At 40.5% G+C, this 287,279-nt stretch overlaps 8 protein-coding genes, 1 long non-coding RNA gene, 4 pseudogenes and 33 gene segments (V, D, J or C); 20 read left to right on the top strand and 26 right to left on the bottom strand.

Moving 5' to 3' along the window:
- Nucleotides 1–12,081: 12,081 nt before the first annotated feature.
- trmt61a (tRNA methyltransferase 61A) lies at nt 12,082–33,616 on the bottom strand. The gene is made up of 5 exons (XM_033988483.2): nt 33,439–33,616; nt 31,696–31,880; nt 30,944–31,100; nt 18,819–19,085; nt 12,082–12,930 (listed from the first exon to the last, which is right to left on the bottom strand). The coding sequence occupies exons 2-5, from the start codon at nt 31,864–31,866 to the stop codon at nt 12,614–12,616; spliced, it is 912 nt and encodes a 303-aa protein (XP_033844374.1). The 5' UTR covers nt 31,867–31,880; nt 33,439–33,616; the 3' UTR covers nt 12,082–12,613.
- Nucleotides 33,617–34,506: 890 nt separating this feature from the next.
- On the top strand, nt 34,507–38,975 carry ckba (creatine kinase, brain a). 3 transcript variants are annotated; one of them, XM_033988480.2, is made up of 8 exons: nt 34,507–34,703; nt 34,994–35,195; nt 36,531–36,685; nt 37,102–37,234; nt 37,503–37,674; nt 37,755–37,878; nt 37,971–38,160; nt 38,647–38,975. In XM_033988480.2, exons 2-8 carry the CDS (start codon nt 35,003–35,005, stop codon nt 38,823–38,825), a joined length of 1,146 nt encoding a protein of 381 aa, XP_033844371.1. In that variant the 5' UTR covers nt 34,507–34,703; nt 34,994–35,002; the 3' UTR covers nt 38,826–38,975. The 3 variants fall into 3 exon arrangements, with proteins under 3 accessions (XP_033844371.1, XP_055086984.1, XP_033844372.1); XM_055231009.1 differs by lacking the exon at nt 34,994–35,195 and having other exon boundaries at nt 34,575–34,703; XM_033988481.1 differs by lacking the exons at nt 34,507–34,703; nt 34,994–35,195 and adding an exon at nt 36,028–36,226.
- A 757-nt stretch (nt 38,976–39,732) lies between these two features.
- mark3a (MAP/microtubule affinity-regulating kinase 3a) lies at nt 39,733–88,639 on the bottom strand. 18 transcript variants are annotated; one of them, XM_033988477.2, is made up of 20 exons: nt 88,325–88,607; nt 87,614–87,880; nt 77,321–77,506; nt 76,112–76,165; nt 65,774–65,822; nt 64,825–64,890; nt 62,292–62,362; nt 59,615–59,671; nt 58,669–58,905; nt 57,849–57,989; nt 56,444–56,543; nt 53,974–54,086; nt 53,752–53,896; nt 52,164–52,372; nt 51,894–51,997; nt 50,510–50,782; nt 47,304–47,330; nt 44,808–44,872; nt 43,253–43,297; nt 39,733–41,465 (listed from the first exon to the last, which is right to left on the bottom strand). In XM_033988477.2, the coding sequence occupies exons 2-20, from the start codon at nt 87,662–87,664 to the stop codon at nt 41,386–41,388; spliced, it is 2,073 nt and encodes a 690-aa protein (XP_033844368.1). In that variant the 5' UTR covers nt 87,665–87,880; nt 88,325–88,607; the 3' UTR covers nt 39,733–41,385. The 18 variants fall into 18 exon arrangements, with proteins under 18 accessions (XP_033844368.1, XP_033844359.1, XP_033844358.1 ...); XM_033988468.2 differs by lacking the exon at nt 44,808–44,872 and having other exon boundaries at nt 50,510–50,779; nt 57,870–57,989; XM_033988467.2 differs by lacking the exon at nt 44,808–44,872 and having other exon boundaries at nt 57,870–57,989.
- Nucleotides 88,640–90,995: 2,356 nt separating this feature from the next.
- Nucleotides 90,996–103,927, bottom strand: eif5 (eukaryotic translation initiation factor 5). The gene is made up of 12 exons (XM_033988014.1): nt 103,800–103,927; nt 103,032–103,266; nt 99,167–99,446; nt 98,372–98,453; nt 97,601–97,773; nt 96,882–96,993; nt 95,716–95,846; nt 94,991–95,152; nt 93,748–93,909; nt 93,004–93,168; nt 92,077–92,217; nt 90,996–91,453 (listed from the first exon to the last, which is right to left on the bottom strand). Exons 3-12 carry the CDS (start codon nt 99,236–99,238, stop codon nt 91,355–91,357), a joined length of 1,299 nt encoding a protein of 432 aa, XP_033843905.1. The 5' UTR covers nt 99,239–99,446; nt 103,032–103,266; nt 103,800–103,927; the 3' UTR covers nt 90,996–91,354.
- Nucleotides 103,928–104,313: 386 nt separating this feature from the next.
- On the top strand, nt 104,314–111,487 carry vps29 (VPS29 retromer complex component). 2 transcript variants are annotated; one of them, XM_033988792.2, is made up of 5 exons: nt 104,314–104,375; nt 107,449–107,640; nt 108,447–108,518; nt 108,717–108,880; nt 110,248–111,487. In XM_033988792.2, the coding sequence occupies exons 1-5, from the start codon at nt 104,373–104,375 to the stop codon at nt 110,363–110,365; spliced, it is 549 nt and encodes a 182-aa protein (XP_033844683.1). In that variant the 5' UTR covers nt 104,314–104,372; the 3' UTR covers nt 110,366–111,487. The 2 variants fall into 2 exon arrangements, with proteins under 2 accessions (XP_033844683.1, XP_055086985.1); XM_055231010.1 differs by lacking the exon at nt 104,314–104,375 and adding an exon at nt 105,496–105,657.
- A 2,796-nt stretch (nt 111,488–114,283) lies between these two features.
- On the bottom strand, nt 114,284–116,902 carry LOC129457332 (uncharacterized). The gene is made up of 4 exons (XR_008649198.1): nt 116,837–116,902; nt 116,062–116,090; nt 114,401–114,504; nt 114,284–114,303 (listed from the first exon to the last, which is right to left on the bottom strand). It is a non-coding gene; the product is annotated as an uncharacterized LOC129457332 (long non-coding RNA).
- LOC117390152 (uncharacterized) lies at nt 116,722–126,981 on the top strand. Its single transcript, XM_055231008.1, has 12 exons — nt 116,722–116,919; nt 118,600–118,812; nt 120,781–121,258; nt 121,702–121,816; nt 121,900–121,998; nt 122,177–122,277; nt 123,240–123,338; nt 123,417–123,537; nt 123,738–123,845; nt 124,748–124,903; nt 125,311–125,432; nt 125,522–126,981. Exons 1-12 carry the CDS (start codon nt 116,823–116,825, stop codon nt 125,664–125,666), a joined length of 1,854 nt encoding a protein of 617 aa, XP_055086983.1. The 5' UTR covers nt 116,722–116,822; the 3' UTR covers nt 125,667–126,981.
- A 187-nt stretch (nt 126,982–127,168) lies between these two features.
- On the top strand, nt 127,169–127,511 carry LOC117390647 (NADH dehydrogenase [ubiquinone] 1 beta subcomplex subunit 1-like). Its single transcript, XM_033988423.2, has one exon. It carries the CDS (start codon nt 127,236–127,238, stop codon nt 127,410–127,412), a length of 177 nt encoding a protein of 58 aa, XP_033844314.1. The 5' UTR covers nt 127,169–127,235; the 3' UTR covers nt 127,413–127,511.
- Nucleotides 127,512–134,713: 7,202 nt separating this feature from the next.
- Nucleotides 134,714–135,177, bottom strand: LOC117390299 (Ig kappa chain V-VI region NQ2-48.2.2-like). The segment is given in 2 exon segments: nt 134,714–135,039; nt 135,123–135,177. Coding segments are annotated over 2 exon segments (381 nt in total).
- Nucleotides 135,178–135,375: 198 nt separating this feature from the next.
- LOC117390153 (Ig lambda-2 chain C region-like) lies at nt 135,376–136,970 on the top strand. The segment is given in 3 exon segments: nt 135,376–135,418; nt 135,702–135,806; nt 136,513–136,970. Coding segments are annotated over 3 exon segments (462 nt in total).
- A 1,594-nt stretch (nt 136,971–138,564) lies between these two features.
- Nucleotides 138,565–140,361, bottom strand: LOC117390298 (general transcription factor II-I repeat domain-containing protein 2-like; annotated as a pseudogene).
- A 3,929-nt stretch (nt 140,362–144,290) lies between these two features.
- On the bottom strand, nt 144,291–144,751 carry LOC117390301 (probable non-functional immunoglobulin kappa variable 6D-41). The segment is given in 2 exon segments: nt 144,291–144,613; nt 144,697–144,751. Coding segments are annotated over 2 exon segments (378 nt in total).
- LOC117390302 (Ig lambda-2 chain C region-like) lies at nt 144,750–146,432 on the top strand. The segment is given in 3 exon segments: nt 144,750–144,770; nt 145,286–145,385; nt 146,105–146,432. Coding segments are annotated over 3 exon segments (435 nt in total).
- Nucleotides 146,433–150,912: 4,480 nt separating this feature from the next.
- Nucleotides 150,913–151,483, bottom strand: LOC117390300 (immunoglobulin kappa variable 6D-21-like). The segment is given in 3 exon segments: nt 150,913–151,025; nt 151,070–151,345; nt 151,429–151,483. Coding segments are annotated over 3 exon segments (444 nt in total).
- Nucleotides 151,482–153,301, top strand: LOC117390303 (Ig lambda-2 chain C region-like). The segment is given in 3 exon segments: nt 151,482–151,502; nt 152,013–152,112; nt 152,841–153,301. Coding segments are annotated over 3 exon segments (435 nt in total).
- Nucleotides 153,302–157,078: 3,777 nt separating this feature from the next.
- Nucleotides 157,079–163,480, bottom strand: LOC117390053 (probable non-functional immunoglobulin kappa variable 6D-41). The segment is given in 2 exon segments: nt 157,079–157,401; nt 163,402–163,480. Coding segments are annotated over 2 exon segments (378 nt in total).
- A 5,462-nt stretch (nt 163,481–168,942) lies between these two features.
- Nucleotides 168,943–169,412, bottom strand: LOC117390055 (immunoglobulin kappa variable 4-1-like). The segment is given in 2 exon segments: nt 168,943–169,274; nt 169,358–169,412. Coding segments are annotated over 2 exon segments (387 nt in total).
- Nucleotides 169,411–171,225, top strand: LOC117390059 (Ig lambda-2 chain C region-like). The segment is given in 3 exon segments: nt 169,411–169,431; nt 169,947–170,046; nt 170,765–171,225. Coding segments are annotated over 3 exon segments (435 nt in total).
- A 5,876-nt stretch (nt 171,226–177,101) lies between these two features.
- On the bottom strand, nt 177,102–177,614 carry LOC117390056 (immunoglobulin kappa variable 6D-21-like). The segment is given in 2 exon segments: nt 177,102–177,424; nt 177,508–177,614. Coding segments are annotated over 2 exon segments (378 nt in total).
- A 146-nt stretch (nt 177,615–177,760) lies between these two features.
- On the top strand, nt 177,761–179,371 carry LOC117390058 (Ig lambda-2 chain C region-like). The segment is given in 3 exon segments: nt 177,761–177,793; nt 178,097–178,196; nt 178,911–179,371. Coding segments are annotated over 3 exon segments (447 nt in total).
- A 10,619-nt stretch (nt 179,372–189,990) lies between these two features.
- On the bottom strand, nt 189,991–190,454 carry LOC117390154 (immunoglobulin kappa variable 6D-21-like). The segment is given in 2 exon segments: nt 189,991–190,316; nt 190,400–190,454. Coding segments are annotated over 2 exon segments (381 nt in total).
- On the top strand, nt 190,453–192,265 carry LOC117390060 (Ig lambda-2 chain C region-like). The segment is given in 3 exon segments: nt 190,453–190,473; nt 190,989–191,088; nt 191,805–192,265. Coding segments are annotated over 3 exon segments (435 nt in total).
- Nucleotides 192,266–201,926: 9,661 nt separating this feature from the next.
- LOC117391024 (immunoglobulin kappa variable 6D-21-like) lies at nt 201,927–202,390 on the bottom strand. The segment is given in 2 exon segments: nt 201,927–202,252; nt 202,336–202,390. Coding segments are annotated over 2 exon segments (381 nt in total).
- LOC117391025 (Ig lambda-2 chain C region-like) lies at nt 202,389–204,189 on the top strand. The segment is given in 3 exon segments: nt 202,389–202,409; nt 202,920–203,019; nt 203,729–204,189. Coding segments are annotated over 3 exon segments (435 nt in total).
- Nucleotides 204,190–207,647: 3,458 nt separating this feature from the next.
- LOC117391050 (immunoglobulin kappa variable 6D-21-like) lies at nt 207,648–208,156 on the bottom strand. The segment is given in 2 exon segments: nt 207,648–207,982; nt 208,066–208,156. Coding segments are annotated over 2 exon segments (390 nt in total).
- Nucleotides 208,157–208,318: 162 nt separating this feature from the next.
- On the top strand, nt 208,319–209,924 carry LOC117391051 (Ig lambda-2 chain C region-like). The segment is given in 3 exon segments: nt 208,319–208,351; nt 208,655–208,754; nt 209,464–209,924. Coding segments are annotated over 3 exon segments (447 nt in total).
- Nucleotides 209,925–214,143: 4,219 nt separating this feature from the next.
- Nucleotides 214,144–214,598, bottom strand: LOC117390563 (probable non-functional immunoglobulin kappa variable 6D-41). The segment is given in 2 exon segments: nt 214,144–214,460; nt 214,544–214,598. Coding segments are annotated over 2 exon segments (372 nt in total).
- Nucleotides 214,597–217,266, top strand: LOC117390155 (Ig lambda chain C region-like). The segment is given in 4 exon segments: nt 214,597–214,617; nt 215,128–215,227; nt 216,608–216,763; nt 216,986–217,266. Coding segments are annotated over 4 exon segments (459 nt in total).
- Nucleotides 217,267–218,042: 776 nt separating this feature from the next.
- On the bottom strand, nt 218,043–218,503 carry LOC117390583 (probable non-functional immunoglobulin kappa variable 6D-41). The segment is given in 2 exon segments: nt 218,043–218,365; nt 218,449–218,503. Coding segments are annotated over 2 exon segments (378 nt in total).
- Nucleotides 218,504–222,101: 3,598 nt separating this feature from the next.
- Nucleotides 222,102–222,829, bottom strand: LOC129457331 (uncharacterized; annotated as a pseudogene).
- An 8,583-nt stretch (nt 222,830–231,412) lies between these two features.
- On the top strand, nt 231,413–233,299 carry LOC117390774 (Ig lambda-2 chain C region-like). The segment is given in 3 exon segments: nt 231,413–231,505; nt 232,016–232,115; nt 232,839–233,299. Coding segments are annotated over 3 exon segments (507 nt in total).
- A 4,128-nt stretch (nt 233,300–237,427) lies between these two features.
- On the bottom strand, nt 237,428–237,891 carry LOC117390765 (Ig kappa chain V-VI region NQ2-48.2.2-like). The segment is given in 2 exon segments: nt 237,428–237,753; nt 237,837–237,891. Coding segments are annotated over 2 exon segments (381 nt in total).
- Nucleotides 237,892–238,089: 198 nt separating this feature from the next.
- On the top strand, nt 238,090–239,687 carry LOC117390156 (Ig lambda-2 chain C region-like). The segment is given in 3 exon segments: nt 238,090–238,132; nt 238,416–238,520; nt 239,227–239,687. Coding segments are annotated over 3 exon segments (462 nt in total).
- Nucleotides 239,688–243,444: 3,757 nt separating this feature from the next.
- On the bottom strand, nt 243,445–243,911 carry LOC117390763 (Ig kappa chain V-VI region NQ2-48.2.2-like). The segment is given in 2 exon segments: nt 243,445–243,773; nt 243,857–243,911. Coding segments are annotated over 2 exon segments (384 nt in total).
- Nucleotides 243,912–247,286: 3,375 nt separating this feature from the next.
- On the bottom strand, nt 247,287–247,749 carry LOC117390762 (immunoglobulin kappa variable 6D-21-like). The segment is given in 2 exon segments: nt 247,287–247,606; nt 247,690–247,749. Coding segments are annotated over 2 exon segments (375 nt in total).
- A 3,969-nt stretch (nt 247,750–251,718) lies between these two features.
- Nucleotides 251,719–252,182, bottom strand: LOC117390767 (immunoglobulin kappa variable 6D-21-like). The segment is given in 2 exon segments: nt 251,719–252,044; nt 252,128–252,182. Coding segments are annotated over 2 exon segments (381 nt in total).
- Nucleotides 252,183–252,449: 267 nt separating this feature from the next.
- LOC129457330 (uncharacterized) lies at nt 252,450–253,322 on the top strand (the record flags this gene model as incomplete). The annotated part of the gene is made up of 1 exon (XM_055230997.1): nt 252,450–253,322. A coding segment is annotated over one exon (873 nt), but the record flags the coding sequence as incomplete, so codon positions are not given.
- Nucleotides 253,323–259,312: 5,990 nt separating this feature from the next.
- Nucleotides 259,313–259,776, bottom strand: LOC117390766 (probable non-functional immunoglobulin kappa variable 6D-41). The segment is given in 2 exon segments: nt 259,313–259,638; nt 259,722–259,776. Coding segments are annotated over 2 exon segments (381 nt in total).
- On the top strand, nt 259,775–261,584 carry LOC117390775 (Ig lambda-2 chain C region-like). The segment is given in 3 exon segments: nt 259,775–259,795; nt 260,311–260,410; nt 261,124–261,584. Coding segments are annotated over 3 exon segments (435 nt in total).
- A 4,281-nt stretch (nt 261,585–265,865) lies between these two features.
- Nucleotides 265,866–266,737, top strand: LOC129457339 (uncharacterized; annotated as a pseudogene).
- Nucleotides 266,738–267,603: 866 nt separating this feature from the next.
- On the bottom strand, nt 267,604–268,067 carry LOC117390764 (immunoglobulin kappa variable 6D-21-like). The segment is given in 2 exon segments: nt 267,604–267,929; nt 268,013–268,067. Coding segments are annotated over 2 exon segments (381 nt in total).
- A 4,294-nt stretch (nt 268,068–272,361) lies between these two features.
- LOC117390769 (immunoglobulin kappa variable 6D-21-like) lies at nt 272,362–272,822 on the bottom strand. The segment is given in 2 exon segments: nt 272,362–272,684; nt 272,768–272,822. Coding segments are annotated over 2 exon segments (378 nt in total).
- Nucleotides 272,823–273,020: 198 nt separating this feature from the next.
- On the top strand, nt 273,021–274,633 carry LOC117390157 (Ig lambda-2 chain C region-like). The segment is given in 3 exon segments: nt 273,021–273,063; nt 273,352–273,456; nt 274,173–274,633. Coding segments are annotated over 3 exon segments (462 nt in total).
- Nucleotides 274,634–276,223: 1,590 nt separating this feature from the next.
- Nucleotides 276,224–278,020, bottom strand: LOC117390761 (general transcription factor II-I repeat domain-containing protein 2-like; annotated as a pseudogene).
- A 4,120-nt stretch (nt 278,021–282,140) lies between these two features.
- LOC117390768 (immunoglobulin kappa variable 6D-21-like) lies at nt 282,141–282,601 on the bottom strand. The segment is given in 2 exon segments: nt 282,141–282,463; nt 282,547–282,601. Coding segments are annotated over 2 exon segments (378 nt in total).
- LOC117390776 (Ig lambda-2 chain C region-like) lies at nt 282,600–284,398 on the top strand. The segment is given in 3 exon segments: nt 282,600–282,620; nt 283,136–283,235; nt 283,938–284,398. Coding segments are annotated over 3 exon segments (435 nt in total).
- Nucleotides 284,399–287,279: the final 2,881 nt, after the last annotated feature.

Raw genomic sequence — 287,279 nt, forward strand, 5'->3', positions numbered from 1 at the left:
CAGGAGTCACAGCTGGACCGGGTGCAGTCTGTGCAGGGCATAGACCACAAAGTCTGATAATTAACATACTTTGCACCGTAAAGTTTAAAATGGAAAGAATCCTCCTAAAACTCCAGATATTTTCCCTTCACTGTTGGTCTGTGAATCATGAGTCAGAGTCACAGGGCGATCATGCAGAGGTGACTGCACAACAACAACAACGAACATAAGCACTGCAAAAAATAACATCTACAGGAGGTAAAATGAATAGGATGTTAGAAATTCGATATATGTGCGGGCAAATCTCCAATCTGACTTCTATCAGTCTGTCCCAGGGCAGCTGTGACAATAGTAGTTTGCCACTGCCGCGTGTAGAGTGAATAAAGCACAAATGTGTAAAATTACTTGGAAAACCATTACACTATGACTACACTGACAGGCTCCAGCACTAAGACACACTGTTCAGTTGTACCTCCACATCACCTGGGCCTCAGACACAGGAAATTAAACCAGCTCAGATATGAAAGGTTATGTTTATGTCCCTGTGTCTGGGTTTCCTCAGGCCTTCAAACTGCATCACTGTTAAATACAAATCAACAAGGTGTACATGTTTACATAACAAATAATCTGTATTTGGTTTTGACAAATAGTTAGAGGCATTTTTTACTAGATTCACAAAATATTGACGTGGCAGTTTATGTTTCGGTCATGATTTTTCCCAAATGGATTTTCCCAAATATCAGCGCCTCCGAGCCACTACAAGATGGACTTAAAGGCTTGCCCGGGATCCAGAATACACACTTATCTCTTTGAGTTCAAATGGGTGTGATTGACAGGTGCATTAGCCAATCAGTGACACGCATGGACCGTCAATATCGAAACAAACATGACTGCTTACGAAGAAAAAAGAAAGTAAAAAAATATCACAGGGACAGGGGCAGCGCCAAGGGGGAAGGGGGGCTTGAGGGGTCACTAGCCTCCTCTAGAAGGGCCAGTGCTCCCCCATAGCTCTCCCAAAGATTTTTGCCCCATTTTATAGCACATCAAATCTTGACGAAAAACGTTCAAATGGCGATCGCAGAATGTTCAAAATGAGACTAAAATGAAAAATGATTCCAGGTTAGGTTTTATAAATCACTACAGGGGCTAACTACATTTAAACTGGTTTAAAACAGCGACTCAAACATGGCAGAGGGTGAGGGGTGTATAAAAGGCTCTAAATGGACATGTTTAGTGTGTACTCCCATAGCTCCTCTAACCAAATATATCTGGTGTATCTGGTGAACACTGTAGATTTTCACAGAATCAATCAGTGAAACACTAAACACTTTTAATTTAAGATGAGAGAATAATGTTGGGAAATGATAGGTGACCAATGAGCTCAACATGTGTCACTGGAAAAAGTAAATCGGACTGGACGTTCATGTATAAAAATTACAGAAAGATCAATCTGGATAAATATCATATACAATAATACACTGTCTGGCCAAAAAAAAAGTCGCCACCTGGATTTAATTAAGCAAATATGTTGTGGTTGCTGCAGTTGGTCAGGTCTAGGTTCAGCAACAGTCTGTGCTCCAAGAATGAGGTCAGCTGACACCTGAATATACTGAATGACCAGGTTATTCCATCAATAGATTGTTTCTTCCCTGATGACAATGCCAGGATTCATGGGGCTCAAATTGTGAAACAGTGGTTCAGGGAGCTCTTTAAGTTTTATTAGTCCTCATTAAAGAGCAAAAGTTTAAATAAATAAATAAATTGGTAAAAACTTAAAAATGTATAAAAGACACAGAGGACCACACACACTCTACACCACGTGTGTCAAACTCAAGGCCCGGGGGCGAAATGTGGCCCGCCGTGTCATTTTATGTGGCCGCGACAAGGTAAATTAAAATGTTTGACTGTCTTAAAATGTCAGTTTATCAAGAGATAGGCAGTTAAACAGTCAGGTTTTGTTTTTTTTTTCATTTATTTAAATTTGAGGACAACCATTTTGCTGATGTGGCCCTCGGTGAAATTGAGTTTGACACCACTGCTCTACACCGACTCAGTATTTGCCTCAGTCATGTGCAGAATAAAAGTAGGATTTTCTTACGCCAAAGTCCACAAAGAGCGGTTGTAAATTACATCAGCTGAACGCGTTGCCCTTCAAGGTCATATCTGCTCGATATCTCAGCTTTAGGACTTCCTCAATAACACGCGCAAAGTCATGTGACCTCACCGAGAGCCGTCACACGCTGCAATACTGGCACGTATCCGCACTGATAAAACTGGAATGTATGATGTGTGATGATTTATTTTGAATGCACTTTGGTTTTCATCGCTAGAAATAGAATAATATGTAAGAGGTGTACGTGCGGACAAGAGCGGGCAAGATATTAAATTGGCTTTTTTCCATGTAAAGTAAAATGACAAAGTACAGATATGTTGTAAAAGCAAGTCTTAGGCTCAAAATGAGGCCTCTTTGTACTGTTTGCATCTAATTACAAAAGCATTTTTATTGCCCACATACCAGGAAGTAAGGCTGATGCGCTGTTAGCATTCTAGTTGTTATTAGCTTGCTAGTTGCTGTCAATTGCAACTTGGTTTTAATGCTCTTCAGAAATACTTTTATCACTTAAAACTTGCTTTAAATGCAAAGAAGACAAAATGGATGTTATTCTCTAATAGCAAAAACCTTGGGAATTTACCTGATATCACTACTTTACAAGGTTTCATGATTGAGCGGTTTACAAACTACACATTTTTTTTAACAGATGATGGTGGAAAAAATGCAAATTAAATCAGGTTTTTATTTTAGGATCAAAACTTTCTTTCGAGGCCAGCGGGAAGCTTGTGTCTGCTGCCTTTATGCTGATATTAGACTGTGGAGATGTTTTATATGTGTCTTCTTCAGTCTTCTCAGGCCTTTTGTGGGGCACAGAATATAAAAACAGTTTTCCCTTGGTCAAATGTGCGGTAATGACCTCTTTGTGTGGGCTTAGAGTCAGAGCGGAGTTGGGTTAAAAAATGCTTTCATGGAATGGACTTCAACCTGAAATTAGACTTAATGATCTGGTCTGGCTAAAGAGATTGTGAATGTTATAGTTAACCTGGTCATTCAGTATATTCAAGTGTCAGCTGACCTCATTCTTTGAGCACAGAGTGTTGCTGAACCTAGACCTGACCAACTGCAGCAACACCAACATATTTGCTTTGTTAAATCCAGGTGGCGACTTTTTTTTTTGGCCTGGCAGTGTATGAGGCATCTACTTTTACAGTGTTTTAATGGTTTTATTGAATGTAATCATGCACATCTAAGGTTGATAATCGTGAATTGCGCTGCTTCTTGGCCAGGACACTCTCAATGAGGTTCTCTTGGTTAAATAAATAAACAATACATAAAAGCACTTATAAACTCATTGCGGTTTAAAAACTAGGACGCCATTGTGCTTGGATAGTTAGAAATAACTTTGGACCACTGCCAAGGGTTGTTGTGTCCTTGTGTCCATACTCCCCCCAGGTGGTGAGGTGGTTGAAGTCGCCAACATTTCTAACAAAACGTCATTGTGGTTTGCTCTCCAGCCTCACAGCAAGAAAGTCCCCGGTTTGAATTCTGGAGCAGATGGAGCTTTTCTGTGTGGAGTTTTCATGTTCTGCCTGTGTCTGGGTGGGTTTCCTCTGAGTTCTCTGGTTTCTACATCAACCCAAACGTGCACAATAGGTCAAATCCTCCAGCTGAGGTAGTCCTGACCAAGAATAGCTCAAAATCTGGAGATGGGTCCCTTGGTGCTGCTTCAGTCTAATTGAAGAACAGGTCAAACGCAGCAGACATATTTCCCACAATAAAGTTTACACTAAAGGCACACTACATATTTAATAAGAATAAATCATATATATCATGCTGTCAGGGCAAAGCAATAAAATCTCCATGGATACAAGCAGGTGTAAAATCTCACCAGAAAAGTTACACTTCTATGGGGAATTAAAAACGATTTAGACAAATGTGCAAAGTTCATATTTGCTGTTCTTGTTTGAACTAGCAAAGTGAGCTATATCTAATCTGAATGTGAATGTGACTCAGGACATGTACTGCACTTTTATCAGTATTAGCCTGTTAGCATCAGCGCTGGTACTGCAGAGGGCGAGCTGTGCTAGCGTTGGCTCTGTGTACCAAGGCAAAACAAACATGTAGCCAACCAAAAGCATTTAGTCTCAACAGGAAGTCAAAAGTGCAGATAGAGCGAATATTTCAGCAGGGTAGCTGTGTTTGAGTGCACTCTGTGAGATAAAACGTCTTAAATTCCAAATATTTACTGAGATGCCGGGATAACACAGGGGGAACATGCACACTCCACTCAGAGAGACCAGGAGTCGAACCCACAACCTTCTGGTCAGAGGGAGGAGGGAGGATAACCACTCTGCCCCAGTAACACAGAAAGATCAGGAGTTGAACCCACAACCTCTTGGTGAGAGGGATGAGACAGGATAACCACTCTGCCATAGTAACGCAGGGGGGAAATGCACACTACACTCAGAGATGAGGACTCGAACCCACAACCTCCTGGTGAGATGGAGGTTTGACAGGATAACCACTCTGCAACAATAACACAGAGAGATGAGGACTCGAACCTACAACCTCCTGGTGAGAGGGAGGTTTGACAGGATAACCACTCTGCAACAATAACACAGAGAGACGAGGACTCGAACCCACAACCTCCTGGTGAGAGGGAGGTTTGACAGGATAACCACTCTGCAACAATAACACAAGAGAGACGAGGACTCGAACCCACAACCTCCTGGTGAGAGGGAGAAGACAGGATAACCACTTTGCCACAGTAACACAGAGAGATGAGGACTCGAACCCACAACCTCCTGGTGAGAGGGAGGTTTGACAGGATAACCACTTTGCCGCAGTAACACAAGAGAGATGAGGACTCGAACCCACAACCTCCTGGTGAGAGGGAGGTTTGACAGGATAACCACTCTGCAACAATAACACAGAGACGAGGACTCGAACCCACAACCTCCTGGTGAGATGGAGGTTTGACAGGATAACCACTCTGCAACAATAACACAGAGAGACGAGGACTCGAACCCACAACCTCCTGGTGAGAGGGAGAAGACAGGATGACCACTCTGCAACAATAACACAGAGAGACGAGGACTCGAACCCACAACCTCCTGGTGAGAGGGAGGTTTGATAGGATAACCACTCTGCAACAATAACACAGAGAGACGAGGACTCGAACCCACAACCTCCTCACCGACACCGTTCGCTAACAAACTCGCCCTCTCCTCTCCTGCCCCTTGTCGTGCGGTTCAGCCTCATTAAAAATGGAGTGACCCACTTTCGCTTTGCTCAGAAGCACAAAGGCTCTTTCTGTTCCCGGGTCCAGTTTCACATCAAATATTCAACACTTCTCATCGAGACACGATCCGATCCTTTTAATAAGCTCCTCTTTAAAACACCGTCTGGGAAGTAAAGCATTTTGTGATCTATAATTCATACAGATTGATGATTTAATTTATCGGCTGCAGGATTAAAACTCCAAACATTGTATTTGTCGGTTCTTAATCTGGTCTAGAGGATTATGGAGGTTGCGGGTTAGATTCCTGGTCTCCTGAGTGGAGTGCGTGAGCGCGTGTCCTCTCTGTGTCGCTGCGGCAGAGTGGTTAGCGAGGGGGGTTATGGGCCATAGGAACTCAAAATGGCTCCTTAAATAAACGCTAAACGTACGAGATGAACGGCGCATTTGCATATAAAAGGACGAGTGAACGATTTGAATACTCGGTGCGCGTATTACCCTTGTGCTCTCGGCCTGAACACTGCTCTTTTGTTTGTGTGGGAACTTGCTTCATTAAAAATCCACACGACGCTCCGCTTTTGGCCCGGGTCCAAAATGCGTCTCAAACCCGGGGGGGGGGGGGTCGCGGACGCCACGACGGGCAGAGACGAACGAGCTGAAAAGAAGGGATAAGTTAAAAGAATTGCTACGTAGCTTTACTCGTTGAGGGTTGGTCTCCGTAGAGATATTATTTCTTCAATCTGGAACGTTCCATCTTGTATTTACTCACTGGTTGGCTAAAAAAAAAAAATACTTAAAAAAACCAAACATGTATTGTTATTATGAGCAGGTGTTGCCTCTCCACAGACCTGATATGACTTAGCGTGGTTGTGTTCAATGCCATACTGTGGAACATTTCGGTCAAAGCGATAACGTCTCAACACGCCAGAAAAATGACACGGTACAAATCTGAAATCGGATATTATCATCAGGAGGTGATCCAGAAAAGTTCCTCAGTGTTTTTAAAGTCTGTTGTCATGGCGATTTCTGTTTGTTAACGTCCGATCTCGTCTGATCCGCCCACATTTGCCTCGCATTGTGGTGTGAGTGTCGGCGGCGGTCGCGGTTGGAGGAGGGGCCCTGGCGGCGCAGATGGCGGCCTCGCTTCAGTCAGTCTGTCCCGGGGCAGCTGTGGCTATTGTCTTAACTCGCCAACGCCAACTGTGGAGTGAACGAATTGCAAAACGACTCCGAGAAACTGGAAAAGTGTTATATCCTCCTGGCGTCCTCATCTGTGGACAACACATTTTGGATTGTTTAGGCCACAGAGCAAATTTTTAGAAGAACAGCAACAAGAACATGTTCAATTTGGAATATTTTTAAGAGTTTAGAATATTTATTTTTTCGTTTATTTATATTTTATTTTTTTTATTTAATTATTTTATTTTTATTTGTTTTTATTATTATTTTTTTATTGTATTTTTATTGTATTTTTATTTTTTTATTACTTTTTAAAAAAATTATTTTATTTGATTAAAGCTCGGGTCTCAGGAGGATATATAAGAGTGACGCGTTATTTATTATTACCGTATTATCCACCCAGGGCCCGGGTCACGTGGGCAGCCATCTCTAAGCAGGGGACTCCCGGACTTCCCTCACCCCAGACATGTCCTTCAACTCCTCCGGTGGGACCCCCAAGGTGTTCCCAGACCGGTGTGTCCTGGGTCTTCCCCGGGGGCCTCCTCCCTGGCGAGTGGTCCTGGAGGAACCCTGAACAGATGCCACCACGCCGTATTATTATTATTAAATCAAAAGCGTAGTATCGTATTGTTGTCGTGTTGTTTACTTTTTCATCGCCTCATAGAACGTTGAAGGTGATATTTTGAAATCCGCGAGAACCAAACCGTCTTCCAGTATTCAGAAAGCCTAGTAAATAAATAAAATATAAATCACGGTAAGTTCTGAAGTCACTTTGCCTCCGATTTAGATCATGGATGGTCATTTTTGTGATACGTGAACGGGCGCCATGGAAACGGGAAGCAGCCGCACTGGAGTTTTATACAGACTGAAGGAAGCCTGGACCAAATGGGACCAAACAGGAAGTGCGCCAAAGAAAAGACACAACTAAAGGACATAATTAAACAGGAGTGAGATCTGCATTCGCCAAAGAGAGAGGGAGAGGGGCGGCCTTTTGTGAACGGGCCTGCGGAGGAGGCGGCCATTGATAAAACGCTCACACCAGCCTGAATCAACCGGGCGCGTTACGCAAGACGAGCAAAAAAAAGTCTATTTGAGAGTTTGAAATACGAGTTTTAAATCAAGTACCATTCAGTTATTTGTTATAGTTTAAAGCAACGCTGTGTAACTTTGCCTGGAATGCCTCACAGTTTGGCGTCTACGTTGTTTACGTCCATAGAGAAAATCAGGCGAAGCCGCAATGTCACGTTACAGGTCGGATCTGCGTAGAGGCGGGTCCGCTGACACCAAGAATACATGTTTTTTTTTGTTTTTTTTAAGTTATGCCCATGCTTGAATAAACACGAGACAGATATGTTCCAGGCAAAGCAATAACATCTCCATGGAGACAAGCAGGTGGGGTACGCTCCAGCAGAAATGTTACACAGTGCAGCTTTAATAGTGATTCCGATTTAATGCTTTTGAAAGTGTAATTTTCTCATTCTATTGCCATGTTTGTTTTATTTTGAATATTATTATTATTTCCAGAAGAACTTTAATGCTCATTTGGTATTGTCTGAAATGAAAAAGTACTAGTACGTAACAAGTAAGTACGTACACGACACAATAAATGGAAAAGCAAAAACCTAACGACCGCGGGCCATTCTTTACTCTGAACAAGGCGAAAAAAATGAACTCTGTGAATGGGTTTTGAGGAGGAGGACATTGATAAAACAGTCACGCTACGTCTGCATTTGAATTCAGGACTAGTGCAGGTTACATAACACAGTATTTCTTGTAATTGAGAACTTTTACTTCGAAAAGCTCAAACAAATAAATAAAAATAAATATATAAAATAGACAAAATAAATAAATAAATATAAAAAATAAAAAATACAGATAAAAAATAAAAATAAATACAGATAAAAAATAAAAATAAATACAGATAAAAAATAAAAATAAATACAGATAAAAAATAAAAATAAATACATATAAAAATAAAAATAAATACAGATAAAAATAAAAATAAATACAGATAAAAAATAAAAATAAATACAGATAAAAATAAAAATAAATACATATAAAAAATAAAAATAAATACAGATAAAAAAATAAATACAAATAAATCCTACATATATGACTTGACCAGTTTTAAGTACCCTGCAGAAAGCACTATCCAGGACCACTAAAATGATCACAGTTATTGTTTTCCGATTTATTTTTAGTTCTTTTTCCTGTAACTATTGCCTGGGATCCAGAATACACACTTCTTCAATGCTTAAAGATGTTAGTCAGTGAATCAGATGGCCATGATTGACAGGTGGATAAGCCAATCAGAGACGTGCATGGCCCGCCCGTATCAAAATAAATATGGCTGCTTAAGAAGAAAAAAAAGAAAGGAAAAAAAATATCACAAGGGACTGAAAACATGGTGGATTTCTGCAGAATCAATGAGCGAAATAACTGAAAAAAAACCAAATCTGATTGGACTATCACGTTTGGTCAGACTTGAGACGTGATGGAGGGAGTGCTGACCAGACTGATAGCCATCTGTATAAAGAATACACAGAGACATGGGTCTAGATTTGCCACGCAACGCCATTTATAAACAACATTTTTACGTAATAGTTGTGTTAACATAGCAAAAATCAGAATAAAATGATATATGGCAGATTGAAGTACATACAAGATAAGATTTTGCCATTAAGCCATTTTGCATTTGAATTCACGAGACTAAAATTAAATGAAATGAAGAAAAAGCTAATGCTATAGATAAATCCAGCCTTATTACAATTCAGTGAAGGTTTTGATTTGACAGGTTTATTGTGTGTGTTTATTGCCTACTCCGGCCTACAAGGGGCATTAATCGTGGCAAAATGTTGTAACTGCTCTTGGCAACATTGGCCATTATGGGTCTCTGGTTGGTTCTTAATCCTCTCACCTGCTCCGCTACTGTTTTTAGTTCAGGGATTAAAAGTTTAAACTCACACCAATGCTTCCTCTAGGGTCACTGCTGTATCCCACAACCAAGGTTAAGACGTGTTGTATAAATATTACGATTTGAAAATGTCTGACATCCTTTAGTATTGTCTTGGTTTGGTTGTGTTCTAGTCCTGGATAAACTACAGGTTTGATCCGGGAACATCTACAGATTCATGGGTTTCAGCTTCCCGTTTATCCTCCTGAGACCAGGTGTCCTCATCTGTGGACAACACATTTTGGGTTTTTTTTAGGCCACAGTGCAAATTTTTAGAAGAACAGCAACAAGAACATGTTCAATTTTGAATATTTCTAAGAAAATATTTATTTTTTATTTTTATTTATTTGTATTTTATTTTTTTATTTTATTTTTTATTTATTTATTTTTATTCCATCCATCCATCCATGTTCTTCCGCTTATCCGGGGCCGGTTTATTTTTATTATTTTTTATTTAATTTTTTATTGTATTTTAATGTATTTTTTATTTAATTTTTAATGTATTTTAATGTATTTTTTTAATTTTTTATTTATTTGTATTTTATTTTTTAATTTTATTTATTTTTTTAATTTTTTATTTTATTTAATCTTTTATTGTATTTTAATGTTTTTTTTGTTTTTTGTTTTTTTAATTTGTATTTTTATTTAAAGGCACATGTCTTCCTGCACCTGTCAGCAGCACAAATGAGACACATTGTTCCTAGAGGCACAATTGTTTCTCATTTAGTTTTTTTACACAAAATGTATGTGTTCAAGCACTTAATAGTTTTTGCAAATAAAGTCCTGCGAGAGCTCGGATCTCACGAGGTTATAGGTGCCATTTTGAGGACTTTTCCCCATTCAAAACACAGAATATTTTGTTTTGGAAGTTGCAAAATGTGCTAATCTTACATCACATTTGGCTTTCAACCTACTACCAGCTGAGGTATGGGAAAATGGGGATCTGACACACAGGATTATAAAAAAAAATACAAAAAATTGAAGGACATGCGATTCCCCGGACAACTAGATGACTACGAGCATTTGAGATATCAGTCCAGCGTTTGGTCCAGTCTGGTCCGAGTACAGCCTGAGTCAGATTAGGATTGGGAGGCTCAGAGTTGCTATTCCAGGTCTCTCAGATTAAACCTCTCACTGCAGAGCGTCCTTAAACCGTTCTCTTCAACCACTGCACCTTTATATGTGCAGGAGTCCGGTAACGACACGACAACCTGGATGACAACTATTTCTGAAAATCTGAAATGCTTTTTTTGTTGTCTCCATGCAGATGTTATTGCTTTGCCCTAAAATATCGCATGGGATTATTATATTAAACGTATCTATCTCAATGTAAATAAGCAAAATGAAGCAACCGTGCAAAGTTACAAATCAGATCTGCAGTGATTTTTCCTATAAAAAAACAACATGTTACTGAATAAACGCAAGATAGAAGAGTTTAATCCCATAGTGTGGAACATTCCAAGCTAAGCACTAATGTCTCCGTGTGTGCGAGCAAACGGCAGAACCTCTATCAGAAAAGTTAAATAGTGAACTGTACTGCGAACATCTGTAAACGTTTAAAGGGCTCATCTTACACTATGTTTGGCTCTATTTTAGTGTTTCCTCATCACAAACAAACCTGAAGTTGGGTTTTGTTTCATTCACACTCATTTAACGCACCAATCCTGCATATTTTAATCCTACCAACTGCCCGCCTCCTTAACAAACAGTACACTTTTACGAATGGTCCGTCACTGGATGAGGTCTACAACTTCACCGCGATTACGCTCTGCCCCTTGTCTAACCCGAGTTACTACAGGTTCTAGTTTTACTTTGGTCTTCACACCATCACTTTCCTCGAACACAGAAGATATTTATATTCCCGGCCCACGGTAAGAACGGGATTAGAACGTAAAAGTACGCTAAAGAGATTAAACTGTGCTAAACTGGAAATGAGCAGCTAAATACTGCAGGCTTTACAACCAGGAAAACACCACTGCTCCAAGAGATCTGACCCTCTCCTCTTCATCCTCTGCTCCATCTGACACTCTCCTCTTCATCCTCTGCTCCATCTGACACTCTCCTCTTCATCCTCTGCTCCATCTGACACTCTCCTCTTCATCCTCTGCTCCGTCTGACCCTCTCCTCTTCATCCTCTGCTCCATCTGACCATCTCCTCTTTATCCTCTGCTCCATCTGACCCTCTCCTCTTCATCTTCTGCTCCATCTGACCCTCTCCTCTACATCCTCTGCTTCGTTTGACCCTCTCCTCTTCATCCTCTGCTCCATCTGACCCTCTCCTCTTCATCCTCTGCTCCATCTGACCCTCTCCTCTTTATCCTCTGCTCCATCTGACCCTCTCCTCTTCATCCTCTGCTCCTCTCACCCTCTCCTCTACATCCTCTGCTCCGTCTGACCCTCTCCTCTTCATCCTCTGCTCCGTCTGACCCTCTCCTCTTCATCCTCTGCTCCGTCTGACCCTCTCCTCTTCATCCTCTGCTCCATCTGACCCTCTCCTCTTCATCCTCTGCTCCATCTGACCCTCTCCTTCGCTTCATCTGACCTCTCTTCTGTATCTTCTGCTCTCACATCAACTAACTTCACGTCGACTTGTTTCACATCATTGTAAGACGTAGGTTTTGGGTTCTAAAGAATAAGAATAACTTCAAAATCATTTGCGCAAATCCAAACACAAAATGTGCAGTTTAGAAAATAAAAAGCACTTGCATATCTTTAATATTCCAAATATCACAAAAACATATGTGTCCATGTACAAATGATGATCAAAAGGTCTTAAAAAACATAAAAAAAGAATTACCGGTACTTTATTTTTAATGGTTTACATAAGTACAAACTTATTCCAACTCATTAAGAGCATCATTATTGAACGCAATGAATGTAGAAGCCCCATAGCGAAGTCATGTCCAGTCACGCCACTGCTAACACCACCTAGCATGCTAAGAGCGCACTGGATAATTATAACGCTATAATAGTAAATGCTGACAGTACACAGCAGTCTCATTTTGACCCCAAGAGCTGCTTTTACTATATAAATGAACTGGGGCAAAACTATTTTTACTTGTAACATGAAAGAAATCAGGTATACCCACTTTTTACGAGATTTAAACTTTGAAAATCCTAACACACACAATTCAGTATTTGCCTCGCCTTCCCATTTATTCAAGTGCAACACAAAATGTTTAAACTAAAAAAATACTAAAATTATTTCCTCTCAAGTCCTTGGTTTAGTGGCAAATGTGAGAAACCCAGTGTGTCCCGGTATCTCTCTGGGCACTGTGGTGGTTTTGATTGTCACTGCACCTGGACTAGACTGGTTCTGATTCTGGGTTTGATTCTGGTCTCGGTTCTGATCCCGGTTTAGATCCGAGTTGGGTCCAAAGTCCGGGACGGGTAGAGAGACGGTGCGGACATCGTGGACTTGAAGGAGGATCTCTATGGTGCAGAGCTCTGAAAACCCATGGTCTGTGAAGGCAGCGCACGTCCTCTGCACCTGCTCGATACAAGGAGAGAAGGAGCAGACCCGCCCACCTGGAGAGAGGGAGGGGGGGAGGAGGGAGAGAGTGAATTAGGAAGAGGAGGGAGGGAGAGGAAGAGGGGGTTGAAAAGAGGCGGAGAAAGGGGATAGAGGGGGACAGGGAGGAGACAAAGGGGGGAGAAGGGAGAGAGGGAGACAGCCAATTGGGAAGGAGAGGAGGGAGAAAGACAGGAGAGAGGGTTAGGCAAAATCTGGGCTGTTTTGTAACAAGCGCAAACACAAATTAAAGTCTCAGAACTTGTATTACGATTTCAGTAGTAAACATACAATAATGAATAGGTTCAGTTCATGGAGAGAAAGGGCCTATGTGATTCTATGGGAGAGTCTACGTGTTTTTGAAAGAAATCTCCAAATTTATAATCCACAAATGTTGAACCTTCTCGTGATTTGTTTGGGGATCGGCTCCACGAACTTGTCACGGATTCTGACAACAATCCCGTCTTTGCGATTGAATAACGGCACCACTTTCACTTTTGTTTAGTTGCACCGACGGAGACGACGGTGAACTCTGCGCCAGGTTTTTGTTTCATGTAAATAAGCCCGATAATTACAGAAATATTCACCATAAACCCGGTCAACACATCTGCAGTCTGATAGTTAAACAGCAAAGTCCACCATAGAGTTCTCCAACGCAGTTTAAACTACAGGGAGTTTAGAATATCGAGACGCCTGTTGGCTCATTGGTTGATTTTTTTGAGCAATTCAGTTTCTTTTTGTAATCTGAAACACATTTTTTTGACAGTTTTCACACCCCGCTGCAGCTGAAAGGTGCATTTATGTCAGCAACACCATCCCACCCCGTCCACTGCATAGTCCAGAGTCATTCGCTCCTTTAGTCAACAACACTCGAGTCATAAACACTACTCTGTCTCTTAGGAACCCACACGAGCCAATGGGGTGTGTCCGAATACTTAAACACGTTACAGAGTTCAGTTGGGTTCTCCCGCTGACTAATGACTGCACTTCCTGTTAGCATGAAGATGTCGCCAACAGAGGCCATGAGGCAGATTAGCGTCGGACTCGGGCCAAAATACTACACGATTTACAACGTTACAACATGGAGGGAGTGAATACTGCAGAGGGAGAGGGACAGGGGGAGGGTGGGATTTGGAGAGGAATTGGAAAATGTGAGATTTAAAAAAAGGACCTATTTTGAAGTTTTAAGGCTGCACGATTAATCGGTGTTGCAATTAGAACGGACACAATTAGCAAATCAGAAAGGCTGCAGCTACTGAAGTGCCTCAAACAACTAAATATCCGTCTTATTGTAGTTTACGAAGGACACGTTTAAAATCTGAACTTGGAACCACTTTCTTTAGCTAAAAAACGCGTTGTAAATCTAATCAAAATTGAAAACTTGCCAGAAAAATCACATATTAATTAATTAACGAGGGCACATGGTTAAGACTAAGGCTGCAGGATCTGGGGGGATATATCAGTTTACTCACGCATGTTTGAGTAATTCTGTATTGTCATTTGAGGCTTGCGTGCCCGGAAAATTTCAGTTTTCACCTACCCCACATCTCCGCCCAGTGATCTGTACTTTCTTCCAATTATATGCGTATCTGTTTTTACATTTTTCAACAAGTTAACGAACCGATTTCTGATAATATCCTCCTGAGATCCGAGCTTTAATCAAATAAAATAATAAAAAAAAGTAATAAAAAAAATAAATAAATACAATAAAAAATAATAATAAAAACAAATAAAAATAAAATAATTAAATAAAAAAATAAAATATAAATAAACAAAAAAAATTAATATTCTAAACTCTTAAAAATATTCCAAATTGAACATGTTGTTGTTGCTGTTCTTCTAAAAATTTGCACTGTGGCCTAAACAATCCAAAATGTGTTGTCCACAGATGAGGACGCCAGGTCTCAGGAGGTTAAGCCATTTTAGATAATGAACAAAATATGAAATAATTACATAATAATCTACATATGTTATAGTAAAACACCCATATATTTAAGTCATACGCCATTTATAAAAAAACGATATATCATGCATTTAATTCTGTGTTAAAACGGCACTGATTCGTACATTAGACTATACTGACAAATCCAAAAGTTGTGCTCTACATTTGATCATTTGGATAAGAGTCTGGCCCATAGAAACGCAAACTCGCATCTGATAAACAGTGAAGCAGCGAGTGGAGTTTGCCCATATGAGGTCAAACACAGAGCTGCTCCGCTCCTCTGGGAACGCAACGGCTGGGAAATACTGCCTACTACTAGTACTGCTACTACAACTGCTATCACTACCAATACTGCTGAAATTACTCCAACAACTGCGGATACAAATCATAATACTATTACAGCTACAACTACCACTACTACTTCTAATAAAACGACTACAACTACCACGACGACTACCACAACTACAAATACTATTAATAGTTCTGTTGCAACTGTCACTGCAGTCACCTCTACGAGTGCTACAACTGGAAGTACTACTGCGATTAGCCTGTACCGGGAACTCAAGCTCCCGGAGGTTGGGTTATGGCAGTGATGGAGGAGGTGGAGTTCATTTATCAGAGTGGGGTTTTTCACATAAGCAGCTTTTACACTGATTTCATGAATTTAAAGGGCCAGGCTCCACAACATGGATCTGAAAATGTGAGGGACACGAGGGGCCAGTCCCAGGTTGGATGTTTTTAGTCGAATTTAGTTAAATACACTATATCCTTTTATAGTTTCTCCTGAAGTCATGCTTTTTGAATATATTGTATGTCAAGCAAAACATTGTGACATGTTCTGGTTTTGCATGTTCTGCCTGTGAAGGTTTTCAAAAATCCTGCTCACGATCAGGTTTACCCAAGTTTACTTAAACCAAATTACTTTTTTTTTGTTTTTTTTGTTATTTGGCCCAAAACATATTTTTTTTTACTTAGATGATTAAATTATACTTTTAAAAACACAAATTGATCAAAAATGTGATTAAATCCTTGATACATTTTGCATATTTAAGCAGAGATTTTGATATTATCTTGTAAAACATTTTTGAGTTGGTACTTAAAAGTATAATATGTGACATTCTCCATGGAGACAGACACGTGTTATGTCGTATTGTGGAATATTATAGTCAAAAGGAGGAACAAGAGGCCAAGTAAGACTCAGGTTTGGAGAGATGCAAGTCCATTCAGAACAAAGACATGTGTTTTTCTACGTTTTTCAGTGAAATAAACAACTAAAGTGGAACAACGTGCTTTTAGTTTAGTATATTTTTGGCTTAGAAAGTTACATACTGGGGATTTAGATGTTTAAGTTTTCAAATACATAATTACCCCATAAGTAAATTATAATGCAGCTGTAATGGACTTTACAATGTGCTCTAAAACTCATCACTTCTCAGACTGGCAGCTGTTTGTGAGTGAAATGTGAAATGTGAAAGCTCGTAGAGAGTGGAGCAGAGTACAGTGCACCATAAAAGGACTGAGTCTCTTTCATATGAGCCTTTAGAACTGAGTAAAAGAAGCCTGTGTTTGTGAAGCAGCCGATTCATACAGAGCACAGCCACTAAAGCAGGATTTATAATAGTACTGTGGAGATGAGGGAGGGAGGAAAATGTAACTAATGTAAACTATATCACAAGAAATGTTTGGTTATTTAAAGCACGGTACCAGATTATTCTGCACACCCTAATTATTCACAGCTATTTGTTTTTTAAAGGCTTTTTGTACATCTTTCACCGGCCAGAGCGGAGTTCAGCTGTCACGGTAAATTTAACAAAAACAACTAGCATGCTAACAGGGCACCGGTCTTACTTTGTGGATTGTGGATGATAAATGCTTTATAATCAGCTGGGTCCACACCTTTAATGAGACTTAAACGTTCATATAAAAAGCAAACAATTAGGCTACATTTTTTTAAACAAAATGAATTTAGAAGACTTAATTTTGCGTTAAAAAACTGGCATTTTTTAAGCTCTTAAAATCGATAATTGTGATTATTCAGGTCACAATATAATCTTAACGGAAGTATCTTGACAATTGCACTTCCTGTTCACTTCCTGCTCGCTCCAGGATACAGACTGACACAGACACACTACAACAGGTTAAACAGGAGGTGCTCTAATGTTTAAAGTCTGATCTGGGGCCTGTTGAAACTTGTGGTTGTTTGGGGAAACCAGAGAGATGCTTTCTGCTCTCATGACCTCAGACTGACCCTGAACAAAGGAGGAAGTTAATCAGTGTTAGAGTAATTCATGGGTTTCAGTAGGCCTGGCAAGATCACATATTCTGAAGTATGTTTTATATATATATATATATATATATATATATATATATATATATATATATATATATATATATATATATATATATATATATATATATATATATATATATATATATATATATTCCCAAAAAATCTATTTAAATGTATGGTTAAAACAATGATCAATACTGCAATAAATAAATTGCAGAAGGAAACACTTTATAATGAGTCATAAAAGTTATTTATACAGCTCAAATCTAGATATAAACTAACTACAAATTGTAGTATGGAAAAATAAGAAAATGTTCCCTACTATTACAAAGAAACAATACCCACAATAAATATCGGCCCCCAAAAATTATTGTTCCCTCTAACATATATAGAACGATATAGTAATTATCATGACAGGCCTAGGTTTCAGAAAAACTGTTCCTTCCTGATTTGAAGGACTTAGTTCAAATCAAAATAATATAATTTTTGACAGCTCATTAACTGTTATGACCACAGAGGAGAGCTGCCACAGCTTGAGATCCATGAACAGAGAGAAGTCATGTGATCAAATGTAAAAGCTGTAAACGCAGCGCCGCGGGTGAATACTCGTGATGCTTTTTGCACTTGTGGTGAGTACAGACGGGTCTCTGCTATAACTGACTTTCGTTTCTCTCTCTCCTCTCACTCCCTCGCCCCATGTCTGTCATTTTGTCAGTGATCTGCAGAGAAAACTTATATTTAAAGTGCAGCAAGAGTTGAGCATGTATGCAGTGAACCCCCAGCGTGATGTCACTGCAAAGTGTCAATATAACCCTTAAGTGATGATGTCACTTCCGGGTCCAACCAGAAACTTCAGAGCTGATCTCTAGTTTTGTTTTGGTTCCTTATTCAAAAACAGTTACATTTCAAAAGTGTCTGTTTAACCACAGACTGTATCAAATAACTGTGTAAATGATGTAGTAATAATCTATCATAATATAGGATTATCAGTGTGTCTCACCAACTGGCTATCAACGCTAATGCTAGTTTAGCCTAGCCTAGCGAGCTTATCTCACCCTCTCTCGTACACTTTCTGTCACAGTTGTAACCGCAGACCCAGACCTACAACATTTTATTTTTAAATAACTACTGTCCATTTTTAACATGAGATGTGTTCATTGTTTTCAATCAGCTGATAGACCCGGAAGTGACATCACACATAGCATCTCTATTCATACTTTGCAGCTGATGTCATCAACATTCACTGGGAGTGTGAAGCTAACTGGAGGCACTGCTCTGTCTGAGGCTTTGTTAGATTTTAATTTCAGCTTTATTTTAACACAGTCTGACCATAAATGACTGACTTAGAACTACAACATGTGAGCTGATTTGTGCTCTCGCTCACGTAACATTACACTCACAAGCTAGCTAGCATTAGCAAACAGTTTTTCAGTTAGTGACTGTCACCTTTATGTTGAAAATCAAACTCCTAAACAAGACCATGAACGCTCAGATTTATCACAGGCTCTTGAACATGTGTTGTATAAATCCATTTTGTATTTTTTCTTGCGTTTTCAGACAGACTTGAGTTTTGTCAGTGTTGGTAACTGATGAACATTCCACCATATACATACATGAAGAACACCCCCAGCGTGATGTCACTGCAGAGTATCAACAGATCCATGGTCTCGTACCTTGTTTCTTGAGGGCGCTCTTGGCGTGTCCCACTGCGTCCCACGGCGAAGGTATGTCCAGAAACGCCGCATCTGCGACTCCGCTCACCCCAAACCCGTCTTTGCACACGTCCTGGTTCCTCACGGTGACCATGTTACCCACGCGGTGCTCCATGAACTCCTCCTGCACCTTCAGAGCTCTCTGCTGGTGGAACTCGACAGTGTGGAGGTGACCTGTTGGAGCGATGGAGCGGATGATGGCGTGAGACAGAGAGCCGCTGCCTGTACCTGGAGAGAGAAGCACAAAATGTATGACCAGCCATGCATATTATTCTTTCTACATCCAACTTCTTTGCAAACTAAAACACCATAGTTACACAACATAGGGTGCAAAGGCATTTTAACTAAAGGCAGAAAATATAAGATGTTAGTTTATTGCAAATTCTGCTTTGGCTGCAAGATTAATCGCAATCAAATGGAAAGATGAATGGACATAGTTATTCACAAATGTCAAAGGCTGCAGTTTTTGAAGTCCCACAACTTCCTCCACAAAACAACAAAATATCCCGTCTTATTGTGTATAAAAACTAAATAAAAACTAATACTGTAATTTAGGTAAAACATGTTCCGAAATGTGATTAGTTTGTCAGCTTGTCTTTCTGTCAGTTCTTGAGAATCCTATTATTAAAACAAAATCGCAAATCTAACCATCACCATCACAATGCTCATCAGGAAAATCATAATTCATCATTTTACCAAATCGTTCAGCCCTATAATAATGATAATAATAAATATAATAATAGACTTCAAATACATGAATGCACACTTCCTTAAAGAGAAGACCACCACCTGATGACATCAACAGGTGGGAGTGGGTTTAGAGACGTCAAGAATATGATATGAATGTGTTATGGATTACTTAACACGCTGGAATACGGGATGTAAAGGCTGAAAAGTGAAATATTTTTCTTTCATTCGGTTAGTTTAACAGATCAGCATTCGTCTACTATGTGACCAGCTTTATCAAACTTTATGAATGAGAAAGTACGGTTTTGGAGTATAAATCGAATTGAGGTGGCTAGTCTACGTGGTATTATACTTGACACAGCCAAAGATCAGTCTAAAGACATTCACGAAAGGTCCATTTACGTCATGGGAATGTGACTTTTAGTATTGATACTTGTTCAAATGAGTATCTAGTTTAAATACGAGTTTTAATATCTGCTTTTCAACACTTTTGACAACCCTAGAGGTGACTTAATTTTGCTTTTAATGATATAATATTGCTTCTTACGATCATTTTCACTTGCTTGATCACAATTATCAACTAACGGAAAACAGGAAATTTAAGACAGGAATTAAACTCAGTCTTTTTTACGAAGAAACAAACACATTATAAAACTCAAAAAAGGTGAAGTAACATGGCTTGAATTGTGAGACTGAGTTGTGCCTAAGACAAAGAGCACACATCCGGTATCTAAACAAAGCTCTGTGCTGTTCCTCTTTCACTGTGAGTGTCTCTACAGTTTAGAGTGTTTCCTGAACAATGATTCTTGCTGTACATATTAAAACACACTGTGAGGAGCACCCTGGGGTATTTAAAGGGCCTAGATTACACAACCGTCAGATCCATGATGTTCTAATGTTGTTTCTTCATCACAAAACAGACCTGGAGTTGTGTTTTGTTTCATTCACTCGTGCTTAACACACACATCCTGCATATTTAAGCTGAGTTCTTCTGTCAAACTGAAAACACTCCGTTCTACCTTGTGATGTCATACTGGGAGAGCTCTAATCGTCGTTTGGATGATTTCAGTCCTGGAATTGGCGATCTCTACTGAACTAAAGGTAAAAGGAGCTGTTAACTTGAAATCTGCCACTACATGACATCAAGAATCCATTTTGTGTGATATAGGGCCTTTAAATTTTGGCATCAAGTCAAATATAGTACTATCAAAACCTAAAATGTTTGCAGTTTGCGCAGACTAAAATCTGTCAGATGTTGTAGATTTGCAGATAGTAAATCGCCTCCTCTGCTCGTCTGTATGGCAGAGTTTACGTCATTGCTCCTTTGTTTGAACAATCACAAAGAACCCAATGTTTAGAACCATTTAGCCCGCAGAGGGAGTGAGGAAACTACAGTGAATTCTACAAAGTATTGGGAGGGAAATGGTCCTTCAGTCCTGGCTCGGTTCTGGCTCGGTTCTGGCTCGGTCCTGGCTCGGTCCTGGCTCGGTCCTGGCTCGGTCCTGATTTCATCCTGATTTCATCCTGATTTCATCCCGATTTCATCCCGATTTCATCCTGATTTGAGCTGATGTAGAGAGATCTAAATGAATCAGCTGAGAGGAGTGGACAATTTTAAAAGTAAAAACCATCCAAACTAAAAGTAAAAGTTTCTGTGTCTCGTGTGTGTGTGTGGAGTCAAACTGTGGGACAGTCTGGAGCAGCAGCACGAGCAACACGCACGTATTCACAAATTTAAGAAAACGCGCAAAAAACCTCATATTTTCACAGCATAGAAGCGAGCCGCTGTAAGACACTTTATACTGTTTTTATTTCATTACTGTTATGAACCAGCACTATAACCGCTTTGTTTGGGATATGAACATCTGCATTTTTGTGAATATTAATATGAGATCTGTGTGACTTTATAAAACGTGCACAGAGAGCACACTAGAAATGTGTTTTACATGCGTAACACGGGGGATTAAATAAGTATTACGTCACCCCACTCCCTTTTGAGCAATGAGACTTTAGTCAGACAGTTATATGTGATACAGTCAAAGTGTATTCATGCATTAATATTGTTTTTTCCCCTCTCTTGAACAAGTATGAAAAACTATCCTAAACCAATGCTCAGAATAAACCAAATCATCATCATCATCATCATCAATCATCAGTTTAGTGCCGGATCAGAGCTAATTTACTTGTCGAGTCCCGCCTGGAGCCTCGAAGACTAGGACAGATGATCAATGAATTTGAAAGAATCGATTTCAGACCTCAAGACATAAAGCGAGCGTCACTGAAACTAAACATCCAATTAACAAATCAATTTAAATCAACACAATTTAACAAAAGAGTGACGAAGGACATTGACAAAAGAGCTGAAACTCCAACCCACAACCTCTTTGCTGCGAGGAGACGGGATAACCACCACGAAGATACTTTTATTACATTTGTATATTACCATTTCAGTTGCTCTTTGTTATTATAATGTAATTTGTGAGCTGCTGCGTCGAAGCAATTTCCCTTGTGGATCAACAAAGTTTGCCTGGAACGTTACACAGTGTGACGTTAAACCGATTCAGACAAAGTGATCACATCTCCACGGGGACGAGAAGGTGACGGACCCTGCGCAAGAAAAGTTAGGCCTCATAAAATAAAGGAAAATAAAATTAAATGTTTTGATTCATGCGTAGTTCCAACACTAATAGAATCTAAAGGTTTACTCCCACTTGAATTGCTATTTGTGCCGTGATAGTGAAGTTAGCTCCAGATTAGCCTTGTTTCTGTTGTGGGCTTGTCACGGAGGGTCACCTTGGGCAAAATCTTTTTTCTGTCTCTCCTTTCCCGCTTTCCTCTCCTTGCTCCTTTTCTCCCCTCTCTTTTCCCCCTCTGTTCTCCCCCCTGTATCCCCCTCTCCTCTCCTCCTCTCCTCTTACGTACAGAACAGCTTTTTATTCCCCTGTATCAAAGTCCAAGTGTTTACTCTGCAAATGTTTAACTCAAGGGCAACGGGAGCTTATGGTCAATACAATCTGCTGCTTATGTTATTAAAATATCCCGTTGAGGTTTGGTTCTGTCAAATATAATACAACATCCTTACAAAAATACATAGTTTTCCCACATTTTTTGCGTAACACTATAAAAATTCAAGGGGTCGTTTACTAGAAAGAGTTGGTAGTTTGACTCAACTACTGATTATGTGTTTATGAGCAAGATACTTCTCCCATCAGGCATTCCTCTCACAACATAGATCAAGCTTGAAGGTAAAAAACTAAAAAAAAGATCATGTCGATGAGAGGTTCGAGTCCCTGAGCGAGATTTAACTCTGTATATTTCTTTCAAACACAGTCAAACGGACAAATTTATGATCCACAAACGCTGAACCTCATCATTTCTCCGCAAACTTGTCATATGAATCTTACGGTTTTAAGTCCTTTTAACTGACAACAATCACGTCTTTCAAATGATTCTATAAAGTGGTGTCAATATTCAACCCCGCTGTTGTATATTTATACTTTACGCCATCGTTTCATGCGGACAGGCCCAGTAATTACACACATACTGACTATAAACGTACACGCAGTCTGACAATTAAACAGCAAAATTCCACCTGAGCGTTTTGTCCTGTCCTCCAGCTCAATTTAAACTACAGCGACTCTACAATATTGTGATATCATGTCATTTATTTATACTATAATCTTTGTAAAGCAGTATAAAACATAAAAAACATCCACACTGCTGCTTCAAACTCTGCCTCCAGTCGTTCATATCTACTGTTTAATGTTTAACCTAATCTCCCACAGTCTGCACACGTCGCTCTGCTCTGGATCTGACTCAGGTCTGGGTGACTTCTGCATCGCTCTAAAGCAGACGTGTTATTTAAAAAAAGAGGAAGAGCGACCGAATGGAGGTGACCTTAGCGCGTCCCCCTCCCCCACAGCTTCATCCTCTTAGAGCCACAACACTGAACTGTGCAGGGGAGACTAATGCTAAAGCTACATCACTGAACGACGCTAATACGGAGTTCTTCTCTCGAACAGAAAACGCTCTGTTCCACCTCGTGATGTCATCATGTGGTAATACGGGAAGTGCTCCGCTGTGTTTTTAAACTCCATATAGCTGAACTACAAACATTTGGATAATTTCACCCCCGGAATTGACAATCTCTACTGAACAAAAGGTAAAAGGAGCTGTTAATTTGAAAACGACCACTTCATGACATCACAAGGTGGAACAGAGCGTTTTGAGCTTCGGAGCAGACTAATAACTAAGGATTACTCGAACATGTGAAACAAAATTTAGAATAATATAGGTCCTTTAATCAGTGTAACTCTCTGAAAGTCATTTAGTTCAACTCCGAATGATACAGACGAAAGACACCAAGCTAATTTACAGCAATTATCCCTCAGGTTCAGGATTCTGTTCATTTTTCATATGTATTTGTACATTTATTTTAACCCATTTTATATTTTAAAAGCTTCTTACGGAATCAGACTCTTCTTAAACATCACTACGCACTGTGTCCATCTCATTGCCCACAGCATCATGGCTCTCGCGCATAACAATCCATTTGACATAAACGTGCAGACTTTCTTAGAGCAGTGTCATTATTGCACCTCGCAGCAAACAGGAACAGATGAACAGGTCGACACCTCGCCTGCCGACAGCTGGATTTCTTTATCAAGCCTCGTCCTGCCACTTTGTTACTTTGAGAATGAGGCTGCGCTCTGATAAAACTACAGAGGAGACGGAGGAGTCAAACGCACATGATACAGCCTGGTTCAGCTCTGACTCAACGCTTTCCCATTTCCCTCAAGTCAGGAAAAAAAAGCACAGCTCGCAAACTACAGACTTAAAGCTGGGCAAGATTGAGGGGAAAAAAAAAAAATAGTATTCACAACATCTGTGTAATCCCCTCAGTCGTCCAGGTCTGATCCATAACAAAAGACGACATTTAAATCCGTCACACCTACAGTTGACAGATTTAAATTTCACCTTTTGCCAAGTATTCGCAACCCATTTTTTTCCTAATAAAAAGCCAAACCACTTTGTTTTGTTTGTTTGACAGTTGCAGCATAAAACGTGGGAGAGAGGTGCCAACCGAGTGTGGTTATTGTGCAGATGACGGGGGAGAAATAGTCCATCTCGCATTCACGCTGCACTTGTCAAATGTTAAACGGAGACCAGCTTATTACTGCAGCTGCTTCTCTTTACGAGGGAACGGGGAGGGCCCAGAATGTCTCCTCTTCTTTGAATTTTGATTTATACAATGTAGTTCTGTAGTTATAACAGCTTTAACACATTTGAATGAGTTTTTGTGGTGATATGGGGGAAAAAATAATCACGTTTTCCCGTCTCATATCGATCGATCTTGATTATTTTAGATTTTTTTCTTACTCCGTGCTTGCAAAAACAAAATTAAAATGGCTCTTACTGATGAAAATAAACAAAACACTTTTAATCTGTGCTATAAACTAAACTATTTCTTCCTCCGTCAGTCTCGAGTCGGCTTCAAACCTCACGCTTTTACTCACATCGGATCGGTCTCTCCATTTAAAAACCCCCAAACGTGTCACTGACGATTAGACACGACTGACTCACAATCTCTCCATCTTTCGATTAACTGCCCTGCTCTCATATTCAGTCTCTGCTCTAGTATCGGTTGATATCGGGGATCGGCAGATACTTAAAAGCTGTAGTATTGAAACCGGCATCAGAACTGAAAAAGCTGGATTTTGGTCTTTGTCGATTTTTAGCCGCTTTATTTACAATGAGCGCGTTATTCGAGTGTTTCTTCACAGCTCAACGAGTCTTCGGACCGGATGAACCAGGACCGGGAGGTGTTCTAGATCGTTTACCGTCATCTCAAGGTCTGCGCAGAGCCGACATCTCAGCGGATTTTTAAATGAAGTCTCCAGTTCAATGAGAAATCTAATAATGTCTGTTTAGAGCGGTTAAACTGTCAGAGATCAGAAGTGACAACCTCCAAACACTTCATCCTACTCAGCGGCTGCTAATGTGATACCATCGTGGATATCTGATCTGGGATGGAGGGATGGAGAGAGGGTGAAAGAGGGGGGAGGACAAAAGAGCGAGAGGGGGAGGGTGGGAGTGAGAGAGAACAGACGGAACAGCAAAAAGATGACGAGAAAGACAAAGGATTTATGCACCAAAAAATAAGAGAGAAGATGCAAAGAGATAGAGGGAGACAGGGAAAAAAGAAGACGGGAGTGAGAGAAAGAGTTGGAGAGGGAGCGCCAGAGAGAGAGAGAGGGTGTGACGGAGAGAGAACGCAAAGGAGAGAAGAGAAGAGAGGGGTTAAGAGACACATAAACAGAGGAGGAGAGAGAGAGAGGAGCTGACCGGGCGCATTTCCATCCCTCTCTTATCCCTCCTTCTTTCGCAGTGGGACATTCAGAATCGGAGGATGGATGGTGACGTGCGCAGAGCCAGAGCAAAACATGATGTAGCGCTGCACCACCGGCTCCCCTCCCCCATCCCCCATCCCCCCCCAAAAACGGAAAACACGGCTACGCGAGACGGGCCAGTCCGATACAGGCCCATACGATTCAATACGGGTCAATAACAGCGTTGAACTAGACTTGACTGGAGGGAGTTCGATCGACGAGGAGAGAGGAAATACCTTTACGTCAAAATATAAACTAGGGATCAACAATATGAGAAACATGTCTAATCATTTTTCCGATAAGCATTGCGATAGATTTGCGATTTCTGTTTCAATAATAGGATTGTGTTCAAAGTTCACATTGTTAAAAACGCAAAGAACGGACAAATATGAACTGACAAAACTAATCAGAGCATGTTTGTACGGATCTAAACTGCGGGGTTGGCAGTTTTTATCCACAATAAGACAGGAGATATTGTTGTTTGTGAAGGAAATGACGGCACTTCAAAATCTGCAGTGAGCAATTTGGCCAATTATGTCCGTTCAAACTGCAATTTTGATTTGATTGCGATTAAGCGTGCGGACTTAATGTGACCTCGCTAAACAAGGCTGCTACAGAAAATAATCAGGAAAAACTAAACCCAAACAGAATTATGCATTAGAAATCAAATTATAAGATTCAATACGCCAAGATGAAGAGGATCTTGCACAGTAATTAAAATATTGACTTAGTTTTAAAAATAAGAGAAGAACAACAACAGCAACAGGAGGAGGGGTGTGCGAAAATATTGAAAAATCTATATATTGTATTGTTTCATTTAATGATACTGTATTGAGGATATGTAAGAGTATTTTTTGTGTGTATTTTTCCAAATTATTCTGTCACAGAGCTACATTTGTGTGGTTTGTTTAGAGGAAAGAAACAGGTTTGTGCAGAACATTTGACATTTGATTCACTGTTTTAATGATTAAAATAGGTTTATTTCATATTAACTTTGGTTTAAACATAGACTTTTAGTGTCACAGTTGTTTTAGTAGATCTGTTGTGATCGTTCAGAGCTGTTAAACTGCACATGTCCCTGTGACATGTAAATGTGGAGCTCATATAAGCTCTGGATGAGTAACACTGGACAATGGAACAGTCTGAGGTGTTTTTCTAGTTGGTAAAATGCACATTCAACCTCAATAAATGGAAGCTAAATAAAAAAAATTAATTAAATTTATATGTATTTTCTCTGGAAATGGGGTTGATCATTAAATGTCCCGAAAACCTTTATTTTTCACTGAATCATATCGAATTAATTTGAAATATATTGTATTGTACTGAACGGACAGTGCACTGTATTGAGACACATATCGAATCGTGGGTTACATATCAAGGTATGTATCGTATCGGCAACTTCAACTTAATGATAGCCAACCCTACACAAGAGCATGCTAAATTTTGTTTTTTTTTTACACACACACACCCACACACACCCACTGAAGGCATCACAAACTTAGATTTAGGCGTTGTTGATCAGAAAGCTGCAAATTTACCTGATTGGCATTAAAGTTGACAAAAATGTACTTGGAACTGTAGATAATGCTTTTGCAACACCTTACACACAGTTTAGTAGTGAAAAAAGTGAGCCATCAGCAGTATATGTGGGCTCTGGAAGAATATTTAGTCTGTTAAACACGTACACGGGGGAAGTGGTTTGTGCGTCTGTGGAGGGAAAGATGTCTGCTTTTCTCTTAGCTGGATTGAACTACATTTCTTGGCCTGTTTTGCAGCTTCAAATATTTGTCTGGAAGATTCACGATCAGAAAATAGCGTGACATAGGCCCTTTAACCATAAACCAGGTCAACAAATCTACAATCTGACAGTTAAACAGCAAATTCCACTATAGAATTCTGACCTGTATCTAGCTCAGTGTTAAAAAAAATGGGTCGTATACAATTTTGTCACTATTTGTATGTTTTTTTTCACATATTTGTTTATCCTCTATGTGTGTATTATGTCACAATCCACAGAACAATGGCTCTGAATATTAGCAGCTGGTGTGGTGTAAACAGCATCTGGCTCCCACTCAACAATCTGCAAATCCTGAAGCTGAAAACCTGATCGTTAATATGAAAGTGGCTCTGCAGAGAATGACCCTCCCCCTCCGCTCGCTGTGGTAGAGCTGCAGGGGGACTAAACTAGAACTAAAGCAGGGCAAAAGCAGGACAAAAGCAGGGCTAAAGCAGGGCTAAAGCAGGACCAAACTAGAACTAAAGCAGGGCAAAAGCAGGGCTAAAGCAGGACCAAAGCAGGACCAAAGCAGGACCAAAGCAGGACCAAAGCAGGACTAAACTAGAACTAAAGCAGGGCAAAAGCAGGACAAAAGCAGGGCTAAACTAGAACTAAAGCAGGGCAAAAGCAGGGCTAAAGCAGGACTAACACAGGACCAAAGCAGGACTAACACAGGACCAAAGCAGGGCTAACACAGGACCAAAGCAGGACTAACACAGGACCAAAGCAGGACTAAAGCAGGACTAACACAGGACCAAAGCAGGGCTAACACAGGACCAAAGCAGGGCTAACACAGGACCAAAGCTGGACCAAAGCTGGACCAAAGCTGGACTAAAGCTGGACTAAAGCTGGACTAAAGCTGGACTAAAGCAGGACTAACATAGGACCAAAGCAGGGCTAACACAGGACCAAAGCTGGACCAAAGCTGGACCAAAGCAGGACTAACACAGGACCAAAGCAGGGCTAACACAGGACCAAAGCTGGACCAAAGCTGGACCAAAGCAGGACTAACACAGGACCAAAGCAGGGCTAACACAGGACCAAAGCTGGACCAAAGCTGGACCAAAGCTGGACTAAAGCTGGACTAAAGCTGGACTAAAGCAGGACTAACATAGGACCAAAGCAGGACTAAAGCAGGACTAACACAGGACCAAAGCAGGACTAAAGCAGGACTAACACAGGACCAAAGCAGGACCAAAGCAGGGCTAACACAGGACCAAAGCTGGACTAAAGCTGGACTAAAGCAGGACTAACATAGGACCAAAGCAGGACTAAAGCAAGACAGAAAGAGGACTAAAGCACGGCTAAACAGACAAACAGAACAAGAGTAAAGCAGAACTAAACCAGGACTGAACTGACACGTAACCAGACCTACAGCAGGACTAAAGCAGGACTACAGCAGGACTGAGCTAGAACTAAAAAACAAATTATAACAATACAAGGAATAAACCAGGACTAAACAAAGACTAAAGGACTAAGCCAGCAAAAAACAGGACTATAACAACACTGGACCAGTACTAAACCAGAACAAAAAATCTGCTCAAAACCACCACAAAACAAGGATGAAATCAGAACTAAACCATGATTATAGCAGGACTGAGCTACACTTAAAGACTGGATTATAACAGTACAAGGATTAAACCATGACTAAACAGCAAGATGAAAGGACTAAATGCAGACTAAACTATACTATGACTAAACCAGGACTACACCAGGACTAAAGACAAGCATAAACCCTGAACTAAACCTAAACCAGGACTACAATAGGGCTACAGAAGAAATAAGAAAAGAAGATAGACCAAGGACTATGCCTGGACTAAAATAAAGCTAAACTATGGACTAAAGCAGGACTAAACCGGGACTGCACCAGGACCAAACCGGGACTAAACCAGAACCACTGCAGAATCTAAATCGATGGCCTTTGTTTAGCTCAGGTCTGAACACAGATGCCTGGACAAGGACACAGGTCTCCCCGGGGGACGCAGGCAGAGACGCATGGGACTCTGCTAAAAGCTTTGTTGTTTTAGAGGAAATGTTTGACCTCTTTAGCTACTGAAGGAAAGACTGGATAGATCTATTTGGGAAAAACAAAAGACTTAATTATGCAATATTCAAGAACAAGACGAATTTGGGATACTGGGAAATATTTAAGCACAATTTTAGATAAGCATTGTGATATATGAATATGAGCTGACAAACTAAAACGATAATCATACTGCGATTGCGACCTGACAATTGCATTAATCTTTTACATTTTCTTGTCATGTAATGAAGTAAAATTGGTTTGTCCAAGTATATATTGTGGTGTTTAATCATCTGCAAACCAGGAAGTAAGGCTGGTGCATTGTTAGCATGCTAGTTGTTGTCACTACCATTACTTATGAAAACATGATGATTAAAAAAAAGAAGAAAAAAAACCTTTCCTGTGGCGAGTAGTAATAAGTTTGGACCGGTGCAAAATGTTTAAAACGATCCAGTTCTGCTTTTCATGTTTTTAAAGGCACAACTCCAAGTAAGATAAGCTTTGATGAGAACAAAAAAACTAAAATGTTAAAAAGAATATTATTCAAGAATAGATAATACCATAATTTAGCAATAAATATCATAATTTAGGACCACAGAATTTGAAGAAATCACAAGAAAATACAAACATTGCTAAATAAAACAAAGCAAAGCTGCACATTTGACACATTGCCAGAGTAAATAATATGAACACAATATGAATAGTGTTACCTTATAAAGACTGACCGCTATAAGCATCTGAAATATCACACTGGAATCTTGTCTGGAGTTTCCTAGTGATTCACGGAGGCTGCCGGAGAATGTAATTTAATTTTGTTGAGTGGTTTAGGAATGCTGCCATGGAATGCAGGGACATCTTTCCCCATAAAAATAGTCCCACACTAAAGGACAAATATTTATCTTTATTTACTTTGTTTATTTAAGTTACATCAGAAAAAATGGGGGTTTGTGGCCCAAAAGACAAAAAACATGCACTTGTCACAGTTGGGATCTTCTTTGAAATACTTTTTAACAGTTAATTTGTGGTTAAATCAGTTTTTGGTACCTTAATGTTTCTAGTACCACCACTTTTTTCTATACCATACTGGTACTTTTTAACTGTACCCAGCACTAGCTCTATGTAACCTGTATGTCAATGTAATAATACGACTTTGCATGTAATTTAGCCCACAGAGACTAGCGCCCGTACACATGTTTGATGACTTCCTCACCTGACTCGCACACGATGGAGCCGGGCTTGAGCTCGAGCATCATTGTGATCATGGAGATGTCTGTGGTGTAGAGGATCTGAGTGCGATGAGGTAGAGACACAGTCCACAGCTCTGGGGTCGGGTGGAGCACGTGCACCCAGCCTTTACTGCAGCTCACCTGAAAACAGTTTGATGAGGTTTAGCACAGTTTAAAGAAGACCTACTGAGCTTGTGTCTGCAATATTGTTATAATCAATGAAACCCATGGATCGTTTTATCATTTGGACATTTTAAATCGCAATATTCATCTAAAACAACTTAATAAAAGAAATAAATCTGCTGAGTTATGCGTTAGGAAACTGTGCTGTTGAGCAGATATCCTGGATAGTTGCTCCAGAAAGTCTAACAATGTGTGTAATTTTATTTATACAAAGCTGTTCTGTAGCTGTACTGGAGGGAAAATAATAGCTACATAACACAAGAGGAGCAGTTTTGTCTTGTATTATTTTAGTTTAAAGGATAGAAATACTGTTATCAGCTGGAGTTGGCTAAAATAATACTATATTTCTCAAAACTGCACTCGATCATGATCCTCTGATTTAGAGCTGATCCAAAGTATTGCACAGTACTGCAAATCCTGAGGTTAATAAAATATTTGAATATTATCACATCTCTTTTTATCAAACTTGAAACACCAAAATTAACACTGTTTTACATTTTCACTCAACTGCACTGCTTTTATTGCATTAAACACAATGTTGACTGACTCTTACCTTGGATCCGTATTTGTGCCCGATGAGGTCCTGAGAATGCCGGATCACCCCGTACCTGGTCTGCGTCTGGGCTCCTCTCTGGACCTTCACTGGCATCATGGAGTCATGGCTCAGGTAAATGATGGCCACATCTCCCTCAGCAATGCTCTCGGAGTACTCCGCAAAACTCATGCTCCAACTGCAACCTGAAGGAATAAGGAAATACAGAGGTCATACTAGTTTTCTTGGATATTTGTGCAGTTTATTCTAATATCTACAAGGATTATAGAGCTGTAACCAATATTAATTATCTTGAGGAATTGTTGGCACTTCTTATTTATGTTGGTGGTCTCATTATACCATATATCTTAATTTAAAAAAAAAAAAACTCAAAAAGAATGGCCCATAATCAAAAGTATAATAATTAGGGGTAGGACAAGATAATTTCCACAAAACGAAATGAGACACAAGAATGAGCTTTTGACATAATTTATAACAAAATATATTCATTTACCGTATGTGTGCACAATCTTGTTTCAATTTTATCACGCAAGATCTTTTGGGATGACATATTGTCCCAGCCCTAGTAGTAATAATAACAACATTTAGTTCATGTTTATATAGGTTTACAGTATCAAACTGCCTTTCATTGCCGTCACTGTAAAAGTAGAGGTTTTGGATGAGCTTTTAAATAAAGATATCCATTGCAGTGTAAAACATTAGTAGTTTCAAGCATCAGTTGTTCCATTGGAGCAGGTTAAAGTCGCCTGATGTTCCAGTCTCTGCACATTCTTAGTGATTAGTTACATGTTTAATTTCCTAATTTTCAAAACAACCTTAAAAGTCTCCCAATTAACAATAATAAATCTGTTTTTAATTTAATGAACAAGTTTTATAATAAAGAGGTTTTAATCAGTTTAACAGTTGGAAATTTTGCAGGAAAATTCTAGTTACCATAGCGATAAGGACATTTAAGTTTAACCATCTTTGAATTTTTTTCCACTGGAGTTTGGATCATTTGACAGCACAAGACTTTTGACTTTCTGGCGAGTTTATTTGCTATTTTCCTGATTTTTTTCACGCAGAAAACATGAGTGACGAGGTGGACAACGTGTGAGTAGAAAAATCTGAATGACTTTAACTGTTTTTTGTCAGTTTTTTTCAGTTTATGTGATGTCAAAATCTTCTTTTCACTTGTGATGGAGTAGTCACACGTTGTATTGTATTTGTATTTTACACTATTTTACATTTTTTAAGATATTATAACAAATAAAAGTGTGGAAAGGTGAGAAAATAGCACTAACGTTTGTATTATGAAGTATTTTGGAGAGCTGTCCACATGTAACGCCACTTTGAACCTGCACGTTATAATTTTAATCTTATGTATCCAGTATAAATTGACAGAACAGTAAATATTACTTCACTGTAAAAGCATTTGATAACTTTTGCCATGACAAAACGTAATTTCTGCCGTTATGAGCTGCTTGGTTTTACAGTTTGCCAATTTAAATGCTACTTCGATCAACGGTTAAAACAGTTAAACGGTTTTTTATTAGGTTTAACAACAAGAATCGCGAACAATTCATGCTTTAACGTGCTTACCAGTGTCCAAACTAGTTATATTTGATATTTTGCGGCGGTTAAATATTAAAATACGTGTATAGAGTCGAGCTAAAACTGAAAGCTACCCGATGCTAACCGCGCTTCTGTGCGTAATGAGTGCGTAATGCGTGCGTAAAGTTGCTTTTCGTTGGCTCTGCTCACCTTTCGCCAACACACCGCACCAGAAAAGGCCGATAAAAGGTAAGATTTCGATTTAATCCTTGTGTAAAATGACGAAAGAAGAAAATAATCAGACGTCCACGCGCTTTCTGTCCGCACACGTGGTTTTGTTTTGACAGGAAACGCGTCTTCTTCTTGGAGATCGGTGCCATTGGCGCGCGTTACTGCCATCTACAGGTCCTAGATACGTTCTTTTATCGTGCAAAAAACACACCAAAACACACTAAAACACTACTGTATGTTCTACTGTGGACATATTCTACATATTTGAATAATGTAGGTTTTGTCAACACACGCACTGGGGGATGCATGGACTGATTGTAACATCAGGGGCCCGGATACTCCAGAGCCGCCGCCCCGAGCATCGCACCTCCTCCGCGGCGTGAATGCGAGCCTGGCGGCGGTGTGACGGTGGTGTTGAGGATGTGAGGATGTAAAGGCGAGATGACAGCGGACACTGAAGGCACGCAAAGCTGGGACCACTCACTGTCAAAGCATCCTCCTGCCATATAAAACATAACAGGAACAAATAGACGCTGCTGTTTCTGTTGCACCATCGGCAGCGCGCGGTTCTGGCATTTGGATGTTTTATTATTCATAGGCAATGCGTCACACAGCAAAACAGAGGAAGAAATGTGAAGGTACAAGATGAGGTGACGGAATGATGCAAGGAATGATGAGCATGCAAGAATGAACACATGCAAAAGAGACAAGACTCCTAGACCCTATCCATCACATTTATGTAAACAGAAGGAAAGTATAGCGGTTGTTAACAGAAAATGACAATGAAGTCTGGCCTCGGGGTGTTAACAGGGAGGAAAATAATGGAGGAGCCCTGGACCTTTCCATGTGTCATTAAACAGTGGGACGCATCTTTACGCACTGCAGCTCAGCGCCTATGACACAGGACTGCTGCTAAAAACAGTGAGCCGAGCGAGTCTGACACCGGACAGAGGAGCAGGGCACCTCCTGGTCCTCCTTAGACGTCCTCTCTGTGTTTTTGTGATACATGTTTTTATCTGGAGTCGTTATGGCGGCAGACGCGGGCCACGCACTGAATGAACGGCAGTGGGCCGCGGCCGAGGGGCGGAGACACGCGGCTATAAAAGGCGCGCTCTGTCTCAGACTGACACCGCAGAGCCGCCGCTGAGAGGAGCAAACGGCCCACAGCTCCCACACCGGACAAAATAGGGATCTTTGTCTCCACTCCTGCCAGCACCAGTCACCTTCAGACCCGCAGACAACAGGTACGGCGTCCCGGGGCTTCTGTGCCCGGGTCTGCATGCTTTTATTCGGGGAAGCAGCAGCGTTAGCGGGACTCAGACAGGCGTCTCGGCCCATTGTTATCCGCCTGTCATTGTTAGACTGGGGGGACAGTTGTGCTAAAGGGGGGATGCACAGCATCTTGTTTCTTTGGGCCAGTGATAATGTGAGTGAAAGGGGCTGTGCGCGCTGCGGGGCGGGATGTAGCGGCTCTATTCGGGCTGTGTTCACACTCTGACCGTTTCTCCTCCGTCTCTCCTCCGCCCTCACTCAGGGAGCAGCCATGCCTTTCGGGAACACGCACAACGAGTGGAAGCTGAAGTACTCTGCAGATGATGAGTACCCCGACCTGTCCAAACACAACAACCACATGGCCAAGGTGCTCACCAAGGACATGTACGCGCGCCTGCGGGACAAGCAGACCCCCAGCGGCTTCACCCTGGATGACGTCATCCAGACCGGCGTAGACAATCCAGGTATGGACCCACCCAGACCCAGACCCGGCCATCTGCCCCTCATCCCCCCATCCACAGCGCAGGCTCGCTAATGGCGCAGCAGGAGCGGCTCTGGGTGACCTTGTGAGGGATAAGCGCCTCCGCGGCAGAGCACAATATGGAGCAGAAGCACTTAAGAGTCTAAAAGAGGCGCCATTATCAGCGCGTGTCAGCGGCCAACGGCAAAGATTACCGTTACATAACTCTAATCCCGAGCGGCTCCCACTTTTCTACTGTACGCTCAGGGGAACTGCGGTCTGTCCTGTGACTCTGCGCCTCTCTGCCGCAATCTGCCGCACTGATCTTCATAGAATGTCCGCACTGACGCGCACAGGCTGTTCATCAGGTCTCGTTAGAGGGCAGCTCTGATTCCTCCACTCAAATGACATCAGTGATCCAGCTCCTCACAGGCACGTGCAGGGATTAGACCTACAGTAACACAGGACAAAACAGACGCACTGCGCCCATCACTCATCCACAATGAGGCATTTACGTGTTTAGAATAAGACTTCCTCAGCACCTTTCCCTCAGCGCAGCAGTCTGCAGTGAACGGGCTTTGCTTTTAATCCGGATCCACTGTGTCTTAAACAGGTCTCTGTACTGTTCAGATTGAAATGCTCCTAACGCGTTATATTAAAGAGTGAGGTAGAACCACGCAGCTCATGTGCGCGATGTCCCGGGCCCGTTAATCCCATGGAGGCACAGATTGGCCTCTTTATGGTCCGTAACATGATGTACCTTTAGGAGCGTGCAGGTGGCGCCCTCTGGTGGTGAGGCTCGGGCAGTGTTGAGTTGTGGTAGTGATGTGTGTTTGTGCAGCGCGGACCTCATGTCCACCCTGACGCTGACTCTGAAGCGGCGTTCAGTGGATGAGGAGTTCCCTGATCTGACCAATCACAACAACCACATGGCCAAGGTGCTCACCAAGGACATGTACGCGCGCCTGCGGGAGCGCGCGACCCCCAGCGGCTTCATCCTGGATGAAGTGATTCAGACCGGGGTGGACAATCCCGGTACAGTGCAGGCACAGCAGGACACAGCAGGGAGGGACAGACCTGTTACAGGGGATGACATAACTTATTACATTAATTACATTAATTAAAACTGCACCCAGGGTTTTACTAATGCAAGTGAACATACTCATGTCTGCCAAATATCATTTCTAGTAGTATTTTCATACCATGGACCTTTAGAAGTTTACAACCAGTGAAAATGTATTGATACAGTTTATTGTCTTACTCTAGTCCCAAACCCTAAATTTAAACTGACACAAAATATTCACTGTCTGTGTAATGTCCCACACCCTGTGCTGGGCAGGTCACCCCTTCATCATGACTGTGGGCTGTGTGGCTGGAGACGAAGAGACCTACGAGGTGTTTAAAGAGCTGCTGGACCCAGTGATTGAGGACCGTCACGGAGGATACAAGCCCTCAGACAAGCACAAGACTGACCTCAACGCAGACAACCTACAGGTACGACTAAAACAACCATCCCTACCCCCAGTGCAGACGGGTATGGCTACTGCAAATGCTAAACCTGCTACTGTCAGTATTGAAACACTCGTATCCCAAAACTACAGGGTTAAAATGATTACTATGCACTAATTATAGTGATTTCTATCCCTGCCTTTAAAATGAATCTGCACACAACAGTGACACTGCAGTGATGTGCTACAGGTCACTGTCTGAACTCTGCAGAGTATTGACCAGATGAAACTGCCACGTTTCACTGGTGAAAGCCGATAGTTCTGCAGGGTGGACACTCCACCAATGGCTCATCAAAGGATCCACATACTTTTGTACTGGTGCAGTACTAAAGTATCTTTGGGATTAAACTGAAGGAAGACTGTCCAGGAAAGTCACAACTTGTGTGTCCCCCTCTGTCACAGGGCGGAGACGACCTGGACTCGGCCTACGTCCTGAGCTCCAGAGTGAGGACAGGGCGCAGTGTCCGTGGGTTTGCCCTGCCACCACACTGCAGCCGCGGGGAGAGGCGCGCCATCGAGGGGCTCTCCATCGAAGGTCTGTTGGATTACTGATAATGTTTAGAAAACATCTGGTTATAAAGACAACATGAAATGTACTGCATTTGATTGAAGTGCACACATTCTGAGAGAATGTAACATTATTTTGACTCTGTATAAACCTTGAAACAAAAACATCAGCACTTTTAAGTCAAAGTTCATTTCTTTTAGCCAGCTTTAGTTTTAAAGTGTTAAAATCTCTCACACGGTCTTGGTTATTTACTCAAAGTGCATGTTTTGTTATAATTTTTGTTTCTGGCCCACAGCCCTGGACTCCCTGAGTGGAGACCTGAAGGGGAAATATTACGCTCTGAAGAACATGACTGAGGAAGAGCAACAGCAACTCATTGATGACCACTTCCTGTTTGACAAACCCGTGTCTCCTCTGCTCCTGGCCTCTGGCATGGCCCGTGACTGGCCCGATGCCCGCGGCATCTGGTGAGGAGTCTGACCCAACTATTTAATGTTGTTTACTGCGTTAGTAAAAATATAATTTTTACTAATGTGTTTGCTCAAAGGCACAATGACAACAAGACATTCCTGGTGTGGGTGAATGAGGAGGACCATCTGAGAGTGATCTCAATGCAGAAAGGAGGAAACATGAGGGAGGTGTTCAACCGCTTCTGCACAGGACTCACCAAGGTCAGGGGAAGAATACAACCACTTTGTACTTTAGTGTACTCTCCAGGGGCCGTGCTCTTGTGCATCTCTGATGTCCCGGTTTTGTCTCGTAGATCGAGAACCTATTTAAGCAGCGCGGACACGACTTCATGTGGAACGAGCACCTGGGCTACGTCCTGACCTGCCCCTCTAACCTGGGCACCGGGCTCAGAGCCGGAGTGCACGTGAAGCTGCCCAACATGAGCAAGCACCCGCAGTTTGAGGAGGTGCTCAAGAGGCTGCGGCTGCAGAAGAGAGGCACCGGTGAGACACTGAACACACAACAGCACGAGGAGGGACAGTCTTTCTAACCTGACTCCAACTATGGCCTTTTTGAGTTTGTAAAGTCTTTTTAAATGCCTCACTACATCAAAGTGGCATCAGCTCCAGTCCATGTAAAGTTTTAAATTCACTGGACACAAATTAAATGGACTTTCCCAGTCAGAAATGTGAGTACTGCCTTCAGAAGTTCTGAAGTCAGGTGTTTGATGAGAGTAAAAAATGATAGCAATCCTTGTGTAGAACAAAATTTCTGAAAGTTTCTATTCAAAATAGTGAGTCACAGTAGCTGAACAAAAGCATCTGAACAGTCTGATGTGCCGTGATTCAGGGTTCACACTGTAATCAGCATTCAATTTTCAGAATAGTCTTATAGAAATGGTTGCATTGCTTCACATACCAAATGGGACATCAGCACAGATCTTTGTCCATTTGTACCAGTCTAACCCTTCCACCCCCTCCCTCCCTCAGGTGGAGTGGACACCGCGGCTGTGGGCGGAGTCTTTGACATCTCTAATGCCGATCGTCTGGGCTTCTCGGAGGTGGAGCTGGTGCAGATGGTGGTGGACGGAATCAAGCTGCTCATCGAGATGGAGAAACGTCTGGAGAAGGGTCAGTCCATTGACGACCTGATGCCCTCCCAGAAGTAACTCCCCTCTCCCCCCTTCCCCCTCCTCACCCCATACACTCCCGACTGACTGTCCTGAATGCACTGTACCACGTTTGGTTTGCTCTATTTAAGAAACGGTTACTGTAACGGACGGAGGATCTGCAGTTAATAAAAATGTTCAACAGTCAAACCTGAGTCTGTGTAAGCCTGGAGTTTAAAGTGATGTCTGTGAAACTAAAATCAAAATGGCCCCCAGTCCCTTTTTAAACGAGTTGAAGTATAAACCTGAATCACATTTTAAACGGAGGGTCTGATCAGGAGTTAATGCTGAGAATAACTTTGTTTCCTGTCGGTCGATTCAAGGCTGTACTCCCTCACACTAAACACTGGGTTGACTTAACCGTTCAGGGCTTTAATTTAAAAATCATTATACAGAAGTGTAATAGTCTGTCTGTGCTGATGCAAGAAAAGACGTTGGTTTTGCACAATAACTTTGACATTCCGTTAGGACAGAACAGCAGCCGTCACATTAAACACGGTGTTATGGGCACATGGGAAAACATAACGTAACAGTTTGCTCTTAGTTTCAAAGTTCAGATTTGAGATTTAAGACTGAGGGTAAAATTACAACCGTGACTTTAGCAATTTAACTCAGAATTTCAGCAGACCAATGTTGCCATCACAAATACAATTCAACATGGAACATTCTGTGAGTTTCATCTGTCATATTGAATGTAAATGGTGCGTTCTAACGACCAAATCTGAAAATTCTGAATGGTTGACTCTTTAAATCTGAAGCAAAATCTGAATAAAAAGGTTGTCAATCCTTGTAATTGGAGTCAAAATCCAAACACAATAGGTTAACAAATTTGCCAAAGCTAGAATTTGTATTAAAGTTTAAAATTCGATCTTGTTGCATTTACAATCGAACAAATACTAGGAACCAGTTTTGACAGACACTTTTTAATGTAGACATGTGTGGCCATTTACACAACTCCATCTACCTCGTCAACAAAATACAAAAAGAAAAATAACAGTTTGCGGTGAAGCGGATTTTGAAATTAAGATTACATTATTTACAGTGAAAACAAAAAGCTGTCATTTTTAAACTTAGAGGGGAAAAAAAAAACGGGTGAAATAATAAATAAGACTACAAATGCTCTTGTCCATTCACAGCATGACAAATCATATTCAAAAACGTGGCGTCGAGGGAATTTTAAACTAGAAATGTGTGCAGAATTGTACGTGTTTCAAAGTATATTTCTGTAATGAAAAGTGGAAAAAATTTCAATCAAAATGAAAATATTTCCTCAAATTAATTTAGAAGCTGCAACGTGAAGGCAATGACGTACTAGCTTGAGGAGAGACTCGTTCTGAAATTAAATGGAACAAAAATAAACCAATTACACTTCATAGTACAGGCATTAAAATGAAAATATAAGGCAGTCGTATACGGTATGCATAATCTGAGTCAATTTGATTATAACTGACTACTATTTCCATGGCAGTATTCTTCCACTCAAAAAACTAGTCCCAACCATATAAAGGTTAAATTATGGTAAATTCACTGTGAATTAAAGACACTTAAATATATTAACCTTCAGATTTTTACAATGTGCCTCCAGGTTTTAATTTTGCAAACTTAACCATAAATTTAATGAGGAAAAAAAAATTTGTTTTGCCCAAAATTTCAACTGTCAATCACTACTTAACGGTGCAATGTGCAATGTTATAGTATTGCTTAAAATGCTCCACAGTATAACATTAAACTCCACAGAGACACGAGAAGGAAGCACCACCAGTTGAAGTTACGGGTCAGATCTGTGCAAAGGACATCCCACTCACGTTTAGCTTTTCGAGGTATTTTTTTAAGCTAGAAAACATGTAATTCTATTTTTAAAATGCAAAAATAGATGCGTTTAATGTCATACTGTGGGACATTCCAGGCAAAGCAGCAACATAACATCTCCACGGAGACAAACGGGCGAGTGAAAAACCTCCATTGCTTTGTTAACTTTTAAATCCTCAATAGCAAATCTGCTCAAGTTTGGCACTAACTGTATTCAAATTCTACATGTAATCCTGCCCAAAACTCCCTTGACGCCACTTTAAATGTCGACCATTAAACTTCCTGAAAGATATTAGTATTTGTGATTATTGCCAAAAAGCTTTTTAGTTTCTCTATACATTATAATATTCCATACATACTCTTGTTTAAAAAAAAAAAAAAAAAAAGAAATTCAGATTTGGAAAAACTGCTACTTGGGTGATTGCAATGTACAGTTTAAATACTAGTTCTTATATTTATACTTTGCGGTAATTGTTTTTTACTCATAGTTTTAACTCGTTGGCAACTTTTGACGCTATGTTTTTGAACGCGATCGAAGAACCGGATATTCTCTTGAATCGCACTCCGTTTAGGGAGAGGCGGGGCAACTTGCAAACCTCCATCTCCCATTGGACGAGGTTTTCGGCTCTCGCGTCGCCGTGGACGCAGAGGAGGAGGAAGCTTTCTTGCTGTTCGTAGTCGCAGTTGTTGGCGTCGAGAACTTTCCGGATCTCGCGGAGGATCTCGTTGGGTTCCATGGAGCTGGTGGTCCTCATACTCCATGTGAAGCGCAAAGATCGAGGTTTGGAGTCGGCTTTGGGTCCGGTCTGGTCTGAAGATGGGACATGGCGGCTGGAGGGGAGAGAGACGAGGGCGGTTAACGGGGAGGTTAAAATGACAAAGGGATGATTGATGAAAGAGACAGACGAGAGAAGAAAGAGAGAAAGAGGGAGAGAAGTGTCTGGTGGAAACGTAAAGATTTGGGAATTTAGAATGCGGACCATAAACCCACTGAATTAAAACTGCAATACGTAACTTTTCTGGTGGAAGTCACGAGGTTCGTTCTGTTGTCAGTAGCTATCTCTACGTCAAGTTCTAGATCAGATCTGTGGAGAGGCGTGCCCGCTAACTGTAGGAATATATATATTTTCCAGGTATTTTAAAACATGTGTAATTAAACAAACGCAAGATAAATTTAATGTTATACTCTGGAACATTCTAGGCAAAGCAAAATCATCTCTAGAAAAAAAAAAAAAACACCTTTAATGATTGAGACCTGATTAGCCCAGGTCTACACATGATTTTGACTTTAGCCAGTGAATAAGTTTAGTTTCTAGTTAGGCTCTCAACTTTAGTCCTGGTTTAGATCTGCATTAGTCCAGGAATTGATAAGTGTTAGTTTTGGTTTCTTGCTTTTACTTTAGTCCTGGTTTAGCCCCACGTTTAGCTCAAAGTACGTATTTCCTGATAAAAACGTAAACTGAACGTATAACTAAATGTAACTATTCCATTAACATCTGAAAAGGTCTTATTAAGGTTTTTCTTGGGTCCAAAATCCAATCTTTACCCCGATTCATATCCACCAGACAGACACATTCAATAAAAACATGCTTCGTTAAAATGGCAAAGTTTAGCGGTTTAAAACAAGGCCAGCGGTTTTTCAAGTCAGAGATAAAAACTAAAAAATATGCAATACGAAAATTAAGATGTAAAAATTTCAGTCCAAAAATCATGCAGCACAGACGGAGCAGAGCCATGCACCAAACTTCAGCCAAAAAACAAGCAACTTTTCAGTCATGATCGCAGACACGGGTAGAGACGGGACCAGGCGGTTTACCGGAATCTAAAAGGGACCAATCAGAACTGTGGGATTTTGTATTAGGACAGCTATGGGTAGTTTTAGTCCTCGTTTAGTTCTCGCTTCCTTCTCATGTTTGATCCTCGTTTAGTCCTTGTTTCACATGTTCTGGAGTAAACCTACATTATTTGAATATTCCATTGTCAAATTCTGGTTTAGTTCTCAGTTTAGACCCGAGTTTAACCAAGTTTAGCCAATATCGATTTGTTTTAGTCCCGCTTGAACCTAGTTTGGTCAAGGTTAACTAATGGTTGAATCCTGGATCATCCTGGTCTAGTTATAAATTAATCCTGGTTTTGTTGTAAATACATCTTAACTAGGAAGGACTTGAGCAAAACCACCAGTCCCAATTTAAGTTGTGGTTTAGTCCTGATTCAGTCCATACTTACAGCTAAATTGGACCTGGTTTGCTCCTGTCAAGTTCTAGTTTAGTTCAGGTTTAAAACTCTTTTGGACCTAGTGTAGTCCTGGTCAAGTACTAGTTTCATTTTTGTCCTGATTCAGTTCTGATTTAGACCTTGTTTAGTTTAGTCCTAGTTTAGACCTTGTTATGTCCTGGTTTAGTCTTGGTCTAGCCACAGTTTCATTTTGAACAAGTTTACTCCTGGTTCCATTCTAGTTTAGTTCTGTTTTAGACCTACTTAAGTCCTGATTTAGCCCTAGTCTAGTGAGTCCTAATCCTAGTCCAGCCCTAGTTCCATTTAGACCGGTTTAGTCCTGGTTCCTAAGTACAATTACTCTGCTACAGTTCTTGGCCCCACAGTTCTTGTCCAAATCTCACCTTGAACCTTCGAGTCTCCCGTTTCTCTCAAACTCAGTGGAGACTCTGGAATCGAACCATCAACCACACGACCAAAACGACCAAACCGACCAAACCAGCCGGAGCAGAGACACAGGGCAGTGCACAAATCAGAGTTTATTCAACAAAAACAAAACAGAACTGGTCAAAAGTTTAACCAGGTGCTGCAGTTGAAACAGTTTTTATTACAGTAGTTTTAACCATGTTAGATGTATTCACTTATGAACCTTAGATTTGGATTTGCTCAATTTTGAGAATATACTAGCCACATCTTTGCCTTTCTAAATTCTAATTTCTTAAAACTACTGTGGCAATTGTGTGTAGTCCTATTCATGACCTGCTTTAGTCCCATTTTAGACCTCACTGAGTCCTGGTTAAGTCCCAGTTTTGACCCGGTTCGGTCCCGGTTTAGACCAGGTCTAGACAGGATTAAGCCCCGGTCCAGCCCCGGTCCAGCCCCGGTCCAGCCCCGGTCCAGCCCCGGTCCAGCCCAAGTGGTCCTCAAAGCCGGATCTTTTTTATGGTGTTACTTAGTGTAAAAAGTTTGAGGGCCACTGGTCTAGATTATTTGATTAAATATAATTCTTATTTCAAGCAAAAACAGATTCACAATTGGAATAAGAAATTGCATTTGAAATATGACAATGAATGATATTTTCTGAAAAATATTGTAGAAACTTGTATGAGCAAATATAAGTAAATATTTGAAACAAGTTAAAACTACTCCAGTTAAGATTAATATTGTGATTTCAACACATTTTATCCTCCTTTTATACTTTTATCCATCCTCTGCAGCTTTATATACAAGAATTGTGTATGTCCAAACTTTTGACCAGTGCAAAGTGAGTAAAAAAACAAAAATATTTCACAAAAAACATTACCAAAGTGTTATAAGAAATTAAAAACATTGCTTGTAAAATAGTGATCAGACCAGACAGTGAAAATGAGACAGAGCTGCAGAGTCACACCAGAGGCTGAATGAGAAGCACGAAGATTCAAAACTGTTTAAACTAGAAAACTGGAATCTAAAGGCACATTTTATCATCAAAAAGGAAACAAAAAAAATTAATAAAAAATAAAGGTTGCCATTAGCTAAAAAATATTGAATTTATAAGAAAAAAAAATCTCACTTATGTCACTACAGGCAATAATTTAACAAAAAAAGGAAAAATACATGAAACTAAAAATTCTCTCTGAATTCTTAACTATACTATAACTATTTTTTTTGCCGATTTCATTTTGTATAATTAGTGTAATAAGTATTAAGAAGCTGTAAAGCCACAAACAGAAAGTAACGTGATGTATGTAATATTGTGCTTTAATTTTCTAAAATAAATTATAGCCGACAATTTTAATTTTAGAAGTGAAGTAACAGAAAAAAAAATCTTTGTAGTTTATGAAAATTTGATGAGAAAAAAAAAAAAAAGAAGAAGTTTGACATAAATAAAACAAAACCAAAAAAAGGGAGAATGTGATTGGTGGCTGGATGAGGAGGTGAGCCCTGATTGGCTGAGGTGGAGGAAGTGGAGGGACTTACTAAGGCTCTTTGGTCCCTGTGCGGCGGATTTGGACGTTTGCCGTTTGTTGGGGTCAAGAGTGACCCTAAACAGAGGGGTCAAAGAGAGGTCGAAGGTCACAGGTCAAAATAAGGTTAGAGTGATGAGGAAGGAGGAAAAGAGATGAGGGAAACAGGAACAAAACAGGTATAAAATATAAAAAAGTGACGATGAGAGATGGAAAGGACAGATCCCCAGACGGTGCTCGGACTAAAAATCTAATATATATGAAAGTAACAGCTAAATCTCACTGCTGTACGTACATGTGCAGATTAAATGTAAAAGTATTTGCCAAAGCTTGTGCAAACTACCAACTTAAATTGTAGAAGGTAGAAAATACTGTCCTCTTTGAGAATTACATGTCCCTGTTACATTGCCTTATTTAAATATTAGTTTGTAAGAGGTGTCTGATAAACGCATATAGACATTTTTTAATTAATGAATTTGTCTTATTGTAAAAAAAAAACAAACAAAACAAAAACAAAAACTAGATCTAAATGTCCCGGTGTCTCCATGGGGTCATGATCCGTGTAAAAGCCGCTAATCTGCTGTTTACGTCCATGTTCTGTGTGGGATTCTTGGATTAGCAATTCAGATTTCAAATGTTAATGATTCTGGGTGGGTTTTAATAAGAAGAAATATATTTAAATTTCAATATATATTTGATGGAATAATTCTGGGTTTCAGTAAAAACAGAGATAAACAGAAAAAACGATGAAATGGAGATGAACAGAAGAATGTAGTCCTGCAAATATCCACCAGAGGGCGCGCCTGTCCTCAATATACATGATAACTGCTGCTGTTTGTGTCTGAAAATTAAATAAACTACCTCCCTAAAAAGTTATATTCTTAACTTAGAGGTCCCAATTTATCTGTATCAACTACAACAAAAAAACTTTAACATCTGATCAGTATTCAGAAAAAAAAAAAAAAAAAAATTAAAATGATATATATATGCAAATTAACTTTTTAAAATATCTGAAAAATTATTGCAGCTACCTGAAAGAATAAACAAAAATATATTTCTCTCATTGGCTCAGATGTGCAGTTTTTTGTTTACTTTATTTTAATTTTTTTTTTGCACAAATTGAACCATAAAAAGTATTAAAAACAGTTTAATAAAAGTGTGTTTTCAGAGAGTTTTGCAGAGTAGAAGCTGGACAGAGTGTGCGGAGCATGCTTTGTTTGAGCCAAAGCCGCGGTCGATGTTTGGGTTAAAATGACACAGCACCACAGCACGCGCTACATTTACAAACACAGAGACGTCGGGTCAGAGCAAAACACTGGGATTAAAAATGGTCATTTCTGATTTTGTGGCACAGGAAATCCTTACTTGAAAAAATGGGTTTATTGAATACTATTTTCGGAGTAAATATGTCACTTATAGGCTTTACTAATCAAAAAGGGACAGATTAAAGATTAAATAATAAAGAATTCTACGCATTTCTCATATAAACCTGTGCACTGCAGAAACTGAACAGCAACTGTTTTTAAACTTCAATTTATGTATTAGATTAGTATTAGACATGTCACGATAAAAGTAAAGCATTGAAGTAAATATAGATGATTAATAATATTGAAACCAAACCATAAAGCAGAATTATGCTCCAAAAGATATTCTAAATGTACAAAACTTTAAAAAAATATGAGCTCCTATAAATAAATAAATAAATAAATAATAAATAAATGTCATAGAAGTTCGTAATTCAGTCTTCTACAGCTCAAATCTCATCAGAAAATTTACAGAAAATTATTTTAAAAATTCACATTAATAATAATAATTTTTTTTAAAGTAGCCACGATAAAAACAGAAAATTATTGTTCCATTTGTTCATGTATTGAACATTAAGTCAATATAGTATTTATCGTGACAGGTCTATGTACTGTTCAGCTGTTTAGAAATTGCCTCGGTTGTATTGCTTCAAAGTCAATCACACGTCACTATATTTGGACTAATTTCAAACTGTAAAAGACTAAATTTATTTTGGGTAATATGTCCATCTCCTTCAAACGTCTGCATTTGGTCTTATTTTGTGTAAAAGCTGCCAACCCTGCAGTTTATAGTTTATACCTTTTCAAACCTGTTCTGAAATGCACGGGTTTCTTGTAGCTGTCCTGAGGCGGATTAACAAAACCACGTCTGCCGTCCTGTGCCAATGGTCCCATCTACCTACATCAATGACATTTTGACATGTTTTTTTTGGTAAAACGCAGATCTTATTGTTCGTATAAAATGTAAAGTCTCTTGTGTTTGTAAATGTAGATTCAAGTGTTTTGTGTAGAAGCGTTGAAGAGTTAGTTCGGTGCCAACAGCCCTCAAAAAAATCATGTCTCTGTGAATCACTCCAGACTGAAGATATTTAAATTAAATCATTACAAAGAAAAAGAGACAGAGCAGAGAAAGAGAGAGAAAGAGAGACAGAGAGAGGCAAAAAGAGAGAAAGAGACAGAGAGACACAGGGCGACCAGGGTCCTACCTTTTGGAAAATCTGAATGACATGTTTCTACAACAAAACCAGACAGAGAGACAGTGAGACAGTGAAGGACGAGAGGGGGATAGAGAGAGGAGAGAGAGGAGGAGGGATAAGAGAGACAGCTGAGGAGAGAAAGGCAGGGACAGAGAAAGGGAAAAGGAGGGAGGACAGAGAGAATGGAAGAGGGAGAGGACGCAGTGAGACAGTGAAGGAGGAGAGGGAGAGAGAAGGGAGGAGATAGAGAGTGGATGAGAAGAACGTAAGAGAGAAAAAGGAGGGAGGCAGAGAGACATGGCTAGGAAGGAGGGGAGGAGAAAGGAGAGGAAAGGTAGAATAGAGACCTAGCGAGAAACGGGCAGTGATAAAGGAGAAGAGGAGGAGAGGGGGAGGAGAGAGAGGAGAGAAAAAGAGGGTGCAAGGAGAAAGAGGAAAGAGAGCGAGACAGACAGAGACAGACAGAGAGAGATGCAGACAGATAGATACACAGATAGATATAGAGGAGCAGAAAGAGGAGAAAGAAAGGCAGTGAGTAACACTGAAGAAAGGACAAAGAGAAAAGGAAGTAGATATAGGAAGGGAGGAGAGGAAAAGAGACAAAATAGAGAAAATAGTACAAAAAAGAAGAGGGGGACAAAGGGAAGATTGAATAGACAAAAGAGGGAGGAAGAGGTAAAAGGAGATAAAGAAAGGAGGAAGAGACAAGGGTTAAGAGTGACGAAGATGAAAAGGACCGAATGAGAGACTCTGACACAAAACCGAGGACAGGGATGAGCGAGACAGAGGAAGGAAGGAAGGAAGGAGGAGAGACTATAGGACGGGAGAGAAGCTCAGAGCGAGAAGAGGAGGAACTGGACTGAAAGAGAGAAAAAGGAGCAAAGGGAGAGCAAAGGGAACAGTCCAAACAGTGATTCTGTTTTGGACAAATGTCACTGCTGCTGCTGAAGGTTCAGGGTTTTCAGGCAGTAAAAAACTCAAGATTTATGAATAAAAAAATACATTTGAATTGTTTTTTTTATTTTTTTGGTCTGTATTTAAATGATAAAAATGAGGTTTCATGTGTAAGATTTTAATATTTCCAGATCAGTGGTGGAACGTGATCAAGAAAAAGTAGTAAAGTACTGTCCTTAAGTAAAAAAATGGTATAAGTACTAAATTTTAAAGTGGATTCTTTTTACTTGATTACATTGGTATCTGTACTTTCTAATCTACTACATTTTAGAACATAAGTTTAACAGTATTTATTATTGTCTTCTTTATCAAAATCATTACATTTGAAGTTTCATTAAAACTCAAAATCTGCACAAAACACTTTTACTTTTTACTCTTTACGTACAATTTTAAACGGGTATAATTTTACTTAAGCAGTTTTTTTCATGTGATACTTTTACATGAGTATTTTTTTTGCTGCGGTATTTGCACTTTTACTTAAACAAAACTGGGTGCTTCTTTCTCCACTGTTCCAGATCAATATTTTGGGGAGATGAATTTGTTCTTCACTACTTGACCAAACAAAACCTACTGTATAAAACTGCAAGCAATGTTTTTGAAGTACCCAGAATGCATCAGGATACCACAAATCCATAGTTTGTAACCTTGAAAAGCACGACGGTACACAACCCCAACTGGTAAGGCTGTGCAATCAGTAAAATTTAATCAAGTTTCAGTCATATCTAATAGTCACTGATCAGCGTGGGTGTTTTTAATGGAAAGTCAATACTAAATGTATATTATGTATCTTGGGATTTTTATTTTTTTTAAACCTTATTTTGATTTATTTATTGAGGACAGATAAATGTTTATGAACATTTTGATTACTGCGTGAAAACCCAGAGCCTAAAAGCACAAACAAAAAAGCACTTTGACCCAAAGATTCTACCGATTTCACCAAAGCAGCGACAGAGTCATTTAAAACCACATTGAGGTGAACAAAGGTAAAGACTAAACTAACTAACTAACTAACTAACTAACTAACTGAGATCTGAATGTGATTTCATACATAAAACTTGATATAAACTTTTACTAATGAGACAGACTAACAGCGGCCAAAACACTAAAACATCTTTACTTAGCTTTTGTGTGTTAACTTACCAATCATTATCTAGGAAATTAATCCCAGGTAATGATTTGATGTAACTTTGCTTTAAATCAATTCTAGTCAAAAGCGATTTATGTGGTTAAAGCTAAATTTATAAACATGTATTTAAAAGTTGCCCCTGTTATGTTGAACCTGGTCTAATCCTGGTTTCGGCCCTGGTTTCGGCCCTGGTTTCGGCCCTGGTTTCAGCCCTGGTTTCAGCCCTGGTTTCAGCCCTGGTTTCAGCCCTGGTTTCAGCCCTGGTTTCAGCCCTGGTTTCAGCCCTGGTTTCAGCCCTGGTTTCAGCCCTGGTTTCAGCCCTGGTTTCGGCCCTGGTTTCGGCCCTGGGTTAGTTCTTAGAAAGCTATTTCCATCTTGACCTTTTTCTAAAATAATGTATTCTTTTTGTGAGTTCATCTTCAGGTTGCATGTCTTGCTGCCCCTGGTTATGCCCTTGATAGTTCTGGTTTAGTTCTGGCTTAGCCCTGGGTTAGACCTGGTTAAAGACCTAGACCTGTTTTCTTTGACCAAACTGACTATTTTTGGCCTTTCACTCTCATTCCTTTAGCCCTAATTGAGACCTGGCATACGTTTAGCCTCAATAAAGTCCTGGTTTAGCTCGTGTCTTTTAACTGAGCAGAAAGTGACACTCTTGGCCTTTTTAGACTCCTTTATTCTTTACATTCAGGTTGGTATCGAGGTCCTGGTTTAGCCCTGGTTTTAGCCCTGGTTTTGACTTGTTTAGCCCTGGGTTTGACTTGTTTAGCCCTGGTTTTAGCCCTGGTTCCAGCCCTGGTTTTAGCCCTGGGTTTGACTTGTTTAGCCCTGGGTTTGACTTGTTTTAGCCCTGGTTTTAGCCCTGGTTTTAGCCCTGGTTTTAGCCCTGGTTTTAGCCCTGGTTTTAGCCCTGGTTTTAGCCCTGGTTTTAGCCCTGGTTTTAGCCCTGGTTTTAGCCCTGGTTTTAGCCCTGGTTTTAGCCCTGGTTTTAGCCCTGGTTTTAGCCCTGGTTTCACACCTGGTTTTAGCCCTGGTTTCACACCTGGTTTTTACATCAGGTTTTACACTTTTTTTTACACCTGGTTTTCTTGAACTAACTGAGCAGAAACATCTTGGTCACACTCCTTTATTGTTTTACCTTCGGGTGAGTTTGGAGGTAAGTTTGGAGAACAAGTTGCTGGTGCCTCTGCTGCGGGTTTGAGAGAGGGGCGACGCATCGTGGGAGAGGGTGGGCGACGCGGGCGGGCCGTTGTAGGTGGCCGTGCGTCGGTCTCGGAGCTGTCCCCCGTGGAAGGTGCTCCGGCTGGCCGTGCCCCTAGGGAATCTCAGCCTGTCCGGGGTTGTGGAGGAGCTGATGGAGTGGGTGGAAGCAACCGGGTTCCTCTGTCCACCGGGAGAGACGGCAATACTGCTGGAGAAAGAGGGCGGGGAGAAGGAAGATGAAAGAAGAAGAGAAGGGGGCAGGGAGAGAGGAAGAGGGGTGAGGAAAAAGTAAGTGAGAAGAGGGAGAGGATAGATAGAGGGAGGGAAAGAGGGGAGTGAAATAGGGGGAGGAGGGACATATTGGATTAAATTAGTGGTATAAAACAACATGAAAACTTGAACACAGTTTTGGGGCAGAAGTCTTGGAGTGGCAGATTGCACAACTTTCACAAATTCACGCAGGGGAGACCATGGTCCAGATGGGGATCTTCACGGTGGTCTTTAGGTCCCGGTTTAGTCCCCGGTCTACCCCCCGTCTGGTCCCGGTCTAGTCCTGGTCTTACTTTGGGGTGCAGTAGTCCAGGCCGTAGTAGGAGTGAGGGAGAGCAGAGTTCCTGTATTTCAGACGAACAGAACCAGAGCCCAGAGCTGTGGAAAAGGATGGACTACAGGCCACCTCATACATGCTGCCCATAAGAGGAGGGTAAATACATAAAAACAACGGGGAGGAAAATAGAGAGGGAGAGAGAGAAGAGCAAGAAAAAGGGAGTGAAGGAGGAAGGAGATAAACAAAAATCTGAGTGAAATAAGTTTGAAATTAAGAATAGGGAAAAGGATGTTTAAGTGAAGCAAAATCAGAAAATAAAACTGGAGAAATTTAGATATGGAAGTGGAGATCATAGTTTTGTAAAAGCATGCAGACTTTCCGAAAATGAAAAAGCCCCGAAATTAGTTATATGCTCCATTTTAAGACTATAATATTGTTATGGCAACAATTATCAACTATCAACTACTTTTCAAACTTCAAATAGTACAGCGTTATGTAATTTTGAAACATTTTTAGCAATGTCCTTATGCTCTTTTTTGAAAGAGTAGAAAAACTAAAGAGAGTGTATTTCCATGTACTGCCCACAGCCATTAAAAATCATAGAAAAATTGTATTGACAGCAGTCTCAGCAAGTTTATAATGGAATCATGACCCGTTACACCTGGTCCCTGGTCAATCTAGTTTGTACGATTTATGGGTTATTTTACGTGTTCAGTGCTGCGGTGCATTTCAGACTCCAGCCTCTGTAGCGTCTTGTTTGGTAAAGTCTCACCTGTTCTCTTTCCCATTCGGAATCACCGAGAGTCGATCCGTGTTGTTCCGATCGCTGCAAACATACGTGTTCCTCCTGGTCATCCCCGCAGATGCAGAATTATTCTAATGAGAGAGAAAAAGAGATTAAATAACCACTCTGCCACAGTAACGCAGGGAGAACATGCACACTCCACTCAGACGGATCAGGAGTTTAACTGACAACCTCCTGGTGAGAGGGAGGAGGCAGGTTAACCACTCTCCCACAGTAAGGACAGGGTATAGTACTCACAGTGGTCCCGGTGGTAGCTCCTTTCCTCCGGTCTGGGATGTCGGCCTTGTTGGGGTTGTTGGCGTTCCCGAGGATGGGGCTGGTGGGCTGGGCTCGGGGTGTGCTTGGTTTGCGCAGCTGGACACTCCCCTCGTCTTTGGAGCTGTTCTCTGCGGTGGTTGTTTGGGAGCGCTTGGGCTGGGTCATCCCCGGAGGTACGTTCTGACCGACTGAGAGAGAAGCAAGAATCATGCCAGTTAGTACACCTGTCTGAAGAACTCTGCTGTCACTATTTTAACTTTAATCCAGGGAAGACTTTGTACCAACTGCTGCAAGGGCTTCAACTTCCCAAACAAAAGACAACTCTAATAGCTATTTGAGTTCAATGGCCTTCAATTAAGATTTAAATATGCACTATGTAACATTTCACCTGCTTGTCTCATTGAGGTGCTGCAGCTTTGCTTGAAATGTTCCACAGTATCTACCTTACCTAACTAGTATTTATTCAATTACAGGATTTTTTATTGCCTACAAATACGTTGGAAAACATGCTTTGTTACTGAGTGGGCTTGCCTCTCCACAGATCTGACCTTTAACTTTTTCACCTGCCTGTCTCTGGTATTCATGGGTTTCAAGATTCCAGTTTATAAGAGATATTTACCCTTTTGTCCATTAAAAAATATAACATTTTGTTTTTAATCATCAGTTGCGATGGAAATGGTGTTGATTTTCATCACTCTAAAATTAACAGACAAGTTAAACATCCTACTGTGGAGCATTACAGGCAAGCGAGTGGCGGTTCTTACACTGGAAAAGTTACAGAGTGCATCTTTAAGCACTGGTTCACTGGTTGTAACTTGTAGAAATGTTAGTCAGAATCCTGATTGGAGTGTCCTGTGTCCTCTGTGCGTCAGAGACTTAAACCTCAGTGCAGAGTCAGAGGAGCAGGTATTGACTCAGTGTTACATCACAGAGGACAGGTCTGAGCTCAGTAAATAAACCCTGATGTGACGCTGCACCTGAGTAACCTTTAATCAATGTCAAACTTAAACACACAGAACAGAGACACGGACGGTCTGATTGAATGGGTTCAGGTGGTTATCGGAAAGTAATCCTGCAAAGATTGATTGTAAAAGCTAATATTATGAAAGCAGAATAATGTAACTTGGCCACCAAAATGAAGATTGGGTCTCAGCCACCAGTGGTTCAGACCAATCACAGAGCAGCATTATGGTTTGGGCAGAGCCAAAGGTGAAGTGCTCAATCAAACTACAAAAAACGGATGGACATACTTCAGCCTGTTTTAGCAAAAATACTGTCTATTACAAAAAAAAAAAAAACATGCAGACGGAAAGTGATTTGTGCTTTTCTCTCAACTGGAAGAGAGACAATCAAATTCAAATATTAGCCATTTCCCAATCGTTTTCACAGATTGATAATGTGTCCAACTCGATTCAGAGTGCTACATTTGAGAGTGCGACACTGACGTGAGCCAGGTTACTTAAAATGCACCTTGCCCCTTAAATCCAAGTCTAGTTTTAGAGAAGCTCTCCACAGAGACGAATAAACTGAGTCAATCTGACGGTTTCACTTCCATAATATCCAGTACCTTGTTCGCTGTATCTCCTCTGCTTGTGGTTGGACGAGGCGCTCCTCTGGACTTTGAGGTGAGATGGAGACTGTCCGTTCAGTTCACTGTTCGGTCGCGGTTTGGCCAGATTCAGATTACTGCTGGAGGCCGACTCTGACTCCATCTACAGGAATACACCACCGATACACAAAATCAGAAACAATGGGTATGGACACTGGTTAAGAGGAAGAGTGATCCCACCTCCGAGGCCTTCCTCCCCAGCAGCAGGTACGTGGCAGTGATCTCGTCATACTTCATTTTGGCCAAAGACTCCTGGATCTTGTCTAGGTTGTAGCCCATCCCGACCATCACATCTGCAACACAAACAAGGCCAATTATTAAGTGTCATTTTTTACTAAGCAAAATCTAAATCTTTGCAATGAATGTGTAATCTTTTTAAAATGATTATATACATACATGTATTTTTTTAATATACATGCATGTATATTTTTTTTAAAATATACCGGTATATATATATTTTTATTTATGTATATTTGTATGTTTTCATTTTACTAATATTTTTATTGGGTTAGTCTTTTTTTTGTTCAAATTGGTTAAGTAAACAAAAGGAAAATTGTACTAGTATTTTTTATTTATTTATTTTTTTTTTAAATATGGTTCTGTTTATCGGTTTAATTTTCACTTTGCTTATGTCTCAATTTATCTTCCATTTTTCATGCTCTGATTTCACCTCCATCAGCACATTTCTCTGCTTCATTGGGAAACCCTGCCTGAATACAATGATGCAGCATGCCCATAAATCCCCAGGTAACCCCCTCAGTGCCACTGATTACCCGAGGACATGTCTGATTGGCCGAGAGGCGAGTGGACGTCCAGGATACTGTTGTCTGATTGGTCGATGGTGGTTGCTTGTCGCCGGGTAAAGTGTCTGGAGAAGCCCTGGTTTCCCTCCATCATAAATCTACCTCTGTTTCTCTGTCTCTGTGTTAAAGTGCATTAAAGAGACAGCCCCTCCCCTCCACGGCAACCTCACGACTCAAACCTTCATGAGACACTTCCCGAAATCATCAATATTTTACACTTACAGGCTAAAACGCGTGAGCAGAGTTGGAGGACTACATCGACCAGTGGTGGTTGCATTGTGTCATTTTTCCCAGTAATGCATTTTATTGACTGGGCTTGTCTAATAAGTATATTAAAGGCACGGTGCCCAACTTTTACACTCTTAAAACATGAAAAACAGAACTAGTTCCTTTTAAATGGTTTGCAGTGATCCAAAGTTATTCCTTGCTTACCTGACGTATTTCAAACATTCTAATTAATTATTCAGTAAAATGAGTTTATAAGCCCTTCTCACGGACAAGATAAAGCTAACAACAACTAGGATGGTAAACGCACACTTCCTGATTACCTGATAATAAAATTCAAATGGGTCAACAATCATCAGTCTGATTTTCTACGCATTTTTGAGATTTTATCCTACAATTATAATTACAATCTTATGCTAAACTAAAGTATTACACAGCAAATCATAGAAAAATGTCATGTAGGTGAACACTGAAAGCTAAACCAAACCAAATGAGACCCCCTTTTACTCTGGTCGCATGCACATTTCTTCAGTTGTGTTTTGCGTAATCTTTCCTACATTATTTATTTGGGAGGATTCCTCTCAGATAAAAGTTCATACTGTTACGTAACGCCTCGTGCCTCCTCTGGTTTCTGCCTCTGCGTTGGTCTCATCATTAATTCAATATGACTTTTCATCTTTTCTGGACCAGAGCGAGATAATTAGCAGCAGAGGACTATCCCTGATACTGAGAAAAGGAGGTTCATACAAGGGATACACAGATACACAATATTCAATCGGACAATACAAGCTCAAACTGCATCTCATACACTTAATTACAGGGGAAACAATTACTTTGATTCTGATTTAAAAAAACAAAAAAACTATTGTATTTTATCTACAAGTTTCAGAGAGAAGATAAATTTGAGCAGTAACTCTGGTAATTAATACTTCGTAACACAGTATTTCATCTTTTTAACGGTCAAAAGTTCTCAAAATGGCGTCCATAACCATAACAGGAAAAAAGTCAACTCACTAAATCCCATGAAACAATTTCTAAACACAATTTGCATTGACCATTGCACTCAAAAGTTTCCTTCTATTCCGCCTATTTTAAAATCATCTGGTTATATAATTTTTAATTTTATACTGTTCTAGCTAAGGACTTTAACAAATAGGGTTTTAGGTCTGGGAGTACGACAACTGTGTAGAACACATGTGTCAAACTCAAGGCCCGCGGGCCAAATGTGGCCCTCCACATCATTTTATGTGGCCCTTGACAGGGTAAATTAAAGGTATGATGGTCTTAAAATGTCATTTTATCAGGAGATACAGTTACAGAGCTATATTTTTACATCTAGGCAAATGTATATGCAATATTTGTAACTTGAATAAGTTATAAATACAGAAATGATATATTAACAAGTAGTTATTTTACATCTGGCCCTTTGAGGGCAGCCATTTTGCAGATGTGGCCCTCAGTGAAAATGTGTTTGACACCTCTGGTGTAAAAACAAACATAAATTATTGATTTGTTCAAATAATTAACATGGGGACATATTGTTGAGTCCCTAAGCTAATATATCGTTTTTAAAATGTAACTATGGCTGAAATAAAGGTCTGTGCTGTGCAGTGCGTAGTTACCTATCCTCTTCTGATCTGTGATGTCAAGCTCTGGCTCAGTGTAAGGCTTCAGCTCGTCATCCTCAAACCCAGAGTTTATCCACCGGTCCTTCATGATTTGCTGCAAAAACAACAAGCACATTAGAACCATACAAATACTGTTAAAACGATATAATTCTGACATAATTGAACTTTCACAGACAAGGATGCATGCAGAACATTAACAGTAGGGATGTGACAATAGCCAAATCTCATGGTACATATTAATGTGTGTGCATTTGTCTGTGTAGAGGCAAACAGTGCTGTAGAAACCCTGAGCTTTTAGTGTTTTCATTAAAGAAGCACTATGTAACTTTTCAGATTGAGGAAAATGCTATTGCTTTGCCTGGAATGTTTGACACTATGGCATCAAATGTATCTACCGCTGTGGAGACAAGCAGGTGGCACTGTAAGAATGCAAGTTTATCAAGGTACTTTAGGCAATAAACACACTTGTAATTTAATAAAAGTACAATAGATTAATTTATTGTCATACTAATAACAGAAAAGTTACATAGTGCGACTTTAAGAGACCCAGGCTGAGTTAAATAATCGCCAAATTCTTATACGAGCCTGAATTTAAGCTCGTGTTCCACTGATCCATTCTTTTGATGCCTCTATCCTCCCCCTCTGCAGTCTGTTTGCACCATTTGGATTTCAAGAGCGATTTCATTGATGGTTTTTGATGAACCTGAGCCAAATTAATTATCAGTGTGACCTCTGATGTAACGTTTTCACAGAGAGTTCGACCCAAAGCACAGGTCCAAACATGTGACTGAGCAAGGGCAGTTTGATCCAGTAAAGACCAACTCTGTTAAAGCAGAGGGGGGGGGGGTTTCCTGTGGGTCTGTGAGGCTATACTGTCGTTACTATGGATATAAGTTAATTGGAGATAAAAAATAAGGAGATAGTCTATATAGTAGCTATAGTTTTGAAATATCTAAAAGTAAAACTGTCCATACTGATACAAAAATATAGTATACATGAGTAAATTATTAAATACATTTTTAAAAGTTTTTTTCATTTGTTCTAATCATACTGGCAAAGACAAAAATGAAAGAAAATGTTACAGATTGAAAGCGTTATTTTAAAATTCATTGTCTTGTCTTTGTCAAATACAACATTGCCACCAGAATCCAAAATCAGATCCAATCATTGGGTTATCGGATTACTCTAGTTACCTGATTTAAACTGGTCATGTATATGTACCCACTGTCACAATTAAAATAATATACATTTAAACAAAAGACAAATAATTTAAATCATACAACCAAAGAGTGGACTTAAAGAGACAGTGAGAGGACAAGTGGAGTGAGGACAGACAGCATCCTCCGGTGGACGCGTCATGCTGGTATGGTGGGGCTTAAATGTAGAAAAGTATATTTACATTTTGGGCGTCCTCCCTCACCTCGAGAGTGCCCCGTTTACCCGGGTTCAGCACTAGGAAGCGCTTGAGGAGGTTTTCGCAGTCTGTGGACATGTAGAAGGGAATCCTGTATTTGCCTCTCAGTACACGCTCACGAAGCTCCTAAAGAAACAACACAGATGTGAGAGAGTTAACCTTGGATGCAGAGATACACAAGATAAAAAAAACACAAGATCAAGAGAAAAGGGGTCATTTAGGTCAAAAACAGGACAGACATTTCCACATGAGTGGTCACAATCAGAGATGGAAGACATATTGAAAAAGGGATAATAATACACAATAACTGTTGTGATACGACAAATTAGAATATTAGGTATTTTGGCTATATCCACTAATGATAAGAATGGAGTGATGTCACCTGGAATATAACAATAAAACCTACTAACCCATTAGTTTAGACATCTACAAACATGTTTTGAAAGTTCATATTTCCTCTCTGAAATGTTACCAAATGTTTGGGGCGACAGCTGCTCAGTGGTAAGAGCAGACGTTCCCCCAAACCAAAGGTTGGAAAATCGATTCCTGCTCTGTTGCTGTGTGCTTAGGCAAGGTGTCCACATTGCCTAGTATGAATGTGGTGTGTGAGCGATTGGTGAGGGTCAGGGGGCAGAGGGGCCGATGGTGTAGATTGGCAGTCCCACTTCTGCCAGTCTGCCCCAGGGCAGCTGTGGCTACAACCTTAACTTATTAACACCCAGTGTGGAGTGAATGAATAATCACTAGAGTAGTGCTTTGTTATGCTTTGACGTCACAATACTTTATCCCCCTCTCTCTGTTGTACCTTGAGGTTCTGTCCATCGAAGGGCAGAGACCCGCTGACCAGAGTGTAGAGGATGACCCCCAGACTCCACACGTCAACCTCGGGACCATCGTACTTCTTTCCTTGGAACAGCTCCGGAGCCGCATACGGAGGAGAGCCGCAGAACGTGTCCAGTTTGTTTCCCATCGTGAACTCGTTACTGAAGCCAAAGTCTGCGATCTTTATGTTCATGTCCGCGTCCAAGAGCAGGTTCTCCGCCTGTAGGTGGGGAGGAGAACAGTCAGGCATAGATCTGCTATAATTATACTACAACACCCCTAATCTAAACCCTGATATCAAATTTTAGTGTTATAATTACTGTGTGAAGAAGCATCACAATACAATGATTATTCACAATTACTGACATTACGAACATGACATCACAACATTGTAGAATAAAATACCTACAGTTTGATCTGAGTCAGGTCAGAATTCTATGGTGGAATTTGCTGCAGATTTGTTGACCTGGTTTATGGTTAATATCTCTAATTACTAGGCCTATCCACAAGAAACAAAAACTGGTACAAAGTTCAACATCTTCTGTGTCAGTATAAACCAATCAAAGTCAGATTGTTTGCTCAAAACAGTTTCAGAAAATGAAACCATTAATTCTGAAACCTTTTATTCTAATACATTACCACTCCTATAGTATATGGCCAGCTCTATGAAACTGAACTTTCTGAATGCAAAAGTAGTTATTGCCATAGGAACAGCCACATACAAAAGCACTATGTATTTTTGTATACTTTTTAGGAGAAGAGAATGACTTGAAACTTATTTTTGCTTCTTCAAGGGTCACAGTTTTTATACTTTAGTTCGTTTTGTGGAGCTAAAACATTGACATAATAAGATGGCATTTAAAAACTATCTGTATCTGTACGCATGCACCGCTTTATGCTTTCCAAGTATTGTGTTACATGTGTCTCACCTTGAGGTCTCTGTGAACAATGTGCTTCTGGTGGCAGTACTGCACCGCTGATACAATCTATAAAAGAGAGAGTGGGAAGGAGGGGGGAGGAGGAGGAGAGGAAAGGAAAGAGAGAGAGAGAGAAATATCAGATATGAGACAGGGGGAGGCAGACAGAGAAAGGGAAAAGAGATGGAGGGAGGAGAAGGAGAGATATAAGCAACAGAGCGAGAAAGGGAAAGAGAGAGGGGAGTAGAAAGAGTGAGAGAGAGCAAGACGGAGGGAGGGGTGAGTAGAGTAAAGAGCGAGGGTAGAGAGAGAGAGAGAGGTTGTATAGGAGGAGGAGTGTAGAGAGACACGGAGGGAGGGGGAGAGAGTGGTTATATTATTTTCTTGAGTTCACAGATGGAGGAGGAGGATGTGGTGAAAAAAGAGGGCGAGTTGTGGTTAACTCTGAAGTTTGTTAAAGGCACAAATGAAACAACAGAAACTAAACTCCCATAGAATTCACACAGACACAGTTGCGATCGAAAGCTGCTCGAGAGACTGAAGCGAGTAAAACAGAATCTGAGCTGTGCTGTTCAATCACTGATACTCAAAACTATTGATACTTTGCAGTGACGTGAAGGGGGTGTTCTACATGTACCTCTGTGGTGGATTGTTCAGGACGTACCGTGGCGACACAATGCACACATGAGCAAACTCAAGAAAATGTCTGATTTTACACAAAAAGGTGGGAGTGACTAACGCTCATGCTAGTAGCTTGTGACTAACGTTATTTGAGAGTGAGAACAAAGCAGCTCTCCTGTTGTAGTTCCAGCTAAGTCAGTTTGTTAATCTGACCTTTGTTTTAACGCAGATTTTCAGACAGAGCAGTGTCTACAGTTAGCATTACACCCCCCAGGGAATGTTGGCGACATCAGCTGCGACGAATCAATTTGATCATTATGTTTTAAACAGAATAACCACATTTTACAACTAAACCAGAACTTCATTTTTTTTATTGTTAAGCAGGGTGTGAATCTTCATGCCTAACCATAAACCTTCCACTTTTGGGACTGATTAAATTATAAACCGATGATATTATTGCTGAGAATGTTCGACAATAAGGCATTAAACTTATTTAGGTGCCACCAGGTCAGGTCTGCGGAAAGGCGACGTCGCTCACAGGTTTATTTTACCAACATAAACAAATGCAACTGAATAAAATCAAAATACATAACTCTGCCATACTGTTTTCCAGCACTGCCAACACTTTACATTGCGTTTTAACAACTGATCCACTTTTGAAACACTATTTAAACATCCGTCTCCATTGGTGACATGAAAAAACTCTTCTTGCTGCTTCAAATGTTTAAATGAGGTCTTGTTTTTCCAGTTTGTGAAGCTCATGTGACGTGTTTCAGTGTTTAGAACAGTAAGTAAAGCAACCCTGAAGCTGCAGAGGCGCTGGTCAAACACATACAATTTTGTTCACATGACCTCACAACGTTTTGGAGTCTCCGTAGTTTAAACTGAGCTGGAGACGGGTCAGAATTCTGTGGTGGCATTTGCCGTTTAACTGTCAGATGCAGATGTGTTGACCTGGTTTATGGTTAATATCTCCGTAATTACCGAGCCTATCCACATGAAACAAAAAGTGGTACAAAGTCACAGTTTTGTCTGTCAGCATAAATAAACAAAATTGAAATCATTTTTTTCACAATAGCTTCAGAAAGTGGTATTGTGATTGTTGTCAGCTGGAAAGACTTTAAACCATAAGATTAATGTGACATGTTTGTCGAGCCATTACCAAACAAATAATGAGAAGGTTCAACATTTGTGGATCATAAGTTTGAATATTTCTTTCAAAAACATTAGATTGATCAAATTTCTTTAAGCAAAATAAGAAATGAGGTTACAAAAGAGTATTAAACCCACCCAGAAAAAAAAAAAAAGCAAGACCTGATAAATACATCTATAACACAACTTCTAAAATCAAGATTAATGTAATACCTCCAAGCCGTAATTACTCTGTTGTTACTGTTTTTGCAGCGTAGATGGTAAAAGTATAAGAGGAGAATCGAGAAGTGAAAAGAGGAAGGAGAGCGTGAAGGGTTAATGTTTCACGATGTTTAAGAATCTTAAGTCAATATTTACTTGTGTGACTTCTGTTCTTCAGCTGAAATAAAGAGGAACTACCGGCTACGACTGTTCAATACTACGACAACACCATTTAAATAACTGTAATAACTGACAGTATTAATTGTATCGACTAAAATAGTTTTGTCAGTTTTAGACACGGTTGTCCCCCAGAGTCAAATTTTTGCCCCCATAGTCTAAAAAGTATCAGAACAAATGGTGATACAAATACCGGTAATACTTTATACTTGTGGCATTGTCAGATATACAGATATATTATTAAAGCAACTCTTAAGGTCAAAATGAGACTGCTCTGTGTGGTCTGCATCTAATTGCAAAGTGTTTTTTATCTTCCTCAAACCAGGAAGTAAGGCTGGTGCACTGTTAGCATGCTAGTTGCTATAAGCTGTGGCGTGATGACTCCGCTCTGGGCTCTAAAAGTTGAGAAAAGCGCTTATAAACTCATTGCTGTGGATAATTAGGACGCTCAGAATGCGTTAGGTAAGTGAGAAATACCTTCGGCCCACTGCAAACTGTTTTAAAAGCACAGTGAATATCCGTAGCGTAGCAGCAATACCTGTCTAAATTTGGCCCGCGCCTCCTTCTCCTTCATTCTGCCGTGAGCCACCAGGTAGTCAAACACCTCTCCTAAAAAAGACAGAGAGGGAAGCCAAGTTAGACACATTATTATCAGAACACATAATAAACTTTCAACTTATTTTCTACAATAACAGGATAATAACAGGATAAAAAGCAAAGTATATGTAGCGTTTAATCTCCAAAAATGTCTTAAAAGTTTACCTTAGGCCTTAATGCACCACTGAGCACATAGTCAAGTATAAAACTCTGCATTTAAGTACATTAATGACATGATTTAAAAGTATTATGATACACACTCCTGTATCGATACTGCCAAGAAGTTTGTCATGATATTTACATACATGTTTCCTCTGGCATTGTTATAATACTACAACAAAATATATAGCCTGTCTGTGTATAGAGTCTGGATTCAAAATATAAATCTAAATCACTGTTTTGTTGAATAGTTGGTTTATTGTGTTGTTTTATTTATTGATACTTTGCTGCTGATGTCATTAACATTCCCTGGGGATGTGACACTAACTATAAGCACTGTTCTAGCCGAGGCTTGTTAGACGTTAATCTGAGCTTTGTTTTAACACAGTCTGAGCATAAAGGAGCTGACGTAGCTACCTAGCCTTAGCCAACAGTTTTTCAGTTAGTCACTCTCACCTTTTAGTTGCAAATCAAACATCTAAAGCATCCATAGTCCCGATCGTATTGATCACAGGCTCCTGAAAATGTGTTGTTTAAATCCATTTTTTTGTTTTTGGTAGTGTTTGCTAATACGTGCACTGTCACCATGGTAACTGCTGAACATTCTACCACAGAGCTACATGTAGAATGGGATGTCACGACAAAGTATTAATGGTTGCAAATTAAAAGTGATGCTATGCCTAGAGGTAAATAGGTTGTAAAAAATATGCTAGCGTTTATTATGAAATAGGATTGCAACTTGGCCTATCAAATATAAACTCCAACAATGCAATAATAAAAAACAAGCTATTCATATCATCCTCTTCCTATCGTCCAAACACCCCCGTCTAAAACGTGACAGCACTAGCTCATGTGCTAACGCTAACATCCACGCACAGCCAAGATTAAAAGAAGACTCCACACAGCGATGACCTGAAGGGGCGTTGGAGTGCTTTTTACAACACCGGAAAAAGAAGCGTTCAATCGATATCCTCTGAGTCAGATTTCAAAAATAGAATGGACAAAAGCTGGATGTTATGATGGGAAAAACAAGAGATTACTCTTGTTTGGTTAAAGGGCCTATATTACGCTATTTTCTGATCCATGTTATAGTATTATTTGCTCATCAAAAACATACCTGGGCTTTTGTTTAATTCACACATGTTTAACACACAAACTCTGCATATTTAGGATGAGCTCTTCTCTCAGACAGAAAACACTCTGTTCCACTTTGTGATGTCATCTTCACCTGAATTGTTTGCTACTGAACTAAATGTAAAAGGAGCTGTTAACAAGAAAACTACTACCATGACATCACAAGTAGGAACTGAGCATTTTGAGGTTTGGAGACGTAAACAGACCAACAATCCACGATTACACAAACACGTGTGAATGAAACAAACCACAACTCCAGGTATGTTTTTGATGAGGTAGCAATTATAATATGGCTTAAAGCTCACAATAACTCATTTGCTGTAATATAGGAGGACTTTTAAAAGTAGAAAAAACAAGTTGAAGTTCATACAATTTGGATGTTTGTAACGCAGAGGGGAGATGAAGAGGAGTCATTTAAAAATCATTGGGAGCAGATTGAAAATGTTTAGCTTCAGGGTGTAAATCTATTCAGCTCCAATTGGGTCAGAAGTGGCAGTGGGTAAATGAAACGCAACGAACTGAAGATTGAATAATTTTGTGAATCATGTAAAACTTGATATAAAATCTACAGCTATGGAATTAATCAAATGTTAATAGAGATTCAGTCATTTCTAATGGTCAATGATCAGCTTGGATCTTTTTAATGGAAGAAGTCTACAGTCAATCCTGTGTCAGTAAAAGCATGTGGTGTGGAGCAGATGGAGTTTGGAGGAAGAAATTTGATTGTTGATTATTCACGTTAAACAGCTAAAAAGTCTACAGTTTATGTTCAGGAAATTAATCCTGCAATGTATTAATATTTGCTTTCAATAAGAAAAAAAACAAAGCAAAAAATGTGCTTGCATCTCTACAAACCTGACCTTATTTGGCTTGGAGGAAATGTTATTCCTTTGGCAGTAATCACCCACAGTATGGCCATGGAAAAGTATTCATTTTCTATTTCCATGGAATCATGTCATTATATAACGTACCTTTAAACTTATCTTACAAGTGCAAGAAAAATTTCATAGTGCAGCTTTAATGTGACAAAATGGCATGGAAAAGCAAACACCCATATTGTTCAGAATTTCAGAATAAAACTGCCTTTGACATCACAGCCTTAAAGTTTGAATTTACCTTTTCAACCTTTAAAATGCAAAAAATATCCTACTGTTTTTTAGAATTCAATTTTATTTTCTCACCTCCGCTGGCGTACTCCATGACCAGGTAAAGCGTCCTCTCTGTCTCGATCACTTCAAAGAGTTTCACTGGAAAAAGAACAAAGAGACGAAGAAACCAATTATGATTCAATTAAAACTTCAAACAGTTCAAAGAGAGGAGCGGTGTCGCTGTCATGAATCCATCTGCAGCCAGACTGAACGGGCATTCAGGTGTTATGAAAAATACATGACCCGAGACTGAACTGTCTGATTGGTGTCTGCTAATACAAATATGCCTTATTTACGTTATACAGTTTGTCCAATAGTTTGAGCGCTTTGCTGTAAAATGAAGATCAGCGACAAGTGAAAGAAAGTTTAAGTGTATATGTAATGTATTTGAGCAAAATGTGTCTTGCTCCAGTACAAATATACTGTATACGCAGCTCTTGAGAACTAAAAAAGTCCATTGTGTACTGTCTGCATCTAATTAGAAAGTGTTTTATTTTTCGAGAATCACGAAAGTGTGTTGTAAGCATGCTAGTTGTTAAAATTACCGTGACGACCTCTGAAAGTTGAGAAAAGCGCTTATAAACTCATGCATTCTGAGCATCCAAATTATTCACTGTGATAAGGAAAGTGAGGAATAACTTTGGACCACTGCAACATGAAATTGTTCAGTTTTTTACATTTTTAAGACTGTACAAATCAGATACATTTAGTTGATGAGATAGCAGGAAAAAAATGGGTAAAGATTTCAGAGATTGAAATTTTAAGTCATATATTTGAATTAGGGGTGGACAATGTTGACACAACTGAGTAGTTCAAGATTTTTTTTTTATACTAATAATATGCAGACTTGTCCATAATGTACTATAGTAGCATCCCAAAAACATGGACATTTTGTCAAACTAACAGTATTATTTAGTATTATTATAATTGAGAATTCTAGTTTTGTGTAGTGGGTTTAAGTTGAGTTCAAACCAGTGCTTACCGATATTGGGATGATTTAAGATCTTCATTATTCTAACTTCTCTGAAGAGCTGAAAGAAACAAAAGTATCATGTTATGATGTAGTTTTTATGATAACATGAAGGAAAAATCCAAATAAATGAATAGTCAAAAGAACAAAACAAATCTTCCCAATAATAATGCCAACTCAAAAATAAGCCCCAACCTGATGTGAAAACCATGAAAATAAGACTTCCACGCACACTTGCTGAAATTATGCAGTTAGAATTGACAGTTTTTGATACTTTGAATCGTTATGTAACAGAGAGGCCTGACAAATGCACCCGTTAAAGCACGAGCAGACACAGACTCATTTGATTTGAAAAGATTTCAAAACTGTGCAGTCTTGTTCACCACTCTAATGACCACAGACATTAGGGAAAACAAGACAAGTGAGGACAAGAAATGGAGGGAGGGAGGATACAGAGTGGGGGGATCCCAAATAATAATTATAACAAATAATTATTTCACTCCATACACTGATAAATTGACTCAACCCGGGACTAGACCGGGACTAGGACCTTACATTTAAAAAAATGTACCTCAGTTTGTTGTAATTTGACCTGATTATGTATTTCTTGTCCTCTCTGCCCTCTCACTTGATAAACTTCAGTATAATCTCTCAGTCTCTTCCTGTTTTAAACTCCTGGGTCTCCAGTTCTTTCCTCACACCACATTGGAGTTCCGCTCATGTTTTATTGATCGAACGCCGTGAACTACACATTTGTTTCTTCCGCTCCAGAAAAATATGAAACGCATCAATCTTTCATGAAAGCGGAGCTACAGGAAGTGGTTAGGGACAAAAACAGACGGTCAAGGCTCTTTCTAGTAACTGTACACAACAAATCTACAACTGAAAGTAATATGGTTTAGGGTTTAGTATCGAAAATCTGATACTAATCAATATTAAAACTTGAAACTAGATACTCATTTGAGTAAGTATCAATACTAAAAGTTACACAGGACAGAAATGATCCTTTCCTGCATAGCCACATGGGAATAGACAAGAAAGTCCTATAATGTAATGTTGAAAAGACATTCTATGGTCTAAAGCAATGGTCCCCAACCACCAGGCCAGGGACCGGTACCAGCCCATTGTGCATTTGCTACCAGGCCGCACAAAAACAGTACATTTTATCAGCGACGGCATCTTTTCCGACGCAACTTTCGCCTGTCCAAGACACGCTAATAAGCTCGTCCGTAGATATATAATGAAAATCCTGATAGGAAATCACCACAGAAATCCATTGAATATAATGGCAAGTTTATTACATCTGTGCTAGATCTGCTCTACTACTTCCCAACCACAAAAGACCCATGAACTGCGCATGAATGGATCTGTGAATCGAGCATGTCTGTGCAACAAGAGGATCAGCTGTTGGAGATTGCAAATGATGTTGGTCTTAAATGTATATTTGAGACGACATCTCTGCTGACATTCTGGATGAAAATCAAGTCAGATTATCCCGACATCGCCAAAAGAGCACTGAAAATCTTACTGCCATTTCCAACATCTGTGTGCAGTGACAACCAAGACAAAATCACGGAGCAGACTGGACATGAAAAACACACTGTGGATGTCACTGTCTCTCATCACTCCTAGACGGGACCACCTCATTGCAAAGAAACAAACGCAGGGCTACCACTGATTCAGAGGTATGGTGAGTTGTATTTTTATCCACTTAACTTATTTTTGCCACATTTATCTGCCACTGTAAAAATAAAACCTACAATATTCCAGTCTAAAGAAAGTATGAGTGTTTTTTAATTATCATTGGGAGTATCAGAGTCGAGAATCAAGTCTAGTTTCAAATTTTTTATATCGTGACAACACAAATACTGTTTAACACTGTTGTCCATACTTTAAACTGAGCTGGAGACGGGTCAGAATTCTATGGTGGAATTTTCTGTTTAACTGTCAGATGGCAGATTTGTTGACCTGGTTAATGTCCTCTCTGCCAGTTTAAATAAACAGAAGTGAAATTAAGCTTCAGAAAGTGGTGCCATTATTTAACCCAACAGATGTGATTGTTCTCAGTTGAAAGGACTTTAAGCCTTGAGATTAATACAACAGGTTTGTGGAGCCAATCCCAAAGAAATGATGAGGTTCAACATTTGTGGATCAAAAGTTTGTGTATTTCTTTCAAAAGCAGCGACTATAAATATAATGTAGTAGTACATTTTTTGTGTAACCTTTTCACCTTTTCACTTTCACTTTTGACTGACCACTGAAACCACACAAACACTTTCATAGCTTTAGTATCTGAGCTGCCGAGCCTTATATAGCTGAGGCATGTGGTATCAGCGAAACATTAAAATTCAAGTTGTGCTAAATTATAAATGTCTCATGTCTCATTCTTTAAGTGGCGACACTGACGGTCAACCCAAGATGGTGGATAAAAGCTCTGCAAAGATAGAAGATACCAATTTTGACTGACTGAAGACGAGTTTAAGATGTTTTTAAAAGGCAGACAATGTAATAAATAGGACTGCACCTTATATTGCAACCAAAGCCTGCAGTTATTTAGGTAATAAAATGTCCTCCGTAAAAAACAATATCAAAAGTTATCAGTTCATATTTAGGTCTTCTCTCAAATGTCATTACTTCTGGAGTTGTTTACAATGTCTGATCATAACCACAATACTTCCCAAAATTGCAATTACATTTTTTCCCCAAAATTGTGCAGTCCTAGTATAGTAAACCGTTCAAAATACTACATCTGTCCCTCAGACTTGGCCTCGTGTGCCTTAAAAGGAACTGGAGGTCAGAGCCACTAAAACATGAATATTTAAAAACACTTTCCTTGAACGCTCCGCTTCAGCACTGCACTGTTTAAGGCGATGTATGGTTTTAACATGGGGAACTACTACAGATTGATAGTAAATAAGTGATACAATTTTCTAGTAAAATCCAACAGAAAATGATAAAATATGGCTTAGTCAACTCATTACCACAATATTGACATAATGTCTAGTCTAGTCTGTACCCGATTTTAGTCATGTTTTTCCTGCTTTTTTGCAAAAATCATATACAGTGCCTCTATTACATTAGAGTGTTTGGGCCGATATGAATCCAACAATTGCATTCTGGACCGCAGTAAACGGACGGTCTGAGAGCGTTTGAAACGGGAGGTTTCAGAGGTTCTCCACTGGCATTCTGGAGTGGGGTGAAAAGACCACCACGTGAAGGACAAGTGAGTGCATGTGCACCTATTCACGGGGTTCTGTCCACTTGAAGGGTGTTCTCATAAAAATAAGTTCAGCAATCAGCTGATGGCCTCTGACGTGATTCAAGGTGTTTTCTGTGAATGATGCGGTGTGAACAAGGCCGACCCAAAAGTAAACAGACCTAAATCTAGTGTGCACTGGGGTCCCTGTTTATTCTAGTCTAAAACTCGTTAAATGCTGGTTTGCATATTTGGTGCCTTATGTAGTTTTTGACAACACTGTTTAGAGCGTAAACATTATCTGAAGAGCAACCAAGCACCAAATTCATTATTACCAATAACCTGACAAGTACAATAATAAAGGTAAAAAAACAACATATGAGATCACAGCTGTTATGGAAACTTGCCAGGGGACTTCTGCCTTGCACCTGTCTGATCAGGGAGACGTTTTTGAGACATTCAGGGCCATAAACAAAAAAAACAAGACTTAAAACGCAGTATTAAAGTGTTAAAACAACAGTGTAAACAGGGTCAATGAGAGCAGAGGCTTTGGAAAGGCTGATCCGTCATACACAATGAGCCACAGCTGTCCGCGTTATGCAACAGTCTCATGACACAGGCCCAGGACACACGACACCTCCCCATGTAAAACTCTCCATATAAACCAACGGAACATTACAGAGGTGAAGGAGCAGTTCAACAAGAAAGGAAGATGTAATGATCCGTTTATCAGTAATAAAGTAATCAGTTGGGGGAGGGCTGAATGGTTTTGTAAAAATATCAGATTTTTGGCAAGAATTCCATTTTAAACTCCCCCCACAACTGCATTTCAAATACAGCCGCTGTGCCTCCGGGCTGTAATCGGGGCAGTCATGTGTGATGTCATGTAGTACTTGAAACTGCAGGAGACACTGGAGGTAGCACACACTGTTTTTGAACAGAAAGCTGCACATTCACGTAATTTGATCTAAAATTCCCAAAAAAGGACTGGGAACAGTAGACAACGCTATTCAAGCAACAGCAGCACAAAAAGTTGATTTAGTTTTTAGTTCCACTTCACTTTCCCTCCATGATCATAAATATGAAATGTTAAACTAAAACAAAACTTGTACATTCAGTTGTTTCCAAAGGAGATTATATTACTTAAATAGTAGTATTGTCTTTGATTGCGAATAAGTCCCTGGTTCGGACCTTGGTTCAGTCGGTGGTTCCGATGCTGGTTCGGACACTGGTTTAGTCCTTGGTCCAGACCCTGTTTCAGTCACCGGTTCAGGTCCCCGGTTGAGTCCACGGTTGAGTCCACGGTTGAGTCCACGGTTGAGTCCACGGTTGAGTCCACGGTTGAGTCCACGGTTGAGTCCACGGTTGAGTCCCCGGTTGAGTCCAGTATTTAACACAAGTGAGAAAAAGCTGGGAGTGTTAAATTTAGTAGAGTGTAGACACATGGAGAGGTTTACAGGCGACCTTTGACCCCTGTGGTGTTTGTATACATGCTCCAGGCCCCACGCTGAGGCCAATATGCTATAAGCGCTGCACAACGCAAAACAGAGACTTAGCATTAGACACTCAATACAAAGCAGAGTCTGGGACACTATGTCATATAAAACATCATGACCATGTTTGTAATACTATTCAGTATAATAATTAGAATGTCCATGGGTTTCAGAATAATGGAAAATTAGGACGGTTGCCATAGACTGGGGCTGCAAGATTAATAGCAAATTGAAATCACAATTTGAATGGCCACAATTAGCAAATCAAAGGCTGTGGAGGAAATGATGGTACTCCCAAAATTGCAAACAACAAAATCTCCTGCCCTATTCAAACTGCTAACTCTGTAGTTTAGATCTGTACAAACATGTTCTGAAATGTGATTCTTGTATTAAATTGTCAGGTCACATTTCAGTCTTTTTTGTCAACTCTTCTCAATGTGTGTAAAATGTGAGCTTTAAACTAAAACACAAAGAGCAAATATAATTGCAATCACCATGTTGAGAGAACAATCACAATGATATATTTTTCTCAAATCGTTCAGCTCTACCATTAACAATTACAAAACAATGTATTATATCTTTTGAGTGGGAAAAAGTCCACAAACATTGCATGAAACCCATGGATAGATCATAGATGTGTTTGGCACAAAGCAGAAAGCCTCAGTATTGAAAGCTAAACAGAGCAAAATGCCATGTTTGCTCAAGGATTAACTCCACAAATTCAAATTTACTTTAGTAAATAAAACTGTCTGTGTCAAGCAAATTTCTACAACAGGCAGGGTATTATGGAAAAAAAAAAAATAAAGACAATTGTAATATAACAATTGTATATATTTTTGACTAAAAGGTGTGGATGTCTCCATGGCCTTGAATGTTACAGAGCAGTGTAACACAACTTGATGCTCTACAGTTTTAAATCAGGCTCCAAAGGTTTGAATTGAGAAAGTACACATTTGTAGTTATATAAACCTAGCCCAGTGTTTGCTAATCATGGTGCTTCCCGTGTGCCTGAATAAAAACTAATGCATCAGCTTGTGTCTGTTTACATTTAATCAAACTCCTCCCTCCTCCTCCTCCTCCTCCATGTGACCTCTGACCCCTGCAGACACTGATCTCTGACCCTGCAGACAGGCCAAGCGGGCTGACTCGGGACAGAGGCTGGGGGCAGAAGAGAGGCTTAAACTTTAGGAACCAGACCCCAAAATAAAGAGTTCCTGTCAGTTATGTAAGAGACAGACTGGAGTTACACAGAAGAGGAACAGGGCTCAAGCTCCTTTTAAGAGAGAGCATCTTATATGGGGTCTGTCTGATATGCAATCATGTGACTATTCAGAGAAATGTTAAAACGTGAATTACCAGTCAAAAGTTCAGACACACCTTCTCATTGAGTGTTTTTTCTTTATGTGTACTACTTTCTACATTTTAAAAAAATATGGAAGATATCCATTATGAGCTACAAGATGTATGAAATTATGTAGCAAAGATAAAAGTTAAATAACTCAACTAAATATTTTTTATATTTTATTTTCAAATTCTCAAAGTATCCACCCTTTGCTTTGTCGACAGTGCTGCAAACCCTCAGCCTTCTCTCAATAAGCTTCATGATGAAGTCTCCTGAAATGGTTTCCACTTCACAGCTGTGCCGTGATAGGGTAAAAAAAAAATGACCCATGTCAGGGTCAATTCTCAAAAGCAGTGACAAAAGCAAAGAGTGGCCATTTTGAGTTTATTTTTTGGTTAGTACATTTCATGTGTCATTCATAGTTTAAATGAAAAAGTGTGTCCAAACTTTGACTGTAGTGTATTTCCGATGATTGTAAAGATGGCGTAACACTGCATGTTTGTACTTTGTGCACTGTTTTTCATATATCCTTTTATTAGGGCCAATGTCCAGGTAACACTGCTGTAAATATCTATCAGCTTTCAGTTTCTCATGACTTTCTGTAGCAGTACATCGCCACGTTGTGCATATTAGTATTTCAAATTCATAACCAAATTGCCTGATGATATTGAGCCTAGATTTTTACTACAATTTTATAACAATTCATGTACACATAATGCTTTTCAATGTAAAGTAAATCCTTTTATTTCCTCATGAGCATTCCACTTCACTGATGGGTCAAATCCACCTGTCACTCACTTACAAATTTTAAAATTACTAACTGTCACAGGAATCTGATCATGATTTGATTTTTATCACCATACTGCTGGGCCCTAGATTCATCACAACCAAATTAAAGTCACAATTTGCCAACTGCAAACTGTGCGATTAATAGTCATATAGTGCCTTCTTCAAATAACAATTTCTTGCCTCACAAATTCTCCCAAATTATCCAAGACTCAAATGGGATTACACAGTTTGATAACGTGGTTCACTCTCTTACTGAGAGAACTATTAAGTCCCAGTCTAAGAATAATTCCCAATAACTTGGTGCCATAAAACGAGTTGCATACTTGTGTGTTATTGTCCAAATCTAAGTGTGATCACAGCTTCACACATTTGTGAACAAACTGTATGTGTCGAGTTTCATAATTACAGGAAGTGGTCCAGGATAAATATGTGTAAATGTGTGATAGTCACAGGAGACTGAGGATGGGGTTAAAGGAGACAGATGAGTGATTGTGTGCATGTGTGAATGATTTGGTATGGATGTGTATGTGTGTGTGAACTGAATGTTTTTAGAAATGGCATATTTGAGGGGTGAGATGTGTTGTGTTCGATGTATGTGCCATATGTTTACAGGTCTTTCATTCACCTACACCAAACTGTTACTCTGACTTAACATCAGCCTGTCCAGGGACTACACATGGAAATTACTATTTATTCTATAACCTGGAACCATACATCTTTCCTGTTTTTTTAAGGTCAATGTAATGTCGTGCACTGTCCCTGTCTAAATAAAAGCATACCATACAATACCATGTGTCATTTTCAGGTAGCAGCTGTATTCAACACTAACTGATAAAAAGAGAAGATGCAAACTTATAAGGCCCAAGAACTACTCAATGAACTATAATCTTTTTTTTAATATAAAGTATAAACTATATTAGTCAAAGCCAGCCTCATTAGAAAATATGCAAATATCGGCCTAGCAGAATAAGCCAATATTCAATTTGGGATGAAAAACCAGACCAACAGACTGGAGATACATGGTGTTTTTTTATCATTTTATTATGTGGAGCAATGCCCTGATGTAATTTGGGCTTATCAACACCTCTGCCAACGACTCCCCAAGATTCAAAAACATCAGGATGGGCCATGAAAACTGTCTTGCCCTCCATATCGGCCAGAGCTGGGATAAAACAACCTCCAGCCAGTTATAGGACAACCTCTTCACCACCTAAGCCACTGTCATCCCTTAATATTTTTATTTCCACATTTATTTGTAGATGTTTCTAGAAATCCAGCCACTTTATGCAAGGAACAAAAATATGACTGTCTGGTCCAATTAGAGACACTACACAGAAGTTTCTACTTTTTCCAAAACAGTGAAAGCTCTAAAATTAGACTTTGTGACCGAAGTAGGCACCTTTAATCTGTCAATCAAACTATTTATGCAAATGAGGCTCTATGACAAGTGTACTGGGGTTTCCTAAAATAAACCTGTGTGTCTCTAAGGGAGAAATGACTGCTATTGCTGTTTATTGTCACTATTTTTCCACTAAACCTTTTTAACTAAAGCCTTCCTCAGTGGCTCTGCATGCACTGGCGTGATTTGGGGTTTTTGGTCAGTGCCAGAGAAGCTTGGAGGGACAAAAGATCAATAGTTGTGGTGGAAAATCTGATTTGGAGCAGAGGCCAGAGCTGCTAAAATCCTGTCAATATCTAAAAAACAGTGCAGAGAGAGAAGGAGGGAGCGAAAAGAGGGAGAGAGAAGAGGGCAATATGACCTTAGAGACTAGAGCCTTTAAAAACATGCATGTCCAGACAGACTTCAACCTGTGCAGATGCAGAGGTAGACAGTTTGTACACAGTGTCTGATCAGATGATTTACATTGATTTTGTGTAAATCAACTGACCGGTCACAGCAACATCAACTCGACATTTCGGAAGAAGGAGCAAAGTGCCGTCGAAACATGTCAGGTATGACACAAAAATACAGGTGACTAGTAATAATTTTACAAAAAGACAGGTTCTTTATAAATGATATAAATTAAACGCTGCACTACGCAACCTTTATGGTGGCATTCCTGTCTCATTGGAGAAGTTAATGCTTTGCCTGGAATGTTCTACAGAATGGCATGAAAGTATTCAGTTGTTTCATTATGTGTTTTACATTCGTGAGCCTTTCCACAGAGCTGACCTGGAGTTTGGCCTGGTGTCTCCATCTGCTTGTTCCTATGGAGATAATGTCATACTGTGGCACACTCTAGACACAACATTAACATCTTCATGGAGACAAGCAGACAGCAGTCCTTTTACCAGAAACGTTACCTAGAGTGCACCTAAAAAATTGTTTTATTTTATTTTATGTTTTTTGTCAATTTTACTTTCAACTAGAAGCGAGAGTCCAGTGTTGAGCCCCTTTTATTTAAACTGAGCCTAAACTGAAACTTGACCAGATCAAAACCAGCCTCATATATTTAATGATCCAGACTGAACAAAAGCAAGAACTTCAAACTGTGGTGAAACTAGCACTACATTCATTCTCTATGGGACATTAGCATCTTAAAGGAGTTAAGGCTTTGGAGGATTTCATAAGAGCACAGTGCTGTCAGATCAGCTCCCATTCAGAACAATACAGGAGACATAACTCCTATCTTTACGCAGGACTACATCAGGGCTATACCGGGACAGAAACAAGAAGACAAACATGACTGTACCAGGGCCAGGGGAGCCCTGGTGTAGTCCATGAATGAGCAATCAGAATAATCATGACAAATCAAATACTGAAATGATAATGCATTAGTCTTATATAAACCCTTCCAGTGTAAACAGAATTCCAGGCTTGATTCCAGAGCCAATGCATTTCCAATGGAAGAGTTAGCGTTAACCATTAATCATCACACTATAAAAAACCTGGACTGTTTTGATAAATGACAACCACTTGACCAACAAGCAACACCAGAGCCTCGGTGGAAAGCATTACCACGTGTAGCCCTGCTTTAAGTACACTTTTAATCTTAGTGGTCCATACTTAACATACATGCTAACGATCACAATAAACATTTCTTAAATCTAATGTTATGCTGCACAATAATGCACAACAGTTTCTGACATTGTGGCACCTGGTATTCCCAGCGGTCTCTCATCAAAGTACTAACCAGGCTCACCCCTGCTTAGCTTCAGAGATCTGACAAGATCAGGTTTTGACATCACTAATCATTTTGATGATTGTTATCTGGGGTATACTGGACTGAAACACATGCCATTTATTACAAAAACATTTTTAACCACAAATCGCGTATTTTCAGATGAAAATGGTAAATAAAGCTATGTATAATATAAATAATCATCTGACGAGTCAACTAAAATAATTGCTATACTCCTATCTGTTCTTTATAATACTCAGCAGGATTTACATTTAAACAAGCTCTGAGTCGAGTGGATATGTGGACAATTAAAGCACTCCTGACAAATGAAGCCCCTTGGAATATTGACAGAAGTAGTAGCAGTTAAAGTAGTATTAGTATTAGTAGTCATAGTATTATTCACAGTACCTTCTGAAGACTGTTGGGGTTGAGCTGGGTCTTGTCTATGATCTTAATGGCCACCTGTGAACAGAAGTGCTACAGTCAGAACATGGACAGAGAGGTGAACGTGGACAGAGACGTGGACAGAGACGTGGACAGAGACGTGGACAGAGACGTGGACAGAGACGTGGACAGAGGCTGAGTGACTGTAAAGGGAAAATTACATCAGGTCTGGGCTCTGCAGCTGGAAGTTATTGTCAAAGCTAAAATTCAATGTGAGGGGTGTCCAAAATATCAATACCCGATATAGTAAATAGAGCAAACTTGTATCAGAAAACTGAATAGGACAAAATTTTACCTTTTCCAAACAGTTTACAAATGGTCTTTATCAGGACGAGCATAAGATCACATGGTAATATTAAATAAATGTCTCTTATTAAGTCTTGAAAATGACATTGTCTAGAAATTAGTATATTAATCAAAGTAACACTGGGTCATATATAAATGTGGTACTATCACATATCACTACACTTACTGCATAATGAACAAATACTTTATTATGAATGATTCAGGCTTAGTAAGCACTTAACTAAGGGGTTAAGAGTTTGGGAGTTTAATTATGCAGTTACTAAGCCTATGTGTTCATTATGAATAAAGTCTTTGTTCATGCTTTATTAAGGCTAATTGTGTAGCTATTACAAACTGTTACCTTCAATACCTTGTATTGTAAATAAATATGCCAGGTAGTTTGTATTACGAGGGGATTTCAGTCCATAGCAATCCACCTAGCCTCATCTATAATTCAACAAATAGCAGAGCACCTATTGATACTCTGCAGCTGATGTTATCAACATTCCCCAGATGTATGATGTTAACTGTAGGCACTGCTCTGTCTAAGGCTTTGTTAGATTTTAATCTGAGCTTTATTTTAACACAGTCTGGCTAGAAAGAACTAATTTATGATGTTAAACAAGTCCCTCTCAAATAGTATTACAGTGACAAGCTAGCTAGCATTAGCCAACATGTTTAAATCCATTTTTTATTTTTATCTTTTTTATACTTTTTAGAAACTTTTCTGACCGTTTGCTAATGTGTGCATTGTGTCACTATGGTAAGTGCTGAACATTCCTACATAGACATACATGAAGCATTCCCAGAGATGTCAGTCAAATCAGCCTCTAAACATGAGCGCATTTTGGGACTTGAACCGTGTGCCTTGTGATTAGTGGCGCTCACCTCTCTGCCTGTGAGTATGTGTCGAGCCAGTTTGACTTTGGCGAAGTTTCCTTTGCCGATGGTCTTGAGGAGTCTGTAGTTTCCCACATGAGGAGGTTGAGGATCATCTGAGCTGCGAGTGCGGACCCCTGTCCTGGAGGAGCGTGAGCCCCCCTCAGTGCGACCATTACTGTGAGAGGACGAGTGCTGTGGACAGAGCGAGAGAAAAATGTATGTTAGTTTGTACATTTTAACATAAATTAACTTAGAATAAAATGAGCTTAGAATAAAAAACAATGAGAAAACTTCATTGGTTGGCGATATTGGAATATTTCCCCAAATTTCAGTATCAGTCGATCGATATTTGCCAACCTGTATCAGCACTCTCTCTGTGCGCCCCCTTGTTCTTTTGAAAATATGAATTGATATCCCAGCTAAATTCATTTTGGTTTTATTTTTACAAAAGGAAAAAGTTCATTTATGCTAAAATTTACAAATTAACATAGACTGTATTGTGTATGTCAAAATTAATATTACCTTAGATATTAAAAAATAAAAAAGAATTGAAAATAATTAATACAACCAAAAGAATAAACTGTCATCACCCAACCCAACTTGAACCTCTTGTCAAGACATTTGCACAGTTTAGCATATTCCTGATGGACTGCAAATATATGATCACGTTTCTTCTAGATAATTTCAAGAATGTAGAGATATTTCTTTGAGTCGATATGGCCCTCCCCCTCCTTGTACCTGCTCCGAGCGGTGAGTCAGGAGAGCTGTGTACGAACAACAGGGATATTTATAGACTGGTCCATTCACAGAGGAGTGGATACAGGTCTGAAGCAGTTACAGAGCTACAATGGTGATTTTCAGATAAAGATTTTGATAAGGCTTACAATGAAATGTGGACTGCTGAACTAATACAAGAATCCCATGCATTTCAGAACATGGTTGCAGAGGTCGAAACTACAGGGTTAGCAGGTTGTTTTACCATCTTTCCACATTTCCAAATAAAAAATTAAGTTTACTTTGAACATTTGTCTATTAATCATTTGGTCTCAATGTAGTTACTCTGCCACGTAATAATCGTAGAGAATCATACACTAGTTAACATTTAACAATTATCAAAACGATTTCAAGAGTCATCTGGAAAATATAGTGAACACCTATCAAGACCAAATGTCCAAAAAAGTTGTACACACACAATTTATTTATTTATTTTTTATATATAAATATATAAAAATTTTAAGTTTTAATATGATTCTGTTAAAAGTTCACAATTTAAAACATGTCCAGAAGAACTGACAATAAGACTGAAATATGAACTGACAAACTAATAGAAGAATCACATTTCAGAACATGTTTGTACAGATCTAAACTACAGGGTTAACAGTCTGTCCAGGTATGATCCACAGTAAAAGAAAAATATTATTCAACTGGACAAAAAAGTTTTTGAGTGAAGACGTTTTGTTGGTCATTCAAGCTGCTTCTTCAGATGTGGACACTGCCTTATATCTGAAGGGAGGAGCTAACTGCACTGAAACTAACACACCTATCATTTACAGTTTCTGTGCGTTGGTTAGGTCTACTGAAGTTTAAACTGTGCCCGAGTCATATTTTGCTTAATCATTAGGCCCTTAATGGGTACTCTCTAAGCATTGGCCGCCCATTGAAGTCAATGGGTTGTACTCAATGGCACATGTTGTGAGTTTAGCCTTTAGCAGCTAGGTACATTCGGTCCTGCCCATTGACCAGGCACAGTTGAGCCTCCTCCCATGAGACTTTGCACGAGTGAGCGGAGGCAAAGGAGGCAAGGAAATAATATATAAATGATAAATTATAATGTTTATGCTTCCATGCATTTCAGAACCATGTTCTAGATCTGCAGCTCAGCCATGACAGGTCGGCTCATTCTCATCGCTCACATGCTCGTTCACGTCATACCACGTGACCACTCTAAGCAATCAGTGCATGAGATTGACCAGAGCGGGCACAGAGCATAGCCAAAGCTAACAATTAAAAAGCTGTATTAAGATAACAGACAGATTTTGAGCTGCAAAAAAGTTTATGATCTGTAAAAAGGTAAAAATCACCACAAAATTCGACCTTTGTGAAAGCTGTAGGTGCTCTGTCAGCCGAATACATGCTGTTTGGGACTACATTGTGCTCTATGAGAAAAATTCTGTCTGGGCAGGAGGGATTTTTTAGTTGTAGTACAAATGAATGGCCACTAATCAAACTTGAGACAGCTCTAAAAGATAGCAATACCATATCCAGTTATTTTAATAGATCCATGGTGCTCTCACAACAATTAGCATACTAGCTAGCACTACTGTTTTGAGGATGGAGTTATAAACAGGAGATAAATGATGTCTAAGCTCCCCTGTTCAAAGATGGATTGTCAAAGGAGTGGTTAGTGGCTTTGAGCTGGAGATGTACAGCAGACTGACAGACCTGAGCTGCTCTCGCTAAGGTGTTCTCTTGTGGCCGTTTAGTTTCACTGCACTCTTCACTACACTGAATGGAGTAGACTACATTACTTTGTGTCTTGGGTTTTATCCTTTGGGTGAACCAGTTTCTGTCTTAAAGTGTTTGTAGGTTTGAAATACACTGGGATTTCATGCTGTCTGAAAATCCTCTGAATCTTTTCAGGTACACCAGCTGTGTAAGGAGCAGTTACACCTTTTTCTCCTGGATTCGGATTCTCTGTCGTCCTGTTTTTTGGACTTTGTAATTCTGTCAACTGGACAAAAAAGTCGTTTTTCTTTTACGATATAAGGTTAGCAGATTTATGCAGAATAAGATAAGAGATTTTGTCATTTGTTTCAATTTGATTGTATTTGTAACAAGGGCTGCAAGGTTAATTGCATTTTTAAAATATCAGTGGACTATAGAAGTATTCATTTCACTAGTCGACTGCTAGAATAATTCTTGCTGCAGTCCCAGTTACCATCTGCAGTGTTAAGAGCAGCTCAACTAGTTCTTCGTAATAAACACATGGCTTATTTGCATAAAAGTCACATCTTAACTGTCACTCACATATGACACAGGATCAGGTATGTGCAGGACAGTTTTGCCTTTAATCATTCAAGTGATGTAAACAGTAGTCGGTTGAAGTTTTAAAACAAGTCAGAGCAAGTACTGATCTTACAACACAATATCTGGGTCACTTGGTTTTGTCACGACAGATTTTGCTGAGTGTAACTGAGATGTTAAATATTTTTAGTTAAAGATGCACTGTGTAACTTTGCCCCCTGCTTGGCTCTATGGAGATTAGGGTTGTCAAAAGTAAAATCAGACACTAATTGATACTAAAACTAGTATCAATACTAAAAAGAGTCCCATTCACAGGACAGAAAATTAGCCTTTAATGAATATCTTTAGAATGATCTTGAGCTGTACCAGAATAAACTGAGACACATAGACTAGTACACACCCATGGACCACTATGAACCGACTTGGATGACATAAGTTACACGGATATAAGGCCGTATGGTAATTTAAAACAAACCACTACTATTTACTGCTGAAAATGACATTATATTGTCTAATGACGCTTATTGTCATCATCACTGGAGTCAATATTGAGTATCGAGTCTATTCCTTAATATCACAATCAAGTTTGAAATGTTTGTACTGCAACAACCATAAAGTAGACGTTATTGCTTTGCCTGGAATGTTCCACAGTACGGCATCAAACACCTCTATCTCCATGGAGGCAGGCAGGTGGGGCACTACCAGGCCAAGTTACAGGTCAGATCTGTGGAGAGCTAACCCTGCTCAAAGTAACAGGCCGATTCCATGTCATCCAGCTCCATTGTCTCCAACTGAGGATACAGACCATCGCTCACTGGATGCGTTCGGCAGCACTAAAAAGAGCAGGCGTAGAGATCCTGAGTTTGTAAAATAAAAGTGCTTATTAATGACCAAAATAACTATTTATTCTAAAGCAGGAATGCCGATAACTACTGTATTAAACAAGATCGCTCTTTAGCTCATATCACATCAGTTTACACAAGTTTTTCTTCTCCCCAAGGGCTAATTAGGCATTAAACTGTTGCACGAGTCCAATAAAAGTTTTCACATGGTGGTGGTTCAGTGACATAAAATGAACAGCCTCCTGAACCAAACTGTCAAAGTAACAACTTACACAACGATCCGTTAGAAATAATCTGATGAAATAACGTTCATGCTAAATTGTATTTACTATTTAAATCCGGATGCAGTTCATCTTCTCTTTCCTGTTTGGTGTGTTCTGACCTGTGGAGACCGATCTGGCCGACACCGGGGGAGAAGAGGAAAAGTTGGTCCGTAAGTCCTGTGCAGTGGAGATGCGGGATTGGGACGGCTCTGATTCAAAAACAATAGCTGCACAATTACTAAAGAGCGGGTAGCGCAGCATAGTGGAGATGTATGATATGGAATCAGCCTGCAGAATGTATTTTTAATAACTACAAGACAAATTTAGATGAATGCCATATTGTGGAACATTCCAGGAAAAGCAATAATATCTGTACGTAAATGACATAGTCCTTTATAGGGTTGTCAAAAGTGTCAAAAACGTGATACTAATCAATACTAAAACTGGTATTGATGCTAGATACTCATTGGAGCCGCTTTTGTACAGCTGTGAAAACAAATTTCCCTGTTGGGACAATAAAGTAACTATTGTTTAATTAAATATTGTTTTTTATTATCATCATGGTATCGGAATCTGTATTTCGTATAGAGTCTATTTCTTAGTATCGAAGTTTGAAATTTTTGTTCCTGGATAACAGACCTTGTCACCAAGTTAGACGTGAGCCAAAAAACAATATAATAATTATATAATAATTGCTATGAAGGTAAACACAATTTAAATTTCAGGTTCACACATTAACTAAACTGTCAAAATCTAAATAAGGCATGATCACAAATTAAAAACAAGAACAGAAAGTTGCAGAACAGGAGTCTAAACAACGATACAATGTGATACTTCTGCACTTTTGTGGTAAATTTTACAGTGCATTTTTAATCAGGCAATAAATCTGACATCTGGTGGGTTTTTTTTCCAACAACTCCAGATTTTTTTTTTTATATTTCAGTATTTTTCAGTCTGCTCAGAACTGGTTAGTATTTGCATTAAATATTAATTTGAGTAATAAGTCACACTCATTCAGCTCCAGGACTCACCTGAGGCTTAAATTCAACCTTTTTTTTTTTCAGCTTTAAAACAAACATGCACAGTCGCAGAGGACGGAGGCAGGGCCTGTAGGTTCAGTGATAAAAGTGAAGCTAAGGAGCTAAGTGTGTTAGCATGAGGCAGTGACTCAATATATATAGTCAAAGGTTGACAGCTGTACTGCTGTTCATTATAATCTGCAACCCATGTACTTTAAAATGATTCTCAAATGAAAGAAGAGCAGAGAATACACTATTACACAGGCTATATGTGAAACTACATACAAATAGTAAGAGGGGACATTGAGAGAAATCTAGACAATTCTTATCCAAGTCTATAGTGCACTTACATTTGTACACTTTTACAGAGAGGTACAGGTAGCACCTTTAAGTGAAAAGGCAGATTAAACTGTCCCATCACTTCCAAAAATCTAGATAACTCCCCATATATTCTTCCTTCTGCTGTTGTGTATAAATCCTTATAATCTTAAAAAATGCTGTACCTGATTTTTACTGTCTTAAAAACATGAAAAACAAAACTAGTGGATTTTGATTGTAATTATTCACAGTGATGAGTTTGTAAGTGCTTTTCACGACTTTCAGAGAACAGAGCACAGTTTGGCCATCACAGGAACGCTAACAACAACTAACATGCTAACCATACCCTTCCTGATTCGATTCTAGGACAATACAATGTTTAATATTTAGATGCAGACAGCACACAGAGGGCTTATTTTGACCTCGAGGGCTGCCTTTAATAAAAAAAACCTTGTCAGTTAATTAAAAAATTGGATAACTAAGACAGCATCGGACTAAACACCTAAATCAGTTTTTTTTTGTATATTTCTTATAATTTTAGAGAATTCTGGCTCCTGTTCCATCTCCACTCTGTTCTACAACCCAATAACAGCCCATTGAGAAAAACTGTCACCTTCAGTCACGTTTAAACACGAATGTGTTGATTTTTAAATGGCACTTTGGCAGCAGCAGGCAGACCATTGATTTGATTTTTGGAAGACAGCCTCGACCTCCACTCGCTCCCTCTCTCCCTCCCTCCCTCATTCTCTCTCCCCCTCCTTCCCAAAAGAAATGGCATGTTGTAGGTTAGATTCTAGGGCTGTTTTGGTGTTGACATGTTAACCCTCATATCTTTAATCTTACATTTTAGAAATGAACAAGTCTAAACTCTCTCAGCGGCATTAGGGGATTGGACCAGGGACTATCCCTTGTTGTCCTCCAGCTGTAGAGTGTGTGTTCTGACCTTATCCCAGTTTTTGTTGTGATATTTTTATCCTGGATCAGACTGGAATGGCCTCTTTCAGGTTTCTAAAAATACCTCACAAACATTTCAATGAAAATAGTTAGTTTCACTAAAGCTCCATTTGACCTTGTTTTTAAAGTGAATATTGTGTAAAAGTAACTGAAGTCTCTAAAATGTGAACGAGCCAGGGAACGAGCCAGAACCGAGCCGGGGACCATTGATTTTTGTAAATAATTATTAGATGCTCTTAATATTGGAGGGTTTCACTTCATTCCTCTTGGTTAAGTTCTTGTTTAGACCAAGTTAGAAATGGTTTAGATACATTGTTGGTCCATTCTTTTTAGTGTAACTTAACTTTAGTTTGAAATTTTATGAACTAAATATTAACTTTTAGGTCTCTGTTAAAAATTTCTAAAGAGTTTTTACTCAGGTTTAGTTCTACACTGGTCCTTCTTTAGCCATTCTTTGTCTAACCAGTTTTAATGACTAGCCCTATTGTTAGTCTTGCTGGTACTCCAGCCTGGTTTCATTCCTGGTTTAGTCTTCAAGCTTTAACTTTTATGAAAATTCTGATACTCTTTTTACACCTAAATTTGTATTATTTGAATTTAAAACTCCCTAAATGTCTTCAAAACGTATGAATTATAACTAAAACTTCATCTCAGACAGTTAGTAAAAGTTTTAAGTTGTTCTTTTACTCACAAAACTGCGATATCTGCGGTTGGATTGTGCCCCCGTCATGTTTAAAATCAAATGATCCAGTTGGTTAAATCCAGTTTTGAGAATATTCCCACATATGAAAGCTGTAGGTGTTTATTGTGTTTAGTTTGTCCTGAGTTTGAGCCGAGAGGAAACTGCTCTGTGTCTGTGTCAGCGCTACCACGATGACACGCCCACAGGAAGGTTTAGCTTTTCAAAATAGGAGCACATTTCCACTCTGGCTAATGGGAAAATGTTGCAAACCTAAATATTTTTACTCAAGATCATGATGAATTTGTTTGTCATATCACCCAGCCCTACCACCAATAAGATGGAGGACCGTGGGATAGAGTATGGTTTAGTCCCCGCTTTTTAGCCCTGGTTCTCCTCCAATACCTCACCTGATTTGTCCTGCAGTACGACCCAATTTAGTCCTATATACACAAATTGTATATTGAGCACTTCCTATTAGTGTTGTTACGATACTAAAATTTCAAACATCATTTAGATACTAGTAGGAAGTAGACACAATACTGATTCTGAAACCGTGATGATGATTTAAAAAAAACAAACCAACAAAACACAACAGAATGATTTTCAACATTAAATCGTAGTACTTTCTTATACTAGTCTATGTGTCTTATACTTGCTCTGATACAGCTCAAGATCATTCTAAAGATATTCAGGAAAGGTTTATGTCCTTTGAGTGATGCCTTGTTTAGTATCAATACTTGTTCAGATAAAAATATATAGTTTCGATACTAGTTATAGTATGATATGATTTTTCATACTTTTGACAAAAGTACTTTTTTATTAGTGCTTCCTAGGCCTCCCTAGTGCTTCCTGGTCTTGATGATAAGTTGTGCTGATGTAAACACTTTTTTAAACTTTTCTACTTGGTCATTTTTTAGCCCAGAGCGTGGATAAAAACAGCAGTAATGCCTCAGAGCACATGGCTAACGCCGTTGTCAGGCTGCACTCTTCCCAGTTATTTTACCAAGTTCAGTGTCCACTCCAAAGGCGAAATGAAGGCATCAAACACAACAAACAGCACAAATGTCTTTTTTGTCATTAGTAGCATGTTTTATGTGTCTGCAGAGCCTTCACTGTCCACATTTAACCTGCTCTGGACGTTAGCGGTAGCATTAGCCACAGACGTCAACAGCGGCAGTGCTTGCATCTACTGGCCCTCATTCTAAAAATACAAAATGGTATTTGATCTGTGATTTGGTTTGAATACTCGTAAATACTGATACCTGAAAAATGTACGGTATCGGAGACTTTGCCAATGAATACAAAACAAATGAGTAATTATGGATATTTGCGGAATTATGGAGGATTGGCTGTTGACCTCTTCTAAATAAAAACATTGGATTGTCAAAAAAGAAAGAAAATGAATTGGTAATCCAGTATGTCCATAATAATTTGTGCAGGTATCAGACATGTCAGCTAAAGCAGTGGGGCCTGTCTAGTGTTTGTGGGTCAGCTGTGTTCAGTCACATTTAGGTCACAGGCTGCAGAGACAGAGCTGCTCATTTGAGTCATGAGATTCAACACAGACAAAAACAACTACAGAAATGTGAGGCTAAAACAAACACAATTCAACCAATACAACCAATGCATGGCTTTCATAGTGATCAAAAACAGACTGTTGCCATAGCAATTAAGGACTGAAATAAAAAAAAAATCTTTTCATTACTCAACCGTCCTCAAAATGGCATAACAGGAATCTAAAGAAAAATTAAAGCAAAATCAATTAAAGCAACATTGGGGGCGGGGGGGGGGACATGTAAATGTCTTGGTTGAAGGTTCAAGTATCACACAAAACGTGACTGGACTGAAAAATGTACCACGAGTGTGCAGTGCAGACTGCACTGGAAATTTCTGTTCAATTTTAGACCTTTTGCAGTTTAAAATTATTATTTTTTTTATTAAAACAAATACTCAATATCCAAACTTTGCCTCACTACTTTTTTCCACGTCTACTGTCTACAAAATTTAAGTTACAGTATGTAAGGAGGTGGCATGTCACCTGCATGATTCCATGGAAATGGAAGGTTAAAACTATTCTGAACATTCTCTGTGGGGATAAATTTGTTTTATGCCATACTATGGAATATTACAGTCAAATGAACAACTTCATTTCCATAGAAACAAGCAGGAGAAGATACTTCTCTAGGTGAAATAAGAGTCAGGTCTGTGGCAATGCAAGCCCACTCACAGTAAGGATGCATGTTTTTCAGTGTAATAGAAATTTTTAGAGGGGTAAAAAAGATGCATACAGTGGCTATAGTTGGAATAATAACAGCTGTAATAGCACAACATAAACAGGTCTCAATATAAAAAAACTACCTTCGCCTAAATGCACTATTTTGTTGCAACAGCACTTTTAAATAGCATAGGAAACTACATTGACTATAAACTTTTGTTCAATTTCACAGCATCAAGCATGTCGAAAATAAAATGTACTGTATCTTCTATTGTTTTCCTAACTGACAAGCCTTTATGGTAATACAATAAATTACTACAATAGAGTTCATTTATAAGCTTTTTAGCTGGACAAGCACATTAAAGTTGCTGTGTTTGGGCGTTTCAGCTGTTATATAAGTCTTAAATTGCAAATACATGGGATTAGTAACAGAATTGCGACACAAAAACAGGGGATTTATGTTGAAAACCTCAGACCGGAAACTCCATTTGTTTGACCGTCTATGCTTTAACCTGGAGTCACGCGGGGGCGGGACGAGCATGCCCATATTTGGACACTGAACGGCTGAAGGTGATGATTGACAGGTAGAAGCAGCCAATGGGAGGACGGGACATAAAACACTGTTGCCTGCCAGAAAGAACAGGCAGAGCGACAGTTTTGTTCCATTTTGTGCCTAAATAAAAGTTCGATTTTTCAAACAACGAATAAGTTAAGCGTCTGTGACAAAGTATATTGTCTTAATTCAAATGAGACGTTATAAATGTGAGGGGAAACTTCAGTTAGGGCGTGTTTAGCCAGGAGGATATGCTTGTTTACGGTTTACAGACACAAAAGTACAAAATCAATCAAGGAAGACAGAGAAATCATTGACAAAAACACCTCAAATGTTGCTTAAAACTTGATACTAGGCTTTGATAGAGTTAAAGAGCAAGTTATAAAGTTATAAAGATGGATTAAAGAAATAAAAACGAGTTGTACTTACACTTTCCGTCGATTTTTCGTTCACAGTTGGCAAAGGGGTTTTGGTTGACATCCTGTCCCCGGTTATTTTTACTGCTTTAGATCCCCCAAACCTGACAAAAACTGCACCGAGTCTTTGTTAAGTCCGACAGCCGAAAAATGAAAGGTTTGTCCGGGTAAACTGTCTCGGCATGGACCGTGTCAATCTCCAAAGCAGTGGACCCGGTGTTAGAACAAAAAGTGCTCCCCAGTAGAAAATAACATCCCTTTTACTCCAAACAGTAAAAACCTGGGGAAATTCAGGACATATTAGTGACACAAGCTAAAAAAAAAAAAACTCCATTAATTAAAACAAAACATGTAACTTGTTTTGAATATTTTGAAACACTTAAAATAAGCGTAACCAAAATCCAAGTGCCAACATATGCCTCCTTTCTGGAAATTACAGCCATCTTAGACAAGTGATATCCTGACACAACATGAGATTAATATAAAACATAAGTAAATTAGATGCAAACAAAGATATCTGATTGTTAAAAAAGACCGCAAAACAAGTAAAAACTGGCTGAACGTGGAGTGAAATACATCTGGCAAGGGGTCCAAAATTCGGCGTAACACCGGACGTGTTTTAGCCGAATTTACCAACTATTAGCGTCCCAAATTGTATAGATTTAAAATATAAGGCAATATAAAGTGGTAAAAATGACTAGAAGGTGAAAAGACGTTTTATTACCTTATTTAGGAGTAGTAAAAATCACTGTCCGTCTCTCTATCCGGGCTTGAGAACTACGGTAAAGGCGGACTAGTTAATGTCTCTCGGTGGCCACTTCCCAACGAAATTCGCTCCAAAGTGGGTCCAAAAACATATCCAGACGCGCAGGATGAGGTACCGGAGCTGGCTAAGGGGGTTCAGAGGAGGACAGATGCCGAATCGGAGGTCCAGAGCTCGGTTTGGTCCATCTCTGGGGGGCCGAAGAGGGGCTGCTGTGTCGGGGCTAGGTGGGACCAAAATGGCCGCTCAGCGTTGGGGCTGGATTAGGTCGTGTTCAGGGACTCACAGCAGCGTACGACAAAATAGTATCACAACAACAAACTAGGAAAAAATACAATATTAAAACTATATAAAATTAAACAAATATGATTATATGAAAGACTGCAACCTAAAGAGCAATATTTATTTGTTTTGAGCCGAATTATAGTTAATACTTAATGCAAATAATCTTCTAATAGCAAACACAACCTCTCAAAGTTATGAAAAAGAAACTCATACATAGAAATATGAATTACAAATATAATAACAATTGTGGAATAAAGTAAAATGTAGAACTAAACTAATATGTATAATTATTTGTATATGCAAAAGTTATTGACTGGTAAAAATGTGATTTTCTTGTCTGATAGAAAATTAAATAATACAACACAAATTAGTTTTCAATATAGTATGGTAGTTAATAAGTGAATAAGTTATGAAGCCTATGAATTATTTAGAGAGTTAATATGTTGATGATTATGGTATAAGTCTGCCAAAGTGCAATGTTTTAAGTGGCATATCACTATTTTTTTTAAACATCATTACAAATGTGTTGATTTCTAAATTATTGTGTAGTTTTGGTTAGACGTTTTGAATTGTCAATCCACAATGTAAAGTCTGCAGTGACCAAATAAAGAAAGAAAGAAACCGTACACGTGATCAAATAATTTGCAGTGAATTATTAAATCAGTAAAATAAATAAACAAATAGAACTTCCGTAGACAAGACGGACGGAGTGGTGTTGTTTCCGATTGTCCCTGAAGTGACGCCAGCTGAGCTCTGTGTCCTGTCTGAGAGAGAGAGAGAGAGAGAGAGAGAGAGAGAGAGAAGGGGAGGAGGAAGAGAGGGGTGAGGGATGAAGAGAGAAGGAGAGAAAAAGCAACGGGAGAGGAGAATGAGAGAGAGACAGAGTGGAGGGAGGGCAAGACCAAAAGAGACGGAGGGGCAGAACAGAGGAGAGGGAGGAGGAGAGACAGAAGAGAAGTAGAAAGAGAGAGACAACAGAAGGCAAAAGAACAGAGAGAGAAGAGAGAAAAATCAGATCAACATCAGATAGATAGATGGATAGATGTAGAAAGTGGGAGAGTAGAGATGGAGAAGTAAGGAGAGAGGGAGAGCAGAGGGGAGACAGAGGATAGAGAGACCAGAAAAACAAACTCACAGATGTTGGATTTGGAGTTTTAAACCTCATTGAAGTGCAGATTCAAAAAGGTTTAATCCTCTTTTGTCTGTCTGTTGTACCTTTTAAAATGAGAATAGTAGATAACACTAGGTCTGTGTTTTTTATTCAGATGTAGTATTTGTTGTGACCTTTACTGGAACTTGCCAAAATATCCATTGTGGTGCAAATGTACTTGAATACAGTACAGTACTTGAATTTATAAAGTGAATAAAAGTAAATGTGCAATAACTTTACTGAGGATGTAATCTCAGCATATTTCAAATTAATTACTTGTCCTAATAAAAATAAATAGCTTGTGTTGCTATTTATAAAAATGTGAAATTCAGAGCTGTGGCCGACTTCCGCTGCTTGCAGATAGATGGCGCTAGAGACTCAAATATCCTAGTAGAGTTTTGGAGTTAAATAAGAATTCATGTAAGATTTTCCATTTAATTGTCACTTTGCAAAACGGCAGTCTATGATGTGTTTAACTTTTATTTAATTTTCATTGGATCAATTGTATTCATTATATAATAAAAAAAAAACCATTTGAAATAGTTCTCAAGCTTTTCAAGGAGATTTTATTGCGGTAGGGATGCACCAATTCAGCTCTTTCAGTTCAGATACTCCCTTCAACACTAACTAGAGCTTTAGACACCAGATACCAGATCCAGATGTAGCTGTTATTTATCCTTTTAACTACAGAACAACTTGATATAAATGTTATAAGATTGGCTGGACCATCTACAACCAATTATCTTATTACATCAATTTATATGCCCAATCAGGATCAGCTGAACCGATATTTAGATGCCAATATCCAACTCAGCAAATTTCAAGATTGGCATCGATATCAGTTACCAGTATCGGATCGTTGCATCCCTGAGGGCCTGCACTCTCCTCGCTTCAAGCCATGTCTGAAGGAGCGGGGCACAAAACAAATGCTCATATCATTTCATATTTTCAATAAAGCCTTTTAGACTTACTCGCAGTAAGATTAACTACAATTTTTACTGAAGTATGAGTACTGTTACACTGTCACAAATATTTCTCCAAAATAAACATAAAAGTGTGGAGTCTGTGCAGTATAAAAACTACTGTGCAGTACAATTTCAGGAAAAACTGATTCAAGTAAATAAGTAGAGAAGGGGGAGTACTCCATTACTACTAGTCTTTGACACTAGATTCAAATAAGTTGACAGAGAAATGTCATGGATAGCAAAACATTCATCTTTTATTGTACTGGAAAAATATAGGGACAAAAAAAGCAAAAAGAAAACAAAAAAACAATGTGCATTTTCAAATTATCTCCCAAAAACACGCCCACGATTAAAACCCCAATACGTCAATTTATCAAACTCATTTTCATCAATAAATCTGAACACAGCATCAGTGAGCAGCAGGTAAAGCACTAACGTTAGGTCATGCCACGAGCGGAGAGGAGGATTCTGGAGAAAGGAGAGGAAGAGAGAGGGGGGTTATGGGTAAATGGGCGAGTTAAAGGAAGAGGAGAGAGGGAAGTCATTTAATATAAGGTTTCATTTACAGAGCGGTTTAAACAGAAGCGACGTTTAAATGGCGTCGATGTCAATATCGTCCTCTTCTTTCTCTGGAGTTACAGTTTTCACAGTCTCCACTTTGAGCTCACGGGCTGAGGACGAGTACACCACCTGCAGGAAGGGGTAGGAATTACAGGTTAGAAAGTATCACATGATGATATAATGGCTAAATCTAAAGCAGGGCGCACAGTTCAGACTATGGTTGTTGACTCAATATCTACTAGAGTTGTCAAAAGTATTAAAAAACGAATTGATACTGTAACTAGTATTGACTCTAGATACTCATTTGAGCAGGTATGAACACTAAAAGTCAGATTCACATGACAGAAATGAACCTTTCCTGAATGTTTAGAATGATCTTGAGCTGTATCAGAACAAGTATAAAACACACAGACTAATACAAACCCATGGGCCAGTATGATCCAACTGGACAACAACAGATCATATGATGAAAATGTCATACTATTATCTACATAGAGTTGTTTTTTATTATCATTGTGGTAACAGAATTGAGTATGAAGTCTATTCCATCGTATCATAATAGATTTTTAGTACCGTGACAACAGTATTAACATGTAGCCAGTTATCATGTGTTGAATATAATGCAAGATGTAACATTTGGAATAACGCTATTGACTATGATATATAGAGATATTTTATATATAATCTATATCTCTCAATCTCTCGAAATAAAAATATAAAATCTACATATAAACCTCTTATATTGCTTTTACCTCTACGTTCTCGTCGTCCTCCTCTTCTTCCTCCTCACTGCCTTCACTCTCCTCCTCTGCCTCCTTCAGCCACTTCACAAACGGAGCCGCTTTAGCGTGGATCTCTTTGGCTAGTTCCTTAGAGACATACTTCTTGGAGACCTGCAAGAAATTTGCATTACAACAATGGTCACACATCTATGGAATATTGGTTGCTGACACATAACATTTAGATCACCATGTTAAGTTTTATAGTTTTGAAATTGCAATAATCACCAAAATCATTAACATGTTAAGTTTCAGTTTGTTTTTGACTCTGAGTCTCCCCTCCCTTTGCTTTCTGCACCACGTCATGTTGCTGTTAAAAATGTCTGTACTGACATGAGACTGTAATCACTGTTACATATATAGTCTGTAAACAGTATGTTTAACCTAAAGCTATAATCTGGCATATTTACAGCGTTCATTCATATGTACTGTTGCCCCTTTTCTTAAATAAATAAAAAAAACAATCCCTTCCCCTTCAGAGTGCCAACATATTCAGCATACATCCCACTAATGAAACTACTGCACATCGCATCAGGTTTGTAAAGCTGTAGTGTAGTTTTGCTCTATGCTTTTGTGTAATTATGGAGAAGTGTCTTGTGGGAGCACAGATATAGGCTTCTGGGCCGGGTCTTGGACAGAATCGCACCGCTGACTGTTACGAGGGCCCCGGAGAGATTGCCAAATTACTCAAACAGACACAGATGACATAAAACCTCAGACATGGTCAAAACCTCCAAAAAGTTTTTTTGAATAATAGCCCTTCTAATACCCCTTCTTTTAAAGCTACCATCCGTTTATTTGATTTTGTTTTACAAGTAGATGGCAGATGTATATTCTGTCTATTCAAGGTGGGGCCACAAGATTAATCGTTGTACAAAAATACACAAAGTTCAGTGTCACCTTCTCAGCCCAGGCAAAGATGACATCCTCCTCCAGCAGGTCGGCGTCGTACAGGTCTTTGAGGATGATCGGGACTCGGGACAGAAGCTGAACTTGGTGCAGCTTCACCACACACTCGAAACCTCCTAACAGGTACTTCTGGGCTTTCTTATTATCATGGCAGAACTAAAACACAACAGAACAACAATATTTTTTTTTAACAAATAAGACTTAGAATCGGTATTAGGTATCAAAATCGAGTACAATATCACAAAGATAATTAAAAAAAAAAACACTTTTAGACAATAGAGTGTGATTTTCAACATTAAATCTAAGTATTTTCTTTTACATTACCATGTGACCTCATAGCTGTAATCTCTCAGTGGTCCATGGGCGTATTAGTCTATGTGTCTCGGCCTAATACAGCACAAGATCATTCTAAAGATATTCAGGAAAGGTTCATTTCTGTCCTGTGATTGTGGTTTTATTAGTATAGATACTAAAATTAGTATCAAAGCTAGATTCTCATTTGAGCATTGCTTAGTATCTGATTTAATACTTGAGAATCCTAACGTACATAAATAAGTATTTCTGAGCTTTCTGAGGCTAGGGCTGACTTTACCGGGGACTTAAAACCCAGAGCAAGTGTTAACCCAGTCTACCATTAACTTGTTACACCCACACAGCCTCAGCACTCTGCAAATAATCACAAGACCCACATGATGTCATAGGGGTCAGGGTCACAGTTAAAAGGTCAGGACTCACCCGGAGGAAGTGGCGTTTGTACTTCTTGATCTGCTCTCTGATGTTTTCGTCGAACAGGAGCTCGCTGAGAATCAGGGGTCCCATGGCCTTCACGTCCAAACGCTCCGCTTCAGCCAGAATCTCCTTATCCGCCGCGTCGATCGTACCGGTCTCCTTCTTATGCTACAAAATATACACACAACATGTGAAAAAACAGAACTAGTTCATTTTAAAGAGTTTGCAGCAGACCAAAGTTGTTTCCCACTTTCAGAACTCATTCTTTGCATCCTAATTATTCGTTGTGAGAAGTTTATAAGCACTTTTCCCAACTTTCAGAGACAAGCGCGTAATGTTAAGCAGCATGCGGACGTGCAAACATTCCTTCCAGGGTTGCAACTGATAAAAATGGATTATAAATTAGATGCAGACAGTATATTATAACAAGAACTGCTTTTACAATTTATCTGCTAGGGCAAGAGACATTTTACTTTATTCCATGAAAATAAATTACAGCAAGGCACCTCACACATAACTATGTCACACGTAACTATGGTGATGACTGGTAGCATCAAGACAGTCTGTCCTAGGGCAGCTGTGGCTATAGAGTAGTGTTACTATTCCCTAGTACTGAAATCAAGTTTGACATGTTAGTATAGACTCGATACGATACAGATTCAGATCACCATGATGATTAAAAAAACGCTCTCCTCTTCAGACAATAGTACGATGATTTAATGTTGAAAATCACATTCTTTTATATTACCATGAGGTCTTATATTTGTATAATCCCTCAGTCGTCCAGGTTTATGTGCTCTTATACTAGTTCAAAAGATTCTAAAGCCATTCAGAAAAGGTCCATTTCTGTCCTGCTGATGTGACTTCAAGTTGATAGTCTCGATAATAGATTTATTATCATTTGCATCTTACTTTTGACAACCCTACTATGGAATATTTTACCACCACTAATGAATTCTTACCTGAACTGCACCTAATTTTTATTCATGTAATAAAAGTTAAACTTGTTTTGCCAATACAGTACAGATATTTTGTAAAAGAAGCTTGTATCCTGTCTGCATCCAATTGTAAAGAGTGTCCATGAACCAGAAAATAATGCTTTTGCGCAGTCTGCATGCTCATTTCAGGATGAACGTTGGACCAAGTGGAGTTTGCCACCTGAAATGTCCACATCCATTTGAATACAAGCCCTTGTTATTGCATTGAGGGAGTTGTAGAGTTTTCACAGCACACTTCCAACATGTCTGACCTTGACAAAGTTATAGAACAAGTTGACCCTCTCCTCCAGAGGTTTCTCCAGGTCGTCGCTGAGGGTCAGGACTTTGGCGTGGTCACTGATCTCCTCCATCCTGCGTCTCTGTGCCTCCTCTGTAGTCTCCTCCGCCCAGTCCTCATCATCATCGTCTCCATCCTGAAAACACAACACAAAACATCCATTAGACCTGCTTATCTCCATGAGGATGTTGTCACGTTGTAGGACTGCGACTAATGTTTATTTTAGTAGTCTATTAGTATTTCTATTATACAATAAAATTCTAACCAATTAAATGTTGAAAGGGGGTGATTGAAGATCAACCATAGGAAAGATTTATGAAGAAAAAAAACTTTTCTTCATTTAATATAATTTTATTTAATTCGCAGTATTAAAAAAAAGTCTTTTGGTATGTGTTTTAGAGTTTGTATAGTCCAGATAATGATCAAAATACAAAATAGTTATCCATCTTGTAGCCATTCGTTAAAGCTGAATTACTCAACTTTTCTATCCTAAAATTTGTGACAAAAATCTGACCATTACACGCCGTCTGAATCAAAGTATAAGACATTATATAGACCAACTTGTAAGAGACCTGTGTGAGCCACTGAGACATTGAAAAACATACATCCAGGTGGCAAACCCTCCACCAATAAAGTTACATGGTGCTTCTTTACTTTAGTAGACAATGAACCTAAAATGACGCCTTGTCTCAAACCCACCACTGCGTCCGGAGCGTCGATGTGCTCGTTGTTCCCGGCCTCTCCGCTTCCAGAGCCGTTTTCTTTGTCCTTCTTCCGGTTCTTCTTCTCCTTTTCTTTCTTGACTGAAGCTGACCCACTCTCTGTTGCCTCTGAAATCGCAACCACAGTACAACAGGTTACACTACTGCAATACTTTTTAGTGTCTGTAACCAATACTGGCAACTATCATTAGACCTCAAGAATCACCTTTTAAAATCATTGTTATGGTCCTTGGTAAATGTTCATAATGGATATGAATATGGAGAGCCGTGTTCATTTGAGCAAGTACAATAAAAATAAATACTGATGTCATTTTAAGTCCATAATGATGATTGATGACTAAAACTAAAAAGTTCATCAAATAATATAACTAAATAGTAGATATTTTTGGCTAAAAAGGAGTGATATTTTCATTGAATAAAAAAAGTGAATTATATTGGAGAATTTGTACAAAAGGTAACACCACTAAAACCTTTAAAAAGTGGTACAAGTTACAGTTCTCATGAGATTGGTGTTGGTCTAATTGATATTTTGCTAATTTGATATTTTTTACTCCTCAGGAAATATTGATGCCAGCTGGAGGCACTCCTTTGTCTGATAGACTTTAATCTGAACATTGTTTTAACACAATAAGACCATAGAGAACTGAACTACAACAAGTGACCTGATTTGTGCTGTTAAACAAGTCTCTCACATAAATTACAGTCACACAAGCTAGCTAGCATTAGCCAACAGTTTTTCAGTTAGTCCCTCTCACCTTTATTGCTGGAAATCATAGATCTAAACTTAATGCTCATATCAATCATAGGCTCCTCATAATGTGCCATTTAATTATATATTACATATTTTATGCTTGATTAGAGACAATCCCAAAACATTCTGGCAGTTCAGCAGTTACCATGGTGACACGATGCACACATTAGTATTCCACCATAAACATACACCTCTAGTGTGACGTCACTGCAAAGTATGAAATGTATTTTTTGTTTTTCTATATTCTTTTCATTTTGTCTAAAATGTACTCACTTAAATGCAAGTGTGTCGAGTTATGAGTCATGTTTTATAGTGCCTTTAAAAATGTGTACAATTTAATTTAAAAAGTAATAAAAGTCATTTAACATTAATATGACCAGGTGCATCCGTACCTGGTGGGTTTTTGAGGATGAAAGTGCAGAGTTTGTGTCTGGTGTCGAGCATGCCGCGGTACCCACAGGCCTTACACGAAGAGCCGATGGTTTGTTTCTTGGGGTTGACATGCTGCAAAAATAAAGACAATAAATGAATGAGGATCACTCTCCATCTGACCCTCTCCTCTACACCCTCTGCTCCATCTGACCCTCTCCTCTACACCCTCTGCTCCATCTGACCCTCTCCTCTACACCCTCTGCTCCATCTGACCCTCTCCTCTACACCCTCTGCTCCATCTGACCCTCTCCTCTACACCCTCTGCTCCATCTGACCCTCTCCTCTACACCCTCTGCTCCATCTGACCCTCTCCTCTGCTCTCAAATAGATATGTTATTTTGCTCTGTGCTCCACAGGTACATTACTTGGGAAAATTAAAACAGACTGGTGAGATTAAAAATATTGTTGATAAATATCAGAATTATTACATTTTGGGCCAATACAAGTTTATGAAGGAAAAAAAAATACACAATTCGGGACTGTCCAAATATCAGTGCTAATACTGGGCAAATGCCAGGTCTAAACTGCAGTATGAAGCATAATGGGGAAAACAAACCTGAAGATGTTTAGAATTATGAACGAAATTTGAAAAGTAAATTTCACCAAACCTATAAATGTGTTTTACTTCTGTTTTCTTTCCGTTTAATATTTTAGTTTATAAGATCATATAGTTCTGTACCAGATCAGTTTCGGGGTTGTCGCACTCGGAGCACAGCACAAATTTCCGTATGAACCCGTCGAGCATGTCCTGCAGCTTATTGGCCTCGTGGGAGCCGTTGACGATGTAGCGGTCGTTTTTGGAATCGAACTGGGTCTGAGCGCCCAGTTCACAACCAAAAAACTTGGTTGGGTCTGAAAACAGAGAGAGAGAGAGAACTGTAATACTGAAATAGTTGGGTTGAATACAAATGAGAATTCGCTTCAAAATAACATGATCTTTGTGTGATTATAAACAAGTGGCAAATAAACAGTGAGTTTGTGTGTAAGAGCACAGAGGACCATGATCTTAAAAAATAAGTTAAATAAAAAAAATGTGACGAGGCAAAGACATGGAGAGAATCTAAAAACAGACCTAGAGCCTACACATGTTAACTCTTATCTGAAGTGGTGTGGTATAAAATAAATTCATAGCTACTGTAACTGTATCCCTTTATCTGGCTCATTACTTGACAGAGTTTACTGTAATTTATAAATATTCTAAGGAAACTGGACTGGTGGGAGTCTAATAGTAGTTACATACTGATGTCTAATAAACTGTTTTCTGATCCTGGTTTGTTTTAGCTGTGAACCAAACATTCATTTCACTAAAACATCCTTAAAACCATATTAAATGAAAGCTTAACGTTAAGAGCTTCCTCGATTAATCTAAATCAGCCAAAACCACTATATCACTGTCACATAATGTGGTATGAAACTGACGTTATGGCCCTGATGGTGTCGCATGACTCACATGTCGGAGGCCTGTTCAGAGCCTTGGCAACATCCACCATGTTGACAATGACCGTCTTGATTCCATTCCCTTTGCCTTCCACCTGAAACACAAAACACTCCTACAATTTATGATCTGAAAAAAAACTTTTCTATTTATTGATTGCAAAGAAAAGAAACACTCACAGGAATGAATATGAATACACATTTCAATATAAGGCTTTACGATTTTAAGTACCATAATTTTCTCCACAAACTAAATATTCTATGTTATTCTGCATAAAAACTGCTAACCCTGTAGTTTAGACCCGTACATTTGTGATTCTTATATTAGTTTGCCAGTTCATATTTCAATTATTTTGAACATGTTTAAAATGTGAACTTGTGAAAGAATCCTATTGCAATTGAGAAAAAATCTTCAATAAACCGAATCCTCAAATATTAGTTGCCAACAGAATCTGATTTAGAATATCTGGTAAGAACTAAAGGGTTTGCGGGTTTTATTGCTACAACACCCACTGGAGATCAGGTAACAACTTTAAAAGGTGCACTGTGCAACTTTTCTGGTGGAGGACCATTGCTTATTTGAAAATAGGACTGTTGCCATAGGAATTAACAAAATATTATTCATATCTTTTGAATGAAAAAAAGCTCCTCAAAATGTCACCTATAAGAGGAAGCTGCTCACGAATAATTCTGTAATCCTGATTTATGCAGCTCAATACTTGGCTTGACTGATATTGGGCTCAGTTTAAGCTTGTAGGACAATTTTCTTATCTCAAACCTTCAGTATTTCCTTAGCAGTGACTTTGCGTACCTTAGCGATCAGACGGGGCATTTTGTAGCGATAGAACTGGTCTGACACGCTGCGGTTGACGTTGACAGCCATGTTGGATGGATGCTGTGAGCACTATCAGTGAGATAAGAGGATCTTTGGGGACTTTTCGGGATCTTCTGTCTGGAAAAGAGGGGATGACATAAACGAGTACAAGCGAGCTCGGTCTCTGACATGAAAAACGCTGTGCCGCTGTGGCCGAGAGCTGAGGGCTTCAAGGCAACGGTTCCACCACACAGGATCCAACGGCTGCGCAACAGCTCTGCAGAGACAAGGGGAGAGAAAAAGCGGGTTACTGATGATAAAAGTTACAATGTGGACTTGTTTTTAGAAAAAGGTCTATAAAAATGCCTATATAATGCATTATTTGTTGAAATTTAAAAAAAAAAAAAAAAAAGATGACCCAACTTGAAAAGCCAACACCCAGTATTTTTTCCCACATATCTGAGCAAAATTTGTACATGTACTGTCTGAATCAGGAAGTTCACCGTTTGCATGCCAAATGTTGCCAACACTGTACTATTTGGGAGTTGTGAAAAACGATTATAAACTCATCATAGGGCATAATTAGGATGCTCAGAATGCGAAGAATAACTTTGGACCACTGGAAACCATTTTAACAGACCATAAAAGCAGGTACAGTGCCCTTTAAGTCCAGTTGAAATAATTATGTATCACAATTATTTGACTTATGGTTGGGTGATATGACACAATATTTATAAATGTTTTTCTTCTCAAATTCGGGAGATCTTGATTTTTTTAATAGATAATTTTTTGTCTTATTAAAAAAGGCCTTTTCCCTGTTAAACAATAGAGACTATTAATCATTGTCTGGTCAGATTTCTTCCAGTTAAGTCTGAACTCTGCCCCCTACTGCATGTTTTTAAGCAGATCATTGACCATTAGAAATTACTCAAATTTGATTCATTGCACTGTCCGAATTTTGTTAGTTTGTACGCATCACTGACCAATCACAGCTGCCTATCTGGCATTAACCCTTAAATTGCTGGGTTTCAGATAACACAACATTCTATAGGCCAATATTTAATACAGGTGTGGCAGTTAAAATGAATATTGCTAAAATGTAGGTTTTTGGTTCAATACAGTCAATTCTTGGGTCTAGTCAGTAATAGAAATGATCAGCTTTAACATTTGTGAATTTACCTTTTTGGATATTTCACAGGAAAGAACAGTGTAATTAAAAATACACCAATAGCTGTCAATGTTTCATCAATCATCATCTATCCTTATTTATTGCCACTTGTCCCTGTTCCAGTTGCTCCTCTCTTAGCTGGTAGAATCCTGCTGACAGCCTCATATCCAGTGAATGAGATATCCACCATCGTCAGCACTGAAGGCCTGTTTTCACTGCCCAGAGTCTAACCCACTGAACGCACTGCAGACACTGAAAAACAGCTTTGTTTTAGGGGCTTTAGCAGCATAAGGACTTCTCTTGTTCTAGGCTCAAATACAGGAGGCCTACAGCTGCCAACTATTCACATAAAGGTTTTAAATAACTGTTAGAGGAGCAACGAATCTTATGTTTGAGTAATCTCACATCTCGATTAAAAAGGCGAGTTATGTAGCTTTTCTAGTTGTGGGTCCACCACCTGTCTCCATGGAGATGTCATTGATTTGGAGATGTTATTGATTTGCCTAGAATGCTCCAATGTATGGCATTAAATGTATTCATGTTAAATTTTGTCGATTACCAGGTGTTTAATTGCCCAAGAAATATCTTTAGAGATAATAGATTAAGAGCTAATAGATTAATCAGTGAGTTGTTTCGATAATGAAAACCCCACGAGAGATTTGGATATTTCATGGCAAAATACAGCGTACAACAGGAAAAACGTTCCTCCATCTGGTAGTATGACATCACATACTAGAATCTGAAAACCACCAACACAGCACTCGAAAGGAGTAAGCAGAAGTAAAAGTACTTATGAGAGCTCACCGCTATTTCCACATTTGTTTTATACTTTATACATTCATACCCAAACAAAGCTAAAGTTTGATCAAAACCACTAAAAGTATACATTTCTTGTGCCTGCCATTTTTATGTAATTCTTGCTATGACTGACAAAACCTTTGTCCTCTTGAAATGTCAACACTCTTGTGTGAGTCTGTCTTTAGTCTGCATAACCATTATGTGATTATTGAGATAATTCATTTAGTAATCAGTTCATTTCATTACATGAATGTTTCAGTCATTATGCTAGGTTAGTGTTGACTTTGTGGAATTGACGTTTCCAGTGCGTCATTCTGCGTCTGAAGGACGAGAAATAAACCCTGGCTGTATTTGCATGAACTCTGTCTTTTACCAATATTTATTTAGACCCAGGCACACGGTTTACTTCTGCCTATTTTAACGTATTTAAATGAGTTTAGTCCAGCATATGTAAAAGCCAGTATCGTTTGACAGTACAGTTTCTGTGTTCTTTTCCCTTGTTGTACTCATACTAGGGTTGTCAAATGTACTGAAAATCAGATACTAATCGATACCAAATCTAGTATCAACACTAGATATTCATATGACCAGGAATCAATACTAAAAAGTATCACATTCGCAGGACAGAAATAAACCTTTCCTTATAGATTTAGATGCATCTTGAGCTGTGTCAGAGCATAAGACACAGACTAGTATACACCCATGGACCACTATGGAACCTACTGGACCACAGAGGGATTACACAAATATAAGGCCACATGGCAATATAAAAGAAAGTACTACTGTTTAATGTTGGTAATTACATTCTATTGTCTGAAGAAAGTGTTTTCATTATCGTCGTGGTATCAGAATCAGTAACAAGTCTAGTGCTTAGTATCAAAAATGAGGTTACTGACCCCATTACCAAAAACAGAGGAATTGTTCATTTTGTTTCATTCAGATTGTTTTATAGATCAGCATTTAATCTGTGGCCAAGTCAAACTTTATGAATGAAACAGTACAGTTAATGTGACATAGACAAAAGCACTAAAGATTCACTTGATCAATGTAAACAGAAAAAGAATTGTTTTTGCTTCTCAAACTAGATTTTTTTTTTTGTTTGTTATTATTGACTGCTTATTGACATCCCTAAGTACAAATATTGGTACAGAACTAGTATTGATTTTAATTTAACCAGGCAGAACTCATTTAATACACAATGATGAGCCAAACAATAATAATAATGCAGAAATGTCATAATCACTACTAGTTTTATTGTACAGACCATACAATATGTCCAATGATTCCTTTGAGATCTGACAATTAACTAGTTGACCATGTTATCTGTGTCGTAAAGTAATTTCCATTCATTTCAATGGAGGGACAAGCGGATCCAGGCACCGCTTATACACGTCTTGCATCTTATACGTCTCCTAGTCTAACTGACATGTCGTGTTATTTAATACTTGGCTATAATCCTCTTGGCAGGCTTGTTTTTATCCATTAGCATTTTAATATCCTGCGTACAGTGCTGCATATGCAATTCAGGGCCAGACCTATCACGCGCATAAAAACCTGTAATTTAACTGGATTTTACAAACAAAACATGGTTCTCTTGACCTGAAATGACTCAAAAATAAGCGGTGGTCTCAAATCTGTAGGCTGCATGAGGCTAAAGGTTGCTACTATTTCAGGAATACGTTAACTAGCTCGGCTTTAGCTCGTCTTGGTGCAGAGTGCGTCATAGCGCACGAGTAAGTGACTGGACGACGCCATTTTGATATCGTGGATGAGAAAACTGGATGTATTGCACAATCCTTTGGTACTGCTGCTGTGTAAAAACATTTACAAGGCGTATAAACTGGACATTAGTGACTAAAATGTGCGTAAAAGTGAATGGGTATGTTTGGTACTCACCGTTTTCGCACAACAAAGACATAAACCCAACACTAGTCGTCCAAGAACCGCAGTGAACGATGTCGCTGGCTGGATGCTGGCCTCGTATCGATTACAGCAAAGAGTCTTGTTAAAGAAGAGTATTGTCGCGATGTAAAGATGCACAGTTCAACACCCTCAGCGTCAAAACGGTGCCAAAGTGGTGCAAACGGTGCCGAAGTGGACACAGAGGAGCCGAGTCCCAAGAGCCAGAGACCTGTGAAAACCAAGATAAACAAATGTGTAATCGATCTGGGATTGCGACGAGACAAGACAACGTGGCGATGTGGTGTTAGGTCAAAAAGTTAAGATTTAAACAAGAGAAATGCTACCAAAACTTAATTATCTACAGCGATGCGCGATTGACATCTGGGTCAGGTTTCAAGAAGCGTGCCTGCCAAACACGTTACATCAGAAATTACGGCGCATATGTGTAAAATAAGGCAAATCAAGACCGAGAATCATCTGTACCTTTAGCTATATACATAAATAGAAATACAGATTACATTTTAGCTGTAATTCGGTAGATTAAATTGGATGTTAGGGCAAATGACGACGCTAAATCCAGTTTCGTAGTTGCCAAGTGTAACGTTAGGCCAGAAGCTAGTTCGAGCCAGCTGTGACGATAGATTAAATACTCGGCTAAAAACGAGAATTTAGCTTGATTTAAGGGGTAAAATTAACTTCTTAAACATTTAAACTGTTGTAAAACTGTGTAAAACATGTCGGTTGAGTAATTTGGGGCCTTACCTCTCGAATGTTCTGCGAAAAGCGGAGAAGCACAAGTCGTTTTGGCAAAGAGCGTCAAGCGACTGTCCGCGCGCCCCGTCTCCACATCCGGTGGAAACGAGACGGAAAGGCAGAATAAAACGCACTAAAATCAACTGATTCAATGCACTTTTATCATTTTTACCTCTTTGAAAAATTCGAATCTACTTTACAGTTAAAATATTGCCCCAGTGTAGGTAAAGAACAGTATAAAGTGAACATTTGTGCAACTAAATAAAAAGTTAAAACTCGTTACTTCTTATCTCGACTCGACCTTATCAAGATTATGCTATTTGAGCTTATTTAACTCAATTGCAAATGCATTTAAACGTAGTATTCAAGTGCTTGATATTTATATTCCGTGTAATTCATTCACAGTTTTACTTTTTTTGTGTTTTATTTATGATTTTGTGCCTTTATCGAACGTTGCGTTCAATGTTGTACCTTTATTCTGAAAGGTCGCCAGCAGCAGCATTTCCGGCATCGTTCTCATTTCTGATTGGCTGACTCGATTCCTCTACTTCCTCCTTTGCAGCTCTAGCAAAATATTGAAAAATGGTGAGTATAAAATTACGTAAAATGCAATAATTAAACATTTTTAGGAAACGAGGAGGAAGTAAAAAATCAAAGAATGCATTTTGGACATTTCTTGTAACTCTATCCGTGTTTTTAATGTGAATTTGTGACGTATTTTTGAGCGAATCTACTCCGGGGTGCAGAAGTGATCACATGACAGCTGAACGATTTACCCTAAATTATATTATAAAACAACCTCATCAAGTCGATCAAACCTATCTTTTTACTCAACACATTTACTGTTATCCTTTTCATTTTGTGAAGTACATATTTATACCCGTAGTTTAATAGACAAAGCTGTACTCTGACTTATGACCACCACCTTAGCTAGACGTGCTAACTAGCTAAGAGCAACTTCTCCTCAAGACAGTTATTTTTGTATAAACAATTCATTTTACTGTTATTGCATGTTAGTCAACCAATGAGCGTGCTTCTTATGGCTACACATTAAAATATGGGCTTTATGCTATAAAAGCATTTATAACTGCATTTCATTCATTCTATGTGCTATTGGTGCAGTCCAAGGGTTAGGCTTTAGTCTTGACATTTAGTAACTATGGATTTAACAAGGGGTTGAAGATTTTGTTTGTGAATATTCACGAGATTTTACACAAAATGTTACTACAGTGTCCACTGTAAATAACCATTGATAAATAATTATGTCACATGTTAAAAATACTTATTTTTTTACATTCAAGAAAACAAACATATTTTGTCTGTTATGCTGCCCATAGTTCTGCCACTCAGTGCAGTGTTGAGGAGCATTTTTCAAATAGGATGGTTGCATAATCTCTATAAATTAAAAGTTATATAATGTTCAGTTGTAATATAATCTAAATATATTTTTTAAAATGTACTATAGCTACAAGTCTAGAATTGGGTGGGTCAGATTTGAAGCTTTATCATATTTTCTGTTTTTACATTTCAGTTATTTTTGCATTGTTGTGTTTGTGTTTTATTTTAAGAAGTTATTTTTCATTTAAGATATGAAGATATGATTTTAATTCTGGGTTTGTCATGAGTGTTCACTTTAAGTTTTCTTTCTCATTCAATCATGTTTTTATGTATGCTTTTGCAATCACTAACCACCCACATTAACGTTTGATTCAGCCGCACCATGTTCTTGATTTGTTTTAAATTATTTTCATTAACCCATGCACTTTTTAATTTCAGTTTCTCTTCTTTATCACTGTTTTTATTTTGCTCATGTCACGTTCTTCTCCCTGTCTCACTCCTCTCCGCGCTGGTCCAGGCAGGGCACAGGGTAAGTCACTTCACTCAGGGGATCTGTGTGCTGCTCTTAAACACTAAAGAAATACTCACAATTATCTCTTTATAATATTAATGCTTTGAATATTCACAACTTTTGATCTAAATCTAATTTTACTAACTCAACTATGCTACAAATATTAACTCTAGCCTGTTTACGGTTTGCAGTGGTTTTCGGATTTTTCTAAATGTTCTTATCCATGGGTTTCAGAATGATGGAAAAACTAGGATCTTTGCCATAGTAATAAAACATTTAAAACACAATATTCTAGCTTTTGTATGATCAAAATGTTGATTATAAACAGCACGCTGAAACCCATGAACAGGTGGGTAATACAGTACAAGTATAATGTTCATAAAAATAAAACTACAAATATATTTGATAAAAGCTAAATATTTAGCATTGTAGTTCTATATTAAACTAAATAAATTATAAAAAATTGTGTATTTTTGTGCGATACTTCTACCACAACATTTACAGGTTTGAGTGTTTGATTTTTGATGGAAGGACAAAATCAAATTTCTTATCTGCCTCTAAACTCCAAAAAATAAATGTACCTTCCCCCCACTTTCAAAGAATTTACATTTTTTTTAAATCTTGCCTTCATGTAGGTACTGATTGTTCAGAATCCAGAGGAACCGATGGTGGATAATCTCTGCCGATATTTTTGGGCTGATATGTTGGGGCAATTTTGATTATTTTCCCCTAATTCTGTCATTTAAATGACAAACTCTGCCAAGCTCATTTTTTACCACAAACCTTTAAGAACACAGTGTAGTCATGTTTTGTGCAGTTATCTCTTTGTATTAAAATGTTAATATAACACTTTGCTTTGTGTGTATTTTAGGCAGCAGATCAGCCAAAACAATTATCGACCTGTGCTGGAGATTTAAAGACGATAGCCAATATGCTAAAAAGTCCAAATATCTGCCCAATATATCGGCCAACCGATATTTCAGTCTATCTCTAATATAGATGTTTATTGTCTAAATAAATCTCATAATTAAAAAAAAAATCTAATTGGATGGCTGTTGAATTTAGATACTTACTTGAGCCAGCCTTATTGAAAGTTATGACACTGTTACAAGGAGTGTGTGTAATTGAGATTCATAGAATTGAAATTTAAAAAGGAGAATAGTTAATCATGGATTTCAACTACCATATGTCAGTCTCATAACTCCGTGTAATCTACTTTGTTTTAAACTTTTCTCACTGGTTTGAAACTTGAAAATGTCTTTTTTTTTATACTTGATGTGTGTGTGGTGATGTAACTCAAAATGTACATTGCAAAGTATAAGTACAGCTACATTACAATCATTTAAATCAGGGGTTCTCATTGTTGGGGTGGGAAAACAGCATTTAGCTATATAAAGGTACACTATGTTACTTTAGGAGGGTCTGTCACCTGCTTGTTTCCATGGAGATGATGTTGATTTGCTTAGGACGATCCATAGTGTGGCATTGAACTTATCGGTCTTGCATTTGTTCAATTCCAGGTTACACAAAAATAAAAGATGCTTACTTACTGTGAACTGGGTTGCCTCCCCACAGATCTATAATAATAATGACCACCAGCTTGTCTCCATGGAGATAGATAACTTTGATGCCAAACTATGAATAATTCCAGTTAGAATAATAACACACAAGTACTCTAGGGTACTCTTGGGAATGTTATTTATATTTTACTGAGGGACCAGTGTTGTGAATGGTCATTTTGAGGGTCTTATACTGAAAATCCCCCCTCTTCCCTTTATGCTTATCTTTAACATGTTCCCTGCGTCTCAGTTGGTCCTTGTACTCGGAGACCTCCACATCCCTCACAGATGCAACTCGCTCCCAGCAAAGTTCAAAAAGCTCTTGGTCCCGGGGAAGATCCAACACATCCTCTGCACCGGGAATCTATGCACCAAAGAGAGCTACGATTACCTCAAGACACTGGCCGGAGACGTGCACATCGTCAGGGGAGACTTCGACGAGGTAATACGAATCAGCAGGTTAATTTATAGTAGTACAGTTGTATATAATTCAAGTATTGAACAAGTGATTAGATTTGCACTTAAGATTTGTTTACAGTGGCCCCTCTGACCACCACCAACACTCAGTCACACACCACATTCATACGAGGCAATGTGGGTGAAGTACACAAAGGACACAACAACAGAACTTATTCCGGATGGGAGTCACTGGTGCTGAATTTATGGGACCAGCTTTATGAAATTAAACTTTCTGAATGACAAATGTGACATGAACAGACTGAAAATCCTTTAATACTTTGCAGCTGTCGTCATTAACATTCCTTGGGGGTTTGTGATGCTAACTGGAGGCATTGCTCTGTCCAAACCTCTGTTGCTCAAGTTAGACTTTAATCAGTGTTTTGTTTTAACGCAATCTGACCATAAAGTAGTGACTTACCGGTAGTTGGAACTACGACAGGTGAGCTGATTCTGTACTATTAAATATGTCCCCTAAAATAACATTACAGGCACAAGCTAGCTAGCATTAGCCAATAGTTTTTCAGTTAATCACTCCCACCTTTTTGATGAAAATAAACACCTAAACAGGACCATGAACAGCCCTTTCCTGCCTTCAGTGTTATTTATGTCACTTCTAAGTATCAATTATTAAGTTTACTTTTTTGGGTTGAATTAAAAATGTTTATTTCTTGTTTGCTGTTGAAATTTAGGCTGGTTCCGAAATCTGCCTTAAGGTGATTGTGATGATTTGCCTAATTGATGCATCTTCAGTGATTCTCTTTGGTGTTTTGTTGTTTTTTTTTTGTCTAGAATCTGAACTACCCAGAGCAGAAAGTCGTAACTGTGGGCCAGTTTAAAATCGGACTGATTCATGGACATCAGGTAATGAATAAATTCCTTGTTTGGACATGATTTAGTACTTGTTATAACCTGTTTTAGTCCTATTTTGATTTTGGTTTAGTCCTGGTTTAGATATGCTGGGTTAGTCCTGGTTTAGTGTTGGTTTCATCCTCTTGTTTTGGTCCTGGTTTATTCCTGGTTCAATCTTGGTAAGGACCCTAAGCCTCTGTATAATCGCAGGTGATCCCATGGGGGGACATGGCATCTCTGGCTCTGCTCCAGAGACAGTTGGACGTGGACATTCTCATCTCTGGACACACACACAAGTTTGAGGCCTTTGAAAATGAAAACAAGTTCTACATAAACCCAGGGTCTGCCACAGGGGCCTACAGCGCTCTCGAGAGGTAATGCACTAAATTAATATTTTAGTTTTTTTTGTTTTTTTTCAATTACATAATTTTTATAATTTATAATTGGCTCTTTGCACAACAGCTCCGCTTGTATACTGTGTTATCATCACTACTTCTACACTACTGCTCCTGTTCTGTATCTCTGTGAGGTTTTTACAGAGTCACCCTACAAATACTAATACTCAAGGATCACACAGTAGACAGCAAGTTGTGGGTGAATGTCACTGACAACATGTTCTTTTCAAATGAGTTGAAATCTTGGAGGAGGATCCATCTGTATTTATAAATGTAATCTCAGAGGTACACAAACTGCAGGTTGGGTTTGGTGTGTACTTTTAGTTGGTATAACAGGCAGTCTACAAGTACCCCGCTCAGTCATTGTACTGTAGTGCTTATCTGACCAAAGCAGTGTGGTTTCACATGGAGAGGAGAGAGAGGTCTAACGACCTGAAAACCAGACCACCGCACCTCTTTTGAGACTTGTACAGAAGTGTATTGCAGTATTGCAGTATTCATTACATTCTAAAGTCATGTTGTCAGTGATGATCCATAACTCATCTGCGTGGTCCTTAAATATTTATTTTATTGTAGTACAACGTGGTTAAAACCACATAGAGCTGAAGGTGTGACACTGCTCGTCAATCTGCAGTTGCGCCCTGCTCTTACTGGAATCATGATTAAAATTTGACATTTCAAATTTGCAAATGTCATATTTGTGAGGGAATCAAACCTGGAACACCCTGGCTGTGAGGCAGTAGAATGTAGCAAGAATGTATGTATGTGTGTATGTATGTGTGTATGTGTATGTATATGTATATTAGTGTTATTATGTGAGAGATAAATGTATTGTCTAAGTTCATGTTGTATCACTACAAGACAAACCCCCTATGGCCCTGCTCATCTGAGCTCAGATCAAGTTTGACTCTGACCCGGCTTCATCTAAGTGATAAAGCTGTACATGAAATATTCACATGGCTCTGTCTCTTTGACAGTGACTTACATCTCTGTTAAAACCCATTTGTCCTGATTAAAATGTTCTTGTGTTTCTGCAATTATCTCCACTCCTCTTTCACTAATGATTCTCTGTTTACCTCCCCCTCTCTCTCTTTCACTCACCCTCTATTTTTTTCCTCTCTCGCTGCTCTCATTCCTCCCAACTCTATCTCCCTCCCCTCCAACTCCTTCCCTCCTCTCTCTCTCCATTTCTTCTCTTGATCCATCTTTTTTTTCCAATTCACTTTCTCCATCCTCTTGCCGTACCCCCCCCAACTCAATTTTGTCTCTTTTTGTTCCCCTCCCCCCTCTCTGTTTTCTGTCCTTTTCTGTCTTCTCTCCCCTGCTTTTCCTTTCTCTTTTCACAGTAATATCATCCCTTCGTTCGTGTTGATGGACATTCAGGCCTCCACGGTGGTCACGTACGTGTATCAGCTGATTGGAGACGACGTCAAAGTGGAACGCATCGAGTACAAAAAGTCATAAAACAAATTCAACAAAAATGAAAAAGAGGAGGCGGAGGTGTCGTTTCATTCCTGTAACAGCAGAGGGCAGCACGGCCTCAGAATCAACTGTACACAGCTGCTTTTACATGGACAGTTAATAGTAGAGTTAGAAACATACTTAAATGTACAGTTTCATTTTGGGATTTTAACCAGAATCCCCATCACAGGTCTAAAATTGGACTAAAACAGATCTAGAAAGGATCTAGAACTGGTCTAAACCAGGGCTTATCAAATCAGGTCTAACACAGGATGAACCCAGGACTAAGCCGGGGCAAATACTGGACTAAACTAGGACTAAACTAGGATTTAACCAACACTAAACAAGGTCTAAACCAGGTCTAAACGAGGACTAAACTAGAACTAAACCAAGATTGAACACGGTCTAAAACTGAGCTATAAACCAGGACTAAAAACCAGGACTATCCAGGACTAACTAGTACAAAAGCTAGATGGAACCAGGACTGAACAAGCACTAAGCCAATTCTAAATCAGAAGTAAACCATGACTGAACTAGGACTAAACCAGGATTTAACAAACTAGGTCTACAAACAGTATTGAGCAATATTAAACTTGTGGTATGTGGATTAATTGCCCATAAATTATTAGCTTTGTTGTGCCTTTAAACTGTTAATATTAGAATAAGCCTGATGAATTCCACTGGTACAAATAATGGTCAAAACATTTACCGTAGTTAGAATTTTGAGACATATTTATGAATCAGAAAATCTAGCAGGTCACCAATTATTCAGTCCAAAACTAGTTGATAGAAATGTGTGACAAATGTTGGACTAATTAAACACAGTGAATAATTTCAATAGTGAATAATGAATAGTTTCCTGTATAAATAAAAATATAAATAGTACATTTTATTAAATTCTCAAAAGCAGAGACTAGTCCATGTAAAAGCAGCTCAGATAACCAGTTTCACATATAAATCTTGTATTATATATATTGTCCATGTCCCTCTCACTGCAGACTGCATTCACTTCAATGTATTTGACTTATTTGGTGCCATTTCCCTGTTTGTCCACTGTCTCTTGTCTTATAATAAAAGCCCTAGATTATATTGTATCTTTTCACAATAAATTACTAATGTCACTCCAGTCTTGTGTTTTCGGATTCCAGTTACATAATATTTAACTGTTGAAACATTTGATGCTAAGTGCTAAGCAGTACCAGTCAATCAACATCATTGTATTTGTAGCTCAGTGCAGCTCAACAGTAGGGTCATCAAATCCAGTGTCAAGGCAGTTTGAGGTGTGTAACAGCCCTCAGTACAAAAGTGTCCCTCTGTCCTACAGAATCAGAGCCAGGAGAATCCCAGAGATAACAGGAAAGTCTCTCCCCCACTCTGCTCTGTTGTTTTGGACCATTCCCTCAAAGTTTCGCCTCTGGAACATGTTCTGCCATATTTGGAGTAAAAAGTTTGTTAAGCGCAAGAGTTACAATTATAAGCAGATCTGGAAGGAACATAAAAGTGCACTATGTAACTTTTCCGGTAGAGGGTTCACCAACACCAATATATCAAATAAAATCTAACATAAATATATACATTAAATTATATTTTTAAATCATAGGTGACCAATGAGTTCTGATGATTACACGATCACATTCGACCGGGCTTGAGACACAACGAAGAGCGTGTGGACCAGACTGTTATCAGTCTGTATTAAAAAAGTACAGAGAGATATTATTCTGGATTTGCCAGACATGGTGTTTTTTGACTATGGGGGATAATTTTAGACTGGGGCCACCATAGTCTCCTCTGTAAATGGAAAATACTGCAGAACATGTAGCTTATATGGTTATTAGATTTACTTCTATCATTATAATGGTAGTGATGTCGTATTTTGTTTATGAATCAGAGTCAGAGTCCCAGTCTGTGAGAGAGAGAGAGGAGAGGCCATCGCTCAGACACTCCTTTACACTCTGCTCCTCCTCTTCTCTCCCTCCTCTCCTCTCTTTCTCCTCATCTTCCTCATCATCCAACCAATCCTTCAGCCAGTCTTCATCGTCATCTTCGTCGGGGCTCAACGCTCCCACGGACACACCTGAAACAGACGAGGTGAGTGAAATGTCTTGCTCAACAACATGACGACCTACAGTAGGAAATGACTGTAAGTAGCTGGATACGGCTCAAGTTGTTTAGTAAGTGCTTAAATTTGGACTAAACCGCTAAACTCCACCCAAAACCACATTTCAAACAGACCGATGTGGAGCAGTGTGCTTGATCTAACAGGTATACACACTTCAAATGCCACTCCTGCAGCTGAGTGTTTGCAATCAGAAATCAGGACAGTGTTGACACCGACTATCTGAAATTGGAAGAGGCAAATACCTGACTGCTAATATTAGATTAGGAACAGTAGACAACACTATTCCTTTCTCCTGTTTCTCTCCTTTCACCAATTTTTTGCTGGTACTTCTCCAGTTAGTAGATGCAGTTGACTTTTTGTACTATAATTGTTTTGTCCTGTGTCTAGGTGCCTCTGTCAGACGTTTGGAAGCTGCCTGTCTGTTTGTCTGTCTGTCTGTCTGTCTGTCTGTCTGCTAGCTAGCTACCTGCCTGCACCTCCGGACCTCCAATCTGATGATAAATTAACCTGATTACTAGCCTGAACAATAAACAGTTGAACTACTTGGTACGTTTTGTTTTGGGAAAATGAACTTGTTTTAAATGTGCTATATAAAAAACTTGCATTTAATTTATTATACTACCACTACTACTAATACAAGAACAAGTACAACAAGAACAACAAAGACTACAAGAACTACAAAGAGAACAAGAACTACAAAGACTACAAAAACTACAAGAACAACAAAGACTACAAGAACTACAAAGAGAACAAGAACTACAAAGACTACAAGAACTACAAAGAGAACAAGAACTACAAAGACTACAAAAACTACAAGAACAACAAAGACTACAAGAACTACAAAGAGAACAAGAACTACACAGACTACAAAAACTACAAGAACAACAAAAACTACAAGAACTACAAAGAGAACAAGAACTACAAAGACTACAAAAACTACAAGAACAACAAAGACTACAAGAACTACAAAGAGAACAAGAACTACAAAGACTACAAAAACTACAAGAACTACAAAGAGAACAAGAACTACAAAGAGAACAAGAACTACAAAGACTACAAGAACTTACTTGTACTTTTCTTCTTGAGTTTTGGTGGAGTGGCCAGTTTCTTTCTCTGTTTAGACACTGGAGTTTTAAGATTTCTGAAAAACAAAATTTTACAAATCAGAAATTTAAAATATCCTCAAAATTGCCAATACAAAATCAAAATGAATAACGAAATGATCTAAAGTAGCATATAAAGCTATACATTTACTTTAAGAGCTGCATTATTGTGGTACAAATATATTTTTTGTACAATACCATAACCAAGATATTTAAACCCTCCAAAAAGTGTTCTCGGGAGAATCTAAAAAGCTTCTTAAATTTATATATTGCCCATCTCTAATATAATATTTAGTAATTACCTGGGCTGTGTCTTGTTGATCTTTGGCAGAGTGGTTTTCCCATAATTCCTTGCTGCAGTGCTGGTTTTCCCTTTGTTTTTTGATGATGTTGGCTTTTCATTATTTGGATTTGAGTCAACTTCAGCTTGTGGAGGTTCAACCATCTGCGGCAACGTCACTGGAGTCAAAATATAATCTTTTTCTACTGTGTGACCTGGAACAAAGAGGAGACGGTCAGATGGAGCAGAGGATGCAGAGGAGAGGGGCAGATAGAGTAGTAGTAGTAGTAGTAGTAGTAGTAGTAGTAGTACCTGCTCGTATACAGCGGTGTAGTATGTTCATATAGTGAGTACTGATGATATCTCTTACTCTGTCTCCACTGTAGGTCGATGCTACACTGTACAAATACTCTCTCTGAGCCGGGGTCAGGCCTGAGTGCTGCAGCAGAGGAGCAGTGAAGTTGGGACCCTCTGTCCTTTACTGTGAAGGTGCTAACCCCTCACTCACCTCACACAAAATTATATGTTTTCTTTACCTTGAGAAATGGAGCTGTGGCCAAGCACCGAGGTATGTGCACTGTGGCTCTGCGGTCACTGGGTGTCGAGTACCGTCTCTGCTGACAAAACTCCACATCTTTGACTGACAAAAAAAAAACAAAAAACATCTTCTTTTACATTTAAAGCCTTGGGGGTCCTATGGCCCAGACTAGCAGCCTCACTTCCGTAAGTCTGGTGCAGGGCAGCTGTTGGCTTCCTTAGCACCACTGAGTGTAGAGTGAAAGAGTAATTACTGTAAAGCGTCTTTGGGGGTTTGACAGACACTATATAAATCCAATGCGTTATCTGTGGATAAATAGGCTAACCTGTATTCTCACATAGATGCTGCACATGTAGAAAAGGTTTCAGTGGTGGACATCTGGACACTGCTTTATAGAATAGAATAGAATAGAATAGAATGCATTTATTGTCACTATACACATGTACAACACCATACACATGTACAACACCATACACATGTACAACACTGTGTGACAGTGAGAAGCTTTGGCCTCATAGAACAAGTCCACAGGAGCTTTAACCTTAACCTAAGCTGCATGTTCTTGTGTCTCTAACAAGGCACTTGAGGCAGATTCATGTTTGTTTGTCCTTGACTTGTGGTGCGTTCAGGTGTCATGTTTCTGCTGTTGTTTCCACTTCTCTCACCTCTCTTTCTTCTCTCTTCTCTCTCTCCTCTTTAGTTGTAGTTAATATTCTTAGTCATTAACTTTTCCACATGCAGTCTCTCTCTCACCCTCCTCTCTTTTTTCTCTCTTCTCACGTTCTCTGTCTCTTTTCCTCTCTCCCTCCCTCTCTCTCTGCTCCCTCCCTCTCTATCTCCTTTCTTCCTCTCCTTCTCTCTCCCTTCTCTCCCTCCCTCTTTGTCCTCTTCTCTCCCTCTCCTTTCTCCTTCTCTCCCTCCATCTCTCCTTCCTCCTTCTCTCCCCCTCTCCCTTTCTCTGTCCTCTCTTCTCTCCCTTTCTCTCACTCTCTCCTCTCTTCTTTCTCCTTCTCTTTTCCTCTCTCCCTCCTCTCTTCTCTCCCTCTCCTTCCTCCTTCTCTCCTCCTCTCCCTCTCTCCCTCTATCCTCTCTTTTTTCTCCTTCCTCCTTCTCTTCTCCTCTCTCCCTCCTCCCTCTCTCTGTCCTCTCTTCTCTCCTCTCTCCCTCTCTCTGTCCTCTCTTCTCTCCTCCGCTCCTTCCCTCTCTCTGTCCTCTCTTCTCTCCTCTCTCCCTCCTCCCTCTCTCTGTCCTCTCTTCTCTCCCTCTCCTTCCTCCTTCTCTCCTCCTCTCCCTCTCTCTCCCTCTATCCTCTCTTCTTTCTCCTTCTCTTCTCCTCTCTCCCTCCTCCCTCTCTCTGTCCTCTCTTCTCTCCTCCTCTCCTTCCCTCTCTCTGTCCTCTCTTCTCTCCTCCTCTCCTTCCCTCTCTCTGTCCTCTCTTCTCTCCTCTCTTCCTCCTCTCTTCCTCCTCCCTCTCTCTGTCTGTGCTCATTCTCACTTTACGGTCTGACCCTGGTGTTTATTTAAAGAGGAGTGGAGCGTTCAGAACATTTCCTAAACATGAGACGCAACAATCAAACTAAATGAATTAAACCACTTAGCACAGATTAAACTTCTTATTTCAATCTTAATCTTAAAAAGCACAACAACTTTAAAATTTACCCAATTTGGTCTCAGCTGGCAGAGAAAACCTGCAACAAAAACAAAAAAGATGATACAAACAAACTGAAATTAAGATGTATACGTCTCTATCTGCAGGTTAAGTCTCTGGCAACACAGGTTTAGTTGTGACTGTAGCAGCTTTTCTAAAAGAGGCCTCAAGTTTCCTTAAAGTTCCCTATATACAACATTTAGGGGGTTTTCAGGCATTAATAATAATTAGCAGAAGACTGGAACAAAGCCTAGCCTGAGCAGGACATAGAGGGATTACTGTTAAGCATCTAAAACACACATTTTAACCAAACACAACAACACGAAATCAAGTAAAAACCAAACAAAAGCAATAGAGGTAATGCACACGACATCAGAATGAGTGTCAGTGGAGACTAATGACATTTTCTTCTGTAAAAGTCCAAAACAGATGTAAAATGTGACAGAGCTGCTACAGTTTAATAATAAATATAAAAGTTTGCAACTGTTAAATATTTAGTGTGTACCTGACTTTAAAACAAGAAAATCAAGTCAACAGTAGAAAACAGACTTAAAGATAAAACACATTTGAACTGTGGCTAAAATAATAATAATAATAATACCTCAAAGCACAAAAATAGACAGTAAAAAGCAAATAAACACTTTTTGTCTGTTGTTGCTGCCCGTAGTTGTGCCTTAGTGCCGCTCAGTGGGAATGTAGAGGGGCATTTTTTCAGTAAAAATATGTCAGTGCAGGAAAATATTCTCAATCAGTTTAAATTCCAAACACAGATATGAGTTTTCTTACCTGTGGTTCTGCAGCTGCGTCTCTGTACGGCCCTGAGCAAACGTCACCTGTTTCTTCATCGTTCAGATTCACACATATCATAAGTATAATGATGCTAATGCTAATATCCTATAAATATAATGATGCTAATGCTAATATCCCTATAAATATAATGATGCTAATGCTAATATCCCTATAAATATAATTATGCTAATGCTAATATCCTATAAATATAACCGTGCTAATGCTAATATCCCTATAAATATAATGATGCTAATGCTAATATCCTATAAATATAACCGTGCTAATGCTAATGTCCTCTGTGTCTAGTCGAGAGCTGTATGAGAGCAGGGCTGTGAGCTCTTAGCTTTAGCCTCAGCACAGGTGTAAATTTAAACCTCCACAAGTGTGTGTGTGTGTGTGTGTGTGTGTGTGTGTGTGTGGGGGGGGGGGGGGGGGGTGGGGGTGTGTGGGTGTGTGTGTGAAAGAGAGAGGGAAAGAGAGAAAGAACAGAGAGAAAGAGAGAGGGGGTAGAGAGAAATAGAGAAGCGGAGAGAGAGCGGGTGAGAGAAAGACTGGAAGAGAAATAGAGGGTTATATAGAGTTATTTAGAGTTACATAGATTTATGTAGATTTACATAGACTTATAAAGATTTACATAGTTATATAGAGTTACATAGTCATATTGAATTTTATAGAGTTACATAGATTTACATAGAGTTACATTGACTTAGTTATATAAAGCTACATAGTTATATAGAATTATATAGAGTCACACAGAGTTATATAGAGTTAGATAGAATTTTACAGTTATTTGGAGTTATATAGAGTTATACAGAGTTATTTAGAGTTACACAGAGTTATATAGAGTTACGTAGAGTTATATAGGGCCTGCCCTCCATCTGAAATTCTAGAATCTAGATCATAAAAGCAACTTATTGCAGAGGACCATATTCTTATAGCCTATTAACTTCAAATCTCTGCTGTGTTGAATATCATATTTACTTAAGTCCAAGTCTGAGGTAACATAAAACCGTTGTTAGCATTAGCAGTGACTGATGCAATCTGACTGTACAAACACTTTCTACTCTGAATGACATCATGAAAAGCTCGTGATTGATCTTTTCAATTTCACATTCACTTTCTCATTTGGCTGAAATATCTAATCACTGTAAACAAACACAACACAGATTTAGGCGGAACTGTGAAAGTAGTAGTACTAGTAGTAGTATTTTTAGTAGTAGTAGTAGTATAAAAAATTAAATAATAATAATAGCAACAACTATAATAATAATAATAATAATAATAATTATTATTATTATAAAGCCAAGGTTGGTGGTTCAAATTACACTGAGGTTGTGTCCTTGGGCAAGACACCCTCCTTAAAGGTGTTCAACTTAACGCCGCTGAACTGAAGACATAAGCAGTACCATAAATTTAATCTAGCAACCATGACGTTAAAAAGGGCCAAAACCTGTTTGATTTGCACACTAAACAAATAACAGCACCTTTATCTGTTTGTTACAAAGGTAGAGCGAGGAATTTTGTTTTACAACTCACTGCTACTTCCTGTATTTTTGTACCTTTCTTTTAAATTTTTCCTCAAACTACCACTTTATAAATAATTTCCTCTGGTATATTTTCACCAAACCAAGTCCAATCCTGACATCCCCTTATCTAACACATATAATATAATAATTCCAAAGCAAAATCCCAATTTTCAATCTCTCTTTTCTAGTTGTTGTCACTGTAACACTTTCACTTTCACGTTTTCCTTTCTCCAGTAAAACAAAACCCTGCCTTGGGGAAATCCCGGGTCGGCTGTGATATAAAACAGATCAGACCAGATGCAGCCCTGGTGAACAGAGGAGAGATGAGCGGACAGCACCACGTTACCCCACGTTTACTGCTCAAAATGAAGAAGATGTGGTCCAGCAAAATCTACAAAGATAAAACTCCACTTATAGAAACCAACAACAACCAAGAAACTCCAGACAGTGAGTACTATTAACTTATTTTATATCAAACATCTTGGACTGTTCAGTACAATAGGGTTAGTAGCAATAATAGTAGTGGTGGTGGTGGTATATGATTGTGTAGTAGTAGCAGTAACTGAATATGCAGAATCAGTTATAAATTGGAATCACATCACAAAAACAGCGTTGTAACTGAACTTCATCAGATTTAAGTGAGTGTTATGTTCTCACGGTCTATTTAAAAGACTGACGCAGTGACTAAGCTACCTGTAAAAACATTTAATTAGCAGGTGATTCAGTGTAGTGTATTAGTACCTTTCTTTTGCATAAATAGCGTAACTTGTTTAATATTGACTTAAAGAGCATGTGACAGAAATAAGAATCAAATAGATGAATCTGTCAAATGCAGTTTAACATTTGGTGAATGTCCCTTCTTCAATCCAAGTCTCCACTGGGACTTTAGGGGTTTTCCGGTGTAATGTAGAGTTAAATTAAAGATTTAAATAGCAAATCAACTTTTTTGCTTCTAAACTTTGCAGATGGTACTTTAATAGCATTTTCTACATTTTTTTTGTTGTTGAAATTTTAGTGCAAACTGTTAACTTACAGCTTTGGGGTCTAAACCCACCAACTGCTGTGAAACTCTGGCTGTTCAATGTTGGATCTGGGCCATCTTGAAATCTTAAGACAAAATGAGGTCACGTTTATAAGTAAAATCCTTCATAGTCTACTTTTAAATGAATGTAAGTGTGCTCTGAGTCTGATGCAGCAGTTTGAATGTTCTGCACATGTCACTGAAGAGGGATTCCTTGTCTCTCTCTCTCTCTCTCTCTCTCTCTCTCTCTCTCTCTCTCTCTCTCTCTCTCTCTCTCTCTCTCTCTCTCGCTCTTGAATGGTGATGTCATCGAGGCGCGTGGAGCTCTGTGATTGGTCCAGATGTTTACACGATTTCATTACATCATTAACCGGCTCTGCAGTATTCTTTCTTTAGCTGCTCATGTTTTTATTTACTTAAGACACATGGTCCAAAGCACTTTTAAACGGCCCATATTACTATATTCTGATCTATGTTCTAATGTTGTTTTCTCCTCACAAACAGACCCGGAGTTGTGTTTTGTTTCATTCACACATGTTTAACACACACACACCCACACACACACAAAATGTAGGCTGAGTTCTTCTCTCAAACAGAAAACACTCTGTTCCACCTTGTGATGTCATGAGGTGATACAGGAAGTGTTCCGCTGTGTTTTTAAACTCCATACACCTTCACTACAATCATTTGGATAATTTCGGCCATGAAATTTCTAATCTCTCCTAAACAAGAGGTAAAAGGAGCTGTTAACTTGAAAACTACTAGTTTGTGACATCACGAGCATTTTGAGCTTTGGAGATTTTAACAGACTAATAACAAAGTGTTACTCAAACATGTGTGAATGAAACAAAACACAAGTCCAGGTCTGTTTTTGATAACAGTGTTATAACACGACTTAAACATCACATGAGCCAATTTTGAGTAATATAAGACCTTTAAGAAACATGAGTGAGGCTGCTGCTTTGTTTTCATGATGTAGTGGGTGCATTACATGATCAGTAAAAATCTGATGCGGCCAGGCATCTGAAACAGTTGCACTCCCCAGAGAGGAGTGAGACAGGGAACAATATGTGAATAGCAATGAACGAACGCCAGGGAAAATATGAGGAAACAGAGGATAGTGCTCAGGTTACCATACTTCCCCCAGCATAGCTACTCCTACACAGCTTAACTAAAACTGCAAACTATATTTCTGCTCTTAACTGGCCTGGCCATAAGCTAAGTCAAAAAGGAAGGTTTTAAGCCTGGTCTTAAATGTAGAGACTGTGACGGCCTTTTTAACATGGGCAGGAGCTGATTCCATAACACAGATCTCCCTCCTGCTGGACAGGACAGGACGATGTATCAACATATAAATGCATTTACACGTGACAGTTATATTCACTCTGTTTCAGGACACTCTCTGCACTTGGGAAATCCATTGTTTGAAAACTCCATCAACTCCAGAAATGAAGACTGGACCAGAGACCAGACCAAAGACCAGTCAGGTCCTCAGTCCCTGGATCAGGAGACTCTATGTGCGATCCTACAGATTAGTCCTTGTATTTCTGTGGTCCACAGCCCTGGTCTGGACTCAGGTCTGGACTTGAATCTGATTGAGTTCCTGATTGAAGAGTCTGTGCGCGCTCACCTTCCACAGATGCCCTCAGAGCTGGATACAAAGCTGCAGTGTCACCTCCAGGACCTGCAGACTGTTGTGCTACAGGAGCTGCGCAGACTGGGCCCTGAGCTCGAGCACTGGGGGCTGATGGGAAATCTGACACAGAAGTATCATCACGCTCTGGTCTCACACATGAATAAACTACTGCCACAGACCTGCACCACTGGGGCCTGCCTTCAACTGCTCCGGTGGGCACTCACAAAGTACCTCAGGTACTGCTTTTTCCTTTTCATGCGATACAGTGGTTCAGTGGGTGGTGCTTTACCCTCACAGCAAGAAGGTCTCATGTCAGACTCCCCGGTGTAGGGCCTTTTTGTGGAGGTTGCACATTCTGCCTGTGTCTGTGTAGTGGGGGCTCTGGTTTCCCAGATGTTATGGGGAAAAATTGAAAATATTTGCAATAGTCTTAAACAAGGCTTGACCCCCTGCAGTGGTAAATGTAGATTCCTATTGGTTGACCTACCAAATGCATTTATAGTCCTCAAACTAAAATCAAATAAGCATATTTTTACTTTAACCTTAGTCAGTCTTTGTGTCACGATTGCCAGTGTTTGTTATTATGGGGTCATGACTAAAAAAGGTTGAAAACCACTACTCACAGAGTGATTCCTGTTTAAATAAAGAAGAAGTAATAGAAGTTTTTTTATTTTTTCAGTCCAGACCTGTTCTTTCACCCGGACCTAAACCAGAACCAGACCCGGGACTTGGACCTGGTTCTTCTGAGCGACTGGGTCCAAGAGGCTCAGGAGAGGCTCATGCACCTGCTGGAGGTGCAGTACAGTATAATTCACACATTCAGTCTCATGTGGCACATCTTTAAATGTTTATAATAAAAACTTGTCTTTCTTTGTAGATGGAGGTTGAGCGTCAGCTTCAAATGACTCTGCATAATGACCTCGAGCCATGTGAGAGCGAGGAGGACTACAGCAGCACCTATATGGATGTGATACAGGTAACACAGCCGTTAATTTAATTTAATCATATTTAATCACATTTGATTAATACATTTCTTTCCTTGTCACACTCTAAAGCGTCACTGTCCTCTCTGTCTGCTGGTGTATATCTTCAGTCATGGGTGTTAGTGTCTTAGTGCTCCGTATTAAATTGTGTCTGTATTGTGTTGTGTCCAGCGCATTGAGGCGGCTCCCTCTGTGGCTCAGACCTTCAGCTCGTCCCTCTCTCTGAAACTGTCTCATCTGTGTCTGCGCCTGCTGCACTCATTCACAAAAAGGTAAATCATACACAGGTGCCTCATTTCACTTACAAACCTGAAAAAGCGCCTGAGTATTAGATGCCTGGTTTTTGCCACTGCATGACAACATACTGCAGCACAGTGGCTGAGTGGCTCATGCTTCACAACAAACAGGTTTGGGGTTCAATACCTTTGTGTTTGCATGTTCTCTCTGTGTCTGGTGGGTTTCCTCCAGCTGAGCTCGTCCTGAACAAGACCAGCTCAAGATCTGGTCCCACTGGTCCTGACAGGCCGCCACACAGGCACTGGCTGCTCAAATATAGAGAATGGATTTCCCTCATGAGGAATCAACCTTAACCTTATATATATATAGTTCAGGTCAGATCTGTGGAGAGCTGACCCTACTCACTGTAAGAAATATGGATGTTTTTCAAAGTATTTTTGAAGAATAAAAGTTGTCATTGAATAAATGCTGGCTAGATTATTCTAATGTCATTCCACCAACTATTGTAGGTGGCACCAATGGTACTGTACCATGGAACATTTCAATAATGCAATAGCATCTCCATGGAGACGAGCAAGTGGCATACCCTCCATCAGAAAAGTTACATAGTTCATCTTTAAGGAAAGAGCTGTTACTGAATATTGTGCGTGACAAGCCTCTCACTGTAGTCATTGTTCACTCTCTCTGTTACTCTGGTGCTAAGCTTCTTCTGTAGCCACAGCTGCCCTGGGGCAGACTGACAGAAGTGAGGCTGCCAATCTGTGCCATCCACCCCTCAGACAACCCCCAACACTCACACTACATTACACACAGGCTTGAATAATGACAAGAATGACCACCCCCCACAGCATCAGGGCAGTTCTGAGAGAATTCATCTCTGTAACACAGTTACAAATGCAACATTTCAAAGATGATCAAACTTTGATCTTCAGTTTGTTCCGGGAGACAAAGAGTGTATTTAGACTAATGCTTTTGTGTTTTTGTTTTTCTTTTGTAGATACAAGACACAGTGGTTTGAGATTCTGAGCAAAACGAAATGGTCTGAACTGGAGTTGGTCACATTTTTAAAATGTCTGAAAACCTGCAAAGAAATCAAGTGAGTGAATTAAAAAAAAGATTTAACATTTCACTAATTCATTATCTGAATGTTGAATTTGGACAAATTTCTTTTCAGGAAACACGTCCAAACCAAATACAACAGGGAGCAGAGTGTGAAAGAAACTGTGTTATTGCTCGAAGAAATTGAAACGTTTACTGTGGAAATACTTCTCAAAGATTTGACGATCTTCACTGAGGTAAGACCTTCTATCCCTGTGTGTCAGATGCCCTCCCATGCTCTTCTATCCCTGTGTGTCAGATGCCCTCCCATCCTGGATAAATACAGTGGGAGAATGGACAGTATAGAAACACTGCCTCCTGTCCCCATTTTGTGATACACATGGTACAAGATTTATGTTTCTAAAATGTAATCAAACATCATCTTGATTTGTTCCAGAGAGCTTTGGAAAAGTACTTCAGGTCTAATCCCACAAACAAAATCCTCATCACTGAACTGGAGAGGTTTTTCAGAGTGGAGCCGTGGCTGTGTTTGAAGGAACATGAGGTCAGCTTAAGTCCATTCAGTTCAAATTCACTTCAGTGTTTTTTTTTGTACATCCCATCATCACAACAGCAGTCGCCTCGCAGAGATTCACCAAATGGTTGATTTAACCAACAGAAAGTTAGAAAATCAAACAGTCACTGGCCAATAAGAGACGGGCGGAGTCACCAACACTCACAGCAAATGAGCAGTTGGATAAAGTGATGGACAATATCAGTGATTTTTATTTCAATACGATACCAAGTAAAACTATGTCAAGTATCGTAATTTTGATCAGACACAATACCTTTTTTTATTTTTATTTTTTTTAATGCATTGCCTTTATATTATTTGATCTCAGTGTCACAATTTTTGCTCCACTCGAGCTTGAACGGATCTAAAATTAAATTATTGTGCACATAAACTAAAATATAAATTATGCGTTTCCAAAATTGAGAAAAAAAAAGAGATTTTTTTAAGATAGGTGTTTTTTTTTTGGTTTTTTTTATATTTTCCAACACCTCAGCCAGCGTCAGTATATCAATATTTGGTGTCCCAGGGCGACCCTCCGTCTCGACAAAGTAAAAATAGTTCTCCTGCAAAACTTAAATATAACAAATACACGGAATAAGATGCTCATCACACAGTTAGCAAATTTCAAAGGCTGCAGTTTTTGAAGTACCATCATTTCCTCCACAATCAACAAAATCTCCTGTTTAATTCTGTATCAACGCGTCTAATCCCGCAGTTTAGATCTGTACAAACATGTTCTGAAATGTGATTCTTGTATTCGTTTATCTGCTCAGATTTCAGTCTCTCGGTCAATTCTTCTGGACACCTTTAATATGTGTATTTTATTATTATTAAAACACAAATCACAAATGGAATTCTTGTGTAATCCCGTTCTTTTCCACGGCTGTGTCCAGGCTGTGATGTCTCGGTGCTACGGGCTCATCGTGTCTCTGTACATTAAACACATGACCTGCCTCACTCTGCACAAACTGAGGAGGAGATGGAGCCCAAACATGGACGCCTCTGTGACCGACGACACGCAGCTCATTCATGAACTCATTCACAACCTGGTAACACATTTGATTCTATTTTTCTATTTGATTTTTTTTTAAATTGTTGTGCCCATTTTGTATATTTTGTGAATGGAGAGACAGTAGCTCAGTTGGTCGTGGTGAGCAGTTCGAATCCCGCTCTGACATAAACATCACTGGTAGAGTTGTCCGATCCACTGAGCCACAGTTTGCCGGTGTGATTCCCGCTTCCGTCATTGTGTCCTTGGGCAACCCACCTCGCTCCCAGTGTCTATGTGCACTGGTGTATGAATGTGTGTGTGAATGAGTGAGTGGTTCCTTGATGTAAAGCGTTTTGAGCTTTGAAAGTGGAAAAGCACAATATAAAAATGTGTTTTATGTTGCACTTCTCCACCAAAGTAAGTTCCTGATTTGTGATTCTGATTCAAATTCTGTTGTTTTGACAGTGCCCTGGAGTGAAAGAGTGGAACATTTCATTACATTTTGTCAGTGATGTGTTAAAGACAGAAGACATAGACTCTATCAAAATATCAACTGGGGATCTGCTGCAAAAATGCAAGGAGAATGGGTAAGAAATGTGTGGCAGAGTGGTTATCCTGTCTCCTCCTCTCAGTGAGGAGGTTGTGGGTTCGACTCCTGATCTCTGTTTGTCTTTAGTCTTACACTGGACACATCGCTCCTGACTGGCCTGCTCCAGTGGAAAGGCTTGTCCCGCAGTAGAATTCGAGAGGTCCTGGATTCTCTAACAGATCTGGACTCAGATCTAGACTCCCCTCTGCCCTCCAGATGCTGCATTGGATAAAGGACCAAAGGATTTACACAACCAAACTCCACAAGACAATCTCAAAATGTCATGATACAAGTTGTTTACCATGAATATGAATTATTTATAATATTTTCCGTTCCTGATCCTGCCCGGTTTTGTCTAACACTATCACTGTAACTGTAACTGTATGTAGTGTGACTGAACAAACACTAGAGGGCGACACACTGCAGATTATATTTTGTTGTGTTGAAGCTTGAATTCTATAAAAACATGTAATACTTAAAAGGTACAATGTGTAACTTTTTGGAGGTGGCATGTCACCTGCATGATTCCATGGAAATACAATGGATGAATGTGTTTTAGATTATAGCCAAGTAACAGTCGGGTTTGTGGAGATGCAAGCCATACAAACATGCTTTTATTTAATTAAATTATTTTATGGCTAAAAAGTGACCTACTGTGGCTTTAATGGCCTGTTGTACACTGTATATTTTGTATATATATTTAAGTTTGTTTACTTTCTAACACCTTATTCCATGCATGCTTTTTACTTTTTACACTTTTGTATTTATTATTTATTATTTTATGCTGTACCACTTTACCAAGCACATTCCGTCTTTTAAGGTTTTTAAGGGAATTTGATCAGGTTTTGCTATTTCTTCTACGTTCCTACCCTCACCTATGGTCATGAGCTTTGGGTAATGACCGAAAGGACAAGATCGCGGATACAAGCGGCTGAAATGGGCTTCCTCCGCAGAGTGGCCGGGCGCACCCTTAGGGATAGGGTGAGGAGCTCGGTCACACGGGAGGAGCTCGGAGTAGAGCCGCTGCTCCTACACGTTGAGAGGAACCAGCTGAGGTGGCTCGGGCATCTGCTCAGGATGCCTCCTGGACGCCTCCCTAGGGAGGTGTTCTGGGCATGTCCCACCGGGAGGAGGCCCCGGGGAAGACCCAGGACACGCTGGAGGGACTATGTCTCTCGGCTGGCCTGGGAACGCCTTGGGGTCCCACCGGAGGAGCTGGAGGACGTGTCCGGGGTGAGGGAAGTCTGGGAGTCCCTGCTTAGACTGCTGCCCCCGCGACCCGGCCCCGGATAAGCGGAAGAAAATGGATGGATGGATGGATTGCTATTTCTTTTGCATGTTTATCTTTTGAAATAAACAGGGAAAATATGTTGTTTTGGGAATCTTGTTGGAAATAGAAAAAAAACTCAAAACAGCATCAGCTGACCCTGTCTGACCTGAATGAATGTCTGTTTGTAGGACTTTCCTCATCACGTTTTAACTTCTTTTGCACTATATTTATCAAACATTTTGTGTTGGTTTGCCTCAATAAAACTTAGTTATTATCCAAATAATTTGCTGTTGTTTTACTTTTGTAATTGAAGTTTTATAATGACAAAAAAAAGAAAAAGAAAAACAATATTCCTAAATCTCAATGGTTCTCAAAAATTCTGGATAGCACTCTCCCTGTGTCTGTAGTCTTCTTCTGGGTATTCTGGTTTACCATCAGTCAAAAAACATGAGGTTAGTGTGTCCTCTGCCTAGCAAACGAGGAGCTGGAGGCCACGGCTTTTGCGTAAATATTGGATAAAAATAAGGAAAGATGACAAACCTTGCAGCACTCGTTAAAAATAACTGGATGCAGATCCTGGTGCCCCTGGGTTTTGTGATTGGCATGTACCTGGACAGAAAACAGGATGAGAAACTCACAGCCTTCAGAAACAAAAGTCTGCTCTTCAGAAGGGAACTGAAGCCTGGAGAGGAGGTGACATGGAAATAGCCCACCCAGCCCTAAAGAAATCTGAATATTTATGTGTTGTAAAAAATTGACAAATGTTTAATTGTATCTGCTAATAAAACATGATCTTTCACAATAAAATCTCTAAAAAAACAACAACCAAAAAAAACCAAAAAAAAACAAAAAACAAAACAAAAAACCCCCCAAAAAACATGAGGTTAAATATTCCAAACTGCAGCTCAGATCTGGAAATGTGTCAAATGCAGAGAGTGAACTGATATTGCAATATTAAGCAAAAGTATGAGACCTGAAGATTGTTTTGGTTGGTTAAAGGTGCACTGAACTTTTCTTCATAGAGATGAGTTGATTTTCCACATCACAGTAACCTGTAGAGACACGACCCCAAAGCCTCTCAGAAATAAGAATGCATGTCTATCAAGTTTTCAAGGTATTATAGGTATAAGAGGTATAAGAAAAAAACATCAAAATTGCAATACAAACAAATCAAAACATAAATAATCATCATAAAATTAATAATAAAACAGAAAAGTGCAGAATAAAACAGTATGCACAGATAAACAGAACTGTTTTGAGCCTGGATTTAAACATTGTCAAAGTAGAGGCCTGTTTCACATCTTCAGGAAGAATGTTCCAGGTTTTAGCTGCAGAAAACTGAAACACTGATTCCCCATGTTTAGTTCTGACTCTGGTTCATGCTTTAAGATCTATTCTCTGAGCCACAGGAGCCAGAGACCTGAGCCACAGGACACATGTGTGAAGTACTTCCTGGTTCTAGTCCTGACCTGAGCAGCAGTGTTCTGGATGTTCTGGATGTTCTGGATGTTCTGGATGTTCTGGATGTTCTGGATGTTCTGGATGTTCTGTTCTGTCTTAAGGCTCGTTTGGAGAGTCCAGTGAGCAGGACGTTACAGTCGTCTAATCTACTGGACACAAATGCAGGATAAGTCTCTACAAGTCTGATTTTGACAGTTTACCTTTGATTTTTGCAATGTTTTTTAGGTGGTAAAAAGCTGCAGATGTTACTGATTTGATGTGGCTGTTAAAGTTCAAGTCTGAGTCCATTTTTACCTCTAAATTTCTAGCCTGATTTGAAGGTTTTAGAGAGAGAGACTGGAGGTGACTGCTGACACTTTCTCTTTGTTTCTGTGGACCAAAGACTCTGACTTGAGTCTTGTCTGAGTTTATCTGGAGAAAGTTGTTTTTCCTCCACACACTGATCTGTTGATGCAGTGAGTGAATCCACTGGTCCATATTCACCTGATGCTGTGAGACATAGATCTGAGTGTCATCTGCACAGTTGTGGTAGGACACATTATTGCTGTGTTGAAAAAAAAGGGGATCCCAGGATGGACGCCTGGGGTGCCCCACAGGTCAGGGCCATTTTATCTGGGACGCATGGTTTAATAATAATAATAATAATAATAATAATAATAGGCTACATTATCGAGTATGTGGTGTTTGTTTTGTTGTTACAGCTTTATGACTCTGGGTCCCAAAGTCAATCCATTTTGCGAACACATGGTGAAAAATCATTTTAAAGCCATTCAAGACCAACAAATTAAAATATGATGTGTATGCAGTGGTCCCTCACTATATTGCGGTTCACCTTTCGCAATCTCGCTGGTTTGTGGATTTTTTTTTTTTTAATTGCGTATGAACGTGCATTGTGTCGTGCGTCCTGATTGGCTGTTGGACTGTAGACCATTGTCCATCAGTCTCCTCCGTGCCGTGTCTCCTGTCCAGTACAGAATGTGTTCAGACAATTTTACATAAATGTTGGATCTCAGTGTGACTCTGAAGCGCTGTATGTTTGCAAGTTTTCTCCCCAACAAAACCCACAATGTCGATGAAACGTTCTGCACCGACAAATTTCAGAAACACGCCATAATATATTATATTTTTATTTTTGTATTTTTATAGTAGCAGCATTATCTTTGAGTGCTTTTCTTTGCAGTTACACACAGCAGTGGTTCAAGGGGTTAGAAACGCTGCAGAAGAAGAAAATGGCTGAAGAACAAATGCTGCAGTTTTTCAGGACCCTGCAAATCTGCAAAGAACTCAAGTGAGAACAACATGAGTTCGCTGCCTTCTGATGCTCTGATGGTGAATTGTATTGTAAGCCTAGGGTCATTTCTGATGTAGTACTTGAGTCATTTTAAATGTTAAATGTAGAGTCAGTGTGATGTTTTTAAATAAAAGAGTGGGGAAATGACTGCTTTGACTATGGATGGATGGATATGTGGATGTATTTGAATTGTATTTGTTAACCTGCCCGGGGATTGCAGATGGAAAATAGCTTTAGTTGAATCTGTTGTAAAAACAAACAAACTAAACTATGTTGAAATGATGTTTTGTCACAGGGAGTACCTCACAAAGACAAAGTTCAGACGATGTCCCCAGGAGGTCCAGGACATCTCTGAAGAGGTGGAGGCTTTACTCACGGAAACTGAAACATTTATCCAAACAATTATACTGAACACTGTGGAGGTGTTTGCCAAGGTACAGAAGGTTCATTCAATTCATGATTTTATGCTTCAGCTATTGATTATCAGAATGGTTTTAATAAATACTTCAAAAGGAATCACAGTTGCTATTCCCCATTGACAGACTTGGAGAGGCTGTTCAGACCAGAGCCGTGGCTGAGTCTGAAGAAACACAAGGTTGGTTTATATATCCACAGGGCTAATAGCTAACAGTGGCTACACTAAATACATCACAGAGGGTGAAAAGACACAACTGCGTACTACTCATTTTTATTTACACCTTTTTGCTTCCTCTGTAGTCCCTATTTACTTCCTTTAGAGCCAGCTCCTTGTAGCTTTCTCGTTGTATGATTTGGAGAATGTGTGTGTCAAATTTCAGTTCTCCATGACAGACAAAATGTTCTCATCACATTCAGTGTTTAAGAGGCCGCAGTGGAACAATGTCATGTTGTAGCTACAAGCTGCAGTGTATAAAATGTTTATCACTGCGTTCAATCTCACGGTCGACTCGTACACATCAGGAGCAGCGGTACACAGAGCTCCAAAACCTCATTTGCTTGTAAACTTATGAAGGTTGTAAAATAAAGAAATATCCAACCCCATATGAACCACTGTCCATGTGCGTTGCCCACAGTCCTGCTGTTTGTGACGAGGCAGCGGTCTAGAGTCTGAGGAGGATGTACCAGGAGCTTTGTTTATTAGTAATCCTGCTAATTACTATTCTGCCAGAACTCAAGCAATGGCCAGAATGTCACAGACAAAGTAAAAATGTGACATGAGGTGAAGGGTATGTCTTGCAATGAAAATAAAGTTTTATTCAGGGATGGATAGTGGCAAATGTCATTTTGAGTCGTGTCAGTGGATGCGTGACGAGGGCTCACATACAAATGAATGTTAAAGTCATTCTCCATAATAGAGTTTCTCAAATGTTTATTTCATGATATTTCTCCTCACCAGGGAATGTCAATTGATAGCCATTAGCTCAGATGCTTGTTTTAGGCTAATTGTGATCTAAAATAAAATACCTTAAGGTTCACGCACTCAACAGTAACTTTTAGCGAGGCTTTGACCTCACGTAAATGTGGTTGATGGGTTGGTCGACCCTCTGGACTGTTCATGATTAGTGTTTTTTGCAGGCTAATGCTAACAGCTATTGGTAAAAACTACAGAAAAACAGGGCTTTCCAGGTTTTGGAAAAGGGATGAAATTGTCCCCTCTGGCAACCTCTCTGAGTATCTACCCCAACAGCAGCGCTTGGTTCTGAAGTGCTGTACCTTAATCCAGATGCAGCCCTGTAGGACTATTTTTAGAAACCATGAAAAGTGCTATTCAAAATAAATCAATGTAATTTCCCAGTTTATTCTCCATTGTTGATATTTCAGTGATGAGGAAGACTCTTTGTGTTTTCTTTCTTTGGGGGGAAAGCTCGGACATAATACTGTGGAAGTAAAGCTACATTTTCAACATCTGTCTTCAACCAAATATTGAATAGTTTTACATCTAATAAAGATGTTATAGAATGTTGTGATTATCCCCTGTGGAGCTTTGAGGTCCCAACCCCTGGTCAGGGCAAACAACTGTAACATGGCTAAAAGCTCTAAAAAGTCCATTTTGCAGAATAGGTCTGCTTAAAAAAAACTGTTGAGCTACATTAGCATACTTCTACTTTTAGATGAGAGAAATGCAACTAAACAAGCACTAGAGGGAGCCACAACACAAAGATGTACTTTTTATCACTGTAGTGCCATTTTAATGCACTGTTTATTACAAGCTATTTTCTCAAGTATATTAATATTTATTTTAGTTTAGGGGAGGTTGGTTTAACTTTGGTCACACTTTTTGCGTAGATCTACTATCTATTATCATGTGACTTTTGTATAGGGAAATGCTGCCTTTGCACTGTATACTTTCAAAAGGGACCAAGCATGTTGCCATAAATATGTTGACATAAAATTTGTTGATCTCAGAATATGTTAACTAATTTCATTATTTCACAGGCTCATTAATTTTGAACCCTGATATTAGTGTACTTTTATAAAACATTGGATTTTTATAGCATCTTTCAAATCACCCAAAGTGTTTTACATTTTATTATTCATTCACTTCATACTTGACACTTCCATAGCCACAGCTGCCCTGGGATAAATCCACGAAAGTGAGGCTGCCAATTTGCACCATCAGCCCCTCTGACTGACTCCAACATTCACACACCACATTCATACAGGACGTAGCGTCTATTGCAGGGGTGGCGAACACGCGGCTCTCGAGCCGCATGCGGCTCTCTGCCAATAGGAATGCGGCTCTTTGCCTCTTATAATATTTTCTATATACTGCGGCTCTTTGCATTGGATCATGTTTCACTTATTTTTTTCTCTCTTAAAACACATTCAAATCCACCAGGGCTTATTAATACAAATAATAAACAATATATAAAAACTGATTTATCACCTTTTTTTTACGCTGCGTCTGACACGTGACCGCGGGTCATCTGCGGGTCACGTCTAATGGCGGGAAAATAAGTAAACATTTGATGCGCGTGCGACTGTTAGCCTCGAGTCAAAATGTCAAAATGCTAAACTAAACGAAAATATGAGGATGAACACAGCTCATTTCTGGAAGAATGGGAAGATGCTTACTTTTTTATTGAACAGAATGGCACATCACTCTGTTTAATCTGCAATACTACAATATCACATTTCAAGGCTTCAAATCTTCAGCGTCATTTTAGCCTCTCCAGGCTCATGGACAAGGATCTGAACTACACAAGCACAAACTGAGCACCTTGAAAAAACAGGTAAAAACACAGTCTCAAATGTTTCAGCAATGGAACAAGCATGGAGAAACTGTGACACTTACATCCTGTAAAGTGGCCTGGAAGATTGCCCGTGGTAAAAAAAAAAACGTACAACGAAGGAGAGTTTTTAAAACAGTGTTTTGATGTAATTGAAACCTTGGCTCCAGATAATAAAAAAATCCCACTGAGATTATCATCCCATCGCTCCAACAAGGTAAGAAAATCTGTGGTGTAGTTTGGAAATAACACCTGACTTATGCTTGTGTTAATATTTTAATAAGATAAGATAAGATAAGATAAGCCTTTATTAGTCCCACAGTGGGGAAATTCCAGTATTGCACCGCACAGTTAAAGAACAGAAGGATAATGGTACATACAATAAAACAAGATAATATATAAATAGCTTAAAATAATTTTAAAAATAAACTAAAAATATTCCATCAGTTTACATTATACAGGCCCTACATGTGTTTCTGAAGTGTGTTCAGTAGTTGTGTGTGTCAGAGAGAGACAGAGATGAAGATAAAGAGAAAATGTGTGTGTGTGTGTGTTTGACAGAGTGAGAGAAAGAGAGAGAGGAAGAGATGCCTGTGTGTGTGTGTGTTGGTGTGTGTGTGTGTGTGGGGTGTGTGTGTGTGGGGGGGTGTGTGTGTGTGGGGGTGTGTGTGTGTATGTGGGGGGTATCTGACCTCTGGGTAGGTGCTGTGTTAACTCTGGCTAAGCTGCATTTGATGTGTGTGTTGAGGGTGGACACTTATCTTGAAATGAACAGAGGTACAATTCTTGCTGTTTTGTAAGGAGAGGAGTGTTTTATGGGAAGTAATATGGTTGTAATTGTGTATGTGTGTGTGTGTCTGTCTTGGCAGGTCAGTGCGTCGTGTGGCTCTTTGAGTGTTACAGTTGAAAATTTTGGCTCTTTGTACCTAACTTGTTCGCCACCCCTGCTTTAGGATGTTATGTTATGTTTTTCTTGTTTTATTTTGTTGCTGTTTGTTGTTTGTTTTTTTCTTTTTAAAGTTGGGAATTATAAATCTACATTTAGCAGAGCACAGACTATAAAATATATTGTGTAATTAAATATTCATTTTTTAAGTTCATGTTTTTGTACAGTAAAAAAAAAGAGTTGTGTATTTGACCGTTGCCATAAAGTCCTCAAAGTGTTATATATAACAGGACGCTGGAACTCACCAACGATGTTTTAAAATACTACCAAATTTTGTCTTTCAACATAAAGGACATTTACTTCTTACATGAATTGTGTTACATGATAAGAAGTGGTCTGTCTTTTGTCCTATGAGCCGTATGAAATGTGATGTCTCTGCTTATTTTCATATGAAAGTCTACAATACATTAGAGTTAAGATTTGTGACTTACAATTATTGAATTCAAAATGATCTAATCAAAATGAAATCATATTTACATCATGACTTGGTATTCCAGATTTGATCCCTCACAGAGCAGGTGCTATTAAACTATGAGGAGAAATCAGATATTATAACAAGGAGCCCATAAACTTATGTCAGCACATTTGTATATATGACTGGAGCCTATACATTTCATATTTCATAGTTGCAGTAGATTAATAAGTGAATTATGAAGAATTGTATAAGTCTTGGTAAATAATATATATCCTAAATCACTTCTCCTCCTAAATATTTTTCAATGTGTCTCGATGCCTCACAGAGCTGGAAAAATCAGCCTTTTCTGACTCAGCTCCATGGTCTTGGAACGATTTACAAAAAGATCTTAAAACTGGAATCTCTAGAGTCACTTGATAAGTTCAGGGAGATGTGGTGACTGATCTTTTTTGTTTTCTTGTGAAAGGGATTATGAATTTGGGACTTGCATGATAATTAGAGTTTTATAACACATTAATTGTTATAAGGACTATAGAGAGATTAAAAAATAAAATACTGTCGAGGTGAATGTTTGGTGTAACTCCACACAGATCAGTGATGTCTGTTCCTCTTGAGCAGCTGCAGTTGTTTCCTGCTCTGGTCTCACTCTGAAGGACTCACTGAGGGAGGTTTTTGTACGACCATAAATCACTGTGTGAACACATTGGGGCTATGAAAACTCTGACAATAATAAACTGCTGCATCTTCAGCCTGAGCTCCAGTGATGGTCAAAGAGAAGTCTCTGCCGCTCCCACTGCCACTGAACCGAGATGGAGTTTCTGAGGTATGTCGATTTGCCCAATATATCCAGAGCTTTGGAGACTGACCAGGTTTCTGCTGATACCAGTGCATACCCAACTCCCCACCACTATATCTATAAACATCCATGTTAGTTTTACATGTGAGAGTGACTGTGGATCCTGGAGTAAACGTCTGGACTGGAGGCTGAGTGACTGTGACCTGACCACTGCATCCTGTAAAAAACAATATACATTTATCAGAAGAAACACAGAGAGAAAAGGCAGTGTGTTGTGTTCAATGTCACTGAGAGTGGAACCTGTGAAGCAGCAGCAGGCCAGTGTCCAGATGAGGATGGTGCAGCCCAGAGCCATGGTGCGTTCACTGACACATGTGAGTCCTGCAGTCTTCAGCTCACTATAAAACTCAGGGAAGGATCAGCTGACCATGTGACCCTCCTCTCTATGGAAATACTGTCTCTGTACTCTGAACCCAAATGTATTCATCCTATTGGAATCATTTTTAAACACACACAGGTGAAAAAACACTTTTTTGCCGGACATAAGTATAGTATGAAGTATGAAGCAGTCACACTAGTCACATCAGTAACCAAAAGTACTGCACCTTAAAGCCAACATTAGCATTTCAATGTATTATTAAACTTACTACTTAACTATTTATTCTATTATACAAAATATCACATTTTTTATTCACAGTGAGTTGTCTGGAGAAAACACTCATCAATTACACCAAGTAATATTAATGCAAAAAATAGATATATTTAGACTTTTCTTCATGTTTTCAGTGTTTCAAAGTTGAATCTGGACAGGTTGCATTCATGGATTATATAATGACACAAATAGTAAAACATGAGTGAATGTTGTGAGTGTGAACTGAGAGCAGTGTGTGGAGGAGAACAGAGCAGAGGTTTTTGTACGGCCTCTTCATGACTTTGTATCACTGTGGTTCACGTTCGGAGGAGGAACACAAGTCATCGTGGACTGTGAGTACTTTTTACTTTATACTTTATCAGGACTACTTTATTACTGTTATTTTAGCAGGATTTTGGTTATGTTTGTAGATTTGTGAATATTTGTCTTTAATTTAATTCCATAGTTACAGTTGTATAGGTCAGTGTTAAAGAAACAATGATCTCAAAATATACAATTATTATTAGGCTGTTTATTGTTGATTAGAGAAATATAAAATATATATGATTCATTTACTGAATTTTACATAGACTGAATATTATTATGAATGTTGTTAGTTTCCTTTTTGAAAGTTAAATTCAGGTTTTAAACAAGAAAGAAATGGTTTTGACTTTTTTGACATCAAAGTCAATTTATGAACTCAATCATGTTTATGTTTAATTATATTTACAAAAAGTGAATAAGAAGTATTTTTTCTTATGATATTTCTGTGTTAAATACACAAAAGAAATTAACGTATGATGACCTAAATTCAGCCCAATACAAGCTCTTACATAAACAATATATTATTATTTTTATGTGTCATAAATCTTCATGACTTTTACTTGTAACAGTTTTTATCAGTATAACAGCAGTTGTCCACGGTTCATTGGTCGGACTTACAGTGAACAGGAAGTGAAAGACACAGATGTAAATGTCTCTAGTCTTCATCATTTTGTGCAGTGACTGTTTTCTGATGTATTGCTTTAACACGTTGCGCTGCCCCCTGTCTGTGTGCAGTGGGAGTACAGCAGCCCGCCCTGACCGTCCTGCCCCCGTCCAGAGAGGAGCTGCAGAGGGGCAGTGCCACGCTGCTGTGTGTGGCCAGCGGGGGCTTCCCCTCTGATTGGACGCTGGGCTGGAGAGTGGGCGGGGCCTCCGCAGAGGGGTCCCACAGCCCGGGGGTCATGAGAGGGGACGGCCTCTACAGCCACATCAGCGTCCTGAGGCTGTCCACAGAGCAGTGGAGAGACACATCAGTGAGCTGTGAGGCCCATCGGAGTGGACAGAGCCCAGTCACTCAGAGCCTGGAGTCACTGTCCTGCTCCCAGTGAGACACGCCCACATGAGGACACACTTCACCTGCTCTATGGGACACTCCCTGGGTTTGACTGAGCTGATGGAGGGCTCAGGAATAAACATGTGACTATGCAGCTTCATGTTACTGTGTTTGTGCTAATAAAGCTTGAGTTCATCAATGAGTTTTGTCTCTTTTATTAAGTTAAATACAATATATTAATATGCAACATCAAACTGTTTTGTACAAATTATTGTGGTGTGTTTCTGCTCATATAGAACAGACACTGTCACTTTAAACAAAAGTGCAATCACACATTCTAACAAAGTCCATAGACGCTCTGGTCGTGTTTTCAATATTTTATTTCTTTCATTAGTCTTTACTTGTCAGGGACCATGTACAAATGAATTAATCTCACAAAAGAAAAGAGAATTTGTACCAGATTTAGCTCCTGCTGTTTCCCATGTGCAGTCCCTGGGCAGGTGAACACACATTAAAAATACACATAGGATCTTCTGACCATGTGACCCTTAACCTGCTTGTGCATTTGAAAGTAGGAACATAATTTGCATCCACCTGTCCAAGTGAAACAGAAGGTGATTAGATGGATAAATTAAGTACAACTGATATCTTGAAATATGACAGTTCTCTAAAATGATTTGCATTGAGTTTCAACATGAAGAGGAGTTCACCATGTGTCCTCTGTGTGGGCAGTATTTGTAGTATAGTGCCCTCTTTTGGTGGAAGTTGTCTATAGAAGTCAATAATGTGTTTTGGAATATGCCTGACTAACATTGTGGACTGAAACACTGAATAAGACTAAATGTTTGTGAGACAATTATTCTGATGCTTTGTCATCTATGACTGTAGTTTTTGGCAAAATTTTTACAGAAAATGTGAAAAAATATAAAATTAACATTTGATTGTCTCATATAAATGTCTCTAGTGTAAGTAAAGATTTACATCAAAGTGCAAAGCTTGATTTTTTTAAATTTCCCATAAGAGACTGAGCAGGTAAGAAGGAATTGCTGTGTGTTTTTAAATTTCAGTAATCTGTAAATATGGGGGGAAAACTGTTGTGTGGGAGATGAATGTGTCATGGTGGTGCAGGTCTTGTGTCAGAGAAGTTGGACCTCTGTCCAAGGTGAGCTGTAGATGAAACAGAGGAGTTTAAGGTGGAGGTGGGAACACAACAAGGATAGACACTGAGCCCCATCTTGTTTCATGTGATGATCTAAAACAGGGGTGTCAAAGTCAAATGGACAGGGGGCCAAATGAAAAAATTATCTACAAGCCGAGGGCCAGACTGATCGAATGTTCATTGAAACTATTTAAAATGACTGCACATAGTCTAGTGAACCTAATATTGAACCTACTGAAAACCTAACAAATATATATGATCGGACCAGATAAATAAGGCAATATTTTGTTATGGCTCTGTCAGTAATTTTTAATTTTCAACAGGCACAAAAGACAAACTTCCTTGATGCAATGAATGAAGGCACCATCAGTATATTTTTTCAGGAAAATGGCAAAAGTAGGCTAAATTTACTTAAAAAAAAAAAAATAATATCAGCAATTTTCTATCAGTCACTCAACTGAAATATTTTAAAAACACAATAGGACTGAAATACAACAAAATAAAGTGCAAAAATAAGATAAAAACAACACTTTCTTCAACGAAATGTCACATGTGCTGTGAAAACAAATATTTAACTTCGACTTTTAAACTTTAACTGAGTAAAAACTCTAAATATGTTATTGCACAGTAATGTTCACTTGTTTGAGGCTGATACTTGGTGGTGTCTCATCTTTTGTAAAAGTTCATCAATGTTCGGGGTCAGGCTCTGAGCTGAGGAAATTCTCAGGATTGCGTGAAGGTGTTCAGCAGTAAGTCGACTTCTGTGTGATGTTTTGTTAAGCTTCATCAAAGAAAACAGTTGTTCACATAGGTACGTGCTGCCAAACATAGAGAGCGTTTGAGCAGCTTGGATGCGCAACTGGGCCATTGTTTCGGGGATGAAACGGACAAACTCCGCAGCACCTACTGCCGCATATTTTGCCTTTAGTTCGTCACTGCATTGGAGCTCGATCAGCTCCATTTGGAGGTTTGGTGGTGAGCTTTCCACGTCAACTGCAAATGGATTACTGAGCAGTAAAAACCTGTTTTTTTGTGCTTCAAAGTCAGCAAATCGGCGTCGGAAGTCAGAGGTTAGTACACCAATTTTATCAGCAAACTGTGCGTCGGGAACACGCTGGTAGAGAGCTTCTCTTTCATGGTGTGGCAGCAAGGAAAGTGGCTCAAGTTTTCTTTCCGCATCTGTGCCTCCCACAAAGTCAGTTTGGTTTTAAACGCCTTCACTGTACTGTACATATCAGAGATGACTTGACCCCGACCCTGCAGCTGCAGGTTCATTGCATTCAGGTGACTCGTGATGTCACACAGAAAAGCCGTTTCACACAGAAACGTTTCGTCTCGGAATTGTGTTGTGTCTTTCCCTTTGCTTTCCAAGAACAGACAAATCTCCTCACGCAGCTCAAAACATCTTTGCAGCACCTTTCCCTGGCTTAGCCATCGCACCTCCGTGTGATAGGGCAAATCACCATGCTCAGTTTCTAACTCGCTCAGAAATGCTTTGAACTGGCGGTGATTTAAACCTTTAGCTCTGATAAAGTTAACTGCACGCGTGATGGTGCTCATTACATGTTCCATTTTCAAGGCTTTACCACACAATGACTCCTGGTGTATTATACAATGATAAGCTGTCAGCTCACCTGTGACGTTCTCCTCCCGCATCTTCTCCCGTATCCTCGCAACCAGTCCGCTCCTGTGTCCACACATCGCAGGTGCTCCGTCTGTAGTCAACCCCACGAGTTTGTCCCAAGGCAGCTCCATCTCATTTTCACATCTTGACACTTCTTCGTACAAATCATGTCCTGTAGTTGTGCCATGCATAGGACACAAGGCCAAAAACTCCTCTGTCACGCTCATGCTGGAGTCCACTCCACTGGGCAATGTCAGAGGTGTCCGTGCTCTCATCCACAGCCAGGGAATATGCGATGAAATCTTTTCCGTTTTTCACAAGCTGCTCTTTTAGATTGATTGACAGCTGGTCAACACGCTCAGCAACGGTGTTTCTGCTCAGGCTCACGTTCAAAAAGAGTTGCCTTTTGTCTGGGCAAACTGAGTCACAAACTTTAAGCATGCAGTTTTTGATAAAATCCCCCTCTGTAAATGGCCGGGCTGTTTTAGCGATCTCTTCGGCCACAATAAAACTGGCCTTGACAGCAGCCTCGCTTTGTGAATTGGCTTTTCTGAATAGAGCCTGGCGAGAATTGAGACCTCGTTTTAAGTCTTCCACCTTCTGTAGCCTTTGTTCCATGTCCATATTCTTGTTTTTGTCCTTGTGTTTCGTGTCATGATGCCGTCTCAGATTATACTCTTTCATTACCGCCACACTTTCTCCACACAGAAGACACACAGGTCTCCCAGCTACCTCCGTGAACATGTACTCCCACTCCCACCTTATTTGAAACCCCCGGTTCTCAATGTCCACCTTCCGTTTTGCCATTTTAATAGTTATCTGAAAGTTTACTTTTGCTGTTAAGCTAATGACCGCAAATGAATAATACAATGAAGCCGCATCCCGCTCTGTGCGCCACCGTTGCATTGTGGGAAATGTAGTATTGGTGCGCGTAAAACACCTGCGGGCCGCTGGCTTGCTGAGGCCTGCGGGCCGGATATAATAATAAATCAATATCATTCTGAGGGCCATAAAAAACACTCTCGAGGGCCGGATCTGGCCCGCGGGCCTTGACTCTGACATGTATGATCTAAAAGATAAGATTGAACAGGAATCTCAGTGGAGTATTATGGGATTGTTGGTGATAGAAAACAGAAGTATAGAAGTGGAAGAGGTGACATTTTTAGACAATAACCTAAACATGTGACTGTGCAGCTTCTTGTTACTGTGATTTTTCTAATAAAGTTTGTGTTGATCAGTGCATTTCATCTTTTGTCCAATGAACCATGTGGAGTGAAAAATACTTAATCTTAGGCCACATTTTGATTCAATGACCCTTCAGTGACTGGAGGTTATAACAATCTGTAAATGCAACTATTTTCTCCCCCTTGGTTCCATCTTTAGAAAACACCACATTCACTTTCACTGTTACGCGGATGACACCCAACTCTACACTTCCACCCTCCTCCCTGACAGACTGCCTCACAGAAATACAAACCTGGTTCACCTCAAACTTCCTCAAACTTAACGGCAATAAAACAGAACTCCTACTCATCGGCACCAAATCCACCCTAAGCAAAATAAATCCTTTTTCCATATCCATTGACGGCTCCTCTATCTCCCCCTCCTCTCAGGTAAAGAGTCTGGGTGTCATCCTCGACAGCACACTTTCCTTCACCTCCCATATCAACAACATCACCCGGTCCGCCTACTTCCACCTCAGAAACATCCACCGCCTCCGTCCCTCACTCACCCCACACACCACCGCCATCCTCATCCATAGCCTGGTCACTTCCTGTATAGATTACTGCAACTCTCTTCTGTTCGGACTCCCACAAAAATCACTCCATAAACTCCAACTGGTCCAAACTCAGCTGCCCGCACTATCACACACACACCCTCCCATCACCACATCACACCTGTCCTGCAACAGCTCCACTGGCTCCATCACGCACCGCATACACTACAAAATCATACTCCTCACATACAAAGCTCTCCACAACCTGGCCCCTCCTGTCTGACCTCATTCACATCTCCACACCCGCCCGCTCCCTCCGCTCCTCCTCTTCCCTGCACCTCACTGTCCCTCCTGCCCGTCTTGTCACTATGGGGAGCAGAGCCTTCAGCTGCTCTGCTCCCCAGCTCTGGAACTCCCTCCCCCATGACCTCCGCAACACACACTCACTCCCACACTTCAAATCTAAACTCAAAACTCATGTGTTTAGAAAGGCCTTCTCACCCTGACCTCTCTGACCATAACTGCACTGTCTTTTAATCTATATTTGTTTTTAAATGTATTTTTAATCATTTTACATTGTTCTATTTGTATTGTGTATGTATGTATGTACGGCGACCTTAAGAGCCTTGAAAGGCGCCTAACAAATAAAATGTATTATTATTATTATTATTAATAATAATAATATTTGATGAAACAGGCTCTACTGACAGTGTGGATTGAAGTATTGAATAAGACATAACGTTTGTGAGGCAGTGATTCTGATGCTTTGTCACCCAAGACTAAAATATTATTTTAATGTTTGGCACAATTTTCACAGAAAATGTGAAAATATATAAAAAAAACAACAACCCAAAACTAATATTTGATTATCCTTCCATTAATTTCTTCAACGTAGCAAGTATTTACATCCAGGTGCTAAACTGGACTTTTGTAAAATTGGCAAAAAGGAACAGAGAAGGTCAAAAGGAGTTAGTACGTCTTATCTTACAATTCAGTAGTTTATAATATTGGGGGAAAAGCCTGTTGTATTTCAGAGGAGTGTGTCATGGTGGTGCAGGGCTTGTGTTCGAGCAGTTGGTCAGAGGTGAGCTGATGATGTAACAGAGGAGTTTAAGGTGGAGTTGGGAACGTGACAAGGAAACCCATTGAGCCCCATCTTGTTTACTGTGATGATGAACAATCTCAAAGGTGAGATCGAACAGGAATCTCAGTGGACTATTATATGATTGTCTGTGATATAAAATTACACTATAGAAATGGCCTTGGTGGCATTTTTAGACAATAACCTAAAATGTGACTATGCAGCTTGTTGTTTCTGTGATTTGTGCTCATAAAGTTTGTGCTGATCAGTGCATTACGTCATTTGTCTAATGAACCAAGTACCTCTTTATAAAAATGATGATCAACACAATTTTTCAAACTATAGGCCAGTCTCATTGTTTCCACAGTTTCACAAATATTAGAGGTTTTTACAACAAGATTTGATATGTAAAAAAATAAAACAAATGATCTTTTATGATACTCAGTTTGGATTTAACACAGAACATTCAATGGCATCGGGAATAATGGAACTGATCAAAGTCTGTGTATTTTCATTGATCTACAAAAAGTCTTCATTGTGATAAATAATTCACGATAAGTTAAAAAATGAACAAGTATGACATTTGAGGGGTGGTTCATCAGTGGAGAGTGAGATATTTAGAAAACAGAAATGATACATACTCAGAGAGATATGATTTTAAATGTTGGTGCCCCAAGGCTCGATTCATGGACCCACATTATTTATTTTATAATTTAATGTTTTGTTAAATGTATTTGAACCTGGGAAAATTTTATTAGCTGATGATAGTATGTTTTTTTTTGTTTGTTTTTTTTTGGAAAGAATATGTACGAGGTCACAAATATAGAATATGAATAGATTAAAAAATAAAACATTGGTTTGAATTAAATAGATTGATTATTAATATAAAAATAAATAAATAAATAAATACATTGTGATTCTCATGCTTGGTCACACAATGCTAAAATGTGACTGTAATGTTTGGCAAATGTAACAAGGATTTACATCAACGAGCAAAACTGGACTGTTGTAGAATTTGTTATAGTCACACAGAAGAAGGAAGAGCTTACTAACTTCCTAAATTTCTGCAGCCTTTATGAGGGAGATGAGGAAAAGTCAGTTGTGTCAGAGGAGTGTGTCATGGTGGTGCAGGGCCTGTATGACAGCTGTTGGACAGAGGTGAGGTGGAGGTGGAACAGAGGAGTTTAAGGTGGAGGTGTGAACTGTGGTGATGGACAAACAGATGAGGTCAGACAATGATCTCACTGGACTATTATTTAAAGTGAGTAATAAATAGGAAATTAAATATTCTATTACTGAAGCTGTATAGTTTGATGATAGAAATTATTTTTCCATCAAGTCTGACTCAAAATGCCTGATGTGTTTTACAGACTGTATTTTTTAAGCTCATCTAACTGTAGAGAACTAAATATAAAGTTACATTTTTTGTCTTGTGTTATGACATTTTTCAGCAGTTTTATTGAATTACTACAGTCACTGATATGACAAATAGAGTTACTGAGCTGTACATTAATTGCATTTCTTATATTTTGCTGAATTGATTTTACTTTATTAATGAAAAGTTAAATAAAAAATTACTATTTTTATAACTTTAGTTAAAAATGCCCCATAGAATTTTTTTTTTCTTTTTAACTGTGGTAATGAGCAAATTAACAGATGAAGTCGGACAAGAATCTCAACGAACTATTCTGTTTACAGATCTAACAGTAAGATATTTGTTTATAGAAAATACCAGGACGGGATGGACATACATACACCTGAATATATGTCTAAAAATGAAAAAAATGCTGTTGGTGCATGATTTTTAGTTCAGAGCAGTAAAGAGTGTTCACTGCTCTACTATGATGTGAGTCTGTTCCTCTTGAGCAGCTGCAGTTGTTTCCTGCTCTGGTCTCACTCTGAAGGACTCACTGAGGGAGGTTTTTGTACGACCATAAATCACTGTGTGAACACTGGGCCAGTATGAAGACTCTTACAATAATAAACTGCTGCATCTTCAGCCTGAGCTCCAGTGATGGTCAAAGAGAAGTCTCTGCCGCTCCCACTGCCACTGAACCGAGATGGAGTTTCTGACAAACGTTGTGTAGCAAGTTTTATCCAGAGCTTTGGAGTCTGACCAGGTTTCTGCTGATACCAGAACATGTACTGGCCATTAGAATAACTAAGAACATCTTTGTTAATTTTACATGTGAGAGTGACTGTGGATCCTGGAGTAAACGTCTGGACTGGAGGCTGAGTGACTGTGACCTGACCACTGCATCCTGTAAAAAACAATATACATTTATCAGAAGAAACACAGAGAGAAAAGGCAGTGTGTTGTGTTCAATGTCACTGAGAGTGGAACCTGTGAAGCAGCAGCAGGCCAGTGTCCAGATGAGGATGGTGCAGCCCAGAGCCATGGTGCGTTCACTGACACATGTGAGTCCTGCAGTCTTCAGCTCACTATAAAACTCAGGGAAGGATCTTCTGACCATGTGACCCTCCTCTCTATGGAAATACTGTCTCTGTACTCTGAACCCAAATGTATTCATCCTATTGGAATCATTTTTAAACACACACAGGTGAAAAAACACTTTTTTGCCGGACATAAGTATAGTATGAAGTATGAAGCAGTCACACTAGTCACATCAGTAACCAAAAGTACTGCACCTTAAAGCCAACATTAGCATTTCAATGTATTATTAAACTTACTACTTAACTATTTATTCTATTATACAAAATATCACATCACATTTTTTATTCACAGTGAGTTGTCTGGAGAAAACACTCATCAATTACACCAAGTAATATTAATGCAAAAAATAGATATATTTAGACTTTTCTTCATGTTTTCAGTGTTTCAAAGTTGAATCTGGACAGGTTGCATTCATGGATTATATAATGACACAAATAGTAAAACATGAGTGAATGTTGTGAGTGTGAACTGAGAGCAGTGTGTGGAGGAGAACAGAGCAGAGGTTTTTGTACGGCCTCTTCATGACTTTGTATCACTGTGGTGGACGTTCGGAGGAGGAACACAAGTCATCGTGGACTGTGAGTACTTTTTACTTTATACTTTATCAGGACTACTTTATTACTGGTATTTTAGCAGGATTTTGGTTATGTTTGTAGATTTGTGAATATTTGTCTTTAATTTAATTCCATAGTTACAGTTGTATAGGTCAGTGTTAAAGAAACAATGATCTCAAAATATACAATTATTATTAGGCTGTTTATTGTTGATTAAAGAAATATAAAATATATATGATTCATTTACTGAATTTTACATAAACTGATTATTATTATGAGTGTTGTTAGTTTCATTTTTGAAAGATAAATTCAGGTTTTAATCAAGAAAGAAATGGTTTTAACTTACCAAAGTCCATTTATGAACTCAATCATGTTTATGTTTAATTATATTTACAAAAAGTGAATAAGAAGTATTTTTTCCTTTGATATATGTCTGCATTAAAAAAAAAACAACTTAAAAAAAACAGTAGAAAATTACAACATGTTGACCTAAAATCAGCCCAATTCAAGCTCTTACATAAACAATATATTATTATTTTTATGTGTCATAAATCTCCATGACTTTTACTTGTAACAGTTTTTATCAGTATAACAGCAGTTGTCCACGGTTCATTGGTCGGACTTACAGTGAACAGGAAGTGAAAGACACAGATGTAAATGTCTCTAGTCTTCATCATTTTGTGCAGTGACTGTTTTCTGATGTATTGCTTTAACACGTTGCGCTGCCCCCTGTCTGTGTGCAGTGGGAGTACAGCAGCCCGCCCTGACCGTCCTGCCCCCGTCCAGAGAGGAGCTGCAGAGGGGCAGTGCCACGCTGCTGTGTGTGGCCAGCGGGGGCTTCCCCTCTGATTGGACGCTGGGCTGGAGAGTGGGCGGGGCCTCCGCAGAGGGGTCCCACAGCCCGGGGGTCATGAGAGGGGACGGCCTCTACAGCCACATCAGCGTCCTGAGGCTGTCCACAGAGCAGTGGAGAGACACATCAGTGAGCTGTGAGGCCCATCGGAGTGGACAGAGCCCAGTCACTCAGAGCCTGGAGTCACTGTCCTGCTCCCAGTGAGACACGCCCACATGAGGACACACTTTACCTGCTCTATGGGACACTCCCTGGGTTTGACTGAGCTGATGGAGGGCTCAGGAATAAACATGTGACTATGCAGCTTCATGTTACTGTGTTTGTGCTAATAAAGCTTGTGTTCATCAATGAGTTTTGTCTCTTTTATTAAGTTAAATACAATATATTAATATGGAACATCAAAGTATTTTGTGCAAATTATTGTGGTGTGTTTCTGCTCATATAGAACAGACACTGTCACTTTAAACAAAAGTGCAATCACACATTCTAACAAAGTCCATAGACGCTCTGGTCGTGTTTTCAATATTTTATTTCTTTCATTAGTCTTTACTTGTCAGGAACCATGTACAAATTAATTAATCTCACAAAAGAAAAGAGAATTTGTACCAGATTTAGCTCCTGCTGTTTCCCATGTGCAGTCCCTGGGCAGGTGAACACACATTAAAAATACACATAGGATCTTCTGACCATGTGACCCTTAACCTGCTTGTGCATTTGAAAGTAGGAACATAATTTGCATCCACCTGTCCAAGTGAAACAGAAGGTGATTAGATGGATAAATTAAGTACAACTGATATCTTGAAATATGACAGTTCTCTAAAATGATTTGCATTGAGTTTCAACATGAAGAGGAGTTCACCATGTGTCCTCTGTGTGGGCAGTATTTGTAGTATAGTGCCCTCTTTTGGTGGAAGTTGTCTATAGAAGTCAATAATGTGTTTTGGAATATGCCTGACTAACATTGTGGACTGAAACATTGAATGAGACTAAATGTTTGTAAGAAAATTATTCTGATTCTTTGTCATCTATGACTGTAGTTTTTGGCAAAATATTTACAGAAAATGTGAAAATATATCAAACTAATATTTGATTGTGTCATATAAATGTCTCTAGTGTAAGTCAGGATTTACATCAACGTGCAAAGCTTGATTTTTTAAAATTTCCCATAAGAGACTGAGTAGTTAAGAAGGAATTGCTGTGTCTTCATAAATTTCAGTAGTCTGTAAATATGGGGGGAAAACTGTTGTGTGGGAGATGAATGTGTCATGGTGGTGCAGGTCTTGTGTCAGAGAAGTTGGACCTCTGTCCAAGGTGAGCTGTAGATGAAACAGAGGAGTTTAAGGTGGAGGTGGGAACACAACAAGGATAGACACTGAGCCCCATCTTGTTTCATGTGACGATCTAAAAGATAAGATTGAACAGGAATCTCAGTGGAGTATTATGGGATTGTTGGTGATAGAAAACAGAAGTATAGAAGTGGAAGAGGTGACATTTTTAGACAATAACCTAAACATGTGACTGTGCAGCTTCTTGTTTCTGTGATTTTGCTAATAAAGCTTGTGTTGGTCAGTGCATTTCATCTTTGGTGCAATGAACTACACTCACCTAAAGGATTATTAGGAACACCTGTTCAATTTCTCCTTAATGCATTTATCTAATCAACCAGTCACATGGCAGTTGCTTCAATGCATTTAGGGGTGTGGTCCTGGTTAAGACAATCTCCTGAACTCCAAACTGAATGTCAGAAGGGGAAAGAAAGGTGATTTAAGCAGTTTTGAGCGTGGCGTGGTTGTTGGTGCCAGACGGGCCAGTCTGAGTATTTCACAATCTGCTCATTTACTGGGATTTTCACGCACAACCATTTCTAGGGTTTACAAAGAACGGAGTGAAAAGGGAAAAACATCCAGTATGTGGCAGTCCTGTGGGCGAAAATGCCTTGTTGATACTAGAGGTCAGAGGAGAATCGGTCAAGTGATTCAAGCTGATAGAAGAGCAAAGTTGACTGAAATAAACACTCGTTACAACCGAGGAATGCAGCAAAGCATTTGTGAAGCCACAACATGCACAACCTTGAGGCGGATGGGCTACATCAGCAGAAGACCCCACTGGGTACCACTCATCTCCACTACAAATAGGAAAAAGAGGCTACAATTTGCACGAGCTCACCAAAATTGGACAGTTGAAGACTGGAAAAATGTTGCCTAGTCTGATGAGTCTCGATTTCTGTTGAGACATTCAAATGGTACAGTCAGAATTTGGCGTAAACAGAATGAGAACATGGATCCATCATGCCTTGTTACCACTGTGCAGGCTGGTGGTGGTGGTGTAATGGTGTGGGGGATGTTTTCTTGGCACACTTTAGGTCCCTTAGTGCCAATCGGGCATCGTTTAAATGCCACGGGCTACCTGAACATTGTTTCTGACCATTTCCATCCCTTCATGACCACCATGTACCATCCTCTGATGGCTACTTCCAGCAGGATAATGCACCATGTCATAAAGCTCGAATCATTTAAAATTCGTTTCTTGAACATGACAATGAGTTCACTGAACTACAATGGCCCCCACAGTCACCAGATCTCAACCCGATAGAGCATCTTTGGGATGTGGTGGAACGGGAGCTTCGTGCCCTGGATGTGCATCCCACAAATTGTTTTCATTCTGCAAGTTTTTCACAAACTAAATAGTCCATGTTTTTTAATAAATAGGCTGAAATTCATCCATTGGCATCGTCCTGTTGGTTTTGTATTCTTGAGTGCTTCACCTTTGGCTTCCACAAAAACCTCAATGCTTTTCTGTGATTGATGCAGCAAACCCCTTTCAGGCCCGATCGCACCAGCGGGGACATGTCAGGATGGACTCTCGTGAGTTTGTGAACTGACAAACATTGTGAGAATTCATCTTGCTGTGTAAGTTTATTCATATTCAGTAATGTGTTTACTATTACACGTTTATCTCGACGTTCTAATACTAAAGTTAATAACGGTGAATACCAGTGAGTTGCACACACATACAAAACAATAAAATACATTGTTGGTCGGACTCAAGGACAGGACTGTGAGTTGCTGTGACACTTCTGTTCAAGTTAGGTCTCTGTGTCTCAGTGCTAATGCTAACATCCTTTAAAGAGTTAAATCTAACTTAACAACAGTGTAATAATGTAATGTTCACTGGAAATGTGGGGGGTTGTGTGTCAGAGGAGTGTGTCATGGTGGTGCAGGGCCTGTATGGGAGCAGTTGGACAGAGGTGAGGTGGAAGTGGAACAGAGGAGTTTAAGGTGGAGATGGGGACGTGACAAGGACACCCACTGAGCCCCATCTTGTTTCATGTGATGATGAACAATCTCAAAGGTGAGATCGAACAGGAACCTCAATGGACTATTATATGATTGTCTGTGATATAAAATTACAGTATAGAAGTGGAGGAGGTGACATTTTTAGACAATAACCTAAAATGTGACTATGCAGCTTCTTGTTTCTGTGATTTGTGCTCATAAAGTTTGTGTTGATCAGTGCATTTTGTCGTTTGTCCAATGAACCAAGTACCTCTTTATAAAAATGGTGATGAACACAGTTTTTCAAACTATAGACCAGTCTCATAGTTTCCACAGTTTTCACAAATATTGGAGGTGTTTACAACAAGATTAGATTTTTTTTTTTTTTTAAACAAAAAATCTTGTGTGATGGTCAGTTTGGATTTAAGACAGAATATTCAATGTCAATGGGAATAATGAAACTAACCACAAAAATAGCAGCTGAAGTTAGTCTGAATATGTGTTTTTTCATTGATCTACAAAAAGGCTTCATTGTAATATTTCATTCACGTTGACTTAAAAAATGAGCAAGTATGACATTTGAGGGGTGGTTCATCAGTGGATAATGAGATGTTTAGAAAACAGAAAACAATATACACAAAAAATGACACAGAATCACAGAGGTATGATTTCAAATGTGTGTGTCTCAAGGCTCGATTTTTGGGCTGAAATTGTTTTATAAATGGAGGATTTTGTAAAATGTATTTGATCTTGGGAAATTTTTTTTGCTGATGATACAATGTATTATTGTGTAAATCAAAACATTGTTTTCAGTTAAAAGGATTGATTTTTAATGTTAAAAAATAAAAAAATAAAAAAATAACATAAGATAATGTTTGTGATTCTGATGCTTGGTCACACAAAGCTAAAATGTGACTGTAATGTTTGGCACAGTCTCTACTGAAAATGCAAAAATATATAAAACTTATATTTGATTGTCTTTTATACATCTCTGTAAATGTAGACAAAGGTTTATGTGAAAGATCCAGACTGGACTGTTGTAGAGTTTGTGATAAGGGACACAAAAGAAGAGCTTATTATCTTCCTAAATTTCTGTATCCTTTATGACGGAGAAGGAAAAAGTCAGTTGTGTGTCAGAGGAGTGTGTCATGGTGGTGCAGGGCCTGTATGACAGCTGTTGGACAGAGGTGAGGTGGAGGTGGAACAGAGGAGTTTAAGGTGGAGGTGTGAACTGTGGTGATGGACAAACAGATGAGGTCAGACAACAATGTGAATGGACTATTATGTTTAGAGATATAACAGTGGGATTGTTGGTGAAATAAAATAACAGAACAGAAGGAGAAGAGGCAAAATATTCTCCATGTGTAAAAATGAGAAAAATGCTGTTGGTGCATGATTTTTAGTTCAGAGCAGTAAAGAGTGTTCACTGCTCTACTATGATGTGAGTCTGTTCCTCTTGAGCAGCTGCAGTTGTTTCCTGCTCTGGTCTCACTCTGAAGGACTCACTGAGGGAGGTTTTTGTACGACCATAAATCACTGTGTGAACACATAACCGTTATTAATATAATGAAGACTCTGACAGTGATAAACTGCTGCATCTTCAGCCTGAGCTCCAGTGATGGTCAAAGAGAAGTCTCTGCCGCTCCCACTGCCACTGAACCGAGATGGAGTTTCTGACAGACGTTGTGTAGCAAGTTTTATCCAGAGCTTTGGAGACTGACCAGGTTTCTGCTGATACCAGTGCATGCGATTATTTCTATAAACATCTCTGTTAGTTTGACATGTGAGAGTGACTGTGGATCCTGGAGTAAACGTCTGGACTGGAGGCTGAGTGACTGTGACCTGACCACTGCATCCTGTAAAAAACAATATACATTTATCAGAAGAAACACAGAGAGAAAAGGCAGTGTGTTGTGTTCAATGTCACTGAGAGTGGAACCTGTGAAGCAGCAGCAGGCCAGTGTCCAGATGAGGATGGTGCAGCCCAGAGCCATGGTGCGTTCACTGACACATGTGAGTCCTGCAGTCTTCAGCTCACTATAAAACTCAGGGAAGGATCAGCTGACCATGTGACCCTCCTCTCTATGGAAATACTGTCTCTGTACTCTGAACCCAAATGTATTCATCCTATTGGAATCATTTTTAAACACACACAGGTGAAAAAACACTTTTTTGCCGGACATAAGTATAGTATGAAGTATGAAGCAGTCACACTAGTCACATCAGTAACCAAAAGTACTGCACCTTAAAGCCAACATTAGCATTTCAATGTATTATTAAACTTACTACTTAACTATTTATTCTATTATACAAAATATCACATTTTTTATTCACAGTGAGTTGTCTGGAGAAAACACTCATCAATTACACCAAGTAATATTAATGCAAAAAATAGATATATTTAGACTTTTCTTCATGTTTTCAGTGTTTCAAAGTTGAATCTGGACAGGTTGCATTCATGGATTATATAATGACACAAATAGTAAAACATGAGTGAATGTTGTGAGTGTGAACTGAGAGCAGTGTGTGGAGGAGAACAGAGCAGAGGTTTTTGTACGGCCTCTTCATGACTTTGTATCACTGTGGTGGACGTTCGGAGGAGGAACACAAGTCATCGTGGACTGTGAGTACTTTTTACTTTATACTTTATCAGGACTACTTTATTACTGGTATTTTAGCAGGATTTTGGTTATGTTTGTAGATTTGTGAATATTTGTCTTTAATTTAATTCCATAGTTACAGTTGTATAGGTCAGTGTTAAAGAAACAATGATCTCAAAATATACAATTATTATTAGGCTGTTTATTGTTGATTAGAGAAATATAAAATATATATGATTCATTTACTGAATATTATTTTACTGATTATTATTATTATGAGTGTTGTTAGTTTCTTTTTTGAAAGTTAAATTCAGGTTTTAAACAAGAAAGAAATAGTTTTAACTTAACACCAAAATCCATTTATGAACTCAATCATGTTTATGTTTAATTATATTTACAAAAAGTGAATAAGAAGTATTTTTTTCCTTTGATATATGTCTGCATAAAAAAAAAACTAAAAAAAAAAAAAAAACAGTAGAAAATTACAACATGTTGACCTAAATTCAGCCCAATTTAAGCTCTTACATAAACAATATATTATTATTTTTATGTGTCATAAATCTCCATGACTTTTACTTGTAACAGTTTTTATCAGTATAACAGCAGTTGTCCACGGTTCATTGGTCGGACTTACAGTGAACAGGAAGTGAAAGACACAGATGTAAATGTCTCTAGTCTTCATCATTTTGTGCAGTGACTGTTTTCTGATGTATTGCTTTAACACGTTGCGCTGCCCCCTGTCTGTGTGCAGTGGGAGTACAGCAGCCCGCCCTGACCGTCCTGCCCCCGTCCAGAGAGGAGCTGCAGAGGGGCAGTGCCACGCTGCTGTGTGTGGCCAGCGGGGGCTTCCCCTCTGATTGGACGCTGGGCTGGAGAGTGGGCGGGGCCTCCGCAGAGGGGTCCCACAGCCCGGGGGTCATGAGAGGGGACGGCCTCTACAGCCACATCAGCGTCCTGAGGCTGTCCACAGAGCAGTGGAGAGACACATCAGTGAGCTGTGAGGCCCATCGGAGTGGACAGAGCCCAGTCACTCAGAGCCTGGAGTCACTGTCCTGCTCCCAGTGAGACACGCCCACATGAGGACACACTTCACCTGCTCTATGGGACACTCCCTGGGTTTGACTGAGCTGATGGAGGGCTCAGGAATAAACATGTGACTATGCAGCTTCATGTTACTGTGTTTGTGCTAATAAAGCTTGTGTTCATCAATGAGTTTTGTCTCTTTTATTAAGTTAAATACAATATATTAATATGCAACATCAAAGTATTTTGTGCAAATTATTGTGGTGTGTTTCTGCTCATATAGAACAGACACTGTCACTTTAAACAAAAGTGCAATCACACATTCTAACAAAGTCCATAGACGCTCTGGTCATGTTTTCAATATTTTATTTCTTTCATTAGTCTTTATTTGTCAGGGACCATGTACAAATTAATTAATCTCACAAAAGAAAAGAGAATTTGTACCAGATTTAGCTCCTGCTATTTCCCATGTAATAATAATAATAATAATAATAATAATACATTTTATTTATATAGCGCTTTTCAAGATACTCCAAGTCGCTTCACAATACATACAAGAATAAAATATCACAAAATTTACAACATAAAATCAAACATTAAAAGCAATTTTGAACAGGTGAGTTCTGAGTTCTTTTTTGAAGGTGGGGAGGTCAGAGGTCACGGAGGGGTTTGGGCAGTGAGTTCCAGAGGGTGGGGGCAGCGATGGAGAAGGCTCTGTCCCCCCAGGTTCAGAGCTTGGTCCTACAGGGCTGGGACAGGAGGTTGGAGCTGGAGGAGCGGAGGGAGCGAGATGGAGTGTGGTGGTGGAGCAGGTCTGTGAGGAGGGGCCAGGTTGTGGAGAGATTTGAATGTGATGAGAAGGATTTTGAAGTGGATGCGCTGAGGGACGGGGAGCCAGTGGAGCTTGTGGAGGACAGGAGTGATGTGTTCACGTGAGCGGGTGTGGGTGAGGAGCAGGGCAGCGGAGTTCTGAATGTACTGTCGTCTGTTCAGGGTTTTGGATGGTGTACCGTAGAGGATGCTATTGCAGTAGTCGATTCTGGATGTGATGAATGTGGATGAGAGTTTCAGCGGCAGAGAAGGTGAGTGATGGGCGGAGACGGGCTATGTTTTTGAGGTGAAAGAATGCAGTCCGGGTTATGTGCTTGACGTGGGGTTCAAATGAAAGAGTGGGGTCGAGGAGCACACCGAGGTTGCGGATGAGTGAGGATGGAGAGAGTGTGGTGTTGTCAAAGTGCAGGGTGAAGTGTTGTGAGGATTTGGCGATGTTGTGTGGACCGATGATGATGAAGTCTGTTTTGTCGCTGTTTAGTTTGAGGAAGTTGTGATTCATCCAGTTTTTGATGTCTGTTAGACAGTAAGTGAGAGTGGAGTGGATTGTGGGGTTGATGGATGTTGTGGAGATGTAAAGTTGGATGTCGTCAGCGTAGCAGTGAAAACGGAGACCGTGACGACGAATGATGTTGCCGAGGGTGAGGATGTAGAGAATGAAGAGGAGAGGACCAAGTACCGAACCTTGGGGGACTCCCTGCTGCAGGGGGGCTATGGAAGAGGAGCAATGGTTGAAGTGGATGAACTGTTGCCGATTTGTGAGGTAGGACTGGAGCCAGAGGAGAGCAGAGCCGGTGATGCTGAGTGAGTTTTTGAGGCGGGACAGGAGGATGGAGTGGCTGATTGTGTCGAAGGCTGCAGTGAGGTCCAAGAGGATGAGGATGGAGAGGTGGCCAGAGTCGGAGGAGAGGAGGAGGTCATTCGTGACTTTGAGCAGAGCTGTTTCGGTGCTGTGTTTGGGACGGAAGCCGGACTGGAAGGGTTCATAAAGACTGTTGGAGGTGAGGTGGGTTTGAAGTTGGGCGGCGACGACACATTCGAGGATTTTAGACAGAAAGGGGAGGTTGGATATGGGATGGAAATTTGCACAGTTATCAGGGTCAAGGTTGGGTTTTTTGAGGATGGGGGTGATGGCAGCCAGCTTGAGAGACTGTGGGACAGAACCAGAGGAGAGGGAGGAGTTTATGATTTGGGTGATCAGTGGAGAGAGTGCAGGAAGACAGGCTTTGATGAGAGGAGAGGGAATGGGATCCAGGGAGCACGTAGAAGTTTTAATACCGGAAAAAAGTTTTGTCAGGTGAGCAGGGGAAATGGGTGTGAAGTGAGAGAGCTGTTGATGGGGCGGAGGAGGATCAGGTGGAGCAGTGTGGGAGGAGGAGAGGTCTATTGAACTGTAAATGGAATCTATTTTGGACTGAAAGAAGGATTGAAATTGATTGCATTTGTCAGTGGTGAAGGAAGATGAGGTGTTGTAGTTGGGTTTTAGGAGTGTGTTTATTGTGGAAAAGAAAGCTTTGGGGTTATTGGAGCCGGGGTGGATGAGGTTGGAGTAATATTTGGAGCGGGCGGAGTTTAGTGTGTCTTTGTATTGCTGTATGTAGTCTGTGTAGATTTAGAGATGGACAGTTAAACCAATTATTATTAAAGTATTGTCTGGAAAAGGGAGCAGATTGTGGTAAAGAAGGAGCTGAGCGGGAAGGCAAAGCTCTCGATTTACCGGTCAATCTACGTTCCTACCCTCACCTATGGTCATGAGCTCTGGGTAATGACCGAAAGGACAAGATCGCGGATACAAGTGGCTGAAATGGGCTTCCTCCGCAGAGTGGCCGGGCGCACCCTTAGGGATAGGGTGAGGAGCTCGGTCACACGGGAGGAGCTCGGAGTAGAGCCGCTGCTCCTACACATTGAGAGGAGCCAGCTGAGGTGGCTCGGGCATCTGCTCAGGATGCCTCCTGGACGCCTCCCTAGGGAGGTGTTCTGGGCATGTCCCACCGGGAGGAGGCCCCGTGGAAGACCCAGGACACGCTGGAGGGACTATGTCTCTCGGCTGGCCTGGGAACGCCTTGGGGTCCCACCGGAGGAGCTGGAGGACGTGTCTGGGGTGAGGGAAGTCTGGGAGTCCCTGCTTAGACTGCTGCCCCCCCGACCCGGCCCCGGATAAGCAGAAGAAAATGGATGGATGGATGGGAGCAGATAACATAATATTACTCTACTTTCTGCTCTTTTTAATTAATTAATTTAATTAATTTAACACTGATAATGCCATAATGAGGCATCTCTGTTAGTTTTACACAATACAGTGACTGGATCCTGGAGTAACTCTCTGGACCCTCTGTGTTCTTTGTGGTCAGTTCTTGCAGTATAGTGCCCCCTTTTGATGGAATTTATCAACAGTAAGTCATTAATATCTGATGAAACAGGCTCTACTGACAGTGTGGACAGAAGTGTTAAATAAGACAAAATGTTTGTGAGGTGGTGATTCTGATGCTTTGTCACTTCAGTCTAAAATATGACTGTAATGTTTGTCACAATCTGTACAAATGTTGTGTAAATATATAAAATTAATATTTGATTGTCTTTTAAACATCTCTTGAATATAAGCAATGATTTACATCAAACTACAAACTGGACTGTTGTAGAGTTTGTTATAAGAGGCACAGAAGAAGGAAGAGCTTGCTAACTTCCTAAATTTCTGTGTCCTTTATGAGGGAGACGGGGAAAAAATCAGTTGTGTGTCAGAGGAGTGTGTCATGGTGGTGCAGGGCCTGTATGACAGCTGTTGGACAGAGGTGAGGTGGAGGTGGAACAGAGGAGTTTAAGGTGGAGATGTGAACTGTGGTGATGGACAAACAGATGAGGTCAGACAATGATCTCAATGGACTATTATGTTTAGAGATATAACAATGGGGTTGATGGTGAAATAAAATAACAGAACAGAAGGAGAAGAGGCGAAATATTCTCCATGTGTAAAAATTAGAAAAATGCTGTTGGTGCATGATTTTTGGTTCAGAGCAGTAAAGAGTGTTCACTGCTCTACTATGATGTGAGTCTGTTCCTCTTGAGCAGCTGCAGTTGTTTCCTGCTCTGGTCTCACTCTGAAGGACTCACTGAGGGAGGTTTTTGTACGGCCATAAATCACTGTGTGAACACATCTCTGCTATTAATATAATGATAACTCTGACAGTGATAAACTGCTACATCTTCAGCCTGAGCTCCAGTGATGGTCAAAGAGAAGTCACTGTGGCTCCCACTGCCACTGAACCGAGATGGAGTTTCTGACAGACGTTCTGTAGCAAATTTTATCCAGAGCTTTGGAGACTGACCAGGTTTCTGCTGATACCAGAACATGCGATTATTACTATAAACATCTCTGTTAGTTTGACATGTGAGAGTGACTGTGGATCCTGGAGTAAACGTCTGGACTGGAGGCTGAGTGACTGTGACCTGACCACTGCATCCTGTAAAAAACAATATACATTTATCAGAAGAAACACAGAGAGAAAAGGCAGTGTGTTGTGTTCAATGTCACTGAGAGTGGAACCTGTGAAGCAGCAGCAGGCCAGTGTCCAGATGAGGATGGTGCAGCCCAGAGCCATGGTGCGTTCACTGACACATGTGAGTCCTGCAGTCTTCAGCTCACTATAAAACTCAGGGAAGGATCTTCTGACCATGTGACCCTTAACCTGCTTGTGCATTTGAAAGTAGGAACATAATTTGCATCCACCTGTCCAAGTGAAACAGAAGGTGATTAGATGGATAAATTAAGTACAACTGATATCTTGAAATATGACAGTTCTCTAAAATGATTTGCATTGAGTTTCAACATGAAGAGGAGTTCACCATGTGTCCTCTGTGTGGGCAGTATTTGTAGTATAGTGCCCTCTTTTGGTGGAAGTTGTCTATAGAAGTCAATAATGTGTTTTGGAATATGCCTGACTAACATTGTGGACTGAAACACTGAATAAGACTTAATGTTTGTGAGAAAATTATTCTGATGTTTTGTCATCTATGACTGTAGTTTTAGGCAACTTTTGTACAGAAATTGTGAAAATATATAAAATTTACATTTGATTGTCTCATATAAATGTCTCCAGTGTAAGTCAGGATTTACATCAAAGTGCAAAGCTAGATTTTTTTTTAAATTTCCCATAAGAGACAGAGCAGGTAAGAAGGAATTGCTGTGTCTTCATAAATTTCAGTAGTCTGTAAGATATGGGGAAAAAAACTGTTGTGTGGGAGATGAATGTGTCATGGTGGTGCAGGTCTTGTGTCAGAGAAGTTGGACCTCTGTCCAAGGTGAGCTGTAGATGAAACAGAGGAGTTTAAGGTGGAGGTGTGAACACAACAAGGATAGACACTGAGCCCCGTCTTGTTTCATGTGATGATCTAAAAGATAAGATTGAACAGGAATCTCAGTGGAGTATTATGGGATTGTTGGTGATAGAAAACAGAAGTATAGAAGTGGAAGAGGTGACATTTTTAGACAATAACCTAAACATGTGACTGTGCAGCTTCTTGTTTCAGTGATTTTTCTAATAAAGTTTGTGTTGTGTTGATCATCTCTTGTCCAGTGAACCATGTGGAGCATGAAATCTACATTTTGATTCAGTGACTGGAGGTTATAACATTCTGTAAATGCAACTACTTTAAAATGTCACATAGAATAGCAACAATTAACAAATCACCAAAAATTTTAATTCTCTTGAATCTGTTTAATCTGTTGCATTTCAAACTGAATTATTGAATTACAACACAAAACATAGGTTCGATTGGCATTGCAAGGCCTGCAAAATAAAATTTAATAAAAGTCTTTAGAGAGCTTAATTAAAGTTACAATTATGACCCAAAAAGTATAAACTCTGAGCCAAGTTTCCTCCTTGTGTAGACCAGGTGCACATGGACCTGCACAGGAACGAATGGAGGAGGAAGACGAGAGCCCATTTGTTCTTAGTAGTAACAATTATAATTTTCTTATAGCAATAACTAAATAATGTTAAACGTCATTTACAGTGGGGCAAAAAATATTTTAGTCAGCCACCAATTGTACAAATTCTCCCTTTTAAAAAGATGAGAGGCCTGTAATTTTCATCATAGGTTCACTTCAACTATGAGAGACAGAATGAGAAAAAAATACGTATTTGGTCAATAACAAAAGCTCATCTCAATACTTTGTTATATTCCCTTTGTTGGGAATGACAGAGGTCAAATGTTTTCTGTAAGTCTCCACAGGTTTTCACACACTGTTGCTGTAGTTTGGCCCATTCCTCCTGCAGATCTCCTCTAGAGCAGTGATGTTTTGGGCCTGTCGCTGGGCAACACGGACTTTCAACTCCCTCCAAATATTTTCTTTGGGGTTGAGACCTGGAGACTGGCTAGGCCACTCCAGGACCTTGAAATGCTTCTTACGAAACCACTCCTTATTTGCCCGTGCGGTGTGTTTGGGATCATCATTGGATCATCTTCAATGCCCTTGCTGATGGAAGGAGGTTTTCACTCAAACTCTCACGATACATGGTCCTATTCATTCTTTCCTTTACACAAATCAGTCATCCTGGTTCCTTTTTAGAAAAACAGCCCCAAAGCATGATGTTTCCACCCCCATGCTTGACAGTAGGTATGGTGTTGTTTAAATGCAACTCAACATTCTGTCGTAACGGTGGGTGTAGGTGCGGACCAAAGGATGCAGATCTCGGGACAGATTTACAGTGTTTTATTTACAAGGTGCGGGATTCAAAGTCAATTGTAATAGTCACAACTGGGGGCAAGGTGCAGGAGGCAGAGCGGGCGGGCGCAGGACGGGACAAGGTAGGACAGACCAGAACCGGAGCAGGAGCGGAGATAGCCAGAACCGGGACAAGACGGGACCAGGAACAGGACCAGGAGAGACCGAGCAGGAATAATCCAACAGGTGGGAGCCAAGGCGGAGGACGGGAGACGAGCCGGGAACCCAGACGGGACAGGAGGCGAAGACAAAGGGTGAACTTTGAGGCAGGAGCAGAGGCAAGAGCAGGAATGAGCGGGAGAACAGGCATCTGAGGAGTGGCAAAAATCCTCTCAAATTGTGTTACTGTGTTAGATTAATCCACATATAAGTGATTTTTGAAGATAAGTCACAGTGAATATCCTGTAGTATTTAACTTGTCCCAGTGTCACAGTCTGCTCTGGTCCAGTCCTGCTTTTCCAGTTGTCCCCTCCTTGTCCTCTGTCATCTGTCTAAGTGATTATTTTGATCATATCATCCTATGGTGTGGCCTAAGGAGATCAACACCCTATATCCAGGTGTGCATAATTATCAGGCAGATTCTTCTCCTCACAAAAAATGGGTCAAAAAAGTAGTAAAGGGCAGAGGAAGCTTCATGAAGCATTGAAGCATTAAAGCCTTTCATCCAGTTGCTTCACTCCAGCACAAAACTTCTTGATGCTTCATTTGCTCTAGTAGGACCTCTACTGGACGCAAAAATATCAGTTGGCACGAATTTGAAGTGTGTGGCATTTTGCAGAAAGTCTGAGAATAAAACTGTCATCAAAATAAAGAAGTATACAAAATATGTATATTGTAGTGATGGTATTTACTGTGTATATATACACTGGCACTGTGGAAAATGATTATTTGGACATGATGAAAATAGAAATGATCATTTACAGTGAGGCGAGGGTGGTTGAGGTTGGGGTATGGACAATGACTGTGCTTTTGTAACGTTGAGGTACGGCCAGTGATTATGGTTTAGGGGACACATCATTGTTTTTTATTTATATTACTGTACATACCTTGTTGGGAGAAATGAGATCAAAATGTTCCCACACAGGGGAAATCCTTCTCGTCTTCGCTGACTCCATTCTCTCCAGACTCTCTCTCCTCACTCTCCTAAATCTCCAAACTCTGTCCAAATTATCTCTAACTCTGTCCAAACTCTATCCAAACTGTGTCCAAACTCTCACTGACCGCAACTCTCCATCAAACACCCACATTTTGAATGGACTCGTAGCAAAATTTGAGCCACTTCCTGAATCAGTCACATGGCACAGCCGGGCAGCGAGGCTTTGGACGTCATCATTTTCAGCTCCTCACCTAAATGAAGCGAGACTCGATACAGAACATCACATCACTACGAAAAAGAGATTTAACTGATTCTGAAAAGGCAAAGATTGTACCATGTCTTTCAGAGGGAAGCAGCACTCTTGAAATATCTAAGATATTGGGGCGTGATCACAGAACCATCAATCGTTTTGTTGCAAATAGTCAAAAGGGTCGCAAGAAACATGTCGAGAAGAAAAGACACAAATTAACAGCCAAATATTTGAGAAGAAGCAAAGATGAAGCTACCAGGGACCCATTATCCTCCAGAGCTGCCATTTTCCACAACTGCAACCACCTGGAGCATCAAGAAGTACGAGGTGTTCAGTTTTCAGAGACATGGACGAGGTAAGAAAGACTGAAACACGACCACCTCTGAACAAGACACATAAGTCGAAACGTCAAGAATGAGCCAAGAAATATCTGAAGACAGACTTTTCAAAGGTTTTGTGGACTGATGAGATGAGACTCTTGACACAACAGATGGATGAGCCTGTGGTTGGATCAGTCACAGACACAAAGCTCCATTTCGACGAGATGGGGCGCTGGTATGGGCAGGTGTTATTAAAAATGAGTTAGATGGACCTTTTCGGGTTGAAAATGGACTCAAAATCAACTCTCAGACCTACTGCCAATTTTTAGAAGACACTTTCTTCAAGCAGTGCAGGAAAAATCTGCATCTTTCACGACGACTTTGATTTTTATGCAGCACAACGCTCCATCACGTGCATCAAAGTACTGCACCGTGTGGCTGCTCAGTAAAGGCCTTAAAGATGAAAAACTAATGACATGGCCCCTTCTTCACCTCAGTTAAACCCTGTTGAGAACTTGTGGGCCCTTCTTAAGCAGGACATTTACAGTGAAGGAAAACAGAACCTCTCTGAACTCTGGGAGGCTGTGGCTGCACAAAAAGTTGATTCTGACCAGATCAAGTGACTGACTGACTCTGTGAATGGAAAACTTGTGACTGTGATGGAAAAGGAGGGCGGCTACATTGGTCACTGAGGGTTTTTTTTTTTTGTTAATTTCTGAAATGTTTATTTGTAAATTTTGAGTTTGTTATTCTCACTTTAATAGGTGAAAGTGAGATGGGAATATCTTTATTTTTCATTTAGTTGCATCATAATTCTGCACACTGATAGTTGCCTAATGACGGTGAACATGTAGATATTCTCTGAAGAAAGTTTTTCTTCTTTTCTTTTACTACTTGAATTTTCAGGTTTCAGAGTTTAACATTTTGGATTGACCAAGAGCAGGCTCATTGTACAATAACAAAATTACACCTCAAAACTACAACTTGCCTAATAATTGTGCACACAGTGTATGATTGGAGCCTAAACATTTAATATTTCATAGTTGCAGTAGATTAATAAGTGAATAAGTGAATTATGAAGAATTGTGTAAGTCTTGGTAAATAATATATATCCTAAATCATTTCTCCTCCCAAATATTTTTCAATGTGCCTCGATGCCTCACAGAGCTGGAAAAATCAGCCTTTTCTGACTCAGCTCCATGGTCTTGGAACGATTTACAAAAAGATCTTAAAACTGGAATCTCTAGAGTAACTTGATTAATTCATGAAGTGTTGTGACTGATCTTTTTTGTTTTATCGTAAAAGGGATTATAAATTTGTAACTTCCATGTTAAATTAGAGTTAAATTAGGGTTGGGTTGTTGGGCTGTCGGGTGGCTGGGTGGGTTTGGTGGGTGGGACTGATTTTAATGGTTTGTAAAGCACTTTGTGTTACTTTTTTTTTGTATGAAAAGTGCTATATAAATAAAGTTTGATTTGATTTGATTTGATTTAAAAAGCATTAATAGGCAGATAGAGGACTAAAAAGAAAATAAAATACTGTCGAGGTGAATGTTTGGTGTAACTCCACACAGATCAGTGATGTCTGTTCCTCTTGAGCAGCTGCAGTTGTTTCCTGCTCTGGTCTCACTCTGAAGGACTCACTGAGGGAGGTTTTTGTACGACCATAAATCACTGTGTGAACAACCAGGGGTTGTTATGAAGACTCTGACAGTGATAAACTGCTGCATCTTCAGCCTGAGCTCCAGTGATGGTCAAAGAGAAGTCTCTGCCGCTCCCACTGCCACTGAACCGAGATGGAGTTTCTGACAGACGTTCTCTAGCATATTTTATCCAGAGCTTTGGAGACTGACCAGGTTTCTGCTGATACCAGAAAATGTGATTATTAGAGTGAACATCCCTGTTAATTTTACATGTGAGAGTGACTGTGGATCCTGGAGTAAACGTCTGGACTGGAGGCTGAGTGACTGTGACCTGACCACTGCATCCTGTAAAATACAATATACATTTATCAGAAGAAACACAGAGAGAAAAGGCAGTGTGTTGTGTTCAATGTCACTGAGAGTGGAACCTGTGAAGCAGCAGCAGGCCAGTGTCCAGATGAGGATGGTGCAGCCCAGAGTCATGGTGCGTTCACTGACACATGTGAGTCCTGCAGTCTTCAGCTCACTATAAAACTCAGGGAAGGATCAGCTGACCATGTGACCCTTAACCTGCTTGTGCATTTGAAAGTAGGAACATAATTTGCATCCACCTGTCCAAGTGAAACAGAAGGTGATTAGATGGATAAATTAAGTACAACTGATATCTTGAAATATGTCAGTTCTCTAAAATGATTTGCATTGAGTTTCAACATGAAGAGGAGGAGAGGATTTTCAAACCCTCTTCTGTCTTCTGTGTGGTCAGTTCTTGCAGTATAGTGCCCCCTTTTGGTGTAATATATCTACAGCAAGTCAATAATATTTGATGAAATAGGCTCTACTGACATTGTGGATAGAAGCATTGAATAAGACATAATGTTTGTGAGGCAGTGATTCTGTTTTGATTCAGTCTAAAATATGACTGTAATATTTGGCATAATCTGTACAGAAAATGTAAAAATATATTAAAGTAGTATTTTATAATCTTGTATATGTTTCTGAAATGTAAGAAATCATCAGAGTTAAGAGTTGTGGTGTAACATGCCCAGAATTGTTAAGTTCAAATATCAGAACATACGGGAGCAAATTGTACCTGTTTTTTTTTGTAATGTAATCACTTATTATCACTCATATAGAAAAGGGGCAATTTATTAAAAAATACAACTGCATAGAAGTGAAAAATCAGCTATTACAATCATGGAGTGAAGACGTTTTGCTGCTCGTCCAAGCCGTTTGTTCTTCAGTTGTGGTCAGATTACTGCTGGACACTGTCTTATATCTGTCTGAAGGAGGAGCTAACTACACTGAAACTTTAAACAGCTTTTGTCTCCAGTTTCATCTGAAACTACCTTTTTCAATGTCTCGGACCCCCATTCCTGTTGAAGGAAAGTGAAATCTGCTCCTTCACTTTTTTGCATTTCCTTTGTCAATTTCTGGCATAATAAACTTCTGACAGCGCCAACTTTGTTCCTCAGTGTGAAACAAACTTGTTAGCTTGTGATTGACACCAAAGTTGGCCAATAAGGTGGGGGTTGTGGGTTACTGGAGCCGCGGACAGTGAATGAGAGCTACAGATGACTGAAGGAGTACGCTCCACTCTCCCCCTTGTAGAATCAAGCAGTATTACACACATTTAGTGATGTTTTCCCCTTAAAGCCAATGAGCAGCAGAACAGTCAGTGGTTTACCGTAAACAGATGAAGTTTGCTGTGCGCGTAAAAGGAGGAGACTGGATGCAAAGATCCGCTCGTAAAATTAGTAATGAGTAATTTTACGCACTGTTTTGCAGCAGTTTTGCATTTTAAACATGACGAAACGGACAAAACAAAGGAAGTACGTGACCGAGGACACTGTGGATGTTTGTACAAGTTAACTCTCCTCTCAAACCATTTCTTTTCTCTGGCTCAGATGTGAACCTCACTCTCTTCAAAGGAGTGGTCAGTGTCTCTGAGATGTAGATGAACAGCAGACTGTGGTCCTGAGCTGCTCTTGTGACGGTGTTGGTTCATCCTCGTATGGAGGGGCTGTTTAGTTTCTCCAGTGTAACGCTCACTGCACTCTTCACTGCACTGAATGGAGTAGACTATGGAGATTACTTTGTTTGTTGTTTGGGGTTTTGTTCTTTGAGTGAACCAGTTTTTGTCTTAAAGTGTTTGTAGGTTTGAAAAATACAGGAATTTCAAACTGTCTGAAAATTCTCTTTAGTTTTTCAGACACACTGTTGTGTAAGGGATGGTAACACCTTTCCTTCTGGGTTCAGATTCACTGTTTTCCTGTTTATTTTTTCGCTCTCTTAGATCTATTGAAGGCCCATTTTGGATATCCACAAGCTGAGAGGACTTTCTCCACGTGTTGTTCCTCCTTCACTTTTGTCTCTGTGTTTGTTGGCACCACTTGAGCTCTGTGTTGTAGTGTACAGATAACTCTGAGTTTGTGCTGCAGTGGATGGTGTGACTCAAACAGCAGGTATTGGTCAGTGTGTGTGGACTTCCTGAAGACTTCTACCTGGAGACACCGGTCCTCTCCTATTGTTACTGCACAATCTAAGAAGGACAGTTTGTTCTCCTTGGCCTCTTCACGTGTGAACTTGATGTTTGGATCCACAGCATTAATATGTGCAGTAAAGGGCTCCAGATCTTAAATTTACATTTTAGTCCAATTGTCATCTACGTATCGATACCAAAGCGTGGGTGGATTGCCTGGAAATGAGGCCAATGCACCGTGTTCAAATTGTTCCAAGTATAAATTGGCCATAATAGGAGAGACCGGTGAGCCCATGACAGAGCTGTGGATTTGTCTGTAGAATTTCCCTCTAAACTGCAGGGACAGCTGTTCTCCTGCAGGGTGAGCCACCACGGACACACCCAGGTCCAGTCACTGCAGAGGAGCCAGTGCTTAGAGCTGCATGGGCCCTGAACATGGACCCCACCGACAACTGCAATAAGAGTTAGATGTAGAGTGTGGCTTATGGTCAGAGCAGGGAGAGGTAATAAAGCTTGTGTTACATGATAAGAAGTGGTCTGTCTTTTGTCCTATGAGCCGTATGAAATGTGATGTCTCTGCTTATTTTCATATGAAAGTCTACAATACATTAGAGTTAAGATTTGTATTATGAGATTAAGGAAAAAAGAAAGTTATTGTTCAATTTTAGAAAAAACAAAAATGACATCAAAAACACTTGGAATATTTTAATGTTTAATCAAATGCAATAAACAATAAAGAATACACAATTGGAGTGTTTCTAGATTTAACTGAAGCTCTTGATACAGTCAGTCATGATCCACTCAGGAAATGGCACAGATATGGAATCAGTTGTGTGGCTTTCTCTTGGATCAAAAGTTTTATAGAAAATAGATCACAATTTGTTCATATCAATGGAGTTGATTCATAGCTCCAAACAGTGACCTGTGGAGGCCCCCAGGGGTCAGTGTTGAGTCCTTTGCTTTTTATTCTTTATATTAATCATATATGTTTGGTTCCAAAAGCTTTACACCTTATATTATTTGTAGATGATTCAAATGTAATACATTGTGGTAATAAATTGTAAACAGTAATTGAGGATGTAAAAAAAGAACTAAAATTGATGAAAAGCTTAATTGACCCAAATAAATTCACTTTAAATCTAAAGAAAATTAAATTCATAGTATTTACAAATCTTCAGACAAATGTGAGCACAAATTTAATTATTAATAATACAGCGATAGAGCAAATAAATCAGATAACATTTTTAGGAATAATAATCCAAAACAAGCTAAATTGAAAAAGTCATGTACAATTTATAAAGTCAAAATTATGTAAATCTTTAACATTGATATCAAAGCAAAAGAATGCTTGAATGAAAAAACAGTTTTAAATGTTGTATAGTTTGTCTATACTTCCTTAAATGATCTACAGCATGGAGGTCAAACAAATACCATTCATCTTATCACTGTCAAAAAACGAGCAATGAGAATTGTGAAATAAAATGATTTTTTTATCCAAAAAAATGCAATGAAATTTAAGGACTTGGTAGATTATAGAACCTCACAATTTATCTCTTCAAAAATTGAGATAGTGATAGTGAAGTGAAGATATCAAAGATTGTAGAACTTTGAGCCGTTTCAAAAGTTTGTATAAAAAGAAAATTATAAACTCATACAGTGACATTGAATGCTGAATTATGTTTTTTTTACTGGGTAGATTGTGAATGCAGCAGCTCTTTATGTTTAGCATAAAAGGGGTAGGGGCCATAAGCTTAGGCTTCAGTCTATTCCTTTTCAGACTTTTGTGTATTTTGATTTGCTTCCTTAAGACAGAAATGTCTAGAAATAAATAAATGAAGTCATAAGTCAAGTCATAAAGTCACTTAACGTGTCTACAGCTATTGAATTCAAAATGATCTAATCAAAATGAAATCATATTTACATCATGACTTGGTATTCCAGATTTGATCCCTCACAGAGCAGGTGCTATTAAACTATGAGGAGAAATCAGATATTATAACAAGGAGCCCATAAACTTATGTCAGCACATTTGTATATATGACTGGAGCCTATACATTTCATATTTCATAGTTGCAGTAGATTAATAAGTGAATAAGTGAATTATGAAGAATTTTGTCTGGGTAAATAATATATATCCTACATCATTTCTCCTCCCAAATATTTTTCAATGTGCCTCGATGCCTCACAGAGCTGGAAAAATCAGCCTTTTCTGACTCAGCTCCATGGTCTTGGAACGATTTACAAAAATCTTAAAACTAGAATCTCTAGAGTCACTTGGTAAGTTTAAGAAGGTGTGGAGACAGATGTTTTTCTTTTACTTGTGACAGGGATTGGGGGACACCTGTTCCCGGTGCATGTTGGACTCCGCCAGGGCTGCCCTTTGTCACCGGTTCTGTTCATTATATTTATGGACAGAACCACAGGATTTCATCTCTGCTGTTTGCAGATGATGTTGTCCTGATGCTTCTTCGAGCCAGGACCTGCAGCACTGGGGCAGTTTGCAGCCGAGTGTGAAGCGGCTGGGATGAGAATCAGCTCCTTCAAATCCGAGGCCATGGTTCTCGACCGGAAAAAAGGTGGTTTGCTCTCTCCGGGTGGGTGGTGAGTCTCTGCCCCAAGTGGAGGAGTTCAAGTATCTTGGGGTCTTGTTCACGAGTGAGGGAAGGATGGAGCGGGAGATTGACAGGCGGATCGGTGCAGCGTCTGCAGTGATGCGGTCGCTGTATCGGCCCGTTGTGGTGAAGAAGGAGCTGAGCCCAAAGGCGAAGCTCTCGATTTACCGGTCAATCTACGTTCCTACCCTCACCTATGGTCATGAGCTCTGGGTAATGACCGAAAGGACAAGATCGCGGATACAAGCGGCAGAAATGGGCTTCCTCCGCAGAGTGGCCGGGCGCACCCTTAGGGATAGGGTGAGGAGCTCGGTCACACGGGAGGAGCTCGGAGTAGAGCCGCTGCTCCTACACGTTGAGAGGAACCAGCTGAGGTGGCTCGGGCATCTGCTCAGGATGCCTCCTGGACGCCTCCCTAGGGAGGTGTTCTGGGCATGTCCCACCGGGAGGAGGCCCCGGGGAAGACCCAGGACACGCTGGAGGGACTATGTCTCTCGGCTGGCCTGGGAACGCCTTGGGGTCCCACCGAAGGAGCTGGAGGACGTGTCCGGGGTGAAGGAAGTTTGGGAGTCCCTGCTTAGACTGCTGCCCCCGCAACCCGGCCCAGGATAAGCGGAAGAAAATGGATGGATGGATGTGACAGGGATTATGAATTTGGGACAAGCATGTTAAATATGAGTTTTAAAAAGCATTAATATTTAAATTATTTATTTAATTTAAACTAAAGAGAAATAAAAAATAAAATCATGTAGAGGTGAATGTTTGGTGTAACTCCACACAGATCAGTGATGTCTGTTCCTCTTGAGCAGCTGCAGTTGTTTCCTGCTCTGGTCTCACTCTGAAGGACTCACTGAGGGAGGTTTTTGTACGACCATAAATCACTGTGTGAATGTCCTTCTGCTATTAATATAATGAAAACTCTGACAGTGATAAACTGCTGCATCTTCAGCCTGAGCTCCAGTGATGGTCAAAGAGAAGTCTCTGCCGCTCCCACTGCCACTGAACCGAGATGGAATTCCTGAGACACGTCGATTTGCCCAGTATATCAAAGGATTTGGAGACTGACCAGGTTTCTGCTGATACCAGAACATGTACTGGCCATTAGAATTACTAAGAACATCTTTGTTAGTTTGACATGTGAGAGTGACTGTGGATCCTGGAGTAATCGTCTGGACTGGAGGCTGAGTGACTGTGACCTGACCACTGCATCCTGTAAAAAACAATATACATTTATCAGAAGAAACACAGAGAGAAAAGGCAGTGTGTTGTGTTCAATGTCACTGAGAGTGGAACCTGTGAAGCAGCAGCAGGCCAGTGTCCAGATGAGGATGGTGCAGCCCAGAGCCATGGTGCGTTCACTGACACATGTGAGTCCTGCAGTCTTCAGCTCACTATAAAACTCAGGGAAGGATCAGCTGACCATGTGACCCTCCTCTCTATGGAAATACTGTCTCTGTACTCTGAACCCAAATGTATTCATCCTATTGGAATCATTTTTAAACACACACAGGTGAAAAAACACTTTTTTGCCGGACATAAGTATAGTATGAAGTATGAAGCAGTCACACTAGTCACATCAGTAACCAAAAGTACTGCACCTTAAAGCCAACATTAGCATTTCAATGTATTATTAAACTTACTACTTAACTATTTATTCTATTATACAAAATATCACATCACATTTTTTATTCACAGTGAGTTGTCTGGAGAAAACACTCATCAATTACACCAAGTAATATTAATGCAAAAAATAGATATATTTAGACTTTTCTTCATGTTTTCAGTGTTTCAAAGTTGAATCTGGACAGGTTGCATTCATGGATTATATAATGACACAAATAGTAAAACATGAGTGAATGTTGTGAGTGTGAACTGAGAGCAGTGTGTGGAGGAGAACAGAGCAGAGGTTTTTGTACGGCCTCTTCATGACTTTGTATCACTGTGGTGGACGTTCGGAGGAGGAACACAAGTCATCGTGGACTGTGAGTACTTTTTACTTTATACTTTATCAGGACTACTTTATTACTGGTATTTTAGCAGGATTTTGGTTATGTTTGTAGATTTGTGAATATTTGTCTTTAATTTAATTCCATAGTTACAGTTGTATAGGTCAGTGTTAAAGAAACAATGATCTCAAAATATACAATTATTATTAGGCTGTTTATTGTCGATTAGAGAAATATAAAATATATATGATTCATTTACTGAATTTTACATAGACTGAATATTATTATGAGTGTTGTTAGTTTCATTTTTGAAAGTTAAATTCAGGTTTTAAACAAGAAAGAAATGGTTTTGACTGAACACCAAAGTCATTTTATGAACTCAATCATGTTTATGTTTAATTATATTTACAAAAAGTGAATAAGAAGTATTTTTTCCTTTGATATATGTCTGCATAAAAAAAGAAAAAAAAGAAAACAGCAGAAAATTACAACATGTTGACCTAAACTCAGCCCAATTCAAGCTCTTACATAAACAATATATTATTATTTTTATGTGTCATAAATCTCCATGACTTTTACTTGTAACAGTTTTTATCAGTATAACAGCAGTTGTCCACGGTTCATTGGTCGGACTTACAGTGAACAGGAAGTGAAAGACACAGATGTAAATGTCTCTAGTCTTCATCATTTTGTGCAGTGACTGTTTTCTGATGTATTGCTTTAACACGTTGCGCTGCCCCCTGTCTGTGTGCAGTGGGAGTACAGCAGCCCGCCCTGACCGTCCTGCCCCCGTCCAGAGAGGAGCTGCAGAGGGGCAGTGCCACGCTGCTGTGTGTGGCCAGCGGGGGCTTCCCCTCTGATTGGACGCTGGGCTGGAGAGTGGGCGGGGCCTCCGCAGAGGGGTCCCACAGCCCGGGGGTCATGAGAGGGGACGGCCTCTACAGCCACATCAGCGTCCTGAGGCTGTCCACAGAGCAGTGGAGAGACACATCAGTGAGCTGTGAGGCCCATCGGAGTGGACAGAGCCCAGTCACTCAGAGCCTGGAGTCACTGTCCTGCTCCCAGTGAGACACGCCCACATGAGGACACACTTCACCTGCTCTATGGGACACTCCCTGGGTTTGACTGAGCTGATGGAGGGCTCAGGAATAAACATGTGACTATGCAGCTTCATGTTACTGTGTTTGTGCTAATAAAGCTTGTGTTCATCAATGAGTTTTGTCTCTTTTATTAAGTTAAATACAATATATTAATATGCAACATCAAAGTATTTTGTGCAAATTATTGTGGTGTGTTTCTGCTCATATAGAACAGACACTGTCACTTTAAACAAAAGTGCAATCACACATTCTAACAAAGTCCATAGATGCTCTGGTCATGTTTTCAATATTTTATTTCTTTCATTAGTCTTTACTTGTCAGGGACCATGTACAAATTAATTAATCTCACAAAAGAAAAGAGAATTTGTACCAGATTTAGCTCCTGCTGTTTCCCATGTGCAGTCCCTGGGCAGGTGAACACACATTAAAAATACACATAGGATCTTCTGACCATGTGACCCTTAACCTGCTTGTGCATTTGAAAGTAGGAACATAATTTGCATCCACCTGTCCAAGTGAAACAGAAGGTGATTAGATGGATAAATTAAGTACAACTGATATCTTGAAATATGACAGTTCTCTAAAATGATTTGCATTGAGTTTCAACATGAAGAGGAGTTCACCATGTGTCCTCTGTGTGGGCAGTATTTGTAGTATAGTGCCCTCTTTTGGTGGAAGTTGTCTATAGAAGTCAATAATGTTATTTTGGAATATGCCTGACTAACATTGTGGACTGAAACACTGAATGAGACTTAATGTTTGTGAGAAAATTATTCTGATGCTTTGTAATTTTTGTTAAAATTTGTAAAGAAAATGTGAAATTATATAAAACTAATATTTGATTGTCTCTCGTGTAAGTCAGGATTTACATCAAAGTGTAAAGCTTGACTTTTAAGAATTGTCCATAAGGGACTGAGAAGGTAAGAAGGAATTGCTGTGTCTTTTTAAATTTCAGAATTCTATAAGATATGGAAAAAAACTGCTGTGTGGGAGATGAATGTGTCATGGTGGTGCAGGTCTTGTGTCAGAGAAGTTGGACCTCTGTCCAAGGTGAGCTGTAGATGAAACAGAGGAGTTTAAGGTGGAGGTGGGAACACAACAAGGATAGACACTGAGCCCCATCTTGTTTCATGTGATGATGGACAATCTAGAAGATAAGATCGAACAGGAATCTCAGTGGACTATTATGGGATTTTTGGTGATAGAAAACAGAAGTATAGAGGTGGAGGAGGTGACTTTTTTAAACAATAACCTAAACGTATTATTATGCAGCTTGTTTCAGAAGCAGAAGACTTTTACTGCCATCGTTTGTGAACACAGTTCACAAACTAGGAACTTACTTCAGTGAAAAAGTGCAACATAAAACATAAAACACACTGAATAAATACAAATACAAATAAGGGCATGCAGAAAGTTAAAAAAAGATATGCTTAAAAATAAAATAAAATACTTAAAGGTAGAAAATATATACAACAGCAGCATCAGAACAACAGTGCAAACATGACTTATTAAAGTGACTGGTGATATAAAGTGTCCAGTTTAGTGCAGATATTATAAAGTGTTCATGAGACAAACAGCAGAGGGGAAGAAACTGTTCTTATGACGAGAGGTTCTGGTCCCAATGGACCGTAGCCTCCTGCCAGAGGGAAGTGGCTCAGATAGTCCGTGTCCAGAGTGAGAAGTGTCAGCTGCTCTACGGCCTGCTCCCCCCCGAGTCCTGGAGACGTACAGGTCCTGTAGAGATGGAAGGAGCAGCCAATCACCTTCTCAGCAGAGGCACAATGCGCTGCAGTCTCTGTCTGTCCCTGGCAGTGGCCCCAGTGAACCACACAGTCATCACAGTTTCTGTGATTTTGCTAATAAAAGTTGTGTTGATTAGTGCATTTCATCTTTTGTGCAATGAACCATGTGGAGTATGAAATATATTTAATCTTAGGCTACATTTTGATTCAATGACCCATCAACTACTTTAAAATAAGACATGCTTTTATTATACCCACAGTGGGAAAATTCCAGTATTGCACCGCACTGTTCAAGAACAGCAGGAAAATGGTAACATGCAATAAAACAAGATAATAGATAATAGCTTAAAATAATTTAAAAATAAAGTTAAAATAAACTAAAAATAGACTCTATTGTAACACACTGTTTCTTATTATGTACAAAAGAGTAACAGTGCAACAAATGTCACGTAGAATAGCAACGATTAGTTAATTAACAAATCACCAAAAATGGGCAAAATTTTAATACTCTTGAATTTGTTGAAAAAATTAGCATTTCAAACTGAATTATCGTATTACAACACAAAACATAGGATTGATTGGAACTGCAAGGCCTCTAAAATAAAACAATAATTAAAAAAGTCTTACTAAAAAAAGTCTAGAGAGCTTACTTAAAGTCACAGTTATGACTCAAAAAGTGTGGACTCCCATCCATGTTTCCTCCTTGTGTAGACCAGGTGCACATGGACCTGCACAGGAACGAATTGAGGAGGAAGACGAGAGCCCATTTGTTCTTAGTAGTAACAATTATAATTCTTTCTTATAGCAATAACTAAATAATGTCAATAGTAATTTGCAGTGGGGACATTTTTTTGTCTGCCACCAATTGTACAAATTCTCCCTTTTAAAATGATGAGAGGCCTGTAATTTTCATCATAGGTTCACTTCAACTATGAGAAACAGAATGAGAAAAAAATTCCAGAAATTCATATTGCCTGATTTAAAAAAAAAAAAAAAAGTACTTACAAATTATGGTGGAAAATAAGTATTTGGTCAATAACAAAAGCTCATCTCAATACTTTGTTATATTCCCTTTGTTGGGAATGACAGAGGTCAAATGTTTTCTGTTAGTCTCCACAGGTTTTCACACACTGTTGCTGTAGTTTGGCCCATTCCTCCTGCAGATCTCCTCTAGAACAGTGATGTTTTGGGCCTGTCGCTGGGCAACACGGACTTTCAACTCCCTCCAAATATTTTCTATGGGGTTGAGACCTGGAGACTGGCTAGGCCACTCCAGGACCTTGAAATGCTTCTTACAAAGCCACTCCATTATTGCTCGTGCGATGTGTTTGGGATCATCATTGGATCATCTTCAATGCCCTTGCTGATGGAAGGAGGTTTTCACTCAAACTCTCACGATACATGGTCCTATTCATTCTTTCTTTTACAGGAATCAGTCATCCTGGTCCCTTTTTAGAAAAACAGCCCCAAAGCATGATGTTTCCACCCCCATGCTTCACAGTAGGAATGGTGTTGTTTAAATGCAACTCAGCATTCTGTCGTAACGGTGGGTGTAGGTGCGGACCAAAGGATGCAGATCTCGGGACAGATTTACAGTGTTTTATTTACAAGGTGCGGGATTCAAAGTCAATTGTAATAGTCACAACTGGGGGCAAGGTGCAGGAGGCAGAGCGGGCGGGCGCAGGACGGGACAAGGTAGGACAGACCAGAACCGGAGCAGGAGCGGAGATAGCCAGAACCGGGACAAGACGGGACCAGGAACAGGACCAGGAGAGACCGAGCAGGAATAATCCAACAGGTGGGAGCCAAGGCGGAGGACGGGAGACGAGCCGGGAACCCAGACGGGACAGGAGGCGAAGACAAAGGGTGAACTTTGAGGCAGGAGCAGAGGCAAGAGCAGGAATGAGCGGGAGAACAGGCATCTGAGGAGTGGCAAAAATCCTCTCAAATTGTGTTACTGTGTTAGATTAATCCACATATAAGTGATTTTTGAAGATAAGTCACAGTGAATATCCTGTAGTATTTAACTTGTCCCAGTGTCACAGTCTGCTCTGGTCCAGTCCTGCTTTTCCAGTTGTCCCCTCCTCGTCCTCTGTCATCTGTCTAAGTGATTATTTTGACCATATCATCATTTTATCCATAATTTCCAGCTGCAAACTGTATAAACTTGAATGCTTACTGGATTTAATGCATATCAGGTGATGTGTATTTGTGTAATGAGGGAGGGTAACTCTGTCCAAACTCTGTCCAAACTGTCTCCAAAGTCTCACTGACCACAACTCTCCATCAAACACCCACATTTTGAATGAACTCGTAGCAAAATTTGAGCCACTTCCTGAATCAGTCACATGGCACAGCCGGGCAGCGAGGCTTTGGACATCATCATTTTCAGCTCCTTGTTGAAATGAAGCGAGACTCGATACAGAACATCACATCACTACGAAAAAGAGATTTAACTGATTCTGAAAAGGCAAAAATTGTACCATGTCTTTCAGAGGGAAGCAGCACTCTTGAAATATCTAAGATATTGGGGCGTGATCACAGAACCATCAATCGTTTTGTTGCAAATAGTCAAAAGAGTCGCAAGAAACATGTCGAGAAGAAAAGACACATATTAACAGCCAAATATTTGAGAAGAAGCAAAGATGAAGCTACCAGGGACCCATTATCCTCCAGAGCTGCCATTTTCCACAACTGCAACCACCTGGAGCATCAAGAAGTACGAGGTGTTCAGTTTTCAGAGACATGGACGAGGTAAGAAAGACTGAAACACGACCACCTCTGAACAAGACACATAAGTTGAAACGTCAAGAATGAGCCAAGAAATATCTGAAGACAGACTTTTCAAAGGTTTTGTGGACTGATGAGATGAGACTCTTGACACAACAGATGGATGAGCCTGTGGTTGGATCAGTCACAGACACAAAGCTCCATTTCGACGAGATGGGGCGCTGGTATGGGCAGGTGTTATTAAAAATGAGCTAGATGGACCTTTTCGGGTTGAAAATGGACTCAAAATCAACTCTCAGACCTACTGCCAATTTTTCTCAGACCTACTGCCACTTTCTTCAAGCAGTGCAGGAAAAATCTGCATCTTTCACGACGACTTTGATTTTTATGCAGCACAACGCTCCATCACGTGCATCAAAGTACTGCACCGTGTGGCTGCTCAGTAAAGGCCTTAAAGATGAAAAACTAATGACATGGCCCCTTCTTCACCTCAGTTAAACCCTGTTGAGAACTTGTGGGCCCTTCTTAAGCAGGACATTTACAGTGAAGGAAAACAGAACCTCTCTGAACTCTGGGAGGCTGTGGCTGAACAAAAAGTTGATTCTGACCAGATCAAGTGACTGACTGACTCTGTGAATGGAAAACTTGTGACTGTGATGGAAAAGGAGGGCGGCTACATTGGTCACTGAGGGTTTTTTTTTGTTTTTTTTTAATTTCTGAAATGTTTATTTGTAAATTTTGAGTTTGTTATTCTCACTTTAATAGGTGAAAGTGAGATGGGAATATCTTTATTTTTCATTTATTTGCATCATAATTCTGCACACTGATAGTTGCCTAATGACGGTGAACATGTAGATTTTCTCTTAAGAAAGTTTTTCTTCTTTTCTTTTACTACTTGAATTTTCAGGTTTCAGAGTTTAACATTTTGGATTGACCAAGAGCAGGCTCATTGTACAATAACAAAATTACACCTCAAAACTACAACTTGCCTAATAATTGTGCACACAGTGTATGATTGGAGCCTAAACATTTAATATTTCATAGTTGCAGTAGATTAATAAGTGAATAAGTGAATTATGAAGAATTGTGTAAGTCTTGGTAAATAATATATATCCTAAATCATTTCTCCTCCCAAATATTTTTCAATGTGCCTCGATGCCTCACAGAGCTGGAAAAATCAGCCTTTTCTGACTCAGCTCCATGGTCTTGGAACAATTTACAAAAAGATCTTAAAACTGGAATCTCTAGAGTCACTTGATTAATTCATGAAGTGTTGTGACTGATCTTTTTTGTTTTATCGTAAAAGGGATTATAAATTTGAAACTTCCATGTTAAATTAGAGTTTTAAAAAGCATTAATAGGTAGATAGAGGACTAAAAAGAAAATACTGTCGAGGTGAATGTTTGGTGTAACTCCACACAGATCAGTGATGTCTGTTCCTCTTGAGCAGCTGCAGTTGTTTCCTGCTCTGGTCTCACTCTGAAGGACTCACTGAGGGAGGTTTTTGTACGACCATAAATCACTGTGTGAACACACCACCTCTATGATAACTCTGACAATAATAAACTGCTGCATCTTCAGCCTGAGCTCCAGTGATGGTCAAAGAGAAGTCTCTGCCGCTCCCACTGCCACTGAACCGAGATGGAGTTTCTGACAGACGTTGTGTAGCAAATTTTATCCAGAGCTTTGGAGACTGACCAGGTTTCTGCTGATACCAGTGCATGTACTGGCCATTAGAATTACTATGAACATCTTTGTTAGTTTTACATGTGAGAGTGACTGTGGATCCTGGAGTAAACGTCTGGACTGGAGGCTGAGTGACTGTGACCTGACCACTGCATCCTGTAAAAAACAATATACATTTATCAGAAGAAACACAGAGAGAAAAGGCAGTGTGTTGTGTTCAATGTCACTGAGAGTGGAACCTGTGAAGCAGCAGCAGGCCAGTGTCCAGATGAGGATGGTGCAGCCCAGAGCCATGGTGCGTTCACTGACACATGTGAGTCCTGCAGTCTTCAGCTCACTATAAAACTCAGGGAAGGATCAGCTGACCATGTGACCCTCCTCTCTATGGAAATACTGTCTCTGTACTCTGAACCCAAATGTATTCATCCTATTGGAATCATTTTTAAACACACACAGGTGAAAAAACACTTTTTTGCCGGACATAAGTATAGTATGAAGTATGAAGCAGTCACACTAGTCACATCAGTAACCAAAAGTACTGCACCTTAAAGCCAACATTAGCATTTCAATGTATTATTAAACTTACTACTTAACTATTTATTCTATTATACAAAATATCACATCACATTTTTTATTCACAGTGAGTTGTCTGGAGAAAACACTCATCAATTACACCAAGTAATATTAATGCAAAAAATAGATATATTTAGACTTTTCTTCATGTTTTCAGTGTTTCAAAGTTGAATCTGGACAGGTTGCATTCATGGATTATATAATGACACAAATAGTAAAACATGAGTGAATGTTGTGAGTGTGAACTGAGAGCAGTGTGTGGAGGAGAACAGAGCAGAGGTTTTTGTACGGCCTCTTCATGACTTTGTATCACTGTGGTGGACGTTCGGAGGAGGAACACAAGTCATCGTGGACTGTGAGTACTTTTTACTTTATACTTTATCAGGACTACTTTATTACTGGTATTTTAGCAGGATTTTGGTTATGTTTGTAGATTTGTGAATATTTGTCTTTAATTTAATTCCATAGTTACAGTTGTATAGGTCAGTGTTAAAGAAACAATGATCTCAAAATATACAATTATTATTAGGCTGTTTATTGTTGATTAGAGAAATATAAAATATATATGATTCATTTACTGAATTTTACATAGACTGAATATTATTATGAGTGTTGTTAGTTTCCTTTCTGAAAGTTAAATTCAGGTTTTAAACAAGAAAGAAATGGTTTTAACTTAACACCAAAGTCAATTTATGAACTCAGTCATGTTTATGTTTAATTATATTTACAAAAAGTGAATAAGAAGTATTTTTTCCTTTGATATATGTCTGCATTAAAAAAAAATAAAAAATTGTAGAAAATTACAATATGTTGACCTAAAATCAGCCCAATTCAAGCTCTTACATAAACAATATATTATTATTTTTATGTGTCATAAATCTCCATGACTTTTACTTGTAACAGTTTTTATCAGTATAACAGCAGTTGTCCACGGTTCATTGGTCGGACTTACAGTGAACAGGAAGTGAAAGACACAGATGTAAATGTCTCTAGTCTTCATCATTTTGTGCAGTGACTGTTTTCTGATGTATTGCTTTAACACGTTGCGCTGCCCCCTGTCTGTGTGCAGTGGGAGTACAGCAGCCCGCCCTGACCGTCCTGCCCCCGTCCAGAGAGGAGCTGCAGAGGGGCAGTGCCACGCTGCTGTGTGTGGCCAGCGGGGGCTTCCCCTCTGATTGGACGCTGGGCTGGAGAGTGGGCGGGGCCTCCGCAGAGGGGTCCCACAGCCCGGGGGTCATGAGAGGGGACGGCCTCTACAGCCACATCAGCGTCCTGAGGCTGTCCACAGAGCAGTGGAGAGACACATCAGTGAGCTGTGAGGCCCATCGGAGTGGACAGAGCCCAGTCACTCAGAGCCTGGAGTCACTGTCCTGCTCCCAGTGAGACACGCCCACATGAGGACACACTTCACCTGCTCTATGGGACACTCCCTGGGTTTGACTGAGCTGATGGAGGGCTCAGGAATAAACATGTGACTATGCAGCTTCATGTTACTGTGTTTGTGCTAATAAAGCTTGTGTTCATCAATGAGTTTTGTCTCTTTTATTAAGTTAAATACAATATATTAATATGTAACATCAAACTGTTTTGTCCAAATTATTGTGGTGTGTTTCTGCTCATATAGAACAGACACTGTCACTTTAAACAAAAGTGCAATCACACATTCTAACAAAGTCCATAGATGCTCTGGTCATGTTTTCAATATTTTATTTCTTTCATTAGTCTTTACTTGTCAGGGACCATGTACAAATTAATTAATCTCACAAAAGAAAAGAGAATTTGTACCAGATTTAGCTCCTGCTGTTTCCCATGTAATAATAATAATAATAATAATAATAATAATAATAATAATAATAATAATAATAATAATAATAATAATACATTTTATTTATATAGCGCTTTTCAAGATACTCAAAGTCGCTTCACAATACATACAAGAATAAAATATCACAAAATTTACAACATAAAATCAAACATTAAAAGCAATTTTGAACAGGTGAGTTCTGAGTTCTTTTTTGAAGGTGGGGAGGTCAGAGGTCACGGAGGGGTTTGGGCAGTGAGTTCCAGAGGGTGGGGACAGCGATGGAGAAGGCTCTGTCCCCCCAGGTTCGGAGCTTGGTCCTACAGGGCTGGGACAGGAGGTTGGAGCTGGAGGAGCGGAGGGAGCGAGATGGAGTGTGGTGGTGGAGCAGGTCTGTGAGGAGGGGCCAGGTTGTGGAGAGATTTGAATGTGATGAGAAGGATTTTGAAGTGGATGCGCTGAGGGACGGGGAGCCAGTGGAGCTTGTGGAGGACAGGAGTGATGTGTTCACGTGAGCGGGTGTGGGTGAGGAGCCGGGCAGCGGAGTTCTGAATGTACTGTCGTCTGTTGAGGGTTTTGGATGGTGTACCGTAGAGGATGCTATTGCAGTAGTCGATTCTGGATGTGATGAATGTGGATGAGAGTTTCAGCGGCAGAGAAGGTGAGTGATGGGCGTAGACGGGCTATGTTTTTGAGGTGAAAGAATGCAGTCCGGGTTATGTGCTTGACGTGGGGTTCAAATGAAAGAGTGGGGTCGAGGAGCACACCGAGGTTGCGGATGAGTGAGGATGGAGAGAGTGTGGTGTTGTCATAGTGGAGGGTGAAGTGTTGTGAGGATTTGGCGATGTTGTGTGGACCAATGATGATGATGAAGTCTGTTTTGTCGCTGTTTAGTTTGAGGAAGTTGCGATTCATCCAGTTTTTGATGTCTGTTAGACAGTAAGTGACAGTGGAGTGGATTGTGGGGTTGATGGATGTTGTGGAGATGTAAAGTTGGATGTCGTCAGCGTAGCAGTGAAAACGGAGACCGTGACGACGAATGATGTTGCCGAGGGGGAGGATGTAGAGAATGAAGAGGAGAGGACCAAGTACCGAACCTTGGGGGACTCCCTGCTGCAGGGGGGCTATGGAAGAGGAGCAATGGTTGAAGTGGATGAACTGTTGCCGATTTGTGAGGTAGGACTGGAGCCAGAGGAGAGCAGAGCCGGTGATTCTGAGTGAGTTTTTGAGGCGGGACAGGAGGATGGAGTGGCTGATTGTGTCGAAGGCTGCAGTGAGGTCCAAGAGGATGAGGACGGAGAGGTGGCCAGAGTCGGAGGAGAGGAGGAGGTCATTCGTGACTTTGAGCAGAGCTGTGTCGGTGCTGTGTTTGGGACGGAAGCCGGACTGGAAGGGTTCATAAAGACTGTTGGAGGTGAGGTGGGTTTGAAGTTGGGCGGCGACGACACATTCGAGGATTTTAGACAGAAAGGGGAGGTTGGATATGGGACGGAAATTTGCACAGTTATCAGGGTCAAGGTTGGGTTTTTTGAGGATGGGGGTGATAGCAGCCAGCTTGAGAGACTGTGGGACAGAACCAGAGGAGAGGGAGGAGTTTATGATTTGGGTGATCAGTGGAGAGAGTGCAGGAAGACAGGCTTTGATGAGAGGAGAGGGAATGGGATCCAGGGAGCATGTAGAATGTTTAATGCCGGAAAAAAGTTTTGTCAGGTGAGCAGGGGAAATGGGTGTGAAGTGAGAGAGCTGTTGATGGGGCGGAGGAGGATCAGGTGGAGCAGTGTGGGAGGAGGAGAGGTCTATTGAACTGTAAATGGAATCTATTTTGGACTGAAAGAAGGATTGAAATTGATTGCATTTGTCAGTGGTGAAGGAAGATGAGGTGTTGTAGTTGGGTTTTAGGAGTGTGTTTATTGTGGAAAAGAGAGCTTTGGGGTTAATGGAGCCGGGGTGGATGAGGTTGGAGTAATATTTGGAGCGGGCGGAGTTTAGTGTGTCTTTGTATTGCTGTATGTAGTCTGTGTAGATTTAGAGATGGACAGTTAAACCAATTATTATTAAAGTATTGTCTGGAAAAGGGAGCAGATTGTGGTAAAGAAGGAGCTGAGCCGGAAGGCAAAGCTCTCGATTTACCGGTCAATCTACGTTCCTACCCTCACCTATGGTCATGAGCTCTGGGTAATGACCGAAAGGACAAGATCGCGGATACAAGTGGCTGAAATGGGCTTCCTCCGCAGAGTGGCCGGGCGCACCCTTAGGGATAGGGTGAGGAGCTCGGTCACACGGGAGGAGCTCGGAGTAGAGCCGCTGCTCCTACACGTTGAGAGGAACCAGTTGAGGTGGCTCGGGCATCTGCTCAGGATGCCTCCTGGACGCCTCCCTAGGGAGATGTTCTGGGCATGTCCCACCGGGAGGAGGCCCCGGGGAAGACCGCTGGAGGGACTATGTCTCTCGGCTGGCCTGGGAACGCCTTGGGGTCCCACCGAAGGAGCTGGAGGACGTGTCCGGGGTGAGGGAAGTCTGGGAGTCCCTGCTTAGACTGCTGCCCCCCCGACCCGGCCCCGGATAAGCAGAAGAAAATGGATGGATGGATGGGAGCAGATAACATAATATTACTCTACTTTCTGCTCTTTTTAATTAATTAATTTAATTAATTTAACACTGATAATGCCATAATGAGGCATCTCTGTTAGTTTTACACAATACAGTGACTGGATCCTGGAGTAACTCTCTGGACCCTCTGTGTTCTTTGTGGTCAGTTCTTGCAGTATAGTGCCCCCTTTTGATGGAATTTATCAACAGTAAGTCATTAATATCTGATGAAACAGGCTCTACTGACAGTGTGGACAGAAGTGTTAAATAAGACAAAATGTTTGTGAGGTGGTGATTCTGATGCTTTGTCACTTCACTCTAAAATATGACTGTAATGTTTGTCACAATCTGTACAAATGTTGTGTAAATATATAAAATTAATATTTGATTGTCTTTTAAACATCTCTTGAATATAAGCAATGATTTACATCAAACTACAAACTGGACTGTTGTAGAGTTTGTTATAAGAGGCACAGAAGAAGGAAGAGCTTGCTAACTTCCTAAATTTCTCTATCCTTTATGAGGGAGACAGGGAAAAAATCAGTTGTGTGTCAGAGGAGTGTGTCATGGTGGTGCAGGGCCTGTATGACAGCTGTTGGACAGAGGTGAGGTGGAGGTGGAACAGAGGAGTTTAAGGTGGAGGTGGGAACTGTGGTGATGGACAAACAGATGAGGTCAGACAATGATCTCAATGGACTATTATGTTTAGAGATATAACAATGGGGTTGATGGTGAAATAAAATAACAGAACAGAAGGAGAAGAGGCGAAATATTCTCCATGTGTAAAAATTAGAAAAATGCTGTTGGTGCATGATTTTTGGTTCAGAGCAGTAAAGAGTGTTCACTGCTCTACTATGATGTGAGTCTGTTCCTCTTGAGCAGCTGCAGTTGTTTCCTGCTCTGGTCTCACTCTGAAGGACTCACTGAGGGAGGTTTTTGTACGACCATAAATCACTGTGTGAACACTGGGCCAATATGAAGACTCTTACAATAATAAACTGCTGCATCTTCAGCCTGAGCTCCAGTGATGGTCAAAGAGAAGTCTCTGCCGCTCCCACTGCCACTGAACCGAGATGGAGTTTCTGAGGCACGTTGATTTGCCCAATATATCCAGAGCTTTGGAGACTGACCAGGTTTCTGCTGATACCAGTACATGCGATTATTACGATAAACATCTGTGTTAGTTTTACATGTGAGAGTGACTGTGGATCCTGGAGTAAACGTCTGGACTGGAGGCTGAGTGACTGTGACCTGACCACTGCATCCTGTAAAAAACAATATACATTTATCAGAAGAAACACAGAGAGAAAAGGCAGTGTGTTGTGTTCAATGTCACTGAGAGTGGAACCTGTGAAGCAGCAGCAGGCCAGTGTCCAGATGAGGATGGTGCAGCCCAGAGCCATGGTGCGTTCACTGACACATGTGAGTCCTGCAGTCTTCAGCTCACTATAAAACTCAGGGAAGGATCTTCTGACCATGTGACCCTTAACCTGCTTGTGCATTTGAAAGTAGGAACATAATTTGCATCCACCTGTCCAAGTGAAACAGAAGGTGATTAGATGGATAAATTAAGTACAACTGTTGTCTTGAAATATGTCAGTTCTCTAAAATGATTTGCATTGAGTTTCAACATGAAGAGGAGGAGAGGATTTTCAAACCCTCTTCTGTCTTCTGTGTGGTCAGTTCTTGCAGTATAGTGCCCCCTTTTGGTGGAATATATCTACAGCAAGTCAATAATAATTGATGAAATAGGCTCTACTGACATTGTGGATTGAAGCATTGAATAAGACAAAATGTTTGTGAGGCAGTGATTCTGTTTTGTCACTTCAGTCTAAAATATGACTGTAATATTTGGCATAATCTATACAGAAAATATTAAAGTAGTATTTGATTATCTTGTATAAATTTCTGAAATGTAAGAAAGCTTCAGAGTTAACAGTTGTGAGTTGAGTTTACCTGTTTTTTAAAATGCCATCACTTATGACCACTCACTTAGAAAAGGGGCAATTAATAATAAAAACTAAATAAATAAATATGTGAAAAATCTGATGTTATTACAATAATGCCACAAGCTTTTGTCAGAACATTTGTATTTATACAGCAGGTGCCTTTACCTCTCATAAATTCTTACTGTGTTAGATTAATGCACATATAACTGCATTAGGAAGGTAAGTCATGGTAAATATTCTCTAACATTAAATGTCCCAGCCTCAGATTAAAATAAAATAAAATAAAAAAGCACTGAGTGAGAAAAATACACTCACATCCATCCTAACAGAAGTGTGCAGGAATAAAGAAACTAACACAAACATGGAGAAACAAGGTCAACAACAACAACAACAACAACAACAACAACAACAACAAACTTTATTTATAAAGTGCTTTTCATACAAGAAAAATGTAACACAAAGTGCTTTACAGAGCATTAAAATCAGTCCCACCCACCAAACCCACCCAACCACCCCACAGCCAAACAACCCAACCCCAACACATCAATAAACACAACCAGACAACCCCCCACCCCAACGCACACTCCCACCCCCCGCCCCAACACATTTTAAAATACCTTTGGTTTCATTTAAAATATGTTTAAGTGCCATAGGCTGGATAAAGATGAACCAGATGAGAGAGAGAGAACCACCAGAGGAACCATCTGCAGCAGGAGCAGGGTCACCCACAGCCACAGGACACCAGCCCAGGGCCCAGAGAAGAGAAGAGGTCAAGATTAAACCTCCAGGGCCCACGAGCCAGGGCCCAGGAGCCACAGCCAACCACAGCTCCCGGTGCAGAGGGCTCCTCAGAGGAAACACTGGCAAATCTAAAATGATTAAAAATAATAAAATAAGTCAAAACTAAACAAGTAAATAAAACATAAGTAAAACATAAACACACTAGCCAGCCTAAATAAGACTAAATAAATAGAGAAGTAAACTGAAGTCATAAATACTAGTCTGTCATGATGTGGACTTTTCTGTTCTTGTTTTGTCTCCCTGGCTGTGTCTCAATTCGCCAAATGCACCCTTCAAGGGTCCTTACGAAGTACTCTTCAAAAGTGTAGTTTCAAGGTTCCGGTCGAGAGTCTGCCCTCCTCAGTGTAGTCTCCATCTTGCTGAAGTGGGACAGGCCCACACCACGGACCGCACTTCCACCGCTGTCTTTGAGCGTACGATACGTACATTACATACGTTGTTTTTAATGATTTATTATTTAATAGAAGAAAAGTCAAGATGTCGATGTGTTTTTTTAGATTGAATATCAATAGGCAAATATAACGTTCGAGGTGTTTTTTTTACTCAATTGTAGCTACTTCATAACTTAAACAAAATATACCTTGTGAAAACGTAATAACAGAGACAGAGGTAACAATATCATTGTCACATTCATAGTCTATAAACCAGAGACACTGATTAGTTGTACATATAGTGGGATATTGCAGTTTAATGGTTCGGTATTTTGGCCAGTGGCTACACCACTTTAATAACAGTAGAGGGCACTGTTTCCCTTCTATGCCGTGCCAGTTCTTTTCATCTGATTATTATAAGGTATTTTCTAGCAGTGCAGCGCTACATCAAACTAGTGTCTTGATTTACTAACACGAAAGTAAATGACACGTGCCCACGAGGGAGTGCAGACCTATGGAATGTACCGGAACTCATGAAGATTTTGTGCACGTCTCAGGACTCTCTTCTGTCCTTTCCTCAGAGTCCGTTGCTTCATTGTTCACATTACCTGTGTGGATCATTAAACTCTTCTGACTTTATGTTTCAGTCTCTTGGTCTTTGACGCTTACAGTAGAAACGAACATTCTTACATTATTCTTATTGCAGTAATAATTTTTAATGATAATAATGTCTTCTTATTGTCTAGCAATAACTGCACATTCCTTTATTCCATGTAACTCCATTTAATCATCACACACACTGTACAGATCTTTATTCAGATTTAACAGTTTCATGTGTACACTGTTGTAGATGAGGTAAACCAGTACGAACATTTGAACGTATATTGCGCAACGGACTCCATTTTCTTCTCTTTTTTGCGTAGGCGCGGTGCATGACGGGATATAGAAGTGCGTGAAGTGTGCACGGATGCAGGCTTCGGATACGTCCGATCTCCATGGAAACGGTGCAAAGGGAAGGGCAGGTTTGTCGGCCGCATTCAGTAGGGTGGGTTGAAATGGGACAGCCCTTGTCGCGCCGGAAATTACGTCACTGCCCTTCGAACCGCCCTTCCAATGGTGATTCTAAGGCCAGGTGGGCGAATTGGGACACAGCCCCTGTGTGCTCTTCCCCCTCCCTCACCTGCTTGTACCTGGAGCTGGGCGGAGCTCTCGGTTCCTCCCGCGTGCACCTGCTCTCTATCTGGCTCATCACCACACCTGCCATGGATAAAGGGAGATGGGAGAAGACACTCAGTGCGAGTTCGTTGTCGTCTTCTCTTGTTCCTGCCGTGCCTGCGTTCCTGTCGTCCCTGTGTTCCTGTCATGCTCCGGCCCTGGATGTCTCCTGCCCGCTCTGCCCTACGCCCGTCTGGTCTGCCTGTCTTCCTGTCGTCCCTTCATGTCCTCGGTTCCTGTGTTCCTGTGTTCCTGTCGTGCCTGTTTTGCTCCGACCCTGCTTCCCAGCCCTGGTACTGTCTTGTCTGTCTCTGCACTCTACGCTCCTGGATCCTGGTCCACGCCTCACCTCCTGTTCACCACTGGATCAACCCTCATACTGCACTATTTGTCAATTCCACAATAAATCCTGTAATTATTCCCCGAGTCTGCATCCTTTGGTCCGCTACACACACCCGTTACGACATAGTCAAAGGCTATGCTAAAAAGATGGGTCTTGATCCTGCTTTTAAAAACCTGAATGTTCTCTGCGGCCCTGAGGTCCTCTGGCAGACTGTCCCATAGACGGGGGCCATAAAACTGGAAAGAGGCCTCTCCATAAGTGTGTGTCCTGACTTTGGGGATGACTAGGAGCCTGCTGCCGAAGGAGCGCAGGGGCCGTGAGGGTTCATAGGATAAAAGCAGTTCTGTAAGATAAGAAGGCCCAAGACCATTAAGACATTTAAAAACCAGTAAAAGAACTTTAAAATCGATCCTGAAACACACAGGGAGCCAATGCAGGGATTCTAAAACTGGTGTAATGTGGCCCCGCCCCCTGGTCTTAGTCAGGACACGTGCTGCTGAATTTTGTAATAATTGTAGACCTGAAATCGCCTTTTTGGGAAGAGCAGAGAGCAGGACATTACAGTAATCTATACGACTGGTGATAAAAGCATCAGCGTCTCTGTGTTGGCCCGAGAGAGAATGGGACGGACTCTGGCTATGTTTTTCAAATGGTAAAAAACAATTTTTGTGATGTTTTTAATGTGTTGAATAAAAGTCAGCTCAGAGTCAAAAATAACGCCCAGGTTTCTTACTTGTGATGATGGATTAAAAGACTGTGACTGTAATTTGGGTAAAAGTTTCTCTCTCTGGGCCTCAGGACCAATGATTAAAACCTCAGTTTTGTCCTGGTTAAGCTGGAGGAAGTTTTCTGCCATCCAGGATGTGATGTCTAAAATACAGTTAAAAAGAGCATCCACTGGGCTGGTGTCATCAGGAGACATGGAGATGTAAAGCTGTGTATCATCTGCATAGCTGTGGAAGCTGATTCCATGTCTCCTGATGACATCACCAAGAGGGAGCATGTACAGGTTAAAAAGTATAGGACCTAAAATGGAACCCTGGGGCACACCACATGTGATTTTATGAACCTGAGAGGAGCAGGTGTCTAAACTTACCATAAATGTTCTATCTGTGAGGTAGGAAGTAAACCATTTGTGTACAGTACCAGAGAGACCGACCAGGTGTTTGAGTCTTTAAAAGAATAGTGTGGTCTACTGTATCAAAGGTCCACACAACTCATCTGCTCTTTTTTTTTATCAGACTTTTTTTTTCACTGAAATGGAATAAGGAATAAAGAGAAATTAAATAGTCTATAATTGTGACTATGCAGCTCTATAAAGTATCCACATTTAGCAGTGCATTTCACTATTACACTTTTATCTCCATGTACTGATGCTAAAGTTAATAACAGTTAATATCACTAAGTTGCACAGACAGAAAACAATAAAATACAATGTTGCTCGGACTCAAGGACAGGACTCTGATCTCCTGTGACACTTCTGTTTGCAGAAAGATACGTCTTTGTGTCTCAGTGCTAATGCTAACTTTTTTATAAAATACTTGTAGTAACGTTAAATGTCTGGATTTACTGATTTTAGAGGGACTCTGCCTTCATTTGTTTATATGTTTCCCCTTTAGTTGCTGTCGTGGTCAAATTTGCCCTTTTGACTTTTTTGACGGCGGCGACCTGAACACTGTGCCAAATTTCCCATTCTTAAATGAAGCTAAGAATTTGTTAAATTACTTTGAAATGTACAAAAATGTGGACATTTTAACATTAGGATAACATTGGCTCATTTGTGCATCGCACATCAGTGAGTTTTGTCCTTTGTCCAATGAATCATGTGATTAAAATATGTTCACATTAAAATCTACTAATTTGCTTCTCTAGTATTAAATTAACTATAATATGTAACATCAAACTGTTTTGTCCAAATTATTGTGGTGTGTTTCTGCTCATATAGAACAGACACTGTCACTTTAAACAAAAGTGCAATCACACATTCTAACAAAGTCCATAGACGCTCTGGTCATGTTTTCAATACAACTGTGTCCAACTCTCATCATTGAACACAATTTCTCTGTCACTTCATCCCAACATTAATCTTTATAAATGTAGATGCACAGATGTCGTAATATTATAGTGACTTTAACTGATGAGTTGGTTGTGGTGGTGACTCTTGTCTGGGATGAAATGTAAATATCCAGACACAATGGAACAGTTTCTATTTCTTTAAGCCAAAAGGCCATTGAGACTGAAAATTATATATTATAAATTATATATATATATATATATATATATATATATATATATATATATATATATATATATATATATATATATATATATATATATATATATATATATATATATATATATATATATATATATATATATATATATATATATAATGTAGAGGTGAATCATCAATTTCAATAATAGCAGGGTCATTATTTTGAGGCTTTCCAAGATTCTTATGAAATACCTGCCAAAGTCTTTTCCTGGTAGAGTTTGTTCATGTAATATGCAGTTTTCTTCTACTCGTCTATTTTGCTAAGAGTATTATTCAGTTTTCAGTACTTTTCTCATATGCCCGTTATATGAGCCCATATGATGGAGACAAAATAAAATGTGTTATGTGTCAGAGGAGTGTGTCATAGTGCAGGGCAAGTATGAGAGTTGAGGAAGAAGTGAGGAACTGTGGAACAAAACAGTTTAAAGTGGAGGTGGGAACACGGCAAGGAGACCCACATAGCCCTGTTTTGTTTTACTGTGGTGATGAGCAAATTAACAGATGAGGTCAGACAAGAATCTCAATGAACTATTCTGTTTACAGATCTAACAATAAGATATTTGTTTATAGAAAATAATAGGACGGGGTGGAGGTGTGATTTGTGAAAAAAAACATGAACCTAAATATTTTCCATGTGTAAAAATGAGAAAAATGCTGTGTGTGCATGATTTTTAGTTCAGAGCAGTAAAGAGTGTTCACTGCTCTACTATGATGTGAGTCTGTTCCTCTTGAGCAGCTGCAGTTGTTTCCTGCTCTGGTCTCACTCTGAAGGACTCACTGAGGGAGGTTTTTGTACGACCATAAATCACTGTGTGAACCCAACACCGCTATGCTCAGTCGTACAGTGATAAACTGCTGCATCTTCAGCCTGAGCTCCAGTGATGGTCAAAGAGAAGTCTCTGCCGCTCCCACTGCCACTGAACCGAGATGGAGTTTCTGACAGACGTTGTGTAGCATATTTTATCCAGAGCTTTGGAGACTGACCAGGTTTCTGCTGATACCAGAACATAGGCCATTTCCCATTAGTATATTTATAAGTATCCGTGCTTATTTTACATGTGAGAGTGACTGTGGATCCTGGAGTAAACGTCTGGACTGGAGGCTGAGTGACTGTGACCTGACCACTGCATCCTGTAAAAAACAATATACATTTATCAGAAGAAACACAGAGAGAAAAGGCAGTGTGTTGTGTTCAATGTCACTGAGAGTGGAACCTGTGAAGCAGCAGCAGGCCAGTGTCCAGATGAGGATGGTGCAGCCCAGAGCCATGGTGCGTTCACTGACACATGTGAGTCCTGCAGTCTTCAGCTCACTATAAAACTCAGGGAAGGATCAGCTGACCATGTGACCCTCCTCTCTATGGAAATACTGTCTCTGTACTCTGAACCCAAATGTATTCATCCTATTGGAATCATTTTTAAACACACACAGGTGAAAAAACACTTTTTTGCCGGACATAAGTATAGTATGAAGTATGAAGCAGTCACACTAGTCACATCAGTAACCAAAAGTACTGCACCTTAAAGCCAACATTAGCATTTCAATGTATTATTAAACTTACTACTTAACTATTTATTCTATTATACAAAATATCACATCACATTTTTTATTCACAGTGAGTTGTCTGGAGAAAACACTCATCAATTACACCAAGTAATATTAATGCAAAAAATAGATATATTTAGACTTTTCTTCATGTTTTCAGTGTTTCAAAGTTGAATCTGGACAGGTTGCATTCATGGATTATATAATGACACAAATAGTAAAACATGAGTGAATGTTGTGAGTGTGAACTGAGAGCAGTGTGTGGAGGAGAACAGAGCAGAGGTTTTTGTACGGCCTCTTCATGACTTTGTATCACTGTGGTGGACGTTCGGAGGAGGAACACAAGTCATCGTGGACTGTGAGTACTTTTTACTTTATACTTTATCAGGACTACTTTATTACTGGTATTTTAGCAGGATTTTGGTTATGTTTGTAGATTTGTGAATATTTGTCTTTAATTTAATTCCATAGTTACAGTTGTATAGGTCAGTGTTAAAGAAACAATGATCTCAAAATATACAATTATTATTAGGCTGTTTATTGTTGATTAGAGAAATATAAAATATATATGATTCATTTACTGAATTTTACATAGACTGAATATTATTATGAGTGTTGTTAGTTTTACCTTTCTGAAAGTTAAATTCAGGTTTTAAACAAGAAAGAAATGGTTTTAACTTAACACCAAAGTCAATTTATGAACTCAGTCATGTTTATGTTTAATTATATTTACAAAAAGTGAATAAGAAGTATTTTTTCCTTTGATATATGTCTGCATTAAAAAAAAATAAAAAATTGTAGAAAATTACAATATGTTGACCTAAAATCAGCCCAATTCAAGCTCTTACATAAACAATATATTATTATTTTTATGTGTCATAAATCTCCATGACTTTTACTTGTAACAGTTTTTATCAGTATAACAGCAGTTGTCCACGGTTCATTGGTCGGACTTACAGTGAACAGGAAGTGAAAGACACAGATGTAAATGTCTCTAGTCTTCATCATTTTGTGCAGTGACTGTTTTCTGATGTATTGCTTTAACACGTTGCGCTGCCCCCTGTCTGTGTGCAGTGGGAGTACAGCAGCCCGCCCTGACCGTCCTGCCCCCGTCCAGAGAGGAGCTGCAGAGGGGCAGTGCCACGCTGCTGTGTGTGGCCAGCGGGGGCTTCCCCTCTGATTGGACGCTGGGCTGGAGAGTGGGCGGGGCCTCCGCAGAGGGGTCCCACAGCCCGGGGGTCATGAGAGGGGACGGCCTCTACAGCCACATCAGCGTCCTGAGGCTGTCCACAGAGCAGTGGAGAGACACATCAGTGAGCTGTGAGGCCCATCGGAGTGGACAGAGCCCAGTCACTCAGAGCCTGGAGTCACTGTCCTGCTCCCAGTGAGACACGCCCACATGAGGACACACTTCACCTGCTCTATGGGACACTCCCTGGGTTTGACTGAGCTGATGGAGGGCTCAGGAATAAACATGTGACTATGCAGCTTCATGTTACTGTGTTTGTGCTAATAAAGCTTGTGTTCATCAATGAGTTTTGTCTCTTTTATTAAGTTAAATACAATATATTAATATGTAACATCAAACTGTTTTGTCCAAATTATTGTGGTGTGTTTCTGCTCATATAGAACAGACACTGTCACTTTAAACAAAAGTGCAATCACACATTCTAACAAAGTCCATAGATGCTCTGGTCATGTTTTCAATATTTTATTTCTTTCATTAGTCTTTACTTGTCAGGGACCATGTACAAATTAATTAATCTCACAAAAGAAAAGAGAATTTGTACCAGATTTAGCTCCTGCTGTTTCCCATGTAAAAATAATAATAATAATAATAATACACTTTATTTATATAGCGCTTTTCAAGACACTCAAAGTCGCTTCACAATACAAACAAGAATAAAATATCACAAAATTTACAACATAAAATCAAACATTAAAAGCAATTTTGAACAGGTGAGTTCTGAGTTCTTTTTTGAAGGTGGGGAGGTCAGAGGTCACGGAGGGGTTTGGGCAGTGAGTTCCAGAGGGTGGGGGCAGCGATGGAGAAGGCTCTATCCACCCAGGTTCAGAGCTTGGTCCTACAGGGCTGGGACAGGAGGTTGGAGCTGGAGGAGCGGAGGGAGCGAGATGTGGAGTGTGGTGGTGGAGCAGGTCTGTGAGGTAAGGAGGGGCCAGGTTGTGGAGAGATTTGAATGTGATGAGAAGGATTTTGAAGTGGATGCGCTGAGGGACGGGGAGCCAGTGGAGCTTGTGGAGGACAGGAGTGATGTGTTCACGTGAGCGGGTGTGGGTGAGGAGCCGGGCAGCGGAGTTCTGAATGTACTGTCGTCTGTTGAGGGTTTTGGATGGTGTACCGTAGAGGATGCTATTGCAGTAGTCGATTCTGGATGTGATGAATGTGGATGAGAGTTTCAGCGGCAGAGAAGGTGAGTGATGGGCGGAGACGGGCTATGTTTTTGAGGTGAAAGAATGCAGTCCGGGTTATGTGCTTGACGTGGGGTTCAAATGAAAGAGTGGGGTCGAGGAGCACACCGAGGTTGCGGATGAGTGAGGATGGAGAGAGTGTGGTGTTGTCAAAGTGCAGGGTGAAGTGTTGTGAGGATTTGGTGATGTTGTGTGGACCAATGATGAGGAAGTCTGTTTTGTCGCTGTTTAGTTTGAGGAAGTTGTGATTCATCCAGTTTTTGATGTCTGTTAGACAGTGAGTGAGGGTGGAGTGGATTGTGGGGTTGATGGATGTTGTGGAGATGTACAGTTGGATGTCGTCAGCGTAGCAGTGAAAACGGAGACCGTGACGACGAATGATGTTGCCGAGGGGGAGGATGTAGAGAATGAAGAGGAGAGGACCAAGTACCGAACCTTGGGGGACTCCCTGCTGCAGGGGGGCTATGGAAGAGGAGCAATGGTTGAAGTGGATGAACTGTTGCCGATTTGTGAGGTAGGACTGGAGCCAGAGGAGAGCAGAGCCGGTGATGCTGAGTGAGTTTTTGAGGCGGGACAGGAGGATGGAGTGGCTGATTGTGTCGAAGGCTGCAGTGAGGTCCAAGAGGATGAGGACGGAGAGGTGGCCAGAGTCGGAGGAGAGGAGGAGGTCATTCGTGACTTTGAGCAGAGCTGTGTCGGTGCTGTGTTTGGGACGGAAGCCGGACTGGAAGGGTTCATAAAGACTGTTGGAGGTGAGGTGGGTTTGAAGTTGGGCGGCGACGACACATTCGAGGATTTTAGACAGAAAGGGGAGGTTGGATATGGGACGGAAATTTGCACAGTTATCAGGGTCAAGGTTGGGTTTTTTGAGGATGGGGGTGATGGCAGCCAGCTTGAGAGACTGTGGGACAGAACCAGAGGAGAGGGAGGAGTTTATGATTTGGGTGATCAGTGGAGAGAGTGCAGGAAGACAGGCTTTGATGAGAGGAGAGGGAATGGGATCCAGGGAGCACGTAGAAGTTTTAATACCGGAAAAAAGTTTTGTCAGGTGAGCAGGGGAAATGGGTGTGAAGTGAGAGAGCTGTTGATGGGGCGGAGGAGGATCAGGTGGAGCAGTGTGGGAGGAGGAGAGGTCTATTGAACTGTAAATGGAATCTATTTTGGACTGAAAGAAGGATTGAAATTGATTGCATTTGTCAGTGGTGAAGGAAGATGAGGTGTTGTAGTTGGGTTTTAGGAGTGTGTTTATTGTGGAAAAGAAAGCTTTGGGGTTATTGGAGCCGGGGTGGATGAGGTTGGAGTAATATTTGGAGCGGGCGGAGTTTAGTGTGTCTTTGTATTGCTGTATGTAGTCTGTGTAGATTTAGAGATGGACAGTTAAACCAATTATTATTAAAGTATTGTCTGGAAAAGGGAGCAGATTGTGGTAAAGAAGGAGCTGAGCGGGAAGGCAAAGCTCTCGATTTACCGGTCAATCTACGTTCCTACCCTCACCTATGGTCATGAGCTCTGGGTAATGACCGAAAGGACAAGATCGCGGATACAAGTGGCTGAAATGGGCTTCCTCCGCAGAGTGGCCGGGCGCACCCTTAGGGATAGGGTGAGGAGCTCGGTCACACGGGAGGAGCTCGGAGTAGAGCCGCTGCTCCTACACATTGAGAGGAGCCAGCTGAGGTGGCTCGGGCATCTGCTCAGGATGCCTCCTGGACGCCTCCCTAGGGAGATGTTCTGGGCATGTCCCACCGGGAGGAGGCCCCGGGGAAGACCCAGGACACGCTGGAGGGACTATGTCTCTCGGCTGGCCTGGGAACGCCTTGGGGTCCCACCGGAGGAGCTGGAGGACGTGTCTGGGGTGAGGGAAGTCTGGGAGTCCCTGCTTAGACTGCTGCCCCCCCGACCCGGCCCCGGATAAGCGGAAGAAAATGGATGGATGGATGGGAGCAGATAACATAATATTACTCTACTTTCTGCTCTTTTTAATTAATTAATTTAATTAATTTAACACTGATAATGCCATAATGAGGCATCTCTGTTAGTTTTACACAATACAGTGACTGGATCCTGGAGTAACTCTCTGGACCCTCTGTGTTCTTTGTGGTCAGTTCTTGCAGTATAGTGCCCCCTTTTGATGGAATTTATCAACAGTAAGTCATTAATATCTGATGAAACAGGCTCTACTGACAGTGTGGACAGAAGTGTTAAATAAGACAAAATGTTTGTGAGGTGGTGATTCTGATGCTTTGTCACTTCAGTCTAAAATATGACTGTAATGTTTGTCACAATCTGTACAAATATTGTGTAAATATATAAAATTAATATTTGATTGTCTTTTAAACATCTCTTGAATATAAGCAATGATTTACATCAAACTACAAACTGGACTGTTGTAGAGTTTGTTATAAGAGGCACAGAAGAAGGAAGAGCTTGCTAACTTCCTAAATTTCTGTGTCCTTTATGAGGGAGACGGGGAAAAAATCAGTTGTGTGTCAGAGGAGTGTGTCATGGTGGTGCAGGGCCTGTATGACAGCTGTTGGACAGAGGTGAGGTGGAGGTGGAACAGAGGAGTTTAAGGTGGAGATGTGAACTGTGGTGATGGACAAACAGATGAGGTCAGACAATGATCTCAATGGACTATTATGTTTAGAGATATAACAATGGGGTTGATGGTGAAATAAAATAACAGAACAGAAGGAGAAGAGGCGAAATATTCTCCATGTGTAAAAATTAGAAAAATGCTGTTGGTGCATGATTTTTGGTTCAGAGCAGTAAAGAGTGTTCACTGCTCTACTATGATGTGAGTCTGTTCCTCTTGAGCAGCTGCAGTTGTTTCCTGCTCTGGTCTCACTCTGAAGGACTCACTGAGGGAGGTTTTTGTACGGCCATAAATCACTGTGTGAACACATCTCTGCTATTAATATAATGATAACTCTGACAGTGATAAACTGCTACATCTTCAGCCTGAGCTCCAGTGATGGTCAAAGAGAAGTCACTGTGGCTCCCACTGCCACTGAACCGAGATGGAGTTTCTGACAGACGTTCTGTAGCAAATTTTATCCAGAGCTTTGGAGACTGACCAGGTTTCTGCTGATACCAGAACATGCGATTATTACTATAAACATCTCTGTTAGTTTGACATGTGAGAGTGACTGTGGATCCTGGAGTAAACGTCTGGACTGGAGGCTGAGTGACTGTGACCTGACCACTGCATCCTGTAAAAAACAATATACATTTATCAGAAGAAACACAGAGAGAAAAGGCAGTGTGTTGTGTTCAATGTCACTGAGAGTGGAACCTGTGAAGCAGCAGCAGGCCAGTGTCCAGATGAGGATGGTGCAGCCCAGAGCCATGGTGCGTTCACTGACACATGTGAGTCCTGCAGTCTTCAGCTCACTATAAAACTCAGGGAAGGATCTTCTGACCATGTGACCCTTAACCTGCTTGTGCATTTGAAAGTAGGAACATAATTTGCATCCACCTGTCCAAGTGAAACAGAAGGTGATTAGATGGATAAATTAAGTACAACTGATATCTTGAAATATGACAGTTCTCTAAAATGATTTGCATTGAGTTTCAACATGAAGAGGAGTTCACCATGTGTCCTCTGTGTGGGCAGTATTTGTAGTATAGTGCCCTCTTTTGGTGGAAGTTGTCTATAGAAGTCAATAATGTGTTTTGGAATATGCCTGACTAACATTGTGGACTGAAACACTGAATAAGACTTAATGTTTGTGAGAAAATTATTCTGATGTTTTGTCATCTATGACTGTAGTTTTAGGCAACTTTTGTACAGAAATTGTGAAAATATATAAAATTTACATTTGATTGTCTCATATAAATGTCTCCAGTGTAAGTCAGGATTTACATCAAAGTGCAAAGCTAGATTTTTTTTTAAATTTCCCATAAGAGACAGAGCAGGTAAGAAGGAATTGCTGTGTCTTCATAAATTTCAGTAGTCTGTAAGATATGGGGAAAAAAACTGTTGTGTGGGAGATGAATGTGTCATGGTGGTGCAGGTCTTGTGTCAGAGAAGTTGGACCTCTGTCCAAGGTGAGCTGTAGATGAAACAGAGGAGTTTAAGGTGGAGGTGGGAACACAACAAGGATAGACACTGAGCCCTGTCTTGTTTCATGTGATGATCTAAAAGATAAGATTGAACAGGAATCTCAGTGGAGTGTTATGGGATTGTTGGTGATAGAAAACAGAAGTATAGAAGTGGAAGAGGTGACATTTTTAGACAATAACCTAAACATGTGACTGTGCAGCTTCTTGTTTCAGTGATTTTTCTAATAAAGTTTGTGTTGTGTTGATCATCTCTTGTCCAGTGAACCATGTGGAGCATGAAATCTACATTTTGATTCAGTGACTGGAGGTTATAACATTCTGTAAATGCAACTACTTTAAAATGTCACATAGAATAGCAACAATTAACAAATCACCAAAAATTTTAATTCTCTTGAATCTGTTTAATCTGTTGCATTTCAAACTGAATTATTGAATTACAACACAAAACATAGGTTCGATTGGCATTGCAAGGCCTGCAAAATAAAATTTAATAAAAGTCTTTAGAGAGCTTAATTAAAGTTACAATTATGACCCAAAAAGTATAAACTCTGAGCCAAGTTTCCTCCTTGTGTAGACCAGGTGCACATGGACCTGCACAGGAACGAATGGAGGAGGAAGACGAGAGCCCATTTGTTCTTAGTAGTAACAATTATAATTTTCTTATAGCTATAACTAAATAATGTTAAACGTCATTTACAGTGGGGCAAAAAATATTTTAGTCAGCCACCAATTGTACAAATTCTCCCTTTTAAAAAGATGAGAGGCCTGTAATTTTCATCATAGGTTCACTTCAACTATGAGAGACAGAATGAGAAAAAAATACGTATTTGGTCAATAACAAAAGCTCATCTCAATACTTTGTTATATTCCCTTTGTTGGGAATGACAGAGGTCAAATGTTTTCTGTTAGTCTCCACAGGTTTTCACACACTGTTGCTGTAGTTTGGCCCATTCCTCCTGCAGATCTCCTCTAGAGCAGTGATGTTTTGGGCCTGTCGCTGGGCAACACGGACTTTCAACTCCCTCCAAATATTTTCTTTGGGGTTGAGACCTGGAGACTGGCTAGGCCACTCCAGGACCTTGAAATGCTTCTTACGAAACCACTCCTTATTTGCCCGTGCGGTGTGTTTGGGATCATCATTGGATCATCTTCAATGCCCTTGCTGATGGAAGGAGGTTTTCACTCAAACTCTCACGATACATGGTCCTATTCATTCTTTCCTTTACACAAATCAGTCATCCTGGTTCCTTTTTAGAAAAACAGCCCCAAAGCATGATGTTTCCACCCCCATGCTTGACAGTAGGTATGGTGTTGTTTAAATGCAACTCAACATTCTGTCGTAACGGTGGGTGTAGGTGCGGACCAAAGGATGCAGATCTCGGGACAGATTTACAGTGTTTTATTTACAAGGTGCGGGATTCAAAGTCAATTGTAATAGTCACAACTGGGGGCAAGGTGCAGGAGGCAGAGCGGGCGGGCGCAGGACGGGACAAGGTAGGACAGACCAGAACCGGAGCAGGAGCGGAGATAGCCAGAACCGGGACAAGACGGGACCAGGAACAGGACCAGGAGAGACCGAGCAGGAATAATCCAACAGGTGGGAGCCAAGGCGGAGGACGGGAGACGAGCCGGGAACCCAGACGGGACAGGAGGCGAAGACAAAGGGTGAACTTTGAGGCAGGAGCAGAGGCAAGAGCAGGAATGAGCGGGAGAACAGGCATCTGAGGAGTGGCAAAAATCCTCTCAAATTGTGTTACTGTGTTAGATTAATCCACATATAAGTGATTTTTGAAGATAAGTCACAGTGAATATCCTGTAGTATTTAACTTGTCCCAGTGTCACAGTCTGCTCTGGTCCAGTCCTGCTTTTCCAGTTGTCCCCTCCTCATCCTCTGTCATCTGTCTAAGTGATTATTTTGACCATATCATCATTTTATCCATAATTTCCAACTGCAAACTGTATAAACTTGAATGTTTACTGGATTTAATGCATATCAGGTGATGTGTATTTGTGTAATGAGGGAGGGTGTGGCCTAAGGAGATCAACACCCTATATCCAGGTGTGCATAATTATCAGGCAGATTCTTCTCCTCACGAAAAATGGGTTAAAAAAGTAGTAAAGGGCAGAGGAAGCTTCATGAAGCATTGAAGCATTAAAGCCTTTCATCCAGTTGCTTCACTCCAGCACAAAACTTCTTGATGCTTCATTTGCTCTAGTAGGACCTCTACTGGACGCAAAAATATCAGTTGGCACGAATTTGAAGTGTGTGGCATTTTGCAGAAAGTCTGTGAATAAAACTGTCATCAAAATAAAGAAGTATACAAAACATGTATATTGTAGTGATGGTATTTACTGTGTATATATACACTGGCACTGTGGAAAATGATTATTTGGACATGATGAAAATAGAAATGATCATTTACAGTGAGGCAAGGGTGGTTGAGGTTGGGGTATGGACAATGACTGTGCTTTTGTAACGTTGAGGTACGGCCAGTGATTATGGTTTAAGGGACACATCATTGTTTTTTATTTATATTACTGTACATACCTTGTTGGGAGAAATGAGATCAAAATGTTCCCACACAGGGGAAATCCTTCTCCTCTTCGCTGACTCCATTCTCTCCAGACTCTCTCTCCTCACTCTCCTAAATCTCCAAACTCTGTCCAAATTATCTCTAACTCTGTCCAAACTCTATCCAAACTGTGTCCAAACTCTCACTGACCGCAACTCTCCATCAAACACCCACATTTTGAATGGACTCGTAGCAAAATTTGAGCCACGTCCTGAATCAGTCACATGGCACAGCCGGGCAGCGAGGCTTTGGACGTCATCATTTTCAGCTCCTCACCTAAATGAAGCGAGACTCGATACAGAACATCACATCACTACGAAAAAGAGATTTAACTGATTCTGAAAAGGCAAAAATTGTACCATGTCTTTCAGAGGGAAGCAGCACTCTTGAAATATCTAAGATATTGGGGCGTGATCACAGAACCATCAATCGTTTTGTTGCAAATAGTCAAAAGGGTCGCAAGAAACATGTCGAGAAGAAAAGACACAAATTAACAGCCAAATATTTGAGAAGAAGCAAAGATGAAGCTACCAGGGACCCATTATCCTCCAGAGCTGCCATTTTCCACAACTGCAACCACCTGGAGCATCAAGAAGTACGAGGTGTTCAGTTTTCAGAGACATGGACGAGGTAAGAAAGACTGAAACACGACCACCTCTGAACAAGACACATAAGTCGAAACGTCAAGAATGAGCCAAGAAATATCTGAAGACAGACTTTTCAAAGGTTTTGTGGACTGATGAGATGAGACTCTTGACACAACAGATGGATGAGCCTGTGGTTGGATCAGTCACAGACACAAAGCTCCATTTCGACGAGATGGGGCGCTGGTATGGGCAGGTGTTATTAAAAATGAGCTAGATGGACCTTTTCGGGTTGAAAATGGACTCAAAATCAACTCTCAGACCTACTGCCAATTTTTAGAAGACACTTTCTTCAAGCAGTGCAGGAAAAATCTGCATCTTTCACGACGACTTTGATTTTTATGCAGCACAACGCTCCATCACGTGCATCAAAGTACTGCACCGTGTGGCTGCTCAGTAAAGGCCTTAAAGATGAAAAACTAATGACATGGCCCCTTCTTCACCTCAGTTAAACCCTGTTGAGAACTTGTGGGCCCTTCTTAAGCAGGACTTTTACAGTGAAGGAAAACAGAACCTCTCTGAACTCTGGGAGGCTGTGGCTGCACAAAAAGTTGATTCTGACCAGATCAAGTGACTGACTGACTCTGTGAATGGAAAAGATGTGACTGTGATGGAAAAGGAGGGCGGCTACATTGGTCACTGAGGGTTTTTAATTTTTTTATTTCTGAAATGTTTATTTGTAAATTTTGAGTTTGTTATTCTCACTTTAATAGGTGAAAGTGAGATGGGAATATCTTTATTTTTCATTTAGTTGCATCATAATTCTGCACACTGATAGTTGCCTAATGACGGTGAACATGTAGATTTTCTCTTAAGAAAGTTTTTCTTCTTTTCTTTTACTACTTGAATTTTCAGGTTTCAGAGTTTAACATTTTGGATTGACCAAGAGCAGGCTCATTGTACAATAACAAAATTACACCTCAAAACTACAACTTGCCTAATAATTGTGCACACAGTGTATGATTGGAGCCTGAACATTTAATATTTCATAGTTGCAGTAGATTAATAAGTGAATAAGTGAATTATGAAGATTTGTGTAAGTCTGGGTAAATAATATATATCCTAAATCATTTCTCTTCCTAAATATTTTTCAATGTGCCTCGATGCCTCACAGAGCTGGAAAAATCAGCCTTTTCTGACTCAGCTCCATGGTCTTGGAACGATTTACAAAAAGATCTTAAAACTGGAATCTCTAGAGTCACTTGAAAAGTTCAAGAAGGTGTGGAGACCAATGTTTTTTGTTTTTGTTTTTTTTCTTATGAAAGGGATTATGAATTTGGGACTTGCATGATAAATTAGAGTTTTATAACACATTAATAGGTATAAGGACTATAGAGAAATTAAAAAATAAAATACTGTCGAGGTGAATGTTTGGTGTAACTCCACACAGATCAGTGATGTCTGTTCCTCTTGAGCAGCTGCAGTTGTTTCCTGCTCTGGTCTCACTCTGAAGGACTCACTGAGGGAGGTTTTTGTACGACCATAAATCACTGTGTGAACACTGGGCCGCTATGAAAACTCTTACAATAATAAACTGCTGCATCTTCAGCCTGAGCTCCAGTGATGGTCAAAGAGAAGTCTCTGCCGCTCCCACTGCCACTGAACCGAGATGGAGTTTCTGACAGACGTTGTGTAGCATATTTAATCCAGGGCTTTGGAGTCTGACCAGGTTTCTGCTGATACCAGAACATACCCCACTCCCCACCACCCCATCTATGAACATCCATGTTAATTTTACATGTGAGAGTGACTGTGGATCCTGGAGTAAACGTCTGGACTGGAGGCTGAGTGACTGTGACCTGACCACTGCATCCTGTAAAAAACAATATACATTTATCAGAAGAAACACAGAGAGAAAAGGCAGTGTGTTGTGTTCAATGTCACTGAGAGTGGAACCTGTGAAGCAGCAGCAGGCCAGTGTCCAGATGAGGATGGTGCAGCCCAGAGCCATGGTGCGTTCACTGACACATGTGAGTCCTGCAGTCTTCAGCTCACTATAAAACTCAGGGAAGGATCAGCTGACCATGTGACCCTCCTCTCTATGGAAATACTGTGTCTGTACTCTGAACCCAAATGTATTCATCCTATTGGAATCATTTTTAAACACACACAGGTGAAAAAACACTTTTTTGCCGGACATAAGTATAGTATGAAGTATGAAGCAGTCACACTAGTCACATCAGTAACCAAAAGTACTGCACCTTAAAGCCAACATTAGCATTTCAATGTATTATTAAACTTACTACTTAACTATTTATTCTATTATACAAAATATCACATTTTTTATTCACAGTGAGTTGTCTGGAGAAAACACTCATCAATTACACCAAGTAATATTAATGCAAAAAATAGATATATTTAGACTTTTCTTCATGTTTTCAGTGTTTCAAAGTTGAATCTGGACAGGTTGCATTCATGGATTATATAATGACACAAATAGTAAAACATGAGTGAATGTTGTGAGTGTGAACTGAGAGCAGTGTGTGGAGGAGAACAGAGCAGAGGTTTTTGTACGGCCTCTTCATGACTTTGTATCACTGTGGTGGACGTTCGGAGGAGGAACACAAGTCATCGTGGACTGTGAGTACTTTTTACTTTATACTTTATCAGGACTACTTTATTACTGGTATTTTAGCAGGATTTTGGTTATGTTTGTAGATTTGTGAATATTTGTCTTTAATTTAATTCCATAGTTACAGTTGTATAGGTCAGTGTTAAAGAAACAATGATCTCAAAATATACAATTATTATTAGGCTGTTTATTGTTGATTAGAGAAATATAAAATATATATGATTCATTTACTGAATTTTACATAGACTGAATATTATTATGAGTGTTGTTAGTTTCTTTTTTGAAAGTTAAATTCAGGTTTTAAACAAGAAATAAATGGTTTTCACTTAACACCAAAGTCCATTTATGAACTCAATCATGTTTATGTTTAATTATATTTACAAAAAGTGAATAAGAAGTATTTTTTCTTTGATATATGTCTGCATAAAAAAAAGAAAACAGTAGAAAATTACAATATGTTGACCTAAAATCAGCCCAATTCAAGCTCTTACATAAACAATATATTATTATTTTTATGTGTCATAAATCTCCATGACTTTTACTTGTAACAGTTTTTATCAGTATAACAGCAGTTGTCCACGGTTCATTGGTCGGACTTACAGTGAACAGGAAGTGAAAGACACAGATGTAAATGTCTCTAGTCTTCATCATTTTGTGCAGTGACTGTTTTCTGATGTATTGCTTTAACACGTTGCGCTGCCCCCTGTCTGTGTGCAGTGGGAGTACAGCAGCCCGCCCTGACCGTCCTGCCCCCGTCCAGAGAGGAGCTGCAGAGGGGCAGTGCCACGCTGCTGTGTGTGGCCAGCGGGGGCTTCCCCTCTGATTGGACGCTGGGCTGGAGAGTGGGCGGGGCCTCCGCAGAGGGGTCCCACAGCCCGGGGGTCATGAGAGGGGACGGCCTCTACAGCCACATCAGCGTCCTGAGGCTGTCCACAGAGCAGTGGAGAGACACATCAGTGAGCTGTGAGGCCCATCGGAGTGGACAGAGCCCAGTCACTCAGAGCCTGGAGTCACTGTCCTGCTCCCAGTGAGACACGCCCACATGAGGACACACTTCACCTGCTCTATGGGACACTCCCTGGGTTTGACTGAGCTGATGGAGGGCTCAGGAATAAACATGTGACTATGCAGCTTCATGTTACTGTGTTTGTGCTAATAAAGCTTGTGTTCATCAATGAGTTTTGTCTCTTTTATTAAGTTAAATACAATATATTAATATGCAACATCAAAGTATTTTGTGCAAATTATTGTGGTGTGTTTCTGCTCATATAGAACAGACACTGTCACTTTAAACAAAAGTGCAATCACACATTCTAACAAAGTCCATAGATGCTCTGGTCATGTTTTCAATATTTTATTTCTTTCATTAGTCTTTACTTGTCAGGGACCATGTACAAATGAATTAATCTCACAAAAGAAAAGAGAATTTGTACCAGATTTAGCTCCTGCTGTTTCCCATGTGCAGTCCCTGGGCAGGTGAACACACATTAAAAATACACATAGGATCTTCTGACCATGTGACCCTTAACCTGCTTGTGCATTTGAAAGTAGGAACATAATTTGCATCCACCTGTCCAAGTGAAACAGAAGGTGATTTGATGGATAAATTAAGTACAACTGATATCTTGAAATATGACAGTTCTCTAAAATGATTTGCATTGAGTTTCAACATGAAGAGGAGTTCACCATGTGTCCTCTGTGTGGGCAGTATTTGTAGTATAGTGCCCTCTTTTGGTGGAAGTTGTCTATAGAAGTCAATAATGTGTTTTGGAATATGCCTGACTAACATTGTGGACTGAAACACTGAATACTTAATGTTTGTTAGAAAATTATTCTGATGCTTTGTCATCTATGACTGTAGTTTTTGGCAAAATTTGTACAGAAAATGTGAAAATATATAAAACTAATATTTGATTGTCTCATATAAATGTCTCTAGTGTAAGTAAAGATTTACATCAAAGTGCAAAGCTTGATTTTTTTAAATTTCCCATAAGGGACAGAGCAGGTAAGAAGGAATTGCTGTGTCTTCATAAATTTCAGTAGTCTGTAAATATGGGGAAAAAACTGTGGAGTGGGAGATGAATGTGTCATGGTGGTGCAGGTCTTGTGTCAGAGAAGTTGGACCTCTGTCCAAGGTGAGCTGTAGATGAAACAGAGGAGTTTAAGGTGGAGGTGGGAACACAACAAGGATAGACACTGAGCCCCATCTTGTTTCATGTGATGATCTAAAAGATAAGATTGAACAGGAATCTCAGTGGAGTATTATGGGATTGTTGGTGATAGAAAACAGAAGTATAGAAGTGGAAGAGGTGACATTTTTAACAGTAACCTAAACATGTGACTGTGCAGCTTCTTGTTTCAGTGATTTTGCTAATAAAGTTTGTGTTGATCAGTGCATTTCATCTTTTGTGCAGTGAACCATGTGGAGAATGAAATCTACTTAATCTTAGGCCACATTTTGATTCAATGACACTTCAGTGACTGGAGGTTATAACATTCTGTAAATGCAACTACTTTAAAATGTCACGTAGAATAGCAACAATTAATTAACAAATCACCAAAAATTTTAATTCTCTTGAATCTGTTTAATCTGTTGCATTTCAAACTGAATTATCGTATTACAACACAAAACATAGGTTCGATTGGCATTGCAAGGCCTGCAAAATAAAATTTAAAAAAAGTCTTTAGAGAGTTTACTTAAAGTCACAGTTATGACACAAAAAGTGTGGACTCCCACCCATGTTTCCTCCTTGTGTAGACCAGGTGCACATGGACCTGCACAGGAACGAATTGAGGAGGAAGACGAGAGCCCATTTGTTCTTAGTAGTAACAATTATAATTCTTTCTTATAGCAATAACTAAATAATGTCAAAAGTCATTTACTGTGGGGCAAAAAATATTTTAGTCAGCCACCAATTGTACAAATTCTCCCTTTAATTCTCCCTTAAAAAGATGAGAGGCCTGTAATTTTCATCATAGGTTCACTTCAACTATGAGAGACAGAATGAGAAAAAAGTAAGTATTTGGTCAATAACAAAAGTTCATCTCAATACTCTGTTATATTCCCTTTGTTGGGAATGACAGAGGTCAAACTTTTTCTGTAAGTCTCCACAGGTTTTCACACACTGTTGCTGTAGTTTGGCCCATTCCCCCTGCAGATCTCCTCTAGAGCAGTGATGTTTTGGGCCTGTCGCTGGGCAACACGGACTTTCAACACCCTCCAAATATTTTCTATGGGCTTGAGGCCTGGAGAGTGGCTAGGCCACTCCAGGACCTTGAAATGCTTCTTACAAAACCACTCCTTTGTTGCCCGGGCGATGTGTTTGGGATCATCATTGTATCATCTTCAATGCCCTTGCTGATGGAAGGAGGTTTTCACCCAAAATCTCACGATATATGGCCCTATTCATTCTTTCCTTTACACGAATCAGTCATCCTGGTCCCTTTTTAGAAAAACAGCCCCAAAGCATGATGTTTCCACCCCTATGCTTCACAGTAGGTATGGTGTTGTTTAAATGCAACTCAGCATTCTTTCTCCTCAAGAAGTTGAGTTTGTACTAAAATGTTCTGTTTTGGTTTCATCTGACCATATGACATTCTCCCAGTTCTCTTCTGGATCATCCAAATCTACTAAACTTCAGACGGGCCTGGACATGTCCTGGCTGAAGCAGGAGGACACGTCTGGAACTGCAGGATTTGAGTCCCTGGCGTAGTGTGTTACTGTTGGTCCTTTGTTACTTTGGTCTCAGCTCTCTGCAGGTCGTTCACTAGATCCTCCCGTGTGGTTCTGAGATTTTTGCTCACTGTTCTTGTGATCATTTTGACCCCATGAGGTGAGATCTTGCGTGATCGAGGGAGATTATCAGTGGTCTTGTAGGTCTTCCATTTTATAATAATTGCTCCCACAGTTGAGTTCTTCTCACCAAACTCTTACCTATTGCAGATTCAGTCTTCAGCCTGGTGCAGGTCTACAGTTTTGTTTCTGGTGTCCTTTGAAAGCTCTTTGGTCTTGGCCATAGTGGAGTGTGGAGTCTAACTGTTTGAGGTTGTGGACAGGTGTCTTTTATACTGATAATGAGTTCAAACAGGTGACATTAATACAGGTGAGGAGTGGAGGACAGAGGAGCCTCTTAAAGAAGAAGTTACAGGTCTGTAAGAGGCAGAAATCTTGCTTGTTTGTAGGCGACCAAATACGTATTTTACCAAGGAATGTACCAGATAATTGATAAAAATTCCTACAATGTGATTTCCTGGATTCTTTCCACCCATTGTGTCAATTACAGGCCTCTCACATCATTTTAAGTGGGAAAACTTGCACAGTTGGTGGGTGAATAAATAATAAATTGCCTCACTGTAAGTTCAAGAAAGTGTGGTGACCAATCTTTTTTTTTTTTTTTTTTTTTTAAAGGGATTGTGAATTTGGGATGTCTATGTTTAATTAGTTATAAACAACATAAATAAGTATAAGAACTAAAGAGATATTAAAAAAAAAAAAAATTAAATAATGCTGAGGTAAACGTTTGGTGTAACTCCACACAGATCAGTGATGTCTGTTCCTCTTGAGCAGCTGCAGTTGTTTCCTGCTCTGGTCTCACTCTGAAGGACTCACTGAGGGAGGTTTTTGTACGACCATAAATCACTGTGTGAATGTCCTTCTGCTATTAACATAATGAAAACTCTGACAGTGATAAACTGCTGCATCTTCAGCCTGAGCTCGAGTGATGGTCAAAGAGAAGTCTCTGCCGCTCCCACTGCCACTGAACCGAGATGGAGTTTCTGACAGACGTTGTGTAGCATATTTTATCCAGAGCTTTGGAGACTGACCAGGTTTCTGCTGATACCAGAACATACCCAACTCCCCACTTCTCCATCTATAAACATCCATGTTAATTTTACATGTGAGAGTGACTGTGGATCCTGGAGTAAACGTCTGGACTGGAGGCTGAGTGACTGTGACCTGACCACTGCATCCTGTAAAAAACAATATACATTTATCAGAAGAAACACAGAGAGAAAAGGCAGTGTGTTGTGTTCAATGTCACTGAGAGTGGAACCTGTGAAGCAGCAGCAGGCCAGTGTCCAGATGAGGATGGTGCAGCCCAGAGCCATGGTGCGTTCACTGACACATGTGAGTCCTGCAGTCTTCAGCTCACTATAAAACTCAGGGAAGGATCAGCTGACCATGTGACCCTCCTCTCTATGGAAATACTGTCTCTGTACTCTGAACCCAAATGTATTCATCCTATTGGAATCATTTTTAAACACACACAGGTGAAAAAACACTTTTTTGCCGGACATAAGTATAGTATGAAGTATGAAGCAGTCACACTAGTCACATCAGTAACCAAAAGTACTGCACCTTAAAGCCAACATTAGCATTTCAATGTATTATTAAACTTACTACTTAACTATTTATTCTATTATACAAAATATCACATCACATTTTTTATTCACAGTGAGTTGTCTGGAGAAAACACTCATCAATTACACCAAGTAATATTAATGCAAAAAATAGATATATTTAGACTTTTCTTCATGTTTTCAGTGTTTCAAAGTTGAATCTGGACAGGTTGCATTCATGGATTATATAATGACACAAATAGTAAAACATGAGTGAATGTTGTGAGTGTGAACTGAGAGCAGTGTGTGGAGGAGAACAGAGCAGAGGTTTTTGTACGGCCTCTTCATGACTTTGTATCACTGTGGTGGACGTTCGGAGGAGGAACACAAGTCATCGTGGACTGTGAGTACTTTTTACTTTATACTTTATCAGGACTACTTTATTACTGTTATTTTAGCAGGATTTTGGTTATGTTTGTAGATTTGTGAATATTTGTCTTTAATTTAATTCCATAGTTACAGTTGTATAGGTCAGTGTTAAAGAAACAATGATCTCAAAATATACAATTATTATTAGGCTGTTTATTGTTGATTAAAGAAATATAAAATATATATGATTCATTTACTGAATTTTCCATAGACTGAATATTATTATGAGTGTTGTTAGTTTTACCTTTCTGAAAGTTAAATTAAGGTTTTAAACATGAAAGAAATGGTTTTAACTTAACACCAAAGTCAATTTTTGAACTCAACCATGTTTTTGTTTAATTCTATTTGGAATAAAAAGTGAATAAGAAGTTTTTTTTTCTTATGATATTTCTGTATTAAATAAACAAAAAATATTTAACGTATGATGAACTAAAATCAGCTCAATTCAAGCTCTTACATAAACAATATATTATTATTTTTATGTGTCATAAATCTCCATGACTTTTACTTGTAACAGTTTTTATCAGTATAACAGCAGTTGTCCACGGTTCATTGGTCGGACTTACAGTGAACAGGAAGTGAAAGACACAGATGTAAATGTCTCTAGTCTTCATCATTTTGTGCAGTGACTGTTTTCTGATGTATTGCTTTAACACGTTGCGCTGCCCCCTGTCTGTGTGCAGTGGGAGTACAGCAGCCCGCCCTGACCGTCCTGCCCCCGTCCAGAGAGGAGCTGCAGAGGGGCAGTGCCACGCTGCTGTGTGTGGCCAGCGGGGGCTTCCCCTCTGATTGGACGCTGGGCTGGAGAGTGGGCGGGGCCTCCGCAGAGGGGTCCCACAGCCCGGGGGTCATGAGAGGGGACGGCCTCTACAGCCACATCAGCGTCCTGAGGCTGTCCACAGAGCAGTGGAGAGACACATCAGTGAGCTGTGAGGCCCATCGGAGTGGACAGAGCCCAGTCACTCAGAGCCTGGAGTCACTGTCCTGCTCCCAGTGAGACACGCCCACATGAGGACACACTTCACCTGCTCTATGGGACACTCCCTGGGTTTGACTGAGCTGATGGAGGGCTCAGGAATAAACATGTGACTATGCAGCTTCATGTTACTGTGTTTGTGCTAATAAAGCTTGTGTTCATCAATGAGTTTTGTCTCTTTTATTAAGTTAAATACAATATATTAATATGCAACATCAAACTGTTTTGTACAAATTATTGTGGTGTGTTTCTGCTCATATAGAACAGACACTGTCACTTTAAACAAAAGTGCAATCACACATTCTAACAAAGTCCATAGACGCTCTGGTCATGTTTTCAATATTTTATTTCTTTCATTAGTCTTTACTTGTCAGGGACCATGTACAAATGAATTAATCTCACAAAAGAAAAGAGAATTTGTACCAGATTTAGCTCCTGCTGTTTCCCATGTGCAGTCCCTGGGCAGGTGAACACACATTAAAAATACACATAGGATCTTCTGACCATGTGACCCTTAACCTGCTTGTGCATTTGAAAGTAGGAACATAATTTGCATCCACCTGTCCAAGTGAAACAGAAGGTGATTAGATGGATAAATTAAGTACAACTGATATCTTGAAATATGACAGTTCTCTAAAATGATTTGCATTGAGTTTCAACATGAAGAGGAGTTCACCATGTGTCCTCTGTGTGGGCAGTATTTGTAGTATAGTGCCCTCTTTTGGTGGAAGTTGTCTATAGAAGTCAATAATGTGTTTTGGAATATGCCTGACTAACATTGTGGACTGAAACACTGAATAAGACTAAATGTTTGTGAGAAAAAAAATCTGATGCTTTTTCATCTATGACTGTAGTTTTTGGCATAATTTGTACAGAAAATGTCAAAATATGTAAAACTAATATTTGATTGTCCCATATAAATGTCTCCCACGTAAGTAAGGATTTACATCAAAGTGCAAAGCCTGATTTTTTAGAATTGGCCATAAGGAACTGAGCAGGTAAGAAGGAATTGCTGTGTCTTTTTAATTTTCAGTAAAAGAAAGAAGAGACCACATCAGTCCTGTACTAAAATATCTGCACTGGCTTCCTGTCGAGCTTAGAATCAAATTCAAAGTCCTCCTCCTGACATACAAGGCCTTAAACGGTATCAAATCAAATCAAACTTTATTTATAGAGCACTTTTCATACAAAAAAAAGTAACACAAAGTGCTTTACAAAGCATTAAAATCAGTCCCACCCACCAAACCCACACAACCACCCCACAGCCAAACAACCCAACCCCAACACATCAATAAACACAACCAAACAACCCCCCGCCCCAACGCACACTCCCACCCCCCACCCCAACACATGTTAAAATACCTTTGGTTTCATTAAAATATGTTTAATGCAATAGGCTGGATAAAGATGAACCAGATGAGAGAGAGAGAACCACCAGAGGAACCATCTGCACCAGGAGCAGGGTCACCCACAGCCACAGGACACCAGCCCAGGGCCCAGAGAAGAGAAGAGGTCAAGATCAAACCTCCAGGGCCCACGAGCCAGGGCCCAGGAGCCACAGCCAACCACAGCTCCCGGTGCAGAGGGCTCCTCAGAGGAAACACTGGCAAATCTAAAATGATTAAAAATAATCAAATAAGTCAAAACTAATAAATAAGTCAATAAATAATAAAATAAATAAATAATCAATAAATAATAAAATAAGTCAAAACTAAACAAGTAAATAAAACATAAGTAAAACATAAACACACTAGCCAGCCTAAATAAGACTAAATAAATAGAGAAGTAAACTAAAATGATAAATACTAATCAAAAGCTATGCTAAAAAGATGGGTCTTGAGCCTGCTTTTAAAAACCTGAATGTTCTCTGCGGCCCTGAGGTCCTCCGGCAGACTGTTCCATAGACGGGGGCCATAAAACTGCAAAGAGGCCTCTCCATGAGTGTGTGTCCTGACTTTGGGAATAACTAGGAGCCTGCTGCCGGAGGAGCGCAGGGGCCGCGAGGGTTCATAGGATAAAAGCAGTTCTGTAAGATAAGAAGGCCCAAGACCATTAAGACATTTAAAAACCAGTAAAAGAACTTTAAAATCGATCCTGAAACACACAGGGAGCCAATGATGTATGGCCCCATCCTATCTGCAAGATGCTATTGTCCCGTACCAGCCAAACAGAGCACTCCGCTCTCAGAATGCAGGACTATTAGTGGTTCCTAGAGTGTCCAAAAGTACAGTGGGAGGGAGAGCATTCAGTTACCAAGCTCCTGTGCTATGGAACCAACTCCCTGCTGATGTTAAACAGGCCCCCACAGTCTCTGTATTTAAGACCAGGCTTAAAACCTTCCTCTTCGGTATAGACCAGGTTACATAGTGAGGGAGTTAGGGACATTAAAACCCGGGATAAGACAGGCTGCAGTAGGAGTAACTAGCTGGGGGAAGTATGGCAACCTGAGCACTATCCTCTGCTTTGTCCTATTTTCTCATCAGCAATGCTATTCACATGTTGTCCCCTGTCCCACTCCCCCTGTGGAGTGTATCTCTTTCAGATGCCCCGATGACAGTTGGACCTCCTCCTTGCCTGGCTCTCCTCCTCCTCGCCCGGCTCTCCTCCTCCTCGTCTGGTCTTCCTCCCCCTCGCCTGGCCGATTTCTTATGTTGTCTGATTTTTCCTGTTGTGTCTGATTTTTCCTGTCGTGTCTGATTTTTCCTGTTGTGTCTGATTCTTCCTGTTGTTTTGTTTTTTGTGTCTTGGCGGCACGGTGACTGAGTGCCATCACTCATGTCTCACAGCAAGAAGGTTGGTTCGATCCCCGGGTCACCCAGGCCTTTCTGTGTGGAGTTTTTCATGTTTCTCCCCGTGTCTGGATGGGTTTTCTCCGGGTACTCCGGTTTCCCCCATCAACCAAAACATGAACGCCCTTCGAGACAACTGTTGTTGTGATTTTGGGTTTTACAAAAAAAAATGAATTGAATTGAATTGAACTGCAATAAGAGTTAGATGTAGAGTGTGGCTTATGGTCAGAGCAGGGAGAGGGAATAAAGCTTGTGTTACATGATAAGAAGTGGTCTGTCTTTTGTCCTATGAGCCGTATGAAATGTGATGTCTCTGCTTATTTTCATATGAAAGTCTACAATACATTAGAGTTAAGATTTGTGACTTACAATTATTGAATTCAAAATGATCTAATCAAAATGAAATCATATTTACATCATGACTTGGTATTTGTTGTGATCCCGGTTTGCTGTCCTCCCGTGCTGTGTTCTCCCCTCCCTCACCTGCCTGTCTCCGGAGCTGGGTGGAGTCCTGCTCCTCCTGCGCACACCTGCAGTCCATCAACGCAATCAACACCACCTGCGGTGGATAAGAGGAGCGAGGACCAGACACTCGGCGCCGGAACGTCAGCGTGTCACACGTGAATACTACTGCCTGGCTTTGTATCTTGGTTTTTGTGAACGTCTTGCCTCATTGTAATTTTTTCGTTTTCCCCAGATCTCCGCCCGAGTACCAGCTCCAGATACCCTGCTCCTGTACCCTCTCGTCATCCCTGGTATGGTCTCCAGTTATCCTCACCCTGCACTCGTGACCCTTCCTGGTCACGGGCTCCCCAGCACCCTTGCATTCACGGACTATGTTAACCAGTCCACTAACCCTTGAACTATCTTTGCTTCCCGGTCTTGTGGATTTATGAACTCGAACTCTGAACATTTTTGTGAATAAAAATTCTGTTAAACGTTCGTGAGTCGCGCAATTTTGGTCCCTCCATCTTACTGGTCACGACAGTATTCCAGATTTGATCCCTCACAGAGCAGGTGCTATTAAACTATGAGGAGAAATCAGATATTATAACAAGGAGCCCATAAACTTATGTCAGCACATTTGTATATATGACTGGAGCCTATACATTTCATATTTCATAGTTGCAGTAGATTAATAAGTGAGTTATGAAGAATTTTGTCTGGGTAAATAATATATATCCTAAATCATTTCTCCTCCCAAATATTTTTCAATGTGCCTCGATGCCTCACAGAGCTGGAAAAATCAGCCTTTTCTGACTCAGCTCCATGGTCTTGGAACGATTTACAAAAAGATCTTAAAACTGGAATCTCTAGAGTCACTTGAAAAGTCCAGGGAGATGTGGTGACTGATCTTTTTTGTTTTCTTGTGAAAGGGATTATGAATTTGGGACTTACATGTTAAATTAGAGTTTTATAACACATTAATAGGTATAAGGACTATAGAGAAATTAAAAAATAAAATACTGTCGAGGTGAATGTTTGGTGTAACTCCACACAGATCAGTGATGTCTGTTCCTCTTGAGCAGCTGCAGTTGTTTCCTGCTCTGGTCTCACTCTGAAGGACTCACTGAGGGAGGTTTTTGTACGACCATAAATCACTGTGTGAACAACCAGGGGTTGTTATGAAGACTCTGACAGTGATAAACTGCTGCATCTTCAGCCTGAGCTCCAGTGATGGTCAAAGAGAAGTCTCTGCCGCTCCCACTGCCACTGAACCGAGATGGAGTTTCTGACAGACGTTGTGTAGCATATTTTATCCAGAGCTTTGGAGACTGACCAGGTTTCTGCTGATACCAGAACATGCGATTATTACTATAAACATCTCTGTTAGTTTGACATGTGAGAGTGACTGTGGATCCTGGAGTAAACGTCTGGACTGGAGGCTGAGTGACTGTGACCTGACCACTGCATCCTGTAAAAAACAATATACATTTATCAGAAGAAACACAGAGAGAAAAGGCAGTGTGTTGTGTTCAATGTCACTGAGAGTGGAACCTGTGAAGCAGCAGCAGGCCAGTGTCCAGATGAGGATGGTGCAGCCCAGAGCCATGGTGCGTTCACTGACACATGTGAGTCCTGCAGTCTTCAGCTCACTATAAAACTCAGGGAAGGATCAGCTGACCATGTGACCCTCCTCTCTATGGAAATACTGTCTCTGTACTCTGAACCCAAATGTATTCATCCTATTGGAATCATTTTTAAACACACACAGGTGAAAAAACACTTTTTTGCCGGACATAAGTATAGTATGAAGTATGAAGCAGTCACACTAGTCACATCAGTAACCAAAAGTACTGCACCTTAAAGCCAACATTAGCATTTCAATGTATTATTAAACTTACTACTTAACTATTTATTCTATTATACAAAATATCACATTTTTTATTCACAGTGAGTTGTCTGGAGAAAACACTCATCAATTACACCAAGTAATATTAATGCAAAAAATAGATATATTTAGACTTTTCTTCATGTTTTCAGTGTTTCAAAGTTGAATCTGGACAGGTTGCATTCATGGATTATATAATGACACAAATAGTAAAACATGAGTGAATGTTGTGAGTGTGAACTGAGAGCAGTGTGTGGAGGAGAACAGAGCAGAGGTTTTTGTACGGCCTCTTCATGACTTTGTATCACTGTGGTGGACGTTCGGAGGAGGAACACAAGTCATCGTCCACAGTAAGTCGTCTCCTTTAAACATTTATTTTTATATTATCATTTAAATGTTTTATAACCTGCTGCTTTGACATTTGTGAAAATTTAATTATTTTATTCCAACATTTATGGCAAAATCTGAATCTCAAATTGTTTTGTAAATAAAGTAAGAACATTTATGAGAAGTAATGTAAAAGCTTTATATTTTCTCTATTATTATTCCTCTGTTTTATCTTTAATGTATCGCTAATCCGTCTCTATTATTTATAACAATATAGAAATGATTCAGTCCACGTTAACGGTAAAATCGAGTGAAAAGGAAGTGAAACAAACATCTGTCTTGTTTTCACCACAATACATTTTAAAACTTCATTAAATTATTGAAGTAAATTCATTTGGAGACTTCATTATAACATGTCTTTATTGTGAAGTTCTGCAGACAGTCTAAAATACCAACAGACAGAGGGAAAAGAAAAAAGTCTGTGCAAAACCTTTTAAAAATGTAGCTGATGTAAATGCGTTTTGTCGTTTAATTACATGTGTGATCTGCTTTTGGAAATAGGCGTTTTCTTGTTCGTTGCTTTAATCCTGTAAATCGTCTCGTGCACATTTTTGTAGTTTTTCTCTGTGGAGTCGTAGGGATGCGGGACAAAGCACGTTGAGGCTTGTTGTTCTAATGTTTGATTGTTGATTGGTTTGATCACATATTCTGTAAAGCTCTATGTGGAAACTGCTGTCTTATTAGATTAGTGCAGTGCTTCTTAAACTTCAGCAAAAAACTTCAACACAAGAGACACTTTTACTGTTTGTGCATCACCAGATCTGAACCAAGAATAAAGTCGACCAAGTAACATATCCCGTAGCCATGACGACGTGATCTCCTACTGAACAGACTAAAAGAGGACAAAACCATGACTAGATTAAACTAAGACTAACTGCGCAACATAAGAATTCACCCACATCCCCCAGTGTTGGTCTGTTGATTCTTTGCAGCTCATGTCATCCACATTCCCTGCAGGTGTGATGCTAACTGTATGCACTGCTCTGTCTGAAGCTCTGTTACTCAAGATAGACTTTCGTTGAAGACCGTCTCCAGTCACATTCCAGTCACAAGCTAGCTAGCATTAGCCGACAGTTTTTAAGTTAGTCGCTCTTTTTCAACAATACCGTCGATCACAGGCTCCTGAAAATGTGTTGTTTAAATCCATTTTGTACTTTCAAGAAATTTTTGGCAGTTTTTGCGATTACGTGCAATGTGTCACCATGGAAACTGCTGAATAGTCCGCCATAGACATACACGCGGAACACTCCCAGCATGACGTCTCACTAAAGTATCAGTAGAACTAACACAACTGACACATAAATATGAACACATGTCCTCTGTATTTGCCCTGTTGTGTCCAGGTGGCCCGGTGCGCCCCCCCTCTGTCTCGCTCCTGGGCCCCTCTCTGCAGCAGCTCTCTGGGGGGAGGCTCTCTCTGCTCTGCCTGCTCAGCGCCTACTCTCCACAGGGCGCCCGTGTGAGCTGGGAGGTGGACGGACAGGAGCTCACAGACACAGGTACAGAAGACAAATGACACACCACATCACAGAGTGTCCTGGATGAACAAATAATGTCATTTACAAATAAAAAGTACAAAATAGTTGTGTTTTTGACTGTTGCCATAGAGATTAGTCCTCAAAATGTAGTACCAGGTTTTGAAATCTTTGTACATAGAGGACATTTACTTGTTACATGAATCTCTTGATGAATAACCCTTGTTTAAACTGCCCTCCTCACAGGGGCGGCTCAGAGCAGTGTGGAGCAGGAGAAGAGCGGCCTGTACAGCAGCAGCAGCCTCCTGAGCCTGACTGAGGACAGCTGGCTGCAGGGACAGCTGTTCTCCTGCAGGGTGAGCCACCACGGACACACCCAGGTCCAGTCACTGCAGAGGAGCCAGTGCTTAGAGCTGCATGGGCCCTGAACATGGACCCCACCGACAACTGCAATAAGAGTTAGATGTAGAGTGTGGCTTATGGTCAGAGCAGGGAGAGGTAATAAAGCTTGTGTTACATGATAAGAAGTGGTCTGTCTTTTGTCCTATGAGCCGTATGAAATGTGATGTCTCTGCTTATTTTCATATGAAAGTCTACAATACATTAGAGTTAAGATTTGTGACTTACAATTATTGAATTCAAAATGATCTAATCAAAATGAAATCATATTTACATCATGACTTGGTATTCCAGATTTGATCCCTCACAGAGCAGGTGCTATTAAACTATGAGGAGAAATCAGATATTATAACAAGGAGCCCATAAACTTATGTCAGCACATTTGTATATATGACTGGAGCCTATACATTTCATATTTCATAGTTGCAGTAGATTAATAAGTGAATAAGTGAGTTATGAAGAATTTTGTCTGGGTAAATAATATATATCCTAAATCATTTCTCCTCCCAAATATTTTTCAATGTGCCTCGATGCCTCACAGAGCTGGAAAAATCAGCCTTTTCTGACTCAGCTCCATGGTCTTGGAACGATTTACAAAAAGATCTTAAAACTGGAATCTCTAGAGTCACTTGAAAAGTTCAAGATGGTGTGGAAACCGATGTTTTTCTTTTACTTGTGAAAGGGATTATGAATTTGGGACTTGCGTGTTAAATTAGAGTTTTATAACACATTAATAGTTATAAGGACTATAGAGAAATTAAAAAATAAAATACTGTCGAGGTGAATGTTTGGTGTAACTCCACACAGATCAGTGATGTCTGTTCCTCTTGAGCAGCTGCAGTTGTTTCCTGCTCTGGTCTCACTCTGAAGGACTCACTGAGGGAGGTTTTTGTACGACCATAAATCACTGTGTGAACACTGGGCCAATATGAAGACTCTTACAATAATAAACTGCTGCATCTTCAGCCTGAGCTCCAGTGATGGTCAAAGAGAAGTCTCTGCCGCTCCCACTGCCACTGAACCGAGATGGAGTTTCTGACAAACGTTGTGTAGCAAGTTTTATCCAGAGCTTTGGAGTCTGACCAGGTTTCTGCTGATACCAGAACATGTACTGGCCATTAGAATAACTAAGAACATCTTTGTTAGTTTGACATGTGAGAGTGACTGTGGATCCTGGAGTAAACGTCTGGACTGGAGGCTGAGTGACTGTGACCTGACCACTGCATCCTGTAAAAAACAATATACATTTATCAGAAGAAACACAGAGAGAAAAGGCAGTGTGTTGTGTTCAATGTCACTGAGAGTGGAACCTGTGAAGCAGCAGCAGGCCAGTGTCCAGATGAGGATGGTGCAGCCCAGAGCCATGGTGCGTTCACTGACACATGTGAGTCCTGCAGTCTTCAGCTCACTATAAAACTCAGGGAAGGATCTTCTGACCATGTGACCCTTAACCTGCTTGTGCATTTGAAAGTAGGAACATAATTTGCATCCACCTGTCCAAGTGAAACAGAAGGTGATTAGATGGATAAATTAAGTACAACTGTTGTCTTGAAATATGTCAGTTCTCTAAAATGATTTGCATTGAGTTTCAACATGAAGAGGAGGAGAGGATTTTCAAACCCTCTTCTGTCTTCTGTGTGGTCAGTTCTTGCAGTATAGTGCCCCCTTTTGGTGGAATATATCTACAGCAAGTCAATAATATTTGATGAAATAGGCTCTACTGACAGTGTGGATTGAAGCATTGAATAAGACATAATGTGTCTGAGGCAGTGATTCTGTTTTGTCACTTCAGTCTAAAATATGACTGTAATATTTGGCATAATCTGTACAGAAAATATTAAAGTAGTATTTGATTATCTTGTATACATTTCTGAAATGTAAGAAAGCTTCAGAGATAACAGTTGTGAGTTGAGTTTACAATTGTTTAGTTCAAAAATCAATACACACAGGAGCAAATTGTACCTGTTTTTTAAAATGCCATCACTTATGACCACTCACTTAGAAAAGAGACAATTAATAATAAAAACTAAATAAATAAATATGTGAAAAATCTGATGTTATTACAATAATGCCACGAGCTTTTGTCAGAACATTTGTATTTATACAGCAGGTGCCTTTACCTCTCATAAATTCTTACTGTGTTAGATTAATGCACATATAACTGCATTAGGAAGGTAAGTCATGGTAAATATTCTCTAACATTAAATGTCCCAGCCTCAGATTAAAATAAAATAAAAAAGCACTGGGTGAGAAAAATACACTCACATCCATCCTAACAGAAGTGTGCAGGAATAAAGAAACTAACACAAACATGGAGAAACAAGGTCAACAACAACAACAACAACAACAACAACAACAACAACAACAACAACAACAAACTTTAATTATAAAGTGCTTTTCATACAAGAAAAATGTAACACAAAGTGCTTTACAGAGCATTAAAATCAGTCCCACCCACCAAACCCACCCAACCACCCCACAGCCAAACAACCCAACCCCAACACATCAATAAACACAACCAGACAACCCCCCACCCCAACGCACACTCCCACCCCCCGCCCCAACACATTTTAAAATACCTTTGGTTTCATTTAAAATATGTTTAAGTGCCATAGGCTGGATAAAGATGAACCAGATGAGAGAGAGAGAACCACCAGAGGAACCATCTGCAGCAGGAGCAGGGTCACCCACAGCCACAGGACACCAGCCCAGGGCCCAGAGAAGAGAAGAGGTCAAGATTAAACCTCCAGGGCCCACGAGCCAGAGCCCAGCAGCCACAGCCAACCACAGCTCCCGGTGCAGAGGGCTCCTCAGAGGAAACACTGGCAAATCTAAAATGATTAAAAATAATAAAATAAGTCAAAACTAAACAAGTAAATAAAACATAAGTAAAACATAAACACACTAGCCAGCCTAAATAAGACTAAATAAATAGAGAAGTAAACTGAAGTCATAAATACTAGTCTGTCATGATGTGGACTTTTCTGTTCTTGTTTTGTCTCCCTGGCTGTGTCTCAATTCGCCAAATGCACCCTTCAAGGGTCCTTACGAAGTACTCTTCAAAAGTGTAGTTTCAAGGTTCCGGTCGAGAGTCTGCCCTCCTCAGTGTAGTCTCCATCTTGCTGAAGTGGGACAGGCCCACACCACGGACCGCACTTCCACCGCTGTCTTTGAGCGTACGATACGTACATTACATACGTTGTTTTTAATGATTTATTATTTAATAGAAGAAAAGTCAAGATGTCGATGTGTTTTTTTAGATTGAATATCAATAGGCAAATATAACGTTCGAGGTGTTTTTTTTACTCAATTGTAGCTACTTCATAACTTAAACAAAATATACCTTGTGAAAACGTAATAACAGAGACAGAGGTAACAATATCATTGTCACATTCATAGTCTATAAACCAGAGAACACTGATTAGTTGTACATATAGTGGGATATTGCAGTTTAATGGTTCGGTATTTTGGCCAGTGGCTACACCACTTTAATAACAGTAGAGGGCACTGTTTCCCTTCTATGCCGTGCCAGTTCTTTTCATCTGATTATTATAAGGTATTTTCTAGCAGTGCAGCGCTACATCAAACTAGTGTCTTGATTTACTAACACGAAAGTAAATGACACGTGCCCACGAGGGAGTGCAGACCTATGGAATGTACCGGAACTCATGAAGATTTTGTGCACGTCTCAGGACTCTCTTCTGTCCTTTCCTCAGAGTCCGTTGCTTCATTGTTCACATTACCTGTGTGGATCATTAAACTCTTCTGACTTTATGTTTCAGTCTCTTGGTCTTTGACGCTTACAGTAGAAACGAACATTCTTACATTATTCTTATTGCAGTAATAATTTTTAATGATAATAATGTCTTCTTATTGTCTAGCAATAACTGCACATTCCTTTATTCCATGTAACTCCATTTAATCATCACACACACTGTACAGATCTTTATTCAGATTTAACAGTTTCATGTCGCTCTGTTGTAGATGAGGTAAACCAGTACGAACATTTGAACGTATATTGCGCAACGGACTCCATTTTCTTCTCTTTTTTGCGTAGGCGCGGTGCATGACGGGATATAGAAGTGCGTGAAGTGTGCACGGATGCAGGCTTCGGATACGTCCGATCTCCATGGAAACGGTGCAAAGGGAAGGGCAGGTTTGTCGGCCGCATTCAGTAGGGTGGGTTGAAATGGGACAGCCCTTGTCGCGCCGGAAATTACGTCACTGCCCTTCGAACCGCCCTTCCAATGGTGATTCTAAGGCCAGGTGGGCGAATTGGGACACAGCCCCTGTGTGCTCTTCCCCCTCCCTCACCTGCTTGTACCTGGAGCTGGGCGGAGCTCTCGGTTCCTCCCGCGTGCACCTGCTCTCTATCTGGCTCATCACCACACCTGCCATGGATAAAGGGAGATGGGAGAAGACACTCAGTGCGAGTTCGTTGTCGTCTTCTCTTGTTCCTGCCGTGCCTGCGTTCCTGTCGTCCCTGTGTTCCTGTCATGCTCCGGCCCTGGATGTCTCCTGCCCGCTCTGCCCTACGCCCGTCTGGTCTGCCTGTCTTCCTGTCGTCCCTTCATGTCCTCGGTTCCTGTGTTCCTGTGTTCCTGTCGTGCCTGTTTTGCTCCGACCCTGCTTCCCAGCCCTGGTACTGTCTTGTCTGTCTCTGCACTCTACGCTCCTGGATCCTGGTCCACGCCTCACCTCCTGTTCACCACTGGATCAACCCTCATACTGCACTATTTGTCAATTCCACAATAAATCCTGTAATTATTCCCCGAGTCTGCATCCTTTGGTCCGCTACACACACCCGTTACGACATAGTCAAAGGCTATGCTAAAAAGATCTTGATCCTGCTTTTAAAAACCTGAATGTTCTCTGCGGCCCTGAGGTCCTCTGGCAGACTGTCCCATAGACGGGGGCCATAAAACTGGAAAGAGGCCTCTCCATAAGTGTGTGTCCTGACTTTGGGGATGACTAGGAGCCTGCTGCCGAAGGAGCGCAGGGGCCGTGAGGGTTCATAGGATAAAAGCAGTTCTGTAAGATAAGAAGGCCCAAGACCATTAAGACATTTAAAAACCAGTAAAAGAACTTTAAAATCGATCCTGAAACACACAGGGAGCCAATGCAGGGATTCTAAAACTGGTGTAATGTGGCCCCGCCCCCTGGTCTTAGTCAGGACACGTGCTGCTGAATTTTGTAATAATTGTAGACCTGAAATCGCCTTTTTGGGAAGAGCAGAGAGCAGGACATTACAGTAATCTATACGACTGGTGATAAAAGCATCAGCGTCTCTGTGTTGGCCCGAGAGAGAATGGGACGGACTCTGGCTATGTTTTTCAAATGGTAAAAAACAATTTTTGTGATGTTTTTAATGTGTGGAATAAAAGTCAGCTCAGAGTCAAAAATAACGCCCAGGTTTCTTACTTGTGATGATGGATTAAAAGACTGTGACTGTAATTTGGGTAAAAGTTTCTCTCTCTGGGCCTCAGGACCAATGATTAAAACCTCAGTTTTGTCCTGGTTAAGCTGGAGGAAGTTTTCTGCCATCCAGGATGTGATGTCTAAAATACAGTTAAAAAGAGCATCCACTGGGCTGGTGTCATCAGGAGACATGGAGATGTAAAGCTGTGTATCATCTGCATAGCTGTGGAAGCTGATTCCATGTCTCCTGATGACATCACCAAGAGGGAGCATGTACAGGTTAAAAAGTATAGGACCTAAAATGGAACCCTGGGGCACACCACATGTGATTTTATGAACCTGAGAGGAGTAGGTGTCTAAACTTACCATAAATGTTCTATCTGTGAGGTAGGAAGTAAACCATTTGTGTACAGTACCAGAGAGACCGACCAGGTGTTTGAGTCTTTAAAAGAATAGTGTGGTCTACTGTATCAAAGGTCCACACAACTCATTTGCTCTTTTTTTTTATCAGACTTTTTTTTTTTCACTGAAATGGAATAAGGAGTAAAGAGAAATTAAATAGTCTATAATTGTGACTATGCGGCTCTATAAAATATCCACATTTAGCAGTGCATTTCACTATTACACTTTTATCTCCATGTACTGATGCTAAAGTTAATAACAGTTAATATCACTAAGTTGCACAGACAGAAAACAATAAAATACAATGTTGCTCGGACTCAAGGACAGGACTCTGATCTCCTGTGACACTTCTGTTTGCAGAAAGGTCTTTATGTCTCAGTGCTAATGCTAACTTTTTATAAAATACTTGTAGTAACGTTAAATTTAGCATAACAACTAAATTATCTGTCAGGATTTAATGATTTTAGAGTAACTGCAAAAACCTCATATGGACTGAATAGGAACAGAAACTTTATGTGTTTATTTGTTGATATGTTTCCCCATTAGTTACTACCACTGTAGCAACTAGTCTGCCTGGGGTCCATTACATAAAAATACAATCAAATATATATAGAATTATACAATTTAAAAAGCAAAAGAGCACTTTAAAAGACATGAAATATCCGTTGTTAATGAGATAAAGCCTTACTTAACACTAGTACATGGCAAACTGCACAGGACAAGATGTGCAGCTTTGTTCTGCAATACTTGAACTTTATGAATATGTTTTTTGGAGCACATGACCACACCACAGAGCCACAGTCAAAGTGAGTTCACATTAATAAACTGTGTGATTTGTTTCACTGAGGTAACTGTCATAAAGTCGGCACATTGTTTAATGATGGACACAGCCCTCCCCTTTTTGGTCACTATCTTGTGAATATGACCTGACCAATTCAGTATTTTACTTATAGTCAGTCCTAAAAGATCAAATTCTTGTGCCTCATAACAAAGGTTCTACATTTCTTAATGCAACATTAGAACCAAGAGTTCTTTTGGTTTTACTAGTATTTAAAACAAGTTTGTTGTCATGTTCCCGCTTTGATACATGATCCAGTTCATTTTGCTTGTCGTCTTTACTGAGGTTTGTGTTGAATAGTATAATGTAGAGTCATCAGTGTACAGTGTTACAGAGGCACTATTTAAACCAAGAGGGAGATCATTTGTAAAGGCAGAGAAAAGCAAAGGGCCAAGGCAACTGCCCTGGGGAACTCCACACTCTAATCGTCTAGATGTAGAAAATATACAATTAAAATACACAGACTGAGATCTATAAGTCTGGTAACTCTCCACCCATTTGTACAATTTTTAAAACATTTGCGGATGCCGTTTTTAACAGTAAACTATGATCAATAACATCTCATATATATATATATATATATATATATATATATATATATATATATATATATATATATATATATATATAGTTTTTCCATGATCTTACTAAGAAAAATTTGTCTACTGTCACCACCATAAAAAGTCATCTTATAATTCTTGGGTAAAGGTATTACTTTGACTAATTTCTAAGCCTGGGGAAATAAAAACTCTTTCAGGCTCTGATTAAAATGTGACAGGATCAGTTTATAGTCTGATATGATAGAAATTAGTTTTCCATAAAGAAAGTCTAACTCAAACTACCTGATATGTTTTACAGAGTGTATTTTTCAAAAACATGTAACTGTATTGAACTAAATATAAAGTTACACTTTTTGTCTTGCATTATGACATTTTTAAGCAGTTTACAGTTTACATTTATGCTGAATCGTTTTTACTTTATTATTGAAAAAGTTATTTTAAAAAATGGCCATTTGAATAGGTTGAGTTAAAAATGCCCCATGAATTTCAATAATAGCTGTGTCATTATTTTACATTATTATACTTTTCTCATATGCCCGTTATATTAGCCCATATGAAGGAGACAAAATAAAATGTGTTATGTGTCAGAGGAGTGTGTCATAGTGCAGGGCAAGTATGAGAGCTGAGGAAGAAGTGAGGAACTGTGGAACAAAACAGTTTAAAGTGGAAGTGGGAACACGGCAAGGAGACCCACATAGCCCTGTTTTGTTTTACTGTGGTGATGAGCAAATTAACAGATGAGGTGAAACAAGAATCTCAATGAACTATTCTGTTTACAGATCTAACAATAAAATATTTGTTTAGAGAAAATAACAGGATGGGATGGAGGTGTGATTTGTGAAAAAAAAAAAACATGAACCTAAATATTCTCCATGTGTAAAAATGAGAAAAATGCTGTTGGTGCATGATTTTTAGTTCAGAGCAGTAAAGAGTGTTCACTGCTCTACTATGATGTGAGTCTGTTCCTCTTGAGCAGCTGCAGTTGTTTCCTGCTCTGGTCTCACTCTGTCGTAACGGTGCGGATAGGACCAAAGGATGCAGACCAGAGCAGTTTTAACAGTGTTTATTTACAGCGGTGAAAATGCAGTCTTTAAACAGGTCACAAGAGCAGGTACAGGAACCGGGGAGCGGGAGACGGGTCAGGCGGGTGCGGTGCAGGTAGAGGCGGGCAGGACAGGACCAGGACGGGGATAGAAGCAGGTGCGGTACCAGGGCAGGCGGATCAGACGAAGACCAGAGCGGGGAGCGGGTGACAAACCAGAGACCAGGACCGGACAGGAGACGAGACGAGCAGGAGACGAGACGAGCAGGAGACGAGACGAGCAGGAGACGAGACGAGCAGGAGACAAGACGAGCTGGAAGCGATACCGGGACTGGAACGTGGCGGCAGGAGCTGGGCGAGTAGAGGCAGGAATCTGGAGGGTGCATAAATCCAAATGAGCATTTGCCGGAAAGTACCATATAACAAAGCTTAGCAAGAAACATTCACGTTTTACACGCGGACGGTCTGGCACCGAGTGTAGACTGCCAAGCCTTCTTGTACTCAGCAGCAGGTGGTGGTGATTAGGCTGATGCACCCCAGGTGTGCACGGGAGGAGTCAGGCACTCCACCCAGCTCCAGACACACAGGTAGGGGAGGGGGAGAGAGCACGGGAGGACAGGGAAACTGACATCATGACAGTACCCCCCCCCTAAGGTCCACCTCCTGGTGGACCCCCAGGCTTGTCAGGATGAGCGCGGTGGAAGTCTCTCACCATGTCGGGGTCCAGAATGCGTGCCCTGGGCACCCAGGATCGCTCCTCCGGACCGTAACCCTCCCAATCGACGAGGTACTGGAGGCCCCTACCACGGCGACGAACGTCAATCAGGCGGCGGACGGTGAACGCCGGGTGGCCGTCAATGACTCGGGCGGGCGGTGGGGGATCGGCCGGAGGGCACAGGTCGCTGGTCCGGACTGGTTTAACCTGGGAGACGTGAAAGGTCGGATGAATCCGGAGAGACGGGGGTAACTGGAGGCGCACCGCCGATGGATTTATGATCCTCATGATCTTAAACGGTCCCAGGAATCGGGGGGACAGCTTACGGGAGTCCGTCTTCAGCGGGACCGTCTTGGCGGAGAGCCAAACCATCTGGCCAGGTTGGTATACGGGCGCCGGGACACGGTGGCGATCGGCCGTCGCCTTAGTGCGCGCTCCAGCCCGAAGAAGGGCCGCCCTGGCCTTCTTCCAGATCCGGCGACAGCGCTGGAGATGGCGCTGAACAGACGGGACGGCGAGGTCCCTCTCCTCCGTGGGAAAGAGAGGGGGTTGATATCCCAGCGATGCCTCGAAGGGGGACATACCAGTGGCGGAACTCACGAGGGAGTTGTGAGCGTACTCTATCCAGGGTAGGTGAGTACTCCAGGTCGCGGGGTTGGCGGAGGCTGTGCACCGTAGGGCCGACTCCAGGTCTTGGTTGGCCCGCTCCGTCTGCCCATTAGATTGTGGATGGAACCCGGACGTGAGGCTAACCGTGGCCCCCAAACTGTCGCAGAAAGACCGCCATACCTGAGAGGTGAATTGGGTCCCTCTGTCGGACACGATGTCCACCGGGATGCCGTGGAGTCGGAAGACATGACTGGTCAGCTGGTCGGCAGTTTCTTTGGCTGTGGGGAGCTTAGGCAGGGCAACGAAATGGGCGGCCTTGGAGAAGCGGTCCACAATGGTGAGAACCACCGTGTTCCCCTGGGAAGGGGGAAGGCCCGTCACGAAGTCCAAGGCGATGTGGGACCAAGGGCGACGAGGAACTGGGAGAGGATGCAAGAGACCAGAAGGGGGTGAGTGGGAGGCCTTGGCCCGAGCACATACCTGGCAGGCGGCGACATAAGCCCGGGTGTCTGTGTCCATCGTGGGCCACCAGAAGCGTCTCCTGAGGAGGGAGAGAGAGCGACCGGCACCAGGATGGCAGGCGAAACGGGAGGCATGGACCCACTGGAGCACCTGAGACCGGACAGAATCGGGAACAAACAGTTTATCTGGAGGGCCGTTACCTGGGTCGGGGTCGTTGGTCTGGGCCTCTCGGACGGTGTCCTCGATATCCCAATGGACCGCGGCCACCACACACGAGGAGGGGATAATTGTTTCTGCGGTGACCGGGCTATCCTCCAGGGCGAACTGGCGGGAGAGGGCATCTGGTTTGACGTTCCGAGATCCGGGGCGGTAGGTGAGGAGAAAGTTGAAGCGGCTGAAGAAGAGGGACCAACGAGCTTGACGGGGATTGAGGCGCCTGGCGGACTGGATGTACTCCAAGTTTTTATGGTCGGTCCAGACGATGAATGGTTGCTCCGCCCCTTCGAGCCAGTGGCGCCACTCCTCCAAGGCCAGCTTTACGGCAAGGAGCTCCCGATCCCCCACATCATAATTGACCTCGGCCGAGGACAATCGCCGGGAAAAGAAGGCGCAGGGACAGAGGCGGTTGTGGGGGTCGAACCTCTGCGAAAGCACGGCCCCCACTCCCGAGTCGGAGGCGTCGACCTCCACGATGAATTGCCGTGAAGGGTCGGGCTGGTGCAGGATGGGAGCGGAGGTAAATAGTCTCTTAAGCTTCTCGAAGGCTGTCTGCGCCTCAGGAGACCAGGCAAACGGCAAAGCAGGAGAGGTGAGTTTAGTTAAGGGCGAGATAACCCTACTAAAATCCCGGATGAAACGTCTATAAAAATTGGCAAAGCCGATAAATCTCTGGAGCTGTCTCCGGCTGGTAGGAACGGGCCACTCAGTGACAGCCTGGATCTTTTCAGGGTCAGCTCTTACTTGGCCCCGCCCCACAATGAAGCCCAAAAAGCTGACCTCCTCTGCGTGAAACTCGCATTTCTCAGCTTTCACGAACAGTTTATTCTCGAGGAGGCGCTGGAGAACCTGGCGAACGTGCTGATGATGCTCCTGGGGGGACCGCGAGAAAATCAAGATGTCATCCAAGTAAACAAAGACGAATCGGTTAAGGAAATCACGGAGCACATCGTTGATGAGGGCTTGGAATACGGCAGGGGCGTTGGTGAGACCGAAGGGCATAACCAAGTATTCGAAATGTCCCAGGGGTGTCTTGAAGGCCGTCTTCCATTCGTCTCCCTCCCTGATGCGCACCAGGTGGTACGCATTCCGCAAATCCAACTTTGAGAAGATGGTCGCACCGTGGAGGGGCGTAAATGCCGAGTCCAGTAAGGGAAGCGGGTATTTATTCTTTACGGTTATATTGTTCAGACCCCGGTAATCAATGCAAGGCCGCAGGGATTTGTCCTTCTTAGCCACAAAGAAGAACCCCGCTCCCACGGGTGAAGTGGACGGGCGGATGATTCCGGCAGCCAGGGACCCACGGATATAGTCCTCCATTGACTCGCGTTCAGGTTTAGACAGGTTATATAGCCTGCTAGATGGTAGTGGGGCACCCGGCAGGAGGTCAATGGCGCAGTCATATGGACGGTGGGGCGGTAAAGAGAGGGCCTTGCTCTTGCTAAAAACCTCCCCCAGGTCGTGATATTCAGCAGGCACCGAGGACAGATTGGGGGTGTCTGGGGACGGATCAGCGACAGGAACGGACCTCCCGGCCGGAGGGAGGGCGGACCGAAGGCACTTGGCGTGGCAATCGGGACTCCAGCCCGAAACTCCGCCCCTGGCCCAATCGAAAACAGGGTTGTGGGCGCGTAGCCAGGGGTAACCAAGGACCAGAGGAGAAGCGGAGGAGGACAGGACATGAAACTGACGGTTCTCTTGGTGGTTGCCGGACAGAATCACGGTGACAGGTTCTGTGATGTGAGTGATGTGCCCCAGAAAACGTCCATTGAGCCCCTGGGCATTTAAGGGGCGTTCGAGGGGCTCCAGGTAGACCCCGAGCTGCTCCGCGACTTGGGCATCAATAAAGTCCCTCTCAGCCCCGGAGTCGATAAGGGCGGAAACGCATAAGGTCTCTGTGCGAACGCACAGGGTGGCGCTGAGCCGCAGTCTATTAGAAGAGTCCAGGATGTGTTGCTCGCCCACCAGTACTCCCAGTGCTACTGGTGGGCCCCCCCTTTTGGCCGAACTGGGCAAGTGACCACATAATGTCCGCGCTCACCGCAGTAGAGGCAAGCCCCGGCCAGACGACGCCTCCGTTGACGCTCCTCGGTCGACACAAGGGTCCTGTCGAGTTGCATGGGCTCATCCGGCGGGGGCGGGGCAGCGCGTGGCTCCGGCGGGACCGGTGACCGGCGTCTCTCTCGGCGACGAGCCCGTAGGCGGTTGTCTATACGGTGAGTGAGGGAGATGAGGGTCCGCAGGTCGGGGGGTTCGTCCCGGGAAACCAATTCATCTTTCAAAGTCTCGTTCAGGCCCCGCACAAACACAGCCCGCAGCGCGCTGTCCGTCCAGTCCAGCTCCGCCGCATGTGTCCAGAATTCAATGGAATAATCCGCTACCGTCCTGGAGCCCTGGCTGAGAGTCAATAACCGGGAGGCAGCGTTGTCCTGGTAGTGCGGGTGGTCAAACACCAGCTTAAACGTGGACACAAATTCATTAAAATCCAGGCTATCCACAGACGTCTTCATTAGGCGCGCCTCTGCCCACTGGAGAGCTCTGCCCCGGAGTAATCCACATATATATCGGATCTTGGTGGCCCCCGAGCTGAAACGAGAAGGGCATTGCTGGAACATGAACTCGCACTGGAACAGGAATCCGCGACAGAGGTGAGGTTGTCCAGCATACGGCTCCGGATCCGTGCCTCTCGGCTCCGGGAGGCATGGTGGCGCTCCAGCTGCAGCAGGCGGGGTGACGAGGAGCGCGGCCACCTGGTGGTTAAGCTGTGCCACCTGCTGGGACAATGTCTGATTTAGCTCCAATAGAGTTCGAATGGATTGTTCGTGCTGACCCAGCACCGCCTCGGGGTGAGAGTGCGTGAGGCGGCGCATCTGGTCCGGATCTGAGCCTGCTTGGTCCATAGTGGCCAGACCGTTCTGTCGTAACGGTGCGGATAGGACCAAAGGATGCAGACCAGAGCAGTTTTAACAGTGTTTATTTACAGCGGTGAAAATGCAGTCTTTAAACAGGTCACAAGAGCAGGTACAGGAACCGGGGAGCGGGAGACGGGTCAGGCGGGTGCGGTGCAGGTAGAGGCGGGCAGGACAGGACCAGGACGGGGATAGAAGCAGGTGCGGTACCAGGGCAGGCGGATCAGACGAAGACCAGAGCGGGGAGCGGGTGACAAACCAGAGACCAGGACCGGACAGGAGACGAGACGAGCAGGAGACGAGACGAGCAGGAGACGAGACGAGCAGGAGACGAGACGAGCAGGAGACAAGACGAGCTGGAAGCGATACCGGGACTGGAACGTGGCGGCAGGAGCTGGGCGAGTAGAGGCAGGAATCTGGAGGGTGCATAAATCCAAATGAGCATTTGCCGGAAAGTACCATATAACAAAGCTTAGCAAGAAACATTCACGTTTTACACGCGGACGGTCTGGCACCGAGTGTAGACTGCCAAGCCTTCTTGTACTCAGCAGCAGGTGGTGGTGATTAGGCTGATGCACCCCAGGTGTGCACGGGAGGAGTCAGGCACTCCACCCAGCTCCAGACACACAGGTAGGGGAGGGGGAGAGAGCACGGGAGGACAGGGAAACTGACATCATGACACACTCTGAAGGACTCACTGAGGGAGGTTTTTGTACGACCATAAATCACTGTGTGAACACTGGGCCGCTATGAAAACTCTGACAATAATAAACTGCTGCATCTTCAGCCTGAGCTCCAGTGATGGTCAAAGAGAAGTCTCTGCCGCTCCCACTGCCACTGAACCGAGATGGAGTTTCTGACAGACGTTGTGTAGCAAGTTTTATCCAGAGCTTTGGAGATTGACCAGGTTTCTGCTGATACCAGAACATGCGATTATTACTATAAACATCTTTGTTAGTTTGACATGTGAGAGTGACTGTGGATCCTGGAGTAAACGTCTGGACTGGAGGCTGAGTGACTGTGACCTGACCACTGCATCCTGTAAAAAACAATATACATTTATCAGAAGAAACACAGAGAGAAAAGGCAGTGTGTTGTGTTCAATGTCACTGAGAGTGGAACCTGTGAAGCAGCAGCAGGCCAGTGTCCAGATGAGGATGGTGCAGCCCAGAGCCATGGTGCGTTCACTGACACATGTGAGTCCTGCAGTCTTCAGCTCACTATAAAACTCAGGGAAGGATCAGCTGACCATGTGACCCTCCTCTCTATGGAAATACTGTCTCTGTACTCTGAACCCAAATGTATTCATCCTATTGGAATCATTTTTAAACACACACAGGTGAAAAAACACTTTTTTGCCGGACATAAGTATAGTATGAAGTATGAAGCAGTCACACTAGTCACATCAGTAACCAAAAGTACTGCACCTTAAAGCCAACATTAGCATTTCAATGTATTATTAAACTTACTACTTAACTATTTATTCTATTATACAAAATATCACATTTTTTATTCACAGTGAGTTGTCTGGAGAAAACACTCATCAATTACACCAAGTAATATTAATGCAAAAAATAGATATATTTAGACTTTTCTTCATGTTTTCAGTGTTTCAAAGTTGAATCTGGACAGGTTGCATTCATGGATTATATAATGACACAAATAGTAAAACATGAGTGAATGTTGTGAGTGTGAACTGAGAGCAGTGTGTGGAGGAGAACAGAGCAGAGGTTTTTGTACGGCCTCTTCATGACTTTGTATCACTGTGGTGGACGTTCGGAGGAGGAACACAAGTCATCGTGGACTGTGAGTACTTTTTACTTTATACTTTATCAGGACTACTTTATTACTGGTATTTTAGCAGGATTTTGGTTATGTTTGTAGATTTGTGAATATTTGTCTTTAATTTAATTCCATAGTTACAGTTGTATAGGTCAGTGTTAAAGAAACAATGATCTCAAAATATACAATTATTATTAGGCTGTTTATTGTTGATTAGAGAAATATAAAATATATATGATTCATTTACTGAATTTTACATAGACTGAATATTATTATGAGTGTTAGTTTCATTTTTGAAAGTTAAATTCAGGTTTTAAACAAGAAATAAATGGTTTTCACTTAACACCAAAGTCCATTTATGAACTCAATCATGTTTATGTTTAATTATATTTACAAAAAGTGAATAAGAAGTATTTTTTTCCTTTGATATATGTCTGCATAAAAAAAAAACTAAAAAAAAAAAAAAAACTGTAGAAAATTACAACATGTTGACCTAAACTCAGTCCAATCCAAGCTCTTACATAAACAATATATTATTATTTTTATGTGTCATAAATCTCCATGACTTTTACTTGTAACAGTTTTTATCAGTATAACAGCAGTTGTCCACGGTTCATTGGTCAGACTTACAGTGAACAGGAAGTGAAAGACACAGATGTAAATGTCTCTAGTCTTCATCATTTTGTGCAGTGACTGTTTTCTGATGTATTGCTTTAACACGTTGCGCTGCCCCCTGTCTGTGTGCAGTGGGAGTACAGCAGCCCGCCCTGACCGTCCTGCCCCCGTCCAGAGAGGAGCTGCAGAGGGGCAGTGCCACGCTGCTGTGTGTGGCCAGCGGGGGCTTCCCCTCTGATTGGACGCTGGGCTGGAGAGTGGGCGGGGCCTCCGCAGAGGGGTCCCACAGCCCGGGGGTCATGAGAGGGGACGGCCTCTACAGCCACATCAGCGTCCTGAGGCTGTCCACAGAGCAGTGGAGAGACACATCAGTGAGCTGTGAGGCCCATCGGAGTGGACAGAGCCCAGTCACTCAGAGCCTGGAGTCACTGTCCTGCTCCCAGTGAGACACGCCCACATGAGGACACACTTCACCTGCTCTATGGGACACTCCCTGGGTTTGACTGAGCTGATGGAGGGCTCAGGAATAAACATGTGACTATGCAGCTTCATGTTACTGTGTTTGTGCTAATAAAGCTTGTGTTCATCAATGAGTTTTGTCTCTTTTATTAAGTTAAATACAATATATTAATATGCAACATCAAACTGTTTTGTACAAATTATTGTGGTGTGTTTCTGCTCATATAGAACAGACACTGTCACTTTAAACAAAAGTGCAATCACACATTCTAACAAAGTCCATAGATGCTCTGATCATGTTTTCAATATTTTATTTCTTTCATTAGTCTTTACTTGTCAGGGACCATGTACAAATGAATTAATCTCACAAAAGAAAAGAGAATTTGTACCAGATTTAGCTCCTGCTGTTTCCCATGTGCAGTCCCTGGGCAGGTGAACACACATTAAAAATACACATAGGATCTTCTGACCATGTGACCCTTAACCTGCTTGTGCATTTGAAAGTAGGAACATAATTTGCATCCACCTGTCCAAGTGAAACAGAAGGTGATTAGATGGATAAATTAAGTACAACTGATATCTTGAAATATGACAGTTCTCTAAAATGATTTGCATTGAGTTTCAACATGAAGAGGAGTTCACCATGTGTCCTCTGTGTGGGCAGTATTTGTAGTATAGTGCCCTCTTTTGGTGGAAGTTGTCTATAGAAGTCAATAATGTGTTTTGGAATATGCCTGACTAACATTGTGGACTGAAACACTGAATAAGACTTAATGTTTGTAAGAAAAAAAATCTGATGGTTTGTCATCTATGACTGTAGTTTTTGGCATAATTTGTACAGAAAATGTCAAAATATGTAAAACTAATATTTGATTGTCCCATATAAATGTGTCCCACGTAAGTAAGGATTTACATCAAAGTGCAAAGCCTGATTTTTTAGAATTGGCCATAAGGAACTGAGCAGGTAACAAGGAATTGCTGTGTCTTTTTAATTTTCAGTAAAAGAAAGAAGAGACCACATCAGTCCTGTACTAAAATATCTGCACTGGCTTCCTGTCGAGCTTAGAATCAAATTCAAAGTCCTCCTCCTGACATACAAGGCCTTAAACGGTATCAAATCAAATCAAATCAAACTTTATTTATAGAGCACTTTTCATACAAAAAAAAGTAACACAAAGTGCTTTACAAAGCATTAAAATCAGTCCCACCCACCAAACCCACACAACCACCCCACAGCCAAACAACCCAACCCCAACACATCAATAAACACAACCAAACAACCCCCCGCCCCAACGCACACTCCCACCCCCCACCCCAACACATGTTAAAATACCTTTGGTTTCATTAAAATATGTTTAATGCAATAGGCTGGATAAAGATGAACCAGATGAGAGAGAGAGAACCACCAGAGGAACCATCTGCACCAGGAGCAGGGTCACCCACAGCCACAGGACACCAGCCCAGGGCCCAGAGAAGAGAAGAGGTCAAGATCAAACCTCCAGGGCCCACGAGCCAGGGCCCAGGAGCCACAGCCAACCACAGCTCCCGGTGCAGAGGGCTCCTCAGAGGAAACACTGGCAAATCTAAAATGATTAAAAATAATCAAATAAGTCAAAACTAATAAATAAGTCAATAAATAATAAAATAAATAAATAATCAAAAAATAATAAAATAAGTCAAAACTAAACAAGTAAATAAAACATAAGTAAAACATAAACACACTAGCCAGCCTAAATAAGACTAAATAAATAGAGAAGTAAACTAAAATGATAAATACTAATCAAAGGCTATGCTAAAAAGATGGGTCTTGAGCCTGCTTTTAAAAACCTGAATGTTCTCTGCGGACCTGAGGTCCTCTGGCAGACTGTCCCATAGACGGGGGCCATAAAACTGGAAAGAGGCCTCTCCATGAGTGTGTGTCCTGACTTTGGGAATAACTAGGAGCCTGCTGCCGGAGGAGCGCAGGGGCCGCGAGGGTTCATAGGATAAAAGCAGTTCTGTAAGATAAGAAGGCCCAAGACCATTAAGACATTTAAAAAAAACAGTAAAAGAACTTTAAAATCGATCCTGAAACACACAGGGAGCCAATGCAGGGATTCTAAAACTGATGTAATGTGGCCCCGCCCCCTGGTCTTAGTCAGGACACGTGCTGCTGAATTTTGTAATAATTGTAGACCTGAAATCGCCTTTTTGGGAAGAGCAGAGAGCAGGACATTACAGTAATCTATACGACTGGTGATAAAAGCATCAGCGTCTCTGTGTTGGCCCGAGAGAGAATGGGACGGACTCTGGCTATGTTTTTCAAATGGTAAAAAACAATTTTTGTGATGTTTTTAATGTGTGGAATAAAAGTCAGCTCAGAGTAAAAAATAACGCCCAGGTTTCTTACTTGTGATGATGGATTAAAAGACTGTGACTGTAATTTGGGTAAAAGTTTCTCTCTCTGGGCCTCAGGACCAATGATTAAAACCTCAGTTTTGTCCTGGTTAAGCTGGAGGAAGTTTTCTGCCATCCAGGATGTGATGTCTAAAATACAGTTAAAAAGAGCATCCACTGGGCTGGTGTCATCAGGAGACATGGAGATGTAAAGCTGTGTATCATCTGCATAGTTGTGGAAGCTGATTCCATGTCTCCTGATGACATCACCAAGAGGGAGCATGTACAGGTTAAAAAGTATAGGACCTAAAATGGAACCCTGGGGCACACCACATGTGATTTTATGAACCTGAGAGGAGTAGGTGTCTAAACTTACCATAAATGTTCTATCTGTGAGGTAGGAAGTAAACCATTTGTGTACAGTACCAGAGAGACCGACCAGGTGTTTGAGTCTTTAAAAGAATAGTGTGGTCTACTGTATCAAAGGTCCACACAACTCATTTGCTCTTTTTTTTTATCAGACTTTTTTTTTTTCACTGAAATGGAATAAGGAGTAAAGAGAAATTAAATAGTCTATAATTGTGACTATGCAGCTCCATAAAGTATCCACATTTAGCAGTGCATTTCACTATTACACTTTTATCTCCATGTACTGATGCTAAAGTTAATAACAGTTAATATCACTAAGTTGCACAGACAGAAAACAATAAAATACAATGTTGCTCGGACTCAAGGACAGGACTCTGATCTCCTGTGACATTTCTGTTTGCAGAAAGGTCTTTATGTCTCAGTGCTAATGCTAACTTTTTATAAAATACTTGTAGTGACGTTAAATGTCCAGATTTAGTGATTTTAGAGTGACTCTGCCTTTATTTGTTTATATGTTTCCCCTTTAGTTGCTGTCGTGGTCAAATTTGCCCCTTTAACTTTTTTGGGGGCGACGACCTGAAGTCACTGTGCCAAATTTCACATTCTTAAATGAAGCTAAGAATTTGTTAAATCACTTTGAAATGTAAAATTTTTTTGACATTTTCCCATTAGGATAACATTGGCTCTTTTGTGCATCGCCATGGCAACCCAGTGAAAGACATGACATAGATCCCTTTGACTTTTTTGATCGGGACGACATGAAGAGTCATTGTGCCAAATTTCACATTATTCCATGACACTAATATTTTGCTCATGAACGAGAAATTTTGGGATGCATCGCCATGGCAACACACCACAAAAAACAACAAACTAAATTTTCGGCCCTCCAAACAAATGTATTTGTTATTCTGTAGGGGGCGCTATCGTGCCAGTTTTGTTTCTTTCACAATGAGTAGGTTTAGTCAAGAAAGTTTTACATTCGATTTTGATCCTAATCGGACTTTAAATGTGCAAACAGGAGCAAATTTTGACATTTGAAAATTGGAAAAATTCAGATGTAATTTTGCGGCTTGGCTGCAAACTGTGCTACGTATCAACATAAATTCAAAATACGTTGCTTGGACAGGGCTCAGTGCCAGGAGTGTGTTTGGGGACATGAGTGCTTCACACGACCTTTGTCCACATTGATTCACTCAGTGTTGACGGTGACATGTTAGCAAGAACAAATCAGCACGTCCCATGTCCCTACAGCATGGGTGGCTTTGATACTAGAGTCAGGGCAGGGGGCCAAGGAGAGAATCAAGTTGCCCATGCACTCATCTTTGTGAAAGCAATAGGTCTCATGAGCTGTAAGGGGAAAAGAGAAATATAAATAAAATAAAATACTGTCGAGGTGAATGTTTGGTGTAACTCCACACAGATCAGTGATGTCTGTTCCTCTTGAGCAGCTGCAGTTGTTTCCTGCTCTGGTCTCACTCTGAAGGACTCACTGAGGGAGGTTTTTGTACGACCATAAATCACTGTGTGAACAACCAGGGGTTGTTATGAAGACTCAGACAGAGATAAACTGCTGCATCTTCAGCCTGAGCTCCAGTGATGGTCAAAGAGAAGTCTCTGCCGCTCCCACTGCCACTGAACCGAGATGGAGTTTCTGACAGACGTTGTGTAACAAATTTTATCCAGAGCTTTGGAGACTGACCAGGTTTCTGCTGATACCAGTGCATGTACTGGCCATTAGAATCACTATAAACATTTGTGTTAGTTTGACATGTGAGAGTGACGGTGGATCCTGGAGTAAACGTCTGGACTGGAGGCTGAGTGACTGTGACCTGACCACTGCATCCTGTAAAAAACAATATACATTTATCAGAAGAAACACAGAGAGAAAAGGCAGTGTGTTGTGTTCAATGTCACTGAGAGTGGAACCTGTGAAGCAGCAGCAGGCCAGTGTCCAGATGAGGATGGTGCAGCCCAGAGCCATGGTGCGTTCACTGACACATGTGAGTCCTGCAGTCTTCAGCTCACTATAAAACTCAGGGAAGGATCAGCTGACCATGTGACCCTCCTCTCTATGGAAATACTGTCTCTGTACTCTGAACCCAAATGTATTCATCCTATTGGAATCATTTTTAAACACACACAGGTGAAAAAACACTTTTTTGCCGGACATAAGTATAGTATGAAGTATGAAGCAGTCACACTAGTCACATCAGTAACCAAAAGTACTGCACCTTAAAGCCAACATTAGCATTTCAATGTATTATTAAACTTACTACTTAACTATTTATTCTATTATACAAAATATCACATTTTTTATTCACAGTGAGTTGTCTGGAGAAAACACTCATCAATTACACCAAGTAATATTAATGCAAAAAATAGATATATTTAGACTTTTCTTCATGTTTTCAGTGTTTCAAAGTTGAATCTGGACAGGTTGCATTCATGGATTATATAATGACACAAATAGTAAAACATGAGTGAATGTTGTGAGTGTGAACTGAGAGCAGTGTGTGGAGGAGAACAGAGCAGAGGTTTTTGTACGGCCTCTTCATGACTTTGTATCACTGTGGTTCACGTTCGGAGGAGGAACACAAGTCATCGTGGACTGTGAGTACTTTTTACTTTATACTTTATCAGGACTACTTTATTACTGTTATTTTAGCAGGATTTTGGTTATGTTTGTAGATTTGTGAATATTTGTCTTTAATTTAATTCCATAGTTACAGTTGTATAGGTCAGTGTTAAAGAAACAATGATCTCAAAATATACAATTATTATTAGGCTGTTTATTGTTGATTAGAGAAATATAAAATATATATGATTCATTTACTGAATTTTACATAGACTGAATATTATTATGAATGTTGTTAGTTTCCTTTTTGAAAGTTAAATTCAGGTTTTAAACAAGAAAGAAATGGTTTTGACTTTTTTGACATCAAAGTCAATTTATGAACTCAATCATGTTTATGTTTAATTATATTTACAAAAAGTGAATAAGAAGTATTTTTTCTTATGATATTTCTGTGTTAAATACACAAAAGAAATTAACGTATGATGACCTAAATTCAGCCCAATACAAGCTCTTACATAAACAATATATTATTATTTTTATGTGTCATAAATCTCCATGACTTTTACTTGTAACAGTTTTTATCAGTATAACAGCAGTTGTCCACGGTTCATTGGTCGGACTTACAGTGAACAGGAAGTGAAAGACACAGATGTAAATGTCTCTAGTCTTCATCATTTTGTGCAGTGACTGTTTTCTGATGTATTGCTTTAACACGTTGCGCTGCCCCCTGTCTGTGTGCAGTGGGAGTACAGCAGCCCGCCCTGACCGTCCTGCCCCCGTCCAGAGAGGAGCTGCAGAGGGGCAGTGCCACGCTGCTGTGTGTGGCCAGCGGGGGCTTCCCCTCTGATTGGACGCTGGGCTGGAGAGTGGGCGGGGCCTCCGCAGAGGGGTCCCACAGCCCGGGGGTCATGAGAGGGGACGGCCTCTACAGCCACATCAGCGTCCTGAGGCTGTCCACAGAGCAGTGGAGAGACACATCAGTGAGCTGTGAGGCCCATCGGAGTGGACAGAGCCCAGTCACTCAGAGCCTGGAGTCACTGTCCTGCTCCCAGTGAGACACGCCCACATGAGGACACACTTCACCTGCTCTATGGGACACTCCCTGGGTTTGACTGAGCTGATGGAGGGCTCAGGAATAAACATGTGACTATGCAGCTTCATGTTACTGTGTTTGTGCTAATAAAGCTTGTGTTCATCAATGAGTTTTGTCTCTTTTATTAAGTTAAATACAATATATTAATATGCAACATCAAAGTATTTTGTGCAAATTATTGTGGTGTGTTTCTGCTCATATAGAACAGACACTGTCACTTTAAACAAAAGTGCAATCACACATTCTAACAAAGTCCATAGACGCTCTGGTCATGTTTTCAATATTTTATTTCTTTCATTAGTCTTTATTTGTCAGGGACCATGTACAAATTAATTAATCTCACAAAAGAAAAGAGAATTTGTACCAGATTTAGCTCCTGCTGTTTCCCATGTAAAAATAATAATAATAATAATAATACACTTTATTTATATAGCGCTTTTCAAGACACTCAAAGTCGCTTCACAATACAAACAAGAATAAAATATCACAAAATTTACAACATAAAATCAAACATTAAAAGCAATTTTGAACAGGTGAGTTCTGAGTTCTTTTTTGAAGGTGGGGAGGTCAGAGGTCACGGAGGGGTTTGGGCAGTGAGTTCCAGAGGGTGGGGGCAGCGATGGAGAAGGCTCTATCCACCCAGGTTCAGAGCTTGGTCCTACAGGGCTGGGACAGGAGGTTGGAGCTGGAGGAGCGGAGGGAACGAGATGGAGTGTGGTGGTGGAGCAGGTCTGTGAGGAGGGGGCAGGTTGTGGAGAGCTTTGAATGTGATGAGAAGGATTTTGAAGTGGATGCGCTGAGGGACGGGGAGCCAGTGGAGCTTGTGGAGGACAGGAGTGATGTGTTCACGTGAGCGGGTGTGGGTGAGGAGCAGGGCAGCGGAGTTCTGAATGTACTGTCGTCTGTTGAGGGTTTTGGATGGTGTACCGTAGAGGATGCTATTGCAGTAGTCGATCCTGGATGTGATGAATGTGGATGAGAGTTTCAGCGGCAGAGAAGGTGAGTGATGGGCGGAGACGGGCTATGTTTTTGAGGTGAAAGAATGCAGTCCGGGTTATGTGCTTGACGTGGGGTTCAAATGAAAGAGTGGGGTCGAGGAGCACACCGAGGTTGCGGATGAGTGAGGATGGAGAGAGTGTGGTGTTGTCAAAGTGCAGGGTGAAGTGTTGTGAGGATTTGGCGATGTTGTGTGGACCGATGATGATGAAGTCTGTTTTGTCGCTGTTTAGTTTGAGGAAGTTGTGATTCATCCAGTTTTTGATGTCTGTTAGACAGTAAGTGAGAGTGGAGTGGATTGTGGGGTTGATGGATGTTGTGGAGATGTAAAGTTGGATGTCGTCAGCGTAGCAGTGAAAACGGAGACCGTGACGACGAATGATGTTGCCGAGGGTGAGGATGTAGAGAATGAAGAGGAGAGGACCAAGTACCGAACCTTGGGGGACTCCCTGCTGCAGGGGGGCTATGGAAGAGGAGCAATGGTTGAAGTGGATGAACTGTTGCCGATTTGTGAGGTAGGACTGGAGCCAGAGGAGAGCAGAGCCGGTGATGCTGAGTGAGTTTTTGAGGCGGGACAGGAGGATGGAGTGGCTGATTGTGTCGAAGGCTGCAGTGAGGTCCAAGAGGATGAGGATGGAGAGGTGGCCAGAGTCGGAGGAGAGGAGGAGGTCATTCGTGACTTTGAGCAGAGCTGTTTCGGTGCTGTGTTTGGGACGGAAGCCGGACTGGAAGGGTTCATAAAGACTGTTGGAGGTGAGGTGGGTTTGAAGTTGGGCGGCGACGACACATTCGAGGATTTTAGACAGAAAGGGGAGGTTGGATATGGGATGGAAATTTGCACAGTTATCAGGGTCAAGGTTGGGTTTTTTGAGGATGGGGGTGATGGCAGCCAGCTTGAGAGACTGTGGGACAGAACCAGAGGAGAGGGAGGAGTTTATGATTTGGGTGATCAGTGGAGAGAGTGCAGGAAGACAGGCTTTGATGAGAGGAGAGGGAATGGGATCCAGGGAGCACGTAGAAGTTTTAATACCGGAAAAAAGTTTTGTCAGGTGAGCAGGGGAAATGGGTGTGAAGTGAGAGAGCTGTTGATGGGGCGGAGGAGGATCAGGTGGAGCAGTGTGGGAGGAGGAGAGGTCTATTGAACTGTAAATGGAATCTATTTTGGACTGAAAGAAGGATTGAAATTGATTGCATTTGTCAGTGGTGAAGGAAGATGAGGTGTTGTAGTTGGGTTTTAGGAGTGTGTTTATTGTGGAAAAGAAAGCTTTGGGGTTATTGGAGCCGGGGTGGATGAGGTTGGAGTAATATTTGGAGCGGGCGGAGTTTAGTGTGTCTTTGTATTGCTGTATGTAGTCTGTGTAGATTTAGAGATGGACAGTTAAACCAATTATTATTAAAGTATTGTCTGGAAAAGGGAGCAGATTGTGGTAAAGAAGGAGCTGAGCGGGAAGGCAAAGCTCTCGATTTACCGGTCAATCTACGTTCCTACCCTCACCTATGGTCATGAGCTCTGGGTAATGACCGAAAGGACAAGATCGCGGATACAAGTGGCTGAAATGGGCTTCCTCCGCAGAGTGGCCGGGCGCACCCTTAGGGATAGGGTGAGGAGCTCGGTCACACGGGAGGAGCTCGGAGTAGAGCCGCTGCTCCTACACATTGAGAGGAGCCAGCTGAGGTGGCTCGGGCATCTGCTCAGGATGCCTCCTGGACGCCTCCCTAGGGAGGTGTTCTGGGCATGTCCCACCGGGAGGAGGCCCCGGGGAAGACCGCTGGAGGGACTATGTCTCTCGGCTGGCCTGGGAACGCCTTGGGGTCCCACCGAAGGAGCTGGAGGACGTGTCCGGGGTGAGGGAAGTCTGGGAGTCCCTGCTTAGACTGCTGCCCCCGCGACCCGGCCCCGGATAAGCGGAAGAAAATGGATGGATGGGAGCAGATAACATAATATTACTCTACTTTCTGCTCTTTTTAATTAATTAATTTAATTAATTTAACACTGATAATGCCATAATGAGGCATCTCTGTTAGTTTTACACAATACAGTGACTGGATCCTGGAGTAACTCTCTGGACCCTCTGTGTTCTTTGTGGTCAGTTCTTGCAGTATAGTGCCCCCTTTTGATGGAATTTATCAACAGTAAGTCATTAATATCTGATGAAACAGGCTCTACTGACAGTGTGGACAGAAGTGTTAAATAAGACAAAATGTTTGTGAGGTGGTGATTCTGATGCTTTGTCACTTCAGTCTAAAATATGACTGTAATGTTTGTCACAATCTGTACAAATGTTGTGTAAATATATAAAATTAATATTTGATTGTCTTTTAAACATCTCTTGAATATAAGCAATGATTTACATCAAACTACAAACTGGACTGTTGTAGAGTTTGTGATAAGGGACACAAAAGAAGAGCTTGCTAACTTCCTAAATTTCTCTATCATTTATGAGGGAGATGGGCAAAAATCAGTTGTGTGTCAGAGGAGTGTGTCATGGTGGTGCAGGGCCTGTATGACAGCTGTTGGACAGAGGTGAGGTGGAGGTGGAACAGAGGAGTTTAAGGTGGAGGTGTGAACTGTGGTGATGGACAAACAGATGAGGTCAGACAATGATCTCAATGGACTATTATGTTTAGAGATATAACAATGGGGTTGATGGTGAAATAAAATAACAGAACAGAAGGAGAAGAGGCGAAATATTCTCCATGTGTAAAAATTAGAAAAATGCTGTTGGTGCATGATTTTTGGTTCAGAGCAGTAAAGAGTGTTCACTGCTCTACTATGATGTGAGTCTGTTCCTCTTGAGCAGCTGCAGTTGTTTCCTGCTCTGGTCTCACTCTGAAGGACTCACTGAGGGAGGTTTTTGTACGACCATAAATCACTGTGTGAACAACCAGGGGTTGTTATGATAACTCTGACAGTGATAAACTGCTGCATCTTCAGCCTGAGCTCCAGTGATGGTCAAAGAGAAGTCTCTGCCGCTCCCACTGCCACTGAACCGAGATGGAGTTTCTGACAGACGTTGTGTAGCAAATTTTATCCAGGGCTTTGGAGACTGACCAGGTTTCTGCTGATACCAGAACATACCCCACTCCCCACCACCCCATCTATGAACATCCATGTTAATTTTACATGTGAGAGTGACTGTGGATCCTGGAGTAAACGTCTGGACTGGAGGCTGAGTGACTGTGAACTGACCACTGCATCCTGTAAAAAACAATATACATTTATCAGAAGAAACACAGAGAGAAAAGGCAGTGTGTTGTGTTCAATGTCACTGAGAGTGGAACCTGTGAAGCAGCAGCAGGCCAGTGTCCAGATGAGGATGGTGCAGCCCAGAGCCATGGTGCGTTCACTGACACATGTGAGTCCTGCAGTCTTCAGCTCACTATAAAACTCAGGGAAGGATCTTCTGACCATGTGACCCTTAACCTGCTTGTGCATTTGAAAGTAGGAACATAATTTGCATTCACCTGTCCAAGTGAAACAGAAGGTGATTAGATGGATAAATTAAGTACAACTGATATCTTGAAATATGTCAGTTCTCTAAAATAATTTGCATTGAGTTTTAACATGAAGAGGAGGAGAGGATTTTCAAACCCTCTTCTATCTTCTGTGTGGTCAGTTCTTGCAGTATAGTGCCCCCTTTTGGTGGAATATATCTACAGCAAGTCAATAATATTTGATGAAATAGGCTCTACTGACATTGTGGATAGAAGCATTGAATAAGACATGATGTTTGTGAGGCAGTGATTCTGTTTTGATTCAGTCTAAAATATGACTGTAATGTTTGGCATAATCTGTACAGAAAATGTAAAAATATATTAAAGTAGTATTTTATAATCTTGTATATGTTTCTGAAATGTAAGAAATCATCAGAGTTAAGAGTTGTGGTGTAACATGTCCAGAATTGTTAAGTTCAAATATCAGAACATACGGGAGCAAATTGTACCTGTTTTTTTTTGTAATGTAATCACTTATTATCACTCATATAGAAAAGGGGCAATTTATTAAAAAATACAACTACGTAGAAGTGAAAAATCAGCTATTACAATCATGGAGTGAAGACGTTTTGCTGCTCGTCCAAGCCGTTTGTTCTTCAGTTGTGGTCAGATTACTGCTGGACACTGTCTTATATCTGTCTGAAGGAGGAGCTAACTACACTGAAACTTTAAACAGCTTTTGTCTCCAGTTTCATCTGAAACTACCCTTTTCAATCTTTAATGACCCTGCTATTGTTTTATTTGGATCTGAGGATAGAGTTGTAGATCGGTGAGAGATTAAGTCTCGGGCCTCCATTCCTGTTTAAGGAAGGATTGTCTTTCCTCACAAAAACATCTTCTTTAACTCTCCTCTCAAATCATTTCTTTTCTCTGGCTCAGATCTGAACCTCGCTCTCTTCAAAGGAGTGGTCAGTGTCTCTGAGATGTAGATGAACAGCTGACTGTGGTCCTGAGCTGCTCTTGTGACGGTGTTGGTTCATCCTCGTATGGAGGGGCTGTTTAGTTTCTCCAGTGTAACGCTCACTGCACTCTTCACTGCACTGAATGGAGTAGACTATGCAGATTACTTTGTTTGTTGTTTGGGGTTTTGTTCTTTGAGTGAACCAGTTTTTGTCTTAAAGTGTTTGTAGGTTTGAAAAATACTGGAATTTCATACTGTCTGAAAATTCTCTTTAGTTTTTCAGACACACTGTTGTGTAAGGGATGGTAACACCTTTCCTTCTGGGTTCAGATTCCCTGTTGTCCTGTTTTTTCGCTCTCTTAGATCTATTGAAGGCCCATTTTGGATATCCACAAGCTGAGAGGACTTTCTCCACGTGCTGTTCCTCCTTCATTTTTGTCTCTGTGTTTGTGGGCATCACTTGCTGTAGTGTGCGGATACAGTGATGTAAATAACTATTTGAAAACCCTGTGATTTTGCAAGTTTTCCCACTTAGAAATCATGGAGGGGTGTGAAATTTTCATCTTAGGTGCATGTCCACTGTGAGAGACATAATCTGAAAAAGAAAATCTGGAAATCAAATTGTATGATTTTTTAAATAATTTATTTGTATGTTACTGCTGCAAATAAGTGTTTGAACAACTGAGAAAATCAATGTTAATATTTGGTACAGTAACCTTTGTTTGCATTTACAGAGGTCAAACATTTCCTGTAGTTTTTCACCAGGTTTGCTCACACTGCAGGAGGCCCACTCTTCCACACAGATCTTCTCTAGATTAGTCAGGTTTCTGGGCTGTCGCTGAGAAACACGGAGTTTGAGATCCCTCCAAAGATTTTCTATTGGGTTTAGGTCTGGAGACTAGCTAGGCCATTCCACTCCTTGGTTATCCTGGCTGTGTACTTCGTGTCATTGTCATGTTGGAAGACCCAGCCACGACCCATCTTCTGTGCTCTAACTGAGGGAAGAAGGTTGTTCCCTAAAATCTCACAATATATGGCCCCGGTCACCCTCTCCTTAATACAGTGCAGTCGTCCTGTCCCATGTGCAGAAAAACACTCAAAGCATGATGTTTCCACCCCCATGCTTCACAGTAGGGATGGTGTTCTGTGGATGGTACTCATCATTCTTCTTCCTTCAAACACGGCGAGTAGAATTAAGACCAAAAAGTTCTATTTTGGTCTCATCTGATCACATGACTTTCTCCCATGACTCCTACGGATCATCCAAATGGTCATTGTCAAACTTAAGACGAACCTGGACATGTGCTGGTTTAAGTAGGGGAACCTTCCGTGCCATGCATGATTTTAAACCTTGAAGTCTTAGTGTATTACTAACACTAACCTTGGAAACGGTGGTCCCAGCTCTTTTCAGGATATTGACCAGCTCCTTCTGCGCAGAGAACATTCAGGTTTTTAAAAGCAGGCTCAAGACCCATCTTTTTAGCATAGCCTTTGACTAGTATTTATCACTTCAGTTTACTTCTCTATTTATTTAGTCTTATTTAGGCTGGCTAGTGTGTTTATGTTGAGATCCATGTTTTACTTATGTTTTATTTACTTGTTTAGTTTTGACTTATTTGATTATTTTTAATAATTTTAGATTTGCCAGTGTTTCCTCTGAGGAGCCCTCTGCACCGGGAGCTGTGGTTGGCTGTGGCTGCTGGGCTCTGGCTCGTGGGCCCTGGAGGTTTGGTCTTGACCTCTTCTCTTCTCTGGGCTCTGGGCTGGTGTCCTGTGGCTGTGGGTGACCCTGATCCTGGTGCAGATGGTTCCTCTGGTTCATATTTCATAGTTGCAGTAGATTAATAAGTGAATAAGTGAATTATGAAGAATTGTATAAGTCTTGGTAAATAATATATATCCTAAATAATTTCTCCTCCCAAATATTTTTCAATGTGCCTCGATGCCTCACAGAGCTGGAAAAATCAGCCTTTTCTGACTCAGCTCCATGGTCTTGGAACGATTTACAAAAAGATCTTAAAACTGGAATCTCTAGAGTCACTTGATAAGTCCAGGGAGATGTGGTGACTGATCTTTTTTGTTTTCTTGTGAAAGGGATTATGAATTTGGGACTTGCGTGTTAAATTAGAGTTTTATAACACATTAATAGGTATAAGGACTATAGAGAAATTAAAAAATAAAGTAATGTAGAGTTGAATGTTTGGTGTAACTCCACACAGATCAGTGATGTCGGTTCCTCTTGAGCAGCTGCAGTTGTTTCCTGCTCTGGTCTCACTCTGAAGGACTCACTGAGGGAGGTTTTTGTACGACCATAAATCACTGTGTGAACACAACACCGCTATGACGACTCTTACAGTGATAAACTGCTGCATCTTCAGCCTGAGCTCCAGTGATGGTCAAAGAGAAGTCTCTGCCGCTCCCACTGCCACTGAACCGAGATGGAGTTTCTGACAGACGTTGTGTAGCAAGTTTTATCCAGAGCTTTGGAGACTGACCAGGTTTCTGCTGATACCAGAACATGTACCAATCCCCATCACTATAAACATCTGTGTTAGTTTTACATGTGAGAGTGACTGTGGATCCTGGAGTAAACATCTGGACTGGAGGCTGAGTGACTGTGACCTGACCACTGCATCCTGTAAAAAACAATATACATTTATCAGAAGAAACACAGAGAGAAAAGGCAGTGTGTTGTGTTCAATGTCACTGAGAGTGGAACCTGTGAAGCAGCAGCAGGCCAGTGTCCAGATGAGGATGGTGCAGCCCAGAGCCATGGTGCGTTCACTGACACATGTGAGTCCTGCAGTCTTCAGCTCACTATAAAACTCAGGGAAGGATCTTCTGACCATGTGACCCTTAACCTGCTTGTGCATTTGAAAGTAGGAACATAATTTGCATCCACCTGTCCAAGTGAAACAGAAGGTGATTAGATGGATAAATTAAGTACAACTGTTGTCTTGAAATATGACAGTTCTCTAAAATGATTTCCAATGCAAATCTGTCTTCTGTGGGGGTAGTTCTTGCAGTATAGTGCCCCCTTTTGATAGAGTGTGTCAATGGGAAGTCAATAACACGTGATAAAATAATTAATCTATTAACACTTTGGGTAGAAACACTTAATAAGACATAATGTTTGTGAGGCAGTGATTCTGTTGCTTTGTCACTCCAGCCTCAAATATGACAGTAATATTTTGCTCAATTTGTACAGGACATGTGGAAATATACAAAACTAATATTTGATCGTCACATATAATTTTCTCTAATTTAAAGAAGAATTTCATCAAGGTGCAAAACTGGACTTTTGAAGAATTGGCCATAAGGGACTGAAAAGGTCAGAAGGAATTGCTAAGTGTATTTAAAATTTCAGTAGCCTTTATGAAAAACATGGGGAAAAAAAACAAAAAAACTGTTAATTTTAAGGTGGAGGGGGAGCGCGCCAAGGATACCCATTGAGCTCCATCTTGTTTACTGTGATGATGGACTATTGGGGGATTATTGGTCATATAAAATAACAATATAAAAGTGGAGGAGGTTGCGTTTTTAGACAATAACCTCAATGTGACTGTGCAGCTTCTTGTTTCTGTGATTTGTGCTTGTGTTGATGATTGTGTTGACATTTTGTTGTTTGTCCAATGAACCAAGTGCCTTTTTACAAAAATGGTGATGAACACATTTTCTCACTCTTTAGGCCGGTCTCATTGTTTCCACAGTTTTCAAAAATATTGGAGGTGTTTGTCAGTTTGGATTTAAGACAGAACATTCAATGGCAATAATGGAATTTGTACTGTTATCACTATGTGTTGGATACACTATTTATGTGAACGCAGATCAACAGCAAGCCAAACTCGGTTTTCACGAGCCAGGAAACTGAGCGTCTTGCTCCTTTAATACGGTCTTCAGGACAGCTTACAATTCCTTACAATTGTGGTGTGAAAAGCTCGAGTGAAACTGGAAAAATAAACAAATAAATGTACATTAACATCATTACATAAAGCACATGTGTCAAGAAAATAGCAAACTTAACAAACTGCTACTTTAAGGAGTCACATTACATTTTTCGCGATCTTTTCATATGCTAATTAGGTCGTTAATACGCACGAAAATAGGCTTGGCTATGCTAATACATAGTGCTCCTGAGCTAGCAAGATCATGGGCTAGGTCTAATGTCTGTTAATAACGTGTGCTAAACCAATTTCCACAACAGGGCAACTTATAAACTAATTGAAGTCACTAAATACACATTCAACTTACAGCCATTGCTTTCGTAGGTGTAGATAAGATTTTAAACACAAGATGAGCAGCTCTGGACATCAACAAGGAGGCTTATTTTAACACGTTTTTACCTAGCTGAGTTCTGCTGCTGTTACCCATAATGCATTGTGACCACTTCCTGAGGCCTTCAAAATAAAACTCAAGTGATCCAAAACTAGTGTATATAGTAATTATTTTTAACAAATGACTGTCTTGAACATGAAATATTAACCAATAAATTATAATATACTAAATTATTAACATTACAAAATTATTATGAACTTTTTCTGAAAGTAACTTTACTGTGGGCAGAACAGAATTAATCCAACAAAAACAAAGAACAAAACCTAACAACAAGCCTTCATTGTAATACATCACTCAAGATAACTTAAAAAAGAACAAGTTTGGCAATTGACAGGGCACATTAATTATGATAAAAAGAAAAAGATGACATAACATTAGAAACAGATGAGTCATGATTGATGAAAGTCTAAACTGGAGGATTCATATAAATTTAACTAAAGGCAAAATTTCCAAACCATCACTGTGTTGCATAAAGTAAAGTTCTGTTTAAATACTGATGAATTATTAAAATAATATAACTTTAATATTGTAACATATTTGAGACACTGTGGAAATTTGATAATCACTGTGTAAAACTTACCCACAACCGTTATTTATTTTACAGAAAAAGGCCCAACAGTCATTATAGAGAGCCATCGAACCCAGTATTTGTCCAACTTAAAGTATTGAAAAGTCATGATATTGTTGACTTAAGTGTCCTCAGAGTCATGTATAAAGCAAAGTGCCATGTATTACCTGTAAACATTTGACACAAGAACAAGTCACTACAATCTAAAAGGAACAGACATGATAAAAAACCCAGATTCAGAACCAATTATGTTATGGAACAAAGCTCTGCTGTGAAAGGAGTTCATTTATAATAGTCTTGACAGATAAAACAAAGAATCGAGAATAATAATGGATTTAAGAAATACATTTAAAAAAACAGCTCATTAAGTCAGTTTGAAAAAGAAAACTAAGTTGTTTATGATTACTGTTTGTGATATGAATGAAATGCACTGAAATGTTTTAATGTAACAATTAGTATTAAATTAATGTCTGGAAAAGGGGGTAGATAACATAATATTACTCTACTTTCTGCTGCTTTTAATTCATTTCTTGTAAGTTTAAATTTACAACAGAGTTAATGCATTTTTATTATGTATAAATGAAATTATTATATTTATCAAAGGCTTTGGAGACAGACCAGGTTTCTGCTGATACTAGGACATGTGATTATTACTATGAACATCTCAGTTAGTTTTACACGATAGAGTGACTGTGGATCCTGGAGTAACTGTCTGGACCCTCTGTGTTCTGTGTGTAGTCAGTTCTTGCAGTATAGTGCCCCCTTTTGATGGAATATATCAAATTCAAGTCAGTAATATCTGATGAAACAGGCTCTACTGACATTGTGGATAGAAGTGTTAAATAAGACATAACATTTGTGAGGCAGTGATTCTGATGCTTTGTCACTCTAGGCCAAGGATGTCCACACATTTTTCACCAAGAGCCTCATACTGAAACATATTTGAACAGGAGGGCCACAGAGGGTGTCGATACAGGGAGTCAAACGGTGCATTTAACAGTTTTAATGGAGACATTGTACCTTTAATAAGACTTGGAAGATTATTTTTAGGTCTGTGTGATTTTATTCAGGTTATAGAGGTAGAATCTCTTCAATTTCTAGTAAAAAATACTTCCTGATCAATTGGGCCAGTTTAGGAGGAGGCATGAGGGCCAAGAAAAATTGATCTGAGGGCCACATTAGGCCCCTGGGCCGTAGTTTGGACAACCCTGTTCTCGGCTAAAATATGACTGTAATGTTTGGCACAATCTCTACAGAAAATGCAAAAATATATAAAACTTATATTTGATTGTCTTTTATACATCTCTGTAAATGTAGACAAAGGTTTATGTGAAAGATCCAGACTGGACTGTTGTAGAGTTTGTGATAAGGGACACAAAAGAAGAGCTTGATATCTTCTTAAATTTCTGTATCCTTTATGACGGAGAAGGAAAAAGTCAGTTGTGTCAGAGGAGTGTGTCATGGTGGTGCAGGGCCTGTATGACAGCTGTTGGACAGAGGTGAGGTGGAGGTGGAACAGAGGAGTTTAAGGTGGAGGTGGGAACTGTGGTGATGGACAAACAGATGAGGTCAGACAATGATCTCAATGAACTATTATGTTTAGAGATAGAACATTGTGGTTGATGGTGATATAAAATAACAGAACAGAAGGAGAAGAGGCAAAATATTCTCCATGTGTAAAAATTAGAAAAATGCTGTTGGTGCATGATTTTTAGTTCAGAGCAGTAAAGAGTGTTCACTGCTCTACTATGATGTGAGTCTGTTCCTCTTGAGCAGCTGCAGTTGTTTCCTGCTCTGGTCTCACTCTGAAGGACTCACTGAGGGAGGTTTTTGTACGACCATAAATCACTGTGTGAACACTGGGCCACTATGAACACTCTTACAATAATAAACTGCTGCATCTTCAGCCTGAGCTCCAGTGATGGTCAAAGAGAAGTCTCTGCCGCTCCCACTGCCACTGAACCGAGATGGAGTTTCTGACAGACGTTGTGTAGCATATTTTATCCAGAGCTTTGGAGACTGACCAGGTTTCTGCTGATACCAGAACATAGGCCATTTCCCACTAGTATATTTATAAGTATCCGTGCTTATTTTACATGTGAGAGTGACTGTGGATCCTGGAGTAAATGTCTGGACTGGAGGCTGAGTGACTGTGACCTGACCACTGCATCCTGTAAAAAACAATATACATTTATCAGAAGAAACACAGAGAGAAAAGGCAGTGTGTTGTGTTCAATGTCACTGAGAGTGGAACCTGTGAAGCAGCAGCAGGCCAGTGTCCAGATGAGGATGGTGCAGCCCAGAGCCATGGTGCGTTCACTGACACATGTGAGTCCTGCAGTCTTCAGCTCACTATAAAACTCAGGGAAGGATCTTCTGACCATGTGACCCTTAACCTGCTTGTGCATTTGAAAGTAGGAACATAATTTGCATCCACCTGTCCAAGTGAAACAAGTGAATCCTATCTATCAGATAGGTACCAGTTTGTTAGTATAAACCAGAGCACCTCTCCCTGTTCTAAAGTAGCCTGTGGTGTTCCACAAGGATCTGTGCTTGGTCCAATCCTATTTACTCTGTATATGTTGCCATTGGGTAACATTATCAGAAAACATGGCATTAATTTTCACTGCTACGCTGATGACACTCAGCTGTACTTATCAATGAAACCAAATCAGACTGATCAAATAGATAAACTCAGTGCCTGTGTGAAGGACATCAAAACCTGGATGACCTTGAATTACCTGCTCTTAAATCCTGAAAAAACAGAGGTCATTGTCGTTGGTCCCAAAGGTCAAAGAGATTCTCTGTCAGACCAGATATTCTCACTCGACAATGTGAATATAGCTTCTAGCCCTACTGTAAAAAATCTTGGAGTCCTATTTGATCATAATCTCTCATTCACAGCCCATATAAACCTAGCTTGTAAAACCGCATACTTTCACCTGCGAAATATAACTAAAATTAGAAATATTTTACCTAAAAACGATGCTGAAAAACTCATCCATGCATTTGTTACTTCCAGACTTGATTACTGTAATTCCCTGCTTGCCGCCTGCCCCAAAAGTACTATAAGGAGCCTCCAGTTGGTCCAAAATGCAGCGGCCAGAGTCCTAACAGGAACTAAAAGAAGAGACCACATCAGTCCTGTACTAAAATATCTGCACTGGCTTCCTGTCGAGCTTAGAATCAAATTCAAAGTCCTCCTCCTGACATACAAAGCCCTAAACGGTATGGCCCCATCCTATCTGCAAGATGCTATTGTCCCGTACCAGCCAAACAGAGCACTCCGCTCTCAGAATGCAGGACTATTAGTGGTTCCTAGAGTGTCCAAAAGTACAGTGGGAGGGAGAGCATTCAGTTACCAAGCTCCTGTGCTATGGAATCAACTCCCTGCTGATGTTAAACAGGCCCCCACAGTCTCTGTATTTAAGACCAGGCTTAAAACCTTCCTCTTCGGTATAGCGTATGACCAGGTTACTTAGTGAGGGAGTTAGGGTTATTAAAACCCGGGATAAGATAAGCTGCAGTAGGAGTAACTAGCTGGGGGAAGTATGGCAACCTGAGCACTATCCTCTACTTTGCCCTATTTTCTCATCAGCAATGCTATTCACATGTTGTCCCCTGTCCCACTCCCCCTGTGGAGTGTATCTCTTTCAGATGCCCCGATGACAGTTGGACCTCCTCCTTGCCTGGCTCTCCTCCTCCTCGCCCGGCTCTCCTCCTCCTCGTCTGGTCTCCTGGCCGATTTCTTATGTTGTCTGATTTTTCCTGTTGTGTCTGATTTTTCCTGTTGTGTCTGATTTTTCTTGTTGTGTCTGATTCTTCCTGTTGTTTTGTTTTTTGTGTCTTGGCGGCACGGTGACTGAGTGCCATCACTCATGTCTCACAGCAAGAAGGTTGGTTCGATCCCCGGGTCACCAGGCCTTTCTGTGTGGAGTTTTTCATGTTTCTCCCCGTGTCTGGATGGGTTTCCTCCGGGTACTCCGGTTTCCCCCATCAACCAAAACATGAACGCCCTTCGAGACAACTGTTGTTGTGATTTTGGGCGTTACAAAAATAAATGAATTGAATTGAAATGAAGGTGATTTGATGGATAAATTAAGTACAACTGATATCTTGAAATGTGACAGTTCTCTAAAATGATTTGCATTGAGTTTCAACATGAAGAGGAGTTCACCATGTGTCCTCTGTGTGGGCAGTATTTGTAGTTTAGTGCCCTCTTTTGGTGGAAGTTGTCTATAGAAGTCAATAATGTGTTTTGGAATATGCCTGACTAACATTGTGGACTGAAACACTGAATGAGACTTAATGTTTGTGAGAAAATTATTCTGATGCTTTTTCATCTATTACTGTCATTTTTGGCAAAATTTGTACAGAAAATGTGACAATGTATAAAACTAATATTTGATTGTGTCATATAAATGTCCCAAGTGTGAGTAAAGATTTACATCAAAGTGCAAAGCTTGATTTTTTTGAATTGGCCATAAGGGACTGAGTAGGTCAGAAGGAATTGCTGTGTCTTCATAAATTTCCGTAGTTTGTAAATATGGGGGAAAACTGTTGTGTGGCAGATGAATGTGTCATGGTGGTGCAGGTCTTGTGTCAGAGAAGTTGGACCTCTGTCCAAGGTGAGCTGTAGATGAAACAGAGGAGTTTAAGGTGGAGGTGGGAACACAACAAGGATAGACACTGAGCCCCATCTTGTTTCATGTGATGATCTAAAAGATAAGATTGAACAGGAATCTCAGTGGAGTATTATGGGATTGTTGGTGATAGAAAACTGTCGTAACGGTGGGTGTAGCGGACCAAAGATGTGCAGGACTCGGGACAGTTTTACAGTGTTTTATTTACAGTTAGTGAAAGGTTCAGTCTTAATAGTTCATGTAACACACACACACACACAGGGAGCGGGGAGCAGGAGGCGAACCAGATGGGAGTGGTGCCGAGCAGGGACGGGAAACCAGGACCGAGACAAGGACATGTTCAGGGTGAGACCAGAGTACGCCAGGCAGAGATGTCCAGAGCGGGCATGAAGACAGCCAGGGCCGGAGCACGACGGGACCAGGAGCAGGGCCAGGGAAGATCCAGCAGTGATAGTCCAGAGAGCGGGAGACAGGGCCGGAGACGGGAAGCAAGCCGGAGACCAAGACGGGACAGGAGGAAAGGCAGTGAGGAGGACTGTACCGTGGCTGGAGCGCAGAGGTAGGAGCAGGGACGAGCGAGAGCAGGAATGTTGACACGCGGACGGTCTGGCACCGAGTGTCTGAAGCTTGTCCATCTTAAGCTCCGCAGCAGGTGGAGGTGATTGCGCTGATGCGCTCCAGGTGCGCGCGGGAGGAGCCAGCAACTCCGCCCCGCTCCGGACTCAGGCAGGTGCGGGAGGGGGAGAACACACAGGGAGACACAAGAGAGGCAGATAATACATGCCTCATGACAAAAACAGAGATATTGTGGAGGAAGTGACATTTTTAGACAATAACCTAAACATGTGACTATGCAGCTTCTTGTTTCAGTGATTTTTCTAATAAAGTTTGTGTTGATCAGTGCATTTCATCTTTTGTCCAGTGAACCATGTGGAGCATGAAATCTACTTAATCTTAGGCCACATTTTGATTCAGTGACACTTCAGTGTCTGGAGGTTATAACATAATGTATATGCAGTAATAATAATACAAGTAATAATACATTTTATTTATAATGCACTCTTCATTAAACGGAATCCCAGAGGGCTACAACAAAAATAACTTTCAAACTTACCTTCCATCTCCAAAATCCCTGAAAAAACCGTTGCCTCTCAACTACATTCCCACCTCAATAAAAACAATCTTGATGAACAGTTTCAATCAGGCTCCCGACCCCTTCACAGCACAGAAACCGCACTCATAAAAATCACAAACGACCTCCTCATGGCAGCTGATACGGGTTTACTCTCCATCCTCATCCTCCTCGATCTAACCGCAGCCTTCGACACCATCTCCCACAGCCGTCTCCTCCATAGACGATCCTCCATCAGTATCACGGACATCCCACTCACTTGGTTCACCTCATACCTCACCAACCGCACACAGTATATTCATTTAAAATCACACACATCCAACACCTTCCCTCTATCCGCTGGGGTCCCCCAGGGCTCTGTCCTGGGGCCCCTCCTTTTTATCATCTATATCCTCCCTCTTGGTTTCATCTTCCATAAGCACAACATTCACTTTCACTGTTACGTGGATGACACCCAGCTCTACGTTTCCTCCAGGCCCTCGTCATCACTCCCACCATCCTCCCTTCTCCTCTGCCTACAGGAAATCAACACATGGTTCTCCAATAACTTCCTCATGCTAAACAGTTCCAAAACAGAGTCCTCCTAGTAGCTCCCCATCCACTCTCTCCAAATCTAACAGCTTCTCAATCAACATCAACAACTCAACTGTCCATCCTTCCCCTCAGGTCGAGAGTCTGGGTGTCATCCTCGACAGTTCACTTTCCTTTCACTCACACGTCAATAATGTCGCCCGGTCTGCATATTTCCACTTACGTAATATCTCTGGTCTTCGCTCTTCCCTCACTCCTCACACCGCTGCCGTTCTAGTCCACAGCCTTGTAACTTCCCACATTGATTACAGTAACTCTCTTCTCTTTGGTCTCCCCAATAAATCCCTCCAGAAACTGCAGCTCCTTCAGAACATGGACCCCCACTGTCCACCACATCACCCCCGTCCTACAACAACTCCACTGTCTCCACTTTCCACTTTCTCAGCTCTCCATAACCTGGCCCCCTCCTCACAGATCTGCTCCATCACCACATTCCCTCTCGCTCCCTCCTCTCCTCAAACGCAAACCTCCTCTCCCTCCCCCTGTAGGACCAAGCTCCGAACCTGGAGACAGAACCTTCTCCATCTGGAACACTCCACCACAACAACTCCGAGACTACGCCGACCTCAGCATCTTCCAAAAACACCTAAAGACTCACCTGTTCAAAGCTGCTTTTAATCTTTAATTATTATGAGTATTGATTTTAAACGTTTGTATCTTTGTACTTTTTCAAATTGTTCTTCTATGTAAAGTGTCTTTGAGTGTCTTGTAAAGCGCTATATAAATAAAATGTATTATTATTATTATTATTATTATTATCACCCCCGTCCTACAACAACTCCCTGGCTCCCCATAAAACAGAGAATCAACTTCAAAATACTAATTACCACCTTCAAAGCAACACACAACCTCGCCCCTTCATACATATCTGACCTCCTCCATGTCGCTGCTCCTGCCTCTCCGCTCCTCTGAGCCAAGTTTCCTCCTTGTGTAGACCAGGTGCACATGGACCTGCACAGGAACCAAATGAAGAGGAACAGAGACGAGAGCCCATTGGGTCTCAACAGGAACAATTATAATGATTCTTTCTTATAGCAACAACTAAATGTGGTCAAACAAAAGTCATTTAACTGTATCTGAAACATGAAAAACTAAATGTCCAGCAGTGTAAATGTGTCTGAACTTAAAAATGTATCAAACACTCGGAAAATTTTGCAGAAACCAGTCCAAAACTAATCCCAATCAAAACCTAGTTTAAAATAGTTTTAAATATTTGTAAATAGAATAAATAGTTGGCATGAATGGTTTGAATTATATGAATGTTGATGAGACAAAAAAAAGGTTGTGTTGTTAAAAGGGGAGGGTGCAGTTCATATACCATAGTGCTAAACTGAACAACACTGAAAAAGGACAGTTATAGTTAAAGCAACAATTAAAACATTGAATACACATGATGCCTCTCAATAGATACAAAGAGGATTCACAACCAGCACTGGACAAAAATAAGTGTCATGACAGACTTGACCTGACACTGGACTATTACATATGGAAATTTTTCACACACTAAAACTATTACTTGAGCAAACGTAGAAACAAATCATGAACTCCACCAAAATAATGTGGGTGGATGTTTTGCCATTAGCGCTGATGGTAACGTGGTTCACACCCAACATCTCGATTTCTCTTTACACAAGATCTTAATCAGGAGAAGGACGGACACTCCTCTCCAACGTGAAATAAGTGTCTCCAGAAATCTACAAGATCATGAACTCTCTATGACAAAGCACTGACGAACTTACATCTGTACTTCTCTCCCAACAGGTTTATAGATCCACATGCTTCAGTCTTTAGAGTTTATAGAGTTATGATGTTTGTGCTTATTACAGACATGTATGAATAGTTTTATGGTGTGAGGGTTATAAAGGCTCCAGATTACAATGATGATCTGTACATGGTCTGCCTGGTTTACTCATGGAGGTGTGTGACATTTTATTATTACATTATGAGTTTATCCTTTGTATTTTATTTTCTAATAGTTTATATTTTGATGCTTTAGGACTTTATGTTATGTTTTTCTTGTTTCTTTTGTTGTCAATATTGTTTTTTTTCTTTTTAAAGTTGGGAATTTTATATCTACATTTAGCAGAGCACAGATTATAAAATATATTGTGTAATTAAATGTTCAGTTTTTCATTTTCATGTTTTTGTACAGTAAAAAAAAGAGTTGTGTATTTGACCGTTGCCATAAAGTCCTCAAAGTGTTATATATAACAGGACGCTGGAACTCACCAACGATGTTTTAAAATACTACCAAATTTTGTCTTTCTACATAAAGGACATTTACTTCTTACATGAATTGTGTTACATGATAAGAAGTGGTCTGTCTTTTGTCCTATGAGCCGTATGAAATGTGATGTCTCTGCTTATTTTCATATGAAAGTCTACAATACATTAGAGTTAAGATTTGTGACTTACAATTATTGAATTCAAAATGATCTAATCAAAATGAAATCATATTTACATCATGACTTGGTATTCCAGATTTGATCCCTCACAGAGCAGGTGCTATTAAACTATGAGGAGAAATCAGATATTATAACAAGGAGCCCATAAACTTATGTCAGCACATTTGTATATATGACTGGAGCCTATACATTTCATATTTCATAGTTGCAGTAGATTAATAAGTGAATAAGTGAATTATGAAGAATTTTGTCTGGGTAAATAATATATATCCTAAATCATTTCTCCTCCCAAATATTTTTCAATGTGCCTCGATGCCTCACAGAGCTGGAAAAATCAGCCTTTTCTGACTCAGCTCCATGGTCTTGGAACGATTTACAAAAATATCTTAAAACTGGAATCTCTAGAGTCACTTGAAAAGTTCAAGAAGGTGTGGAGGTTTTTCTTGTAAAAGGGATTATGAATATGGGACGTGCATGTTAAATGAGAGTTTAAAAAAGCACAAATAGGTATAAGAACTAAAGAAAAATAAAAAATACTGTCGAGGTGAATGTTTGGTGTAACTCCACACAGATCAGTGATGTCTGTTCCTCTTGAGCAGCTGCAGTCGTTTCCTGCTCTGGTCTCACTCTGAAGGACTCACTGAGGGAGGTTTTTGTACGACCATAAATCACTGTGTGAACACTGGGTCACTATGATAACTCTGACAGTAATAAACTGCCTCATCTTCAGCCTGAGCTCCAGTGATGGTCAAAGAGAAGTCTCTGCCGCTCCCACTGCCACTGAACCGAGATGGAGTTTCTGACAGACGTTGTGTAGCAAGTTTTATCCAGAGCTTTGGAGACTGACCAGGTTTCTGCTGATACCAGTATAAGTGCCAGACAGAGCGACTGTATTGGGTAACATCTCTGTTAATTATACACGAGAGAGGGACTGTGGATCCTGGAGTAAACGTCTGGACTGGAGGCTGAGTGACTGTGACCTGACCACTGCATCCTGTAAAAAACAATATACATTTATCAGAAGAAACACAGAGAGAAAAGGCAGTGTGTTGTGTTCAATGTCACTGAGAGTGGAACCTGTGAAGCAGCAGCAGGCCAGTGTCCAGATGAGGATGGTGCAGCCCAGAGCCATGGTGCGTTCACTGACACATGTGAGTCCTGCAGTCTTCAGCTCACTATAAAACTCAGGGAAGGATCTTCTGACCATGTGACCCTCCTCTCTATGGAAATACTGTCTCTGTACTCTGAACCCAAATGTATTCATCCTATTGGAATCATTTTTAAACACACACAGGTGAAAAAACACTTTTTTGCCGGACATAAGTATAGTATGAAGTATGAAGCAGTCACACTAGTCACATCAGTAACCAAAAGTACTGCACCTTAAAGCCAACATTAGCATTTCAATGTATTATTAAACTTACTACTTAACTATTTATTCTATTATACAAAATATCACATCACATTTTTTATTCACAGTGAGTTGTCTGGAGAAAACACTCATCAATTACACCAAGTAATATTAATGCAAAAAATAGATATATTTAGACTTTTCTTCATGTTTTCAGTGTTTCAAAGTTGAATCTGGACAGGTTGCATTCATGGATTATATAATGACACAAATAGTAAAACATGAGTGAATGTTGTGAGTGTGAACTGAGAGCAGTGTGTGGAGGAGAACAGAGCAGAGGTTTTTGTACGGCCTCTTCATGACTTTGTATCACTGTGGTGGACGTTCGGAGGAGGAACACAAGTCATCGTGGACTGTGAGTACTTTTTACTTTATACTTTATCAGGACTACTTTATTACTGGTATTTTAGCAGGATTTTGGTTATGTTTGTAGATTTGTGAATATTTGTCTTTAATTTAATTCCATAGTTACAGTTGTATAGGTCAGTGTTAAAGAAACAATGATCTCAAAATATACAATTATTATTAGGCTGTTTATTGTTGATTAGAGAAATATAAAATATATATGATTCATTTACTGAATTTTACATAGACTGAATATTATTATGAGTGTTGTTAGTTTCATTTTTGAAAGTTAAATTCAGGTTTTAAACAAGAAAGAAATGGTTTTAACTTAACACCAAAGTCCATTTATGAACTCAATCATGTTTATGTTTAATTATATTTACAAAAAGTGAATAAGAAGTATTTTTTCTTTGATATATGTCTGCATAAAAATAAAAAAAAAAACAGTAGAAAATTACAATATGTTGACCTAAAATCAGCTCAATCCAAGCTCTTACATAAACAATATATTATTATTTTTATGTGTCATAAATCTCCATGACTTTTACTTGTAACAGTTTTTATCAGTATAACAGCAGTTGTCCACGGTTCATTGGTCGGACTTACAGTGAACAGGAAGTGAAAGACACAGATGTAAATGTCTCTAGTCTTCATCATTTTGTGCAGTGACTGTTTTCTGATGTATTGCTTTAACACGTTGCGCTGCCCCCTGTCTGTGTGCAGTGGGAGTACAGCAGCCCGCCCTGACCGTCCTGCCCCCGTCCAGAGAGGAGCTGCAGAGGGGCAGTGCCACGCTGCTGTGTGTGGCCAGCGGGGGCTTCCCCTCTGATTGGACGCTGGGCTGGAGAGTGGGCGGGGCCTCCGCAGAGGGGTCCCACAGCCCGGGGGTCATGAGAGGGGACGGCCTCTACAGCCACATCAGCGTCCTGAGGCTGTCCACAGAGCAGTGGAGAGACACATCAGTGAGCTGTGAGGCCCATCGGAGTGGACAGAGCCCAGTCACTCAGAGCCTGGAGTCACTGTCCTGCTCCCAGTGAGACACGCCCACATGAGGACACACTTCACCTGCTCTATGGGACACTCCCTGGGTTTGACTGAGCTGATGGAGGGCTCAGGAATAAACATGTGACTATGCAGCTTCATGTTACTGTGTTTGTGCTAATAAAGCTTGTGTTCATCAATGAGTTTTGTCTCTTTTATTAAGTTAAATACAATATATTAATATGTAACATCAAACTGTTTTGTCCAAATTATTGTGGTGTATTTCTGCTCATATAGAACAGACACTGTCACTTTAAACAAAAGTGCAATCACACATTCTAACAAAGTCCATAGACGCTCTTATGTTTTCAATATTTTATTTCTTTCATTAGTCTTTACTTGTCAGGGACCATGTACAAATTAATTAATCTCACAAAAGAAAAGAGAATTTGTACCAGATTTAGCTCCTGCTGTTTCCCATGTGCAGTCCCTGGGCAGGTGAACACACATTAAAAATACACATAGGATCTTCTGACCATGTGACCCTTAACCTGCTTGTGCATTTGAAAGTAGGAACATAATTTGCATCCACCTGTCCAAGTGAAACAGAAGGTGATTAGATGGATAAATTAAGTACAACTGATATCTTGAAATATGACAGTTCTCTAAAATGATTTGCATTGAGTTTCAACATGAAGAGGAGTTCACCATGTGTCCTCTGTGTGGGCAGTATTTGTAGTATAGTGCCCTCTTTTGGTGGAAGTTGTCTATAGAAGTCAATAATGTGTTTTGGAATATGCCTGACTAACATTGTGGACTGAAACACTGAATAAGACTTAATGTTTGTGAGACAATTATTCTGATACTTTTGTCATCTATGACTACGACCAAATACTTATTTTACCAAGGAATGTACCAGATAATTGATAAAAATTCCTACAATGTGATTTCCTGGATTCTTTCCACCCATTGTGTCAATTACAGGCCTCTCACATCTTTTTAAGTGGGAAAACTTGCACAGTTGGTGGGTGAATAAATAATAAATTGCCTCACTGTAAGTTCAAGAAAGTGTGGTGACCAATCGAACCAACCGAGCTGGTCAGCTGACGTCATTTCCGGGTGAGTGCATTCTGTTTTGCGAGTTGTATATCTAGCGTATCTAGCGTCTCTCTCCTGAAATTGTTAATCCACGAATCTTTACAATTTTAAAAAGCAGTTTCTAACATCTACACTAGTGCCTGAATACTTCGCTAAACCACCGAAGTTTCATTCAGCATCTATTGCTCCGCACTTCGTGGATTAAGCCCCTCTATCTCTCGGTTCAGCCTGAACTAGCCTAGCCGACTAGCATCATGGCTAAACCTTCCCCCTCTTCTCTCGCTTTTCCCTGCCCTGGTTGCCATATGTGGAGTGATGACCCTGGCTTATTTGATGATGATAGGGACAGTTGTGTTAAGTGTAGTGTAGTGGCAGTCCTGCAGGCCAGGGTCTCAGAGTTAGAAACGCGGATCCGCTCATTGGAGGCTCTGACCCCGAGTTACAGTCAGGTAGCAGCAGTAGGGACCGCGGACCGCAGTAGCTTTAGCGTAACTAGTGAGACTAGCCCCCCAGCGCAACCCGTGCAGCCGGGATCAGACCAGGACAGGTTTGTGACGGTTAGAAGAAAGCGTAGGACAGGCCAGGGACACAGGGCTGAGAATAGGACTGTAGCAGACCAGGGACACAGGGTTGAGAGTAGAGAGCTCCCCGTCCAGAACAGGTTTGCTCCCCTGAACTGGACCCGGGACACTTTAGTCATAGGGAGCTCCATAGTCAGGGACGTGGAACTGCCTGCAGCTTCCACGCGGTGTTACCCTGGAGCCAGACTGGGTGACATCGAGGGGAATCTTAGGCTTTTAAAGAAAAGTAAGAATAGGTACCGCCGGATCGTTATACACGCGGGGGGTAACGATACTCGGCGCGGTCAGTCAGAGGTGGTTAAGTTACAGATAGCTGCAGTCTGTCAATTGGCTAAGTCGATGTCGGAGTCCGTGTACTTCTCTGGCCCCCTCCCAACCTATACCAATTGTGAAATGTACAGCCGCTTTTCAGCAGTCAACCAGTGGTTGACCAATTGGTGCCCGCAGAATGGTGTCGTCTTCATAGATAATTGGAGGGCATTTGAGGGGAAGCCTAGGCTTATACGTAGAGAGGGCATCCATCCCACGCAGGCTGGCTCCGCCCTGTTAGCTCAGAATATGATTGCTAGTCTAGATTGACCAGGTAAGACTAGCACGCAGAACAGCTCAGGGAAGCACAGTGACAGTGATAGTGACGTTAGGGAGCAGTTTAGACCAGTGAAGCACAACTCAGTCAGAGGGAACAGCTCCAAACAGACAGAGACTGTGTGTGCCCCACGTACAAAAAGCACAAATAAAACACCCCTAAACTCTGACAAGGAAGCTGTCAGATCTCATAACTTAACAAAAATAAATAAATGTGCCGCAAATAAACAAAATGATAAGTGTGTAAAATGTGGACTGCTAAACATCAGGTCTCTTTCCTCCAAATCTCTTTTAATAAATGAACTAATTGGCGACCTTAATATTGATCTGTTAGCCCTAACTGAAACATGGCTTCAGGAAAATGATTATGTTAGACTAAACGAATCTACACCATCAAGTCACATGAACTTTCAGAGTGCCCGGAGCACAGGTCGAGGTGGTGGTGTGGCCGTCATCTCTCATTCTAGTCTAATTCTCAGCCCCAAACCCAACTATACTTACCTCTCCTTTGAAAGCCTCGCACTCTCCATTACGTGCCCCAATTGGAAAAACCAAAAAGCTGTTATATTTATAATAATTTATCGACCTCCTGGTCCATATGCCGACTTCCTGACAGAGTTTTCTGATTTCATCTCAAGTTTAGTCTTGAACTGGGAAAGGATTGTTATAGTCGGAGATTTCAACATTCATGTAGATAACGGCAGTGATTGCCTCAGTAATGCTTTTGGTGCACTCCTGGATGGGATCGGTTTCACCCAGAGTGTGAATAAGCCGACTCACTGTCACAATCACACTCTAGATCTCGTTCTAACCTATGGTATTGAGATTAATGATCTAATTGTCCTTCCTCAAAACCCTATACTCTCTGACCATTTCTTAATTACCTTTCAATTTATACTAAAAGACTATCCAGCCCCACAGAAAAAAACTATAATGAAAAGAACATTATCAGATAAATCGGTTACAGAGTTTAAAGAAATTATTGAGCCATTACTGAAAGATATGTCATGTGACAATGGCAATAATTTTAATCCAATTGTCACTGATCAATTGGTTGACAGAACAATGCTCACCTTAACATCTGCTCTCGATGTTGTAGCTCCGCTAAAACAGAAAAGCATTAAACCAAGACCTCCGGCTCCATGGTACACGTTACAGCTCAGGACACTCAAACAACATGTAAGACGCACAGAGAAGCTTTGGCGCCGCTCGCGCTCTGAGCAGTCTCTGAAGGCATGGAAGCTCTGCCTGCTCACTTATAAGGCCGCTCTGCGGAAAGCCCGAACTAGATACTATTCAAATCTAATAGAAGTAAACAAAAATAACCCCAGATTTTTGTTCAGCACTGTAGCCAGGCTGACAAACTCCCACACTGCTAATGAGTCTCTTATCCCCTCGAACATTAGTTGTGATGACTTTCTTCACTTCTTTGATTACAAAATCACAACCATTAGAGACAAAATTAACAAAGCTACTCCAAAAATCAGCTCTGAGCAAATCCAGTCTGTAATGCCAATATCCCATATGGACCCTCTAATAATATTAGATAAATTTACTCCTGTTGATGAGGTGGAGATTACCTCAGTCATCATGTCGTCAAAACCATCAACCTGTTTGCTCGACCCTATTCCAATCAGACTCCTCAAAGAAGCCCTCCCCCTAATAATAGATTCCATCCATAACATATTAAATATGTCGTTAGAAAATGGCTACGTTCCTCAGTCCTTTAAGTATGCTGTGATTAAACCCCTTTTGAAAAAACCTAACCTAAATCCTGATGAATTAGTCAACTATAGACCTATCTCTAATCTTCCCTTCCTCTCAAAAATTCTAGAACGAGTTGTGGTGAAACAGCTCTGCCGCCACCTGCAGGACAATAATATATTTGAAAAATTTCAATCTGGATTCAGAGCTCACCACAGCACAGAGACTGCACTGCTTAAAGTAACAAATGATTTACTACTAGCTGCTGATAACGGGCTGGCTTCAGTCCTGGTCCTACTGGACCTCAGTGCAGCGTTTGACACCATTGATCACAACATTCTACTGCAGAGGTTAGAATGTGACATTGGAATCAGAGGGACCGCCCTCAAATGGTTTAAATCCTATCTATCAGATAGGTACCAGTTTGTTAGTATAAACCAGAGCACCTCTCCCTGTTCTAAAGTAGCCTGTGGTGTTCCACAAGGATCTGTGCTTGGTCCAATCCTATTTACTCTGTATATGTTGCCATTGGGTAACATTATCAGAAAACATGGCATTAATTTTCACTGCTACGCTGATGACACTCAGCTGTACTTATCAATGAAACCAAATCAGACTGATCAAATAGATAAACTCAGTGCCTGTGTGAAGGACATCAAAACCTGGATGACCTTGAATTACCTGCTCTTAAATCCTGAAAAAACAGAGGTCATTGTCGTTGGTCCCAAAGGTCAAAGAGATTCTCTGTCAGACCAGATATTCTCACTCGACAATGTGAATATAGCTTCTAGCCCTACTGTAAAAATCTTGGAGTCCTATTTGATCAAAATCTCTCATTCACAGCCCATATAAACCTAGCTTGTAAAACCGCATACTTTCACCTGCGAAATATAACTAAAATTAGAAATATTTTACCTAAAAACGATGCTGAAAAACTCATCCATGCATTTGTTACTTCCAGACTTGATTACTGTAATTCCCTGCTTGCCGCCTGCCCCAAAAGTACTATAAGGAGCCTCCAGTTGGTCCAAAATGCAGCGGCCAGAGTCCTAACAGGAACTAAAAGAAGAGACCACATCAGTCCTGTACTAAAATATCTGCACTGGCTTCCTGTCGAGCTTAGAATCAAATTCAAAGTCCTCCTCCTGACATACAAAGCCCTAAACGGTATGGCCCCATCCTATCTGCAAGATGCTATTGTCCCGTACCAGCCAAACAGAGCACTCCGCTCTCAGAATGCAGGACTATTAGTGGTTCCTAGAGTGTCCAAAAGTACAGTGGGAGGGAGAGCATTCAGTTACCAAGCTCCTGTGCTATGGAATCAACTCCCTGCTGATGTTAAACAGGCCCCCACAGTCTCTGTATTTAAGACCAGGCTTAAAACCTTCCTCTTCGGTATAGCGTATGACCAGGTTACTTAGTGAGGGAGTTAGGGTTATTAAAACCCGGGATAAGATAAGCTGCAGTAGGAGTAACTAGCTGGGGGAAGTATGGCAACCTGAGCACTATCCTCTACTTTGCCCTATTTTCTCATCAGCAATGCTATTCACATGTTGTCCCCTGTCCCACTCCCCCTGTGGAGTGTATCTCTTTCAGATGCCCCGATGACAGTTGGACCTCCTCCTTGCCTGGCTCTCCTCCTCCTCGCCCGGCTCTCCTCCTCCTCGTCTGGTCTCCTGGCCGATTTCTTATGTTGTCTGATTTTTCCTGTTGTGTCTGATTTTTCCTGTTGTGTCTGATTTTTCTTGTTGTGTCTGATTCTTCCTGTTGTTTTGTTTTTTGTGTCTTGGCGGCACGGTGACTGAGTGCCATCACTCATGTCTCACAGCAAGAAGGTTGGTTCGATCCCCGGGTCACCAGGCCTTTCTGTGTGGAGTTTTTCATGTTTCTCCCCGTGTCTGGATGGGTTTCCTCCGGGTACTCCGGTTTCCCCCATCAACCAAAACATGAACGCCCTTCGAGACAACTGTTGTTGTGATTTTGGGCGTTACAAAAATAAATGAATTGAATTGAATTGAATCTTTTTTTTTTTTTTTTAAAGGGATTGTGAATTTGGGACGTCTATGGTTAATTAGTTATAAACAACATAAATAAGTATAAGAAATATAAAAAAAAAAAAATACTGTAGAGGTGAATGTTTGGTGTAACTCCACACAGATCAGTGATGTCTGTTCCTCTTGAGCAGCTGCAGTTGTTTCCTGCTCTGGTCTCACTCTGAAGGACTCACTGAGGGAGGTTTTTGTACGACCATAAATCACTGTGTGAACACTGGGCCACTATGAAGACTCTTACAGTGATAAACTGCTGCATCTTCAGCCTGAGCTCCAGTGATGGTCAAAGAGAAGTCTCTGCCGCTCCCACTGCCAATGAACCGAGATGGAGTTTCTGACAGACGTTGTGTAGCAAGTTTTATCAAGGGCTTTGGAGACTGACCAGGTTTCTGCTGATACCAGAACATACCCAACTCCCCACCACCCCATCTATAAACATCTGTGTTAGTTTTACATGTGAGAGTGACTGTGGATCCTGGAGTAAACGTCTGGACTGGAGGCTGAGTGACTGTGACCTGACCACTGCATCCTGTAAAAAACAATATACATTTATCAGAAGAAACACAGAGAGAAAAGGCAGTGTGTTGTGTTCAATGTCACTGAGAGTGGAACCTGTGAAGCAGCAGCAGGCCAGTGTCCAGATGAGGATGGTGCAGCCCAGAGCCATGGTGCGTTCACTGACACATGTGAGTCCTGCAGTCTTCAGCTCACTATAAAACTCAGGGAAGGATCAGCTGACCATGTGACCCTTAACCTGCTTGTGCATTTGAAAGTAGGAACATAATTTGCATCCACCTGTCCAAGTGAAACAGAAGGTGATTAGATGGATAAATTAAGTACAACTGATATCTTGAAATATGTCAGTTCTCTAAAATGATTTGCATTGAGTTTCAACATGAAGAGGAGGAGAGGATTTTCAAACCCTCTTCTGTCTTCTGTGTGGTCAGTTCTTGCAGTATAGTGCCCCCTTTTGGTGTAATATATCTACAGCAAGTCAATAATATTTGATGAAATAGGCTCTACTGACATTGTGGATTGAAGCATTGAATAAGACAAAATGTTTGTGAGGCAGTGATTCTGTTTTGATTCAGTCTAAAATATGACTGTAATATTTGGCATAATCTGTACAGAAAATGTAAAAATATATTAAAGTAGTATTTTATAATCTTGTATATGTTTCTGAAATGTAAGAAATCATCTGAGTTAAGAGTTGTGGTGTAACATGTCCAGAATTGTTAAGTTCAAATATCAGAACATACGGGAGCAAATTGTACCTGTTTTTTTTTGTAATGTATTCACTTATTATCACTCATATAGAAAAGGGGCAATTTATTAAAAAATACAACTGCATAGAAGTGAAAAATCAGCTATTACAATCATGGAGTGAAGACGTTTTGCTGCTCGTCCAAGCCGTTTGTTCTTCAGTTGTGGTCAGTTTACTGCTGGACACTGTCTTATATCTGTCTGAAGGAGGAGCTAACTACACTGAAACTTTAAACAGCTTTTGTCTCCAGTTTCATCTGAAACTACCCTTTTCAATCTTTAATGACCCTGCTATTGTTTTATTTGGATCTGAGGATAGAGTTGTAGATCGGTGAGAGATTAAGTCTCGGGCCTCCATTCCTGTTTAAGGAAGGATTGTCTTTCCTCACAAAAACATCTTCTTTAACTCTCCTCTCAAATCATTTCTTTTCTCTGGGTCAGATGTGAACCTCACTCTCTTCAAAGGAGTGGTCAGTGTCTCTGAGATGTAGATGAACAGCAGACTGTGGTCCTGAGCTGCTCTTGTGACGGTGTTGGTTCATCCTCGTATGGAGGGGCTGTTTAGTTTCTCCAGTGTAACGCTCACTGCACTCTTCACTGCACTGAATGGAGTAGACTATGGAGATTACTTTGTTGTTTGGGGTTTTGTTCTTTGAGTGAACCAGTTTTTGTCTTAAAGTGTTTGTAGGTTTGAAAAATACTGGAATTTCATACTGTCTGAAAATTCTCTTTAGTTTTTCAGACACACTGTTGTGTAAGGGATGGTAACACCTTTCCTTCTGGGTTCAGATTCCCTGTTGTCCTGTTTTTTCGCTCTCTTAGATCTATTGAAGGCCCATTTTGGATATCCACAAGCTGAGAGGACTTTCTCCACGTGCTGTTCCTCCTTCATTTTTGTCTCTGTGTTTGTGGGCATCACTTGCTGTAGTGTGCGGATACAGTGAGGTAAATAAGTATTTGAAAACCCTGTGATTTTGCAAGTTTTCCCACTTAGAAATCATGGAGGGGTGTGAAATTTTCATCTTAGGTGCATGTCCACTGTGAGAGACATAATCTGAAAAAAAAAAATCTGGAAATCAAATTGTATGATTTTTAAAATAATTTATTTGTATGTTACTGCTGCAAATAAGTGTTTGAACAACTGAGAAAATCAATGTTAATATTTGGTACAGTAACCTTTGTTTGCATTTACAGAGGTCAAACATTTCCTGTAGTTTTTCACCAGGTTTGCTCACACTGCAGGAGGCCCACTCTTCCACACAGATCTTCTCTAGATTAGTCAGGTTTCTGGGCTGTCGCTGAGAAACACGGAGTTTGAGATCCCTCCAAAGATTTTCTATTGGGTTTAGGTCTGGAGACTAGCTAGGCCATTCCACTCCTTGGTTATCCTGGCTGTGTACTTCGTGTCATTGTCATGTTGGAAGACCCAGCCACGACCCATCTTCTGTGCTCTAACTGAGGGAAGAAGGTTGTTCCCTAAAATCTCACAATATATGGCCCCGGTCACCCTCTCCTTAATACAGTGCAGTCGTCCTGTCCCATGTGCAGAAAAACACTCAAAGCATGATGTTTCCACCCCCATGCTTCACAGTAGGGATGGTGTTCTGTGGATGGTACTCATCATTCTTCTTCCTTCAAACACGGCGAGTGGAATTAAGACCAAAAAGTTCTATTTAGGTCTCATCTGATCACATGACTTTCTCCCATGACTCCTCTGGATCATCCAAATGGTCATTGTCAAACTTAAGACGAACCTGGACATGTGCTGGTTTAAGCAGGGGAACCTTCCGTGCCATGCATGATTTTAAACCTTGAAGTCTTAGTGTATTACTAACACTAACCTTGGAAACGGTGGTCACAGCTCTTTTCAGGATATTGACCAGCTCCTTCTGTGTAGTTCGAGGCTGATTCCTCACCTTTCTTGGAATCATTGAGACCCCACAAGTTAAGATCTTGTATGGAGCCCCAGTCCGAGGGAGATTGACAGTCATGTTTAGCTTCTTCCATTTCTTAATAATTTCTCCAACAGTGGATCTTTTTTCACCAAGCTGCTTGGCAATTGCCCTGCAGCCCTTTCCAGCCTTGTGGAGGTCTACAGTTTTGTCTCTTGTGCATTTTGACAGTTGTTTGGTCTTGGCCATGTTAGTCAGAGTCTTACTGATTGTATGGTGTGGACAGGTGTCTTTATGCAGCTAACGACCTCAAACAGGTGCTTCTAATATAGGATAATAAGTGGAGTGGAGGTGGACTTTTTAAAGGTGGACTAACAGGTCTTTGAAGGTCAGAATTCTAGCTGATAGACAGGTGTTCAAATACTTATTTGCCTCACTGTAACTCTGAGTTTGTGCTGCAGTGGATGGTGTGAATCAAACAGCAGGTATTGGTCAGTGTGTGTGGACTTCCTGAAGACTTCTACCTGGAGACACCGGTCCTCTCCTATTGTTACTGCACAATCTAAGAAGGACAGTTTGTTCTCCTTGGCCTCTTCACGTGTGAACTTGATGTTTGGATTCACAGCATTAATATGTGCAGTTAAGGGCTCCAGATCTTGAATTTAGATTTTGGTCCAGTTGTCATCCACGTATCGATACCAAAGCGTGGGTGGATTGCCTGGAAATGAGGCCAGTGCACCGTGTTCAAATTGTCCCAAGTATAAATTAGAAGAGACTGGTGAGCTCATGACACAGCTGTGGATTTGTCTGTAGAATTTCCCTCTAAACTGCAGGGACAGCTGTTCTCCTGCAGGGTGAGCCACCACGGACACACCCAGGTCCAGTCACTGTAGAGGAGCCAGTGCTTAGAGCTGCATGGGCCCTGAACATGGACCCCACCGACAACTGCAATAAGAGTTAGATGTAGAGTGTGGCTTATGGTCAGAGCAGGGAGAGGTAATAAAGCTTGTGTTACATGATAAGAAGTGGTCTGTCTTTTGTCCTATGAGCCGTATGAAATGTGATGTCTCTGCTTATTTTCATATGAAAGTCTACAATACATTAGAGTTAAGATTTGTGACTTACAATTATTGAATTCAAAATGATCTAATCAAAATGAAATCATATTTACATCATGACTTGGTATTCCAGATTTGATCCCTCACAGAGCAGGTGCTATTAAACTATGAGGAGAAATCAGATATTATAACAAGGAGCCCATAAACTTATGTCAGCACATTTGTATATATGACTGGAGCCTGTACATTTCATATTTCATAGTTGCAGTAGATTAATAAGTGAATAAGTGAATTATGAAGAATTGTATAAGTCTTGGTAAATAATATATATCCTAAATCATTTCTCCTCCCAAATATTTTTCAATGTGCCTCGATGCCTCACAGAGCTGGAAAAATCAGCCTTTTCTGACTCAGCTCCATGGTCTTGGAACGATTTACAAAAAGATCTTAAAACTGGAATCTCTAGAGTCACTTGAAAAGTTCAAGATGGTGTGGAAACTGATGTTTTTCTTTTACTTGTGACAGGGATTATGAATTTGGGACTTGCATGATAAATTAGAGTTTTATAACACATTAATAGTTATAAGGACTATAGAGAGATAAAAAAAATAAAATAATGTCGAGGTGAATGTTTGGTGTAACTCCACACAGATCAGTGATGTCTGTTCCTCTTGAGCAGCTGCAGTTGTTTCCTGCTCTGGTCTCACTCTGAAGGACTCACTGAGGGAGGTTTTTGTACGACCATAAATCACTGTGTGAACACATTGGGGCTATGATAACTCTGACAGTGATAAACTGCTGCATCTTCAGCCTGAGCTCCAGTGATGGTCAAAGAGAAGTCTCTGCCGCTCCCACTGCCACTGAACCGAGATGGAGTTTCTGACAGACGTTGTGTAACATATTTTATCCAGAGCTTTGGAGACTGACCAGGTTTCTGCTGATACCAGTGCAATAACCAACCATTAGAATTACGATAAACATCTGTGTTAGTTTGACATGTGAGAGTGACTGTGGATCCTGGAGTAAACGTCTGGACTGGAGGCTGAGTGACTGTGACCTGACCACTGCATCCTGTAAAAAACAATATACATTTATCAGAAGAAACACAGAGAGAAAAGGCAGTGTGTTGTGTTCAATGTCACTGAGAGTGGAACCTGTGAAGCAGCAGCAGGCCAGTGTCCAGATGAGGATGGTGCAGCCCAGAGCCATGGTGCGTTCACTGACACATGTGAGTCCTGCAGTCTTCAGCTCACTATAAAACTCAGGGAAGGATCAGCTGACCATGTGACCCTCCTCTCTATGGAAATACTGTCTCTGTACTCTGAACCCAAATGTATTCATCCTATTGGAATCATTTTTAAACACACACAGGTGAAAAAACACTTTTTTGCCGGACATAAGTATAGTATGAAGTATGAAGCAGTCACACTAGTCACATCAGTAACCAAAAGTACTGCACCTTAAAGCCAACATTAGCATTTCAATGTATTATTAAACTTACTACTTAACTATTTATTCTATTATACAAAATATCACATCACATTTTTTATTCACAGAGAGTTGTCTGGAGAAAACACTCATCAATTACACCAAGTAATATTAATGCAAAAAATAGATATATTTAGACTTTTCTTCATGTTTTCAGTGTTTCAAAGTTGAATCTGGACAGGTTGCATTCATGGATTATATAATGACACAAATAGTAAAACATGAGTGAATGTTGTGAGTGTGAACTGAGAGCAGTGTGTGGAGGAGAACAGAGCAGAGGTTTTTGTACGGCCTCTTCATGACTTTGTATCACTGTGGTTCACGTTCGGAGGAGGAACACAAGTCATCGTGGACTGTGAGTACTTTTTACTTTATACTTTATCAGGACTACTTTATTACTGGTATTTTAGCAGGATTTTGGTTATGTTTGTAGATTTGTGAATATTTGTCTTTAATTTAATTCCATAGTTACAGTTGTATAGGTCAGTGTTAAAGAAACAATGATCTCAAAATATACAATTATTATTAGGCTGTTTATTGTTGATTAGAGAAATATAAAATATATATGATTCATTTACTGAATTTTACATAGACTGAATATTATTATGAGTGTTGTTAGTTTTACCTTTCTGAAAGTTAAATTCAGGTTTTAAACAAGAAAGAAATAGTTTTAACTTAACACCAAAGTCAATTTATGAACTCAATCATGTTTATGTTTAATTATATTTACAAAAAGTGAATAAGAAGTATTTTTTCCTTTGATATATGTCTGCATTAAAAAAAAATAAAAAATTGTAGAAAATTACAATATGTTGACCTAAAATCAGCCCAATTCAAGCTCTTACATAAACAATATATTATTATTTTTATGTGTCATAAATCTCCATGACTTTTACTTGTAACAGTTTTTATCAGTATAACAGCAGTTGTCCACGGTTCATTGGTCGGACTTACAGTGAACAGGAAGTGAAAGACACAGATGTAAATGTCTCTAGTCTTCATCATTTTGTGCAGTGACTGTTTTCTGATGTATTGCTTTAACACGTTGCGCTGCCCCCTGTCTGTGTGCAGTGGGAGTACAGCAGCCCGCCCTGACCGTCCTGCCCCCGTCCAGAGAGGAGCTGCAGAGGGGCAGTGCCACGCTGCTGTGTGTGGCCAGCGGGGGCTTCCCCTCTGATTGGACGCTGGGCTGGAGAGTGGGCGGGGCCTCCGCAGAGGGGTCCCACAGCCCGGGGGTCATGAGAGGGGACGGCCTCTACAGCCACATCAGCGTCCTGAGGCTGTCCACAGAGCAGTGGAGAGACACATCAGTGAGCTGTGAGGCCCATCGGAGTGGACAGAGCCCAGTCACTCAGAGCCTGGAGTCACTGTCCTGCTCCCAGTGAGACACGCCCACATGAGGACACACTTCACCTGCTCTATGGGACACTCCCTGGGTTTGACTGAGCTGATGGAGGGCTCAGGAATAAACATGTGACTATGCAGCTTCATGTTACTGTGTTTGTGCTAATAAAGCTTGTGTTCATCAATGAGTTTTGTCTCTTTTATTAAGTTAAATACAATATATTAATATGTAACATCAAACTATTTTGTGCAAATTATTGTGGTGTGTTTCTGCTCATATAGAACAGACACTGTCACTTTAAACAAAAGTGCAATCACACATTCTAACAAAGTCCATAGACGCTCTGGTCGTGTTTTCAATATTTTATTTCTTTCATTAGTCTTTACTTGTCAGGGACCATGTACAAATTAATTAATCTCACAAAAGAAAAGAGAATTTGTACCAGATTTAGCTCCTGCTGTTTCCCATGTGCAGTCCCTGGGCAGGTGAACACACATTAAAAATACACATAGGATCTTCTGACCATGTGACCCTTAACCTGCTTGTGCATTTGAAAGTAGGAACATAATTTGCATCCACCTGTCCAAGTGAAACAGAAGGTGATTAGATGGATAAATTAAGTACAACTGATATCTTGAAATATGACAGTTCTCTAAAATGATTTGCATTGAGTTTCAACATGAAGAGGAGTTCACCATGTGTCCTCTGTGTGGGCAGTATTTGTAGTATAGTGCCCTCTTTTGGTGGAAGTTGTCTATAGAAGTCAATAATGTGTTTTGGAATATGCCTGACTAACATTGTGGACTGAAACAATGAATAAGACTAAATGTTTGTGAGACAATTATTCTGATGCTTTGTCATCTATGACTGTAGTTTTTGGCAAAATTTTTACAGAAAATGTGAAAAAATATAAAATTAACATTTGATTGTCTCATATAAATGTCTCTAGTGTAAGTAAAGATTTACATCAAAGTGCAAAGCTTGATTTTTTTAAATTTCCCATAAGAGACTGAGCAGGTAAGAAGGAATTGCTGTGTGTTTTTAAATTTCAGGAATCTGTAAATATGGGGGGAAAACTGTAGTGTGGGAGATGAATGTGTCATGGTGGTGCAGGTCTTGTGTCAGAGAAGTTGGACCTCTGTCCAAGGTGAGCTGTAGATGAAACAGAGGAGTTTAAGGTGGAGGTGGGAACACAACAAGGATAGACACTGAGCCCCATCTTGTTTCATGTGATGATCTAAAACAGGGGTGTCAAAGTCAAATGGACAGGGGGCCAAATGAAAAAATTATCTACAAGCCGAGGGCCGGACTGATCGAATGTTCATTGAAACTATTTAAAATGACTGCACATAGTCTAGTGAACCTAATATTGAACCTACTGAAAACCTAACAAATATATATGATCGGACCAGATAAATAAGGCAATATTTTGTTATGGCTCTGTCGGTAATTTTTTATTTTCAACAGGCACAAAAGACAAACTTCCTTGATGCAATGAATGAAGGCACCATCAGTATATTTTTTCAGGAAAATGGCAAAAGTAGGCTAAATTTACTTCAAAAAAAAAAATAATATCAGCAATTTTCTATCAGTCACTCAACTGAAATATTTTAAAAACACAATAGGACTGAAATACAACAAAATAAAGTGCAAAAATAAGATAAAAACAACACTTTCTTCAACGAAATGTCACATGTGCTGTGAAAACAAATATTTAACTTCGACTTTTAAACTTTAACTGAGTAAAAACTCTAAATATGTTATTGCACAGTAATGTTCACTTGTTTGAGGCTGATACTTGGTGGTGTCTCATCTTTTGTAAAAGTTCATCAATGTTCGGGGTCAGGCTCTGAGCTGAGGAAATTCTCAGGATTGCGTGAAGGTGTTCAGCAGTAAGTCGACTTCTGTGTGATGTTTTGTTAAGCTTCATCAAAGAAAACAGTTGTTCACATAGGTACGTGCTGCCAAACATAGAGAGCGTTTGAGCAGCTTGGATGCGCAACTGGGCCATTGTTTCGGGGATGAAACGGACAAACTCCGCAGCACCTACTGCCGCATATTTTGCCTTTAGTTCGTCACTGCATTGGAGCTCGATCAGCTCCATTTGGAGGTTTGGTGGTGAGCTTTCCACGTCAACTGCAAATGGATTACTGAGCAGTAAAAACCTGTTTTTTTGTGCTTCAAAGTCAGCAAATCGGCGTCGGAAGTCAGAGGTTAGTACACCAATTTTATCAGCAAACTGTGCGTCGGGAACACGCTGGTAGAGAGCTTCTCTTTCATGGTGTGGCAGCTAGGAAAGTGGCTCAAGTTTTCTTTCCGCATCTGTGCCTCCCACAAAGTCAGTTTGGTTTTAAACGCCTTCACTGTACTGTACATATCAGAGATGACTTGACCCCGACCCTGCAGCTGCAGGTTCATTGCATTCAGGTGACTCGTGATGTCACACAGAAAAGCCGTTTCACACAGAAACGTTTCGTCTCGGAATTGTGTTGTGTCTTTCCCTTTGCTTTCCAAGAACAGACAAATCTCCTCACGCAGCTCAAAACATCTTTGCAGCACCTTTCCCTGGCTTAGCCATCGCACCTCCGTGTGATAGGGCAAATCACCATGCTCAGTTTCTAACTCGCTCAGAAATGCTTTGAACTGGCGGTGATTTAAACCTTTAGCTCTGATAAAGTTAACTGCACGCGTGATGGTGCTCATTACATGTTCCATTTTCAAGGCTTTACCACACAATGACTCCTGGTGTATTATACAATGATAAGCTGTCAGCTCACCTGTGACGTTCTCCTCCCGCATCTTCTCCCGTATCCTCGCAACCAGTCCGCTCCTGTGTCCACACATCGCAGGTGCTCCGTCTGTAGTCAACCCCACGAGTTTGTCCCAAGGCAGCTCCATCTCATTTTCACATCTTGACACTTCTTCGTACAAATCATGTCCTGTAGTTGTGCCATGCATAGGACACAAGGCCAAAAACTCCTCTGTCACGCTCATGCTGGAGTCCACTCCACTGGGCAATGTCAGAGGTGTCCATGCTCTCATCCACAGCCAGGGAATATGCGATGAAATCTTTTCCCTTTTTCACAAGCTGCTCTTTTAGATTGATTGACAGCTGGTCAACACGCTCAGCAACGGTGTTTCTGCTCAGGCTCACGTTCAAAAAGAGTTGCCTTTTGTCTGGGCAAACTGAGTCACAAACTTTAAGCATGCAGTTTTTGATAAAATCCCCCTCTGTAAATGGCCGGGCTGTTTTAGCGATCTCTTCGGCCACAATAAAACTGGCCTTGACAGCAGCCTCGCTTTGTGAATTGGCTTTTCTGAATAGAGCCTGGCGAGAATTGAGACCTCGTTTTAAGTCTTCCACCTTCTGTAGCCTTTGTTCCATGTCCATATTCTTGTTTTTGTCCTTGTGTTTCGTGTCATGATGCCGTCTCAGATTATACTCTTTCATTACCGCCACACTTTCTCCACACAGAAGACACACAGGTCTCCCAGCTACCTCCGTGAACATGTACTCCCACTCCCACCTTATTTGAAACCCCCTGTTCTCAATGTCCACCTTCCGTTTTGCCATTTTAATAGTTATCTGAAAGTTTACTTTTGCTGTTAAGCTAATGACCGCAAATGAATAATACAATGAAGCCGCATCCCGCTCTGTGCGCCACCGTTGCATTGTGGGAAATGTAGTATTGGTGCGCGTAAAACACCTGCGGGCCGCTGGCTTGCTGAGGCCTGCGGGCCGGATATAATAATAAATCAATATCATTCTGAGGGCCATAAAAAACACTCTCGAGGGCCGGATCTGGCCCGCGGGCCTTGACTCTGACATGTATGATCTAAAAGATAAGATTGAACAGGAATCTCAGTGGAGTATTATGGGATTGTTGGTGATAGAAAACAGAAGTATAGAAGTGGAAGAGGTGACATTTTTAGACAATAACCTAAACATGTGACTGTGCAGCTTCTTGTTACTGTGATTTTTCTAATAAAGTTTGTGTTGATCAGTGCATTTCATCTTTTGTCCAATGAACCATGTGGAGTGAAAAATACTTAATCTTAGGCCACATTTTGATTCAATGACCCTTCAGTGACTGGAGGTTATAACAATCTGTAAATGCAACTATTTTCTCCCCCTTGGTTCCATCTTTAGAAAACACCACATTCACTTTCACTGTTACGCGGATGACACCCAGCTCTACATTTCCAGTAAACCCAACTCTACACTTCCACCCTCCTCCCTGACAGACTGCCTCACAGAAATACAAACCTGGTTCACCTCAAACTTCCTCAAACTTAACGGCAATAAAACAGAACTCCTACTCATCGGCACCAAATCCACCCTAAGCAAAATAAATCCTTTTTCCATATCCACTGACGGCTCCTCTATCTCCCCCTCCTCTCAGGTAAAGAGTCTGGGTGTCATCCTCGACAGCACACTTTCCTTCACCTCCCATATCAACAACATCACCCGGTCCGCCTACTTCCACCTCAGAAACATCCACTGCCTCTGTCCCTCACTCACCCCACACACCACCGCCATCCTCATCCATAGCCTGGTCACTTCCTGTATAGATTACTGCAACTCTCTTCTGTTCGGACTCCCACAAAAATCACTCCATAAACTCCAACTGGTCCAAACTCAGCTGCCCGCACTATCACACACACACCCTCCCATCACCACATCACACCTGTCCTGCAACAGCTCCACTGGCTCCATCACGCACCGCATACACTACAAAATCATACTCCTCACATACAAAGCTCTCCACAACCTGGCCCCTCCTGTCTGACCTCATTCACATCTCCACACCCGCCCGCTCCCTCCGCTCCTCCTCTTCCCTGCACCTCACTGTCCCTCCTGCCCGTCTTGTCACTATGGCGAGCAGAGCCTTCAGCTGCTCTGCTCCCCAGCTCTGGAACTCCCTCCCCCATGACCTCCGCAACACACACTCACTCCCACACTTCAAATCTAAACTCAAAACTCATGTGTTTAGAAAGGCCTTCTCACCCTGACCTCTCTGACCATAACTGCACTGTCTTTTAATCTATATTTGTTTTTAAATGTATTTTTAATCATTTTACATTGTTCTATTTGTATTGTGTATGTATGTATGTACGGCGACCTTAAGAGCCTTGAAAGGCGCCTAACAAATAAAATGTATTATTATTATTATTATTAATAATAATAATATTTGATGAAACAGGCTCTACTGACAGTGTGGATTGAAGTATTGAATAAGACATAAAGTTTGTGAGGCAGTGATTCTGATGCTTTGTCACCCAAGACTAAAATATTATTTTAATGTTTGGCACAATTTTCACAGAAAATGTGAAAATATATAAAAAAAACAACAACCCAAAACTAATATTTCATTATCCTTCCATTAATTTCTTCAACGTAGCAAGTATTTACATCCAGGTGCTAAACTGGACTTTTGTAAAATTGGCAAAAAGGAACAGAGAAGGTCAAAAGGAGTTAGTACGTCTTATCTTACAATTCAGTAGTTTATAATATTTGGGGAAAAGCCTGTTGTATTTCAGAGGAGTGTGTCATGGTGGTGCAGGGCTTGTGTTCGAGCAGTTGGTCAGAGGTGAGGTGATGATGTAACAGAGGAGTTTAAGGTGGAGTTGGGAACGTGACAAGGAAACCCATTGAGCCCCATCTTGTTTACTGTGATGATGGACCGTCTAAAAGACAAGATCAAACAGGAATCTCAGTGGACTTTTACGACTATGCAGCTTGTTGTTTCTGTGATTTGTGCTAATAAAGTTTGTGTTGATCAGTGCATTACGTCATTTGTTCAATGAACCAAATACCTCTTTATAAAAATGATGATCAACACAATTTTTCAAACTATAGGCCAGTCTCATTGTTTCCAAAGTTTCACAAATATTAGAGGTTTTTACAACAAGATTTGATATGTAAAAAAATAAAACAAATGATCTTTTATGAGACTCTGTTTAGATTTAACACAGAACATTCAATGGCATCGGGAATAATGGAACTGATCAAAGTCTGTGTATTTTCATTGATCTACAAAAAGTCTTCATTGTGATAAATAATTCACGATAAGTTAAAAAATGAACAAGTATGACATTTGAGGGGTGGTTCATCAGTGGAGAGTGAGATATTTAGAAAACAGAAAAAAATATGCATAAATAAATGATACATACACAGAGAGATATGATTTTAAATGTTGGTGCCCCAAGGCTCGATTCATGGACCCACATTATTTATTTTATAATTTAATGTTTTGTTAAATGTATTTGAACCTGGGAAAATTTTATTAGCTGATGATAGTATGTTTTTTTTGTTTGTTTTTTTTGGAAAGAATATGTACGAGGTCAGAAATATAGAATATGAATAGATTAAAAAATAAAACATTGGTTTGAATTAAATAGATTGATTATTAATATTAAAATAAATAAATAAATACATTGTTTGTGATTCTCATGCTTGGTCACACAAAGCTAAAATGTGACTGTAATGTTTGGCAAATGTAACAAGGATTTACATCAACGAGCAAAACTGGACTGTTGTAGAATTTGTTATAGTCACACAGAAGAAGGAAGAGCTTACTAACTTCCTAAATTTCTGCAGCCTTTATGAGGGAGATGAGGAAAAGTCAGTTGTGTCAGAGGAGTGTGTCATGGTGGTGCAGGGCCTGTATGACAGCTGTTGGACAGAGGTGAGGTGGAGGTGGAACAGAGGAGTTTAAGGTGGAGGTGTGAACTGTGGTGATGGACAAACAGATGAGGTCAGACAATGATCTCACTGGACTATTATTTAAAGTGAGTAATAAATAGGAAATTAAATATTCTATTACTGAAGCTGTAACATATGATGATAGAAATTATTTTTCCATCAAGTCTGACTCAAAATGCCTGATGTGTTTTACAGAGTGTATAATTGTATTTCTTTAATTTTTTGCTGAAGCGATTTTACTTTATTAATGAAAAGTTATTTAAAAAATGACAATTTTAATAACTTTAGTTAAAAATGCCCCATAGATTTCAATAATAGCAGGGTCATTATTTTGAGACTTTCCAAGATTCATATGAAATACCTGCCCAAGTCTTTTTCCATCATGTCTTTCCTGCTGAGGTTTGTTCACATAATATGCAATTTTTTTCTGCTTGTCTATTTTGCTAAAAGTATTTCTGAGTTTTCAGTACTTTTCTCATATAACCGTTATATTAGCCCATATGAAGGAGACAAAATAAAATGTGTTATGTGTCAGAGGAGTGTGTCATAGTGCAGGGCAAGTATGAGAGCTGAGGAAGAAGTGAGGAACTGTGGAACAAAACAGTTTAAGGTGGAGGTGGGAACACGGCAAGGAGACCCACATAGCCCTGTTTTGTTTTACTGTGGTGATGAGCAAATTAACAGATGAGGTGAGACAAGAATCTCAATGAACTATTCTGTTTACAGATCTAACAATAAGATATTTGTTTATAGAAAATAATAGGACGGGATGGAGGTGTGATTTGTGGAAAAAAAAATGAACCTAAATATTCTCCATGTGTAAAAATGAAAAAAATGCTGTTGGTGCATGATTTTTAGTTCAGAGCAGTAAAGAGTGTTCACTGCTCTACTATGATGTGAGTCTGTTCCTCTTGAGCAGCTGCAGTTGTTTCCTGCTCTGGTCTCACTCTGAAGGACTCACTGAGGGAGGTTTTTGTACGACCATAAATCACTGTGTGAACACACCGCTATGAACACTCTGACAGTAATAAACTGCTGCATCTTCAGCCTGAGCTCCAGTGATGGTCAAAGAGAAGTCTCTGCCGCTCCCACTGCCACTGAACCGAGATGGAGTTTCTGACAGACGTTGTGTAGCAAGTTTTATCCAGAGCTTTGGAGACTGACCAGGTTTCTGCTGATACCAGTGCATACCCAACTCCCCACTACTCCATCTATAAACATCTGTGTTAGTTTGACATGTGAGAGTGACTGTGGATCCTGGAGTAAACGTCTGGACTGGAGGCTGAGTGACTGTGACCTGACCACTGCATCCTGTAAAAAACAATATACATTTATCAGAAGAAACACAGAGAGAAAAGGCAGTGTGTTGTGTTCAATGTCACTGAGAGTGGAACCTGTGAAGCAGCAGCAGGCCAGTGTCCAGATGAGGATGGTGCAGCCCAGAGCCATGGTGCGTTCACTGACACATGTGAGTCCTGCAGTCTTCAGCTCACTATAAAACTCAGGGAAGGATCAGCTGACCATGTGACCCTCCTCTCTATGGAAATACTGTCTCTGTACTCTGAACCCAAATGTACTCATCCTATTGGAATCATTTTTAAACACACACAGGTGAAAAAACACTTTTTTGCCGGACATAAGTATAGTATGAAGTATGAAGCAGTCACACTAGTCACATCAGTAACCAAAAGTACTGCACCTTAAAGCCAACATTAGCATTTCAATGTATTATTAAACTTACTACTTAACTATTTATTCTATTATACAAAATATCACATCACATTTTTTATTCACAGTGAGTTGTCTGGAGAAAACACTCATCAATTACACCAAGTAATATTAATGCAAAAAATAGATATATTTAGACTTTTCTTCATGTTTTCAGTGTTTCAAAGTTGAATCTGGACAGGTTGCATTCATGGATTATATAATGACACAAATAGTAAAACATGAGTGAATGTTGTGAGTGTGAACTGAGAGCAGTGTGTGGAGGAGAACAGAGCAGAGGTTTTTGTACGGCCTCTTCATGACTTTGTATCACTGTGGTGGACGTTCGGAGGAGGAACACAAGTCATCGTGGACTGTGAGTACTTTTTACTTTATACTTTATCAGGACTACTTTATTACTGGTATTTTAGCAGGATTTTGGTTATGTTTGTAGATTTGTGAATATTTGTCTTTAATTTAATTCCATAGTTACAGTTGTATAGGTCAGTGTTAAAGAAACAATGATCTCAAAATATACAATTATTATTAGGCTGTTTATTGTTGATTAGAGAAATATGAAATATATATGATTCATTTACTGAATTTTACATAGACTGAATATTATTATGAGTGTTGTTAGTTTCATTTTTGAAAGTTAAATTCAGGTTTTAAACAAGAAAGAAATGGTTTTAACTTAACACCAAAGTCAATTTATGAACTCAATCATGTTTATGTTTAATTATATTTACAAAAAGTGAATAAGAAGTATTTTTTCTTATGATATTTCTGTGTTAAATACACAAAAGAAATTAACGTATGATGACCTAAATTCAGTCCAATTCAAGCTCTTACATAAACAATATATTATTATTTTTATGTGTCATAAATCTCCATGACTTTTACTTGTAACAGTTTTTATCAGTATAACAGCAGTTGTCCACGGTTCATTGGTCGGACTTACAGTGAACAGGAAGTGAAAGACACAGATGTAAATGTCTCTAGTCTTCATCATTTTGTGCAGTGACTGTTTTCTGATGTATTGCTTTAACACGTTGCGCTGCCCCCTGTCTGTGTGCAGTGGGAGTACAGCAGCCCGCCCTGACCGTCCTGCCCCCGTCCAGAGAGGAGCTGCAGAGGGGCAGTGCCACGCTGCTGTGTGTGGCCAGCGGGGGCTTCCCCTCTGATTGGACGCTGGGCTGGAGAGTGGGCGGGGCCTCCGCAGAGGGGTCCCACAGCCCGGGGGTCATGAGAGGGGACGGCCTCTACAGCCACATCAGCGTCCTGAGGCTGTCCACAGAGCAGTGGAGAGACACATCAATGAGCTGTGAGGCCCATCGGAGTGGACAGAGCCCAGTCACTCAGAGCCTGGAGTCACTGTCCTGCTCCCAGTGAGACACGCCCACATGAGGACACACTTCACCTGCTCTATGGGACACTCCCTGGGTTTGACTGAGCTGATGGAGGGCTCAGGAATAAACATGTGACTATGCAGCTTCATGTTACTGTGTTTGTGCTAATAAAGCTTGTGTTCATCAATGAGTTTTGTCTCTTTTATTAAGTTAAATACAATATTTTAATATGCAACATCAAACTGTTTTGTACAAATTATTGTGGTGTGTTTCTGCTCATATAGAACAGACACTGTCACTTTAAACAAAAGTGCAATCACACATTCTAACAAAGTCCATAGACGCTCTGGTCGTGTTTTCAATATTTTATTTCTTTCATTAGTCTTTACTTGTCAGGGACCATGTACAAATGAATTAATCTCACAAAAGAAAAGAGAATTTGTACCAGATTTAGCTCCTGCTGTTTCCCATGTGCAGTCCCTGGGCAGGTGAACACACATTAAAAATACACATAGGATCTTCTGACCATGTGACCCTTAACCTGCTTGTGCATTTGAAAGTAGGAACATAATTTGCATCCACCTGTCCAAGTGAAACAGAAGGTGATTAGATGGATAAATTAAGTACAACTGATATCTTGAAATGTGACAGTTCTCTAAAATGATTTGCATTGAGTTTCAACATGAAGAGGAGGAGAGGATTTTCAAACCCTCTTCTGTCTTTTTTGTGAGCAGTTCTTGCAGTATAGTGCCCCCTTTTGGTTGAATGCATCTACAGTAAGTCAGTATTGTATGATGAAATAGGCTCCACTGACAGTGTGAATAGAAGCATTGAATAAGACCTAATATGAATAGATAAGAAATTAAATAATCTATTACTGAATACTTTATAAAGTATCCACATTCTAACATGTCTCACACCAGATTGATCTGTCACTGTGAAATCAGTTCAACACATTATCAAACTGGGATGGCTCTCACTGAAAACAATCAGAAAATGCGAAACATCATGACGATTATTTGAATTTAACTTTTGTTACATCTATTTAAGAGAAAAGCACAGACATATTTCCTGTCCACAAATGCACAAAGCCCTTACCTTCTGTACATTTTCCACAAACTAAATTTTCTGTAATTTTGCTAAAATACCCTGAAGTACATTTGTCGGCGTTGCCATGTTTGGTTTTGTTTTCTTGAGTGCTTCACCTATGGTTTCCACATAAACCTCAATGCTGCTCTGTGATTGGTGCAGCAAACACCTGTCAGGCCCTATTGCAGCAGCAGGGACATGTCAAGATGGACTCTCACATTATCAAGCTTCAAAATTAGCATTAGCACCGACACACGCCATACCTTTGTAAAAACAGAAGTTTTCTCCTCATTTGTAAAGTGTTTAACGTGTTGTCAGTGACGTCCACCTGCAGCTCCCTGTTCACTTCCTCATCTGTCAGGATTTAGTGATTTCAGTGTGACTCAAAAACCTCATAGGGACAGAATAGGAGCAGAAATGCCCTTTATAGAAGCCTGAGGGAGAGAAAAATAAAAATCTGTTGTGTGTCAGAGGAGTGTGTCATGGTGGTGCAGGGCCTGTATGACAGCTGTTGGACAGAGGTGAGGTGGAGGTGGAACAGAGGAGTTTAAGGTGGAGGTGTGAACTGTGGTGATGGACAAACAGATGAGGTCAGACAATGATCTCACTGGACTATTATTTAAAGTGAGTAATAAATAGGAAATTAAATATTCTGTTACTGAAGCTGTATAGTTTGATGATAGAAATTATTTTTCCATCAAGTCTGACTCAAAATGCCTGATGTGTTTTACAGACTGTATTTTTCAAGCTCATCTAACTGTAGAGAACTAAATATAAAGTTACATTTTTTGTCTTGTGTTATGACATTTTTCAGCAGTTTTATTGAATTACTACAGTCACTGATATGACAAATAGAGTTACTGAGCTGTACATTAATTGTATTTTTTTTTACATTTTGCTGAATCGATTTTAATTTATTAATGAAAAATTATTTTAAAAATGGCAATTTTAATAACTTTAGTTAAAAATGCCCCATAGATTTCAATAAGAGCAGGGTCAGTATTTTGAGACTTTCCAAGATTCTTATGAAATACCTGCCCAAGTCTTTTTCCATCATGTCTTTTCTGGTAGAGTTTGTTTAAATAATATGCAATTTTCTTCTGCTCGTCTTTTTTGCTAACAGTACTTCTAAGTTTTCAGTACTTTTCTCATATGCCCGTTATATTAGCCCATATGAAGGAGACAAAATAAAATGTGTTATGTGTCAGAGGAGTGTGTCATAGTGCAGGGTAAGTATGAGAGCTGAGGGTCAGAAGTGAGGAACTGTGGAACAAAACTAGCTCTGTCCTCCCAGAGTCATCTGACCTGTCTCCTACGTCACCTCCACCAGAGGAGCCTATGCAGTTGTGTCGAGCACACCTTACTGCAGAGGAGCGACAGTGACGCCGCCAGGCGAGTGAGTGCCTGTAATGTGGGAGGCAGGGACATTTTATTGCAACTTGTCCAGTTCGGCCAAAAGGGGGCACTTATCAGTAGGTCTGGGAGTACTGGGAGTATAAGCAACACAATAGACTTCAGACTGATACTACTTTGTGCTTTAAGACTCTTACATGACCTATTCTGGCTCTCATCGACTCTGGGGCGGAGGACAGTTTTTTTAGACCAGCTGGTAGCTGAGCAGGCTGGGGTAGGGTTGGAGCCACTAGAAAAAACACGTACGGCTGCAGCTCTGAATGGAAAACTATTTGTTTGTGCCAGGGGCAAAGCCTCTTACTCGCTGCCTGCTCTAACCATTGCCTGTTCCGACACACTCTTGGTCACACATTGCTGTGGACTTCGTGACCAGTCTCCCTCCATCTCAAGATAACACAGTCATACTCACAGTTGTTGACCGATTCTCCAAAGCGACTCACTTCATTTTCCTGCTGAAATTACAGACCATGTATTCAGGCTTCATGGGATTCCCCTGGACATAATTTCAAACTGTGGGACACAATTCATTTCTCAAGTTTGGCTTTCCTTCTGTGAAGCACTCGTTGCAA

The sequence above is a fragment of the Periophthalmus magnuspinnatus genome, chromosome 22 (genome assembly GCF_009829125.3).
Source record: "Periophthalmus magnuspinnatus isolate fPerMag1 chromosome 22, fPerMag1.2.pri, whole genome shotgun sequence".
Taxonomy (NCBI): Eukaryota; Metazoa; Chordata; class Actinopteri; order Gobiiformes; family Gobiidae; genus Periophthalmus; species Periophthalmus magnuspinnatus.

What these genes read in the sequence shown, in the direction of transcription:
- trmt61a (XM_033988483.2), bottom strand. Translation starts at nt 31,866, where the DNA reads ATGAGTTTTGCGGAGTACTCCGAGAGCATTGCTGAGGGAGATGTGGCC. An exon ending in CTCCATCGTGTGCGAGTCAG is followed by an intron (nt 19,086 to 30,943) that starts GTGAGGAAGTCA and finishes TTCTCTCTCCAG; the next exon opens with GTACAGGCAGCGGCTCTCTG. An exon ending in GAGCGCCCTCAAGAAACAAG is followed by an intron (nt 12,931 to 18,818) that starts GTACGAGACCAT and finishes CCCTCTCTCCAG; the next exon opens with GTGGGCGGGTCTGCTCCTTC.
- ckba (XM_033988480.2), top strand. Translation starts at nt 35,003, where the DNA reads ATGCCTTTCGGGAACACGCACAACGAGTGGAAGCTGAAGTACTCTGCA. An exon ending in GACCGGCGTAGACAATCCAG is followed by an intron (nt 35,196 to 36,530) that starts GTATGGACCCAC and finishes TGTGCTGGGCAG; the next exon opens with GTCACCCCTTCATCATGACT. An exon ending in CGAGGGGCTCTCCATCGAAG is followed by an intron (nt 37,235 to 37,502) that starts GTCTGTTGGATT and finishes TCTGGCCCACAG; the next exon opens with CCCTGGACTCCCTGAGTGGA.
- mark3a (XM_033988463.2), bottom strand. Translation starts at nt 87,664, where the DNA reads ATGTCAACCAAAACCCCTTTGCCAACTGTGAACGAAAAATCGACGGAA. An exon ending in ACCCCAACAGTCTTCAGAAG is followed by an intron (nt 65,823 to 76,111) that starts GTACTGTGAATA and finishes TGTTTCTTTCAG; the next exon opens with CTCTTCAGAGAAGTTAGAAT. An exon ending in TGAGGGAGGACGCCCAAAAT is followed by an intron (nt 56,544 to 57,848) that starts GTAAATATACTT and finishes TTGTTTTTGCAG; the next exon opens with CAAATCATGAAGGACCGGTG.
- eif5 (XM_033988014.1), bottom strand. Translation starts at nt 99,238, where the DNA reads ATGGCTGTCAACGTCAACCGCAGCGTGTCAGACCAGTTCTATCGCTAC. An exon ending in TGTTCTATAACTTTGTCAAG is followed by an intron (nt 93,910 to 94,990) that starts GTCAGACATGTT and finishes TATATTTTGTAG; the next exon opens with CATAAGAAGGAGACCGGTAC. An exon ending in ACAAACGCCACTTCCTCCGG is followed by an intron (nt 93,169 to 93,747) that starts GTGAGTCCTGAC and finishes GTTGTGTTTTAG; the next exon opens with TTCTGCCATGATAATAAGAA.
- vps29 (XM_055231010.1), top strand. Translation starts at nt 105,511, where the DNA reads ATGTTCTTGATTTGTTTTAAATTATTTTCATTAACCCATGCACTTTTT. An exon ending in TCAGGGGAGACTTCGACGAG is followed by an intron (nt 107,641 to 108,446) that starts GTAATACGAATC and finishes TTTTTTGTCTAG; the next exon opens with AATCTGAACTACCCAGAGCA. An exon ending in GACTGATTCATGGACATCAG is followed by an intron (nt 108,519 to 108,716) that starts GTAATGAATAAA and finishes GTATAATCGCAG; the next exon opens with GTGATCCCATGGGGGGACAT.
- LOC117390152 (XM_055231008.1), top strand. Translation starts at nt 116,823, where the DNA reads ATGAGTTTTCTTACCTGTGGTTCTGCAGCTGCGTCTCTGTACGGCCCT. An exon ending in CAGATTCACACATATCATAA is followed by an intron (nt 116,920 to 118,599) that starts GTATAATGATGC and finishes TCCTTTCTCCAG; the next exon opens with TAAAACAAAACCCTGCCTTG. An exon ending in TGTGTTTGAAGGAACATGAG is followed by an intron (nt 123,846 to 124,747) that starts GTCAGCTTAAGT and finishes GGCTGTGTCCAG; the next exon opens with GCTGTGATGTCTCGGTGCTA.
- LOC117390647 (XM_033988423.2), top strand. Translation starts at nt 127,236, where the DNA reads ATGACAAACCTTGCAGCACTCGTTAAAAATAACTGGATGCAGATCCTG.